The 288358-nt window shown below is 36.6% G+C and overlaps 1 protein-coding gene across 1 annotated transcript; it reads right to left on the bottom strand.

Moving 5' to 3' along the window:
* Window positions 1-107022: 107022 nt before the first annotated feature.
* AGMO (alkylglycerol monooxygenase) lies at window positions 107023-266944 on the bottom strand. Its single transcript, XM_036328985.1, has 13 exons — window positions 266659-266944; window positions 264989-265119; window positions 254822-254973; window positions 164536-164639; window positions 147098-147193; window positions 130097-130163; window positions 127859-127924; window positions 127689-127768; window positions 124279-124413; window positions 122368-122484; window positions 115979-116061; window positions 108923-109028; window positions 107023-107145 (listed from the first exon to the last, which is right to left on the bottom strand). The coding sequence occupies exons 1-13, from the start codon at window positions 266782-266784 to the stop codon at window positions 107023-107025; spliced, it is 1386 nt and encodes a 461-aa protein (XP_036184878.1). The 5' UTR covers window positions 266785-266944.
* Between the last annotated feature and the right edge of the window lie 21414 nt (window positions 266945-288358).

The following is a 288358-nucleotide window of genomic DNA, read 5'->3' as shown; positions in this document are numbered from 1 at the left end:
GTTAATTGCTTATTTAACACAACCATAACACTAACAATTTTGATGGAAATACATTAAACATACAGAAGCTTTTATGAAATTATTTGGAGAAAAAAAAAGCAATTTGTTCTTAAATATACTTTTAAACATAATATACTGTGTGTGTTTTTTGAGATGACCATTATCTGTTGTACAGATAAGAGCTTAATCAGAGATCAAACTTGAATTGTTAGAAAATATCTCTATTTCCTATTAATACAAGAGAACAAATGAACACAAACAGAATTAGAGTAGAAATTGAACTAAAATGTACTGAAGGTTCTTTTGAAATGAAAACATTAGGAAGATATTAGGTAATGATAGATTCTGCCCCCGCCCCCCAGAACTTTCTAAGAATACAATTTGACAAATGCCAACTCAAAAGAAATAGAGAATTATTCTTCCAATTATCCTGTATATGATTAAAATACTGACATGCACATGCAGAAAAACAAACAGCAGGGTTAAAAGAAAGAACTTAGAGACACTGCACCTTTAACTGGGAAGTTTTGTGTCTCTCTGTTTATTTCTATACCCTATTCAAGACCAGATACAATTACAGCTGTTTTATATGTGGTCTTATAAATATTTATTACTATTTAGACTTTAAATGAAACATTATTACTTTATATTAGTTCTAAAAATATATATATTAAAGTTTTTCATTAAGGAAAAACAACATAAAAAGAAAGTTTATGTGAATTCTTATGTGATAACAATGCCTTATTGGAAAAGAATATATACTTTCCTTAATCACTAAATATTTTCAAATATGAATTTTTAAACAAGATAATATACTAAACATACCACAGTCATATTATTTTTTAAAGAAAATAAACACAAATTAAAATTAGAACAAAGTTGTAAAGTAATTTGGCTGAACTCTGAAACCGGAAAACTCAGATATTCACTATTTTACTACTACTAGAGGCAAAAGACCTTTATAATTTTAGTGACAAAAATATAGTAAGTTGCTCTGGCTGGTTTGGCTCAGCAGATAGAGTGTTGACCTGCGGACCAAAGGGTCCCGGGTTCGATTCCGGTCAAGGGCACATGTCCAGGGATGCGGGCTTGGTCCCCAGTGGGGGGCGTGCAGGAGGCAGCCAATCAATGAATCTCTCTCATCATTGATGTTTCTCTCTCCCTCTCCCTCTCCCTTCCTCTCTGAAATCAATAAAAATATATTAAAAAATATATAGTAAGTTAATTTAAACTCATAAAAAACCCCAGAAACTTTGCTGCAACCACTATTTCAGTTTCTCAGAAATGAATACATCTTATTATGTACAATTCTAAAATTCTAAGCTGCTCAAGAAGGTGTGTATCCTTTTCAATAATACTCCTATAGAATATCCTATTGTTTGTCCATACCACATTTGCATAATCACAATAACATTTGAAAAGAAGAAATATTATTAGTAAGAACATTTGTAATCACTTAGATGTCTCCAAAATCTACCTACAATTCAGCAAAGACTGTTGGCATGAATTAGCTACTGTGCATGCAAACACATCTGGTGGAAATTGTATAAACCATAATTAGCATTGAGTGAAAATAGATGCTACATTTCTCAAAAACATCTGTGGATTTTTCATCTTTAAATTCAAATTGATGAATAAAGTTTCTTTATAGATATACAACATTACAATGATAAATCTTACATTTATATAAATTTCCTGGGAAATTTCTAAATATTCTTAGCACATTTTTTCTATATCCAGGCTTCCTTCTTCTTATTTTTTCCAGATTATTATTACTATTACTTAGAGGCCCGGTGCACAAATTCATGCATGGGTGGGGTCTCTCGGCCTGGCTGGTGATCAGGGCTGGCCACCGAGGGTGGGGGAGAGGCTGCAGGAGGTTCAGATGGGGGCGATTGGGGCTGGCTAGCTGGGAGGAGGGGCCGTGGAGGTTGGCTGGCCAGCTGGGGGAAGGGGCTGTGGGAGCACACTGACCACCAGGGGGGAGCTCTTGCATTGATCATCTGTCCCCTGGTGGTCAGTGAATGTCATAGCAACTGGTCGACTGGTAGTTCTGGTCATTCAGTCATAATGGTCACGTAGGCATACACACACACACACACACACACACACACACACACACACACACACACCACACACACTAGAGGCCCAGTGCATGATGCACTGGAGGGGGGATCCCCTCAGCATGGCCTGCCCCCTCACAGTCTGGGAGTTCTCAGGGGCAGGAGGCGACCCAGCAATCAAGGGAAGGCGATGCCATCACACCTCTGCTGCTGCCACTGACAGCAGTGTAAGCCTCAGCTGGCCCTGGTTACCTGAGCCTTGGACGGCCCTGGGTGGCTGGGCAGCCACCATCCGAGGCTTGCCTGTGCCTTGGGCCAGCTCTGGGCGGCTGGGAGGCCAAGGGGACTGGGGGACTCCAGAAGTAGGCGCACTGGCGGGGCTGAGGGGACTGGGCGTCACCATCTTGTGGCTGTGGGCACCATCATCTTTGAGGGCGTGGCAGTCAATTAGCATATTCCCTCCTTATAGGCTGTGGGCACTGCCATCTTTGCAACAACATGAGGGTCAATTAGCATATTCCCTCTTTATTAGGATAGATTATTTTAGTTTGCAGTTTGTTATAAAGACAAGTGCAAAGAATGCCCAACTTACCACAACTAACAGAAAAATTAGAGACAATTAAAGTTCATAAGACATGGTATATATCCATGGGATGATTAAAATACATGCCTTTTCAAAACTAAAGCCTAACTTTATATTTTTCTAATCATTCAAATTCTTAATGCTATAGGAGACTAAGAACTTTTAGAACTTTTTTCTTGAACTACAGGGGAGAAAACAATATGGAGATATGGAGAGAAGGTTGCAATAAGGTCAAATTAATAAAGGACCAAATATCACTTGTTCAGAATGAATGTTATGGTGACTGTTGACCATACTGTTGGGAAAAATTTTAAGAAAGGTGTACTTCATGGAAAAAAAATCTTTTTATACTCATACTCTTCCTCTTGTACTCACCATACACCCTCAAAGTCTTTCCTTTTTATAGATGTCAGAAGGAAAAAGAAATCAGGAATATTAAATTTTTTAAGGAAAGTCTATTTTAGTTTTTATAAAGCTGGGAATAAAACAGAGGAAAAAACAATAAGAAGGCACTCAATGAACATTACCTACCTTGACTCTGCTGAGACTTTTGTGTGTACTAAAATCAGTGATGCTCTAACCACTGAAAATAACCTGACCCCTTGTCTTAAAAACTATGACTGCATTTTTTTTGAAGTACAGGAGAGTTTAGTAAATTTTTAAATCCATTAATTAATTTTTTAACTTTCGTATTTCTGCAAATAAGTTCTATCACTAGAAATATTTCATTTAATTTACCTCTGTATGCCTAGCTTTACCACAAATTTGTTTCCCTCATATTTAGCATGTTTTGAAACTAAAAATTTCTTTTTTTCTTTTTTCAGTCCCCTGGCCTCCCCTATCCCCCAATGTCTTATGTCCACTGGTTATGCTTATATGCATGCATACAAGTCCTTTAGTTGATCTCTTACCCCCCTACCTCCTGCCCCCCCAACCCTCCCCGGCCTTCCTGCTGCAGTTTGACAATCTGTTTGAGGCAGCTCTGCCTCTGTATCTATTATTGTTCAAAAGTTTATAATGGTCTCTATTATCCATGAATGAGTGAGATCATGTGGTATTTTTCCTTCATTGACTGGCTTATTTCACTTAGCATAATGCTCCCCAGTTCCATCCATGACATTGCAAATGGTAAGAGTTCCTTCCTTTTTAGAGCAGCATAGTATTCCATCGTGTAGATGTACCACAGTTTTCTAATCCATTCATCTACTGATGGGCACTTAGGCTGTTTCCAGATCTTAGCTATGGTGAATTGTGCTGCTATGAACATATGAAACTAAAAATTTTTTAATAAATATTGTTAGATTAATTATGGCTCTGAAGTGTCCTAACAGAACTCTTTGTAATGGTGAAAGACATGATATTTAACCCAAAATGAAAATACTACGCTATTCTAAACCCCTTTTATATTTGATTATTAAAATTTGAAGTATTTACATTATAAAATAAGAGCTTTGTTTCAACAAGAATTATCAAGAAAACCATTCAGTCCTGCTCTACCAAAATGCCATCAGAAGAGCATTGTGATTTTCTCTGTATCCTAGGTAGTAAGAGCAGGCTTCTGGCATCTCTCTCACAAAATAATCAAGATCCTAGGTCATTTCACATGGAATATAATTTTTAACACTTGATATACAAAAATGTATATATGGAAGAGCATGTTTATAAATAGAGAATATCATTCAATACTGCTAATCCCGGTCTTTTAGTGTGTTGTTAAAAAATTATTTTTACTTGCCTACTATTTAGGAAACAAAACAAGTCTCTTAAAAAATGGGTTCATTTTTCGGGGGAAAAATGCCATGTTTACAGAAATAACAGTGATGTCTGGTTTTAAAAACAGGACAGTATATCTTGGAAACATATGTTTTGAACAGATTCTTCTGTATTGTTTTTGCTTGTGTCAAAGAGATCATTATAGCCCCAGTAAGTACCTCCAAGAGTAGGCTAAATAGAAGGCCAACAGCCAACGTATGGCTTGCAGCTTGAGGGATTTCTTTCAATGTTCTGCCAGATATGGGAACAACCAAAAGGTTTCTCACGTAAGTCCTAAGTCATAAACTGCATCCTACCAGGCCAGCCATGCCAGAACTAGACCCAAGGGTATTCAGAGACCTGGCTGGTGGGAAAACAATGACTGCTTCCCAAGGAAGCCACAGCTGCTTTCCTGAGAGACACCCCAGATGCCTGAATCTCCCTTTACTTTCCATTTCCGACTACCTGTTCTGGCAACAGTTCCAACAAAGGGGGAGAAAGGCAGCAGAACCCAGCTGTTTTCAATAAACCTTGGCAATGTAGGTACTGATTACATGAACACTGCAAACATTCAAGGAGCATATTTTCTAGCTTTTCAGCCATAAGAAAGGTGTGAGCCTGTACCAACACCCTTTATCTCCTCCCCTCCAAATAATGACAACGGTGACGACCATGACGATGCGGAAGATAATGACAATAACAACAATAATGGCTTTAATATAAATATAAAGATTAGTAAAGGAAACATGATATAATGTATTGCTAGGAAAGAGCTCAAATTATGCAAAGAGAATTGGAAAGATATGAAACTTCCACATTTCAGGAACAAGAATATATATTTTTTCCTCTATGGAAGGAGATAAAAATGTACACTTAACTTACTTGATGTTTTATTTTTCCCACAACCAGGCAAAAACAAAAACAAAAACAAAAAAAAAAAAAACAAAAAAAACAATCAGATTTTGCATTATCCATCTGCATTAAAGTAAATTTTCCTTTTCATTCACATATATTTGAAAATACTATTTTAAACTTAATATAGGTCAATTTAATCCAAAAAAGTATTTTGATGACATATTACATAAGGTTCTCTGTTTATATTAATATCAGATCCAGAAAAATAGAAAAGATGTTACATTCTAATTAAGATTAATTTTCCCTGTTTAAAATCTATCTATCTATATCTATATCTCCACATTTTGGATCTGACATTTGAAAACTGGAAGATTTAAATAACTCACTTATACTCAGATGTCACAAATGCAGGTTTAGTATGTTCAAATGTTTCCTATATTTGATATATCAGATCAAGTATCTATACAAACATCCTAATAACTGAATTGGAGCTCCAGTAAGGTATGTTTCTAGGTGTATGTTTAATTTCCTGTAGAGCAAAGTGAGTTTTTATTATTATGAACAGAATTGCCTTTAATTCTTTACCTTAAGATTCTCATTAATTTTTACCTCAATGGTTCACAAGAAGGATCTTTGGCTTTGTCAATTTTCTTCAATATATCTGTTGTTTTTGCCATAATTTTCCTTTCTCTATGACAATGGTATATATTGTTTTCTATGGGATTTAAATTGAACTCTTTCAAAGAACAAATGATACTGAATAAAAGCAGTGGAGGGAATATTTTTTCAAGTTGTTCTAGAAAAATAACTTTGGTAAAGTGATCAACTAAGTCAAACACAAAGCTACTGACGGGAAATCTGAATATCACTGGTAAATTAGTCAACAGACTGAGAATGATAAACCACATATACATTGCAGTTAATTTGGGAAATAAAACTAGAACCAGAAGAACTTTGGGGAAGAAATAAGGTTCGGTTATCCCAACTCAAGTCATTGGTTTGCCTCAGGAGGTTACATGGAATTTCAGTTTCTGCCTCTTTAAAGTGGGAATAAAAGCTTCCCTATTTTTTCACAAGATTGTGGTAAATATGTACTCAGTCATGGTAAGTATGTACTCAGTTATTGAAATTGTAAAGTATTATAAAAATATAAGACATACTATTAAGTTTGCTATTTTTCTTGCTAACGGAATTCAATAACTAAAAAGTGAAAACAAAGAGAGGCAGATAAGGATTCATGAATTCTAAGCAGAATTTGGAACTTGAGAGATCTTAGCAATGACAGGTCTTTCTTACTGATAGACATGTTAAAAGGATTCTTTTAAGGCTGTGGATATGTAATTATCACTGGGGATATATACTATCCAAAGTAGGGTAAGATTTTAGTAGGTAAGTACAATTATAGATACATTTCCATTTTTTAACTCATCCTATAAAAATATGGGGTTCAATTTCTTGATGAGCTTTTATAATGCTAGCATATTTTTGGTGTTCTACAATGTTTTTAATTATTTATGACACAAAGATATGGAATACATATCATTTCTCTCCCTCCCCTATTACCAAACTACTGTTTTGATATCTCCCGCTACATTAAATTTTCTATTCATAGCTAAAATTACTTTAAAAATAATTACTTTTACACAGTTGTTATTATAAGGGGATCCTGAGCAATATAATTGATATTATCTTCCTCAAAAATTTTATAATAAATAAAGAGATAAGCATAATATGCTAATGATATGCTAAGGCCACTCAACTGCTTGCTATCATGTACACTGAACACCAGGGGGCAGACATTCAACTGGTCGACCAGCCACTATGATGTGCACTGACCACCAGGTGGCAGATGCTCCGACTAGTACAATGATGGCGAACCTATGACACGAGTGCAGAGGTGACACGTGAACTCATTTTTTTGGTTGATTTTTCTGTTAAATGGCATTTAAATATATAAAATAAATATCAAAAATATAAATCTTTGTTTTACTATGGTTGCAAATATCAAAAAATTTCTATATGTGACACGGCGCCAGAGTTAAGTTAGGGTTTTTCAAAATGCTGACATGCCGAGCTCAAAAGGTTCACCATCACTGGACTAGTAGGTTAGCTTGCTGCTGTGGTCTTGCCAATTGGGACTGAGCGGGACTGAGCAAGACAGGCCTGACATGCCCTGGAGCCCTCCCACAGTCCCTCTCCGGCTGGCCAACCTCCCGCATTCCTCCCAGGCCCCAATTGTGCATCAGTGGGGTCCCTTAGCCTGACTTGCACCCTCTTGCAAGCCGGGACCCCTCAGGGGATTCTGGAGAGCCAGTTTCAGCCTGATCCCGCAGGCCAGGCCAAGGGACCCTACTTGTGCACGAATTCATGTACCAGGCCTCTAGTTCATAATAATATTGAATGTAAACTGTAATTGAAAAATTAAAAAAGAAAAAAAGAAAAATGCCAGCAAGGAATTATTAATCTATACCTTTGTTTTATTATAAACAACATCCTGACCATCAAAACTCTTGAAAAACAAAAAATTTTAGTATAGACCCAATGTAGGAAAATCTAGTATGTAAAGTCACAACTGACAAAATAACACACCTTAAAAACCTTGCATATTATTCTAAGCATTCATTATTTATTCAGTGCTAGGTGTAGAGTCCATAAGAAAAAAACAGCTTGGCACCTACTTCAAAGATGAGTGTATGTACAAAAATATTACATTGAATCAGTCCTTATTATGTTGCATTTATTATACAGATATTTATCACACTCTTGTTTTATGTCAGGCATCTCACTGCTGACAAGTCACTAGTGGGCAATATAGTCCTTATATTCACAGAACTTAGATCTACACAGTTTTCATGAACATCTGCAAAAAGCTGGTATTTTTGTATAATTTTACTTCTAAATCTTCACTTAGAAATATCTTCACAATATTATGGTTAAGTAGAAAAAATTGTTTTATTAAAATGAGGTTAATCACAGAATTATGTTAAACTTTCCACTGACTTAGCTACCTTGTAGGATTCATAGATGACTAGGTGAGAATCATCTTCCTTCAGCAGGCAGAGTGTTTCCTAAAGCATCCATAACTCAGTGTTTTGAGTTGTAATATTTTAATATGAAGGAAGTGAGCTGGAATCACAGTTCCATCTTGAGCAAGTGATTTAATGTTACCATGTCTAGTTTCTTCATCTGAAAAACACGCATCTTACAAGATTATTGGAATAATTATCAGAAATCATGTACATAAGTATTTATTTCATTGCTTCATATACAAAAGCACTCAACAAGTGTCAGTAGTTTTCGTTTCTGCTGTTGGGTAATTATTGTCACTATTTCTACTAGTGAGTTTCTACGGCAGTGTTTTTCAAACTTTGTTTTGAAAATATATCATAGCAGTTCTTCCCCCATCCCATTATATTTAACTTCAATTTTTTCAATTATTTGTAAAGACATATATAAAATGTATTTCTTTTAAAAGAAAGATAGGACAAAACAACTATAGATAGAAATGATAATATTCACTTCTTTCAGGATGCCAAAGCTTGTGCCCTGGAAGAAACACCGGCTGAGAGCCTGAAACCTGGGATCGCACCCTTTCTGTCACAAAATGGCTGAGCATTTTACTTTCTCAGGACGTCAGTTTCTTCCAATGACAGAGTAGAAACAGAAAAGCAATAATTTGTTTTCAGTTCTATTATCTAAAAAATAATAAATCGGTCAAGACAGTATTATAATGGTGGAGAGCTCCCAGGATTGCTTGCAGTAACAATTAAATTTATAAGGAAAAGAACACATTAGAAATCCTTCTTTATCTTGCCCTGATTACTAGTACAATAAGGTAATTGAAAGAACAACAAAAAAAAAATGACAGGGAAAAACCTTTTAAAAAATCATCCTCCAGAGAATAGTGTGGTAGAGGCCTGGGGGTGGGGGTGTACAGAGGGGAGTAAAAGGCGGGAAAGTATTATTTATAATACTGTCAGCAAGAAAAACATACATGGTATTAAAAATATCATCCTCCACACATGTCGAGTACGTGCAGAGACTAGCAAAGAATGGAAGAGAGGGATTCCTAATCACCCCTTTCTAGATATCAAGATCCTTAATCTCCTTGGACATAATCTGACCTCCTGGCAATCTTCGGTCTGAAATTTAAAAAGTTAAGACAAGTCAATGGTTAGAGCACCTGCCCTCGCACCAAAGGGTCCAAGGTTTGATTCCAGTCAAGGTCAAGTACCTGGGGTACAAGTTCCATCCCTGGTTCATGTCTCCCTCCCTCTCTCGCTCCCTCCCCTTCTTCCCTCCTTCCCTCACCTTAACTCCATTAATTTTTTAAAAAATAATAAAAGGAAAAAATATTCTTAGGTGAGGATTATATTTAAAAAAGTTAAGACACGCTAGGTTCATCTTTTAAACAAATCAGTGAGCGGGCACCACCAAAAAAGGTACAGCAGTGATTCTTACAAAGCTTTGCAGAGCCATATGTTGAAATATAAACAAGTAATGGACAGTTTTGACGGTTACTGGTAAATAATGATGAGTTTTTAGGACAACAGAAATTTCAGAGGGAAAACATTTTGCCTGCTTGTGTTTATACTTAAGTAAATACAAGTTTACCTCAATAAAACTGGGGGTGGGGGGATAAATATAATTTCACATTAATAGACTGTCTAAGCTGAGTTATAAAATGAAACCTTCAAAATTATTTCTATCTAGTCCATAATTCATTGGGGGAGGAGGATTATTATGTGGATCCTTTAAAATAATTTTTATATTGTAAAAATATTGGGGGAAACTTGTAATCAATATACAATATGAAATAAGGGAAATTATACTTTAGTACAGTATGATTTTTCAGAAAGTGTCCTTGTAGCTGAAAATGTGTTTATAATTATGTCAAAAGGTATATTTTATGGATTCCAGGGAAATGTGTTAATAATTCTCATAAGTAAGTAAGGGCAAGTGGAAACTCTTTGGTTAGCTTCTGAAGTTAGCACATACGACAAAAGTTGTCCAGAATTAAATTGCCCTAGAAAAATCTCTTAAATAACCCCTGTAGTATATTACACATGGTTTTGTGTATACAAATCCTTTATGGTAATTCTTTCACACATTCAAGTTTGAGAACTATTGTGCTGCTAGACTGAAGAAAGTAACCAAAGGAAAGTCTCTAGGTAGACAGCTGGGTGTCTGGCAATGAAACGCTATACTGCTTTTAGGTTAAGAAGTAAAATTTAGAAAAAGTAAAGAAAAGAAAAGGATGATGAGCTCTAAATTGTTTCTGTTTATCCAGGGTTTACTGTTTATACATTTTAAATTGAGCCTTTATTTTTCTAATGCTGACTTTTCAAATCTTTTCATCTCATGGTACACATAAACTAATTACTAAAATTCTGCAACACAGCTATATATATATATAGCCGATCTAACAAAAACATAAACTAGGTATTTCATTCACACCATATGGCTATTGTCCTGTCGGCTGTTGTCATTCTTTTTTTTTTAATTTGACAACCTAAGGAAAAAGAAGTCAGTGCCCCTGACTAAATAGTCAGGTATTGCATGTATTAAAAATTCTTACAGCACACCAGTTGAAAATGGCTCTCAGATACATGGTAAGTGAATGCGTTTGCTTTTGTGAGGGTCATACAAGGTAGTGGAATGCACTATGGAGCTAGCGGTAAGTCCCAGAATCTGAGAGTAGCTTAAAGGCACATATAATGTCACTTCACTTTATCTTAATATGCTAGGGAATATTTAGTTTGTCTTCTCTGACATAAACATTTTGTTTTAAAGTGATGTTTTAACTGCCCTCAGCTTTTTGTGTCCCTTGCTATTTCTAACTGCATCTTTGACAGCAATGATCCTCTCTAAGACATACCCAGGCAGCAGTTTTAAGTCAAACGCTCAAATGAACAAATCCAATATAAATTCAGTTACAAAAAAATGTGATGTATCAAAATTTCCTGTTATAAGTAAACTAGTTTTAGATTTAGATTTGCATACTATCTTATTTTTTTACCTAGTATGCCCCCAATGAATATCGAATAAATTGTATTATAATCAACTGAAATTTTCTATGCTCTTCTCAGAGAAAGCACACAGATTCAGAAATGTTATTTTCCTTTCGTTTTTTTTTTTTTTTTTTTTTTTTTTTTTAAATTTGCTGTGGGATAGTGAGTTACAAGCTCCCATAAGACCTGAAGACTTAGTACAACTTGGATTGTGGACTGGATTTCTCCCACATGGGTTTGGTGGCCGGGTCACTCAGAATGGTATTAGAACATTTAATTTTCAAAACACACACACACTGCAACAGATGTGTTTTATAGGGACTTCAAAATGAAATTCAGAAGTAAGAGGTCTGGGTAATGTTCTGGTACAATATGGTTAGAGATCACCACATAAAACTAATTCCTGCTGATAATCATAACTTGTCTCTGTGAAAACTGGTTTATAATATTTGTGTATAGCACTATGGAGAATATCAAAGTTACCAAGATTTGAAACAGTGCAGCAGGAGCTCCAGAGCATTATGTAAATTAACCCTACAACATGGAACACATTAACTTGAGGGTTTCAGGAATTTGGAACTCCGAATGCCTAGGATGTGGGTTTAATTGAAATGGAGTATTATGACAATCAGTTTTTCTCTAGAGACAGAAATTTTTAAGGTGCATGCAAATATATAATTGAGCACTGACATATTACAGCATAGCGATGCATTTTAAACAACCCATATCTGCTTCACAATACTTATTTCATTGAAATACTGCTGGATATTTAAAGATTCCTCCTTTAGAGTCTAGCCATCTGAATAAATGAACAGTACACTGAGGTGAGCCAGTCAACTCTCAGATGGGGCCAGGACTCAAAGGCTCACACATACACAAAGCACTTCTTCTGGAAAAAATGTTTCTGGGTTTTCAACATAAATCAGGGTCAACACATAATACAATCACACTCTAGCACATCGAAAGCTGGAAAACAGTCTACTAGGCCGGTGATGCTTCCAGTAAACCTTCGGGCCAAACAGCAATCAGAGAATTCATGGCTTTGTGATCAAACCCCATCTCTGTTCAAGTCCATGAAGGGGTTGCCTGCCCTTTGGAGAAATTTAAATGGGAGTTAGAGAACTACACTTTCTCCATAGCTATGATTTTATAGGATTTCTTTTTCTTTTCTTTTTCTTCCTTTTCAACTGTAGCCACAAATGGATAAACTTGTGAGTAATACTAAATTTCAGGAGCCTTGAATTTCACACCATAACAATTAACTTCTACTTTTTATGATAAAAGGATAAGCCAAATATTTTGAGTGAAATTCTATATGGAATCCTTATAAATAGTTGTGGTAATAAAATTAAATAATAAAATTTTTAATGGTAACAAAGATTGTTACAATATAAAAAATCCTGTTAGTTCAAATTATATATTGGATTCATAATATGCCAAATAAAGTTGAGTATATTATTGCTTAGGTTTTTTGTGTGTGTAAAATATCTATAATAATAAAAGTGTAATATGCTAATTAGACCAGACAGCCGAACGACCTTCTGGACGTCATTCTGGATATCCTTCTGGACAAAGCCATGGCAGCGGGGGTCTAGGCAGAGGTGGTTAGGGGTGATCAAGCAGGCAGGCGAGCATTTAGGGGCTATCAAACAGGCAGGCAAGTGGTTAGGGGCGATTAGGCAGGCAGGGAGAGAGTGAGTAGGTATGATGAGGCAGACTGGTTGGAGGCAGTCAGGCAGGCAGGCAAGCAGTTAGGAGCCAGTGGTCCTGGATTGCAAGAGGGATGTCCCCCGAGGGGTCCTGGATTGCAAGAGAGTATAGGCAGGGCGGAGGGACCCCTCCCCCATGCACAAATTTTGTGTACCAGGCCTCTAGTCAAATTTAAAAGAATTAATTATTGCACAGCAGAGTTAGAAGTTCCAGGATCAACAGATTAATACATAATGTTGACCAGGCATTATATTCCTAGATATGTGTTAGAACAAAATGATAAAGAAATAACATAAAATTAAAAATAAAATTATTTATATATACATATATATATATATATATATATATATATATACACACACACATATATACACACACACACAAACATACACGTGTGTGTGTGTGTGTGTGTGTATCATGCATTGTAAACGAGGCTGGGCTTTCTGTAGAGTTGTAGAGTGACAGATTATTGGAATTCTGGGTAAATGCATCCTTTGTAAACATAAAATATCTTACCTCAAAAGAAAGAAAGACACTAGATGCTGGGAGGAAAAAAGCAGGAGAGGGCTGAAAACAGCCAGAGCTAGCATTTAAATGCTCCATTTGAGCCATGAGAGCCACACAATGTGGCCATGAATCTATGAAGTTGTAGCTGGAAATGCTAATACTTTAAATGGTGTCCCATCCATAAGAAGGTGCAAGAAAAGCAAATGCTGGCCATCAAAAGTGGCAAGGAAGCTATTAATTCACCCTATGCTATAGATGGGGAAAAATGAAAGTGTTGTGCGAAAAAATGAAAAGATAAATTTGTTCCATAAGGGAATGTGGTTGAGATAGCCAAAGATGAGAAGTCATATAAAACTGAGTCTGTAACATAAAATTGCTGGGGCCCCCCCAAAAAAGAAATGTTGAATACCACAGAGATGTTTTCATATACAAACACATGAGAATCACAGGGATACACATATTCCAAGTGAGAAATAGCTCATAGTAAGAATTGAAGTGTGTGCGCACACATACACTAAAAAAAAAAAAAGAAGAAGAACAAAAACACCCTGTTGAAGATTTTTACATAATCAATAAATGGAGAATTTACACCACAAATATAAGAAGTAATGAAGGAGCTAGAAAGATAGTTTAAAGTAAGATTCTAATATATAAATAAATAAAAATAGTAGCAAAGCAACAATGAGAAACAAATGAGGGACTAAGAAAAATAGGTAAATTTAAACATAAACTAAATAAAAACATCTCAAAACAAAAATTTATTTACACAGAGAAAAATAAAATTAGAAAACTGAAAGATAAAAATACCACAGAGCGATATATAGAAACAAATATATGAAAGAGTTTGAGACAGAAGTTAAAATGAGAAATCTAACTGAAGTTCAAGAAAGAGGAAATGAAAAGAATGGTGGAGAGGTGACATTAGAAGTGGCTGATTTCAGAAGTGAAGAAAAAAGACAAGTATTTTTCAACTGAAAAACCAAAATGAAGCCAAATTTAAAAGGAAAGAAACTTAATGTACATATCTTAGTGAAATTACCAAAGACTAAGGACAAGGTGATAAATCTTAATGGAAACCAAAACAAAAGACATTTGAAATAAAAAAATATAAATAAAGTATACAAGACTTTTGGCGAAACAGTAATAAGATATCTTTAAATATCAATGGATCTCTTTAAATCTCAAGTGTCAATGATGAGAGAGAATCATTGATCAGTTGCTTCCTGCATGCCCCCTACTGGGGATTGAGCCCACAACCCAGGCATAAGGAATCAAACCATGACCTCCTGGTTCATAGGTCTATACTTAATCACTGATCCATGCTGGCCCGCATGTTGTACATTTTAAATATCTTATCAAAAGTTAAATATCTTACAATTTTGTCAGTTATACTTCGATAAATCTGAAAAAATAAATTTAAAAACATTGTCTGAATAAATCTGGATTGTGTTAAATCATGGGTATTTTTAATTAATTTGTTTTATTGTATTTTTTGAAAAGATTTATAGTATAAAATATATTTTTAATTTAAAAAAAGGAGAGACTCAACAAGACTGTGAAAATTCAGAACAGCTGCTGGGTAGAAGTGGTACTCCTGCTGGCCTAAGCACCAGATTGGACCTGAGGTGGAGAGAAAGAGAATGTACTCAATTGAAGTGTGGAGTCCACAGTCAACCCTGTTGTAGAAGGGTTTGGCCTTACTCTCTTTGACCATATTTGACAATAAAAGGGAAATTGAAAAAGTAGTCTTCCTAGGGGGACATTCAAAACCACACTGAAGAACAGAGATCTCATCTGGTAATTTTGTAGGAGACTACTATTACAAAAGGTTAAAATATGTGAGGTAAATTAAGCAGTAGATCATTTACATCAGGAAAATGTGGAAGAATCATGTTTGGTAAGATAAAGAAATATAAATTTATCAATTTATTGATCAAATTTTTACTAACGGCCTCCATTTGTGGGTTATCTATATATATTCATCAACATAAAGGTAATAACTAAAACATGTATTCAGAAAATAATGATTTATTATGTTTCAATGATCAACTCTACTTTTGGCCCACCTCTACTCTTATGGGATTTGAATTAGAATAGATAAAGCAGACAATTACAATACAGGGAGCTGTGTGTAGCAGGATACACAATATAATCTAGGAAGTCACTGTAAGTGTCAGGGAAGAATAAAGTGCTTGGAACATAGTACTCCCTCAATTAAGTACTTATGAATAAAGTAGGGGTCCGGTGCATGACATTCATGCACTGGGCAGGGATCCCTCAGCCCGGCCTGTGCCCTCCCTCCCCTAAGTGGGCCTAAGCTGGCAGTCGGACATCCCTGAAGGGTCCTTAATGCTGTTGCAGAGGCAGGAGAGGCTCCCGCCACTGCCACTGCGCTCACCAGCCGTGAGCCCGGCATCTGGCTGATCAGTGCTCTCCATGTGGGAGAGCACTGACCATCAGGGGGCAGCTCCTGCATTGAACATCTGCCCCCTGGTGGTCAGTGCACACCATAGTGACTGGTTGTTCTACTGTTAGGTAGATTTGCATATTAGAGTTTTATTATATAGGACTAGAGGCCCGGTGCACAAAAATTTGTGCACTCGGGGGGGGGGGGAGGGTCCCTCAGCCTGGCCTGTGCCCTCTCGCAGTCTGGGACCCCTTGGGAGATAACGACCTGCTGGCTTAGGCCTGCTCCCTGGTGGCAGAGGGCAGGCCCAATCCCTAGGTGCAGCCCCTGGTCGGGCTCAGAGCAGGGCCGATTGGGGAGTTGGGGCGCTGCCCCCTGTCATGCACAGAGCAGGGCGGATTGGGAGGTTGCGATGCCACCCTCAGTCACGCTCAGGGTAGGGCCGATTGGGGGGTTGGGGCACCGCCCCCTGTCACACTCAAGGCAGGGTCGATGGGGAGGTTGTGGCGCCACCCCGTCACACACAGAGCAGGGCCAATCAGGGGGTTGGAGAGCTCCCCCCCCATCATGCACAGAGCAGGGCCCATCAGGGGGTTGGGGTGCCTTCACCTGTCACGAACAGAGCAAGGCCGATAGGGAGGTTGTGGCCCTGCCCCCTGTCACACACAGAGCTGCAGGGCAATCAGGGGGTTTGGGCGCTGCCCCCTGTCACACTGATCCCGGTGCTGGGAGGCCTCTCAGCTCCGCTGATCCCAGTGCTGGGAGGCGTATTACCCTTACCCTTTTACTATATAGAATAGAGGCCTGGTGCACGGGTGGGGGCCGGCTGGTTTGCCCTGAAGGGTGTCCTGGATCAGGGTGGGGGTCCCCACTGGGGTGCCTGGCCAGCCTGGATGAGGGGATGATGGCTGTTTGCAGCTGGTCACACACCCTTCAGGGTGGGGGTCCCCACTGGGGTGCCTGGCCAGTCTGGGTGAGGGGCTGAGGGCTGTTTTCAGGCTGGGACTGAAGCTCCCAACTGCTCCTTTTTTTCTTTTTTTCTTTTTTATTCTGGGCCAGCTTTAGCTCTAAGGCTCCAGCTCTTAGGCCTCCACTCCTGAAAGCAGGTATCTGGTTTGTTTCGGTTCTCGAAACTCTGTATCAACTCCAGCTCTGAGATCCCAGCCGGCTGAAAGCTGGTTTCTGGGGTTTTGTTTAGTATCTATATTTGTTACAATGTTTGAAACTGCAGGCTCAGAGGCCTGCAGTGGCCTGCGGGGAATGTTGGAGTCCTCCGTCACTGAAGCAAGCAAGCCTCATGTTAGTTTCAAGCTTCCTGGCTGCCGGCTGCCATCTTGGCTGACAGTTAATTTGCATATTGCCCTGATTAGCCAATGGGAAGGGTAGTGGTCATACACCAATTACCATGTTTCTCTTTTATTAGTGTAGATGATTGCATGATTGAATAAACTGTTTAAACTGAGTTATTAGGAATAAAGAAGAGTTTGTTAGTTCAGAATTAGAGACAAAATATTTTGGGGACAGACACAACAATCCAAAGAGAAAAAAAAGACTACTCTCTGGAAGAACTAAAGGACATTCAGGGAAGCCTAATGCCAAAGCACTAGAAAAGAGTAGAGAGAGATAAGGCTTGCATAAGACAGGGCAGGCAACTAAAGGATTTTCATCATGGAGTGATATGATTAGGTTTGTCCTTTTTAAAAAAATTATTGATTGATTTGAGAGAGAGAAAAAGATTGATTTGTTGTTCCATTCATTTATGCACTCATTGGTTAATTCTTGTATGTGCCCTGACCAGGGATCAAAGGGACAACCTTGACATATCAGGACAACACTCTAACCAGCTGAGCTACCCGGGTGTTCTTAAGCACCTGGCTATGGTGTGGAGAATAGAAATTGGCAAATTGGATGAGAGACCTGATAGGACCCTGCCTCAGTAAACTGATGATGACAATGGCCAGAACTAGAGTAGCAATAATCATAGGGATAAAGAGAAAAAGAAGGATTTAAAGGATTTAACGAGATTAAACCATGAGAGTGAATGAATTCTCCAAGGAATTTATACATAAGAAAATATTTTATGCTCTCCTGATAATCCCCTAACATAGTTCCAGACAAACCAGATGGCTTATTACATTTTCCCTAAATACATTCCAGATATTTTCTGTTGTATAGATCTCTCCATGCTCACGTTCTCCAGTTCTCTTCTCCAATCCCATTTCTTTAAATCCCATCCATCACTCAAGGTGGGCCTCAATGTTGCCTTCTTCATGGAACCTTCCATGATCTCAGTTCTACTCCACAATACAAAATCTCTACCTCCTCAAAAACTCCTTATTACTTTTATTTCATTTACTACATATTATCTGCTATGATGGCTATTGTGTATTTTATGTATCTACCCAACTATGCTTTAAGGTCAGGAGAAATACCAACTTCACCTTGTTTCTTTCTAAAGTACTTGACATGCTGTCTGTCTTGTGCATATCAAAGTTAGGCTTTACATGTATTATGCTACAGAGTATGTAATAATAATATACTGTATTAATCCAGAAATACTTCATTAACTATGTGTTTACAACTTATTTTCAGTAGAAAGTTAACCTCAGTATAAAACTTTTAATTTTAGAACTGATTGTAAAGCCAATATATCAATCATTGATGTCAATATATAAGAATTTATTCTTGTCATATATGGTTTTTAATACCATATAATAAATAAAATAAAAATAAATAATCAAATTGTAATTAATAAAATTGATCAAAATTTAAAGTAGGTATCCAAAGTGATATGTAGGTTTATAATGATCCTGTTTTCTGTGATAATATTCATAAATCTTACAAAACAATGAAAACCAGAAAAGCATTCAATAGAGTTGATCTAATTGGAAAAGGAACAAATTTTTAGATATTAGAATTTTTAATAGCTTGGTTTCATTTTACATTCCCCCAAGATTAGAAGGAAAGAGAGGCAAATTGGATAAACTTTTTTGGGGAAATTTTTCTGAATCGACGTGCCTCCTTGGTACTGGGCCAATAAAAAATGTAGAAGGATCATTTGGCCCTTATTTGGCTTCTGGATATTGAGGACATGTGTGCCGGATCAGAGTTACTGCGTGATTTCCATGAATCTATTCCAACCTTTTTGGAAGTAAAATCCATCTGTCAGTTCCTTGAGCCAGAGCTCTGCTCTCATAAGTCATCTATCAAAACTTTGGAATTTGGCTGATAATGCTGACTGCTGCAGAGGTGCCTTTCATGAAAGAACAACTTTACCTACATCATAATCACAGGGAGGGAAAAAATGACACGAGGAAAAAAATTCTTCTTTGTTTTTCTCTTTAAATTCTTTATTTCCCTTGCTGAGACAAAGGGCAATAGTGGCAACCATACACATAATTCTCCCTCCCCTCCGCCCTCGTCCAAATCAAATACAGGATCCTGATTTCATAGCAGTCAACTCTGATATTTTTTCTCCTTGCTGATGAGTTGGATATGCTACCTTGTCTTTTTGCAGGCATACTACAAGTAAGTTGTGGAATCCCTTTTAAAGAGAGAATGAACATATGGGAGCTCTTTTATTTCTAAAATGATTGTGCAACTGAATGTTAAACATGCCATCCATAAAATTAAATTTAAGCATCTGCTTCCTTCAAGGACTAGCCATTTGCCCTCCCTCTGGAGAGAAGCGCAACACAAGGAACACAGTTTTGCTTCTTTTGTAGTATGTATGAATTAGCATGTGATTACTAGGTACATGTTAAGCAGTTTCACCAATTTCTTAACAATTTCTGTCCATGTAAAAACCAAAGATTCTTACTCTTTATATAGCATTACTCTCTTTACTTTCAAATTATTTCAAACTTTACACAAAAGAAGTATATAGACAAGTCAAATAGTTATCAAAAATTAGTTATTCAATTTGGAGAATAAAACCTCAAATCTTTCCCACAGATTTCTTTGGAGATATTTTGGTCTAAAACACTTTTACTGGAGAAGAAGGCACGATGTAAACTTCCAATTGGTCCCTTCCACTAGTTTTTATTCACTTTATTAAAACATTTTTTTTAAAAAGAGCGTTAATACTATGAACTCAATATATTTTGGAAGGTATCTAACAACATTTTTGGTCTCAATGAAAACTTTGTGACCAGCTCAATTAGTTTAGAGATATCTGAAATGCAGCCTCGACTTTTGGTACTGGAAACCAGAATAATCTAACATTTAGATTGATTAAAAGCAAACTTAGACAAAAGGTCCAAAATATTTTCAAAATAAAACAGGCCAAAGGAAAGAAAATGAGAGAGAAAGGAAGGGTTGGAATTTGGTGATCTTTAATATTCACCCCACTGTTTCTCAAAGCAAACACTTTTTTCTGTATTAGCCCTCTTTTGGAACTTGCTATTTCTGGGGAAGCATGGGATGTAGTTGGGATGTCTGTAAGGAGGATTCTCCGAAAGGTCAGGGGCCTCTGAGGGGACCTTGCGGAAGACGGCGGCCCACACACCTTGGCTTTCCAAACAAGTTCAACCCCCCGGGTGTTTTGCTAGAATCTCTATGTTTGGTCTTTAGACATGGCCTTATAGAAGCATGTGCTTTCTCAAGGATACTTATGCTGCTGATTGTATCTAATAGTTAATTTATCTAATAGTTCAAACTGTTGTATCTAATAGTTAATTTATCTAATAGTTCAAGCGGGTGTTCCAATAAAAGCCTAAGGAGGCAGGCAAATGGAGCTACTTGATGGTGTTAGCCAAGTAGTCCCTTATGCTCTCTTTCATAGAAACATGTGTCGGAGTAATCATTCGTCCATCGTTCAGGGTCTGCCGGTCAGCCCTGGCAGCTATCTGGCTGATGATTAGAAATGGTCAGTAGTTACTAGCAACCCTACTTGGATACTCCATGTAGAGGAAATTGTTGCACCTACTAACTTCTTCTATTAATCTGTTAAATACATTGTATGCTTTCCCTATTATTTTACTATGAAAATTTTCAAACCTACACAAAATGTAAAGAATAGTAGTACAAATCCTCGACATCTTTCACACATATTATGCCACATGTGCTTTCCCCTGTCTATCCTTCTCTCTAAATATTCTGAACATTTGAAATTGAAAACAGCAAGAAATTTGTCCCTACCTACTTTGGTATTCATTTCTTAATAACAAGGATTTTCTCCTGCATAACTATAAAAATATCATCACATGCAAAAGATGTATATAATGATAAAATAATTATATAATATACAGTCCATATTCCTATTTTCCCCCAAACCTCAAGACTAGTGTGTGCATATATATAATATGGATATACTCAAGAATCAAGCATTACATTTTGTGAAATTTTATATTTAACTCAAACTTCACTTCAAGATCTTATGGGCTTAAAGCATAATAGGTAGACTCCAATAACTTTTCAAATTTGAAATAAATGTTCAAAAGGCAATTTAAAGAATATATTGAAATCCAATTTCTGCCCCAAAATGTGTAAAACAACTCAAAATGTCACAATAGCCCTAAGTGGTTGAGCATCTACCCAGGAACCAAGAGTTCACCCATTTCATTCCCAATTAGGGCACATGCCCTGGTTGCAGGCTCAATCTCTAGCAGGGGTCGGGCAGGAGACAGCCAATTGATATACTGTATGTCAGTGATGTTTCTATCTCTCTATTCCTTTCCCTTACGCTCTCTAAAATCAATAAAAACATATTTTTAAAAGTCACATTGATTGGTATATCCAATTTGATCAACAGTCTCATTAAACTTAGAATTAATTCTGAGGGGTATTAGTAATGCTTGTACCTGATATCTAATATCCAATTAACATAAAACTTTTGATATAACATAGTTTCAGTGATGTCATCATTTTCTATCCACCATATATATTTTCAAGTAGAAAAGAACTGCTTTTTTTATCCTTGCAAAAATATATATATTTTAAGTGAATCTCATAAAGGTTAAGAATGAACATTTGTTGAAGACTATAGCCAGTGAGGAAACCAGGAAGATGATATAACTGGTTCCAAAGAGAACGTGAAGAACAGGCACATTTGCAAAATATTAAAATAAATGTACACTAGGAGGCGAAATTGATTTTTGTCATGTGGGGAAGGGAGGCTAGACAGGACTGAATTTACATGTCTGCAGATAACAATTATTTTACATTACTATCAGTTATCTATAATTTATAGAGTTGTAAAATAGCTTCCCCAGAATAAGAATCTGAAATCTGAAAGAGTCTTTGCTAAGAGTCTAGACAATGTGGCGTTTTTCACTGAAGCACACTTCCTCCCCGCCATCCCCCAATAATATCCCTGATTCATACCTGCCCCCAACCACTCAATTCATTATACAGGTATCTCCTGCTTTCCAGAAGTTTGGGTATATGCCGCTTCACATTAGCATGGCGATGGATTTTTCACAAAAGCAAAGATCGTCTTTAGATTCCATTTGGTTAGAGAGAACAGGTGCTTAGTGCAGGTCTTTCTGTGAAAGCGAATGGCCCGATGCCAACTTGCAGAACACAAAAGGGGGACACTTTTCCCTTTATGCCATTTTGGCTTACAAAAGATTTCGCAGGAACCCTCTAACGTCAGATAGGAGGAAAAGCTGTAATGATGACTATGTTTAACATCACATCAACAGCAGTTTTATGGCACTGGAATTACTGAGACCTACACCATTAAAAGATTCCTGCTAAAGGGTAAAATAAATTATGAATATGCAAATATGCAAACTGTTTCATCAGCAGCTTTATTGGCAAATGTGCCAATATATGCTCTAAACAAACACCTTCAGGCTGTCAAACTGAAACTATTACTTGAAGCATTATATTGATGATCTTTTGATATGTAACACTTATTCATGTTTCTGTGTGCCAGGATTCTTATGTATAGATAATAAGAATGAACAGAGATTTGATTAAATGGAGAAGCCAGATACCTGCTTTTTCTAAGGAGGTATGCGCTCCTCCCCACTGACCGGCATCCAAAGATTTCAAGAATAAGAGCAAAATTTTAAAAAATGATTTCACAGAGTCTCACTGTTCTTTGGAACTAAAATAGTTCGCCATTATTCATGGGGGATATATTCCAAACCCCCAGTGGATGCCTAAAATCACAGATAGCTCTGAATCATATATACAGGGTGGGGCAAACGTAGGCTTACAGTTGTGACTGTGAAACACAGAGTTTACTCTTGCATTATTTATTAATTATTGTATTATTTTTCCAAATGAATGACTGTAAATCTACTTTTGCCCCACCTTGTATATTCTCTTCATATGTTCCACCCACCAATTTGATGCCTTTTCCATCTTAGCTAAGCACATTTCACACACACTGTGGCCATAACCTTTGCAATTTGAGTTGTGACAGCAAAACTAACATGAATTTCTTGTTGCTTCTTCACAATTTCATGAATAGAAGATTCTCATTCTTACTGTGGATCGTAGCAAGCTCAGCATAAAATTATTTTCTTTCCTTATTAACTTGAGAACTTACACCATTTCAATTAAAGGAAGCACTTTATGGCTTCTCTTTGGCCTTTCCAAATTGCCAGCATCACTACTCTTGCACTTTGGAGCATTATTAAGTAAAATAAGGATTACCTGAACACAAGCACTCTAACACCACGACAGTTGATCTGATAATGAAGGCAGCTACTAATGATTAATGGGCAGGCAGCATATTCAGGGTGGATACTGCATACAAAGACATGACTTATGTCTTGGATGGGATGGAGTGGCATGGCAAAGGATTTCATCATACTACTCAGAGAGGGGCACAATTCAAAACTCATAACTTGTTTATTTTGGGGAATTTTCCATTTATTATTTTTGGACCATGGTTGACTGTGGGTAATTGAAACCTTTTAAAACAAAACTGTAGATAAGGGGGGGCTGCTGTCCATAATAGGGCCAAATCTTTAACCTCTATTTTATATCCCTCGCTCATCAACCTCTTTCCATGGAACTCTGTGTGCTTGGAAATTCTCTATCTTATGTCCTTTCCTAACTCTAAGTTATTAGAGATGACTGTCCATAGGGAATATGAAGTAATGTTTTGGGCCTTGTATAGAATCAAGGCAACAAGTAAATTGGTCAGTAGTAGTAACAGGGTCCAGTTACAGCTACAAAAAATAAAAATAAAAATGCGTCATATTATACATCTAGAAATATTGAGAGGCTTTTAAGCTTTTAATTTTTTTGGTACTAAAATATACAAATTGGTTGTGGAAATATTAGAAAGTAGATATATTTTTAAAAAGAAAGATTCTAATTCAGGATTAGGAGGCAATATTTGGGGAGACTCTATTAGGATTTCATATAATTCCTTCAATTTTTTCATGTTTTTCTTTATTAAAATCATATTAAGTAGCTTGCTTATATATATTTTTATTTAACACAATGTGACCATTTTTCTATGCAATTATATTACTTAAAAATATTATTCAGGATTATATAGTATTATGTTGCATGGATGCTTAATTTTTTTTCCATTCTCCTAAAACTGAGCAACCCATATGCTCCTAATAATTTACCTTCACAAAGAATAAGATGATGGTAATCTCCGTACAATAATCCTTCAGTTAAACTCTCAATATGTGTTGCCAACACCCCTTGTAAAATTGTGTGAATATTTATAATTCTACCATTAATATAAAAGTACATGCATCTCATTACACTCATACTGGTCTTGGTATTATTTGATTTTAAAAAATATGTTAATCTGAGAGATGAAAAAGGCACCCTAATGGTTTTTACTGAGATTTTTTAAAAAAATAATTGTTTAGGTTATTCAGCTTCTATTAGAACTGTTAGTCAGAATAAATACAGAGTTATGCTTAAGGTAATTTCTTTCTCATATGAGTAAATAAATGTCTTGGTTTATAAAATATTCAGGAGAGACAAGCAAGGGCAGTAAATATTTTAATGTAACTTGTTAATTATTTGAGTACTGGTTAAACACATCGATCAAAATTCTTATATTTATTCTGTGAACGTGGGCTTTTCCTTGACAGTTCTTTTTTCAATAGCTCTCCTCTTACCTGGACATCTAGGCACCAAGCCCACTGTTTCACTCATAATACATTCTCAATAAATATTTATTGAATGAATGAAAGCGACAAGTCAGCCTCTACTGTGATATGCGGTTTCTCATTGAATATTTCACATGTGTAAACGTGGCCAAAATGTGTCCTGGTTTTATTTGCCCCAGTCCTGTTCATCCTTCGCCCTAATAAAAACCAGCCTTTCACACATCAGATTTTATTGGCTAAAATCTTATCAAACCTGGGTCTGGAAGATATCCAAAAAAGCAGAACTTTGAGTTCTATGTTATTTCTACATAACATCTGATAATGCCTACTTTACTTTAAATATCACTGGGCCAAGTCCATATTTAAACTCAGAGTGACACACCGAGGAGATGAGGTGCACTGAAAAAACAAACAAACTGTTTGCTCTCGGATTACAGGGACATGGTATTGTTTGGCCATGTCGGACATGACCTTTAAAAAGTCCATTAAACTGTGAGATGTCAATTATTTTCTGACAATAGTTCTGAGAAGGTATTCTGAGTTGATTAGTAATAAGCAATAGCAGGTATAACGTTAATCATAGGATAATTTTCTACTGGTCCTAATTTAACAAATAATAATTGACGTTCCAGTCCATTACTTAGCTTACTGAGCCATGCTACATTTTTAGAGTGGAAATATGGGATCGGAATTTCTGTTTAGAGTTGGCTTTGGGGGGAAAAATTCTCTGCATAGGACTTTTAATTTATTATTAGCACTGAAGAAAATAGCCCTGGAGAATGTCAGCTTGCTCACTGACCCACAGCAAATCATTTTGTCACCTAACAGCACACTAAATTACTCTAAAAACCTTAATTTTCACCTATTTTTGGGGGGGAGAACATTGGATCTTGATTGTATCAGGTATAACTCATTATTAGAGTTTTTTGAAGAGTTTCCTATCCATGAAAAATAACCCAACAGAAAACATCATTATAAAATTAATAAAAAAGAAAAACTAAGAAACACATCCCCACACGGAATATCTCCAACAAGATATCAGCTACCAGAAGAAAGGCAAAGACCCTTCCTTACAGTTAGGGAAGAATGTTGAATTATTACCTGAGAAATTAACTGGAAAATCCAGACAAATGCAAAAATCCTGCCTTCACTTCATCTTTTTTTCTCCCTAGAACCAGCTTACCCCTACTTTATCAGTCTCTCCTACTGTTTCAGATAGAACTTGCGTTTCTTCTATAGTGTTTCTTTCCACAGGAAATGAAAGTCTATACTTTTCCAACAGGCAATAGTACAAGCTTCCACTTTGGTGGGCAAGTGATAAAATATATCACATATTAACAGGTAGCTTGAGGCACATGTGGCCAAAACCTGAACTGAAGGCTCTCCAGATGATGACAAAACATGTTTCATGGAGAACATGGAACATCCCCAAAGATCCATAGTGCTCAAGGAAAATTAATTAAAACCAACTCTGCAAGCTATAAAGATGAAAAAGGGTTTAAAGGGAGTCTGAGAAAAGAGAGACACATAGGAGAGAGAAACAGAGACTGGAGAAAAAGGGCTGGCAGAGAATTGTGTAAGGGTCAACTAAAACAGCCAAGAGGCACAACTAGAAAACAAAATATTAAGAGTTAGGCAGAATCACATATTGAAAATGCATGTAGAACAAAGAAGTGAGAGAGCAAGTCACCAAGAGAAAAAAGAAAGGAAAAAATAACAATGAGAATAAGTAAAAGATACCAAGAGATAAAAAGTCATTAAAAAAACACCACCCCATTTGGCATTTATTCATGTTTGGCCATACCAATTACCTGCCAAAACTGAAATTACAGTATTCCTCTGCGATTCGCCTTATTAGACTCAGCCAGGTGCATTATCTGTAGGCATTCTCATTCAAGAGAAAAATTAGCCAATCATGGATCTGGATGTTAATTTAAGGGACAAGAATAAGTGAAAGCTCTCCAAATGATATTTATGCAGTGGTCCAATCAAAATTGCATAAATTACTGAATTCAATTGCCAGGAAAAGGGGTTAAATTTAATACAGCTAGACAGCTGAGCAGCTGCTTTCATGATTTAAATAAAAACAAGCTGAAACCCTTGCTGTCAGCTCAGTGATATATGACTTGTAATGGGATGTTTCCAACCTTCACTCCCATATGGCCGCCTACACTTTAGGTAATGCTCCTTGCCTCCAATGTAACTCACTTTTCAGAAAACATCTGGGTCCCATTCCTGCTCTATTAGCCACAACGTTGCCTCCTACAAACGCAAATGATTCATTGGACAACATCCCTTCGCTTCAGGATCAAATTAGAGTGTTTCATTGATAATTTTATCATGTTTACAACTAGAGATACTATATGCAAACATGGCACATATTCAAGCCACAAAATTCCTTCACACCATGTTCATACTAGTATAGATAATATAGAGAAAATTAAAGGTGAATTTAGTGGCTGGAATTAGAACAACAAATGAAAGGCTATCCAACAGGGTGGAGTTTTTATCTTGCTACTGCCTTACTCCTTTATACTAGCAACTTCTCTTTGTCTGCACAGTCCCTCTATCCTTCCAAAAATTAAAGGTCAAGGAAGCATAAAAGACAAGCAGTCCTCTGCAAGTACTTCAGTGCAGGGGCGGGGGTGGGGGTGGGGGGGTCGGGGGGGGTGGGGAAGAGGAGAATGAGAATTTTGCCAGTTTCACAAAACTTTCATTCACTGCAAGGTCAAATAAAAACGAATTCATTCAACTGCAGAATTAAAATGTCAGAAATGATAATGCTATGGAAAAATGAAAAATTTAATGTAGAAAAATAATCATAATTTGAACCAGGTCATTTTGTGTCTTGCAAACCAAATAGATGCTTCTGTCTTCTAATGAGATATTCACAACTCTTGTAGAATCCAAAATATCCTAGAAGCTATCCTGAGAAAGGAATTGGAAATATTCTCTTGATACTTGATACTTTAAGACTCTGCCTCCAGTGATCAATTTTCAACTGCTAACAATAGTTAAATGCAAACCATATTTTACATTTTGAATTCATGAACCCCAAATTCATGTTAAAATTTATACAGTTTACATTAATTTTTCATTTTGAAACAGTGTCTACACATAAACACACACAATTTTAAGCCCTGTTTTCTAAAATGATTACTTTCTCTCCATTAAAAGTTGACAGAAAAAGGTAAAAGGAGAAGGAGGAGGAGAGAATGAAAAAGAGGAGGAGGAGAAGGAAGCGGGAGATGAAGCAGCAGCAGCAAGAACCGAAGCAGCTTACTGATGGCTGACTGCAACAGCTTTGAGACCTCTGTGTCAGGAAGGAGATAAACATTAACAGCCAAAGCAGTTTTGTTGTGTTTTTCTTGCAAAGAAATACAAAGATTCTTTCATTTTGCTCCTTACGTTATAAGTGTATTGGTATTCTGAAAACTTGGAAGTCAAAAAGTTCATAATAAAGATAATTTGGGAGTCCAGCTCCTGCTTAAAAACTGATGCGTTTTTCCAGGCCTGACCATCAGCCATTACAAAGGCTCTCCCTGGCCCCCATCAGGGTGGAAAGCTGCCTTCCCCACACCAGTCTTGGTGCACAGCCCATACATTGCTCATGCCTTGAGTCTCTGGAGGGAGTTGCAGTCGGGGTCTCTGCATTCACTCCCATCCTACCCTGCCTGGGATCTGCTCTCTCACATGTTGACATCTTTAGCCCAGGGAACTTTATTTCTCAGTCTCCTTATCGGGGGCCTTGCGGGGTGAGGCAGGGGAACCTTGAAGACTCCCCTCTGACTCAGTACGCAATACTTTTCCACTCCTGGCCCTTCCCCCTTGCTGTCTCCCCCGCCCAGGCTTTATAAACCTGCCGGAGCATTTTATTTGGCAAAGGAAAGCAACTCCCACATCTGTGCTGTTTCACCTGACCCTCCACCTGTGTGGGAAAAATGGAACAGGGGAGTTGGTGCTTTCTCTGGTTTTAGACTCCTGCCTTATTCGACCATCATGTTAAAGGCTGGACTCCTTCATTTGGGGCTCGTTGCTTTAATCAGCTACTCTGACACCGCATAGCTCAGCCCTCTCCCTCCCAGCTCAGCTAATCCCCAATCAGTAATAATGAGTAAAATCCACTCATTTAAAATTTAAAGCACCATCAGAAGAGGCTTTAAGAGCATGAGAAAATATAAAGTGCTTCCCTCTTAATTTCTCATTAATTCCTGAATATATTAGTTTGATGTTTGCAGTTGGGCAAACAGAGGTTCCCATAGGGCAAAAATATGGTCCCTGGGAAGCTTGTTCAACTTCTAATAGCTTTTTATCCTGTTTGTTTTACAATCAAACCTATAAACAGGACAGTCTGGTGAATGCTGCCTCTACATTTCTTGTAGAGCTTGTACCCTCTTGGTCTTCCACATTCCCCAGCTTATCTGAAGGCATAGATCAAATTGTTATCTCCTACATCATGAACTTTCTTTGAAGGCCCATATGAAGTCAGTTTAATGTGTTAAATGTGATGACATTTAAGAAAGTATGTATTCCTGTTTATCCAATAGCTCTGCATATGGCATGGCTCTAATGAATTGACACGCATATTTCATTTTGCAAAGCAAAAATCTAGTGGAGCCAGTCAGACCTGGGTTAGAATTCTAGATCTTCTAGGCATGACTGGATTATCTGTGGGGATAATATTAATAGTCTTCTGTGATCGTAAAGAAAAATAATGTGATCTTCAACAACTATTTTTTCTCTTTCTTCTATACCTCTTTTCATATGCAGCTGTTTACAGGTATAGCATGGCCAGGTATAGCATGATATCATGGCTGAAGTAACACCAATCTAACAATCAAAAATAACAGAGAGGTAATTTATATATTTATTGCAGGCTCCTAGAAAAATGCTCAAGATGTGCATGCACAGAGAAGAAAAAGCTCGTAGTATTCTTTTCACTATCTTTCCCCCCAAAAGTCATATTTGTCACAGAAGTGTACTGTGGGGAAGCACGGGATGTGGTTGGAATGTCTATAAGGAGGATTCTCCATAAGATCAGGGGCCTCTGGGGGGACCTTGCGAAGGTGGCAGCCCCTACCTTGACTTTTCCAAACAAGTCCAATCCCCCTGGTGTTTTGTTAGAATCTCTATGTTTAGTCTTTAAAGAGCCGACCTTGTAGAAGCATATACTTTTTCAAGGATGCTTACCCTGCTGATCATATCTAGAGGTTAATTTTAGTTCAAGCTGTTGTGATAATAAAAACCAAAGGAGGCAGATGAACAGGGCTACTTGGCGGTGATAGCGAAGTGCCTTCGCCCTACCTTTCACAGAAACATGTGTCAGAGTAATCTGTTCATCTGTCGCTCAGGGTCTGCTAGTCAGCCCCAGCAGTGTGCCTGCTCTCAATCTCTCTCACAAAGTCTCCAAATTGAAAATCATCTGCTCTCTCCATTACTCATTTGCTCACTCTGTACAATGTTCCAAGAATCCAGCTGGTCATACCAATCTTCTTACCAGGCATGGGAGATGAAGATGATGAGTGTTTCTAAGTGCACATAGGGGTTGTGCAGCTAAGTGACTTGCACAAGGTCACAGATTTCATACGTGAAAGAGTTCACATTCACTTAAAAAAATATAGAACACACACACATACTAGAGGGGTCCAGTGCACAAAATTCGTGCATGAGGGGGTGGCCCTCAGCCCAGCCTGTGTCCTCAGGCAATCCAGGACCCCTCGGGGGATGTTGGGCCTAAACCAGCAGTTGGACATCCCTCTGGCAATCCAGGACACTGCATGCACCAGTAACCATACTTTTCATACAGGTGAAAGGCATCTTGCTGTTGTATGGGCAGCTACATTTTTTTTGCCCTGATTATAAAAAGTAGTACATAACATGATCCTTCTGAAGCAGTAGTACCATTTTCCCCAACTTATGAGTGGAAAAACTAAAGCAGAGAGAAGTTAAGTAATTGGCTTTGTCACACAGTTATAAGTGTCAGAATCAGGGCGGACCACAAAATGTGCAAGCCAGAGTCTATGCATGTCATCCCTGCATCATCCTGTTTTCTCAGTGTTAGAGTAGCCTTGCCAGGTTTTAATTTTTAAATCTAAGAGACTGTTCCCAATATTTAGGGTAGGGTGCCTAAGCCTGGCTGGCAATCAGGCCATCTGTGGGGCAACCAGTGGGCGGGGCAATCGGGGGGCCACTGCTGGTACCTGCCTTGGCTGGTGGACTGGCGCCGCCTGCTGGCCAGCCACCCCCCACCACCTGTCGCCTCCCTCTTGGGGGGCAGATGCACAATGTGTTGAGTGTCTGCCCCCTGATGGTCTGTGCACATCATAGCGACCAGTCATTCTAATGGTCATTCTGGCATTCAGTCAATTTGCATATTAGGGTTTTATTATATAGGATATAAATAATCTTTATTGATTTCAGAGAGAAAGAGGGAGGGAGAGAGACATAGAAACATCAGGATGAGAAAGAATCATTTATCAGCTGCTTCCTGCATGCTCCACATGGGAAATTGAGTCCACAACCTGAGCATATGCCCTGACCTGGAATTGAACCATGAGGCCTCCTGGTTCATAGGTCAATGCTCAACCACTGGACACTCCAGCTGGTCTCACAGTCACTTTTCTCTCCTCTTTCGTTTCATCCATCTCCCCACTGTCCCTGACCCAGTGCTCTCTTTTCATAAACCAAACTGCCTCAATCATGCATCAACATGACAGACTACATGAGGCATAAAAATGTGAGTTTTCACCACAGGTAACTGGATGGACAAGAGGACTGATTGCAGAAGAGCTGGACATGATCAGTTAATGAATGTCAAAGGAATTTATGGAGAAGTAAGTTTCACCTCTAGAACTTGGAATGTCTATGCTACGATTTGAAGAATGTGTACACACAGCAGTAAAGAAAACATTTTCCAATGAGTAGAACCTTGGCCTGAGGCTTTTCATATACTTCAGATTTTCATACGACTTCTCAGTCTATCACCAAAATTCTCTTAAAAATTTTCCAAACACTATGATTATGATAAAACTAAACTGAAGGGCGAGGCAAGTGCAACCTCTAACCTAAACAACTAAGAAACAGCCATCCTAGAAATTAAAAAAAAATATTTAAACTCCAGCATAAAAAGAAATCTATATAATTAAGAAAAAGAAAGAGCCTTTGAATGCTTTTCTTTTATGTCCATTGGTAATCAACCTCAAATTTGCCTTGTAAGTCTTGGAACTTCCTGAAAGATTATTTTGCTATGAAGCTTTGTGTCTGCATATATTCAGACCAGACAATGGAGAGAGAACAAGGGAAAGTAGCTTCCAGAAGCAGCAGCTGAGATCCAGAACATGCGGGTGGAGAAACTGTGTCTACCAATGTTGTCTGTTCTTTCTCCTGTGGATAGTCAGGCTTATGTCAGAGTTTTCAGGCAACATTAACAATAGACCCATACAGACTTCCCTTTCCTTTTATTACCCCTGTGTTCTCTTCATTTGTGTAAGAATTAGGTCTTCTTGAGATTTAAGATATTGTCTATAGTTCTGTGGCAATATCTGTTTGGCACATCTGGGAAAGATCTACAGAAAGATTTTTTTCCTTGAGTATAAAATAATTTACAGTTGAAAACTGTCTACATACAACTACAAAATTTAAATTCTGTTTCAGGAAGTGAGATATAAGAAGGCAGGGAAAATAAAAGTTACACTTCCTTAAGAATAATGTAAAGGTAAAAGTTAAGGTGAATATTTTTCTTGCAGGTGTAAAAGGTCCACAGCTTTCCTCTAAACAATAAATTTATATATATATATAATTTTGTTATAAACAGTCTAGCATTATTGGAAACACAAGCTGAAGATATTTGAGGCAAAAGATTTTCAGAATTTAGAGCACGAACTGTCTGTTTATGCTTTCTGTTAAAGATGAATCAGTCTGGACCTGAATAAATTAACAATCAGTTTATATGGGCTAACATCAAGGAAGACAATGGAATAGGTAAGCCATGTGACTCTACCTAGTAAGCTGTATGGCAGCCATTTGGTCCTTGGGCATTTGGTCCTTACTTTCCAAAATGGGTGTAATACTTTGGGTTCTCCACATCTTCTAAAAGAACACTACAGCAATTTGTGTTTCCGTTGCCTGCTGAATAAATTTACTTTCTTAAGTTTAATATTTTAGTATGATTTTAAAAACACCGTTTATGTTAATCCACCAATCAGTAATATTTGTAAATCAATCAAGGTGTTTTACAAATAATTTAACTTGCTATCATTTAACTCTAGACATTTCTAAAAATTAACATATTTCAATACCTTGTTGAATTGAATAAAAGTGTTTAATAAACCTCACGGATTTTTAACCTTAAAAGCAAACCTTATAGTTTTGTCTAGGACATGTAAGAACAGACTATTTTTCATAGGTGTACATCCTCATCCATGCATTTTGAAACTAACATTTTGCCTTTCAAGTATTTTTTTTCTTTTTTTAACCCATTGTGAAGCCATAGCTGCTGTTGCCAAGAGAAACTTTTAAAAGAGAAGAACATGTTTTCTCCTAAAAGATGAGCAAATTAAATGAAAGAAATAATATGAGAAGATAAACATCTGTTTATTAAATACATGCTAATGTCAGTTATGCCAGGCCTCTTCATATTAGGGTTTCCATATTTGCAAATGAAAACACAGAACAGGCAGTAACATTTGAATTTTAAATAAATCTCAGGTAATTAGTCCCCTGAACAGCTTAGAAACAATATCATATAAGAGAAATAGAGTATCTATGACTAATCAATAAAACTGAGACTATAAGAGAAGAAACTAAATATGTATAATATAAAATAAATAGGCGAAATAATAAGCAGAAACTGTATCACATGACAATTATATTACCTTATCCATGGTCGGCAAACTGCGGCTCGCGAGCCACATGCGGCTTTTTGGCCCCTTGAGTGTGGCTCTTCCTAAGCCTTAGGAGTACCCTAATTAAGTTAATAACAATGTACCTACCTATATAGTTTAAGTTTAAAAAATTTGGCTCTCAAAAGAAATTTCAATCGTTGTACTGTTGATAATTGGCTCTGTTGACTAATGAGTTTGCTGACCACTGCCTTAGGTATATTTTTAAAATAAAATGATTTGATTTCTTGAATTATAGAAATAAAGCAAATGACATTAAGTGTAGACAATGATAGATACCACTAAAACATTTCACCAAATTTACTAATCTGAGCTGGAAGACACATTTTAAGTAAAAACACAAGCACTGTTCTATGGAAGAATAGGAATTTGGGAGAGTGTGAGAACAGCTGAAAAAAAAATTTTATATTGCTTTTAAAACCCACTCTATTTTATGGTATTTATAAATTTATATGCTCTAAAAATAGAGATTTAGATGTAAAAAATTATTTAGTCTTAATAGGTAGAGAATGCTCAGATCTCAGGAGGTTGCTTTTAGCAGCCTACTCACTAGATCCAAATCATCAGGAAAGTAATCTCCAAATTAAATCTAAGCAACACATCTTTTTAGAGTTGGGTGATAAACACTTACCAAGGTGTCTTTGTTCTAAGCAGCTACAGCATTATTTTTCTCTAGACTACCCTATTATTGTGATATCATCTAGAGACCCAGAGTGCATCTGGTTAAAATTGATGGACTCTGGTTATACAGAAATCCTCTGAGTTAGACTTCCCCCAGAAGATAGAGCAGAGAGTTCCAGAGATCTGGAATCAATCCAGATCCATCTATTGTATTCTCTGTTTGGGACTTGGCAGAATCTCTGTTTTTCTAGCGTTGGCCCATGACCTATTGCTATGGATAGTATCAACGTCATTTGACACTAAGTTGAGAAGAACTTGCAGTGATTATGGCTGGGTAGTTTCAAAGAGTGAAGCTATACTGTGATCAAGACATAGACCACTTAAGCTTTAAACTAAATTTCAAATATTTTAAGCAGTAATATAAAAACCATTGACTTAAATAAAATGAGATTTTAGCAGTCATCAAAACCCAGAAATACCATCACCTCCAGGAAGGCACAATATGAATATTTTTCCAAAGCAGGAAAAGTTTCAAGATTACAATGGTAAAAATACCCACAATTCCCCGACACCACTCATCTAGCTTTGTCTCCCCCTACTCTGTCCACTTATAGTCCAATCAACTGCTTGATATTTTCTAATCATTCATTCCATAAACTTCCATGCTCCTGCCCCTTGGCTTTTGATATTCTTTCTGTATAAAATGTTCTTTCCCTGACTCGCTATATTTTAGGTCATAAATCAAACAAATAAAATCATCCTTGAAACATAACTTAACTCTTGTTAGCTAAAAGTAATTTTCTTCTTTTGTCTTTTCTTAAAGGTTTTACTCACAACTCATAGCTGTTCTTATATAAGCAGCAAAATGGCATATACATAATAAGTTATATGTATAAAAAAGGAGGAACAAATAATACACATATTTATGTTTGAAAAAGAAATAGTGCCAAGGATATATATAAAAAGCAGAACAAGGGGGAATGAACTATCTTAATATTTGCCTTTTCTAATTTTTGGAATGAGGTGATGACTGGTTTAAAGATGGACTTAAATATAAAAAGAATATCTTTAATCAGGGTTGTATGTTAATGAATATTCTCTTCCTTATTTTTTGGTAATTTTTACTAGAACAGGGACTATGCATTGTTTTTATCTTTTAAAAATCTCTTACCTGATCTTGTATAATGAATGTATTAAGAATACTGTATAAACCCCTGCCCTCAATTCACCCAATTTACTAGTAGGTATATTCTGAAAGAAAAGCTGATAAAAAACAAAAACAAAAAAACAAACTAACAAACAAAAAACAGAAAGAAAGCAAATCTTTCTATCATGTAGAAGTAATAGTTTACACCATTAATGTTTTGATGGAAAGACCAGAGCTGCTTTCCTATCTTAATCAAAAACAAAATATTCATCAACTCTTAAAGAGATTAAAATATAATTTTAATTAATTTTCTATCTTGAAAATAACAGAAATATATACCACTGTTAGACTATTTAAAAGGTATCTTAGAGTCTATAAAATTAAAAAGTTAGTCTGTGGATTCAAAGGGCAACAATGTCAACAGCAGATGATCTGCACATTCTGGATCACTTGGAAGTTCCAGCTCTCTAGTAGATCAGGTTATTGTACATTATATGACACTTTCCAGTGCAAATCCTTCATTTCCTTTTACCTGACTATAATAAAAGATGTCCTTCCTCCAAACTAATCTCCCACTCCACCAGAATCCCAATGTCAGCTCTCTCTCTCTCTCTCTCTCTCTCTCTCTCTCTCTCTCTCTCTCTCTCTCTTTCTCTCTCTCTCTCTCTTTCCTTGAGGAGACACTACTGTAGTGTAAATTAGAGCCTGGCTAGACTAATTGACTGCGAGGGAGGCTGAGATTTGCAGCCTTCTAAATAAACCCTAGATTCCTAATTAGCTCAACAGGGAACAAAATAGCACTCAGCCTTCCTTTCCTCTTCTGATTCTCCCCTGAATTTGGCAAGACAATTTGCAACCCGTGAGACTCAGTAAAAATAAATCACCATCACAGAGGTACAGTGCACCATAAATATTAAAAACCTAGAATCACAAACCTACAAATTGGAAGGGTTTCATATATATGTCCTGAGTGCCCAGAGTTATGGACTCTTTTCTCTACTGAAAAGGAGAAAAATGCCACAGTGATTACTCATGGCAATTTAACCAACTCTATTTTTAGTTAATTAAGAATATTATTTAACTGTTAAGTACAAGTCTAATTTTCCAATCCAGAAATAACATAAATGCTTGTGTTTTCTCCCTATGATTAGTACAGAAACCAGAGCTCAAAAGAATGATGGAGGAAGAGAAGGGAATCCCCAAAGCATTAAATAATAGGTCTGCATCTCACAGATCATCATCCCCAGACAATCAGACACTACATAAATGTTTCCATTGTTCATTTCCTTTATTGCACATACAATGAAACTGTCCAGTATGATTAAGAGATGTCTTACCTTAGAAAATAGAGGCATTTTCCTAGAACACATCATTGCAAGCATTTTTTAAAGCTGATTAAATGGCTCATCTGTTTCATCACAAACCCTCACTTACCAAAGATAAAGAAATCATGCCATAAATCAAACTGCATTTTTAGGGATTAAGTCTTATGCCAAAATGATTACATATTCCAGCAATAGCTCTCTAAGGATGCTGGTTTTACAAAATAGCTTCCAGTGGTTAAAAGAGATAAACATTTCCAAACTGAATACGCTGCATTTGGTACTCAGTAGAAATTTGTTTCACTAATGAACACATTTGCTGCTGTGGTGGTAAACGCCACTGATGCTAATTAAAACAACCCCTCCCCCAAACTTGTTTTCTACATGTATTAACCTTGTTCCTTATATTCCTTGGTAGAATTTTAAAATTGTCAGTTAACAGATGACCACTTTATGACCACTCCACAAATTAAGTTGCATTATTTTCAAGCAGAAACTATGAAGTAGAGCTTTCTCAATTCTTATAGCCTCCCCCCTTCAGCAGTAACAGACATGCTACATATATGATATATATGTTTTTATATGTTATATATTTTATATTTTTACTCTCTTGCCTCTACTTTTCATGGTAAGGGGATCTCTGGTGGATGGGCTCTTCCCTGTGCTCTGAACCCAGAGTCCATATACTTCATCACATACCGATCCTATCTGTCTTTCACATGCCTCATTTTTCTCTTTAAACTTCTAAGAGCTCATCACTTTTTAGTCCAATATATATATATATTGAGATATGTATATATCTCAATCAATAATTAGAAAGAATCATTGAATCGAACCGGCTGCCCTCTGCACACCCCACACTGGGGATCTAGCCTGCAATCCAGGCATGTGCCCTGACAGGGAACTGAACCGCAACCTCCTGGTTCATAGGTCAATGCTCAACCACTGAGACACTCAGGCTGGGCTCCATTCCATCTTTAAACAGGCTTAAGACTCTCTAAATTCCCTTTTGTCCTCTTTGCCCTTTTGTCCTCCTTCTAGTTAGCATTCTTTTTTTTTTTTTTTTTTTTTTTTTTTTTTTTAAATATATTTTATTGATTTTTCACAGAGAGGAAGGGAGAGAGATAGAGAGAGTTAGAAACATCGATGAGAGAGAAACATCGATCAGCTGCCTCTTGCACATCCCCCACCGGGGACGTGCCCGCAACCCAGGTACATGCCCTTGACCAGAATCGAACCCGGGACCTCTCAGTCCGCAGGCTGACGCTCTATCCACTGAGCCAAACCGGTTTCGGCTAGTTAGCATTCTTTTCTCCCCTTGAAAGCTAAGCTTCTAAAAAGCGTATCTATATATTAACATGAAAATATAAACCCATAAAACCTGAAAGATTATGAATCTGTACTAACTGCTATTTCATCTGGTTGGTGGGATAACAGCAAAATAAGCGAAGGTTGTTTCACACTGTTCTCTTATTCTTACTTTGCACACTGAATAGAATTGAACTAGGATTTGGCATGAAGGCCTGGAAATTTTTACATTGTAAAACAGTAGTCTTTAAGAGATGGAGGAGAAAGAAAGCAATTCGACATGGTTATCAGAGCTTTCAGAGATGGTCTAAAGCAGGGGTGGGCAAACTTTTTGACTCGAGGGCCACAATGGGTTCTTAAACTGGACCAGAGGGCCGGAACAAAAGCATGGATGGAGTGTTTGTGTGAACTAATATAAATTCAAAGTAAACATCATTACATAAAAGGGTACGGTCTTTTTTTCAATAGTTTTATTCATTTCAAACAGGCCGGATCCGGCCCGCGGGCCGTAGTTTGCCCATGGCTGGTCTAAAGTCTCAAATAGTCTGAATTACATTTTTATTCTACCAACACCAGTCGCTAATATTTATTGAACAATATGTGCAAGTACTGTGTTAAAGCCTTAACATGAGCCTTCTGTTTGTTCCTTACAACAAAGTTAAAATGTAGGTGCCATTATTATCCTTACTTTCAAAAGGATGAAAGGGAGCCAAAGAGAGATCAGTGAACTTATTCAAGGTCCTGCATATAAATGAGTAGTTTTGGAACCTAATCTGCCTCTAGATTCTCTACATATAAATACTGTTGTGTTCTGTCCTCATAGCTATCATATGTAGAGAGAAATTACCATTACCAAAAATTCTCATATACCTCCTAGTTTTAGAAAGCAGAAAAGTATAAATGGCATTTATAGTGTCTAGATAGAATATCATTCTCTCACATATCCTACTATTGAAATGGAAAATATTTTTCTTTAAAAGTCATTAACATTTCAAATGTTGAAGTGATAAAATATGATGAAACAATGATAGCCCCAAAATTATAATTATAGGTGCATTTTGTTGATATATATATATATATATATATATATATATATATATATATATATATCTTGTAGCTTTCTCTTTAATACACATATACATTACTTGTATATAGGTAGATATATAGATAGGTATACACATACACTTCTATCTCCTTTCACACATATGAATAGCAACAGTCACATATTCTAAATACCCCCAACATACACAGACACACACACAGTTCTATTGCAATATGAATATAATGTGTACCTAGATAAAGGAAAGGAGTGTACAGTCATATACCACTTAATACGTTATGAGTAATGTGTCGCTAGGTGATTTCGTATTCGTGTGAACAGTCACAGGACTGGCTGCACAGTAGGGATGTTTACACCAGCACTGCCACCAACAGGTGAGGAATGGTAGTGTACGCCCTGACCCCTGGCTTTTCTTTTTGTAACACAAGTGTTTGACTTAAGCTCTCATTGCCAAGGCATCCATTTCAGAGGCAGCAGATTCAAGGAAGACTATCTCCAATAAACATGTTGCCAACCACAGGACTACCACAGGACTAGCTGAAGCTCCTTTGTTTCAGAGGTCCTGTTTGAGTTGGACAACTGACCACTGGGTACTTGTTTTTTTTTTAATTCCTACACTTTAAATTCTCATGCTTATATTTTAAATTCACCTATAAAGAATGAACCTGTAAATCCCTAGGCCCCCACACTGGACCCCAATAACAGCAGAACCCCAGGCCTGCACACCCTCCTCCTGTACTCTCCCTACCCACAATCTTACTGGGTGCTCCCTGGTGTGCCTTATAGTAAGTTCCAGGGCCTATAAGTAATAAAGTCTACTTTTCTTCAGTTTCCTAATGGTTATTGCTAAAGGGTGTCTTGCAATTATAGTAAGAACCACAGGATTGGTCCAGTTGTAAAGCTGGCTTAGAAAGGGGAGATGTCTGTGGGAAGCTCACTAGGACCCAGGTGAGTGCCCACAGGCATTTCTAGCCAATATCATTACAATCCATAGACTGAGACCAGCACAAAAGAGTAATGCATTGCACTACAACCTTATAAGGATTACCTCTCACTAGGTGGTGGGAATTTTTTAGCTCCATTATAATTTCATGGGACTACTGTCATCTGTGCAGCCTGTTGTTATGTGGCACATGACTATATTCTAAAATGTACTAACAAAATATTTCTTCAAACAAGATCAAATGTTTTTACTTCATTACTTTATATACTCAAAGATGTAATTATTTTCTATTTAATTCAATAAAAATTTCCATATATGCCAAAACATGCTAGAAACTGGCTATAAGAAATGAAATTTTGAGTTTAGTGGCAGAGTCAGAGGTATCAATGACAACTCAAAAGATGTTTTGACAGAAGAGTACCTAAAATGGGCCAAGGATGAATGCCTATCTTAGCAGAGAAGGGGCTGAGGAGGGAGATCCAAGAAAGCTTGGTAGAGAAACTGGAGGGCTGCGCTCTTAAAAAGAAGGAAGGAATTAGCCTTGTAGAGGAGTAAAAGAATGTTACAAACAGAAGAAGTCATAGGCATGAATGTGGACCACACAAGAGTAGACAGGAAAATCAGTAGCTGCTGTGGGCCGAAGAAGAGCTTAATCACGTCATAAGATGTGTCACAAAGTCCATGATCTCGCACAATTTTATTTCCCCTCTCAGCTCAGTTCCCAGTCAGTAATTCTTTTCTCTCTGAGGATTATACTGATAAAATTCCCCTTGCCATCAAAATTTGGGATAAAATGAGCACCACACAGAGCACAAAGCAGGCTGTTAGGGAAGGATCATAAAGAGTCCCGTAGAGAGGCGGAAAGCTACAGCATGTAAGTCTTTTAGAATGGGCTAGCTAGAATAGGGAGCACAAGGAGTTTCAACTGGAATGTCAGCTTCTATTAATTGGAAATAGCTGTGCTGAGAAAAATTTCCATTTCCATCTGGTAGGGCCAATGGGTGGCCTGTAAGACTTTAGTGCCACCCAATAATTGCAGAAATTTTATAGCTGCTACTGATACAGATTCAGTAGGAATGAGTGCTGCAAGCAATTAATGACACTCATCATGGACACTGAATTTGAGAATGGGGACACACAAGACACATATTATCTTGTGGCTATTTCTGGGCCACACACAAGGTGCATTTTGGGGGAGTGGCAAGAAATAATACTGAATGGGGAGGTTATCTTCAGGAGTTATCCTCAGGAGTCTTGACCCTAGTATATTGCAGTCCCATCGAAGAACTTTAACTAAGAGGAGCTTGATAATCCCATTCTATAATGACACTCACCATACTGTTGTTCTACTGATTTCCTCAATAGGGTCTCAGTTCTTTGATATAGCAAGGAAATACATCTTTCTGTATCCTCAATGAAAAGCTCAATTTAGTGAATGAGTATTGATAAGTTTCCATGGTAGCATTTAAGAAAAAGAAAAAAGCAGCAACATTTAAGGACACCAGAAAACCTATAAGACTCTCAAAACTACAAGACTTTGAAGGATTATCCAGAGAAATAGGATGAGCTCTAGGACTCACAGAAACCAAGAGAAAAGAAGAGTTCATAATTTATCTGTGTGAAAAACTTCAGAACAGTCATGCACAGAACTGAATAATGGCCACAGAATTCAGCAATGGGACCTCAATGACAGAATATCAACAAGGATGTATGAATGGAATTTAAACTGAGCTGAGTTTAGGAGTGAAGAAGTAGGTGATAGTTTAGACTATTCTTAGGGGAAGGTATTGCACAAAGAATAACTGTAACTAAGGGAACACATAAATTTGAAGGTAAGATTATTTGAATTAATAAGAATCTCCTTAAGATTAAAATATTATGAAAAGATGCAAAAATATTTAGGTGTTTTTGTTTTGTTCGTTTTTTTTGCAATGTACAATAGTCTAATTTGTCATTGTTTATCTGCCAGCCTATATACATTATGTAAAAAAAAAAAAGGTAGTTGTTTTTTTAAAATATATTTTTATTGATTTTAATGAGGAAGTGAGAGGGAAAGATAAGAATCACTGATCAGCTGCCTTCTGCATGCCCCTTACTGAGGATTGAGCCCGCAAGGTGGGCATATGCCCTGACTGGAAATTGAACAGTGACCTCCTAGTTCATAGTTCGATGCTCAACCATTGAACCATACTGGCTGGGCAAGAAGTGGTAGTTTTAATCAGCATAAAAGTAGATTAAAAAAAGTAATTTTGAAGCATGACACACTTTTCCATGGAAAGCCATCCTCAGTTGAAGACAGATCTGAGTAGAATGTGCTAGAACAGCAATTTTCAACCAGTGTGTCCCAAGAATTTTTAAAACATACAATACCCTGATCTCTTTTCCCTTAAATTGTGAAATAAAAAAAAAATGACAACAGTCAAACACAACAGTAGCCATCCAGTGTAAAGGAAAAAAAAATTATACCTATTTTTGTCAGAAAGGCAAAAAATATAATTTTTGGAGTGCTGAAGTATTTTATTAATTAGTTTACATGTACAATGAGATGTTTTTAAAAGGTTAAAAATCACTGTGCTAGAGCTAGGGTAGTATGAAGGCGATGGGTATTTAGAAGAGAGTTATGAAAAGAGGGGGTAAGATGCAAGAGATAAGCTACATCCACTTTACAAGATTTCCTAGAGTCACATTCCTGGCTGAGAAAGGGGTGGGGAACTCTCTCAAAACTTTTTCTCCACATGTTAAATTAGGAAAGAATTATGACCTAGTGTCATAAGATTATTGGTTTCTAGAATTTCGATTGAGAACTTTAGACTTACATCACATTTTCTCTTAGGAAAATGTCCGAAGAAAGGTTTTAAATTCTGACTTAGAATATATCTTTTCATATACAGCCTTTTCACAAGCTTGCATCTGTCAGTATTTATTCCAGGCTAGGAGACAAGTGATTGCATTCCACTCATGGGTTTGTTCTCAATCTTTTAGTAATTGTACTTGAAGCCTTCACAATGTATTATAATTGTGGTGAGTTACCACATTTTGTGAAATGATTATTAAGGGAAGTTCAATATTTATATTATTTGGCTGACCTAAGCTCATTTAGATGATCTCTGGGGAATGATGTCTGTGAAGTTCTGTTTTAAACTATCACAATGTATTAATTTTTTTCAATGATCCAGCTGGTTGTCAAAAAATATTTATTGGACTATTCCTAGTATAATACAAAGTATCCTAAGACACTTAAGGAGTGGCTAGACTTTCCTGTTAAGGAATCATACTCACACACTTGAAAAATTAAGGCACACAATATTAACAAAAAGTTATTCTGCATGTACAAAGCATGCACTAGATATGAAAAAATGATCTTTTTATTCTATAATAGGTAGGACCACTGTCTGGTAGCATTCAAGCATTATTCAGACTGTCTGATGCCCTAACAATATATTTCAGTAAGAGGAAGGCTCAGACGAAAATGAGCCTAAAAGGAAATTGAATTATAAACACACAGATTTATATCACTGAATTGATTTGCAGATACAAATCCGAGGTTAAGGAAACTTCTGAGATGACCACTTGAAACCATTTCAAAAGTTTCACTTCTGAATTTTATTGGAGGGTCAAACAGACCAAGCATAATGAAATGAGGAAATGAAGAATTTATGTGTGAATGTCTTCGCAAAAATATTGTTTCTGAACCCAAAAGCACATATATTTGTGTGCTTTTGATCCAGGCATGTTTTGTTTGAATATGTTAATAAAATACTTGATAGCTCTATTAGAATATTAAATACAGAAGCCCAGCTCACAATACTTATCCTTTTTTTTTTTTTGAAATAGCCTTCACTGTTCCCATCAGCCATTCCTATATTACATAGCCCTGTTTCTTTGTTCATAGCAGACAAATTCAGGGGTGGACACGACCCAAATGTGATACAATTGGATTCTCTCTCAAAACAAGTTAGAATTTTGAACTTAGTCACAGAATGTGGGGGGCGGGGGGAGTTGCACCAATCAAGGGCTAACCAGAAGAAGTGAGACTATGCTGGGAATGAAAACAAAGGGAATTCCGTGTAGGGTATGTTACATTTGTGATGAAAGAGCTGTGAAGCCAAATGGGGGAAAGTGAGTCAATGCAAAAAAGGAGCCACTACATCCCTAGGTTGGGGGAATAAAGGGAGGGGGTGGTCTTTCCAGAGCAGGCCAACGCTCCACCACTGAGCCAAACCAGCCAGAAGCATGGAGGAATTTTATAAGCTATAGTAAGGACTGGTATTTTGAGTGAAATGGAGACATTAATTAAGGCATTTGAACAAAGTAACATGCTATACATTAACATTAGCTTCCTACTGACTGGTGGGTTGAGAGTAAGCTGTAGGAAATCAAAATAGTGGGGTAGTGGGGGGAAGAGAGAGAGAGAGAGAGAGAGAGAGAGAGAGAGAGAGAGAGAGAGAGAGAGACCGATTAAGAGGCTATCAAAATAATCTATGCGAGAGATGATGGTGACTTGGATCAGAATGAATGACATTGTAAGTAGTGAGAAGTGGTTAGTTTCTGGTTGTTTCGAAGCTATAAGCCAACAGGAATCCCAGATGAATTAGATATGGTGTGTAAGAAAAGAAGGTTCAAGGGTTTGAATAAGAATAATCAAAAAAAAAATAAAAAACAATTGAGGGTAAGCAGGTATTTTGTTTTCCTTAGTTTTTCTGCAAAAATGTAGTAAATATCAGCAGCTCAGTTAAAAACAATGTGACACTTGACATGTCTATTGGGCATACAGCTGGAAGTGTGGTATCAGTATTGCTATATCACCATTAGTTCATAGGAATTGTACAATCTAGAGTATACTTTGTATATTTAAAACTAGAAGGCTGGATAAGCTTACCAAGGGGGTAAACAAATATATAGAGAGAGGAGAGAGTCATAAGGCTGAGCACGCCAAGGTTAAGTGGTTTCAACAAAAGAAGAAATCAGCAACAGAGACTGAGAAAAAGAGATGGATGGAGTAGGAAGCAAACCAAGAGATTGTGGCATAGAGAGACCCAAGTGGAGACAATCCACTATGTGAAATGCTGCTGAGAGATAAATAAATTGAGAACAATTGGCTCAGTAGAAGTCATTGATAAACTTTATAAGAACAGATTCGGAAGTGCAGTGAGGTTACATTTGATAAATGTGCAGTAGGCTCATGGAAGGAAGAACAAATATCAGTTTATTATCAAAATTGTTTTGAGATAAAAGAAATAAGCTTTGTAAAACTGACCATGTGGAATAGAAATAGAAGAATCACTGGAGTGTTATTTTTGTGTAGATGAGAATTAGTTCTTGTCAAAAGCAAAGGCCTGGGTAGGAACAAGGAAAGTACATTTCTCAGAATAGGAGATGTCACAGAGGATGGAGATAGTAATGCTGATAGAAGTTTACCAATATTGTTTCCTTATTGCTATCAGCTAGGAATGAGAATGAGGAGTAGCTATTGACAATTCTAGTAGAAAGTACTGTACAATAATCATCTGGGAGAATGAGACAGAGAATGCATGGAAAAGGGAAAATTATTACTGGGTATGGTGAAGAACCAACTTGCATTTCCTGATCATAAATTTGAAGTGAAATGACTCAGCATCATATTACGCTTTTCTTTTTTTTTCTATCCACACTCAGATGGTCAGGTACATGAATGGAATAAGTGAGGATTTGGCATTAATCAGGGTTGGGGTTTTGCAAAGCTCCATGACAGGATAAAGCAGGCAAGAAGGTTGAGAATACCTGTATAAAGAGGTTATTATAATGATTGACTGTGGGTTTCAAGCTGCAGAAAGAGAGAAGAGGGGACATCAGGTAATGAACAGATAAAACATTCTATCAATTCAATGCCAAGATGTAGTGGAAATATTGTTACAGTTGAGATACTGGAGGTGGTAGTAAACCTATAAAGTAGGTGGTGGTCAGTGAGTGGGATGAATGAAATTGAGAACTGGAGGTGCCAGCACTTATTTGTAATGACAAAGATCATTGATGTATCCATAGGGGTAAGTGTCGAGATAGTATGTAGGGCTGGATCTTTGGGGGAGAGTAGTCCAGAGATTTGAAAAAAACATATATAAGAAAGTTTCCCATGGGGAGAAATTAACTGGGGAATATATATGCATATGTGCATAGCCCATGGACACAGACAATAGTGTGGCAAAGGCCTAGGAGGGGTGGGTGCTGGGTGGAGGGTGTCAATGGGAAAAAAAGGGGACATCTGTAATACTTCCAACAATAAAAATACATTAAAAAAAGAAAGTTGCCCAAATGTAGTTGGGTAGAATGAACATAACTAAAAACATTTTTTTTTTTTTTAAGAAATGAGGGGGCATATCCTAGTAGCCTATAGAAAGGCAACTGTGAGGCATGTGTTTGATATAGACTTATAGCATGAGATACAAATCTGAGTGCTTTTTACAAAAGAGAGAGATAATGGACGCAAGGCATCAGCAAAGAGCAAAATAGCCACTTACTTCACTCTTAGACTCACTGATTCAATTGGGGTGGAAGAAAAATTACACCACATGACAGGACTCTGGGTGAAGCAGTGTCCCCACGGCAGACCTGGTTTTAGTTAGGACAAGACCATGCTGAGCGAAATAAGTCAGACAGAAAGTCAAGAGCCATATGATTTCACTCATATGTGGGCCATGAAACTGAAAGCAACAAATGAACAAACAAGGAAAACAAACAAAAACTCACAGACACAGACAATGGTGGTTACCAGAGGGAAGCGGGGTGGAAGGTAGTAAAGGGTAAAGGGGGTTAAACATATGATGATGGAAGATGATTTGACTTCGGGTGGTAGGCACACAACACAATATACAGATGATGCATCGTAGAATATCACACTTGAAACCTACATAATTTTATTAAACAATGTCACCTCAATAAATTTAATGAAAAAAGAAATTGAAAGGTGTTTTTAGATTAGCTTGTTTAGATGATACACTTCACAATGTCCCTTAAACCTACCAATTCATTCTCTGTAGCATAATAGAACAATATTTTTATAAATCAACTATGACTGTCGGAATCCTTCCTTTAAATTATTTTAATGGCTTTTAATTCCTCTCAGGATAAAGTCCCAAACCCTACAGTTTAAACAATCTAGCAAAGTCTGGCACTTTCTTACATCTCCAACCTCAACTCCTATCACATTGCCACTTCCACACTGAGCACACTGAGCACACTGAAGTTCTTTAAGTTATCTGTGACTCTAGCCATGATCTTTTGCCTTCTAGTCTTCAAAAATACACAGTTTCTTTTTCCCCCTAAAACACTTGTTGAACCTTCCTGCTTCCATAATCTCTATCATCCATTTCATTAGCTAAAACCCCTAGAGTTCTTAGCTTTGAAAATAATTTTGTCTAGTAAGTTTTCCCATGACCCTACCTGTTCAGGCTAGTGTCCCTCTACTTCCTTCCAGAACAACATGTACTTTTAAAAATATATAGTTTTATTGATTTCCGAGAGGAAGGGGAAGGAAGAGAGAGATATAGGAACATCAATGATGAGAGAAAATCATTGATCACTGCCTCCTGCAAACCCCACACTGGGGATCGAGCCTGCAACCTGGGTATGTACCCTGACTGGGAATCGAACCATGATCTCCTGGTTCATAGGTTGATGCTCAACCACTGAGGTACTCTGGCCATCCAAGAATAACAAGTAATTCTTCATCCGATTACTTTTAGTAGAAAATAAATTTCATGAGCAGATACCTTGTCTTTCAGGTTTACTCTTATAAATACAATATTGATCACTGTGCCTAATAAACAGTAGACACTAAATAAGCAATGGTTGAATATACGAATGGTGATCAAGTACATATCAGTATATTAATTAAAAAAGAAATATCAAAAAAAGAAAAGTAATACACAATGCTCCCAACTTATTTACATACAAATAAGTGCCAATTAGAAATATAGAGGATTAAAGGTCTTAATATGTTACTAAAGTATCATTGTACTCACAGCAAAGATCAGATGGTACTGGAAAAGTGAAGACTGTTTAACTACCCTCCAAATTACCATGAAGACACCAGAGAAAATAAGTAAATAAATAAATACGCCATAACATTCTTCCTCCTAGAAAGTTTTTAAATAAAAAGGGACATTTATTCTAGGAGAATCTTATATTTGTATTTCCAAGGCTCCACACTTTTAAAAGGTAAGAATGATAAAAACAACTACCCTAACTTTTTAACATAGTTTTTTTGTTTGTTTGTTTGGTTTGGTTTGGTTTTAGTATTAAATTTTTTTTGAAAGAATTCTTCAAATCATAAGATGAATGAAATCCATGAACTCAAAAGAAGTGAAAAATGTTCCAAATACGATAGTTATATAAACCACATGGACTAAAACAGAATGAGTGGCTAAGAGGATCACAATATACAACACAGGACTTCTATCTCATGCAGATTTTTATATAATTCAAGTATTAAGGTGTAACTGAAATGGATATATTATAATTATTCAATGTTATTATTGTGAAATAAAATTTGGGGTGCATTTATTGAAATACTAATTTCTCTATGCTCTTTATAAAAATGCAAGATATATTACTGATATTATGCTGATATATGGGTCATACAAAAATCAATTTAACTGAATATCAATATTTCCTGATTGTAAAATACAAGGAACATCATTTTCCACTTAAGTCACATTCCTTTTTAAAAAATCCTCCCAATAATTATAAATACAATTTCTTTATGGCACAGATTTTCTCAAGAGAATCCAATATAAAGTAATAAATGAGCCAAAGGATGTTACATTTTATTTATTAAACACAATTTACCCGAAACACTATCTGCTCAGGAAATTGTAGTAATAGGAAAGGCAATTAAAAGACTGAAGAGTGGTGGGAGGAGGTGGAGAGGTCAGGAAAGAAAGGCTTCAGTCACTGCTCCATCAAAAGTGAAATTATAAGCTTTCATCCCACTTCTTACAACTTCTGTGTACAACGGGTGTGGGCAGTGGAGATTACTACCCATTTAACAATTTATGCTAAAACATAAAGCTGCTGTTTAGCACCACACCCAATCACATATTGTAAACAGATTTATTTTATGGAGTTTTTCTTTGTAGTTAACCAAAACTGTATTTTAAATGCTCTGTTTAGCATAATATGAAAACTCAGAATAATAAACTAAAAGCACATGATTCTCCAATCTTCCTTAAAATTACAACATTCCTAACCACATTGACATATTATACCAATGTGATTTACACTATCCCCATAAATTTCTGGTATCAAGGTGCTGTTTTAGGTTATAATTTAACAAAAGTTAAGGTATCACCTTTAGTTATAAATCAATATGTTTTTTCCTTTTAAGGGCTTCTAATTTTGAAGCACATATTTGAACTGAATTTTTGAAGGGGTTATACATTATGTGTGACCAAAGATAAGTTTTTCAATTAGAGACTTGGAATATTATTATATTTTACTATTTTATTTTCTCCTTTTTTTAAAAAAAATTAGATGAACTACATTATCTATGTAAAACTGTCTGCATTTAAAAATATTGATTACACCACTGTTTTATTTTTTAGTAGGTCACAAAATTATTATGTCCAATTGGGACACCTGCAATATTTATTTACTTGTTATTAATTTTAAATAAAGAGATCAGAGAAAATTCATCATAAGTTCTTTTTGGAGATTTCTGTAGTTTTCAATGATAAGTATAACATCCAGAAATCACAGAAACTGTTTGTGAATGAAATAATGAAATGCTACATTGCCCTACAGGCAATTTCTATGCAGAAAAGAATGGGATATGAAAGAGAACATTAAAGGTTAAAAAAAAACAACAAATTAAGATGAAGGTTTGACATATCAGAAAAGAGAAGAAAGCAAACAATATTTGAGGGTTATATTAATTTATTACGTGTCTGAATTCACAATAATAACTAAAAACAGCCTTTAAAAAGATTGATAATTATCCACTTTCAAATGGTAATTTTAAGAAAGTTCAAAAGATATATTTTAACTCCTTTAATCACATTATAACTTAGTAAAAAAAAATGGCATAAAAATTGTTTCTTCAGAGTGAAATAATTGGCATACATTCTATCTTGAATTGTCTGCAATAAAACCAAAAAAATGGATAGACCCAGCCAAAAAAATACTTTAAATTTCTTTTGGGAAAAAAAAAATGTACCTTGGCTTAATTCATCATCAAGCCTTTTCTGTGGTACTCATTAGTATTGAATTTAGTAAGGCAGGTAGTTCAACAATGCTTACTAGTTGGACTCCCATTTTCAAGTTTCTTCAAAGGGGCAATTATTATGGAAGATCTGTTCCTTGTGATTCTCTCACATGAAATTTTTGCTAAATAAAGGCTTTTTCCTCTGGACAGTGATTTATTTCTTTACTCAGATGATTTATTGCTACTTTTATTTCTATTTGTCCTCTGTTCAGTGTTTGTCATTTCAGATTCTTTCCTAGGTACGCACAACTTCATAAAAATATTCTAGATAAGTCTAAGAGAGAGATACAAACTTTTCTAATATAGGGAGCTTTCCTTTGTTAGTATTTATGAAATTATTCTCCTCACTAACATAATTACACATAAATGTTTTATATGTTCTTTTATATACATTTGTATAACCTATGATTAACAGTCTTAAGAAATATTAGAACATTCCATGCATCTGACAAGTGTAACAAAACATATACAGACAGCATCACAATATCTAGACAAACAGAACAAAGAGTCCATCACAATCAATCTCAAACTAGACTAGCTGATTTTTGGAATTCTAAGGAAGAAGCAATCTGCTGTCTGAAACATTGACACAAATTGACAGTCATCTTCTTTACTTGTGCTGAAACTATCACTTAATGGAAGAAAGAACTCAGAGAAAACGGAAAAGGTTCTTTCTTTGACCTCTTGGATAAAACCATCCCATTAGAGGTGCTTACTTTGTTTCAGAGAATTTTAGTAGGTGGAAGATTGTTTCTCATTAAGAGGAAATCACTTGAGATTTATTTAAAAACATATGCAGAAAATTGGCAAATAATTAATGTATAGTTAATCCTCATTATTCTTTACTTGAAAAAAATCATTTCCAAACTTATTTCTCTTACATTTCTTGGGAAAATATACTATAGATAATTATACTGAGATACACTGACTATACCAAAGTGTGTTCTATAATTAATTTAAAGATAGCTGGATTCACTGAGTGAGAAAAAGGTTACAAAAGGTTACAACTACAGTGTGTAGTTGTAAAAAAGTTGGAAAATAAATTCAAAGTATTTTCAAACATATCATTAAAAAAGTGAATTTCTTCTTGTCATAATAATCTTTAGAGGTAAAAAGAGATCAAGATTATGACACTGGGAGGTCCCAACTATTTCATCTAAACCAACCCACATCTACTTACATTCAATAATTTACTAAGGGATTTATTCCAGGGATGCAAGGCTGGTATAATACCTGCAAATCAATAAATGTGATACATCACATAAACAAACTGAGAGACAAAAATCACATAATCATATCAATTGATGCAGAAAAGGCATTTGAAAAAGGCCAACACCCTTTCCTCATAAAAACTCTCAGCAAAGTGGGAATAGAGGGATCATACCTTAACATAATAAAAGCACTATATGACAAACCTACAGCCAACATCATACTCAATGGACAAAAACTAAAACCATTTCCCCTAAGAATAAGAAGAAGACAGGGATGCCCGCTTTCACCACTCCTGTTCAACGTAGTACTGGAAGTGCTAGCCATAGCAATTAGACAAGAAGAAGAAATAAAAGACATCCAAATTTGAAAAGAAGTAAAATTGTCATTATTCGCAGATGACATGGTATTATATATAAAGAACCCTAAAGACTCCATCAAAAAACTACTAGAACTAATAAATGAATTCAGCAATGTAGCAGGATACAAAATCAACCCAGAAATCTATGGCTTTTTTTATATACTAACTAGGGGCCCAGTGCACACATTTGTGCACCTTGAAAGGAACTGTGGGCTGCGAGGCTGCTGTGAGCACAGGGGTGGGTTTCGGCCCAGCCTCTGTGCCCCCATCCGGCCCCTCCCGCCTCGGCCCCCAGTCCCTTGTCTGCCAGCAGCCCTGCTCCCACCACTGCTGCTCCCACAAGCTGAAGGCGCTGGCCCACTCACACCTGCTGATGGTGCAGAAGATTGGAGCTGGCATCACCAGCAGGTGCGAGTGGCAGCTGCTGTCCTGATTGCCCCTCAGGAGCCGGGGAGGTGGAGAAGCCCTCAGGGGTGATTGGGGCCAGCAGCTGCAGCTCGCACCAGCTGAGGTGCCAAGCGATCAGGGTGCGAGAGGTGGCTCAGGCACCAGGTATGGGTACGAGTGGGGCTGGCGCTTGCAGCAGGTGTGAGTGCTGGGAGGGACCGTGGCACAAGGGAGCAAAGAATTTTTAGTAACCACCAGGAATATTTATTTCTGGTTTTCTGATTAGCAACAGAAGTCCCATTAGGATTTTTAAAAAATCTGCACCTAAGGATATGTTTTTCATTGATTCTAGAGAAAGAGGAGTGGGAGGGGGAGAGAGAAACATCCATAGGTTGCCTCAGTTATGCCCCCAACAGGGGATCAAACCCACAACCTGGGTATGTATTATGACAACCTGGGTATGTGCCCTAACCAGGAATCAAACTCATGACCCCTTGGTGCATGGGACAACACTCCAACCAACTGAGTCACACTGGCCAGGGTAGGATTTTTTAAATTATATATGATTATACAATTATCTAGTATCTTCTTTGATTTTTAATTTGTTTGGTTTTGGAAGGCTCTATAATTATAATAACTCAGTGTGTAGTTGTCAAATAATAAAAAAGTAAATTAATTACTTAATAAATACTGTGGGGTTTTTAAAATAATCTTTTTTACAACATAGGTGAAAATTAACAAGTATTAAAACATTGGGAACAAGGTAACTCAACCAACTATATTACTACTATAAATAATAGGAGTATAATAACAGTAATCCCAGACCTGATATTTCTGTTCCTATTTTCTTTGCCACTAAAATTTTCTCATCAGACAGAGCAATTATTTTCATAAAATCACTTTCTCTGTTCAAGAATATAAAACATTAACTCTGAAATTCTCTTCTTGGCTTCAAGATAATTCATAATTTGGTCCTTTACATGACACAAGATGGATTATTTTCCCTATCTGTGTCATGAGAGATTTTAGAAAATTTTTTAAAACATGTTCTCAAGATTTTATTGTCATATAATAAAACAGAGTATGAAGCTTAGAACTGGATCCCTGGACTCTTTCTCTTCTTATCTCCCCCCAGATCAAAATGCTTGCATCTCTTCATAGCCAGCATTCTCTTAGATCTGCAGTTGGGCTCGATGCCTGCAAGCCTCAGCACAACCTTCTGTGTAGTTTTAGCCTTTTGGCGGAAAATCGGCTTAGTCTGCCCACCATAGCCACTCTGCTTCCTGTCATAAGGATGCTTTCCCTGTGCAGAGAAATCTTGCCCTCCTTGTACTGTGTCACTTTGTGGGCTTGATGCCAGCCACACTTCTTACAGAAAGTCCAGTGGGTTTTAGGAATGTTCATCATTTGCCAGAGTGCGATCGGCAGGGAAAGCTTTAGTCGATTTTTATTTATTTTTATTATCTTTTTAAAAATATAATTTTGTTTATTTCAGAGAGGAAGGGAGAGAGAGATAGAAACATGATAAGAGAGAATCATTGATTGACTGCCTCCTGCACATCCCCTACTGGAGTTGGAGCCCCCAGCCCCTGGAGCATGTATCCTTGACTAAATCAAACCTGGGACTCTTCAGTTCTCAGGCCGATGCTCTATCCACTGAGCCAAACTGGCTAGGGCTTTAGTCAATTTTTATTTTATTAAATTTAATGTTATTGTTAAAAAAATAAAAATAAAATAAAATTTAGTCAATTTTTAAATAGGTGAGAACATTCATAAATACAATGTTGAGATAAAACTAATTTTAAGTTCTTGTTTTAAGATATAGAAAAAATATCTTTAAACAGAGTCTTTAAACATAGTATCAGTCTCTAAACAATAGTGCTTGCTAAACTTTGAATTATGTTTCCCTGATTTTAAAACAATCTTGAAATATTCAAATATAAGGTCAAGTTTATATGATGAGCCAAAATTGTGTTAGTGGGGTCATTTCTTATCATGATGCTTTTTCCCCCAATAGTAGCCTGCGATATAATAACACTGTGTGAAAACTATCTTTTTGTTTGTTTCTCTTAAGTAGGAATGGGTGAATGAACAATTCTGTGAATAAAGGCAGAGTTCTTTGTCCCTAAATCTCTATGCATACTTACTTACTAAAGAATTTAGACATGAAAAGGGAATAGCAATCCTATTTTCATCCTTTTATATCTGAAATTTTCTTGTTTTCATAAAGATTCCGATGCACAATTTTTCAAAATTTAATTTTATCATTTTTGCATGCCTTCAGAATAAGTTGTTAAATGTGATATGGTAATAGATTTTGGGAATTAAATCATTCTGGAAATAAAAGAAACACTATTAATGGAGAAGAAAGAATATTTCCATCTTTATAAACAGAAGGCTTTTTTTTTTTTTTTTTTTTTTTTTTTACATTTTTAAAGTCTCCATCAGTTTTGGCAAACACCACAGCAGTTTCATCCAACTTCTAAAGCTGGGACTTGATCCAAAATTCTGGTAGTCAGAGATCTGCTTAGTGTGTTGTTGCTCTATTACCTGACACTTTTGGCTCAATTTGAAACATTTTTTATTCACTCTTTATATTTTCTTTTCCTATTGTTGTATCTTGAGAATAATGAAAGAACTGCTTTTTTTCTTCCTATTTACAAAAAACATTTAAATTTTTAATACTGTATCTCCATATAGAAAGTAATTTACTTAAATTAATAATTCAAATAATTAAAACTTTATGTTTCTTTGTTTTGCATTATATTAAAAAAATTACAGTTTCTTTTTCATTTTTCAACCATTTGCATAAAGTAGATTTTTAAGAATGTTAGTTACATTTCCTTATAGAACTAAGTGATGAAATAGGATTTATCAAATTTTAAAATGTATAATTGTTTTTATGGTTGAGTTCCTGAGTTTTCTTTAAAAATAATAGACATTTTAAAATTATTTAATCAGATATATTTATAGACAAAAATCCAAAATATTACTAGTAAGTATACAGTTTTACTCCAAAAACTTTGGTTTAGTCATTACTTTGGTAATATATGCTTTGTGACTCACCAAGAGTACATAATCTCTGAAAAAGAAATTTACAAAAGCATTTGATATATAGACGTCATTGAATCTATTATATTTCCTCAAAAATATATATTGTTCCATGAGTGTACCTATAAAAACTTGTTACCAGCATCTAAGAACCTTTTTGAGAAATAAAATGTGCCTAAGAAATAATACAAAGAAAGAAAGAACTAGATTTTGATATTTTAAACTAAAATTTTTGGTGTCTCAATGTATTGATATGCCAAAACAGAAAACAATACTCAATGCTAAAATGTACTGCAATAAAAGGTGGATAAATGGGTGTCACTTTATTAGAAATATACACAGCTACTTTTTAGTCTGAATTTTTCATTTTTAAGTGACAGCTATGTTTTCTTTTATTTTTCAATTACAGTTAAAATTCAATATATTAGTTTCAGGTATACAGATAGTGGTTAGACACTTATATAACTTACATTAAGTGGCTATTATGATGTCATAAACAGGAGTTTTATTTATTTCAGCATTTTCATAAATTTGGTTCTTAAAGCGTTGGTTTTATAGAATATTAATAGTTGTTGAGGATGAGGTGGCACAGAAAAAAGTTTGTGAAATGTGTTAATTTAGGAAAGTGTTGGGTAAAATAAAATCCATGAAATGTTCTTTTGTAGGGATGCTTAAAGCCTAAGAGGAGATCATCAAATGCACTTATTATCTTCTGACAAGACACAGTTCAATGCCTCTTCTGTGCTTTCCATTACTCTGAGTGATGTATATCCTGATTATAAGAAGACAACACTGGCTTGCATGTGTGATTATATGGAAGAATGAAGCCTTCAGGAAGTTGGTTCAAATTATGAGTTTTCATGGTGAATTCCTTATTTTTTTAAAATATATATTTTATTGGTTTTTTTACAGAGAGGAAGGGAGAGGGATAGAGAGTTAGAAGCATCGATGAGAGAGAAACATCAATCAGCTGCCTCCTGCACACCCCCTCCTGGGGATGTGCCCGAAATCAAGGTACATGCCCTTGACTGGAATTGAACCTGGGACCCTTCAGTCCACAGGCCGATGCTCTATCCACTGAGCCAAACCAGTCAGGGCTTGAATTCCTTATGATAAGGTATGTTAGATATACTCATATTTCATTTTACAAGGTCATATAAAGAAAACAAAAAATTAAAATTTTACTTATGTCAATATTTCCCCATTTTCCATGATAGAAAAAAATAATTTGTAATGATTTAATTTAATTTACATAGCCAAAACTAATAAATTAACAAAAATTAGAATTTGTAGAAGTGTTTAATAAATTGCCAGTAGCAATTTTCAACATATTAATGATATCAAATTATAAAATATAACAAAATCTTATTTTCAATAACAAAAATATAAACAATGTGGGGTAACCCTAACGAAAAATGTGTATATTATACATAAAGATAATCTTAAAGCAATACTAAAAATATTTTCTTTAAAATGTGAATAACTTAAGACAAATTTATGTTTTGTAAGTGGAAAGGCTGAATATTTTAAAGTTGTTGAGTATTTTATTATTTATTAGGGGTTGGAAACTATTCCATCAAAACATCATTGGGAGTTGTTTGAGCCTTAACATGTTATTCTAAAATGTACCTAAAGATTCATTCAGACCAGTAACACAACCTGGCAAATAGAAATGAAGACATAGACTGTATATGATAATTCAATACATGATAAAGAACATATATAAATAAAGACATAAAATTTATCCAAAAACTAGTACAATAATGAATGTGAAAACAGAATTTTAACCTCCACATCATAAAACTAATAACTTCAGAAAATAATAAAACAATAAATAATGGAAGAAACCACCTAAACTAAAATCAAATAGAACTGAATATTTGTTTTAAAAAAACCTCAAAAATTAAAAGAGAAATTGCTGATCTTGCAAGCTGTAGACATAATAATAATTGCAAGAGAAAGATGAACAGATGTTTAAACTTTTAAACATCTACTTTTTCCAGATTTATTGAGATACTAGAGGCCCAATGCACAAAGATTCATGCAAGAATGGGTCTTCTTTCCCCTGGCTGCTGGCACTGCCTTCGCTCTGGCTAGAGCCACCTTTCTGGCTTTGTTTTGGCCTGGAGCCGCCTTTCTACCTTCCCAAGCTGCCCAGAGTCCTGGCGCGGCTGGGGCAGTGCTGAAAGCCTGCATTGTTGCCATGGTGACAACGCAAGCGTCCCACCCCGCCCCCTGGCTGCTCGGTGCCTGTGTATGCAAATTAACCCACCATCTTTGTTGGTAGCATATTTATCAGAATTCTTAAGAATCCTTGCCAGACCGGTTTGGCTCAGTGGATAGAGCGTCAGCCTGCAGACTCAAGGGTCCCAGGTTCGATTCTGGTCAAGGGCATGTACCTTGGTTGTGGGCACATCCCCAGTTGGGGGCGTGCAGGAGGCAGCTGATCGATCTCTCTCATCGATGTTTCTAACTCTCTATCCCTCTCCCTACTTCTCTGTGAAAAATCAATAAAATATAAAAACAAAAGAATCCTATATAATAAAAGGGTAATATGCAAATTGACCCTAACAGCAGAACGACTGGGAATGACTGGTCACTATGACACACACTGACCACCAGGGGGCAGACGCTCAATGCAGGAACTGCCCCCTGGTGGTCAGTGCGCTCCCACAGGGGGAGCTCTGCTAAGCCACAAGCCAGGCTGATGGCTGCCAGCACAGCGGTGGTGGTGGGAGCCTCTCCCGCCTCCGCAGCAGTGCTAAGGATGTCCGACTGCAGCTTAGGCCTGCTCCCCGCTGGCAAGTGGACATCCCCCGAGGGCTCCCGGGCTGCCCATGTTTGACTGCCAGCTTAAGCCCGATCCCCCAGGGAGCGAGCCTAAGCCAGCAGGTGGATATCCCCTGATGGGTCCCAGACTGCGAGAGGGCACAGGCCAGGCTGAGGGACCCCCCTGAGTGCACAAATTTTTGTGCACTGGGCCTATAGTATTTAATAACATTTCACTCAGGAATTTCAATTTTGGAAAGTTATTTGTAGGAAAACTAAAAAAATATTGAAATAGCTTTTAGGAATTGCAATCCTCAACCACAGTTTAATTTATAAGAGTCAAAATTTACAAGTGAGTTTAGAAATCTGACTGTCCATAAATAGGGGATATACATATCATTATACACATATTTTACGTAATCTTTAAAAATTCCAGTGTCAAGTTCTACAAATAATATGAAAAATATAAACAATACAATATTAATTGAAAAAGATCAGAGTATCACCTTGTATATAATTGTTTTCAATTATTTTGACATTGACAAACATTGTTGGACAAAACAATAAGGTTCCATGAGATTAAATATATAAAATTAATCTGATTTAAGATGACAGTGTTTTTATCCAGAAATCCAAAATTTCATTTTGAATGTGATTGCACAATTACTAACTTTAACCTCTCAACCAATAGAGAAACCACTCTACATTCCTAGATGATTGAGCTAATGTCAGAGGGCTGCTCCCAAAGATACACTTTTATATAGCTTTGCCCTCTAAAAGGCTCAGAGCTGATCAAGCTGAATTAAATAATGTGACTTACTTTATCTTGTCTAACAAAACAGAAGTTCTCCAACTACAAGTTTTTTGATACCTAACAACTCTTTCCAGGAAATAGTAAAATAAAGAATAGTAATACTAAGCATAGTAACAACAGCAGTAAAACACATCATAAAAGGAACATAATTGGGAGATTACTAGTGCAGATATTTTTACAAATATTAATTCTGTAATAGTTCCTTTCACTCCAAACCACAGTGTGGGTATTTTTATTTCTCTTTTACAAATTAGGAAACTGGAATCCAGGAAGACCAAATAACTTCCCACAGCAACACACAAAATTAGCTGAGAAAGAATTTGACCTTGGGTCTGAGGGGAGTCCAAACTAGTTTTTATGGTTTTTTTTTTTCTCCATCTTTCCATATTAGCCTAGTCTCCCTAAGATCCATCAAATGGAATAAACCTCTCCCTTCCCTGTTTCTCAATTGTGCTTTGAACTTGGGTAAGCACTGACTTTACAGACTACCTTCTATCACAGGCATATATGCCTCTCTTCCTCATATTTCCCAACTCTCTCTCTCTCTCTCTCTCTCTCTCTCTCTCTCTCTCTCTCTCTCTCACACACACACACACACACACACACACACACACACACACACACTCCATCCACAGAGGAAAGTACTAGGCTCAATAAATGCTAGTGAGTACTGAACTGATATAAAGAGAATTGCAGCCTTAGTCAGTTTGGCTCAGTGGACAGAGAGTCAGCCTGCAGACTGAAGGGTCCTGGGTTTGATTCCAGTCAAGGGCCCATGCTCGGGTTGTGGGCTTGATCCTCAGTAGAGGGCATGCAGGAGGCAGCCAATTAATGATTCTCTCTCATCAGTGATGTTTCTATCTCTCTCTCCATCTCCCTTCCTCTCTGAAATCAATACATATTTTTTTAAAAAAAATTTTTAAAAGAGAGCCTCAGTTTAACCAGTAAGCCTTTATTAACATTTCTAATTCCAGTGCTAAAGATAACATGGGCAAGAAATGCCTGTAATATACCATCAGAGACCAACCACATTGACACAGACCTATAAAGAATGTAGAGCAGTGAAAACGGAAAATACTTTTAATACTTCTAAAGGATGAGAGTATATAAATTCTAGGTGGCGTTACATTTTACTATTGTAGTTATTGGCATTACGGAATACAGTTTTAAATGGACTTTTTTCAAGTCAAATATCTTAATAGAAATGGAGCTATAATTATACAGCATGGTAAATTTTCAGCATCTAATGACTCACGAAAGCTTGCCAAAACATGCAGATTTTAAAGGAAAAGGTTCACCTTTTCTTGATTTACTACAGAGTAAATTACAGACAAGTTAGTGTTGCATTTGGCTCAGGGGTTGAGAATAAGACATACAAATGTGCAAAAGAAAAATATCTAAATAGTATATTCCCCTCCCTGGGCAACATTGATCGCTAATGTATGAGAATGTAAAAGATTTTTAAATGATTATAAAAGAATTACTTCATGAATATTTTCATGAAATCATTGTCATGTATGAGTAGAGAATGACTAGTATATGCATTTACAGAATTGACGGGAAAATAGGCAAACATAAGTGAATGAGCTTTGAATAAAAAATAAATGATAGTTTGAATTAACATGAAATTCAAATAGTCAGCAAGGCTCTCCTAACTGTTTATATATTTCTCCTTTGGGAGGATGCTGAATTTAATGTTGAAAGGAAAGAGTTCATTTATTGACATGATGCCCTTCTAAAGGCAATACTTTAATTCAAGATAAGTCAATAAATATCCAAGCACATTTGATATGCAGTATTTTAGTAAATCCACAAAGGGAACCACAAAGGTTCATATCCTCTGTGGTTTTGAAGAATATCTGTTTAAAGCTAAGACACACATAGACACTAATCCATTTTCTTTGTAATTGTATTAATGTGATATAAAATGTATAACATCTATTTCATTAGTTACCACATACATTTTTATTTTACTACTAGAGGCCCAGTGCATGAAATTTGTGCACCGGGGAGGGGGGGCACAAGGGCAGAGAGTCCCTCAGGCCGGCCTGCACCCTCTCCAATCTGGGATCCCTTGGGGATGTCCAACTGCCGCAGACGGACATCCCTCTCGCAATCTGGAACTGCTGGCTCCTAACCACTCGCCTGCCTGCCTGCCTGATCACCCCTAACCCCTCTGCCTGCCTGCCTGCCTGATTGCCCCTAACCACTCTGCCTGCCTGCCTGACTGATCGCTCCTAATGCCTCTGCCTGCCTGCTGGCCTGATTGCCCTTACCTTGCCCCCCTGCCAGCCTGATCGCCCCTTCTTTGTCCCCCTGTTGTACTGATCGTCCCTACCTTTCCCCCCTGCCAGCCTGATCACCCCTAACCGCCTCTGCCTCAGCCCCGAGCCTAAGCCACAGTCTGGCCTCCCTCGGCCGGAGGCTACCTGGCCTATCAGGGGAAGGTGCTGCCCCATCACCCCATTGCTGCTGCCACTGGCAGCCATCATGGCTGCCGGAGCCTCGGGCCTTGCAGCCAGGTGTGGCTGCCTGAGCCTCGGGCTGGCCCTTGCAGTGGTAGCTGCCATCCGCAGCTTACCTGAGCCTTGTGCTGGCCCTACTTGCCTGAGCCTTGGGCCAGCCCTCCCAGCGGCAGCCACCATCTGTGGCTTGCCTGAGCCTCAGGCAGCCGCTGCAGCTTTGTCTGGTAGGACGTCCAGATGGTTGTCCAGAAGACATCTGCCCTAATTAGCATATTACCCTTTTATTAGTATAGATCTAGCCAACTAAATCTGATTCTTCCTCCTCTTAATGATTTGCCTTCACACTACTCCAATCCTTAAATATGTCTGGTCACTTCTATCTCCTAATTATCCATATATCTTCCATGTTTTTGGTCGCCATTTCCACTCATTCATTTAAAGCTATGGCCTCTTAATTGTAATACTTGCCTTCAATCTCTAGAGCAACGCTAACAACTTTATTCTTCTACTTAAAACTCTTCATCATTATTGGGTTGAAATTCAACTATCCTTTTAAATATATCTATATTGATTTCCGAGAGGAATGGAGAAGGAGACAGAGATAGAAACATCAATGATGAGACAGAATAGAATCATTGATCAGCTGTCTCCTGCGTGCCCCACATGGGGATCAAGCCTACAACACGGGCATGTGCCCTGACCAGGAATTGAAATGTGACCTCCTGGTTCATAGGTCGATACTCAACCATTCAGCTAAGCCTGCCGGATGAAATTCAACTGTCTTAACACTTAATAGTGCTATACAATTGTATTCCTGTCCATTTGTTACTTCATCACTCTTTGTCTCACTCACACTGAACTGTTTTCATCTTCCCTAACTCCACATGATCTTTCACACCTCACATCTGCTCTTGTCATTGTCCTCCAGGCCTTCACACTTTGCTGTTTCTACTCATCTTTCAAGGCTCAAGTGTAACCTCCTCTTGGAATTGATCTGTAGCCATTTTCTAATCATCACTTCAAGCTGTTCTTCTCCTCTCATTTCTTTTAATTTATGGTTAGCTAGATTTGAAATTCAAAGCCTGTCCTTGTTATTAATGAGTTATTTACTAGTATGTTGAGCAAGTTAACCTCACTGAGTTTCAGTTATCATATACAGTATACATAATAAATACATATAACAAAATATTAGTATATAAATATACAGTATTGTTCTTATAAAAGTAAAGTACATTGTTCAGAGTACATTACTTCATTTTTTCTCTCTCTGTTCTGTGCTCCCTGTTCTATGAAAATAATGATAAGAGTTGCTTTGCCACTTTTATTTTTTGCTTGATGTCTTCAAATAGACTGTGAGCTTCTTGAAAGAAGAAACAGTGTATATTACTCAGCTCTGTATTTCAACACATAATCTAGGACTAGTAAGGGCTAATATCTATTTCTAATGTAAGTATTCACGAAGGGCTAGTGATGTGCTCAGAGTTTTATAAATTAGAAGTATAGATTTAACATATCCTTTGCCATTACTTAGCAGATAAGACATGCAAAGAAGATACAGGCACACCTAAGGAAGGAAGCTGTAAATACCATTAAATTAAACAACAAAGGCATGGGATTTCAGAAGACAAAAAATACTTCCATTTTAAGATTGAAATGGGGGAAAAAGAGGTGAAGGTAAAAGAGTAGGAATGAGGAATATTTTAAGGAATTGATACCACTTGAGTTGACATTTGGAAAGGTCATTATAACTTGAACAGAGAGAGATCCAAGAGGTATAGGTAGAAATCTCAGAGGTGTGTGTATGTAGTGTGGGGGAGGGGTTGGCGGGGGGGGTTGGGGGAGAGAAAAGCACGCTGAGAGATTGCTGGGCATGTTTTGTTGCTAGTCAACAGGTCCACTAGATTGGAGTTCATGATAGCAAGAGTAGTGAGTGTCTTCTACCAAGAAATAGGAGGCCTAGGTCAATGTTTCCATAGCTACTCAGATTCATATATGTTGAACATATCCAAGCATATTCTCAGGCTATAGCAGCTACATGATGGGGTGAATTAATTACATATAGTGGTATTGGTATTTGTAACTAATTGAAACAGTAGCTGATACAGCCATTTCTCATTAATGAATTAAGATGAACAATTAAATAAAAAATAATTTGGTATAGCCATCCTAAAATCTTTAAAGAGTGAAAGCACAGAGGTAATCATCAAAAGAAAGAAACTATCTTCTTTCTTGCTGATATCACTTAAACAAAACTCATAGTACATTCAAATGTGAATAGTAACAGAGCATTACCTCATCTGATGAATGGAAGAAGCTATTTTTCTACCACTAACTGGCATGAGAAAGAGCAAAACTCCTGGAGGAAATTAGCAAATCTTAAAGGTGTGGATGACATTCTGTAGTATTGCTTGTCCAAAAAAAATGACACAAATTATGGCACTGAACTCTAAAGCCAAGCAGCAGCAGACATTTTCTCCATGGCAAAATGCACATTTTTCCAGGGACTAGTCTTTAAACATGCCAACATTTCAGTGTAAGTTTGCAGTATATTACAAGTTACACTAAGGAGTCCATTGAATCTAGCTCTCTTCCTCCTTTGTTTTAAACATGCACACACAGAAACAAATTTTCCACTGCAAAGCATAGGAAAACAACTTTTATGTTCCAAGAAACAACTGTATGTTTAAGAAGTGTGTCCCACATTTTTATTGTTTCTATGATTGTACGTATTCATGAGTGAAATTAAGTGTCATTTATAGAAATTTTAATGCCGATAGTGAATGGATGCACAAATTAAGGCAAATACTGTGTGTTTTTAATGCCAGAGCATGACAATCAAAACTATGCAACCAATTCTCTAAGATAACATAAAAGCAATTCAACAAGTAGAAATGTAGTGTTCTTTATAGATGAATTCTTTATAGATGAATATATAAGCAAAAGTATAGGAATGATTAAAAATTGAATTAAGAACTGACTTCTCTACCTTCTATAATAGCCACAGTGCCAAGGGGCCACAGTAATTTGCGGACTGCATGAACATGTTTTAATTCTAATTTATTCTAAAACCTGAAGAAATAAATGAATAATATTTAATATATAACACTGAATCCATTCTGAATTATATATGTATTTGTACCAACACAATTGTAAATCTAATTTTTTAAAGATTTTCTTTATTGTCAAGAAAGAGGGGTAAGAGGCAAAAGTGTGCAGGAGACATGAAAGTCAGAATTTATACTAGAAGTTATTACTGGAGCTGAAAGGGAAAAAAATGGTGTTAGAGAAGAGTATGGAGAAAGAACATTTCAAGGCTTTTTATAATATTTTGTTTACTTAAAAATATTAAGTGGCTGTGGTAAAAAAGCCTTTTGGGTACATATGTTTGCTATCATTTTCTTTGTTTATAATAATTCACAACGAAAAGATGAATAACTGAGCCCTTTGATTGAATAAATTGCCTCTTAACATTAGAATTTTTTTAAGAGTAAAATTTTAGAATTAAGATAGCTGTTAGTTTAGTCTTTATAATAATTTTTCAACTCTGAAATGAGCAAACTTTCCTTAGGAAAAATGTTTCATCTCAAGAGAAATATGATTTTAATTTACAGAATTGTTCTTCTAACCAAAATATTAGACAGTGGACTTTCTTTAAAACTCATATTGGTTATGAATTTTTATAAGATATTAATGTTTTGTAATAAAAGTTGTATGGTGACAAAAGGTATGGAATATTTTTGCCAAACTTTTTTATTTTAAAGTGTATTATTTTGTTCCAACTCCTGAATTTAATAAAACAAATTTAGGGGTGTAAAAATGATAGAAAATTTTTAAGTTATTTAAAAATTAAAATCACTGGAAATGAGAGTAAAAATAAATACATAAATCAAGCTGCCTGGTATAGGAATCTCAGTTTGGTAGGGGTAAAAGAGCAGACATTTATTTCCCAATATATTGGCTGTTTTCAATTAGAAAGTCTATCCTCACTAGACTGTAAGCTGCATGAAGAGAAGCCTTTTTGTTCGTTTTGTTCATTGCTGTATAAGATCTGTGTAATACCTGCCATGCAGCATGTTTTCAATTAATATGGGCCAAATTAACCAATCAACTAGGGCTGCGCTTCATAAAGAAGGCAGAATGCAAGCCATGAAACTATTATTGATAGTAACAATTATTTCTGTAGACATCACTGTTATTAGGAAGATAAAAATAGACGTATTGTGTATATACTTCCAATCAGTACAAAACCCTCGCAAACTTGGATGTATTAGATGAGAAAATATAAAGGCCCTGAAAATAAACCAATTATCTGCAATAATCAATGAAGAAACAGTAAGAACAATCACACAGGAAGAACAGAAGAAATAGTATTCTCAGAGCTACTCCCCAAAAGACAGCTCAACGTGCAGGTGGTATGAGAAGAGTGCCTGGGTGACATTAAAGTGGCAACACAGACACAGAGAGATGCATCTTCACAATGACTTTATAATATACTGAAATTAACCAAGGAGTTTCCAGAATTTTATACTCAAATTTAAAAAATGAATATCTGTGATCTAAAGTTTATTCTAAACCACAGTTGGTGTTTTTGTTTATTTTTACTCTAAAACAAATTAGATAGAAATAAAGATAAAACTTTTGTCAACCTAGTGAAAGATAAGCAAGATGAATGATGTTTAAGTATGTGTTTTTGGCAGAAAATGAGGAAGAGCATGGGAAAAAAAGGAGAAGGAGTGGTGAACATCTGGGGTGGTTTCTTTTCTATGAAAAGGAAAAAGGTCATATCCCACCCAGTGAGAAGAGGTGACCCCCTAAAAAATGTAAGTGATCTTGCTTGACCTGTGACGCGAGCATGGGGATAACCTCGTCTGTTTAAATGCAATGTGTGTTTCTTGTTAGGAAAAGTGAGAGAGTTGTGCTCTGCCATAAAAGAATGTGAGGGATATGAAAGTGCTGAAAAGCAAAAGAAAGAAGTGGGGTATGTGGAACTTGATGCAGGCTAAGGAAAAAATAGAATCTCATGTTGTTGACCTTGCTTTTTACAAATGGTAGGTAGAAAAGAAAGATAAATGTAAGTTTATGTGTATGTATGCTCCTATATACACTAATAGATCCACAGGTACGTACACACACACACACACACACACACACACACACACACGCCTTTTTAATTATTTGTTTAATTGTGGGGATCAATTATTTTTTCTGACACTCTCTTCCATTTAACATTAAAATAATGGTATTTACCTGGAAGAAGAGAATAGGCCCATAGGCATGTCTCTAACAGCTCAAAACATCGAACATTATTTTCTATGAACTCCTAGAGTCCCAAGTCTAAAATGTCAATTTATGTGAGTCCTACTTACAGTCCTTTTACAGTAAATAATACCAAGTCAACACTCTTATATAATGCTTGACAGTATTCTCAGAATATTTTTATTCTATTAAATAAGTGGGCTCTCTGATAAAAGCAGCTGAAAAATCCTCACATTACAATATTAATAGGAGAAAACTTAAATGTCTTGACCTACATAAACTCCTAATTTGTTTCATCTTTCAAAGATTCTTTCATCCCTTTCTTTTTACCAGTGCTCTCTATTCCCTCAATCCCCTTGAGGTCTCCTCCACAGAGCCCCATTATTTAAGTAAGAATGCACCCAGAGAACAGCTGTGGAAGGAAGGAGTTGAACTGAGGCATGAGGCCAAATAAGGACAGGCATTTTGGGTACAATCTCAAACCTATTGGTAGGAAAACTGAACAATTTTGAGTTCTCAATTATGTTGTTAAATAGTGATGACTTAGTGTTTGCCACATCAGTTTTATTATAGAAAGATAGGGGACAGTTTACAATTGAAGAATTTAATTTTTTCCTGGCCATTTTATAACAAAAATCTTATTTATTCAGTCATGGGAAATAAAAGTCATAAGATCAAATTTGGGGGAGTTTCTATATTAAAAGCCATATGTGTTTATGTTTAAATATTCAATAATAAAATAATGATGAAGTTACTCCAAATGAAAAATGTAATAATTTCCAATTTATAATTACAGATACTGTTTATCTTTTTCAACAGTCCCTGTCTGAATTTTTACTGGGCTGTGATTTTTTTACTAGTCCAGTGGACCCAAAGAAACAGAAACTTTGATTTTTTTAGATGCTGCCTGCATGAACTAAAATGAAACAATTAATCAAGTAATTTATTCAGACCTGGGTAGTGATCTATCTTCTTCCATCCCCACAAAAAATATTCTCATGAAAATATGAGGCATTGCCACTCTGTCACAAAGAGCACCAACATTTAATAAGAAAGTCAACTCTGGCCAATGATTTAGTTAAACCCTGGAAAGCCCATTGGATAACAATTTCCTGTTTCTTATCCTTTCCTCTGGGATTCCCTCCTGCAAGCTTCAAGCAGAGTGAGCCAGCTGACATTCAGTAGTTACAAATAAATTTAATATTAAAAATAGGACATTATTTTGAAATATATGAATTCTTACTAGGCATTCTTATCTAGTGACATGTGGTTATACCTATCCTAAGAATGTATTCATCATCTCACCATGGATGTTCTGCCATGTGTCTTTCCCCCCTTTTCTTTAATCCTCCTGTTGCTCCCCACAAGAGGGCAGGCAGGGGCAAGGAGAAGGCAATTTTGTTTAAAAATCTGGTAAAACAAAGTTGATAGGACAGGAAGTAAAAAATAATGTCTAAAATGAGATTTGAAAATTATCTGCAGATTTTAAATATCTTTCCAAATCCCCATCTCTCCTTGATATGAAAAAATGAGGACTGGCACTTATTGTAAGCAAGTTGAGTCAAGTATTTCTTGTGTGTTTGGGTTCATTGGTGAAACATGAATGATCAAAGTTTCAACACTTGGCATCTTTTTTTCCCCACCTGGTAATATGGGTGGTTGTACCACTTTTAAAACCTTATGATTCTATATTTATTTCCTTTTGACTCAGATGGTTATAGCAAACAATTCTTAATAATAATTGCCAATTATTCTATGAGGAAAATTATATTCCTGTACATATATCCTGGATACACATGTGATCTAGAATTTGGAATTGTGATTTCGAGTTTATTTTGGATATGCTACTAATTTACTAGGGTGCCACAGTTATATAAAACAACTCAGTTTTTCTACTGTCTTATTGTAAATGGAGACTGGAGTGTAGAAAAGTTATATAGAAGATTCTATAAATTAAACTTGGTTTCCTCTACAAAAGGTACTAAGAATGTACAATGCATCATAGGTAAAATAGCATTATGGATTCATGAATGGGCTAGAAGGACACATCACTTTTTAAAGCAATAAACAATCAACTACATTATTTTTCTTAAAATTCATAAATTAAATAATGGAATACAAATAAAAATGTATTTGTGATAAGAAAAAGGAGAAAAGTGTAACTTCTGCTTAAAGAACACTGTAAAAAATAATTTGAAGGCTACCTGAATGAATTCTCTAATATTCTGTGTTAATTAACCCACTTCCATTACTCACCCTACATTTCCTTTCACCTCATACTGTATTTACTTTAAATGGAATAAAAACTTTTGCTATGCATTGACATTAACTTCATTAAAATGCAAAGTTTTTTGACATTTTTAAAAGAATTTTTTTATTCTACACTAATAAATGGAAGGGTTTTGAATTTCAATGGCTAAAAGGAAGTCAGATTTTAGTTATATGAATCCAGGGTAACTTCATTCATGGATCAAAAAAGACCTCTTGAGGCTTACAAAATCTTTATTATTTTCAAGCTACAAGAAATAGTTTGGTAGAGAGCTGGATAATGAAAAACATATTCTTCTGTGATCAATCCACATCGGGGTGCTTTCCAGCTGTGAGACAGTCTCTCAAACATAAAAGTTCTCCAAGGTTCTCCTTGGCCTGGAGCCCAAATTTATTTATAACAGAATATGACTGCAAAAATAGCATTACAAAATATAGCAATTTTTGTCACTTTTCTAAGAAGTTCATATGATTTATGACACTGTTAAGTATTGCTAATCCTTCAAATGGTTAGATTTTAATGTTTAGAATGAGTACAATTTAAATATTCACCTATTATTTTAGATTGTATTAATTCTTGTAGGCTGAACAGTATGTCCCAAAACTAAGATTTCTACTTAATTATGCTGCATTTGTCACACTGGAAAGGGCTAGTGGAAAAACATAATTTAAATATCTGATATATAAATTTTTAAAATAAGTTATAATCATTATAACAAAAGCAATGAAGTCTTTTTATAAAATAGTTCACCATTTCTAAATGCATAAGTTAAAATCATGAGAAATAAAAGTCATAACATCAAATTTTGGGGAGTTTCTATATTAAAAGCCATATGTGTTTATGTTTAAAGTTATTCAATAATGAAATAATGATGAAGTTACTCCAAAGGAAAAATGTAATAATTTCCAATTTATAATTATACACTTCTCCCATCACTAATAAGACACATCTACTGGTAGTAGTGAGAAGTAATGCGATTCAGACACTACAACTGCTGTCTAGCCTAGTCACCTAATTCTAATAGTCTTGTGAGAGAGAAAGACATAATTTATATTTCATCATGACAGATTGCTCTGGGACCTTACCATGTGGGAATTCTTGTTTGACATGTCTTCCAACCAAATCCATTTATATGAATCAATAATATATATCACATGGTAAAAGTTAAAACAGGCATACTATTGTTTATAATTCAGAATATTTAATCTACAGGTGATAGTGACAGTGGCTGATATAGCACTTGTTTTCTTAGATGGACAAATCAATTTAAAATCTAACTATATAAGTGTTAATTTACTTATTTTAAAACTAATGTGGATGTTTCAAAATAAATCACCAACTTATATTAGACTTTTTGTCTTATAAAACTAATGGGAAGGAGACATTATAAATTACCTAATTGGATAATTGCATCAAAATGAAGAACAATAAAAAAATCCCCAAGTTGATTGCTTTTATGCAGATGGTTGCAATTACCCCTTCAAATTGATACCCAAAATCTACAACTCCAGGCCTGACCTATTATCCTGAATTTCAGACTGAGATTCAGGTATTTCATAGGTACCTCAGTATAAATGTATCAACAAATAAACTCAATATCTCTTCTTTCAAATCTTTACCTTTAAGGTCCCAATCTCAATGAAAGTGTGAGCTCACAAATCCAGAAATTTAGAAGATTATGGCAAATTCTTCCCTCAGTCATCCCCAACCTCTGATCAGTCAGTAAACAAGTCTGATAGTTTATTTCTTAAATCTCTCATTAGTCCCAACTTAAATTTGTCCCTAAATACCTAGAATTTCTCCAGAAGATCTAATGCCTCCAGTCTTGCTTGTCTTTTTATCTCACTGCCAGAAACATTGTCCAAAAGACTGAATCTATCCATGTCACTTCTCTTTTCAAAGAATTTTAGTACTCTTAACTACAAAGTGGGGTAATTCTGCTTGACCTGCATGTATGTCCCTTACTAATCATATCCCCTTCACTTCTTCCACATACATATGCCATTCCAAGCCATTTGTTGCTCCCTAAATATAGAAAACTTGCCATAAATTGGCACGTGCTTTTCTTTCTACTCCCCCTCTTCTACTTAATTTTTTTAAAATACATTTTGATTGACCTTGGATAGCAAGGGAGAGGGAGAAAGAGAATCACTGATCAGTTGCTCCTGCCTACACCCAGACCTGAACTCTGATAAGGGGTGGAACCCACAACCTAGGTATGTGCCCCAACTGGGAATTGAACCAGCAACCTTTCAGTGCACGGAGGACACTTAACCAACTGAGCCACACAAGCTGGGGCTGCTTTATTTACTCTCATTCTTCTTCCTTAAGCCTCTGATCAAGCGTACCTCATTTGAGAAGCCCTTTCTAAATTACCAAGCAAGACTGGATATTTCTTCTTCTACACTCTTGCAGCATCTACTTTATATCTACTCATAGAGTTGTTCACTACACACAGTAACGTTTTCCATTTGCACATATCAATTTACTATAAGCTTCTTAAGGGCAAATTTTTGTCTTTAAATTCATTTTCATCAGAGCTTTCCAAATTATAGGTTGACATGTTCAATAAATAAAATCCCATCAATACTTCTCTGTAAAGGAAAACTCTTTGACTCTCTTGCATCTGTTGATAACCATACTATATCACTTTTCATGAGAATACAGCAACTATTATGATATGCCTTATAGCTACAAAAGATTTCACATCATTGTTGGAAGTAGCCAATGTTTGTATGTTTTTTAACATTTTGTGGATAAAATAAAGTTTCACAACATTTAAGTAATTTATCCAAAATCTTTCAGTCAGTATGTGGTAAACTGATATTTAATCCAAGTAATTTTGATTTCAATATCATTAACTTGTGGTTGGTCAAATGATTTAGCTTAAATTCACAATTTAAAAGCTTAATATTTCTTTTTCATTAAAATACTAGAGGCCCAGTGCACAAAAATTTGTGCACTCGGGGGGGGGGGGGTCCCCCTCAGCCCGGCGTGTGCCCTCTCGCATTCTGGGACCCCTCAGGGGATGACCAACTGCTGGCTTAGGACTACTCCCGGGGGATTGGGTCTAAGCTGGCAATCAGACATCCCTCTGGCAGCCCGGCAGCCCTCGAGGGATGTCCACTTGCCAGCGGGGAGCAGACCTAAGCTGCAGTCAGACATCCTTAGCACTACTGAGGAGGCAGGAGAGGCTCCCACCACCACTGCTGTACTGGCAGCCATCAGCCTGGCTTGTGGCTGAGCAGAGATCCCCCTGTGGGAGCACACTGACCGCCAGGGGGCAGCTCCTGCATTGAGCGTCTGCCCCCTGGTGGTCAGTGTGTGTCATAGTGACCAGTCATTCCCAGTCTTTATGCTGTTAGGGTCAGTTTGCATATTACCCTTTTACTATATAGGATAGAGGCCTGGTGCACGGGTGGGGGCTGGCTGGTTTGCCCTGAAGGGTGTCCTGGATCAGGGTGAGGGTACCGCTTGGGTGCCTGGCCAGCCTGGGTGAGGGGCTGATGGCTGTTTGCAGCTGGTCATACCCCCTTCAGGGTGGGGGTCCCCACTGGGATGCCTGGTCAGCCTGGATGAGGGGCTGATGGCTGTTTTCAGGCTAGCCTTTAGGGTGGGGGTCCCCACTGGGGTGCCTGGCCAGTCTGGGTGAGGGGCTGAGGGGCATTTTTGGCTGGCCAGCAACTGAAGCTCCCAGCCTCTCCTTTTGTTCTTTTTCTTTTTTTAATTCTGGGATTTATTTACCTTCTATAATTGAAACTTTATTGCTGTCACTGGAGCTGAGAGCTGGGCTCCTGCTCGCTCCAGCTCTGAGGCCATGGCCTACTGAAAGCAGGTATCTGGGGTTTGTTTAGCTTCTATAATTGAAACGTTGTTGCTTTCAGAGCTCAGAGCCGGGCCGCGGCAGGTGGGGAACCTTGGCTTCCTCCATCACTGGAGCAAGCAAGCCTCCTGCTCGCTTCAGCTGCGTGGCTGCCGACTGCCATGTTTGTTGTTGGTTAATTTGCATATCTTCCTGATTAGCCAATGGGAAGCATAGCAAAGGTACGGTCAATTACCCTTTTGTCTTTTATTAGATAGGATATTTATTTTACAATGTTATATCAATTTCTGATGTACAACATAGTTACTTAACATTTGCCTACCTAACAACATGACCATCCTAGTAAGTCTAGTAGCCATCTGACACCATATAAAGTCATTATATTATTGGATATATTCCCAATGCTGTACATTATATCCCCATGACTAATTCATTTTATAACTGGAAATTTATACCTCTTATTCCCCTGCACCAAGATTACTATGTCTTAATTTTAAGCAGCTTTAGCACACATTCCATTATCCCAGGTATTGGGCTGAAATCACTAGTTGAAATAGTCACCATCAAGCAATAGTCCAAAAGCAATAGTTTCTTCAAGCAGTGACTTACCATAAGCTCAGTAAAAAAGAGACATGGTCTATTATTGAAAGACAAGCATTGCTAAAACTCCTTTGGGGAACACGTTAATTGCAACTTCAGGCACACCTTATGAAGAATCATCATTATCCTCACTTGAGCTCTTTTACAGACAGGCAAGATGAGCAGAGCCAACAGTTTTTCCATAGGAGAACATCTCCAAAATTTTGAGTAGGTACTGGTAAAAGATGATCAGCAGAGGGGAAATGCTTCATACTTTCTAAACATTGTTCTGTAATAGTGGTGAGCTGCAATTCTACCAAAATAATTATAAAATAAACTTTTATGGGTGAGAGGAAACTAAGGCAACTTTGAAGTTCATTGTCCTAGCCACAATGAGATGTACCTTTTTCATTTCTTTCCTCCAACATAACTCTCCGAGCCATTGTAACTCAGGTGTTGTTTTCATTGAATTTTATCATAAAAAAATATTCAGAATGTTGCAGGAGAGTCCTTATTTATTGCTATATTTTATATAAAGTACAGTGGGGCCTTGACTTACGAGTGTCCCGGTTAACAAGTTTTTTGAGATACCAGCTGTCTCTCAGCCAATTTTTTGCATTCAGTTGACAGAGTAATTTGAGTTAACGAGCTCCTTAAGGAGCTCCTTAACGAGCTCAGTCTCGTAACGAATTTAACTCGTAAGTCAAGGCCCCACTGTAATATTATGCATGCATGTATATATGTGCATAGGTGTTCTTGTGTGTGTGAACCCTCTCTAAAATAGAATGTTAGAAAGAGACTATTAGTTATTATATTTATTCCTTATCATTTTAGAGATAATACAAATAAAACAAAAGGACTAATTGACTTGAATAAGTTCCTTCAATCAGTGATCATCATTTTATTTAATAAACATTGTTCCATATTTTTAAAAATCAACACTACCCATTGGAAAGTATATTGGCTTCAGGATCAGCCAAAGTGAGGTCTAATTCTCCAAATTTCATCTCTGCAGGTTTCCAAATCAATGCTATATACATCTAAATTCCTTCAGTTCCATGTAAATTTTATAATGAAAAATATATATCATATGCTCTCTGGAAGGAAATCTTTGCCCATCATGGTTTGTCATAGGATCCCATCCCCAAGCTCCTCACATGATCCTTGCCAGTCCTTTTAGGATTAGCAGCTGCTATGAGCAAACACATAGCAGTAAGACTGAGTAACTTGGCACACTTTAAATAGATCAAGTTTGGTTTTAATTTAAAGAATAATTTGATTCAGTAATGTTATTTAAACAAACGTAAAGTCTCTCACAAAAACTCACATGTAGTAAATGATCAAAGCTGTGCTTATTTAGGATTCTATTTGCTAAAAATGTCAAGATAATATTTTTAGCAAAAATTTCCATTCCATTCTTAGCTATAACAACTTTGGAGGAAGGGAGCTCAGTTAAAATTTCAGTTTCTATCACTTTGCCAGAAATAAGCATATTTAGTAACCATTTAGAACATTTTTGTCTTTTAGTTTCAAACTAATTAAGATTTAAGGTAGGAGGCATCAATTACTAATATCAAAACAAATTGGATCAGACAAAAAGGCCCTTACTCTCTTTACTATCATGCTAATTATTTCACTATTAAAATCTTGTAAATAATACTGAATGTGTAAAGTAACCAGAAATATGGTGATAGCACTATTGTTATTTTCATATTTTTAATTTTAAACACACTTTATAAAATGATGGGGAGCTTCTATTTTTCATAAGACAGAGCATACTATTTTTTATTTTTTCCTATTGCTGCTGTTCTAAATCACCACAAATCTAGTAGCTTAATATTAGCATAAATTAATTATTTTACTGTTCTGGAGGTCAGAAGTCTGAAATGGGTCTTACTGTTCTGAAATCAAGTATGTTGGCAGAGCTGCCTTCCTCTCTGGAGGCTCTGAGGGAGAATCTGTTTCCTTGCTTTTTCCAGCTTCTAGAGACTGCCCACATTCTTTGGCCCAAGGCACTCTTCCATCTTCAAAGCCAGTAATAACCAGTTGAGTGCTTCTCACATCACCTCACTCTGACTCTCCTGTTTCCTTCTTTCACTTATTAAAACTCTTGTGATTATACTGGGGCCCACCCAGAAAATTCAGGACAATGTCCCCATCAGATGATTAGCAATGTTAATTCCAAAAGCAACACTAATTTCACCTTGCCATTAGCATAACATAGACACAGGTTCTGGGAATTAGAATATAGACATATTAAAGAGGTCATAATTCTGCCTACCACAAAGGGTTAAACAATCTTGCTACAAAAAATGAAAACCGAAAATGCTAGAATTAAATATAAATATATATAAACATATATAAACTGTGTTTAAAAGCACTGAGGAGCTAACAAGAGAATTACAGATCCAACTGTCTGAGGGAAAATGGGAATTCAGAGAGTGTAAGAACAGGTTTGGGGCCGAGGATATCTGTGCTCTATCAAATGTGACTTAATTGTTGACATCTTCACTTTAGGTGAAGTCGGCAATAAATGAAAACTTAGGAACCACGCAAGGTGGGGACTCCAGCAGAAAACCCTCCCTGTATTAATCTGGAACCCCAAATGATTCTATCTACCTTTTTAACACCAGGTTACTAGAGAGGAAGTTGCTTTGGCCATGGGCTGAGGTGGGGGAAAAATGTCCCCAAAAAGTTGTAATCTCAAGTCAACCATTGCTCAGATGTGCAGCCAAGATTATGTCAGTTAGGAGGATCAATAACTGGTCAGGTAGAACCTCCAACTGCCAGGCCAAAGCAAATATACATTCTCACTGGAGGAAGTCACCTTCAGTTTAGCCCTTAATGAATCACTAAATATAATTTTTTAAAGGCAGTGACCAACATATAATAAAAGTAACAAGTTCACAAGAAAATAAAGCATCCTAAGAAAAAAACACAATCAGTAGAAAGTTGAAATAGACATGCTGAAATTATTAGATATATATTGTAAAATAACTTTTTTCATATTTAAGAAAAGATACAATTGAAAATATTTGTAGAAAATAAGAAGTAATATATACCCTGCAGATATAATTATAGTTATGAACCTTAATATACAAAGATCATCCTGAATTACTCAGGTAGACACAATCTAATCACCTCAGCCTTTAAGAGCAGTGAAATTTCTCTGACTAGAGGCAGAAGAAGAAGAAAGATGGGGCAGAACTGGGAAGTCACAGAGAGATTTCAAGTGTGAGAAGGATTTGAAATGCCATTGCTTGCTTTGACATGCAGGGGTCTCAAGGCAGGGATTGAAAGGAGGCCTCTTGGCAATAACAGCAGCCCTGCCTTGACAGCCAGCAAGGAAATAGGAACATCAGTCCTACAACAACAATGTTCTGGATTTCCTCAACAACGTGAAAGAGCTATGAGTAAATTTTTCCTAGAGTCTCCTGCAAAGAACCCAGCAGACTGCCTTGATTTTGCCCTTACAAGACTTGGAGCAGAAAAACTAGCTGAGCCAAACCAGACTGTTGACATACAGAGCTGTAAAATAATAAATCTGTATTGTTTTAAGCCACCAAATTTGAAGCATTTGTTATGGCAATAATAGAAAACTAATACATGTAGCAAATCTAAAATATAATTGTAAAAATGAAGAGAAAAGCAAAATATAGATAGTTGCGGTATATTTGACTGAGCTATTTAGCAATCAACACAAATAGAAAAATAAGATCTAGTTACATTAACAGGCATCAACATACTTAAGAGAAATATAAATGAGTAACAACTATAGCTGTTACTAAGAACAGATAAAGTCTCCTTCATAAAGAGTACCATAATGAACAATGTCCTCAACTACATCCATAGAGTATATAGAATAAAAAATATCATCACATAATTTTTCATAAATTTATTAATTGTAAGTCAATTACACAATACCTAAGCATTTAGTGAATGTCAAAAACACAAGACCTCTCTAATATCTGAAACTTCAATTATCTAGAAAACTAATTTCTAAATGATGTTCCAGAAGCATTAATTTTAAGAGAACTATTAGGAGTAATATTGTCTAGTAGCATGCTAGTGCCAAGGGGAGGACTCCAAATCCATGGAGAAAAACAAAGATCACCACAAAGCCACCCACTGAAAACCGAGGTCCAAACACTTCTGGCTACTGCATCTTGGTATAGGAGTCTCCATTCAAGCCTTGAATGGAACAATGCTTTCACTCAGAGAAGAGACAGAACAAAACAATCTCCAATAGTGTACAACAGTTCTCCCACGGCTAGTGGATCCTCTTGATCTCAGTAACAGGGCAAATGACTTAGCACACCCTTCTGATGTTACAGTAGAAGGGCACCCCCTCCCTCCTTCCCTGAAGTCTAAAATATTGAAAGCTGAGGGTGTTCCTGAAGGACATTAACAAACAGGCTTAAGCAGAACAAAGGAGTCTTCATTGAGTCTAAAACAGACTCAAGTTGATAAGTCCGCATAAGTTGTTTGGGCTCTTTACCTCTTAATAAATTAGTGTTATAGACTCGAGATCCATTGTTATGTGGCCAAACCTGGAAATCTAAAGTTTGGGGATAAGACTGCAGGCTTTCCCAACAAACATGATTTTTAAAGTTTCATTAATGAGATAAGTAGGCAAAGGGGATCTCAACAGAGTAGACATTTTTGTTGCTGTAAGACATGGTGAAGTCTTTAATAGGCTAATGTGCATAGTTAATCTTCAACTTTGTTAGCAATATAATTTTTAGCTAAAAAATCCAAGATAAAACAATTTCAAAGTAGATTTCTGGGTGTAACTGAATAAATCATCCCAATTTACAGATTTATTGACTGCATATATGGTACTTAAATTATTTTAGATAGTATGTAGATAGCATAATTTACTGTATTACCATGACACTCCAATTTCCTCGTGGTAAAACCAGACTGTCTTCATATAAAGAGAATTTTTAGCATTTCACTCTCTATAACTGGCAGGATGGACATCGGAAAAATGAAATGCTAAGCATATCTACATGTGACATTGTTATTAAACTGTAAGTATTTCAAAAAAGACTTCCAGTTTACAACTCTGTTTTTCCCAAGGAAGTGAATCTTTCTTGTAACCTGGACTCTCAATTCGGTGTCATTGTTTAACACAAATCAGGGAAATAGTCCAATATATTGGGGATCAATATTAACTTGAATCTTTGTCTTTTATGTTAAGATTATTTTTACCAGAACTGTAGATATGCACTATATCTAACATGTAAAAGGTATGAATTTATGAACCTGAAAAGTAGTCCATTCCATAATCCCAAAACACTGTAAAAACTTATTTCACCAACCATAAACCTGACAGCTGACAGATGTCTAGATGAAACCAGATGCTTGTATTTAGTGTTGAGACATAAAAATAAACACAGACTAGAATAAATCATAATAGAGTAATCCAGTTTTCTACATTATAGAAAGGAGTGGGGATAGGTAAAGAGGTTCAAATTCTACTCAAATTATTGGGTACCATATCATCTTGTAATAACAGAACTTTCCTAAATCACTGGTTGGTCTAAACTTTCTGACCACTTTAAACACCTCTTATAAACTTGATTGGCGTGAACATGAACACATTATTATTAAAGCTGCTAACAGTAAAATATAGTATCCCAGAAGACGTTCATTCATTCATTAACTTCCAAACAAAAACTCAGAAGTGAATTGATACAAGTATCTGCCATAGCAAGCAGTAGAAGAGAATCTGCCACCCAGGAAGGCAATGGTAAGTGTTGGCCTGGTCCTGCTCTAACGTGCTCTGACTTGTTTCTCCTTTCCACAACATTGTTTGTTGACGGGATTGCCTCTCTGAGGAATGGCAGTCTTGGTAACCAATCCCCTCACCCACTACTGAAGCTACTAAAAAAGTGAGATAAAATAATTCAGAAATATTTGTTAGGGAAATCCTTGAATGTTAGTGTGGAATTACTAGAGCCAAAAAAAAAAAAAAAAAAAAAAAGGGAGAAAATAGAAATCCAGACAAGTGAATCCATCATTCAGGACTCTGTAGTTCTTACAGAATTTACCATGTAAAAGAGGCTATGGGAACAAAATCAAAGTCTTGGGTCTTCTAAAAGAGTGACCCTGGGAAATCAACATTGAATTTGGACGGGGACCCCAATGCAATGGATAATAGAACTGAGCGTGAAAACCAAGTTTCCCATGATTTGTATGACCTGAAGCTTGGTTTTGAGTCATCTATATAGAAAAATCTCATGCCTCAAGGTTGAATTAAAGTTAACTGGATTGTTAGGGCCTGTGGCAATGGTAATTAACAATACCCTTTGGTGTAAAGTAACATTTTCCTGGGACTCAAGCTGATTTCTAGAAATTAAACTTTAAACTTAATATCCATCACACAAAGATCACCAGAAACATAATGACAGAAGTCTCCATGAGTGAGAAGCAAGAGAAATGATAGACTGATGGGCACTCAAAGATACTGAAATTATTGCATAGTTATAGATCTATACCTTTAGTATTTTTAAAGAGATATCGTTTGAATTACATCTCTATCACTAAGCTTTAGTTTGGGGCACGAAAATGGTAAAGTTGCATAAAAGATTTGCTGAAGAACTATCTAGATACCATAGAACTGAAAAATACTAGTACATGAACTAAAATAAAATATTTAGAGGTTTTCTTTGGAATAAATTAGATATACATGAAGCAAAATTAAGTGAAGGAGAATGCAGACCTAAGAAACCAAAACGAAACAATCCAGAATGAAACCCAGAAAGTGGAGGGCAGAAGTGGCGGTGGGAGGTGGAAACAGAAGGGAGTTAAAATGATACAGCAATAAAGTGTTTAAATGTGTTATTTAGAGTTTCAGAATGAGAAGATGCAGAAGCAGTATTTGAAGAGATGAAAGATAATAATATCTCAAAGTGATGAAATATACCAAATTATAATTTCAAGAAACCCAATGATCCTAAACAAGGTAAATAAAAAGAAATATAAAACAAGATATATCCTAATGAAACTGCAGAAAACCAAATATAACATTTTCAAAGTAGCCAGAGAGAAGTCAAAACATAGTCCTCTACATGAAAATTCTAATATCTTGTTGTTTTTTTCCTATTGCTTTTCATACTAGTTTCACAATGGGTTAGAGATTTTCCTTCTAAATATTATAAATGAGTTTTGGTTAAGTTTATGAAAAGAAATAAAGGACTTTAAATCTCTCAACTGACCATTTTGCATTAAGTTCACATTATATTTTCATCATGGGAAAATAATAAAAATGAGCATTAATATAAACAGAGAGAAAATTTATTTTCTAAACGGATAGATTTTCAAAGTAGCTCAACACTCGTGTTTTCCCTGTCTTTACTGGGGAATGAAATGACAACCATTATTAAATGAGATGATAGATGTCACAGAGTGCTATGTCCTATTAAATGCATGGACACAAATGAGCTTGAAAAAACAATCTCCACATTAGAAAAACAAACAAAAAACCTTTCCCTTTCTGATTAAGAAAATCAAGTTAAGGAAACTACTGTGCTTAACACATTTGTCAGATATATATTACATTTTGGTTCTAGAGCTACGTTTTCTAGTCTTTAAAAACAATTAAAACTTAAATGTTGTATGACTTGTATTTTTAAATGTGAAGTTAAATGTTATGGCAAATTGTCTGAAATACTGCTGCTTAGGAAACTCTCACTCCAAATCTACTCACCCATTTAATTCAAGCCCTTATCCCCCTTATCCTGGCAAGAGAGAGAGAAGTTGAAGACAATTCTGATAGAATTCTTTGGTACAATTTTATAATATTTTTCTGCAATTCTGAAATTTAAAAGCCCTAAAATCCAACTTTTTTTACTTCTTTCGTTTGGCCATAGAACCTAACTGAAATAATCAGAAGGCCATTGCTATTCTTCATTTAGACAATTTAGGGTAAATTTGCTACTTTTTTTCTTTTTGCTAGCAAATTTCCTACAAAAATATTTATTGTTGGAATAAGGTTGCTGCCACAGACACCCTAGGGGTGTTTCATAATACATGGTACATGCATCTTTTTAAAACTCTAAAATATGCTTAATTCTAAACACATCTGGCACAAAAGCTTTCCGAGTGGGATATATGCTTCTACTAAGCAAAAGTGAAGATCTGTTGGGGGCAAATGTTTATAAATATATCATCACCTCCAAACAAGGACAGATCATAATTAACAAATTATAAGATTGCAACTCTTGAGGGTTTCCTTTGGGGTAGGGTGCAGAAGGCCACAGGGAAATATAAAGAAAATATTCTCATCTCTACAGTTTACATTTGTGGAAAAGGCAATTTGCTTAAAGTTTTGCATTTAACAGTGCAAGATCTACACCTTTCAAAAAGACATATATTACTGCTCCATTTAGAAGACAGTATCTACCAATAAAAATCAACTTTAAATTTTAATAGGAAAAAGAAACACAACAGTGTCCTGATATTCAGTTTCAATAGTTCTTGTTTTTCTGTAACTTGAATTCAAGGAGATTTCAAAAATATGGGTAGATGGGTTATTACTCTCTATAGGCTACTATACTGGCTGTTAATCTCTACTTTAACCTCTATACCAGACCCACTTTTCAGAGCCCCAAATCTTGGGCTATGACAGTGGAAAATTAGGGGTTTATTTAATATTTATTTTCCTGCTGGATTTTCTAGAATTAAAAAGTCATTAAAAATGAGAATACACTAAGCAAAATAGGTTAACAAAGGTTCAAATTGCTACAGGAAAATTTACTATACACACACACACACACACACACACACACACAGGCCCGGTACACGAGACTCGTGCACCGGGGGGGGGGGGGGGGGGGGTCCTTCAGCCCGGCCTGCACCCTCCCACAGTCTGGGAGCCCCTGGGCCTCAGCTGTCAGTTGGGCATCCTTAGCACTCCTACAAAAGTGGGAGAGGCTCCCGCCACTGCTGCTGCGCTCACCAGCCTGTGAACCCGGCTTCTGGCTGAGTGGCACTCCCCCGTGGGAGTGCACTGATCACCAGGGGGCAGCTCCTGCATTGAGCGTCTGCCCCCTGGTGGTCAGTGTGTGTCATAGTGACCAGTCGTTCTGCTGTTCGGTCAATTTGCATATTAGCCTTTTATTATATAGGATAAATGAGATACCAAATTATACATCACTAGCAGACATCACTTGAAAAATCAAATTTACTTTATGTATCTTGGTGGAAAATTGACCGATTTATACGGTACCAATTGGGAAGAAAATAGACCAATAAAGGGTAACGAGAATAAAAGTACAGGTTACTAAGACTGATAAATTCTGATTTAAATATGTATTAACTTTTTATATAGAAAGGTGACAATAGGTCATATATACACAACTGTGAAGATCATCCATCTTGTGTGAATAAAGATCAGAGGAGAGAGATTAGGCATACCTGATGTTTAAATAAATGCACTTAAACTATAGTGCAGTTTTTGAAGTAAGAATAATTCTTTTCAATTTCCATTATAAAAGGACAATAAGCAAATGCATAAGCATAGAATGATTGTGTTATTCATAAAAGCAAGATAAATGTATTTATTGAATAATCTCTAAAACCAGATACAGGCAATTTATCCTAAAATGTTTCAATAGTCAGAGACAATGAAAGAATTGGAGGAAGGCAGAGGGAAAAACTAACCAGCATGGGAGTAATCCCATTATCTTCTTTCCAAGGGGAACACACTTTTGATTTGCCCCATTATTGGTGAATTTAACTTGATTACGGTGGTGTCTATCCTTTCTCCCCTGTAAAATTATTCTTTTTCTCTTTGCAACTGGTAAATACTACTTTGAAACTGTCAATAAACCATTCCTCATTGGGAAAAAAAAAGCCAGTCGTTAATTAAAAAGAAATTCACTCCCCAAGAAATATATACTGGATAAATACAGTTGGTCTTAAGCAATGATGTTGAAATTTTATATCCAAACTAAAATGCATTTTAACTTTGCAGTGCTATTTTTATTGGGAAGGTATTAGAAATGAGTAAATTATATCCATTATCTCTAATATATATTTTCACATATACATACATAATTACATATAAAAGTTATTTTTTCAGTAATTTTATATGTAATTTAATAAATGATTGTACCTATAATATTTTAATAAATGAGACTCTAAAAGCATCTCAGCTTAAAATTTACTGTGTAAACCTTATGTTTTTTAAACTAACTTACATCACAAAATTCACAAACAGATTTAATGAAGATTAAAACATTCTTCTTATACACATATGCACATACATAGTCAAATGACTATAATACATCAGGTCTTTCAAACATATATTAAATAATAACTATTGAAGTAGAAAAAAATAACAACGCAAAATATGTAAAAAGTAAAATTCTTTAATTAAAAAATATATTTAATTTATCACCTCACATCTTACTTTTAGCTAGTCATCTTAGTTTTTAAAATCCAATTTCAACTTTCTTTTATCCCATATTTGTTTTAGTAATTTATTATAATTTATGTTTATGTTTATTATTGTATTATTCATCATTTAAATTATAAGACAATTTATGTCATCTTAGCTTTGTTGTTCTACAATTTGTATCTGTCCTGTAGAGTGACAAAAAAAAACCACACACACACATAAAACATCCAAAAGAATAAAAACATATAAATTCACTGCAATAACAGTATAAGTCAAATTTTATAAAGTAGAAAAAATAAAATATTCTCATTAGGAATAGGGAAAACTAAAATAGTGGATACAAGTTTTAAACATTAGATATTACTGTTTCTTAGGAGCCTAATTCATGTTGTTCTCAATATCTAAACCCAATCAAATGCATTTGGAAAAAAAAAAAGTGTTTGGGGAAATGGTAAAAAAAAACCTGCAGTTACCTTCTGCCACTAGATGGAGCCCAGGCATCTATATGGCAAAATCCTCACTGAGTTTACAATTGGCTATACCTATTTGATTACTCAGAAACTGACAAATGAGCCCCTCGATCTGAAGGGGTGGGGGAAAACAGGTGTTATTTTAGACTGTAGTATTAGGCAGATGTTACTTAATTAAAAGTACACATTACTTCTTTTCTTTAGGGTCCTCCTTCCTGAATACAGATTCTCCAAAACACAAAAAACACAGACCTCTTTAATTTGTGCCTGCCTCTCAACATTCTATCCTGTAAAGGCTTATCAGAAATGACCAATAACTCTCTTAAGATCATTCTAGCTTTATTTTAATTTTTTCTGAACCTACTTATCATATGAAACATTCATTCTTGTTCTTGATCATATATGTCTCTTATGGGTGGTCACAATGATTTCATTTAACGAAACTGTCTTCTCTATCATGAGAAATGACAAAACTCTATGATCACCCCCATGGATATCAACTTCAAAAATACAAATGGCCTACTTGAGACAAACAAATACCATCAATTTGTTGTGGGTTGCACCTTTAGGCCGCTGGGAAGTAGGGCAATCATAGAGGAAATATTTCTATGTGCAAAAGGCCTGGTGAGGAAAAATAAATCAGACATTTGGTGCATCCTACCTTCAATAATTAAACTGGTCAGATTGCCAAGTATTATCTTGGACAATATTAAAAAAAAAAAAACTATAGTCCCGGGACCAAGATGGGAAAGATTTTGTGAATGGCAGCAAAATTTACAACTTTCCAGATAATAGAATTTTGGTATTATCATCTTAATTGCCGGGAGCCGGTCCATGCTTGCTGTTTCAAGGGACCTGTCATATATGGCATACTGTTCTTAATATGTTTGCTCACCTTCTTGGCACTATGTGTTTTAACCAAGGTCTCCTCTCTGAGAAAGGTTGTTTCCCCAGGTAGGGATTTTCCCCTGAAGTTAGGGAGGGAATAAAACCTCTTAACTAAGTGCCAGGCGGGTAATTAATCACTTTAACTACAAACAATCATGCTTAAGCTACATAATCTTTACTCCCTGGAATGGAGATAAGAAACGCCCTAACCTTTGGAATAGAGATTGATAGGATTGGAATCAACTGGTATAAATACAGATGTAACAAGACAGAACTTAGAAAGACAGAACCTACACAGAACCTAGAGACAAAAGAACTTCGCTGGAGAGAACATGGCAAAAGATCCTGGACAGAAACTGGCAACAGAACCTAGAGATAGAACCTAGCGAGAGAACATGGCAAAAGATCCTGGACTGAACCTGACTACAGAAATTGGCAAGAGAACCTGACTAGAACCTGGTGACTGAACCTGGCTGGAGAACCTGGACAGAACCTGGCTGGAGAACCTGGCTGGAGAACCTGGAGAACCTAGCAAGAGAACATGGACACAGAACCTGGCTGGAGATCCTAACCAGAACCTCTCTGGAGATCCAGACCAGAACTTGGCTGGAGATCCTGGCTGGAGATCCTGGCTAGGCTGCTGATCAACTGAACACTGTCTCCGTGTCCTTCCTTCTTCGCCGACTCCGTCTACACCTTTGGGGACCCCTGGACCCGCTGGGGTTGGACCCCAGCACTTAATGTAAACAATTGTTGTTGTTTTTATATCTTCACCCAAGGATATGCTTATTGTTTTAAGAGAGAGGGGGAGGGGAGAGAGAGTGAGGGGCAAGAGAGAGGGAGGGAGAGAAAGAGAGAGCAAGAGAGAGAGAGAGAGAGAGAGACATCAATGTGAGAAAGAACCTTGACTGGTTGCCTCCCACAAGAACCCTGACCGGGGATTGAATCTGCAAATTTTCAGTATATGGGGTGATGTTGCAACCAACTGAGCCACACTGTCCAGGACCATTGTTTTTGGTAAATCCTGAAAGTTCACAATTTACAGGAAGATTGTGACTAAAGAGCAAGAGAAACAGTCAGAACTGCCCAGTTAATCCTTTCTTGAATTTTGGATTGTTATTGCTTAAGCCACTAATATTCCGGATAATTTGTTATGCAGACATCATAACTACAACAGGAGTAACATATCTGATAAAAATGTTGTGGGGACAATTTGAGGAAATGTATCTGAAGAGGTTAATACAGTGACTAGTGCACAGTATATGCTTAAAATACAGAAGTAGGTGCTACTAAAATTGTGTTTGTGAATGTGAATGTGAGTGTGAGTGTGTGAGTGTGTGTGTGTGTGTGTGTGTCCAGGTGCTTAAGCCCAGGGAAAGGGATAGAAAACCCTAATTCAGGAGAGGGTGTGCTTTTGCAACTTATAGGCTAGACTGTTTACTAAAACATATTTTCTCTTCTGCTGGGCTAGATTTTATTTCCCAGCCTCATTTTAATTAAGAATGGCCATGTGACTAACCCTGCCAAGGCAATGAGAGCAGAGATTATATGTGCTGCTTCCACCAGGGCCTGAAAACTTTTCTTTCTTTTTTTTTTTTTTTTTTTGTAAGACTTTTTAAAAATTGATGTTTAGAGGTAGAGGAAGGGAGAAAGAGAGTTTAGAGAAACATCAATGTGAGAGCAAAACAACAATCAACTGCTTCCTGCATGCCCCTTATGGAGGACCGAGCACACTACCTGGGCAGGTGCCCTGACCAGGAATTGAACTGGCAACCTTTTGGTGCATAGGATGACGCCCAACCAACTGAGCTACACTGGTCAGGGCCCAAAAACTTTTCAATGGATAATCTACTCTCCTTCTACTTTTTTTTCAGAATGCAGGGGAGGGTAAAAACATAAAATATAAGGAGCCTGGGTTCCTAAAGGACCACGTAAGAGCTACACACCAAACAAGAACACTAACATTGGTTTTTTGTGAGCAGAAAAATAAACTTCTATATTTGTAAGGCACTGGTACTTTAGAGTTTATCCATTGCAGTAGGTAGTATGATACTAATTGATGTACACCTTTATTGGACCCTCATATCTTCCTATCAGGATACCCTCTCTTACTGGCATGCTACTCCATGTCTGATTCTGGCTTGAATTGTAGGAATTTAGCAATATATAAGGAATTGAATTGATCTCAACTGTTAAAAGTACCACTGAGAATAAGATCTGTTTCATCAGGAACTTTCACTAAATCAAAATAAAAAAGATCACATTTTCAATGTACTTCACATACAATTTCCTCTATCCTAATATATTTCCTCATTATATCCTCTTTCCGATATTTGACCACATTTTGTCTTTTCACTTAATGAGCTCAGCTACAGCTTCTGGTCCAACCTAACCTTGTGTTCTGATTTTCTCATTTATTAGCTGTATGACCTTGGACAAGTCAAAATTTAAAAGAAGACCTTTCTTGTATAATTTCAATATTTAATCTGAAATGAGATAAACTAAACAAATCCAGGATCCCATGAAAGTACCTAGTACTACTAGCAGCTTAATAAATAACTATTATTCAAAATAAAAATTATTTACCAAAATGACTTACATTTATTACCAAAGTAAAATTACATTTCACTTTTTTTGAATACATAATGATATTTAAAAGTCTATATTTTTATATCCCAATTCTCTGGCAGATAGTACAGAGGAAAACATCTCAAATTATGGTATAAATTGCATAATGCATTCTGGGCATGTGAAAGTTAAATGGATCAGTAACCCCCACCCCCTTTTTTTTAACCTTGAAATATCTCTGCTGTAGAAAACCTTCATGAACATTATAAGGGAAAGCTTATAGCCCAAACATACAACCTGCAAATTAAATTCAACTCTATCTTACCATAATATTTTCTACTAATGTGATGATACATCTGACAACATTTAACAAGCTTACTGATATTTATTTCAGAGCACCACTTTGTAGCCTGAAATGGATACTCATCCCAGCAGGTGTCAAGACTCAACAACAATTCACTTTCAAAGTTAAATGAAAATTGCACACTGAAATTCTATAAAGAAAAAACTCTACTCATCAACCCCCTCCCCCCCTACCACCACTGCCAAAGACTTCTTGCACAATATTCTCTAAATGAAATTGCACTTAACTGATACAGTAAATGAATCTGGGGAAAAAAATCCCTGTGGCTTAAAGAAACATCAAAGTCAATTTCATAAATGAGAAATAAAATGTGATTTCCTTTCAACAAAACAAACACCTTGATGCTGATTCTTTACCACATTAACAAGCAATTTAAAGTCCATATATTTCCTTTGAACTTGGTAGTAAGTTTCAGTGTGCCTAGTATGTTGATGTTAAATATGGACCTGACAACTGCTAATGTATATACCCTTTGGGTTACTTGATACTCTCTATAGAGACACACTACTGAATTAAAAAAAAAAAAAAAAAAAAAAAAAGGAAGAAAAAAAAGAGTTACTTCCATGAGTTCAAACATTCACTTGTAGAGAAAATGACTACAGAAAACCATCACTATTTAAAGTGCTTAGAAAATACTGATTATGCAAATGATTTTATACTAATCTAGACATAACCATTTATAGCTAAAAAGACAATTGTAATAAATATCTGTGAAAAGTGGTTAAAATAATTGTAGTTTGGTATTTGATAGTCATTTTTATTTGCACAATTTCCAAATTTCAATAGCATTTATTCCTAGAATATCTTTTCTCCAGTGCTGTCAATATATCAACATTTCCTATAAACTCAAGTTGTTAAATGCCCAATAAAAGTTACTATAGAATACAAGTAAGCTCAGAGAAGTGTGAAGGAAGCCATCAGTGGGAGGAATTTATCTCCCACAGCACAAAGAGGATTCCCAACAACAGTAACGCTCCAGATGAAATAAAAGAAAGTTTCACAAGCACCTTTATTTTTTCCTTTGCATATAAAAAGAACTATTATTAAATGACTTAAAAAGTGTCCAAGGAAAAGAGGCAACCAGGAAAGAGGGACTCACAAAGCAGATTTGAAACTCCATAGATCATCCTGAAAAGATATGCAGTAATGTGCAATTTCAAATTCTTCTCAAGCTTCTGACAATAAAACACTTTTCAAAAAGTGTTATTTATGTCCTTGTGATTAATGTAAGAAATATGTATGTGCTAGCTTGGGTATTTACAATTACAATTATTTGCTTTCCAATAGTAATGTCTTTGAGGAAAAAACTATCACCTCATTCCATTCTCCTTTTGTGATATCAGAGTGACTGAAAAGTAGGTGATTAGAAAATAACAATCTGTTGTAACTTCAACCTCGCTCTCCCCTGGGGCAGTGGATTATTCCTACATCATAATATCTGTTAGTTAATACCCAAGGCTTCACCCAACTTCAAAGCAGAGATATTAAAGGCTCACTTTCCACTACAAGCAGGTGTATTTTTATTAGCATTCTCTTTCAAAATTGCTATGACTTCACTTGCGGATATCCCGCCAACAGCCATTATTGAAAGCCTGACTGTAATTGCTAGGTTACATGCAACGTCTGAAGCACAAAACCAATGTCACTTACAGCCCTCCAACAATTGACTGAGACCAAGTGTTACATCATTAAAGCTGAATTACAACACACCCATGGCGTGTTTTCCATGTGTGCTATTTTAAACAATAGTAGAGCAAAACCTGGCTATAAATTCACAGATCCCCAATTTGTTCGAACTCATGAACAATAAGAGCTGTCCGAGAGTCTTTTCTGGCTCCATTTGAGTCAGAAATGTCATGCACCAAAATTAAATGTCTGTTTGGATTTTACTGGAGATGGAAAGGCTAGCTTTATGTTGTAAATTTAAACAACCTGCCACAAAGGGAGACTCGCATTTGTATCGCTTGGGAAGGCATATTCATCTCTAATTGCTTAGAGTAACACAAATAAACGAAGGTAAAGTGTTCAGTTTCTTAACTGGTTTTGTGTAGAATAAATCAGATGAAGTGATGATGGCCTGGGTTTTCTGTGGGTCCAGATTGGATTTCTTTTCTTTGATAGAGCTGGATGTAGAATACATACATTCAGTTATTGTTAATGATCAGGAAGCTTTCTGGGAATTCATGAAAATTCGGTAAGATATTCATTAGTGCTGATAAAAGAATATTAGCAGGATACTCCTGTTATTTTTTTTTCTAATTAGGTTCTACCCATTCCATCATTTGGTGATCTAAGTGGAAATAATTTTTCTGTCATAGTGGTACGCAAAGCTATCATAATTACGTTTTTAGGAAGGTGGACAAGTTTTTATTCAGCTTCAGTAATTTTTATGGTGCCTAGATTCCACCGGAAAATATTTAGTCACTCGCTTACTTGGATAGAAATCCATCCCCTGGAATAGAAATCATGGTCAACATGCCAGCATCTTTGTGCAGACAGGCCCTGAAAATACATACTAGGCAAGGCCATTGCCAAATGACTTGTGTCTGGCCAGAACTACCTTTCAAATGTTCTCTGCATACCAGTAACTGTTAAGATTTATTGCATCATGTGTAAATATATTTAAGCTTTAATATCAATAATTAGATAATATAGTAGCAGTCTACATTCTATATATTACCTGTCTTCAGTTATGGTTTCAGTAGCCACAATTAATATTAAGATTTCTCACCAAAACCTAACAGTAGTCTTCATGGTACTTTAAATATTCATATTAAACCCATTCATATTAAAAATTCTATACACACACACACACACACACACAAAACTAATTCATAGAGAAATTAGTTTAGCTTCTTAATACATCCCTATTATGAGAAAATACATCATAATAAACAGAAAATTTACTCCAAAATACAGAAGGAAACTGGGGCCCTGTAAAAATATACATTCATCCTAAAGCTAAGTGCTAAGCCAGGCTAAATCAACTACTCCTGTACTCTCTATTATTTAAATCCTTGCATTCATGTAAAAAGTAACCTCTATGCACACAAACACACATACATACACATCAAAAAATTCTTCGGCTCATCACTTCTACCACATTTAATTCACAAATTATTAAAGCAAAAGGAATCCATCGCATCCACTAAGGCAGGAAAAAAACAAACCTATGCTCTCACCACAAATATATGTCCACCCAGTTCTTTCCTTTATTTAGGAAATCTCAGTGCCAACTGAATCAAAGCAACCATACTATTTTAAGGTTTATTTGTTTTCTTTAAATTTGGCGGGCACTGTTCTTTCCTATAAAATTGGTTGACTCAATATGGAAAAAAATATACACCATTGACTTTCAGCATACCCACTTGTTATTCTTCATCTTGAATCCCAAAATTAATCTTACTGATTCATGTTTAAGGATTGGTGTTGAATAAAAAATATTTTGTGAAGTTATGTGTTCTGAGTTCATGAATTTGGGGAAATTTAATTTAAATAAGTGCCATTGAATATATTAGCCACATTCTTTAGATTCTAGGATCTGGGCTGTTATACTCATTCAAGAATTTGTCATCAGAATACTTGGTGTGTTTTGACACACACTGAGAAAGCAAAAGAGAATCTAAACTTCATGTGATTTCCAATTTAGACCTATCTGGTAAGACTTACTTTGTGTAGCCTTTACATGATTAAAAATACATTTATTAAGTAATTTCTTATCAGGCCCTACACATATTTCAGCAAATTATGATGACCCGGATATTATTTACATTTGGATTGTAATTTTCCCAAACCATACAAACAAAACCATTTTGACACCTGGTCCTTTAAAGTTCATGAACTTCAGCATCTAAAAACATGTGCAAGATTGTCAAACATTCCAGTGCCCTCCCTGGGGCACCCAAACATATGTAACCGTGTATATCACAATGCTTCATGCCATCAAGTTTCCTTGGAAGAAATAACTGGGTCCTTTAATCAAGGCAGCAAGATGTCACATCTCTGAATCTGTGAGATAAGGAGCAAGGGCTTTGACGGAGACACTTAATGGCAACCACAGCTTTCTAAAGTTTGAGTCAAGCATACTTGCTCTTCTGAAACTTTCTTTCATTCAAAGCCCATAAATAGTACCAAATAAAAATGCTAGAAGTACACAAGAGGAAAGCCCTTAGGCCAAAAATCACATTTCAATTACAAAGCACATTTTATAATTATATAATTTATATTATCAATCAATGCAGGAGGAAAAAAAGTCTAAGAAGGGGAAAGAGGAAATGAGAGGAGGGATTACCCATAAAATAAGGGTGTGCCCTATAGTTTAGCACAGCCGACAGGGACATTTGATGACCTCCACCCCAGATGCTCATCTCTGTCTTGTCAGAGATCTTGCAGGTTGAACAAAGGATTTTTGGAGAACGGGGCATGTGGGAAGGTGGATAAATCCACCCTTACCTGAAAGATACGCAGCAACTCCCCAGAGAAGAGCTCTTTATAATTCTGCCAGAGGAAATGGGAGGGCCAACTGCAACCCACCTGCTCACCCTACACAATCTTACAGCCTGCTAGCAAAACATACCCAAAATGCCGCCACAGCAGCAGCCGTGGTACTCAGGAACAAAATGTCTTTAGCAGTCTTTGTCCACCTGTCTCTGAGAGCGGCGACTGGCTGAGTCCTGCCAGCTGTTTCTTACATTTACCAGATTGCTGGCCCTTTTGCCCATGGACAGATAAATTAAGGCACCTGGGCTCCACCTTCCCCGTTTTGAACAGCAAGAGGAAGCTCCTCTCCCATGGATTCTCAGCTCCAGCAATTAACTGAAGAAAGCATGAAGGGCGGCAAAACAGACACAATGGAGGATCTGGGGTTGTAATTAGGCAGTGACCTGGGCTGGCTGGAGGGAATACGTCATAAAAACTTTACCTCAGGTGGAGAGGACTGTTTTCTAAGTACTTTATAAATACTTTCATGTATGTGAATGAATCAAGTTTTATTTTTTAGCCGTCTATAGACATTTCAATATGTTGATTTAGTATTTTCTCTGTGTAAAACTCTATTTTACATTTTTTGAGGTAAAATTCACATAACCTAACATTATTTTAAAGTGTACAATTTAGAAGCATTCAGTCCAATGTTGTGCAAGCAACACCTCTATCAAGTTCCAAAACATTTTTATTACTCCAAAAGAAAAAGGTATATTTTCACACATTCGTATGATACACATTTAAAAGTTATGCAAATTTAACTGCAGATAAGAATATAGTTGCATTTGAATCATTTCAATTACTGTTACACAAAATGTTTTGCCACTATGTCTCTGTTTTCAGATTTGGTAGCTGTAAAGCTCTGACCTTCTTAGATTATTTAATTTGAAGGTCAACATTTGATGGAGATGTACTTTCAAAACTCTTCCACATGCACAAAGCTCCATAGGTCTCCTCTTCCTTCACTGCGGTCCCACTCAGGAACCAGAAAACCTAGCACTATAACCATCCTAACAATTAAATCAACTTTAAAATAAATGTATTGTTGAGTGTGTAAGTGAATGAACAAATAAGAGGATGAATGGAAGTCTTATTTCAAAAGTGAGTAGATTTCATGAGCACCTATATTGAACCTTTCATTAAAAATGTAGTGCACAGAATGAATCACCTTTACCTAATCACACTGCCCTTAAGCATTTATATGTTACTGAGGCCCAGTGCACAAAATTCGTGCACAGGTAGGGTCCCTAGTGGTTGCCGGCTGGGGGGGGCCTCCCTTCCCCCAGCCACCTGCTGCCAGCCCCACCCCCCTGCCCCCCGGTCAAACTCCTGGTCAAACTCCCAGTTGAGGGTACAATTTGCCTATTAGGCTTTTATTATATACAGACTTTAATAAGGACCAATGTTTGATAGTAGGAGGTTGAATCCCAGCTACTTGGTAAAGAATCAAGAATTGGTAATGATACCAAGTGATCTGGCTCATGTATAAATTGGTAAGAGTACAGTTTTGAAAAGTAAATGCTACCTGGTGTTTCTCAAACAGAAACTGTTTCAATTAGAAATAATCATTATATTATTAATCAAATAATCATTTGATTTACATAACCATTATGTAAATCATTAGATTTACATAACCTCAAATAAAGTACTATGAGCTAGTGCTGAAGTTGTTTTATGTTTCCATTTTTAAATATACATTTTTATTGATTTCAGAGAGAAAGGGGGGGGGGATATAATCATTGATTGGCTGCCTCCTGTATGGCTCAACCTGGGGACTGAGACTGAAAGCCAGGCACTTGCCCTGCCTGGGAATCCAACAGTGACCTCCTGGTTCATAAGTGGATGCTCAACCACTGAGCCACACCAGCAGGCATTTGTTTGCATTTTTGTAGTTTGAATAATGAAAGAAACCTATCCTATCTCTCTAAACTCATCAATTCCCATGGATATTTAACAGATGTCTCCCAAATTTAGATCTTTAGCTTCGACAACTCCTGTTCTTTCCAAAGTTACATTTCCACATATAGATACAGAGTAGGCAATTAGATATACAAGTCTGAAATTCAGTGGATAAGCCAGGAAGGGGGACATACAATTTTATGTCAATAGAATACAGAAAGCATTTAAACCCATAAAACTGGGTAAATTGCCCCAGGTTGAGGAGAGATGACAGAGTGAAAGTAAGAAGAAGGAACCCACCAGGCACTATAAGACCTGAGGTTCAGGAGAAGAGTTGGTTTCAGTGGATGAAAAGAAGTGACTAGTAAGGCAAGAATAAAACTTGCAAGAGTGTGCTGGGGTGGAAACCAGAAGGAACAGTGAAAGAGGAAAGGTCAAGGTTGTTGCTCCCAAATTAAATTAAAGTGAATTCATAAATGTCTTCCAGATCCATTTTTACTGAAGAAAGCTCAGTCACCTTTAAAATCCAGTGTTAATGACTTCACTGGTAAACTTTCCCACCCCCCATCCTCCCCTGCCTCTGCCATTAGACCAGGCCTTATGTCTTAGGCAGTTTAATCAATAAATAGCTCAGAATGGGTATATTTTGAGGAAATCAAGAAGATTAGGCATGCTGTCCTGATCAGACTTCTAAAAAATCACTGATTTTATTCAGGTATGCATTTAGAAAGGAATTGTCACATGTGTTAATATTCTGATCAACATTCATTGTTTTTATTCTTTTTGCGGGAGTAGAGTACAGTAGAAAAAGTACAGACAGACATCAAAATTGTAACCCACAATCAAATGATCTTGGAAAAGTTAATTACCTCTCTGCGCCTCAATTTCCTTACCTGCAATGTGGGGATAATAACATGCAATAACAAGTGCTGTGCAGAGTAAATGAAATGGGTAAGTTCTAAGGATACCCCTTGAAATTATATATTAGTGGGATAGTGTATCTTCCAACTCTCCACTGTAAAATGATCAATTCTATTTATTAATAACTATGTACCTTTTATGATAGAATATATCAGTCTCTTTCTCTTAATACATCCAATAGAAAAGTGCCTTTTTGTCAATGAGAGCTTGAAGACTCTACTTGTTCATTCACCTGTATTTCAACTTAATTTAAGGATTAAATATCAAATTATAGTAACTATATACTGTATCAAATATTTAACTTATTTACTATTCTAAATCCAGCTTACTTTTAAGTTTTATAAAATGGAAACCAGATAGACCCAAATCTTTGCTTTAGAATTTTTGAATGAAAGGGGTCAGCAAAAGAGATTAAAGAATCTTTAGTAGGTCCAGGTTTATTTTTTGGTATTTATGATATCTTAGTCATTCAGGACATATTACCATCCAGGGAGAAATTTTATTCAAAGGACAAATTACAAAAGTGACGAAGTTCTGAGTCATATGTACAATTCCTTACCCTCCTTGCTTTACCTCACTGCCGTTTTATTTTTATGTACATATGGTTGAAAATGGCATGAGCTTCATAGTTTCCACTTTCCTTTGGCTATGATAGGAACCACAAAATCCTTGCAAAACTTGTATTTGATGTTAGTTCTTGCCTTTCAAAAATAATTATGAATCATGAAAAAGGGGAGGAGAGAGAAGCATTTATTACTTTGCACTAGAATAGTGAACAAAAAGTGTCCTTCTGGTAACCTGTCCTAAACACATTTTAAAAGTTATGGGTTCAATCCCTGGTCAGGGCACATACAAGAATCAACCAATGAATGCATGAATAAGTGGATCAAGAAATCTGAGTCTCTCTCTCTCTCTCTCTCTCTCTCTCTCTCAAAAATCAATCAATAAAATATGAATAAAATAGATCCTTATCGTGTTTGTCTCAGATCAGTTCCCCACCAACTTCTGCCTTACAAAACCACTTCAGTGATTACACTAAATTGAGAATCTAATAAAATGGCTCCTATGCTTAAAAACACTCCAGTGGCATCAGCGGTAATGTCCTGAGAACAAAGTCCAAACTTCTGACATGTACTCTATACACAACTTTTTCTGCTCTTGCTGATATTCATTTTTCTAATATTATCCCTGATGTTCTTCCACTCTTAATAACACTCCAGCCATGAAGAACTATTGTCAATTTTCCAACATGGCAGGCATTTTCTTACCTACTGGCCTTGCCCCGAACTATTTGGTTTGCTTGAAATGCACTTTCTCACAATCCTTCAGTTGGTAAATGCCCATTCATGCTTAAGACACAGATAGTCACTTCGGGTAATCTTATCACACATTGCTGCATTATTTATGTTTTTCTTCTATGTTTTCTCAATGTGCTTAACTTTAATGTAGCATTTCTCAAACTCCATTGGAATTACTAGCTGATTTTCTCATCTCCTCCCAGTTCTTAAAGACTGGGATAATATTTCATTGCCATTCTCCCCCAGTATCTGTCTCAGTACTTAGTACTGGTAATTTTGTTGTTATTTTCATCATCCAAAAACAGCTAGCAATTGTTAAACATTTATGATATAGCAGAAAGTATCCTTAGCACTTTATATACAATATTTCATTTAATTCTTGTAACAACTATATTATTATCCTCAGAAAGCTTACAAACTTACCAATATTCACACAGCTGGTAAGTATCAAAGTTAGAACCCAACCCAAGATTTGTGAGTCCAGAGTCCCTGTTCCTAACCACTATTAACATCTCCATCACAAAGTTGGTAATTTCAAATATTTGTTGAGTATATGAATGATTGATTGGCCTATTAAATCCAAGAAAGGTGAATGAAACATCAATGTTTTATAATAAAATTATTACTCAATATAGTTGAACATTTTCTTATAAACCAAAGAGAGGGTCCTTTAAATAGATTTTGTTTTTAATAGAAAAGAAAATACTGTTTCTTAGAAGATGTAGTAAAAAAAAAAAATAGGTGTGTTAAATTCAGGTGAAGTTCAAAACCCACTGATAGAATTCTTTTCTATATAAAAACCATATTTTTCAAACTAGAAACAGGCATCTCAAACTGCATATACTACATATTAGCTTTCAATCAGCAATGTAAACAATGTAATATAAGCATTACATGGACTCTACATTAAGATAAACCAAACCACTTTTGCCATGACAGATGTAATCACTCAAATTCCATTGGGAAAGAGGTAAGGCATTATTTGGTCTAGATCTCAGTACTTTAGTTAGTAAATAACTCGGGCTTTGTATATTCATTTCCTCATAACACCTATTTCCAACATTTAAACATAACAAAGTGTTTCAAGTGTTCTGGGCTTAGGACTCAATGGTAAAACATGACATTTGTTAATCTTCCTTCATCAGGCAGTTTTTATTTGACAGTTATGGGAATAATTTACTTTAAGTACTCTTTCCTACAAAACTCCTAAATAATAAGAGGAATATTTCATTGTAACCCTTCCTTATACTTAAGCCTCAGGATTTTTTTTTAAAAAAATCACAGATCTAAATGTAAAACAGAAGCTACTTAAAAAGTTATACTTGGAAAGATTCAAAAATTAGACTTTATCCAAGTTGCTAATTTAAAAAGAAAAAATTATGTAAGGGTTAAAATCTGAAAAATGAGTTGAGCATATGCAACATATGGCTTTGGAAAAATAGTTATTTTAATGTTGATTATAAGCAAAAAAACAAAGTTGTCTGAATTGAACTGCACCTTAGTATTTTTTAAAAATTAGATTCAATTGTTTAAATTAAAAGTGCATTTTCAAGTAACTATTTTCTATATTTAAATTGACATGCTTTTATGTATTATATTTATTTCTTATGCATTCATGGGAAAATTACTCTTTGAAGTGTCAGTGTAGGTTATTTGAAAAACATAGGTAGTGCATTCATATGAATCAACTTGAAAAGATTCTGTGAAAAGTTCTCTGCCACATTTGTCCTCCTGCCATGCAATTCTTCTCCCCAGAGGACTCCAGTGTTACCATGTATGTATGTTTGTATGTCTACTTCCTGACAAATTTTATGCACACATAACCACATATAAATACAAATACTAAAAGATCACGATCCATGCCCTGGCTCCTCATTAACCACGTAACTCTGGACAAGACACTTAACCTTTTAGATGTAGGGCACATCTATAAGGTGGAAAAGGATATATAGGGTTTTCCCCATTCTAAAATAGCTCAAATGATGAAAGCTGAGAACAACAGTTATTTTCATCTCAAAGTTTAAGCATCTTCCTTTAACCTGTAATAGGGAATAGAGTTTTTATTCCATGGCACAAAGTTACAGGGACTCACATGCTATCTTATTTGCTTGCCTCTTCTGCTTGATGCCTATTACCTGAAAAAGTAAAAACCCTGCTGAGATGACCATTCATGGACTCAAAACTGTTTGTTGCCTCCCTCATTGATGTCTTGAGGGACTGCAGGCTCAGGGTGGCCAGATTGTTTAATAATTCAAGAAAAAACATTAATCCAGGTTCTTAAAGTCTCCTGATTTAAACATGTTGGTAACTATCAAATTTTAAATGAAAAACAAATAGCTCTGTGCAGGTCAAGCAAAGTACAACTAAGGGTTGAATTTAGCTTACAAACCCTGAGTTTTCAGTATAGACCAGCCGTGGGCAAACTACGGCCCACAGGCCGGATCCGGCCCGTTTGAAATGAATAAAACTAAAAAAAAAAAAAGACCATACCCTTTTATGTAATGATGTTTACTTTGAATTTATATTAGTTCACACAAACACTCCATCCATGCTTTTGTTCCAGTCCTCCGGTCCAGTTTAAGAACCCACTGTGGCCCTTGAGTCAAAAAGTTTGCCCACCCCTGGTATAGACCCTGCTCACTGGCAGGCACTGAAGTAAAACAAAGTCTGTTATCCTCCCGTCTTGATACAAAAGGGAGACTGTTACTGGTATATTAGATCTATCCTTATGTCAAAAGTAACACCTAATAACTTCTTTTGCCTGTATTCGTACAAAATAAATTTCATTCATAGTTCTTACTCTCAAAGATATTTTCCTGTGGTTAACTCCTAGTCTTTGTCACATTTGCTATTCCAGAATATCTTTGACATTCATAATGTTCCTATAATGTTTTATAACATAACTAGAGGCCCGGTGCACAAAAATTTGTGCACTCGAGGGGGTCCCTCAGCCCGGCATATGCCTTCTTGTAGTCTGGGACCCCTTGGAGGATGTCCACCTGCTGGCTTAGGCCCACTCCCTGGGGGATCAGGCCCAAGCTGGCAGCCAGACATCCCTCTGGCAGCCCGGGAGCCCTTGAGGGATGTCCACTTACCAGCAGGGAGCAGACCTAAGCTGCATTCAGACATCCTTAGTGCTGCTGAGGAGGCAGGAGAGGCTCCCACCACCACCGCTGTGCTGGCAGCCATCAGCCTGGCTTGTGGCTGAGCAGAGCTCCCCCTGTGGGAGCACACGGACCACCAGGGGACAGCTCCTGCATTGAGCATCTGCCCCCTGGTGACCAGTGTGTGTCATAGTGACCAGTCATTCCCAGTCGTTCTGCTGTTAGGGTCAATTTCCATATTACCCTTTTATCATATGGGATAGAGGCCTGGTGCACGGGTGGGGGCCAGCTGGTTTGCCCTGAAGGGTGTCCCGGATCAGGGTGGGGATCCCACTGGGGTGCCTGGCCAGCCTAGGTGAGGGGCTAATGGCTGTTTGCAGCTGGTCACACCCCTTTCAGTGTGAGGGTCCCCACTGGGGTGCCTGGCCAGCCTGGGTGAGGGGCTGAGGGCTGTTTTCAGGCTGGCAAGCTCCTCCAGTGACAGAAGCTCCCAGCCTCTCCTTTTTTTCTTTATTCTGGGATTTATTTACCTTCTATAATTGAAACTTTGTTGCTTTGAGTAGAGTTCAGAGCTGGCCAGGGTGGGCGGGAGGGAAGCCTCCTGCTCGCTCCAGTTCCGTGGCCACAGTCGGCTGAAAGCAGGTATAGAAGGTATAATTACCTTCTATAATTGAAACTGTGTTGCTTTGAGTGGAGCTCAGAGTCGACGCGGCAGCTTGGCTTCCTCCATCATTGGGGAAATCAAGCCTCCTGCTTGCTCCAGCTCCGTGGCTGCCAGCCGCCATCTTGGTTGGGTTAATTTGCATATAGCCGCTCTGATTGGATGATGGGAGGGGCTTAAGGCATAGCGAAGGTATGGTCAATTTGCATGTTTGTCTGTTATTAGTGTAGACTAGAGGTCTGATGCACAAAGGTTTGTGCAAGAATAGGCCTTCCTTCCCCTGGCTGCCAGCACCACCTTTGCTCCAGCTCGGAGCCGCTTTCCGCCTTAGCGTGCTGCCCAGAGACCTGGAGCGGCTGGAGCAGGGCAGAACACCTGTGTCATCGCCATGATGATGACACAAGCATCCCGGCCCAGCCGTGATCTTTGTTGCATCAATTTGTGAGGCGAACGTGATAACCACTACACTACGGAAACCGCTTGTTGCATCAATTTGAATATTCCCTCCTTATTGGCTGTGGGCGCCACCATCTTTGTCATGAAGTGATGGTCAATTTGCATATTCCATCTTTATTAAATAGGATAATTAGTATCCTATCTAATAAAAGAGAAACATGCAAATTGACCATACCCCCGAACGCTTCCCATTGGCTAATCAGCAGGATATGCAAATTAACTGCCAACCAAGATGGCGGCCGGCAGCCAGGCAGCTGAAGCGAACAGGAGGCTTCCTTGCTCCAGTGGCGGAGGAAGCCAAGGTTCCCGGCCTGTGGCAGCCCAGCTCTGAGCTCCAGATGCAACAATGTTGCAATTATAGAAGCTAAACAAGCTCTACATAGCTGCTTTCAGCTGGCAACGGGCTCAGAGCTTAGAGCAGCAGTGATGGCAAAAGAGTTTCAATTATAGAAGCTAAACAAAGCCCAGATATCTGCTTTCAGCAGCCGAGGCCTCAAGCTGGAGCTGGCTTCAGAACTAAAGCTGGCTCTCAGCTCCAGTGACAGCCATAGAAAGTAAATTAATCCCAGAAAGAAAAAAAAAAAAGAAAAAACGGAGAGGCTGGGAGCTTCTGTCACCCGCCAGCCTGAAAACAGCCCTCAGCCCCTCATCCAGACTGGCCAGGCACCCCAGTGGGGACCCCCACCCTAAAGGGTGTGCGGGCAGCCTAAAAACAGCCATCAGCCCGTCATCCAGGCTGGCCAGGCACCCAAGCGGGACCCCCACCCTGATCCGGGACACCCTTCAGGGAAAACCAGCTGGCCCCCACCCATGCACCAGGCCTCTATCCTATACTACAGGCAGGGTGGGACAGCGCGAGCTGCCACCCGGGCCCCATGTGCAGCCCTGGGCAGTGGGGCATAAGCCCGAGCCCCAGCCGAAACCCCCATGCTGCCTAAGCCCCACACTGTTAAGCCCCGCCCCCTATGACTATTGGAGAGCAGGAAAGTTACACTGGGCCCTGGGTCGCTGTGGTGATCCGGCCATCAGTAAGTAGAAAAGTGCGGCCTGTAGGCAGCCCCCAGCTGCCCCTGATCAGGGAGCAGGAAAGCCCGGCCTGTAGGCAAACCCAAGCTGGGCCTGATCCAGGAGCAGGAAAGCCCAGCCTGTAGGCAGCCCCCAGCTGGGCCTGATCGAGAAGCAGGAAAGCCCAGCCTGCGGGCAGCCCCAAGCTGGGCCTGCTCCCCGGTTGCCATGGAGACCTGGAAGCAGGAAAGCCCGGCCTGTGGTCAGCCGCCAGCTGGGCCTGCTGCCCCGTCGCCATGGCGATCCTGGAGCAGGAAAGCCTGGCTTGCAAGCAGCACTCCCATCCTGGCCATAGCTCAAGGGAGAATACAACATGCAGTGGAGGCCAGGAGCCTGAGAGATCAACACAGAGGGGCTCCTGCTCCAAGCCTCCATGGTGTGGCTGGGGGCAGGCCCCCAGCAGACACACACACACACACACACACACACACACACATACATACACGGGATGCCTGCTCCAAGCCTCTGCTGCCAGACTGTGGCCATCAATAGGACATCCACTGAGGGCTCCCAGACTGTGAGAGGGGCAGGCTGGGCTGAGGGAACCCCACCCCCAGTGCACAAATTTCGTGCACCGGGCCTCTAGTGATTCATAATCTGTATTCTATTATATAATATATAACAATGTTTTACATATATATTTTATCAGAAGTGGGAGTAAACAAAGGGTGGGTCAAACTAGGTTTACAGTTGTTCGTATGGAAAACAATACAATAATTAATAAATAACAGAAGAATTAAATTCTGTGTTTCATGTACTCAGAACTGTAAATCTACTTCTGCCTCACCCTTTAAAATCCCTTGTGACTTGTATGAAAACCAAAGAGAACAGTTGAGCATTTCAAAGTCTAAGTTTTCTCCAAAGGCCCACATTCCAATGACCCAACTCCATCCAAAGGATACCTGAATTCACTCACCTGAACCCTCTCTCATGAGAAAATCTCACCAACACATATTTATATTATTACTCCTAAGGTCAAATACGTGCTTAAAATGATGCTGGCCAGAACTAAGTACAAGTATACTAAATAATGGATGAAATTGCCCAGAAGGCTGCATGAAGAGAGCAAAAATAATCTCAAACTCCTAAGTAAAACTAAGTCTATCATACAGTTTTTTTGAAAACAGGTATTTTCCAAGATATGCTATTTTGCTATAGCTTTACCTAGATTGCTTTCTATTTGCTCCCTTATAATACTAGTATAGAAACTACATTTCTAGGGGCATTATTACTGGAGTTAATATGAATAAAGTATCTCTCCTTTTCACCTGAATATTTTCCTCTGAAATAATGAAATAAGCCTGAATGACTACTACCACTGCAGGTTGAAATAAGCCCACCATTTTAGCTGTCATAGGGCTGAATTTAAAATAAGTGGAAATCTCATACAAAACTATTCATAGCCTTCCACAATCCCTAAGAGTATTTAGCACACTGAGAAAAATAATTTTTTTGCATTGTGATTTGTACACAGCATCAATAACAAAAACAGAAGAGCAACCTTTAAAGTTTCTCTAAATTATCTGCCTAATGCATTTTGATTAAACACGTCCACATGTTTACTGTAAGCCACTAAATATGTCTTACACTGAGATTTCTTTGTGTGAGTGACACTTCAGTGATTTATAATGAACACTTAGTGAGAGTAAAGGGAAAGAATTCTATCTCTGGTTACTTTTACGCTAGGCCCACTGACAATAATTTAATCTTGCTGAGTATTGATAACATTCTCTGTGCAGAGCTATCACTGCCTTTGGCACAGGGACGCTCAGGGAGCCTTCATAAAGGCTTGCTGTCATTTACTTCAAAGAGATTGGCTTCAGGATCCAATGCCCAGTGCTCCTGATCACAGGTTTGTTCCCGGCTCCACTCCAATGCCCTGACTCCGTTTCCACTGGCCGGGAATCCCTCTGAGCTCCATCCTTACCAGTAAGAAACCTTGTCTGGAAGATGGATTTATAGCAAGCAATTTTTTAAAAAAAATCTACTTTGATAATTCATTTGTTTGGAGTGACATTGTAGGTTGGAAAGAGCATGGTGGTGATTATACGAAGGTGTAGTCAAATTCTCACAGGCCACCGTGAGGATCATAATTGTATTAGTCCTGTCTTTTATGACCTCATGTGTCTAGTACTAAAACATCTCATAGGTTCAACTCTTCATTTCTTAAAGATTTCTTAGAATCTCATTCTCATTAGTGAATTAATTATATGAATATAAATCAATAGCAATTATTTAATCTGTGTGGTATTGTTTTATTTTTAAATCACATAATCAGTATGAAATCTTAAACACTGAAGTAACTTTAGAAATCTACTTCATTCCCTTGACCTTACAGATGGTGAAACTGAGAACTAAGTGACTTTCCTCACATTGTTAATTCATAACAGCATATGTCTGGAATCTGAATCCAATTTTTTCTCCATCTCGTCACAAGTAATTTAAATACTTGTATAAAGCTAGGCCAAGCCAGTGTCAGACATTGTCATAAATAAACAAAATTTAAGAGAGGTATTATCTTCTTGTGCTGTAAATGAGATTGAAACCCTTGGTAGAAATAGTATAAATGACAACATAAGCTGTGTGGAAAATTTTCTATTAGCTTTTAATCTGTAGCAGCCAATTCCCCTGGACCTACTATATAGGCATGCAGAGAGGATGACACCCATTAAACAGCAAACTTAGGAGTGGCAAGTGAGTGTGTCAGGCAGCAACTTTCCAGCAGGTGCATGCTTTTCTCTGAGATTACATGTCCAAATGGTGATTAGTGAGCTGACAGTCTCCCTTCAGACCTAACAGGACGCCTAATACTTGAGAGTCAGAGAGTAGATCTCCACTTCCTCCCTGGAGAGAAGGTTTCAACTGTCAATGGGTTCAATACCAAACAGCCGATTTTGTTCTTCCATCTGAACATTTGCCTGGGAAAAGCTGGCACCTGCCATGTTTCACCTCAGAGAAAAGGAATGAACAAATTAGCTAGCTTTTCCTTTCTGTAACAATTTGATCACAGCAAAGTAACTTCCAGAATGTTGTTCAAGGTTACACATAGCTTTTGTTTGTTTGATTTACTCTAAAGGAAGCTTGGTTCACCAGTGACATCAGAGCTTATGAAGGATAAATGCATGATTTTTGAAAGATGGTTATTAAAAGTTGTTAAGTCTTGTTATTTTTTGTTAATAGTATGAAATCATTAGATAAAATATGACTTTTTAACCTTTTTCACATTATGGCATGCCTGGGAACATTAGGTATTCTAAGTAATCGAACTTTTCAGCCTACTTAAAGTTATTCCATGAATATAATAAAATTGTACTATATTTTATGTACACTTACTAATGGTTATTTACTCGTGCAGTTCACTAATTAATAGACCTCAATCTAGAAACCAGAGTGATTAATGGGCAAATGTCTACACATGTACAAAGAATGCACATAAAAATGCAAATTTAAACTTACCTCTGTCACCTTTAAATACAGAGATACTTCCAAACACAAAATACCTCTCCACTATTACAAAAGTAAAAGCTGTAATACTTTGGGGGGCAGGGGGGAGGAGCAGGTGCTTAAAAGTTCATCTATAATAATAAAAGGGTAATATGCTAGTTAGACCAGATGTCCTTCTGGGCGTCATTCCGGATGTTCTTCCAGATGAAGTGGGGGCTGGAGGTAAGAGCCCAGGTTCCGGGTGCCTGCTGGTGGCCAGAGGGAAGTAGCCCGGGTCCTAGTTGCTGGAGGGAAGCCAGTGCCAGCAGCCAGGGGGAGGAAGGCCTACTCTTGCACAAATTTTTGTGCATTGGGCCTCTAGTTTAATTATAAAAGAAGAGGTAGCTCTAAAACTAAAATTCTGTTAATTGTGATTCTCTGGGGTGGGGGGTTTGATAGCATTTCTTGAAGTTATGAATGAAAGTTTTAGTGATAAAAATGTATGCTTGAAATTGTCTCTATTTTTTAACCAGCAGTAGAAACAAAAGCAGACTTCTAAGAAGCATATCATATATTCGAGGAAAGGAAAGGCCATGTGGTTGAAAGTGCCAAGTGATAATTTGGATACCTGGGTTTTTACTATAATTTTCAATTTGGCTTTAGGAAAATTATGTCATTTTCATGCTACAATTGCTAATGATGTTAATTGGACACATAAACATAAAAAAAAAGGTTTATAGCATCATATTAAATAAGCATTAATAAAAGTTACCAAATACCTAGATTTAAAAAGAAAAACTATTGTAAATTTTTATTTAATATCTTAAACATACACATAGATAGAGAGAAAGTAGGCCAGTGTATTACACAGTATGCACATTATTTTTCAGAAGACAGGTTCCATTAACCTGGACTATCTTTACTTGTCAAGCAGTTAATATGACAGAAGAAATAACAGATTCTCTTTTACCATTAACCTTCGGAAAGGAGACCCCTATTTCCAGTATTTATAACCATTTGACACAATCTATTAAAGCAACGAAAAGACTCCCCCAAACAGAGATCTCCAATTTGCTTGCTGTGAATAAAACAAATACATAATCCAAATTTGACCTCACTTTCAAAGGCATATAAAGACAGTTTCCCTAGTTGTCTTGCCTATTTTTAAATTTTTTATGGTGGTAAATAAACCTTGGAAAATTCCTTGGTAGATTTTACCACCTGAAACTGCAGCTGTTGGCTGCCACTATCAAAGCCTCACAACTCCAAACTCACGTGCAAACCTCATCAAGGGCAGACATTTCTAATTGATTCCAGAAGTATTTCTTTTGCTGAGATCAGGGGGCAAAGGAAGAATAATGAGCAGCTTTTTAGAGGGAATTGGGGGTTAGGGTGTTGAGGAAAGGGGGAGGGGAGCTTTTAAAATCTCAAGGCTTGGCCAGAAATGCATAGCAATTTTACGGTCAATTGGCGAGAGCATCTGGAACCAGGCATCCTGGCCTCGTAGTTGATGGTAGTGAAACCAGCTTACAGGCAACAGCAAGCCCATAATGAGTCCCTGTCATGTACTAGTGGAAACCACGTTGACGTTCTGCCAAATATCCCTGCACCTTTTCCTCGGGGTCAGGATTCCCCTTAGAGTACTCCTCAAATATATGAAACACTGTCCCCTGGATCGTAACCCATTTGAGCTATTCGTAAAGGCAACTCAAAAAAGGAAAAACTAAAAACTTAGATCTTGTATGTGTTTAATTCCTCGAGTGCTGACAAGGCTTTATATCACAAAGCCATGTTTGCTTTCATTCGGGGGATATATTTCAAACGCAGCAGGCCATCTTGTTAGTGCACGGAGAGTGTCGGATGCTCAGGCCATAAATCATAGCACAGCGCGTGGCACACGGGCTGGAGGAGGCTCTTTGTTATTTCAAACGCAGGACAGGTGATTAGAAAAAGGGGCAGGGCCTCTCTTTTTTGAATGCCAAGCAGAAAAACTAGGTGATGTGGAAATAATTTCTTAGGAGTAAATGATGTTTACCTTAAGCCCCTGCTCGTAATTCACCAGGCTGCCACTGGTCGATTACACCCACAACTAAGGCAGGGGAAAGGACAGCCATGAGAAATGGAGGGGATGTGAGTCAACAGGATGGAAGCTGGTTCAGTGGACAGAAATGGGCCATGCAGAAAACTAGACTGCTAACATTCCTGACTTTCTATTTTTACCCAAACAATATAATTAATAGAGATTGGATCCATTTTCCAACTCACTCAAAATTCAAAGTTTGCAATGGTGAACTAAATTCAACATGTTTGCTCTTCTGGTTAATCTACTCTTGGCAAGGAATCACTTCCTGCTTTCAAACAAGAAAAGTAAAGCAAGCAAAAAAAGACAAGACAAAGTAAACTAAACTAAAAAGTGCATTTAAAATGCTTCTTTAAAAACTCAATTTTAATGTAAAATTCTGCTAAAACCGCCTGTTTTGATAATGTTAGTATAAATTAATCAGAAATATATAGAATGTGTGTTCCTCATAATACACGTAATATTAAAATGGGGGAAAAAGTGCTTGATGGTGGAAATCTTTTTGAACCTAAAGTATTTAGTAAAGCACTTGGTGGATGTCCACATGAGGACTTTTAAAAAAGGGCCTAAGGGATAAGGGATGGATGGGCAAGAATAAAAATGTATTTATGTCTCTTAATTTTTAACCATCTTAATAAAAAACATGATATAGAAAACTATCATGGATTAATATTTTCTAGGGTGCACATTCATAGTAGAAAAATCCCACAGGGCCATTAAATTATAGGAAATTTAATGCGATAATTTATAATGAGGAGACTATAAAACTAGTCTCCTCATTTTATAAAACAAAAAAAAGCAGCAATATATTCTAATATTGCTTTAATTTGTTTACCAAGTATTTTGTTGCTCATAGAAGGTATTTACTTTTAGAAGAATCACAGGAAATGGACAGTAATTTTTTAAAGAGGGGCCTCAAATAAATAACCCCAAATAGCTTATTTTCACCTTCTACTTAGCCTGTATTATGTAATCATAATTCTGTAGAATTATAGGTAATTGACAAAATATGCAACAATTTTCATTTTCGCCCTAAAAAGAAAAATCTCAAGTGGCAAAGTCTTTGCCAAGAACTTTTAGTAATTAACTTCTACTATTTGTTGAGAACCAAGTATGTGGCCCAATTTATTTATAAACATCATGCAATGTAACTTGTCCAACAATTGTGTGAGATTAGCCATGTCAATCCCAAATTAGAGACCAGAAAACGGAGGCTTAACACTATTAACTAGCTCAAAGTGACACAATAAGTTTTGGTAAGTAGATGAACAGGTAAAAATTTCCCACAAGTACTAGTCACAAAATAGACAAAAATATTGTTGAATAAATGAATGAAATAAGCAGTAGATGTATAATCCTGCTATAGGCACGGAAAGCAAATGTCTTACCTCAAAAGCAAATGACAAAAAAGGGATGAGAGGCTTCAGATGACCAAATCGACACAGCATTAGAAACACCAAGCAACGGGCAGCTTCCACAACATCTGCCTTAGGTCTGAAATAGTGTCATTAACAGGCATTAGCTTTAAGTATGCTCCTCACATGTTTACATGCTATAATTAATACAGTGATATACATTTCTTTTAAATTTAAAGAATTGTGCTGCACTTTCATATATTTGGGGAGCATGTGCCTCTGAAGCTGTTTGCAAAAAAGGAATTAAAGGAAGAAATAAAATGCATCTTTTAAAAAAACTGTTTATCGATTTGAGAGAGAGGAAGGGAGAGGGAGATAGAAACATTAATGAAGAGAGAGAATTCATGGATCGACTGCCTCCTTAATGCCTCCTGCTGGGGATGAAGGCCACAACCCTGGACATGTGCCCTGACCCCAGAATCAAACCAGCAGTGTCTTGGTGCATGGGACAATGCTCAACCAACTCAGCCACATTGGCTGGGCAATAAAATGCATCTTTTAAAGAAAATCTGTTCTTTACCAATGTATTACTTAGTTTGAGCATTGATGAATCAGGGTGAAGCATACTCTAAACTACTGAGTAAAATAGTAAACTAAATTTCTAAGGTTTAAAGTAAATGACACTTCCCTCGCTCAATGCTTTTACCTGTACACTTCATTCATTAAAAAGTGACTTGGGTCTAAACTGGTTTGTCTCAGTGGATAGAACGTAGGCCTGCGGACTGAAAGGTCCCGGGTTCGATTCCGGTCAAGGGCATGTACCTGGGTTGCGGGCACATCCCCAGTAGGAGATGTGTAGGAGGCAGCTGATCGATGTTTCTCTCTCATTGATGTTTCTAACTCTCTATCTCTCTCCCTTCCTCTCTGTAAAAAATCAATAAAATATATTTTTAAAAAAAGTGACTTGGTAGGAGGACTGATATAGTTAAGTACTCTAAAATAAATAAAAGTTGAGTTCTGAAATATTGGAAATGTGAAATTTGTGTAATTATACCTAATTTAATAGGTAACATTATAGATCTTTGGTAATTATTATGATGAATATTTCTGTATATATGATATCTAAAATATATGAAATACATGTATTTATGTATTTGGAACAGTGTTGAATGTCACATGCAGATAAATGTTTATTCACTGCCTCATAATGATGTTAATAAACAGATACTTTATCCGCTTAAAATAGTTTGATATGACATTTATCTAACACTTGTTGAAAATTTTAGTATTTTTGTAAAAGACAAATAGTATTGTTATGAAGGTGAATTTTCTAACTAAAATATTAGAGAATCAATGTCATTAAAATGCAACTATATTTATTTTAGAATATAGAGGTATATAAAAAAAGGAAACCTAAAGTATATTTTTTAACTTAAGACTTTCTTCTATTGTCTATTATTTATGACCCATTGTTTCTGTAAAATTGAATATAATAACAACATTTTAGTACAAAAAAAGAGAACACATTTTTAAACTCTATAGAAACAGGATAATAGTTTATAATCTGTTTGCATTCAAGTAATGTGATTAAGTTTTTTGTGAAAAAATATTAAGAAAGCTTTTTCCTTGTAATGTTGTAACTCATTATGATAATTTTTAATGACATATGGGTAATTTTAAATTTAAAAAAACAAGACTCCTATTTTAAAACACATAGTTTTTGTTGTTTTTAATATATCTTACCTTTTAAACTTTTATATTGTGAAATGAAACATACATATAGAGAAGTATAAAAAACAGAAATATGCAGCTGGGTGATTTTCAACAAATAAGCAACCATGTAACCACCACCCATTATCAGCACCCCAATAATACCTCTTACCTCCTCAATATTTTCTCCCTCCCTCTCTCTCAGCAAGAATCAATCCCCTGACTTTTATAGTAATCATAGCCTTTCTTGCTCTTTTTTAAAAAAATGTTTTATCACTTTAGCATAAGTTTCTAAAAACTAGCCTATAATTTTATATCTTTCCTACATTTCATAAATGGGATTATACTGTATGCACCTTTTTGTATCTGTCATCTTTCACTCAGGATTGTGTGTGAGACAGACCTATGATGCTGCAAATAGCAGGGGTTCACTCTTTCACGCCTGCATAGTATTCCTTTGTGTGGGTATACAACATGCATGTAACCATTCACCTTGTGAAGAACATTTAGTGTTGACAATATATGTTTATTGTAAACAATGCTGTCTGCACATTCCCTTCCATGTGTTTAGGTGTATTTTTTAATACATAACTAGGATTGAATTACTGGATTACAAGATATATATATGTATATCACACATACATGCCAGATATGTTAAAATTATGTTAGAAAAATTCTCAGTTTTTCAAATTAAATATCACAAAATAAACCCCTCTCTTCAGTGTGTGAGCATTTTAACAGTTGGTATTATTAATTCTTTTAATTTTAGTCATTTGGGATGTAAAATCTTTGCTACTTACAAAATTTGCCAATAGCATCTCCTACTTGGTTTTATTTTTTACTGTCTTAATGATAATTAACTTTTGAAAAACTGACTTTCTTAATAGTATTATAATCTAGTTAATCAATTCTATCTAATGCATCATAATTAGGTCTTTTTGTGTACCATTTACTATTTTTACATACTCCAAAGTTATAGACGTACATTACTATGCTACCTGCTGGAATCTGTATTGGCTTTCCTCTCACTTTTCAACCCATAATCTCCTGACCCCAGAAGTAATTTTTATGGTGTGAAATATTTGTCAAGTTTATTTTTCTTATTCCTATGTGGAAATCCAATTTTTCCAAGACCATTTACTGAAAAACCAGCCTTTTCCCACAGCTCTGCAGGGACACCTTTATCACAAATCAAGTCTATATATAAGCATAGATCTCTTCCTAGGTTTTCTGTTCTAATCTTTGTGCTAATAAAACATGTCTAATTACTGTGGCTTTATAATAAATCTTGATAGGGAGTTATGCAACTCCTGTTTTTTTTTTAACCTCAACACTGTGTTGGCTATTATTGAACTATCTACATATATTTTAGAAAGACCTTGTCAAATTCTAGGAAGAAACCTTTCACAATTTTAATTCAGATTGTATTGAAATGTAATATATGGCCTAATATAAGGTGACAGAAGGTGGTTTTACTTTGGTTGGTTGACACATGGAGTAATATACAGATCTTGTATTATAGAGATGTACGCTTGAAACCTATATGAATCTATTAACCAATGTCACCCCAATAAATTAAATTAAAAATAAAAGGATGGAAAAAAGTAAATCAATTTGGTATTGTAATCTTTACAATATTGAGCATTCCAATCTATGAATATAGTTATTTCTCCATTTATTTAGCTCTTTATTTATTTTTCATAATATTTCAAAGTTTAACCATGTTTATAAAGAGATTTCATACTCATTATTTTTAGGCTTGTATTTACTTGGTATTTGATATACTTGATGCTATTGCTTATACAGTCATGTGTACAGTAATGACATTTCAGTCATCATGTAGGATGGTGGCCCTATAAAGCCGGGGACACTTAAGGGTAAATGGTTTGCACTTCTCATCCCCAACCAGAGGGTAAATAGCTGAAATCACCCTACTCAGGGAGACAGATAGCAGAAATCCTCTTAATGCAGGGGTTCTCAACCTGTGGGTCACGACCCCTTTGGGGATTGAATGACCCTTTCACAGGGGTCGCCTAAATACATCCTGCATATCAGATATTTACATTATGATTCATAACAGTAGCAAAATTACAGTTATGAAGTAGCAATGAAAATAATTTTATGGTTGGGGGTCACCACAACATGAGGAACTGTATTAAAGGGTCGCGGCATTAGGAAGGTTGTGAACCACACTGTCTTAGTGCCAATTGCCAACCACACCCAAGGACAGAAGTTAAGAGGATAAATCTCATTTTGATAAATCAGCATAAAGCTGATGAATATTTTATTGAGATCCTCCTCTAACAACTCTAATTGCCCAGCCTTAAAAAACCCTAAACCTGCCCTTAAGATCCCCTTTTCTCTGACTTCTTATTGAGCCAAAGCAGATCAGCCTAGGCTCATTTCCCCAACCCTTTATTGTTTCATTGTCCCCAGTCTTAATAAACATCCTCTAAAATTAAAAAATATATATATATAAAGGAGACGAAAAATTCTTATTGCCTAGTGAGTCTTAGCCCTTATAAGGTTGTAGTGCATTGCATTACTGTTTTGTGCTGGTCTTACTTTATCAAAAGTAAAGCTATAGGCTAGAAATGCCTGGAGGCACTCACCTGTCCCTGGTGAGCTTCCGAGGGACATCTCCCCTTTCTAAACCAGTGTTGCAACAGAATGGACCCTAGTGATTATTACTATATCGCAAAACACCCTTCAGCAATAATCATTGGAAACCTTTGACTTACATGCAGGTCCTGGAGTGTATAAGGCACACAAGGAGGTTTGGGACAGAGAGAAAGAGATAGACACAGAGAAAGGGAGGGGAGGAGGAAAGGAGGGAGAAAAAGGAAGAGGGAGAGGGAGAAGGGGAGGAGAAGGGGGAGGGGGAGGGAGAAGGGGAGAGGTAGAGGGAGAGGGAGAGAGAGAGAGGGACCTGGGGTTCTTCAACTTTTATAGGGGTTCAAGGTGGGGCCTAGGGTTTCATGGGCTCACTCTTTTTAGGTGAATTTAAAGTGTGGGAAGAGAAAAAATAAGTAGTCCAATGGTCAGTTTTTCAAATCAACCAGGATCTCCGCAATAAAGGAGCCTCAGTAGGGAGAGGTCACATGGCTCTTTATCTGGTAGGATGTGGCTGACCGTGATTATTCCAGAGAGCCTGCCTTGAAGTGGATGTCTCTTTAAAGTGGATGCTTCAGCAATCAAAGCTTATGTCAAGCACTTTTGATACAAAAAGGAAAGCCAACTGTCTTTTTGGTAGGCTTACACTACCATTAATTACTCACATGTTTGATATGATGCTGGTGTAAACAAACCTACTATGCTGCCAGTCCTATAAAAGTATAGCACATCTAGTTACAGCAATAGACTAAACCATTCAGGTTTGCATAAGTACATTCTACGATGTTGGCACAAACACAAAATTGCATAATGACAAATTTCTCAGAATGTATCTTAGTATGAGCTCCTGAATAAAGCCTGAGGCAGTTTAGATTTTTAAGTGATTATATACAAGAAGAATAATTGGATATTATTATAGACAGCTTTCTTATTTTGTCTAGTATCCAGAGAGACAAAACCAATCTTCATAAAAAAAAATGAAGCTATACAATTGCTATTGGCTGATTGTCAATTCTATTAAGTGCATTCAAATGATAGAATGGTGATGTTTAGTATGTGATTCAGATTTTTTGGATCTGAGTAAGTATTTCAGGTAGACTTGAGACACATTTTTCCATTTTCCTGTTTTATGGCTCAGTATGTACTTGACTTCTAGTGTAGAAAACTAGGATAGAGAGCCAAACAAAATGAATGGTAAAATAAACACCATTTTTAAAGTATTGAAGGAAAAAGGTTTCGAATTCTACACATTGTTTACATATGGCTATGTGAAATGTGCCAGCTGCATCGTTCTCTACCAAATGTTTCTATGGAATGCATATTATAAACAGTTTCATTAACCGGAAGTTCATTTGGAATTGGATCTTGATGAAACTCCAGAGTCTTGTGCTATTCCAGAACCTGAAATCAATGATTATTGATTATCTATTTGGAAAACAATAATACCACAACAAAGACAAGATTTCAAGAATGACAGACCTTTTTTTGCAATTTTTCACCAAGTAAATTCTATAATTTCTGAATTCTGGACCATATGGCTTGGCTTTGTGTTCTGTTCGATATTTTACTGTCTGTTTGACTTTCTTAATTTATAAAATGTGCTTTATATAAATATTATCTGAGTATTGTTATAAGTATTAATAACCACCATATATGTTAATTACCTAAATGTTGGTATTAGTATTAATATTAATGATTGATAAATACCAAGCAATAACAAAAAAGTATTTTTTTATATACCTCATGCCAAAAAAGCAATTTAAAATTGTTCAAGTGAATGTATTTTATGGCCTGGGTAGTATTTAAAACAGGATTCCTTAAATAAAATATCCTGTGTGAGGGTAAAGAATATAAACTTTAAATATATACACATTCAGACATATATTAAGAACTATTCAAATGGCAAAGGAAAAATACTCAAATGTGTTCTATATTTTATTAAGTATTCAGAATTATAGTCTATGTTTTGCCAAATTAATCATTATATTTATAGATTTTCTTTAATAAACTTGAAAATCCCAATTTTCATTTAAAAGGCTTAGATTTAAAATGCACCCTTGACATAAAATCAGATAAACTGCTACTCTGCTTCATTGAAAATACAAGGGTGAAACTGTAGCTTTGAAACAGAATTTTAGGACTGGAACCCGGATTCTTTGTTTGCTGGAATCGAAGAATGAATCCATGGACAGAAAATGGCATAGCAAAGGTAGAAATTTATTGAAGAACAAGTACAGACTCCCATGTGTGGAGAGGGAAAGAGTCCCACAGAATGGACTCCCACATGGGGAGTGAGAAAGGGTCCCACTGAGTTCCTTTTCCCTATGGCTTATAAAGGCTACAGATCCTGGTGCCTTGATATCCCCTCTGATTGGTCACTAGTCCCTTTGACTGGTTACTATAGTAACTCCTGAGGCCCTTCTCCTTCATTGTTCTCCTATTCCTTCTGGGCTTTCTTCCTCCTTCTTTATTTTGTAAATATAGACCTTTCTTAGCAACTTCCAGCTCCCTTGTCTTATGGAAATGTAGCTGCATCTGGCTTCCTTGTGTTATGGAAATGTGCCTTCTCCCAGTCTGTAGCCCTGTGTTTTTCCATGGACCCCAATTCTAAAAATTCCCTAAGCCTGCCTATATTCCCCTAAAGTTCCTGTTTCAGTTTCAACTTTATTTCTTCAATAACAAATGTTTGGTGAATAACAAAGTTTCACATGTATTTTTAAAACTACATTATAAAATTATATAAAAAGAAAGAATTTCACATCTTGCCTTTGATCCAGAAGAAATCCGATGGAGGTCAAGGTCAGGATAAAGAAGCAGACCCTCAGAAGGAGAGTGAGCTGAGTCAGTGCCTGTCATACAAACGCACAGACCAACAGGTTTTTTAGGAGAGTTACCAAAAGGTGCATGAGAATTGAAAGCTGACATGAAAAACAGCCCCAAATACACCATTTGTCACTGACATTTTTCAAAGAGGTTGACATTTTCAAGAAGAAGACGTTTGGTTTCCCTAATGTCATTTATCTCCTTGGATGCTTGAAGAATGAATTAGACAATTTCATAATGATACTTAACTTAGTGTTTTTTTTTTCTAAAAATTCTCCTTTAAAGTTTGACTTTTATAATTCTTTGAAGTGCCCTCATGTATAGAGAAGCCATTTAGATTTTTGTGAATAAATAAATGCCACATTCCAATAACTATTTTTAATAAGGCCAATTCTTTGAGGTTTTAAACATAAAGCTGTCTTGAATACAAAAATATGTAAAGGAGAATGTCTTTATGAGTGCAAACACATACATGAAGACGATTTCACACACACAAATCTATACATTTGAAATCTATATGTTTATATAATTTCAAATGTATTATATTTGGAATTATAGTAATAACAATTATGCCATAATTATAAATAAGTTATGCATTCTTTAACATTTTTACTTTCTTATTTATTCTTAATTTTTATTTATTGATGTTAGAGAGGAAGGGGAGAAAGAGACAGAGAGAGAGAGAGAGAGAGAAAGAGAGAGAGAGAGAGAGAGAGAGAGAGAGAGAGAGAGAGAAAGAGACATAGATTTGTTGTTCCACTTACTTATGCATTCTTGTATGTGCCTTGACTGGGGATCAAACCCACAACCTGGTTTGATTTATTGGGATGATACTCTAACCCACTGAGCTGATCTATCCAGACAGGGCTATGAATTTTGTTTACATGTCAAAAATAATAACAGTGTTTATGGAAGACCTACCATTTTAGAGCTTCTATGCCAGGGGTGGGCAACCCCTGGTACGCGTGCCAAACATGGCACTCCAGTAACTTTTGCTGGCACACGAAACCCTCTCTTATAATCTTCCATTTACAATTTTTTTCTTAATATCGACTTTTTTATTTTTCAGTTAAATTCAGTGTAGGTGCATCTTAGATAAATAAATAATTTTACATAACAAGTTATCTTAAAGACCATAGACATGGATTGACAAGAGAGAGGAAGAGCAATTTTTATCCTCTGCCTTAACTCTCCCTGCCTTCCTAGATCCAACCAGTGTTTTGGTTTCATCCACATACACTTGTGAATCTTTGTTCTCAGTGATGAATTTTGTTAAGTCTCGTATTAGGAGTAGCCTGATGGATAAAAGTAGTAGCTCATGCATATCTCTGAAGGTCATGAAATATAAACCTGATGTAAAATCTCTGTCATCAGTGATGCAGCAGCAAAAGTCCCACTGATAATATCAAACGGAGTCATAAAGTTTTCTGTCGGACTATCAGTGTACATGTATACATTAAAAAATAATTGTATTTTCATCATCATATACTGTGATTTTGTCATTCAAATGAATTTTATTATTTCTTCAAGATTCTTCACATATGTACACCTTAAGAGATATCAAGTAGGCATAACATGTTCTCAAAAAATTAGGGTTGGCATGCAAAAGAATTTTGAGTCAGAGATTTTGCTGGTTTGGGCACGTACTCACAAAAACGGTTGCCCACCCCTGTTCTATGCTATGTGTTTTATATACTGTAATTCTTTTTATAGTTTCAACAACCTTTTTCAGTATATCTGCTTCATATCTGAAAAAAAAAATAACAAACTGGGACACAAAAATTTAGTAACTTTTCCTTAATTACCCAGAAATAAATGCTGCCATAAAATTAAACTAGCCCCTTCTGACACCTCCTGGATCAAAGTGTGACAGTGGTAGAATACATATGAGCAAGAAACTTAAAGGGAGCAGAGGCAGAGATCTAGATTGCAGTTATGTAGCTAATGCTTATGGTCAGATAAAGATGGCTCTAGATTGAAAGCGGATCAGTAAAAGCAAGGAGTTGGATACACAGCCCCTAGATAATTTCCTATTGACTGATGGTGTTTACATTTCACCAGAATGAGAACACCAGAATGTAATATAACAGGTTGGCTAAAATAGTGATCAACCATTACACAAACACTTTCTCTTTTTACTGAAACAACTACAGGTAATTTCAACTCATTACTACCTAATATACATACCTATAACCTCTGTTCAAATTCGTAAACAATAAGCAAATGCCACCAGTTGTAATTACTGTTCACATCCAACATCCCAGTTCCACACCATGGTATAAATCAGCTCTATTCCCTTATGGCCAAAGTTTGCTTTTGTTTGTTTTTTTAATATGTTTATTTTTTAATTGATTTTAGAGAGAGAGGAAAGGGGAGGGAGAGAGAGAAACATTTACTGGATGCTGGAATCGAACCAGCAACCTCTAGGTGCATGGGACAACACCCAACCAAGTGAGCCACACCACCCGGGGCTATTGTATCATAACTTTTAAAGTTGCTACCTGATACTGACCATATTTGGGGACAGTACTAATTGGATAAAGATATATTTAATTTCATAATTGATATAATATTTGATGTACGTGACATTTTAATGTGCACATTCCTACTTTATTATATTTCAATATAGTAGAAAAATTACAGTTTTCATTGGAACTCACACTGATCACTTTTCTAAGTTCCTGGAGTATATGAGTATATGCTTATTAATAAGGTAACTTTTGCTAATATTCTTTCTTTACTACACATTTATTACATTCATTTTGTGGCTTTAAGTTATAATTGATGCTCATTTTGGCTTACATTTCATTTTTTTTACATTATTTCAGTTACCACCTAAAAACTTTAGGAAATTAAACTAAATCCCAATGGCCTGCACTGGAAGAAAACGATATACAGAGGATATTGACTTGAGTGGTTTCACACAGAACCTTAGCTTAATTGAATTTGTACAAATGATACTCTCTGTTATAAGAGTACAACTAAACACATTAATTACTTTTTCAAAGGGTCTTGTTAAAACAAGTCAACATGAAAACATTAGTTGCAAAATATCAGTGCCCATAATGTTTTATAGAAACAAGAGAATTTAGAACTATAATAATCTGTTCCCAAATTTACACAGGATATTCTCAGATGCCTCATTAACTTGAAATATATCATCAAATAATCTGTATAAAAACATATCTGCATCCTTGCTCATGTGTCTCAGTTGGTTGGGAGCCATCCCATTCACCAAAAGGTTGCCAGTTTGATTCCCTGTCGGGGCACATGCCCAGGTTGTGGGCTCAAGCCTTAGTAGGGGTGTGTAGGAGGCAGTGATCAATGTTTTGCTCTCATATCGATGTTTCTCTCCTTCCCCTCTAAAAATCAATAAATAATCTTAAAAAAACATATCTGTAATGACAGCTACACATTCTAAGACTCTGTTAAATATTCAAACAGTTTTGAGTGTGTCTGTTATTTAAAGGATAGCATTGCCTTTATAATTTTACTTTGGAAATATATTTTGATTTCAAATGCGTATTCATGATATCACCCCATGAAGTGGACCCTGGCAGCTAAGGAATTGATTTTGCAAGCATTACCATACCAAAATCAACATAAAAGTCTGTGGGTCATATCACTAAACCAAACATTATATATTTAAATGTATGCATTGCATGTTTCAGAAAGAAAGGACTGAGCCTTCTACACCCTTGTGGTGGCCATCAAATTGCTTCTTTGACTCCCAAAGTTATTTATACAAAACTCGCACACATAAGACAAGCGAGTATTTATCTACTCTGGTATATGCATAAACAGAAAAGGCTATGGGACCGCAGCAGGATCCCCAACTACAAGTCAGCCACAACTTTTCTCTGTGATTATTGGCTACAGCGAATCTGGAAAAAAATATTGCTGTTGGATTTTAACATCTTTGTATGCTTTTAAACATCCCTGAGACTAGAAAGGCACTATAGAATTTTGCAAATAAGCAATCTTTTTTCCTAGTTGCACAGCATGTTTTTAGCAAAGAAAAACACGTGTGGGAAACAAGAAAATGCACCTTTCAAAAGTTATTTGTGTCAGGAATGAAGCTGTCTCCAACTCTAATTTCTGTTTGAAAAGGATTTCGACACTTGATATTTCTCTTTGTCAATATATTGACATGAGTTTCTTATAGAGTTTTTACTGCAGTTGAAAAATCCTGTGAAAACCAGGCTATAAGTTACATATTTTAATATAAATAGTGTCTGGCCACATTTTTATGCAGGAAGCACTCACACTTGCTTAGACATTCAAATCTCTTGGTTAACTTAAGATTAAGGGTCTCTATTTCAAAATCTAAATGGTTAAGTTCCCATTTTTCTTTCTATAAATTACTACAATTTATTCAGTGATTTTATTTAGTACTACTAAAATAATTCAGTAATGCAAACTGCACTCAACACTGGTCAGGATACCAAGTGTTAGATACAGGGGTGGGCAAAGTAAGTTAATAATAATAACAAATAATACCATAACTAAAATAATAAATAATAATACAAGAACAAACTATGGGTCATGTACTCACAATTATAGACCTACTTTTCCCTATCCTGTATTTAGATACAATGATTTTGCTTTTATTCTGGTTTCATTCAACTACCTAAACTCTACATTGCATATATATTTTAGTCATAAATTAGATGAACAAATTAAGATAACAAAGTAATCAGTGATGGGTTAATTACATAATACTTGAAGAGATGATTGTGAGGCCTTAGGTTAAGCCATCAATAATTCTCAACATTAGGGTAGTTCGATATCTACAGGTGCATTGCTGAGAGTGATATAGTTCACGTTACTTCTAAGAAAGCTTTGTTCCTGAAATACATTCTTGGGTTCAAATTTTGTCTCTTGTGAAGCTAAAGGCAAACGAATGTGCTACAATGTGGAATTGGTTTCATTAGTTGTAGCGCATATGTGTATGAGGGTGCCAGCAGTAAGCCAGTATATTTCCCACCATGATAGTCTCATGACATTTCTGGTATCCTGCAGGGAAGGTGTATATATATACATGCATTTTTATAAGTGTTTAAAGAATATTTTTTGAAAACAAGTTCAAATCACATATTTTTGTGTGAGAATGATTTATGGAGATCTAATATTTATTTTTGCCAACTCCAATCTATTTCCCTTTTTCTATTTATTATCATCTCAATTTTTCTTCCAAACCATCCCATCCCTCCTCTCAGTCAATGAGGATCCTATGGAGCTTACCCTGTCTTCCCATTCATAGACTGAATGGCCAATGACCCACACTTGACCTCATTGCTTGGTTCAATGATACCCAGGTGAACCAAGCCTTCACATCAGACTGCACTGTAAAACTTTCACTTCTGGCATTTTTTGTGAGGCAGTGCTGAAAGCTAGAGCGACCTGACACCCTCCTTGCTACCATGAAGGCTGAAAACCTGGAGGAGAATGTGCATTTTGAGAAAAGCAGAGCTGTAAGAAAGAATGAGAAAGTTCCTGATGGCATTATTTGACTCATGTGAGCTGTCAAAATTCCCGACTTAGTGAGGTTATTTCATGAGGTATACGTTTTCCTGGTAACAAAGTCAAAGACACTGATTTTTTACTCTTCTGTGATTCTATGTTCAAGTTCACCTACTTCCAAATTAGATACCTTACTATAATTTATGTACCTCTTTGAACTAATGTAAATCCTTTCAGGAAGAAACTAATATAAATATTTCTAGAAAACAATACACATTTAAAAATACCTCTGTATTTATCTTTTTATATTTTTACAATGTACTGTGTATTTAGCTATTTTTGTTTTCTAAAAACTGTAGGCAGTAAGAGTATTTTTATGTGGCAAACACACACACATACATACGCAAACAAATAAAAAACCTCCCCAGGTGGTAATGCCTGATTTAGAATCCAGATTCTAAACTCTGGTCCTGTGCTCTGCTTAACCTGAATAGTCTGAATATTTAGAAAGAAGAAGACAAATGAAGTCAACCCACATTGAAAATTTTCTAATGTCAAAGTGTCCGGATATGCTCTCATTGAAGGTAAGTAGGTTAACATTAATATAAAGTATTTTCCCAAACATTTCATTCTAACTTCCAAAATACTTTTTTTTTGGTAAATGCTGAGGAATTTATTTGTGGCAAATTACTTACTCTTTATCATTTAGATCAATAGTATACCATTTGATGGAAATTCTATACTGAAGCACTTTGGATATAATTTATATTCAATAGTCTAGAAGAATTAATTTACCTATTTTAATGTGAGATATTTTATCAAGAAAAATGACATAATTTATCATACTATTTAAAATGGACAAAACTTACAGCTTTATTTGCAAAGGTCTCTTCATAAAAGACTAGCATCACAGCAAACTGTACAACTGCATAGATCTTCAATAGGTAAGGCGCTGACGATGAGTAGGGAACTTCTTCCCCGGTAACCTAGGAAGACAAGGAAGAAGCCTTTCATTGATATCGCTCCCTGGCTTATTCCTCTCATTGAAATTCAGACTATGAAGAGAAGATATGCAAAAAGAAATCAAAGGTTTTGCTATCCCCTCCAACCCCCCCACCCCCCGCCAACACACACACACACACACACACACACAAAAAAAATGACTCTAACATTCATTTTATGAGATAGAAAAAGTATAAAAGTTAGAACACTTGTTTTTTTTTCAGTATTCTGATTCTGATTTAGTCTGCCTTATGTAGAACAAAGTAAGAATTGATTTGGCAATATGTACGGGTGATAAACATAACCAAAATGAACGTGAAAATATGAAAATATAAATAGAAAAATATGTCCATGATTATATGTACATGAAAGTATAGCAAAAGTGAAAATGGAAGGTGACTTTGGGTAGTGGAAATAATTATGCCTCAAAGGGAAATGTTGCTCTATTAGAAACAACTTTCTCAAGCTACAGAGTTTCCAAGAAACACTATGATTCTATTTTTTAATTTATATTTAAGCAACAATATGACTTAAAAAAATATTAACTTTAGGTTATCTATTTAAAAAACAACAACAAATAAACCATAGTTAACTAGACTTTTTGGAGCTGAAGTAAGCAAAATATTTTCACTTATATCAAGTTAGCTCTTATTATATAATTGACTGAACATAACCAAAAGGATCTGAGAAATTTCAACCTAGAATCTTTTATAACTAGATGAGAAAACAACCTTACTTATATCAGGATATTTTTGAAAATAAGAATAACACCCATATGAAATATATTATTTTATTTCCTTGAAATACTAGCTAAATTTTACACTCATAGTTATCTTTGAAATCAACAGTTTTCTATTTCTTTTGTTTCTATATTACCATTAATGGCAGTTATTTTCATAAGGAACAACAATATAAATCCTGAATAACTGGAAAGACATTCCTTTTCCGTGTCTATAAGAGGAATTCCAGAATAAAACTGAATATTTCATTTGGTTTCCAGTGTTTTAAATCTCTAGACCTTGCTTATTTTTTGTTTTAAAATGGGATTTCTGTATTTAATGTTTCTATTCTACTACAGAATGAATAATGGTGTGGTCCAATCCAATAACTACATCTTGGTGTGACTTTAGACCTTCCATTCTGGAGACCTCAGGTTTTCATGAACAAAATAAAGGCTAGACTAACTCATCTTTAAGGATCCCTCCATCTCCAGTGGTATAGGATTCTGTGACTGAGCTGCATGGGTTTCTGAACTACACAATGTCTCCTGGCCATGGATTTGGGTGGGTCTCAAAATCGCCTCTGCTGCTCCATCCCCTACCAGTGATGGTGAACCTATGACACGTGTGTCAGAGGTGACACACGAACTCATTTTTTTTGGTTGATTTTTCTTTGTTAAATGGCATTTAAATATATAAAATAAATATCAAAAATATAAGTCTTTGTTTTACTATGGTTGCAAATATCAAAAAATTTCTATATGTGACACAGCACCAGAGTTAAGTTAGGGTTTTTCAAAATGCTGACACGCCGAGCTCAAAAGGTTCGCCATCACTGCCCTAAATAATGCTCCCTGGGAAGAGAGCAGTGTCTGCCTGGGCGAAGTTACCCCTCTTATTGGCCCCTAGGTGGTGTCCACTCATTAAGTTATACACCACCAGGCTGCATCTGTTTAAGAGAACATCTTTTACATGAAGTCAGCATATACACAGGCTGGCTGTAGACCTCATTATAAGAGACTAATCATCACCATCATCAAACCCAGGAACTCTACTTACCTCGGGGATTTCTTCACTCAGTCCAAGTCTTGGTTTACCTGGTCCCCATCCTGGTCCTTTAAATATGACAGAGAACTTATTGAAGACTCCCGGTGTGGCCCAGAATGTAGTCCACATGTAAACTAAATGGTGGAACTAGAAGAATAAAAAGTAGCTTATTTAAAATAAAAAATCTCTTAAAAAGATTAAATATAATAAATCATGTATTTAATTTAATGTACTTTACATATTTAAATGCTACAATAATTTGATTAATGTTAGTTAATATGCAACTGCATTAAAAATTATAATTTATTTATGTATTCTGCATACCTTTAAATTTAAATGTGTCCTTGTCAATATTCAGAATTATAACTTGGAAATTAAAAAATAGGTCAATTATTTAGATACTCAGCAAAGTAGAAAAAGTCGGTTAAGAGGCTTTGCTTCCAGTGGAATTAACTAGAATCCTGAGTACTCAATATCCATGTCAAATGACATCTTTTCTAACATCTTGCTAAATGGATATTACCTTGAACATGGAAAGATATAAATATTGCATATATGTCACTTATTTAAAAATAATTATTTACTCTATTGAGTTATAGACAAACGTCATATGAAGGAAAAATGTTGAAAGCTATTTCTGATAGCAGACCTCTGAGTACTAAATAGGTTATATTCTGTAATAAGAAAAGAAAAACTTTGATGACTGAGTCAAAAGTTTGCCTTGAGGGTTTTAACAGGAATCCCCACTCTTCAAATAGCATATATTTGACATGCAGAGAAGTTAAAAGTAAGTCCATACATGATAAGTACCCAATAAATATTAACTATTAGGATAATTAGCTATAAATGCCACACTTGTCATAATCCATCATAGGATTAAAAATAATCCAGAGGTTGAATATCAACTATAGACCCTAGAGATGAGTTGTATTATAATTGTAGTAATAAATTCACGTATAAAAAAGCTTTGGCTCCATACAAATTTGTGATCTTGCTTATATTTTCACTGTGTCTCAAAGAATTCAAACTTCTAGGGTTAAAAATGGTTTTAAAAATTGCTTAAAATATTAAATAAGGAATCTTAATTAAGGAACCATTCAGGATTTAGTGAAGCAAATTTTGAGGAAAAAGAAAATGTTAGATGGAAACTTATCCTGGAGCTTTGCAATAATAATAGTCATAATGTAGAAAGTTAATGTATTTAGAAATTATACATTAATATATACCTGTTGTGTTGTTTTGAAACCTGACTGCAATTTTATTGCTAGCATACTAGACACAAACCATGAGAAGTGTATGGTAATGTTTTAAAATCAGGAGTACCTTCTCACTTATTTGCTACCCAATGCTCTGAAACTCTTGGACCCCAAAGAAGAGCAGAGTGAATTGTTTATGCCAAATAATAAAGAAAAAAATCCCAAGTTTTTTTTCTATGCTTCTGAGGACAAGGTGAGAGACTGAGCTGGATATAAGGGAATATAAATGAAAGTAGATATATGTTTTTATAGGTTCTGGAACTCCTAATTATCACATCTTGCTGATTTGACATTTCTGACCATGTGAGTGAGCATGTAGGAGACTAAACCATGGACACTGATGTGACACTACAGTAAAGAAAATGTTTATGTGAGGGTTAGATGCCTAGAAATCTGACACTGACACAAATTCAGCAGCAGCTCATAAATACTTATTATGATTATCTGAATAGTGTCTCTCTCCAAATCCTAAGCATCCAACTTTTCGTGTAGTTCATGTTGTACAGTTTCCAATCTCTTTATTCAGCTTCCACATGAGCTGCTCTTCCCAGCAAGTGTGCACATTTCCAAAGCCTTTCTATTGAAATGCTCAGCCATGAACCAGCAGCACACACACAGCCTGGGAGCTTGTCAGAAAGTGTCTTGGACAGACCCAGCCCTGCTGAGCAGAATCTGCACTTTCATCAGGTGCTCCCACGATTCACACGCCCTTTAAGTTTGAAAGGCGCTGTCATACATGACAGAAACCAAGTTGTCCAATTCCTTGTTAATCTCCTCACAACAGAGACAAGACTACACAACTGAAGAAGCGGCTCTCAATGTATTTTTTCCAAATTGGTTTTGATTCTGTAAAGCTTATTATTAAGAAAGTACACTAAAATGCTTCTTTAGTATTCTCCTGAGACATATGTTCATAATAATGCCAGAGAGAGAGAGAGAGAGAGAGAGAGAGAGAGAGAGAGAGAGAGAGAGAGACAGACAGACAGACTCACTCCAACAAACCAAGAGACACCAAGAAAGAAATGCTCTGGAGAAAAAGTAGCCAATTTTTTCTTTTGAAGTATGAGATAACAATGTCTTTCACTTGAAATAGGAAGGTAATTCGCAATGGCCTTTTCTGTAAAGAGGCAGGAGCCTGTAAAATTTAAATTGAGTGAAGCAAGTTTTGGGCTTGGCTGGGAACCCACCTTGGCTAAGTTCACCCTTTACAAAGTGTGTGTAGTTGGGTGAATCATTTAAATCCTGAGAACCTCAGTTTCATCCACCAACAATTGGAGCTGGAAAGAACCACTACCTCAACATGTTTTAGTAATGCTTACATCAAATATTTATGCGGAGCTGCTAGCAATGCCCTGCACATAATAACAGCTCAGTAAATATCAATTTATTTTTATTTTCACTTTCTTAAAAATGTGAAAAAGTAGGTTTGAAAAGAAGACCCAACATGAACCTGTAATTTTCTTCTTTCCTGGATGCCATACACCTAGTCCCTGGGACGGCGCTGTCACTGACTGACCTCTTTAGGGTTTCAAGTGTTCTTATCTTTTTTAATTTTCTAGTTCCTAACCCCAGGAGTGTCTGAAGTGGTCTGCGGCTGATATATCAGAGCTTCACAGACATTCCTAATTTCTCTAGTGCCAACCATTGAGACCAGTGAACAATCAATACTACATGTAGGACAGAAAACAAGTCTTCGCAGGTGAGGGAACATGCAGACCTAACCAACCCATAATAGTTCCTGGCACACAGATCCAGGAAGAGTGGGCAAAGCCTCACACTGAATTTCTAACCAGAGTCATGCAGACTTGAAGCAAATATTTTTCTTACTGTGGGATCAGCCTTAATTATACATGTTACTACCATCCGTTCTGAATACATGAATATATTTCAGGTCTATTCTAAGAAAGCATATGTTTGCTAAAGAGCCATGTTTAAATTCTAGGTAGTAGACATGTTTAAAAATTGAATTAATTGCTTTCTAATGTATTTTGCCCAATTTGATTTAAGTCTTTGTTTAAATGCCAGGGTTATTGTCAAATTCTTTCACAACTAAAAATTTTTTTCAGGATAGCGTAATCCACTACTACCTTTTAAAAGTGTATTGATTATCATCCTCTTAATGATAGAATATGATCAATTCAGAAAGAATAAAACTGAGTACATTACCTGCACCTTGAGTGGATCAAATGTATTAATGGGATGTGTCAAACCATATACAACTTTTTTATCCTCTGGCTCAAATGTCCCTGGAAGACAAGCATTAAGGGTATAATCTTTGACTTTCTGAGAGTTAAGGAGCTAATTAAAATTTGAAAATTCTGGTACTTTTTACTTACCAAAAATTCTATCCCATATAATAAGTGTGCCGGCATAATTTTTGTCTATGCAATAACGGTTTCTGCCTATGAGAAAAAATATAAAAAAATATTTTTTAAAGAATAAAGTTATGATTCTTGAAATATCTCATCATAGCTGGGCATAATTTATTTAATAATAATAAAATAAATTATTAATAAATAATAAATAATTATTATTTAATAATAATAAAAGACACAATCCAATCGTTGTCAATAGGATAAAGAATATTAACCCACCAAACCACTACTCCAACAAACCCACTGTCTTCTGGTGTTCTCATTTCTTTACACACCTTCCCCATATGCAAATACACATTTTTTCCCTTTATTGAATAAGATATTACAAATGTGTCCTTATCCCCCCAATGTCCCCTCATCCCCCCAATCCTGCCCTCACCCTCACCCCCTGTTGTCCACATCCATCACTTATGCTTATATGCATGCATACAAGTCCTTTGGTTGATCTTTCCCCCTCACCCCCACCCTCCCCTGTTTTCCCTCCGAGTTTTGAGCATCTGATCGATGCTTCTCTGTCTCTACATCTGTTTTTGTTCATCGGTTTACATTGTTCATTATAATCCACAAATGAGTGAGAGCATGTGGTATTTATCTTTCTCTGACTGACTTATTTCCTTTAGCATAATGCTCTCCAGCTCCATCCATGCTGTTGCAAATGGTAGGAGTTCCTTCCTTTTTACAGCAGCAGAGTATTCCATTGTGTAGATGTGCCAACATTTTTTAATCCATTCATCTGCTGATGGGCATTTAGGCTGATTCCAAATCTTAGCTATCAAATACACATTTGAAAGTGAAAATATCAGGAAAAATCTCCCGCCAGTACAAAAGTAGTGGGGCTGGTACACAGATACACAACCTGTGGCCATACGCGGTGTAAACAGTGGCTCTCAGTTGGATGGGGAGCACTTTGCCCTTTAGGGGACATGTGGCTATGTTTGAAGACGTTGGTAGTCACCACTGCGAGGGGATATTACTGGCATCTCGTATGTAGAGACCAACATGCTGTAATACACAGGACAGCCCCCTTGGCCCAAAGAACTAGCTGATCTTTTTAAAATTAATATTAAAATGTTAATAGTGCTGAAGTTGATATAAAGCAACGTGTGTGGGAAGGCACTCTGAAATCCAACAGGGGTAACTCTAAACTATTTCTTTTTCAAAGTGGCTTTGCTCTTCTCCACTCCTTATGGTTCTTTTTATATGGAGGAATCCCAAGAGTATAACACTCTTGGCCTCTCCACCCCTCACTAATGATGCCCTTGTGGCAGGGGAATGGCTGTTGACTTTACAGGAGGCAACTGAACATGTGTAGCATGACCTTGTCCTCTCCTACGTCTGGGGGAGCTTGGGCACCCAATTTGCCCCCTGCCATGGGAAAAGGGACCTGCCGTGCCCCTGTGCTGATTGCTGGAAACTTATAAAACAGAACAATAGTATTTCTTCTTTTATTACCGGCTTCTTTATCTCAACATCATGTGTGTAAGATTCATTCATGCCATTGTGTGTCATAATAGTGCTGTCAAGGGGACATAGTTTCCCATCACATGAACTGTCTGCAGTTTGTCTGGTTCTACTGCTGATAAACATGGGAATTGGGTCTCTTTTGCTCCTGTTACATGTATTGCTGATATGCACATTCTTGTCCAGGTCCTTGGGTGCACAATGCAAACATTTCTAATATTTCTTAAGCTGGCATCTTTAAACTTTAGGCACTAGCCATATGGGTCTTTCTCTTTGTCAAGCAAATGCAGTGCAGGCAAGGTTTGTTCACAGAATTGAAGCAGAAAAGTAAAGTGTTTCTTATTATGCTTTTCTCAAATCCCAACAGTTTTCAAAACCAGGCACTCTCTGGCTCTAGATAGGAATGACTCTCAGCATCAGGTAAAGGAGTGGCCTTCAAGATATAAAGTGTACATCCATCCACTCAGCTGTTTAGCTCAATTTTTGTTTGTTTGTCCTCCCACTACACCTGAGGAGATTCAGGCAAAAAGCAAAATCCAAAAGCCAGATAAGAAGTTGATGTTGGGGGGTGTTTTTGTTTGTTTGTTTCTGGTTCTAGCTTTGGAGATTCAAAGGAAGAAGAGATGCCTACTTACACAGTGTGTGCTGACTATGTTGGGTAATTACAATGAAATGATGAAAACTAATATCATTTTAAATAAATGAAAAAGGACAAAGAGAAGAGATCAATTTCCTTACCATGATGTACCCTGTGATGGCTAGGCGTGTTAAGGATCAGTTCCAAAGGACCAAGGTTATCAATGACCTGTTTAAAGCAAAAGGAATCTTTATTTATACATGCAGTTATTATTAAATGCACATGTAACATATAAGTGCTCACATTAAAAACCCTCATGGGTTAACATATATTAAAAGTTTCAGGGTTGGCATCAGAATTGGAAGTTTTTCTATCACTTGGTGCTCACATAAAGACAGAAATAAGCTCATACATCTATTCTGAGAGGCTACTATTAGGTTAAGAGCTAGAATGCCTCAGTTTGGTTCCTGGATTCTCCATTTATCACTCTGTTCTTGGGAAAATAACAAGCTTTTTATAACTTCATTTTGTCACCTTTAAAATGGAAGTAATAACAGTATCTACATAATAATGTTCGGAGAATTTTAAATGGTACTGTAAAATGGTTCTATTGCCAATGCATAATTCTCCTTTTATTTTTTACCTTTCAACAATGTCTTTGATTATTTATTTATTTTTAATATTTTTATTGATTTTTCAGAGAGGAAGGGAGAGAGAGAGAGAGATAGAAACATCAAAGATGAGAGAGAATCATTAGTCGGCTGCCTCCTGAAAGCCCCCCTCTGGGGATTGAGTCTGCAACCCCAGCATGTGCCCTTGACCTGAATCAAACCCAGGACCCTTCAGTCCACAGGCCAATACTCTATCCACTGATCCAAACTAGCTAAGGTTGTCTTTGATGATTTACGTTAGCAGAACATGAATAGGGGAGAGAAAATACAGTATTACATTTATTTTGGGGGTTGGTTTCACCCATTAATCAGCCATGTAGCAACAATCTACTATTGTAGCTGTTTATCTATTAGGGTGATCCTGCTCATTCAAATAGAATCCTGACTTGTCTCTTACCTGTAGATATACCATCTACCAGTGTATCCTAGAGGCACAAATTAACGTCAAATATATAAATGGGTCTTCTTTTATAATTCAAAAGCCCCTTCAAAATTTGGTATTCTCTTGCAACATTTATCAATAAGAATCCACTGTTCCAGAGTCTGTAAATTGTAAGGCGTATAGGAACCAGGTAGGTGTAATAAACAAGAATAGCAGGCCATGTATAAAAAAGACAGTAGTTATGTTATATAATTGATATTGGGCATGTTGGAATCTTTTAAATCTCAATTACACTATTCTTTCTTCCATGGGCTACAGCAGATAACAGAATATTTTACTTTCCTTAATCACTATTTAAATGAGTTTATTAGAGCCTACCAATGACAAAAAATAATACACTGTTATGATATTTTACAAAATTACTCACCCCTAGTGTTAAGTTCCATTTAGAGTATATATAAGTTCTAAAAAAAATTTAAATAATCCTTAAGGGAATGTGATATTGATGCGCCACATAAATTTGGTAACATTGACATAAATTCATGACATTGACATGAATTTGGTAACAAGTCAGTGATACGGGGGGAAAAAGTCAGAGAGGGCTACTTAAGATAAAAAGGCATTTCAAATAGATAACAACCAATGTTGTGAGGAATCCTGTTTGAATACTGATTTGAACACAGTAAACATAAGAGACATTTTATAGGCAATGTGAGAAATTGATTATAAACAGTATCATATGATAAAAGTACTGTTTGGGAGTTATAATGCATCATCATTATGTAGGATATTTAAATTTTATAGTTGTGTAACTGAAGTATATGTGACGTGAGATCTAGGTTTTGCTACAAAATATTTTGCAATAAAAATAAAATTAAAAAAAAGATAGCTCATGCAAATTATTCAAAACCATAATGATTTTTTAATGGAAGGGATGGAGATACATAAATTCATTCTATTATTAATTCTACTTTTCTGAATAGTTGAAGATTTTAAGATAAAATTTTAAGTGAAAGATGCCCTAACTGGTTTGGCTCAGTGGATAGAGCGTCGGCCTGCGGACTTAAGGGTCCCAGGTTTGATTCCGGTCAAGGGCATATACTGTGGTTGCGGGCACATCCCAGTAGGGAATGTGCAGGAGGCAGCTGAATTGATGTTTCTCTCTCATCAATGTTTATAACTCTCTATACCTCTCCTTTCCTCTCTGTAAAAAATCAATAAAAATATATTTAAAAAAAAATTTAAGTGAAAGAAACTGCTACTCTAATAATATATAATAATACACAATTCAAATAGATCCCTAAAATCCCAAACACACTTCTAGAATACAACTCTATATAGCAGGGCTTAATCATTGTTTGACAATCTCTGACATTAAAACACCCAATTTACAAGTGTTCTGCCAATGTGCAGAGGCACAGCAGCCACTCCATCCTTAGCTTGTGGGGCCTGTACCCTCTTGAAGTAGAAATGATGGTAGTGTGGCCACATAACAATGCTGCATGCGTCTGTGGGGCAGGTGCCACCATCTCCTTATTAGACCCACCATTAACCCAACTGAGGGTTACAGAAACATTGGCATGCAAAGGATATGTAATATTACTTGTTGTATGATAATTTAGGCCTCTTTCCCTCTCTTCTAATGGAGTTCTATCGCCATTTTTAAAGTTATTTCCATGAGAAATGTATTATGAGATGCAAACAACAGATTTTTTGATTAATTCACAGAATTCATAGACAAAGAACTATCTGTATTTTCTTTATTTCAAGACTTTAAAATACTGTGAATAGGTATCATTTATATCAAATGGCATTTCTATGAAGTATTATGTCACTAACACATTATTAGTGACCAAGAATTGGAAATGGAGTAGGGAGAAAGAACCCTGTACTTTATTAGCCTACATTGCTTTGTACTTGGTGGAAAAATATTTGCTGAGAAGAATGGTGATGGACAGAGAACAAGAAAGTGGGGTTTCTCAGTAGTCAGAACATTGAAATCGGATGCTTTGGTTGGGATTTGTCTCTCTGGCATAGAATCATATGGGAAAGGAGAATACCATTTTATCCTTGTTTGTCTCCTTGGTGCCTAACATATGTTACAAAAACAGCCAACAAAAGGGGGTGGAGGAGACTACAGGGCCGGCTTCTGCGACCCAGATGCATTTCTGATCATTGGCCCTGGCATGTGTGTGCAGCCAGATTTAAAGCCACACAAATGTTGAGTGCATTCAGATGATTGGAGCCTTGGCGGAGTGCATTGTTTTTTAATGTCAAGCTCTTTTTTCCTCAAAGAAAATCTTTTGCTCATGCAGGCTACAGCATGGTGATATCAATATTGAAAGTTCCTTTTTTTTCTTTTTTTAAAGTTAAAAGCCAAGTACAACACAGGCAACCACAGTTAAATTTCCTGGTAGTGCCTATGAGTACCTTGGAGCTGGGAAAGACCACCTCCGTGTGGGAGATGATTCATCATTCAGACAAGCCCAGTCAGAACCTCTCTGGTGGAAAAGCCTTCTGATTCAAAGTCAAAGAGAAGTCATTAATAATTAATAAGGGTTGAGCATAACGACTCAATTATCGCCCACTTTTGCAAATTCAGTCATTTAGCAATTCCACCAAAGCTCGCTTTGAATCACTTCAGAAAAATACTGTGGAGATACTTGCAGCTATTTTCATTTTTAGAAGTTAGTTATTTGTCTTGTCTTTTTTTTAAATTTAAATGTATTAATTTAAATTATGAAATTTTAGAATGTACAGAGGGCTTAAAAATAATATAGTCCAATATTCTATTATTTTAAAAAGCATAAAAATGAAGCTCACAGAAATTAAATTTCTAATGCAAGTTTAAAGGGCTTGGGAGGAAGCCCTAGAGTTGTTTCTGTTTTAGTTCAGAAATTGTTCCAGTTTTCTATCATTTTGCTTTTAAGAGGTTTAGCAATTTTTCTATCAAATAAAAGTAATTTACTCTTTTAGAACTTAAATGGAAAATAATAAATAAATACTTTTTGACTACATTTCCATTAAAAATGAATCCTGGAATTTATAAAAACTACAGGGATTTCAGCTTCTATACTGCCTCTCATGGATTTTAGGCACTGTTGGTGCTTCTTAGGTCTTTGACGCAATGCATCTGTAGTTTTCTCTTAGGGTTTTATAACCTGAGGGCCAGAATGATTTATTATAAAAGTATTTCATTTTACACATTTCTTAATGTTTCTTATTCTTCTTATTGGGAAGCATTGACTGGTTAGATTTCTGTAGGTCAGTTAAGAATACAGAAACAATTAACCAATGGTCAAGTTGAAGAACAAGCCATTTTTAACAAAAATATTCAGTTAATTCAAAACAAAAAGTATTTTCTTTGTCTGGATTGCTTGGAAAATTGCCTCTTTTCACTTCAGTATGGCTACTGAAGTTGGAGAAAAGCAATTCTAAATACAATTTAAAAAAACCCTCTTAATTCTATTGTTTTGTTTAATTTTAGACTAATAGTGGTAATGTTGCCTTATCTGCAAATTGGCACTAAAAATACTGGAACATATTATTGAAAGGCCAAAGGAATATTTACAAGTACTTACTTTTCAGAAAGAAGGCAGATGCCTACACTTAATTACAATGTTCTTTCCAAATAAGAGATGCTTACACATATTCATGCTTCCTGTCTGAGAGGGGAAAATCATAATAGGGAAAATATGTCCGCAGAAGCGTGTGCTTTACAGAATCCACATTATAAAGACGAATGTGCTAACAATATGATAAATGCTGAGGAGTGACTGGGTTGGGGGTGAAGTGAAATAAAATCTCCATAGTAGGAAAATGCCTGCATTCAGATGAGCATAGGTTAGAGTGATGACATTGACTCTAACTAGTCAAGACTTTTCTTCACAGCATCATGCATGATTGATGTTCCAGAGGGACCCATACCATTGTGGGCCTCCATGTTTCACTGCAGTAAGTATTTAAGGGAAATACTAAACCAGCTCCTAATACATTTATCATCTTATATAAAAATCATGGTTATGTTTTATTGAACTAAGATTTACTTGAAGCGCAGTGTGAAAATGAGAAAAGTTTTCAGGTAAATTAGTGGCAATGTTCAATACAAACCTAAACTAAAATTAAATAGACTAATAGTTATACCATGATTACTGGTTTTTCCTGGTCAAATTTTCTTCTTTTCTTTTTTTCTTTCCTTCTTCCCTCTGTCCCTTTTTTCCTTCTCCCCTTTCCTCTCCTCCCTTCCTCTCCCCTCCTCTCCTTCTCCTCGCCTCCCTTTCCTTTCCCCCCCATTCTTTCCTTTTTTTTCCATCTCTTTATCTAAGCATGTGTGCATGTGCATCTGTGTGCAAAATATTAGAGAATATTTTCTTTGGAAAGATCTTTATAATCAAATATAGGCTCATGCATATCTTTTTGTTGGTTATTTAAGTTGGTTATAAATATTTCTATGACCTTTCAATTATATATTCCACTTGTTAATCCCATTTACAGATAGAAAACCTGTATATTAATGTGTTATTAATATACATTAAAACATTATGTTAATATACATTATTAATATATATAAATAAAACATGTTAATACATATTAAGATATTGATACATATTAACATATTTATCATATTTTGAATATCTACTCATGTGCCAATCAACAATTATTTTAAGTACCAAACTACCAATAAAGGTTTTCTCTTAGCATTAAAACCTGTATTTACACATTCTTATCAAAGTCTCTTATTAAAAGCTACTTCCATAATAAGCAGAGCAAGAAATCTCTTGTCCGCCAATTCATTCATTCAGCAAATATTACTGAATTTCTATGGAACTTACTAGGTTTTAGAAATAAAAATAAATATAGCAATAAATATTTAAAAGTAATAAATAATCAGGAAGATTATTTACAGTCCACTGGACTCTTCTGTGGAAAGGTAAAACTATTTCAGAAAAAAAGTTTTTACAAAAAAAGTTATTTTTCTCAATTATTTTGTTTTTTTAGTGGAAGGATGAGAAAATCATTCAGTTTTGTTTTCTTTTTCAATTACCGTATTGCACAGTGCAGATATTTGAATTTCTAATCAATTTGAATTTATAATTGGCACCAGAATTATCTAACAAGAAGCAGAGGTTCTAATATATAGTGATGGAAGGAGATTTGACTTTGGGTGGTAAACATACAATGCAATATACTGAAGATGTATTATAGAATTGTACACTTGAAATCTAAATAATTTTATTAACCAATGCCACCCCAACAAATTTAATTTAAATAAAAATGCAAAAAAATTTAGTTTGTTTTCTAGGTCAAAAGCTGAAAATTATCTTTGGAAAAAATATATGTTTTGTATAGCTCCCAATAGTGCAGCTTTGCAAAGAGTCTCATTGATTGTTTCTGGGGAATGCACAAAAATTCTACCTTGTTGATAAACTTATTCAATTGACTATCTGGAAATCAAAATAACCTATGTGGGTTCAATTTATTCAACAGATATTTATTGAGTGCCCATGTTAAGATTTTTTTTAAAAGATTTTATTTACTTTTTTCTTTTTTATTGTTATTGGTTTGTGAGCGCAAGGAAGAGGGAGAGAGAGATAGAAACATCAATGAATAGAGATAGAATCATTGACTGGCTGCCTCCTGCATGCCCCTTACTCGGAATTAAGCCTGCAACCCGGGAATATATACTGACTGGGAATCGAACTGTAGCCTCCTGATTCATAGGTGGAAGCTCAACCAATTAGCCACATGGGCTGGGCCTATGTTAAGATCTCTTGAAAGATCACAGTGTGGAACAATGGAAATTACCACTTAATAGCTGATAACTTAATTATTTATTAACTTAAGGGAGAAAGAGTGACAATATCAGCTTTTATTATTTGAATATATATAGCAGCGGTTCTTAACCTGTGGGTCACCACCCTTTTTAGGGTCGAACAACCCTTTCACAGGGGTCGCCTAAGACCATCAGAAAACACATATATAATTACATATTATTTTGTGATTAATCACTATGCTTTAATTATGTTCAATTTATAACAATGAAATTGGGGGTCACCACAACATGAGGAACTGTATTAAAGTGTGGCAGCATTAGGAAGGTTGAGGACCACTGATATACAGGAAAATGTTTTTCACTTTCAAGAAAATCTATAGCAATTCATGTAAAGTTTTAGAAAATTGATAAAACCCATGAACATTATAACTTAACATATTAAAATAATTGTACCTCTTGTTCTGAATTAGTGGATCTCTAAACATTCATTGTTTTCCTTGTTAAAATCTTAATCAATCTGAACATTTATGGATAATTTATATTGCAGAGCATCTGGTGATAAAGTGTAAAAATAAAATATTAATTACATCCCCCACTAGTTCTGCTGTGTTAATTCAAGACAACAACTCAAGTATTTAGACAGATGGCAGGGGCAGCCATATTAGCCTATGATTTCTCTACAGGGAAGCAAGAGAAAGCAAAGCTCATAGGCTATGTGCTTGCCTGCCTATTTTCACACTTTGAAATCCTCAGCAAATGCTGATTTATTCACAGCCAAATGTTTTCCTATCTGATTAGGCAGTTTTCTACTTCAGTAAGCATGTAATATGGAGGTAGCTAAATTTCCACACTAAAGAGTGAAAAAACAATATTTTTAGTTTGGAAATAAAACAATCTGGAAGAATCAGAGCTGCTGGGATCATAAAGAGCTTCATAGGGAGTAAATGTCTGATGTATCTATACCACAGGGTTAACAAGTTAAAGGCTTGGTTTTAGGAAGAATGAGACCAGGCTATGTTTATATAATAAACAATAGTTTTAAATGACTGTATTTATAATAAATGATCTTGAAGGCTGATTCTTGTCACTTAAGATTGACTTATTCCTCCAATAAGAGGACAAGAGCTGGACAAGTTAGCATTTAAAAAATTGTCTCAGTTTACATCTTGGATAACACTTTTGACTTTTCCTGGAAAAATGAATGCAAGTAACTGCTGAATGTGTTCATTCAAAGGGAGGTTGATTCCAAGTGACTGTTTTTTAAAAACACCTATGAAATTGACAGACGGAAAATGGGGAACATTCATAAGCATAATCATGTAAAACTTCATTCCTGTGACACCATTTTATATTTACCAGTTTGGACGCTCAGTGAGAAAATGAACCACATTAGTAGTAATAGTAGTAGTAGTAACAGCATTCTGATAAAAGAAAGTAACTGGTAAATTGCGAGGTTAAGTAGTTTTTGTTCAATCCCATCCAGGTAGTTATATAATGCATTCTTCAAACATTCAACTCATTCTAAAACTCAGTACATTGTGGCTGCCATTCTGAACAAATTTCCAATTTCAGGTGTTGCTTCTAGATTCATTAATCAACAAACGTTAATGGATTACCAGCCATGTACCTGGCACTGTCTAAGCCTTATGAATTAATCATAATTTTATGATTAAACACATAAATCTGCATTTCAAATCTTACAATCTCATAGGTCAGATCTCCTGATTGTCACCTATTATAAAGTTTGATCTGTTAAAAACATTTGTATACTAATTTTTTAAAGTCAAATATAATAGAGTAAATTCTCAATCAGTAGGTTAGAAGTTACAAATATTTGTTTTTCTTAAATTCAGTTACCCTATGTCCATTTGCATATTTTTCTTCTAAAGACTAGCTAAGGTGTATCATCTGTCCCTTGTCCCCTCAGGATTTTTCTTTAATCAACACATCCTGTCTTAGTCAGTTTGGGATGTGATAACTAAATATAACAGGCTAGGAGGCTTAAACAACAATCATTTCTTTCTCACAGTGATGGAGGCTTGGAAGTTCAAGATCAAGGTGCCAGCAGATTCAGTGTTTGGTGAGAATGGCCTTCCTGCTATATCTCTCTCTTTTAATGTTTCTTTTTTAAAAGGGTACTAATCCCATCATGAGGGCTCCACTCTCATAACCCAATTACCTCCCATCTCCAAATATCATCAATTTTGGAGGACACATAATTTAGTCCTCTCTGATCCAAGACTTTGCTATGAGTATTTTCTTCATGTTCTCCAATAAATGTATATATTATAAAGAATCTAGTTAACATGATCAAATCATTCATTAGTTAAGAATGTATTTGCTGATGGTCATTCAAGTTCAAGAAAGTGGGAGAGCAAAAATGAATAAAATATAGTATTCGTCTTCAGTAAGTTTACTGTCACCTCCTGTATTCAAACTTCAACACGTCAATGTTAAGTCTAATCCCTTAGGGGTGTTTGTTCAAATGGAGATTCTTACCCTCATCAGAAATTCAGATTCTGTTAGAAGGGGGCCATCATTCTTTATCTTGAGTAAGCACCCAGATAATTTTGATCCATGTGGTGATCACAAGAGTTATACTTGCTTTTATGCTAGCTCAGACTTTACGTACTAATTCTAATTTGTAGTATTTTGGCTTTTCTATAATGACTACCATTTATTGAAAGCATATTATTTCCAAGACTATACACTTAATACAAACAGTCTTCAGGTTACGTGGTTACGTCGCCATCTCCCACTTATTTATAAAAAAATAAAAGTTCCGTCATTTTGACGTATGTATATATGTGCTTTATGTTTTTTATCACTTATTTACCACAAGTAAAGGTCTGGAACTGTTATCTTTCTTTTAAATGTTTTTTACTGTTTCACTTCATTACTGCTGTGTATGTGCTCCATGTGAGTGATGTAGGTGCTTATGTAGGTGGGTTCTGACTTAGGGCGAAAATCGTGTTATGTCGCCGTAGGAACGGATCTCCCATGTAACAACCCGAGGACCTACTGTATATACATAATTTCATCAATCCTCATAACACTCCTATGGGGTAGGCATGATTACTTCCGCTTAACAGACTAGGAAGCAAGGTTAAAGAGTTCAATTTAATCTACTAAATATTCATACCTATTCATAAAACAAATATTTCTTAATTTTCCATTTGGAGGTACCCTTTACTTTTGATTACAAAACATGTACTTTAACCATTATGTCTCCCTTGTTCCAAAGAAGTCCTCCTCTCCAATTCTGACAAGCAGATCCCCATAATATACCTTGTCTCTGAAAGCCTCACATTACAGCTCTTTCACAGGAGACAATTTTTTAAAATTATCTCTGAATTTTTAAACAATATATGGATGAGCTTCAGGAAGATTAATAACATATCTTTTGAAGTTTTTTCTTCCCCTTTGGGAAAGTCACTAGAATCCAACAGATTCTTGAAGAAGACTGTAATCCTCAAAATGCTACTAACAAGGGGTGCTGATTCAGGTCAGAGGGCTGATAGCCTCTTTGGCACAGAGTAGGTGCTTATGAAATATTTTTGGAATGTGTGTATTTCAAAGACATTTATGTATCTAATACATTTGAAAACACTAAAATTTTATACATGAACAATCACAGTGGGTAAATTATTTTAAAATCAAGTGTATAATAGAACAAAAGATCATTTATAGAGAGAATATGTATAGGATTTGGATTAAAGACAGTCCACAAAAGAGATAAAACCAACAAAGTGACAATAAGGTTTTATCTTGATGTTGACTTTAAGGAACAATGGAAGTAAAGAAGAGCAGCTGATTTGAGTCATAATGAAGTACATTTTAGACATGTTGACTCAGGGTGGTGCCAAATATTCCTGTGAATGTGTTCAGTGAGACAGTGGAAACACTGATTGCAAATCCTTATGAGCATTTACATTACAGCTATAGAATAAATATGAAATCACACAGAGACAGTATAGAAATGAAGTCAATTAAATTTTAAAGAAGGAAGAATATTGAGAGAAGAGAGGATTGGAACAAGAAATTTAGGGAGGAATAAAGGAAGTAAGGAAATAAGGAGAACAAAAGTAACTAGAAATATCCCAACTTATTTTAAGGAAAAAACAAGGGTGGTGGGAATAGGAGTAGGTACTTTTTGAATAAGAACTTGATAGAGAAAAAGCATAAAATTTGATTTTGTTAAAATAAATATTTTCAAAAGCATATATTTTGAAATAAAACTTCTTCCCCCAAATTCCTTATCAATCCAATAGATGTTGGACACTGGCAACAGGGGGATGAGAGCATGAGTGTGGGGGGGAGGTTGGGGGTTAATAGGGGGATGAGGACACATTTGTAATACCTTAACCAATAAAGAAATTAAAGACAAAAGATGTGTAAACATAACTGTTCGAAATGTACACTCTATAAGGAGATAGGGCATAAGTATATTCCATATATAAATACAAATATATACATACATAATATATTAATATCTAACACTAATTTTTAGCTATCAAGGAACTCAGAGAATAATGGGAGAGACAGAGTTAAGCAACAAATACAATATAGAATTAAACGTCATCACCATTAGTTGGCTTCTCCCCATATGCAGGAACTAATGTGTTATTACATTTATGTCCCCCCACAAACTCATGTTCTTAATCTGTAACTGCCAATTTGGATATAGAAATAAACACAGGAATAGTTTAAAGAAAAGTACACTTAACTCTAGGAGGTGAAAAGACATTCCAGAAGAAGTAGTAATTGAATTGTATTATGAAGAATGTTTGGGAAAGGAGCTTCCCAGAGAAAGCATGTGCAAATACTCAGAATGAACAAGTATTTGCTGTACTTCGGAAGTAAAAAATGGTGTAGTTTAACTGGACCAGCTAATGGGATGAGAATGGAGGAGTAAACAGAGCTTATATCCTAAGGGCCCTGAAACCTATTGGTGAATTTTGGGTGTTTGATTGTAGGCAACAGAACCATTTGAAATCTCATGTTGTTGATGTTTGTTCACACCTTAAGAGTGTTTTAATCATCGTCTTCTAAATGGATCATCCCAGTCATGTATTGAAATATAAGGGAGAGAAAAGAGTTCGTAGGAATAGAAAATAAATAGAATTCTATTGTAGCCATCTATGTAATTAATGATAGAACCATAAATTAAGGTGAGGCAATGAAAATGGAAAGAGAAAGAGAGATTAAAGAGCATTTTAAGAGGAAAACTCAAGTGTATAATGAATAATTTAAGAGAGTATACAGCTGAGCTAGTAACAATCATGCCAGAAAGATAGGCATAAATTGGGGCAGTTCTGGGCAAACTAGGAATTCTCTAAGAAATGTAAAACCAATGATACTATATTTGAGATGAGGAAAGGAGAGAGAATTATTTACCAGGTTTTGAATCATGGATCTATTACCATTTAGCTGCAACAACAATAGATAATCTCCTTAATCTCTACATAGTTTCAATTTCCTCATTTTGAATGGAGACCATAGGGTTGTATGCGCATCAATTAAGTAGATCTTGTGAAATAGTAGTGTAGTAACTGACACACAATCTAAGCTATATAGGTACTTGCTCTTAAAAGAGAAAACACTTTATGAAGAATTTGAGTTGGGCCTTGAAAAACATAGAATAGCAACGTGTAGAAAATATGAAAATGAGAGAAACTATGATTATACATCAGATATATGTGGGAAATGGAAAATGGTCTAGCTTTACTGAATTGCATGGAATGGAAAGTAATGGCATGTGCATCAAGAGAAGGCAGTGCATGAGAAACAGTAAATGCAAAAATAATTTAGACTTTTACTCAGCAAGCAATGGAACATCACCAAACGCTTTATGTGGGACTAACCTCAGAGAATAGATTACATTTGAAGAAGAACATGTAGATGTGTATAGAGGTCACATGATAATTTGGAACAGGCAAGATTACACCTCATTTCTGTGTTAACTAACCTACAGCCTTGATCTTTTCACTATGCCATATAGGATCTTTATGAACCCTGTTGCCATCTATGGAGATATATTTAATAAACACATTGTTTGAAGAGGAAGTGCAATTGGTGAGTAATGGCCAAAATGCAAGCACTGAAACCAACCATGTTACCTTATGTAAACTCAATATTCTTAGTTTTAAAAGGGACAGTGTTTGTCACAGAGTTGGTGAATATAAAAATTCCAGTTTTCTAAAATTGTCTATTAAATTTCTGGAATGGTTTCCTGCTGCATGTACTTCTACATGTACCCTTAAAATAAAACCCCATTAACTGAAGTTACTTGAATTTATATTCATTCTTTACAACCTATAAAAGTTTAATTGGTCTTTAGTGATTCAAATTACTTTATGGGAATTAAATACAACATTTTTTGCTTGGAACATACTGGATGCTTAACACGTAGTGGCTATTTTATTATAGCATTAAGATCAGAAATGACCCATCTACAGGGAAGCTTTATAGTATAGTGGGTAAGAGCAAGGAATATGGATCCTGACTACCCGTTACAAAACCCAGCTTTGACATTTACTTATCATGAGATCCAGGGTAAGTTACTTGTATATTTAATTTTTAATCCTCACCTGAAGATATTTTTCCATTGATTTTTAGAGAAAGTGGAAGACAGGGGGAAATATTGATGTGAGAGAAACGCATTGATTTGTTGTCTCCTACATGTGCCCCAACCAGTGCCTGGGTTGGGGAGGAGCCTGCAACCAAGGTACATGCCCTTGACCAGAATCAAACCCCAGATCCTTCAGTCCACAGGCCAATGGCTCCATCCACTGAGCAAAACCGGCTAGGGCTAAATTTCCTAAATCTTTGCTCATGCTGCTACTAGTCTATTGTTTTGTTGCCAAAGAGCTACATTTTCCTCTTCCTCTCTATATGTCCTAGCTCAGCAGTTCTCAACCTATGGGTTGCGACCCCTTTGGGGGTCGAACGACCCTTTCACAGGGGTCGCCTAAGACCATCAGAAAACACATATATAATTACATATTGTTTTTGTGATTAATCGCTATGCTTTAATTATGTTCAATTTGTAACAATGAAATTGGGGGTCACCACAACATGAGAAACTGTATTAAAGGTATCGGCATTAGGAAGGTTGAGAACCACTGTCCTAGCTTTTGCAAATTTCTGGCTTCTCTTGTCACTTCAGTTATTTTGCTTTATTGTTCTACTGCATATTCCATTTGCTTTCTAATTCTGCACACTGCATTTCTGCAATTCTCCTATACTCTAATTTCTATTGTCCCTACATATAGGTCTAACATAAATACATCCTCAGTGAAAGATATGATTGGGACGGTTGGTGGAGTATAAAGGTTGCTAAAGAGAAGAATTTGTTTTCTTCAGAGCTTGACCATTTTCAATGATGTTTGTGTTTGGTGGATATAGTTGGCAAAGTAGTATTCTAATAGAATGGCTGTCCTAAAGAATGTGATATAAGGAAAGGGGGGTAGAGTTCAAAAAGAAAATTCTAGTCTCATTAGTATAGGGGTCAGAGATGGAATTTTGATCTAAGGACTGGAAATTTAAAGTGGGACCCCTTCATGGAACCACAGAAGGAGGAACCACACTATCTGCACATAAATATCTCTCAGTTTAGCATTATACAGATCATTTAATTATACGGTGTAAATATTCAATACCAAATAATTATTTCTGTTACATTTCTCTGCCCAAGCATCATCTTATATGTACATGAACACATGATGGTAAATTTAAGATAACTGAAAGGTTATAGATAATGATACTATTACTTCTGTATTGTAGAAATCAGCTAACACCCAAATATAATCTAACATCTCTAAAATAGTTATAACATTCCACACTTATTACATTTAAAACATGTAATAATATTTTCTGATTGCCTTTAGTATACTCACAAGGAAAGAGTACAACTATATGCTGCAGACATTTCAAATGAATGAATAAACGAAAATGTAGTCATAAAAATTAAGCAAGTGTATAGTTCCAAGCAGAATTTTTATAACTTTCAAAAGAGAGGAAGGGAAGAGATACTGTTGTTTCTTCATTAAAGTAACTCAAAAGTAAACAAAAATTTGATTATAAACTCTTGTTTGTTTTATGACCTATTTTTTTTTTCATATAGAATCTTTCAAAGGCATTATTTATTTATTTTTGTGCATCTTAGCCTAATTGATTGAAGGGAATGAACTTTTCTTCACTTTTATAAAATCAGTACCTCCTTCAGACCAGATTTCCTTCTGAGTGAGAACTGATTTTATGGAGGTCAGCAGAAGTGAAACAACTGTACAAGTCAAATTTCCATTCAGGAATGTGCAGACTTTGGCCAACACTGTCATGTCTATGGCTCACATATTGTTTCTGTGAATTAACCATCAAGTAAGATGCCTGAAATGAAGCAGTGCTCAAGTGGCCTAAAGAGGCATAAAGTGGGTATTTTTTTTAGACTGAGGTAATTGTTTTCAGTTTTTATTTTTAAATCTAATGAGTATTAACCTTTAATTAAAAAGTAGAGAAAACACATGATAAGAATAATTTTTTTAAGGCTGTCTTTTTCCCCACTCTATTTTACTTGCCCCTTTCTCTAAAAGCAGCCACTGATATAAATCTCTTGGTTTTATTGTCTACATTATTTTATTATTTGTAAACAAGTGGTAATATGCTGTCTATAGCAATAAATGTAATTAAATACACAGTTGCAAAAAAACCCTTATAAATATATCCACAGCTAGTAATATAATTTAAAATTCCAATATCCAAACCTTAATTTCAGAAAGTGTGCTCTTGCTTCCTGTGCAACTCAACTGTAGTAACTACACATTGTAAAGTACGTTCAAAAGCGTGATGTACAATACAAGTGAGAGTTCTGATGCATTGCTTTTGAGTTAGAAGTGAAGCCACCTGGAAGTTCTGAGCTTGAAAGAAATGCCTCATCAATGGCTTTCCTCCACTCTCCCTTTCTTCCTGAGATGGTACTCAAGCCCTGGCTCGTGATCCTTAGAGGGACACAGAAAAGGCAGACTTTACTTAGGCACCATTGTTCTGTATCCAAACTAATTCGTGAACCCAACACATGGCATGACCTGGAGCAGAGCTGTTATAAAAATGTAATTCTCCTTTAACCCCTCCATGTAAATCATCAGAAAGCTTCCCTCAATGATTTAAACAAATTTGGTCTTTGACCTCTAGAGTCAGAATTGACCTCAACAACTCTTTCAGATGGTTGTAATATTGACTGTTTGATGTATGTCAACTACCATAAAATCCAATGCTATTTCATAACAGATCTTCTAATAATGCCACATATGCCCAAAGTCATGGTAACAGTCTCTTTATTCCAAGCAAGTCAGTAGCATGAAATACTGCAGATTAATGAAATAATGCTCTTTGTTGCATCAAGCTTTGGCATCTAATGCAACTGTGATTTGCGGTATTGTTCAACCAGTTGCAACACCTGTCAATGTGCTTCCTATAGAACTTCAAAAGACCTCTAATAAATACCAAATGCTTGAAAGGGTTCTCATGTGTATATGTAAGAATTTTTCTGGGTCTGTGATTTTTGTGGTACTTAACAACCAGTTCAGTACAATAGTTCATAAACCAATCAGTTCCATAATGATCTTTCTGCAAACATTCAAGTCTGACAATTTGAGATATCACAGAAGACTCAAAAATTATATTTATTCATTTTTCTGGTGGGAAAAAACCTACCCTAACAATATATTTAACACCTTTTAAATAAAATTCAAACTCTAAAATTAAAGCAAGATTTCCAAACAAAAATATTTTTATAATTTTTTAGGCATTAAAATTTTGTCAAGGAATTTTAAAGAACTTCCCACTTACATAATATGTAAATATTATACATTTATATATGTAATTAAATACTTACTAATATATAATACTAAATTATATTATAGAATAACTTATAAATAATATTTATATGTAGATATCACATATATTTAGAAACATACATAAATTTTATATATAAATTTATATCTTTATATTAAAATAAATTTCAACATCTTTTGGCAAATAATGTTTAATAAACTGCAATACAGGAAGATATTGTATTGAATAAAGTATTAAAATGTTTTGGTACTTAATAGTTCAAAAATGGTTTTATTTAATTGAGACCAACTGGCCTCATTGCTTCTTATAAACTTTGCAATATATATTCAGTAAAAAGGAATAAAAATGAACAGATGTTTCTCCTTAAAGAATGCAGACAAAGATTTTCTTACACAATAAATCAGCTGCTAGTGGATTTCCAGGACATTGCTGCAGGCTAGTTAGATATAAAACTTAAAAATATATATAAAATAAAAGGATTTACCTCTGTGTGGATCCAAAACTGGTAGAGGAGATTGAACTGAAGATGAACAGCATATACCGAAGGTGGTACAAAGAGGGCCAGGGGAGAGTAGAATATCTGAAAGATTAAGAATTTTTAAATTTGCACATATGATTTCTCAGCATACTGTTACTAATGGTTCAACATCGGAATACACACTTCAGCAAATATATCTTATTCTTTCACAAATTTACCTTATTTCTTATGTTTTATTGTCATGTTTGACTTTGCAACATTAGTTTGCAACATTAATTTTCCAGATGGTGATAAAGTTGGAGACATATTAGAGCTATTTTGCACTTCATGTTGTCTAGTTAAAATACCATACGTGGTGTGTTATATCCTTAATCCTTAAAAGACTGGATGTGCTTCCTGGACTTAAAGAGATTTTCTATACAGACACAAACACTTTAAGTAAAAGAAATGCAGGATCATGTGTCTTCATACCTCGACAGCTCCCAAAGTCTGTATGTATTATACCCTGGCATTTTTAGTAGTAACATGAACTTATAATAAAATAGTGATTTTTTTTTATCAAGAGAGGGTAAAATAAATTTTCCCTTTTAAATTTGTTTTTATGTGGTTGATTGAGGGTACAATACATCCTAATTTTTCCAAAGTTAGCAAGTCAGGGGCTATGATATAGTGCCATAGTGCAAACAAATTTTAAAGTTGAATATTTCCTAACGGATGGAAATGTCTCTGCCTTAAAAAAACCAAATTATGCTTAAACCGCAGAGCTGGTTAGAATCAACTAATAAGCACAATCTGCTATATTCTCCTAATGACTTTGATCTCCAAGAGTGGTTTCATGTTTTAGGAAAACATCTTAGTAAATAAAAACACTAAATAACCAAATAGGAATAAAAAGAAGCTGACTTCCTCTTTATGGTTTGTATTTTGTAGAGTTAATATTTCCAACATTCTAGATATTTTAAAATATTTCTTCTGAATGTTAAATTTTTATTTCTAAATTATTTTAAAGGTTTTGTTCTCAATTAGGCCAAATATATTTCAACAATGTTTAGTAATGAGTATGCTGTAGAAATTGGTCATTTACATAAACTCTTCTGGCTTCTGTTTCTAAACTTAAGCCATGAAAAATCTCAACTGTCATTTCTCTGATCAAACAAGATCAGTTTTGTCATTTATAAATGCATCAATAGGCAATGAATTAGATTAGTGAGCAACAAAAAAGTATTGGGCTCTTCAAGATGTGCACTTTTAAGCTTTGGTTCTACTACAGAATCTCTCTATGACATTCGCAAAGTTCTTAAACTTTCAAGGCTTCCGTTCCCTCAGATGTATTGTGAAGAGGAAAACCATTTGAAATCTAGCCATCGTTTTGGTTCCAAAAGATCTGTGATACTGTAATATGAATTTTTTGTAATATATAAAAATAGTTCTCTTACAATCGGTTCAAAAAACTAAACACATATATGACATATGATATAAGTACTCTGAGTTAAGGAGTATTTTGCAGTCTTTAAGATGTGAGTAAAAATGTAAGACAACTTGGATGCTTAATAAATAGTCTATTTGGAAAGAGAGTGCATACCAGATGAATATTCATGGTTCATTATAATACGCCAAAGTATGGAGAAATAATCCTTTAGGATAGTAACAGCCATTATGGAAAAGAGGGTTCTATGCTCAAATAAATTGTGAAGTGGTGAGTTAAACAAGTGGAGTTCAGCGCAGAACTTCTCAGAGCCTTTACCACTCTGTCGTCAACCACAAGCCTGTTACCCTATAGGATACTTTCTTAAGTTTTCCGTAGGATTGGATTTCCTAAAAATACACTTGAGGAAACAATGTCTCAGTTCTTACAAATCATTAAATATATGAACTGACAATTAGAAAAATGAACTCAGCATGAATGTCAGAAAATCACCTTTCTAATAAGAAATAAAGAAAGGAAGTAAGGTCAGGGAGTGACATGAATCACATGAAATTTAAATTCTTGTGATTAACGTACTGTACAAAGAATCTAATGATATAATCAAAATTCTAATTTCTATAGCTTAGTAAATGCTATCAAGATCTGAGGATTATCACTCATCTTCTCTACCTCCAATCTTTGCATTCCCAAATTATAGTTTTTAAAACCAATTTAAATGCCCCTTCCATCAGAAAGCCTCAAATGGTACTAATTTGACAGAATAAATTTCTCCTTCTTCAAACTTAAACTCTCAGAACCTGCCAGGAGACATTATACTATTTAACAAATATATCAATTTCTGACATGCATCCAAACTCATGTCATTCTCACTCCAAGGTTCTTAAGGTTACACTGGTCTACCATAGGTTAATTTATTATCTTTTGATAAAAGTCATATCTAATAAGTTCTTTTTTATAATTGAATTTTATTTTTATTAATTTTTATTGTTGAAAATATTATATATGTTCCTTATTTTCCTCACTGACCCCCTAGATCCCCCCACAACCAGCCTCAGCCCTTCATCACCCTATCATCTATGTCCCTGGGTTATGCAAATATGCATACAAGTTCTTTGGTTGATCTCACCCACACCACTTTCCCTCTAAGATTCAAAAGTCTGTGCCAAGCCTCTATGTCTCTGGATCTATTTTGTTCATCAGTTTATTTTGTTCATTAGATTCCACATATGAGTGAGATCATGTGATACTTATCTTTCTCTGACTGCCTTATTTTGCTTAAAGGAAAGGAATAACCCAGACCTGTGTGTGTGAGGAGGAATGATAATAAACCTCAGGGTGACCTCAGGCTAAAGGAGAGAGAAGATGAGTGTTTTAGTCTATTATTCAATTGAAGGAGGCAGGTGGGGTTTTGTGAGGGGTACTCTGAGCAAGGAACAATATGGCATTTAGGGGGAAACGTAAGTATTTTGGCATTGCTGAAGGTATTGGAGAATGTGGCAAGAGACTGGTTGGGACCATGGCACTCATATATATATATATAGATCTCAAGGAGTCCGTGACCATCCTTGCTATCACCGAAAGAAAGTGTAAGCTTGTGTTAATGAGGGAATGTGCAATTTTCTGAAGAAACATTCCACATCTTTCATCAGGGAGTCTGTGATAAAGATAATTTAGACATCAGTCAAACCAAAGGAAAAGCCCTTTAATGCCATTCTAAGGATACTGATTTTATCCGAGGCCAGGAAGGTGCAGTTAATGGTGTTTTTTAAAGCTTGTCAGAGATATAAAAACGGGTTTGAAATCTATTTTAATAGCCCCGAGAAAGATCATGCACTGGGGAGGGAGAGGCAGAATACTAAAGGAGATCTAACTATTTAAACATGGAAGATTAGAGGGACAGAAGAATATCAGAAGGCACCCAGATTTCTGGCTTATTTTTTGCACAACGTTCACCAAAACACTGAACAGGAGGAAAAAAGGTTATAAAGTTCAACTTAGGAAATGTTTTGTTGGAGTCCTTGTAGTACTAGTATATCCCACGGAAGCTGCTGAGTAAGCAAATATGTTGTGCAAATATCAATTGAACTAAAAATGACACTGGATTTGCAGATGTGGATCAGTGGAGCAGTAGGTCTAGAATCCAGATCTAAGTAAGTTTAAAAATCACTCAGAGAAACTGATGGAATAGAGGTAGATATTACTTATTTCTTTCTTGAACAAGGAAGGAGTGAGCTGGAGGTATTCCCTGGAAAGAACATGTGGATGAGCAAGGAGATTTAATTTTTAAATGTGGAAGATGTTAATATATTTATGGTGTATTCAGAAGGAACCAGCTGGGAAGAAGAGGGACAAATGCCAAAAGTAGCTGGTCAGACAAAGTCCAAGAAAAGAACTAAGATAGAAGCAATGTCACAATCTAAGAACTAGACCGGCGGAAGAGAGGTGAACATTTTCTATAAAAGTAGATAAAAATCACATGATCTCACTCATATGTGAAATATAATGAACAATATAAACTGACGAACAAAAATAGATCCAGAGACAAGGTAACACTGAACAGACCATCCAACCTCAGAGAGAAGGCAGGGGAGAGGGGGTTAGAGATCAACCAAAGGACTTGTCAGCATGCATATTAGCATAACCAACAGACACAGACACTGGGGCGGTGGGGGCTTGTCCTGCGGGGTGGGAGTGGCTGGGGGGGGGTCAATTGGGGGAAATGGAGATATGTAATACTTTAAACAATAAAAAAAGAATGAGGTACATATGTATGTACTTACATGAGAAAAGCTCCAATAGAAATATAATGTGAGCCACATATGCAATTTTTTAAATTTATAGTGGCCATGTAAAAATCCAGTAAAATGAAACCAGTGAAATTAAAAAAAAAAAAAAAAAAGTGGAGGTAAGAAACCACATGTACTTGTAAATTCACAAATCTTAATGAAGATATCTGAACAGTAATTAGAGAGTAGGAAAACCTCACATTTCTCTGTGAAGTTTAAGATACATCCATTGGCTGACAGAAAGGGACAGCAGTGGAGAAGAGACAGCAGTTCTGGCAAGGCTTCTCCCAGGCAGGCAGACGGCTCCTGTGTACAGTTTGGTGAGCAGCACTGAAGCTCAGCTGTATCTGGAAGCCGTATACTGAGGAGCACTGCACTGCCCAGCTGGTGCTAGAGGACACCATGGCGCTCAACCGTCAGAGTGTGGGAGTGAAGTAGGTGGGTGACCGGATTCAAGCACAGCTTGGGGAGTTCAATGCAGATGTAACCAAAGGCAGGGACTGCTGTCCAAAATCATGGAAATTAGGTTGAGAGAAGTAGGAAATAAAGCCACGAAGCATGACAACTGAGAGAAAAAGCAGAGACTGAGAGAGGAAAGCTGCCCATGAATAAGCTGCTAAGCATAAAGGTTGAAGTTCAGTGAATAATTAATTTTTAAAAAATGAAAAAAGTATCTCTAAGCTCCAGGACTAATGTCTATGTTATTTTAATAAAGTAGTTTAACATTACTAATATCTGCACGTCTATGATTCTCATTTTCAAATAATACTACTGTAGAAACAACAATTTTTCTTCATAACTGAGAAACAAAAGATTGAATCATCAAGCAACTATTCCACATTTCTTATGTCTATGTTTAATAGTGACACAGAACCCAATTCTCTGGTTGTACATAGAAAGTAGTGATCTCTATCATTAAAACACATCTTAAATTGTACTTTTGGAATAAGTGCTTTAGGTCCATCGTTCTGTCCCCATGTCTATGGGTGTTTCCATTTCCTCTTTTGCTCATTCCACCTTCTTATACATCCTGTATTCTAGCCATACTCATACTGTTACGTGTTGAATTGTGACCCCCAAGAAGACATAGGACCCCCACTCCCTACGAATGTGACTTATTTGAAAATAGGATCTTTATGGAGGTCAATAGTGTGGTGAAGGCCTGGGGGGGAGGGGGCAGGGTGGAGGAGGTCAATGGGGAGGGAATGAAAGGGGATATCTGTAATACATTCAATAATAAAGATACATTGTTTTAAAATGAGGTAATTAGGGTGGTACTAATGCAACGATGGGTTTCTTTATAAAAAGGGGGCTATTTAGACACAGAGACATACATGCACATAAGAAGAAAGCCATGTGAAGATGAAGGCAGAGATCAGGGTGATGAATCTATAAGCCAAGGAACACCTAAAATTGCCAGCAACCCCCCCAAAAGCTAGGAGAGAGGAATGAAACTAATTTTTCCTCACAGCCCCCAGAAGGAACCAACCCTGTTGACACCTTAATCTCAGATTTTCAGTCTCCAGAACTGTGAGACAATAAATTTCTCTGTCACCCAGTTTTTGGAACTTTGTATGGCAGCCCCAGAAAATGAATGCCCCAGAAATCTAATATATCTACCCTACATCTTATTTGTATTCCCTAAATTTATCATATTTTTTCAATATTTTGTGTTTTCACAGATACTCTCTTTCTACAGTATTGTTTCATTTACAACACCATCCGAGGCAAAATACTACACTTCTTACAGATTGGAGTCAAGCATCCTTTCTTTTGTGATGCTTCCCTGGGTAATCAAGCATACACTTCTCTCTGGAACCTTAATAAACCATAATACAAGGCTGTTGACCTGCGTGAATCCCTCCAAGGACAGCAATCACCTTAAGAACAGAAGCTCATGTCTTCTCATTATATCCCCTACCTCTGCCACCATGACTGGCTCCACCAGTCAAGACTGTATGTGGGGGAAAAAGTGAATGGATGCACTTCTCAAAATAAGAAGAACATGTAAAAGGAGTTAAATATTTCAGCCAGTTATACATTGTTTAAAAGTGATAATAGGCCCTAGCTGGTCTGGCTCAGTGGATAGTGTCAGTTCACTGATTGAAGGGTCCTGGGTTCCATTCTAGTTAGGGGTGGGTACAGGCTCAATGGCCAGCCCTGGTCCGGAAACATGCAGTAGGCAACCAATTGATGTGAGACACATCAATGATTCTCTCTGCCTTTCTCCCTCCCTCCCTTCCACTTTCTCTAAAAAAAAAAAAAAAAAAAAAAAAAAAAATCAATGGAAAAATATCCTCAAGTGAGGAATAACAAAAAACAAGTGACAATAGGATAATTCTGTTTTATGTAAAGTTCTTCACTATTATTCCCCTTATTTAGCCTTCTTTATAAGGACTAAATAACTAGCAGATTTCCATAAAGAAAAACACTGAAACTCAGAATAATTTAATTTTTATCAAATTTCAAATTTTCCTGGTAAACTACAGAGTAATTTTCCTGATTCATGACAGAATAAGGTCTTTGAAAATGGTCAAGACACAAAACGGCAGAGGGCTTCACTTATTTTACTATGTGGACATGAACTTTCTTATTAGCTGGCTGTGAATGGTTGAGTCTCGGAGAAGAAGGCATGCCTTGGAGTTCTGAGACACGGTACAAGGTCTGAGAGACGTTTTGTTTCTTTACTTCATGGGGGGTGGGGGGAGTCAATGCTTTCCTCCTGTGACATAAGAGTTATTAGATTTTATCCCAAGTGCATTTGACTGTATTATGTCAAAGTTGTTAGCTTCTTGCATCTTTTATTTGTTCACATTTGTCAATATATAACTCTAACTTCCGCATATTGAAAAAGTCTTTGTTTATGTAGTTTGGCAGGAAGTATGATGTAATAAAGAGATCTTAGATTTCACTAAAGGTTCCTCTATAGCAGTGGTTCTCAACCTTCTGGCCCTTTAAATACAGTTCCTCATGTTGTGACCCAACCATAAAATTATTTTCATTGCTACTTCATAACTGTAATGTTGCTACTGTTATGAATCATAAGGTAAATATCTGATATGCAGGATGGTCTTAGGCGACCCCCGTGAAAGGGTCGTTCGACTGCCAAAGGGGTCGCGACCACAAGTTAAGAACCGCTGCTCTATAGTCTTATATGTAATAAAAAACAATATTATACATGTGAATCATACTTGATATAGTTCAAAGAATTTCCACATTCTTTATTGAAGGTGATCTTCAAAATAACAGTATGACAAGGCAGAGCAAATATTAACTGTCCCATTACATGTACAAAATCACTATGATTGAAACACTGATTGATTGATTCAGAGTGGCAAAGCTAGTTCATAACTAGGCTACAGATGTGATCCAGATTTATTTATTCTTAGTAAATTGCTATCTACTATTTCTAAACTAGAGGCCCGTTGCATGAAGAGATTCATGCAATAGGCCTTCCCTTCCCCTGGCTGCTGGCACCGGTTTTCCTCCGGCACCCGGGACGCAGGCCTTCGCTCTGGCTGGAGCCTTCAGTTGTTGCTCTGCCGTTTTGGCCTACATATGCAAGTTAACTGCCATCTTTGTTGGGTTAATTTGCATACTCTCCTGATTGGCTGGTGAGCATAGCAGAGGGACAGTCAATTTATGTGTTTGTCCATTATTAGGTAAGATGTAATTAATATATTTTTTAAATTATGCTCAAAAATAGTATTATATATTTATATATTCTCTAATTTATAGTAATAAAGGTTTTAATAAAGGTTTACACTAATTGATATTAAAACTATATTTCTTTCCTCTGATGGCGATTAAAATTTACTTCTTGTTACATTGTTAATATAATATAAACATATTTTATAATTCCAACCTAGGAAAAAAACTACTTTAATGATTGAGAGATATTACAGAGCTAAAAAATTACATTTAAAATTTACTTACTTAAAAGTTATTTAAACTAATGCATTTATCATTAAATTCCTATGCTTTTAAGAGAATACTCAGCTCATTAATGTAGTTTACTATTTCCTATTCAATAGCTTCATGTATCACAAGTATGTTAAAATATACTAACTTTAATGTAAGTATCTTACCTATGCTCTAAATTTCTATTAAATGAAAAATATTTAAATGAATGACAGCTTTGAATTATTTTATACATTGTGCCATTATCAGTTTCACATTGGTCTTACTTAGCTTAGCAAAATATTTCCTTTGACAAATTGCTTTTGACAACTATACACCTTTTATTTCATGTATTCATGCTATGTACAGTAATTGGTACTATAATTGAGATATGTAAGCGTCTTATGGAATAAACAAACAAAAAGCAACCTGGGCAAAGTTAGAAAGGCATCTGTAAAAGACGAATGGATTGAATATTGAAGGATATAACAGAAATAAAGGGAAAATAATTCTCCATGCAATAATAACAGCAAGTACAATGAAGTATCAAGGTATTGCGATGTACAGACTAAGAGACCAACATTGGTACATTACTCTTAACTAAATGCCACTAAACTCCACATCTTATTTAGATTTCATTAGTTGTTGATTTGTTTGTTTTTCTAATGTTCTTCTGTTTTAGGATTTCTTCCAGGGTGCAATATACATTAAATCTTTATATCTTACTAGAGGCCACGTACATGAAAATTCATGCACTGGAGGGGGGTCCCTCAGCCTGGCCTGCCCCCTCTCACAGTCCAGGAGCCCTCAGGGACGAAGGTGACCCATTGATCAGGGGAAGGTGATGCCCCAATCACACCTCTGCTGCTGCCACTGCTGGCAGCGCAAGCCTCGGCTGGTCCTGGTTATCTAAGCCTTGGGCGGTCATCGGCGGCTGGGCAGCTGCCATCCGAGGCTTGCCTGCACCTCAGGCTGACCCTGGGCGGCTGGGCAGCTGACATCCGAGGCTTGCCTGCACCTCAGGCTGACCCTGGGTGGCTGGGCAGCCGACATCCGAGGCTTGCCTGCACCTCAGGCTGACCCTGGGCGGCTGGGCAGCTGACATCCGAGGCTTGCCTGTGCCTCAGGCCAGCCCTGGGCAGCTGGTGGGCTGAGGGGACTGGGGGAGAGCCTGGCCTTGCCACACGCCTGCCTCCCTGGTGGGGCTGAGGGGACTGGGCGCCACCATCTTGTGGCTGTGGGTGCCGCCATCTTTGAGGGCGGGGCAGTCAATTAGCATATTCCCTCCTTATTGGCTGTTGGCACCACCATCTTTGAGGGCAGGGAAGTCAATTAGCATATTCCCTCCTTATTGGCTGTGGGCGCTGCCATCTTTGTGATGATGTGATGGTCAATTAGCATATTCCCTCTTTATTACATAGGATAGCCTCTTCTGATCTGTGACAGTTTCTCAGATAATCCTTGATTTTCTGACCTTTATACTTTTGAGGAGTACTGGTTAGGTATTTTTTAGAATGTCCCTCAATTGGGTTTGACACTTTTCTTTGGTTTGATTGGGGTTAGAGGGTTAGGGTTTTGATGATGAAAACCACAGAGGTAAAAGGCCATTCTCATAGTATGTCAAATGGTATATGCTATCAAGACAAGCTTTTTATTACATTTTATCAAAGGGTAAATGCTACCAACAAGAATTTCCCAGGATGTTACTTTGATCTGAGATTGTGTTTGCCAAGTTTCTCCACCCGACCCTCTGTCCCCTTTTCCATACTCCTTCTTACTAAAAGACTTACTAAACACAGGCCACACTCAAAAGTCAGGGCTAGGGAGGCATTAAGCTTCACTTCCTAGACTGGGACCAATCTACATATCTAATCTAATAAAAGAGAAACATGGCGTACAACCACTACCCTTCCCATTGGCTAATCAGGGAGATATGCAAATTAACTGTCAGCCAAGATGGCGGCCGGCAGCCAGGCAGCTTGAAACTAACATGAGGCTTGCTTGCTTCAGTGACGGAGGACTCCAACATTCCCCGCCTGCCTTGCAGGCCTCTGAGCCTGCAGTTTGAAACATTTTAACAAATATAGAAGCTAAAAAAAAAACACCCAGAAACCAGCTTTCAGCGAGCTGGGATCTCAGAGCTGGAGTCAGAGCTGGAGTTATACATTGTTTCGATTACCTACTTTCAGCAGCGGAGGCCTAAGAGCTGAAGCCTCAGAGCTAAAGCTGGCCCAGAATTAAAAAAGAAAAAAGATAAAAAGGAGCGGTTGGGAGCTTCTGTCACCCGCCAGCCTGAAAACAGCCATCACCCCCTCACCCAGGCTGGCCAGGCACCCCAGTGGGGACCCCCACCCTGATCCAGGACACCCTTCAGGGCAAACCAGCCAGCCCCACCCATGCACCAGGCCTCTATCCTACATAGTAAAAGGGTAATATGCCTTCCAGCACCGGGATCAGCGGAGCTGAGAGGCCTCCCGGCACCGGGATCAGGGTGACCGGGGGCAGCGCCCAAACCCCCTGACCGCCCTGCGGCTCTGTGTGTGACAGGGGGTGGGGCCACAACCACCCTATCCACCCTGCTCTGTTCGGGACAGGGGAAGGCGCCCCAACCTCCTGATCAGCCCTGCTCTGTGCCTGATACGGGGGAGCTCCCCAACCTCTGATCGCCCTGCAGCTCTGTGTGTGACAGGGTGCGGCGCCCCGCCCCCCCCACCCCCCACGGGCCCTGCTCTGTGTGTGACAGAGTAGAGCCATAACTGCCGGGAGCCGGTCTATGTTTGCTGTTTCAAGGGACCTGGCATATATGGCATACTGTTCTTAATATGTTTGCTCACCTTCTTGGCACTATGTGTTTTAACCAAAGTCTCTGAGAAAGGTTGTTTCCCCAGGTAGGGATTTTCCCCTGAAGTTAGGGAGGGAATAAAACCTCTTAACTAAGTGCCAGGCGGGTAATTAATCACTTTAACTATGAACAATCTTGCTTAAGCTACATAATCTTTACTCCCTGGAATGGAGATAAGAAACGCCCTAACCTTTGTAATAGAGATTGATAGGATTGGAATCAACTGGTATAAATACAGATGTAATAAGACAGCAAGACACAGAACTTAGAAGACAGAACCAGGAGAAGACAGAACCTACACACAGAACTTAGAAGACAGAACCTACACAGAACCTAGAGACAGAAGAACTTCGCTGGAGAGAACATGGCAAAAGATCCTGGACAGAAACTGACCACAGAACATAGAGACAGAACCTAGCAAGAGAACATGGCTACAGAACCTGGCTGGAGAACCTGGAGAACCTAGCAAGAGAACATGGACACAGAACATGGCTGGAGATCCGAAGCAGAACCTCTCTGGAGATCCAGACCAGAACTTGGCTGGAGATCCTGGCTAGGCTGCTGATCAACTGAACACTGTCTCCGTGTCCTTCCTTCTTCGCCGACTCCGTCCATACCTTTGGGAACCCCTGGAACAGGATTCCCCCAGGTAAGCCCCCCCCATTGAGAACCCCCACATTCGGGACGGATAGGACTCCACCAGGGTGCTACAGACCCCCCTATAGAGGATAAGTAGGGTAAGAAGGTGGATAGTACAGAACTTAGATTGAGAAGATGTGCCATACTGAGTCCAAAGAAAAAAGACTCTGTATTGATTCTTAGATTGAGAAGATGTGCCATACTGAGTCCAAAGAAAGAAGACTTTGTATTGATCTTTAGATTAAGAAGATGTGCCATACTGAGTCTAAAGAAAAAAGACTCCATATTGATCTTTTAACACATATGCTTGCTAGCAGAGGAGTTAAGATTACTCCCAGTCAGACAGAACGTTTTATACAAGAAGTATGTCCATGCTTTTCTGAGGAAGGAAAGGTAAATGTAAAGGCATGGGAGGAGGTAGGCCCAAGGAGCCTTATCCTTAACCCCACTGCAGCCTTTCCACCCCGGGAAAGTGCAGGATTGGCAAGCTCTCCCTGGGGTGATAGATCAGGACTCAGGTAATAGCGGAAAGCGCCTATCCTACTCTTAAAATGGATACAAGAGAGCATTTGGGGTTTTTCTTTTTAATGCCTGCTTTTAAAAAATAAAAAAGGGGGAATTTGCCGGGAGCCGGTCCATGCTTGCTGTTTCAAGGGACCTGGCATATATGGCATACTGTTCTTAATATGTTTGCTCACCTTCTTGGCACTATGTGTTTTAACCAAAGTCTCTGAGAAAGGTTGTTTCCCCAGGTAGGGATTTTCCCCTGAAGTTAGGGAGGGAATAAAACCTCTTAACTAAGTGCCAGGCGGGTAATTAATCACTTTAACTATGAACAATCTTGCTTAAGCTACATAATCTTTACTCCCTGGAATGGAGATAAGAAACGCCCTAACCTTTGTAATAGAGATTGATAGGATTGGAATCAACTGGTATAAATACAGATGTAACAACACAGAACTTAGAAGACAGAACTTAGAAGACAGAACTTAGAAGACAGAACCTACACAGAACCTAGAGACAGAAGAACTTCGCTGGAGAGAACATGGCAAAAGATCCTGGACTGAACCTGACTACAGAAATTGGCAAGAGAACCTGACTAGAACCTGATGACTGAACCTGGCTGGAGAACCTGGACAGAACCTGGCTGGAGAACCTAGCGAGGGAACATGGCTACAGAACCTGGCTAGAGAACCTAGCGAGGGAACATGGCTACAGAACCTGGCTGGAGAACTTGGAGAACCTAGCAAGAGAACATGGACACAGAACCTGGCTGGAGATCCTAAGCAGAACCTCTCTGGAGATCCAGACCAGAACTTGGCTGGAGATCCTGGCTGGAGATCCTGGCTAGGCTGCTGATCAACTGAATGCTGTCTCCATGTCATTCCTTCTTCGCCGACTCCATCCACGCCTTTGGGGACCCCTGGACCTGCTGGGGTTGGACCCCGGCACATAACCTCCCCATCGGCCCTTCCCTGAGTGTGAGAGTGGTGGCATCCCAACCCCCTGATCGGCCCTGCTCTGTGGGTGATAGAGGGCGGTGCCCCAAATCCCTGATCCGCCCTGCTCTCTGTGTGACAGGGGGCGGTGCCCCAACTCCCCTATTGGCCCTACTCTATGAGTGACAGCGGGGAGCTCCTCAACCCCCTGATGGGCCCTGCTCTGTGCATGACAGGGGGCAGCGCCCCAACCCCCGGATTGGCCCTGCTCTGTGCGTGACAGGGGGTGGCGCCACAACCTCCCCATCGACCCTGCCTTGAGTGTGACAGGGGGCGGTGCTCCAACCCCCCAATCGGCCCTACCCTGAGCGTGACTGAGGGTGGCACTGCAACCTCCTGATCCACCCTGCTCTGTGCATGACAAGAGTTGGCACCCCAACTCCCCAATCGGCCCTGCTCTGAGCCCGACCAGGGGCTGCACCTAGGGATTGGGCCTGCCCTCTGCCATCCGGGAGCAGGCCTAAGCCAGCAGGTCGTTATTTCCCGAGGGGTCCTAGACTGTGAGAGGGCACAGGCCAGGTTGCGGGACCCCCCTTTCCCCCGAGTGCACAAATTTTTGTGCACTGGGCCTCTAGTATTATTTATAATTCTTTAAGGGAATTTGTCTCCTATTTATTTGTTCCCATTTATTTATTTAGTCAATCATCCTATATAATAAAAGCCTAATATGCAAATTGATCAAAGAGCAGAACCACCGGTCACTATGACATGCACTGACCACCAGGGGGCAGACGCTCAATGCAGGAGCTGCCCCCTGGTGGTCAGTGCACTCTGGAGTGCCGCTCAGCCAGAAGCCCTCATCCCCTGAGGGCTCACAGACTGTGAGAGGGTGCAGGCCAGTCTAAGGGACCACCCCCTACCCTACCCCCTGAGTGCGCAAATTTCGTGCACTGGGCCTCTAGTTTATCTATATCATTATGGACCAAATTTCACAGACATTTATACTTTGGTTTGTAACTCCACAGTACATTATATATTTTGTTGTTCAAACTGTTCCAGATTGGGACCAGGGGAGCTCTTTCAAGTTGGCGCCTGTATTCCTTTGACATTCCCCATTCTTTTATTTTTCCAGCACTTCTGTAGCTATGTTTTCAATATACAATTGCACCATTCAGGTATTTTATTATAAAGTTGGCAGAAAACAAAATGTTAATCCCTACACTGTTATATAGTACACAATATCCAAAGGTCTAGACGTATTTTATTATTTGCAAAGTGGAGAGACTATCATGTTTACGGCATTATATTAATTAAGATGTGTAATGAAAGATTGAAGTAGCATGCAAAACCAATAAATAAACCTCACTTAAAATGATACTCACTTAAAGGTGCAGCTCTTTTTGGATGAGTAATATTAAATCTAAGATTAAAACTGGCTAAAAATGCAAAAAATATGGTCAGAAATTTTTAAAAATTGAATTTGTATCTTTCATTACTTTAAATGACAGATCTGCCACCCTAATTTTCATAGTACTGTCAAAGAAAAGCCCTCTGAAGCTTAATTTTGCTTTTCATTTCATAAATCAATTTTATCTTCAATGACATGACCCATTTATTTGTTCTAAAATACGCTGTTACCTTAGTAACTACCAAATTACATGCCTTATGTAGCAGTATTGGATGAAAGAATCTTATAAAAAAGTCAAAGAAAATAGATACCTGATTACTGCTCTTTGACTTTAATGTCCAGAAACGCTTTTCACAGACTATTAATTTTCACAGACCCTTAAACCATCTACGTTATCTTCAAACGGACCTACAAATACTAGAAAAGAATCCATGCTGATTTACAATACAGACCTTCATTTCCTGAACTACAAGTCCTCAGAATCCACCCCCACCCTCACCCCCCCAAAATTAGCAGCCTGTAATGCATTCCCAATGTTCATTTTCTTAACCAGCATGGAATTTTTCTGTGTCCTTGATCACGTGATATGAGCTTGCAAAGGAAATTTATTCCTGCAATAAATAGGTGTGAACCTGCATTTCACTTAGATTTTCTCCAATCTGTAACTTTGGATGCATTAACTTAATGGGGCAGAAGATACAGTGAAACCAGGATAAAGATGACCATATACTGGACTGAAATGTCTGAACTCAAGTTCCAACCAGCAATGTTCAACACTGCATGATGTAGCGAGCTCCTGAGATTCTTTGGTAGCTTTCAAAATGGATGATTTAAAAATAGTTTTTCCAAGATTTCTCTCGGTTCTAAAATAAATCTATTATGCTCTGATAAAAATTTTCCTCTGATGATTCCTCAAATGATTAATTCACCAAGAAGCAACATGAAATACAGTTGCATCCTCTCATGGAGGCATTCTTCCCCCAAATGCAGGTATCAGAGTTCTGATTATTATCCTTATGCAAAGAGAAATACATAAATTAGGAGAGAATAAAGTTTTTTGAGATTATTATTTTAATCAGTCTGCTATTCAGCCTATTTTGTACAGGATAATAAAACTTTGTATTAATGCCACTATTTCTTAAGAAGGAGGGGTGGGCAGTATCCCTTCTTTCCATCAGGGGCCTGTTCTTTGCACCCCTCATTGGAACCCTAGACCAGTTCTGAGCTATGCAGCAATGAAATAGGTAGAATTTTCTTCCACTTTCAATCATCCAGAGTTTTCAGCACAAGCTATAGGATATGGTAAAAATACTAGTATGTATACTAGTGTGTATCTATAATAATAAAAGCATAATAGGCTAATTAGACCAGACATCCTTCCAAACGTCCTTCCGGATGAAGCTGCAGTGGTGGGGGCCGAGGCAGCCACAGCAATGGCAGGGGCTGTGCCCCTTGCACGAATTTTGTGCATCAGGCCTCTAGTCTATATAATCCTTCTTTTACCCACCTGCTTAGAGTTGTGTTATGGATTACATTATGTGCCCCCAAAATTCATGTGTTGAAATCCATATCCCTTAATATCTCAAAATCATATTCCATAATACCTCAGAATGGGACCTTATTTGGAAATAGTCATTGTGGATGTAATTAGTTATGAGGTATTAATGGAGTAGGGTGGGCTCCTTATAAAATCAATAGAAATATGGACACAGGCACAAGGAGATGGCCATACGAAGACTGGGGTTATGCTCCCCAAGGCCAAGGAACTCTCAGAACCTAGGAAAGGGGACTAGACCAGCAACTTCCTTAGAGAGTTCAGAGGGACCATAGCCATGCCCATACTTTGATTTCAGACTTCTGGCCTTCAGAACTGTGAGACAATACATTTCTGTTGTAAGCAGCCCAGTGAGTGGTACTTTGTTATGGCAGCCCTAGGAAATTAATACAAGCTATAACGCAAGTATGTGGAATTGGGAGCGGCGGTGAGGATTACTTTTAATATCCATTTCAGCAAACCTATTAGTACCATCCTGCCTTACAGATTTGTTTTGCCTATTCTGATGTTTGAGTAAGAACACATGCCAATAAAGTATATTTTTCTATCTGTTTGGGCATCTGGTTTAGCACATGGGACTCTAACACTTACTAGCTCTGGAATTAACCTCACTGACATTTGATTCCCTGACATAAGTAACATTTGATCTAGCATGGCATGGGCCTATTTGTGAGGATCCAGTGAGATAACATAAATGAAAGACAATACAGAGGCATGTGGAAGAGGATGTAGTGTACAGGTTAAGATCTGGGATCCTGAAGCCAGGTAAATGAGTTCAAATTCTACTCTTCCTTTTATTAGTTTTGTGACTAAACTATGGATTCGGTTCCATCATTTAAAAATGAGAGTTGTAGTGATATTCATATCTTAAAGTTGTCATGAATTTAAATAAGTTAATGCATCAAGAGGTCAGCAAGTGGATGAGTTCTGCCCAGTGAATCAGAAGAACCTTCAAAGAAGGGGGCTATTCGTGGTATTCATTAGTGTTATTATTTTGTTGTGTGAAAATATTGTAGAGCCAAACTTTTTGTTGAACATGATACTAACTGCTCTAATAAGTAGATAAAAAGCAAAGGGTTTAAGTAGATTTCCCTGGGACATTCAGAAATGGGAACTCATTTTTAAAAAAACACTTTCAAAAGTTTGTAATAAAATTTTTGTATATATTTGAATTGAGATACATTGTTGATCCAGCACTTCCCTTATTTAATAGTAAATAAAAAATAGACAGCCACTTTCTCACCTTGCTCCCAGGGTGAGTTTTATCAGTTAAATAAAAGACTGTCATTGGAAAGCACCACTTGCTTCATTTTAGTGTCTGTACTTAGAGGGGAGAAAGAAGGATTTTAGCAAAAACACCTTATTAGTTTACTCAGAGGAAATAGAAACAGCTGAGATGTTTTAAAAATGAATTATATTATCACATTTATTCAATTTCATACAACTTACCCAGGAAGTATATATTTGGAAGGAAGACTGTCTCAGAGCTGTGGATAAGTTATAGTCTTCAGAACTGTGGTGTGTTTGGTGTGCAGCCCACATAATATTAACCTCTGCAAAACACATAATTTGAAACGAGCCATGAGAATAAGAACAAAGCAACTTCCATTTTCAGTTATGTATGCTGTTCTGTTGAGTGAGGAAGAAAATCTGGAACATCTCTGAAAAAGCTAGCCAATATAATTATAATTAAAATAAGCTGCCTCAAATCACTTTTGGAAGCAGGGAGGGTATAAATTACAAATAAGTAAAAAATTGAAACATAGCCAATAAACATGTATAGTGTATATGATATAATTAAATGCCTCTAGCAAACTGAAATGACTTCCAAAATTTACACTTTGCTAACATATTACAATATGACAGATCATAAAAACTAACTGGTAATGTTATAATAATATAGTCAGTGAATAGTGATGATTTTTCAGTATGTGATAACATATTCCTAATTAAAGAAGAATACTCTGATGGGAGAAACTGCTGCATATATTTTGGAATAAAATATTACATAATATTATTTCCTGATGGCATTTTAAGAAATTTCAAAGTCTGTCTATTGAAATAAGAGGAAAAGCAAAATAATATTTGTTCCTCGGATTTAAGGTTTCATTTTTATTTAAAGAAATACTGTATATTAGCTAATAGTTACATGGTTTTTTTCATGCTTTACCAAAACTCTATGCCATTTCTAAAATTGTCCCTCATAATTGCTTTATGCTCATAATAAAAAAGGAAACATAAGTTGTAATTTTCATCAAGTATTATACTAATTATCTCAGTTGCTCATATTTTAAATTATGTTCTTAGCTAAACTAACTTAATTTAGTCCTTTGCTACAAATACAGGAGGTAGAATTAACCATGTGATGTGATCATTGTATATCTGTCAGTATTGATTAGAAATTAAATCTTTGGGATCCTGAAGCCAGGTAAATGAGTTCAAATTCTACTCCTCCTTTTATTAGTTTTGTAACTAAACTATGGATTCAGTTCCATCATTTAAAAATTAGCGTTGTAGTGATATTCGTATCTTAAAGTTGTCATGAATTTAAATAAGTTAATACATTAAGAGGTCACCAAGTGGATGAGTTTTGCCCACTGAATCAGAAGAACCTGAACAGTGAACGTGAGTGAAAATTTGGGGTTAATTTTCTTTGCAATTGCCATATACTAATAGTTGTAATTCATGGCATATGACAGAATAATTTGTTACAGGTTTTTATAAAAAGTTTATCTATATCATATATACCTATATTATATATGTATATGTTACATATATGCTATATTACATATAGTACTAGTATATATGTGATATATATATATACTATATCACATATAGTATATACTGCATGTGTTGTATATTAATATCATATATATTTGTATATATTACACATATGTTATACATTATATATTAATTACATATTATATGTTAAACATATATTATATAAACATATATTATATATACATACATACACTGTGTTCCAAGAAATATATAACAGATGGCAGCTCAATTTTGAAAATGAAATGTATTTTAATAAACACTGCCTTTATAATTTTTCAAAGTGTGTGTATAGATTTTCTGGGGGGCACCCTATATATTTAATCTGGGTGGACTTCTTAGCCATTTGTCTAGAAAATGAAACCTCTCTGGAGAACCTGAAAATGAGTTACCTAACAAAATTTGCAAAAGAGTTTTGGTAAACAAATGATAGCTCAGAGATATAAGAACTTATTTCTGTGAGAATGAGAACATTGTGAACAGAATTATGAATCAATATCCCTATCAAAAGTCATTTCTATTAAAGTCATGTATTTGCAAGTATATTTATAAACCATCTATCTACTAGTATATGTAACTTAGATCCTGATTGGTTGACTTTTTTTATCACATATGATCCTGTATTTTTACCAAAGCAATTAAGAAAATTCTTCTTATACAAATAATAACTATTTCACCATAATGACCTTTAACTTCCCAGGCATAATTCTTGAAATAACCTAGAACCTAAATCTCTGGTTTATTAACTAGGCTATCTAGCAACAGATAAGAGATACACAAAGAAACCTGTGGCACTTGATAACTTTAGATGTTATGTGGAAATTTATTAAGAGGTAATATATTTGATGAATGTCCTAAATCTTTTAATACTTCTTAGAGATTGAGCCCCTGAAGCAATCTAAACAGTATTTTCTTTTTAGAACACACCCATTATTTCAGAACCCATGACTTACAAGCTTCATCACAAATAAAATCACTGTCCATTTTTTTTGGAACTTTCAGGATTTGTTTTAAAAAAGTCATCATTATGCATCCAGGGTATGAGTTCACAAGGGGACAAACTAACCAACTGAGGTTAAATTAGAGGGTGATAAGACATATTGAAACTACTTCCTTATAACCTCCACAGAAGCTAAATGGCTGAACAAAGAATCCACAAAGGTGGAGGTCAAAGACCTGTCTCTTTAGTTGTTTTAAAAGCATTTACTTCCTATCACAAACTGTGTGTAACACAAGCCTTCATTCAATGAAGTACAGCTGTATAAACAGGGTACAGTAACTGGATCTTATTGCCTTACCTCTGCACTTTGCAGAATTGGGGGAAAACAAAAATATGGGATTTTTTTTCACAGACTATATTCTGCTTTCTTGAAGTAAATAAAAATTTTTATGAAATGTAACTTATTGTAAGTTATTATAATAGTTCTTTTATAAATAATATCGAAAAAGTTTATAGTGCATTTGTAAATATGTTCATCTTTCCTAATTCTTGATTTGATGAAGTAACTGTCTGTTCTAATGAAAAAAAAAAAACAACAACACACAAATAGTAAACTGAAACATATTATTGCAATAAACTTTCTATAAAAGAATATAAGTTGTAGTTAATAACAATTTTCTTTTCCTACAAGCTAATTACTATTATACAAACATGGCATATTATTATGGCTTTTCAATAATATAATTAGAAATAATTTTACTGCTTTCCATTGCCAAAATGTAGATTTATAAAAATATATTTTATTAATACATTGGCCAATCATTCAATTTGTTTGGCCAAAATTTAATGTATTATGTGTTTTCATGTGTGTTATATTCTTGACTTATTCTAGTTTTTAAAAATTAAGCTTTAACTTACATACAATGAAATCCTTCCCTTGTGGTATTTAGTTCTATGCATTTTTACCAAGCAAGTACAGCTGTATAATTACTGTCAGAATCAAGATACAAAACAGATCAAGATAAGATTCTGGACTTTGAATTGACAATTGTAATGGGATAAAAGTCTGGGGACCTAGGAAGAGGTGAATATGTTTTGAATATGGAGAAATATGAATCACTGAGGTCCAGAGGGCTGCCTATGGGTGGCAGCCTCTAAGATTGTCCCCAATAATTCCTGTCTACTGGTATTTATCCTCTTGTTTAATCCCTCCTCTTGAGTGTGAGCTGGATTTAATGATTCACAGTCTAGTGAATATGATTTTGGCAAAGCCAATGGGATGACACTCTTGGTATCCTATCTAAAAAAAGAGAAACATGGTAATTAGCGTACGACCGCTACCCTTCCCATTGGCTAATCAGGGCAATATGCAAATTAACTGCGAGCCAGGATGGCGGCCAGCAGCCAGGCAGCTTAAAGAGAACATGAGGCTTGCTTGCTTCAGTGACGGAGGACTCCAATGTTCCCTGCCTGCCGCTGCTGGCCTCTGAGCTGCAACTCTAAGCAACTACGTTACAAATATAGAAGCTAAACAAAACCCTAGAAACCTGCTTTAGTCCGCCAGGCTTCAGCCAGCAGGATCGTAACATTGTTTCAAATACAGAAGGTAAAAAAAGGCCAGAAACCTGCTTTCAGCAGCTGAGGCCTAAGAGCTGGAGCCAAGCCGCAAAGCTAAAGCTGGCCCAGAATGAAAAAAAAAAAGAAAAAGAAAAAAAGGAGCGGTTGGGAGCTTCAGTCACCCGCCAACCTGAAAACAGCCCTCAGCCCCTCACCCAGACTGGCCAGGCACCCCAGTGGGGACCCCCACCCTGAAGGGTGTGTGACCAGCTACAAACAGCCATCATCCCCTCACCCAGACTGGCCAGGCACCCCAGTGGGGACCCCCACCCTGATCCAGGACACCATTCAGGGCAAACCAGCTGGTCCCACCCGTGCACCAGGCCTCTATCCTATATAGTAAAAGGGTAATATGCCTTCCAGCACCAGGATCAGCTGAGTCGAGAGGCCTCCCGGCACCGGGATCAGTGTGACAGGGGGCAGCGCCCAAACCCTGATCGCCCTGCGGCTCTGTGTGTGACAGGGTGCGGGGCCACAACCTCCTTATCCGCCCTGCTCTGTGCCTGATAGGGGGAGCTCCCCAACCCCCTGATCGCCCTGCGGCTCTGTGCGTGACAGGGTGCAACGCCCCAACCCCCTGATCGGCCCTGCTCTGTGTGTGACGGGGTAGAGCCATAACCTCCCCATCGGCCTGCCCTGAGTGTTACAGTGGTGATGCCCCAACCCCCAGATTGGCCCTGCTCTGTGGGTGATAGAGGGCGGCGCCCCAACCCCCTGATCCGCCCTGCTCTGTGTGTGACAGGTGGCGGTGCCCCAACTCCCCTATCTGCCCTACTCTGTGAGTGACAGGGGGGAGCTCCTCAACCCCCTGATCGGCCCTGCTCTGTGCGTGACAGGGGGTGGCGCCGCAACCTCCCCATTGACCCTGCCTTGAGTGGGATAGGGAGCGGTGCCCCAACCCCCCAATCGGCCCTACCCTGAGCGTGACTGAGGGTGGCATCGCAACCTCCCAATCCGCCCTGCTCTGTGCATGACAGGGGGCGGCGCCCCAACTCCCCAATCGGCCCTGCTCTGAGCCCGACCATGGGCTGCACCTAGGGATTGGGCCTGCCCTCTGCCACCCAGGAGCAGGCCTAAGCCAGCAGGTCGTTATCTCCCGAGGGGTTCCCAGACTGTGAGAGGGCACAGGCCGGGGTGAGGGACGTCCCCTTCCCCCCTGAGTGCACAAATTTTTGTGCACCGGGCCTCTAGTTAAGTTATAAAAAGACAGTGTCTAGATGTCTTAGGTGCTTCCTCTTACATGCTCACAAACTCTGAGGAAAGTCAGCTGTCATCTGTGCTGCCTTTTGGAGAAGCACATAGGACAGGGAACTAGGAGTGCCCCAAACTAACCAGTTAGCAAGAAACTAAACTCCTTAGTCCAAATTCCACAAGGAACTGAATGCTGCCAACAACTATGTAAGTGAATTTGGACATAGATCCTCCCCAGGTGAGCCTTCAGATAACACTGCAGTCAGCAGACAGCTTAGCTGCTTACCGATAACCTCATAAAGACCTAGAACCAGAAGCACTCAGCACTCACGTAAACTGTATCCAGATTTCTGACCCATAGAAACGCTGAGAGAAGCCACTAGTATGTTACCATGCCGTTGGTAACTAATACAGTGGTCAATTCCCCTCAACCTTATTCTCAGTACTAATGTCACTGATTTAGTTTCATTCCAGCCATTATAGCAATGCAAATTAAAGGCTATAAGTCTTTTTTGAACTGCCTATTGAAAATCTGTACCCACACTTTAATTGGGTTATTTACTATTGAGTTTTGAGAAGTCTTTATATATTCTGCATACAACTCCTTTACTAGGTGTGTGATTTGCAAGCATTTTCTCCTAGTTTTGCAGTTTGACTTTTCATATTTTAACACTATCTTATGAAAAACAAAAGTTTTAATTTTGATGTAAATCTAGCTTATATACTTGAGAGTTTTGTGAAAAAATATTTTTAGTCTATATAACAAAGAACAGGGACAATTTTATAGAAATTTTTCAGAACGAGAAATTTGAAAGGGTCTAGAAACAAAGAGAGTCTATAGATATTATACATCTAAAGTATGTCTACATAAGTCAGTCCTCTCATGTCTTGTCAGCTATAGAATGAAGAGAAATAACTTTTAAATTAATCTGAGACATAAACACAGGTCTACAAGGAACTTTTAAAGCTATAAGATAGCTATTTAATTTTCAATAGTGGGTAGGCCAGGAGGTTTTGAGGCATTTGGAATTTGGAAATTCCTCAAGTTACAAAGGAAAAAATGTTACAGGCATATTTGCAAAATGTTAGTGATGCTTGGCACCAAGATAGGCATGTTAGCAACACTCTATGCAACATTTAGCAAATTGTGTGTTGACTGTGGAACATGAGAACTGCAGAATCTTTTAGTTCAAAATTTTAATTTTAGAAATAATAAAAATGAAATTAAAAGGGGAAAGGAAAAAGTCTCATTAAAGGAGAGAAAGATTTTTATTCTCTCTCTCTCAGCAGTGATTTTTGATGCATTTACTACCCCGTTGCATATTTTTTATTAATTTGTAATTTACATACAATATCCTATAATTTTAGGTATACACAGTAACTATATATATATATATATATATATATATATATATATATGAAAATGTTCCCCACAATAAGTCTAGTTACCATCTGTCACCACGCAAAGTTATTACAATATTATTGACTATATCCCCTGTGCTTCACATTACATCTCCATGACTAATTTATTTCATAACTGAACATTTTCTCCTTTAGAAATAGAGGTGACTGGGTCCAAGTATTCTCAGATGGCACATATTTGGTAATTTCCAATAAGTAAAAGACATTAAGGAGCTCAACACACCCTATTAAATGATGGTGCTAAACCTCTTGAATTGGAACAACTGCCTTATTGCCTTTTACAAGAAATCCAACACTGTAAAAACACTGGACTGGACTGTTCAACTTTTGATTGAAAACAATTGTCACTTTGAATTAAAAGATACCATATATGTAAATCCTTTAAAAGTTTGTTCCTTCTTTTTCTAACAGATGAGTATGATCGATAAATGATGTCAATAAGTTGAGTTAAGCAAACAAAGAATAAGTAACATACTCAAATTATCGAACTTTATAATCTCTAACTGGAGAATGTGAATAACATTGAATATAGTCTCAATTATTTTCCTACTCTCTACTCTTAGAATAAATTAGCAATGTCATCAATTTTTTCATCACAATTTTATTCACTTCCTATAGAAGCATATAGAAGTGTGATGATAAATTGATATGCTAATTTATGCAATGAGTAGAGACTGATATTGTTATATTTTTCTAATCTGTTCTTTGTCCACTTAATACCAAAACACAAATTACTAAATATATCTAAAAATGTTGATTCAGTGAGAATAAAATCGATAAGTTGGCTGGATGTTCATATTTTTGTTCAACACACTAAATATCCAGATGTTCAGCATCATGGAAACCAGCCGTCTGAAGGATTAACCAAAATGTTCACTAAACTTTTTTAAAATCAATTTTTTAAAATTATGGTTTACATTCAATATTATTTCGTATTAGTTTCAGGTATACAGCATAGTGGTTAGACAATTGTTCCCCAATATTCCCAGTACCCACCTGGCACAATACACAGTTACTACAATATCATTGAGTATATTTCCTTTGCTGCTCTTTACATCCCCAGGACTATTTTGTAACTACAAAAATTGTACTTCTCAATCCCCTCACCTTTTTCACCCTGTTCCCCAACCATCCTCCCCCCTCCCCAAATTTCCACTTTTTAACTGTATGTTTGGCAACATACAGATATTAAATCATCTCTCTAGGGGAGGTAAGAAACGGTGGCTCTAAAATTGTCACAAATACTAAACTGTCACTCTACTCTTTCCAGTAATCACAACTTTAATACAGTTTTTATTTACATTTTAAAAAGCTTTTAAATTCTGGTCTGCAGATTTTTAAAATGAGTACTCTCCATTTACATATTTATATTCTTTCAAAATTTAAACCAATAAATAAAAGAAGGTACATCTTTTCAGTATGATACAAAAAAATCTATAAAAATTTATAATCTTTTCAATCAAAACCTGTTTCTATACAATGCAAAAACAAGAACTAATATAATGCTTATTATTGAGTTAATTGGACAAATACTAAAATTAAAACTATATAAGAATGTTATTACTACCTACCACATTTGCATGCAAAAATTAAAAATATGATTTTAAAATTTCAGAATTTTGATATATCCATATTTATGTCAGTTTTATTCTATTTTAAATCCCGTTTAAGTCTAGGAATTAAAATTATATTTAACAGAATTTCACTGTAATAAAGATTTACAGGGGTGGGCAGGAGGCAGCTGATCAATGTTTCTCTCTCATCGATGTTTCTAACTCTCTATCCCTTTCCCTTCCTCTCTGTAAAAAAAAAAAATCAATAAAATATTTTAAAAAAAGATGAGGTAAAGAATTGGTGTGCCTCTTCCGAACTCTCTCTTTTCCCCTCTAATTGAAAGCAACATGCAGAATATTTAGTGGAGGACGCTGAAGCCCTGAAGTATACAAAGGCAGAAGGAAAGATAGAAGAATCATGGATACATGAAGAGACTGGTGAGTGCCAGAAAGAAAGGGGGTTGGGGTTGACAGGATAAAGACTGGAAGGAATTAGCTAAGGAACACGTATGCATGCCCCATGGACACGAACAATACTGTGGTGAAGGCCAAGGGAGGCAGATGTGGAGGTGGGTGGAGATGGGTAAAGAGAGGAATTGAGGACATTTGTAATAGTGTCACATTAAAATTTGTAATAAATAAAACTTTTATAAAAAGTTAAAAAAATACTTAGGTTTTGGTGCAGTTAGTGATTTGATCTTATACTATATTTAGATTCTAAGGAGTCTATATAGATTAAAAGCAAGAAATCTTCCAGAGTATTTAATGACACATATTTGGCATTCATAGTGATCTTACTAGCACAATCATGGGGCAGAAATCTTGGGAGAATAACTGTCTTTATGTCAATACAGGCAGCTAGGATTGGCAAGCACTCTTACGACACTCCTGTGTGGCATACTCGCCTGCAGGGAAACACAATGAACTTCTGCTATATTATGTCTAGAACAATGATTTTTATAATTTGTCTCCACAAGTCACAGAATCCAAGAACAAATAACCTCCAAAGTTTGAAAAGAGAGCTACATAAGGAAGTGAACAGGGAAACAAAACCACCAGGGATTGTCCCGAAAAAGAGAAAAGGACAAAATTGCACTAAAACCATTAGTTAGAAAGCGGCTGCAATCTGTTTTCATTCTCTCACTAATTAACCTCATGGATGTAGATTACCCTTGTCAACAACCATAAACACCTACCAGGATCTCTTTGCCAATAATAAGGACTTTCTTTTGCTCTTACCATTTGCCCTTGTGTTTTGAAACTAAATGTTACTGCGTCATAACAAATGAGTCTGGCTTTCATGTTAGCAACATTCAATATTACTGAATTCACTATTACTAAATGTCTCCATTGGAGTAAGTCAGTCTATCCTTTGTGAATGGTGTCATTTTGACATAGGTTAGCACTGTCACTGGTCTTTGAGGAAGCAATCTGCACCTGATAGATTTCCTTTTGTACACTGGGGAACTGTTGTTCCACATTCTGTTATTACTTGTTGAGACATCTTAGAACTGAATGTTACTTTGATGAGTTACTTTGCCATTTCCTCTTTCCCTCCCAGGTAACCTTAAATCTGAATGTATGAAAGAAGAGGTACCAATGCCTATGAAGTCTTAGTAACACTGGAGAAAACATTCTCATGTAATATTCTTTGACCTTTAGGCATTGAGAGATGGGAGTGGTTATGCAGGAACATATCCCCCGTTATTCTCATAGGGGTCAGCTCATATTCTGCTTCATAGGTCCCCCGACTATGACCCCCTTGCTATATGACCTTTAAATCCAAATGCTATTTATGAACTGAATTCATTATCTTTTGACTATGTTTCATGTCTCCCCGCCCCCCCGCCATCTTGTAATATGACTATTGTATCTTCGATCACTCTTTTTCCTCCTTTTAACCTCCATCAAGATGCTACTATGGGCTTCCATCAATCACTTCTATGTATCCTTCCTTTCCTATCCAATAACCACTTCCCTAGATTGAGGCCTACCTGCTTCAGCATAAACAGAAAATATTCACTGCTTGATGTCTGTGTATCAGATGTGCTGCCCTGTATGGCTCACAAGCTAGTTCATGGATCAGCAAATGCCTGTCAGGGGCCAAATCCAGCCCACCCCATGCTTTATACAGCCAGCAAGCTAAGCACGGTTTTTACATATTTAAATGATTAAAGTAAAATCAGAAGAGTAACAGTTTATAATACATGAATGTTACACAAAGAAAATACGTATCTGCCTCTTTCTCTTTCTCATGCAGCTTGTACTCCCTGTGCTTTGTGAACACCCTCAACACTTCCTTGGTCCCTGTCTTTGTACAACCTGTCAAAATGTTATTCGCTTTTCAAGGACCACTGCATATTTCATTTTCTTCAGGAAATCACATTTGGTCCTCCCCAGCCACAGTTATGCAATGCTTATTACTGTGAGCAGAGAACATCACAATTTCCCTGCTACTTTGCATCCTGCTTATTTTATTAGCTTCTTAATGAAAGATTAATTTGTCCATCTTTGTATTTCCACAGCACCTACCATTGTGTTTTTGCATAATAGACACTCATATATTTTTGCTTTATTTAACCAATGATTATCAAATAAAACTGGTTCATTTGAATAGTTAATAAACAAGTGACACTATTTAATTTGCTAAATACATGTATTTTAATTAGTAAAATCAATGCTTTTTAAATTTTTCTTTACATGGGCTAACTTCTCTCTATTTCAGTCATATCCAAACATTCCACTTTGCAAAACATGATCCTTTGACCTTCACTTTCCTTAATTTGTTTTTATCTCAAATATCTTAAAAGAGCAGATTATTTACTTCCTTACCTCCCATTCATTCTTAAACCCATTGTTAAAATCACTTAATTCTTTCCAAAATCATTATTGGCCTCTTTTTGGCCCAAACTAAAGACCTCTTTTTAGATATCATCCTAGTTGAACTTCCTGAAACACTTAACCACTGTTTCTGTCTGGAAAGGCTTTGCTCTGGGCTTTACTAACACCCTTGCTCCCAGTTCTGCTTCTTCATTCAGGCCAAGTGCACTTCCCTGACTTTCCCTTATTCTCACCCACCTGAAAGAAACCAACTTTTGTTTTTCTTTGTTCCTCATTCTCATTGTTTTTATTTTATGTCATCAACTGAAGTGACTTTGACAACCAATTATCCAAAGGTTGATGACTTCCAAATACTTCCCATCTACAGGTCTCCGTTGACTTCTGGCTCTGAATACCTTGTGAGGATTCTATATATGTTGTGCCCTGAAACAATCTCATTGTCTTGCTTTCTGTACCCTTGGTGTTCTTTCTTACTGGCATCACCATCATCTTGGCCACCCAGGCAAGGGAGGTAACAGGGAAGACCTGAGTGGAACTAAATCTTAAACTTTTTGTATCCTTTGACTCTCTTTAGATAATTATGATGTGCTTAGCACATAATCAGGACAAACCCATTATTTCCCAATGAATGAATTGCTAAAAATGACTTCACACTAGTTTGTGATAATGTTTTCTATTATACTAGCAAATAGGCCTAAAAGTTGGTTTTGTAACTAAAGGAACAATTAGATATGAAAAAATCTGAAGAAAAATATGAAATGGCAAAGGTAACAGAAAAATATTATTATTATTATTATTATTAATGAAGGTCAATAATAAAATATGATATTCTTTTTTAAAAGATTTGGTATTTTAGAGAAATTCGTAAGGAACAGTACATGAAAAAACTGAAAAACTGTATTTGACAAGTCAAATTCTAAAATAATGGGGTAGTTTTCATATTAATGGACATTTTTCTAAAATTTTAAATACCGCTGTTCCTCTGGTCTTGAAATTAGCATATCAAACTTGGAGTCCATTCACCTGGATGCTGTTTTTAGATTTATTCACGATTTTCAGGATGTCATGACTAGAGTTATCTCAGTTGCTCATAATTTAGCTCATCCCATTATAAAATTAATCTTTACATGGAAATATATATATATATTCTGATACTTTTTTGAGGTCAGGAAAATATAAATGTGATACATCATTTTCTTTTCTTTATAGAAGCTTCAACATTACAAAAAAACAAGTATATGGATATACAAAACTCCCTAAGCATTTTAAAATTTCAAAGTGAAAAACAAAGACATGATCAAAATACATAGGGCTACCCATGCAGTTCTGTTGCAGTTTAACCCTATTTGCTTGTAAAATCCAAAGGAAGTGAATCAAGTCTTCAACACTACCCCTCTCTCCCTCTTTTTTGCCTTTCCAAATATGAGTGGTTGTACTCTGAACTGGACTCAATCTGCCAAATATAAAGAACCATCAATCTTATTGGGGAAAAAATTCTCTATCAGAGTAACTTTGTATTTAACTATATTTCCTAAAATAAGTTGTTGCAAATAATTTATAATATCATTAGTATCAGGAATTATTATTTTTAAAGTTATTGTGCATGCAATGGAGATCAATTAACTTGGTTTCAGGTAAAGATCACAAAGAAAAATATGATCAAAATATAAGGCTCACATTGAACATTTCTCCACAAATCTAACAGCCATGAGTCCACAATAACTTGTCTTATCTCTGAGCTTTGCAGTACAATGTGAATTTGAGTACCCACAAATCTACTGGTAGATGACACAACAAATTAGTATAGGTCAAAAGAATGATTTTAACACATTTATCCTAGTAATTCGGTTGTTTCTTGAGATCAACCTATGTGAAACCTTGTCAAATGACAAAAAAAAAACAAACAACAAAACAAAAAACAGGAAAAAAAATCAACAATTCTCCTGGTGTTCAAAGTTGCATAACATGTTTTCCTATAATGATGTCACGTTTGATGCTGAAGACCATGTGAAGAAGATTAACTGTGACCAAATTAGCATTCTTTTAAAGGCCAGCTGATATGCACATGCAAAACATGAAACACACGTTCTTTGAGCTGCAACTAAATGATTCTCAAGCATTATGCTATAAATAATGTCAGCCTCATAAATACATACCTTATAAATTATAAATTGCTTTTTATTTGTTTCTTTAAACAACCAACGTGACAACCTCGGTAAATTTCATCTTTGAGAAACTTGCAAGGAAAATGCTTTGATTGCACTTTTTTTGGTTGGATAATGCCTCGTTTGTTCTTGTGTTCTGGGCTGTCTTGATGAAAGATTGATGTCTAGTGTCACTGTTAGGAAGTGCAAACTGTTCAGCCTCACTGCAATCTATGTCCTCACCCTCTTGCTCCACAGGAGACCACATACTTGGGCAGCCAGCATTCAGATGGGAAGTGTTTTAATGGCAAAAAGGGATGCCAATGAGACCTTTCCCCAATGCTCAAAACTTAGTGGTTGGAGGCTGAGGCACCGAATGGCACTACTGAAAGAAATAAATGAATATGTTAGCTGAAAGGCAGCAGTGCTAAAAGAGATTCAAAATTTCCTCTACCATTAAACTTTTCACCAAAATATCATCCTTATGATAGCTTGGGAGAATCTGGGTCTGTTTAACCTTGACCCATTTTTTTTTCCAGACATGAGAGTTTAGTGATCAATTGTGTTAATAATAGCAATTGTCAGTGTGCTGTTTTATAAGTACTTTCCACAGTCTAACATGATCCAGCTCTACCTCCACCCCTACAGTGACTAGAGCAACAGGAGGGAACCCTTTTCAATGTAAATAAAATGAAAGGAATGTATATAAGATGACACAAAACAGGTGTTTAAGAAGCATTGCAAAATGTCAGACATATGTCATAGCAATATCTTTACCGATACAGCTCCTAGGACAATGAAAATTAAGGAGAAAATAAACAAATGGTACTACATCAAAATAAAAAGCTTCTACACAGCAAAACAACAAGAGAGCCCACTGCATGGGAGAACATATTTGCCAATGTTATATCCAATAAGGGTTTCATCTCCAAAATTTATAGGAAACTCATACAACTTAACAAAAGGAAGATAAACAATCCAATAAAAAAATGGACAGGAGAACCAAGATGGCGGCATAGGTTAACGCTGGAGTTTGCTGCCTTGAACAACTACTTCAAAAGTGAAACTAAAAGACGGAAGGGACATCACCCAGAACCACAGGAACGTTGGCTGAGTGGAAGTCCTACAACTAGGAGGAAAGAGAAACGCATACGGACACTCAGAGGAGGCGCAGTGCTGAAGTCAAATTCTGAGGTGCGGAGTGCGTGGAGCGGGCTGGCGGCGGAGGGCGTGGAGCGGGCTGGCGGCGGAGGGCGTGGTTGGCGTTTTCAATCTGGAGGGAGTCGCAGACTCTGAGCTCCAGATCCGGGCGAGTCTTTAGCGACCCAGACTCAAACGGGAGAAGCGGGACTGTCTGGCTTTGGTCAGAGCAAGTGCAGCTTTCTCTCCGAGCTTTGCAGCGGGTGCTGGGACTCAGAGAGGCAGAGCCCCTGGGGACAGGACTGAGAGTCGCCATAACTGCTCTCTCCGGCCCACCCTGTTGATCCTGTGCGACCCGCCCTGCCCAAGCCCTGCACAAAGGCATTTGCCGGATAGCCTCAGGCAAAGGCTAGATTAGCACCTCCCTAGAGGACAGAAGTTCTCTCACTGCTGACACAGCTGATTCTCATAGCCACCTGGCCTGGAGGTCAAACCCTCCCTGGTATTAGCTACAACAATCAAGGTTTAATTATAAGACTGCGAACAAAGACCACTAGGGGGTGCACCAAGGAAGCATAACAAAATGCGGAGACAAAGAAACAGGACAAAATTGTCAATGGAAGATATAGAGTTCAGAACCACACTTTTAAGGTCTCTCAAGAACTGTTTAGAAGCCGCCGATAAACTTAATGAGATCTACAAGAAAACTAATGAGACCCTCGATGTTATATTGGGGAACCAACCAGAAATTAAGCATACACGGACTGAAATAACGAATATTATACAGACTCCCGACAGCAGACCAGAGGAGCGCAAGAATCAAGTCAATGATTTGAAATGCGAGGAAGCAAAAAACACCCAACTGGAAAAGCAAAATGAAAAAAGAATCCAAAAATGCGAGGATAGTGTAAGGAGCCTCTGGGACAGCTTCAAGAGTACCAACATCAGAATTATAGGGGTGCCAGAAGATGAGAGAGAGCAAGATATTGAAAACCTATTTGAAGAAATAATGACAGAAAACTTCCCCCACCTGGTGAAAGAAATGGACTTACAGGTCCAAGAAGCGCGGAGAACCCCAAACAAAAGGAATCCAAAGAGGACCACACCAAGACACATCATAATTAAAATGCCAAGAGCAAAAGATAAAGAGAGAATCTTAAAAACAGCAAGAGAAAGAAACTCAGTTACCTACAAGGGAATACCCATACGACTGTCAGCTGATTTCTCAACAGAAACTTTGCAGGCCAGAAGGGAGTGGCAAGAAATATTCAAAGTGATGAATACCAAGAACCTACAACCAAGATTACTTTATCCAGCAAAGCTATCATTCAGAATTGAAGGTCAGATAAAGAGCTTCACAGATAAGGAAAAGCTAAAGGAGTTCATCACCACCAAACCAGGATTATATGAAATGCTGAAAGGTATCCTTTAAGAAGAGGAAGAGGAAGAAAAAGGTAAAGATACAAATTATGAACAACAAACATGCATCTATCAACAAGTGAATCTAAGAATCAAGTGAATAAATAATCTGATGAACAGAAAAAAAAAAAAATGGACAAAGGACCTAAATAGACCACTTTTGAAAACATGCTCAAAGTCACTAATCATCCAAGAAATGCAAATCTAAAGGACAATGCAGTACCATCTCACTCTTGTCAGAATGGCTATCATCAACAAATCAACAAACAACACGTGCTGAAGAGGATGCAGATAAAAAGGAACCCTCATGCACTGCTGGTGGGAATGCAGACTGGTGCAGCCACTATGGAGAACAGTATGGAGTTTTCTCAAAAAACTAAAAATGGAACTGCCATTTGATTCCCAGTAATTCCACTTCTAGGAACATATCCCAAGAAACCAGAAACAACAATCAGAAAGGATATATGCACCCCTATGTTCATAGAAGCACTATTTACAATAGCTAAGATTTGGAAACAGCTTAAGTGTCCATCAGCAGATGAGTGGATTAGAAGACTGTGGTACATCTACACAATGGAATACTACGCTGCTGTAAAAAAGAAGGAACTCCTCCCATTTTCAACAGCATGGATGTACCTGGAGAGCATTATGTTAAGTGAAATAAGCCAGTCAGAGAAGGATAATTATCACATGATCTCTCTCACTTGTGGAATATAATGTACAACATAAACTGATGAGCAAAAATAGATGCAGAGATACAGAAGCATCAAACAGACCATCCAACCTCAGAGGGAAGGTGGGAGGGGGCGGTAAATGGGGGTGAGAGATCAACCAAAGGACTTGTATGCATGCTTATAAGCATAACCCATGGACACAGACAGTAGGGGGGTTAGGGCATGTGCTGGGGGGGGGGGGCAACCAGGGAGAGGTCAACAGGGGAAAAGGGAAGCATATGTAATACTTTAAACAATAAAGAATTTTAAAAAAAAGAATAAGCATTGCAGTCCTTAGTGGGGGGGACAGGGGGAAGGTACTATTGTGGAAGTAAGATGTTCAGAAACTGTGTGATTGGAGCAAAGTCACCTTAAAGTCCACAATATTCTCATCTCTGAGTTAAGGTATTGCTTTTCATGAAGAGAACAATTTGGCTACACCATGATATCAAGTAGGAATAGAATGTGGCCTTTACTTTCTTAGAGATGAGTTGGATTCTGATTGCCATAAAGAAATGAATCATTTGATTGCCTCGGGTTACAAATGCAGTAAAGTCACCAAATCCAGTGAAAACAACTAACCACATGGTGGTTTGACGGTCTTATTATCTCCATGTTTTAAGCAAATGACTTACTTCTTTGAACCAGCCAGTGAAATAGACATCCAATAGTTTGCAAGTAAAATCATTAAGCAGAGCCTGGTTGCTGTTTTTCAGTGGTTGAGCATGGCCCATGAACCAAGAGGTTACTTGTTTGATTCCCTGTCAAGACATATGCCCAGGTTTCTGGCTTGATCCCCAGTATGAGGTAGGCAATTAATGTTTCTATCTCTTTGTCCCTCTCCCTTCCTCTCTCTCTAAAATCAATAAAAACATAGTTAAAAAGATTTAAGTAGAAAATTTCATATTGATCTAATAGCCATGAGTGATTTTTCTAGTAAGCTTTTTAGTTATTGTTTATATTTTAGTTTTAAGCTTTTGCCTAGCTTACTACCAAGACTTTATCAAATACTAGAGGCCCAGTGCATGAAATTTGCGCACGGGTAGGGTTCCTAGGCCTGGCCGGTGATCAGGGCCAATCGAGGCCATCCTTTCCCTGTCTGCTGTCTGCCAACGGGCCTTTCCTTTGTTCAATCCTATCCCCTGGTGGTCAGCGCATGTCATACTGAGTGGTTGAACTCCTGAGGGAACAATTTGCATATTAGCCTTTTATTATATAGGATAAGTAAAATTTACCAGATGATTTCTGTTGTCTTCCTATTGCCCAACAATCTCCAGTCCCCCTGTAACATTGAATCACATCCCTCAGGTTCTGGCTCACTCTTAGCCCTTGCTCTCCCTGCTCCCCAATTTACATTCCCCTACTCTGTTTGATGACTGATCTTCAGGAGCCAAATGGTTGGTTCTTTGTTTAAATAAATCAATCAAATAATCAGAGTAAGACTGTTAATCCACATGAGATGAATTCAATTCATGTATATATTTTACCTTTACAAAGTACTACTTGATTTAAAAATGGTAAAGTATTTTTTTTTGTTTAAAGTAGCACTTGATTTAGAGATAAATACTACTTGACTACTTGATTTAGAAAATCATTTATGTGAATTTTCAGGTTTTATTACTAATGTTCAAAGTGAAGTCTAAAACAATTTAAACAATTTAATAATATTTAAATCCTGGAAAGGTAAAATAAAATATTAATATCACCTATTTTAAATGAAGAAAACCACTTAGAAATTCATAATATCTTAAAAGTCCCTTTTCTAAAATGTTACAACAAATAGTTCTAAGACAGAGACACATAAATTTCTGCCCAACTCTTTCTTTAATTTACATAATCATGAAACTTTATTTTTCTTAAAAGCCTCAGTAAAGTTTAGAGAAATACCATAAATGCTTTCTAGTGTAACAACTGAATATTTTTTATTTCTATTTCAGTTAATTGAACTTACTGAAAAGGGTAATTTTTTCTCAAAAATTTTGTTCTACTGTCTTGAAATTGTCACCAAAAATATTTTTTGAATGTAAGAAAAAAAGAAAGAAAGAAAGAGAGAGAGAAAGAAAGGAAGAAAGGAAGGAAGGAAGAAAGAAAGAAAGAAAGGGAAGAGAAGAAGGAAGAAAGAAAGAAAGGAGCAAGTCACTCTATGGACTTCACAGTGAATATTTACATAAATGAGACTATTAATATGTTAGTCTATTCACAGCCACACACACAGTGTCTGGTATTACCATCAATGCATAAAGTTATGATCTTCTGTACCTTTTTAGCAATAAAATGTGCTCCTACCAATACAATGCACGTGAATAGTATGCTACTTCCTTTGGTTTTACTGAAAGGCCTGCTGCCGGCTTATTCACTCTCCTTAAATAGAACCAATGGATTTGGCAAATTTCTTACTTCTGTTTGAAAAATTTATTTAGGAATCGAAATGTGAAATGCTGACAAAAATTAAGTCAATACTTTGATGCAATAATCTGGAGGGGGTAAATATTAGAGCCAAAATAAAAATAAAAAGTTCAATAGATACTGTAAACAGTTTTGTTGTTTAATTACAATGTTTTATTTCAGTGAGAAATGATGCTCAATATGTTAGAAAAATTGTATAGCATCACATTTTACTATAAGAAAATAAAATATTCAGCAGAATCTTAGCTGGGCTTTTGTAGCTCTTCATTAGGGAAAGCAAGAGATTCTGTAGAGGATTTTACATATTTTTAATGGAAAAGAAACCTAATATGATATAAAATTATAGTCACTGTAATGAAAACTATAAGCCTCAAAGAGGACAATATTTATAATTTGTTGTCTCTATTTTTAAAAAGACAAGAATGATTTAAGTAATCTTTCTAAAATGGATAAGGAAGTCTGGATAAATATATATTCTGATTAATAGAGAAATACAACTTACATGAATTAACAATTTTCCAAAGAATTAGACTAACATAAAACAGGCTACAAGAATCTACACTGAGATAATTAAACCTTCTCTGTTGCTTCAAAACTATGTAATATTGAGTTACCTCAGGACCATTTCATACCCAAGGTATGTTGGCCTGCACATGTGCAGACAATGGTTAGTGAAAAGCCCTGGGTTGCAGAGAGCCTAAGACATGGCCTTTAACTTAATGACATTTATTTGTTATTATAATGTGTGGCATGGCTTTGGGATTATTGTGCACCACTGAATGAAACAGAGCATTGACCTTACACTATTGATTCAGAGCTGCTTCAAACCAAAATATTGTTCAATACTTTGACATAGTTTAAAGGCATTAGTATTTCCTTCCTTCCTTCCTTCCTTCCTTCCTTCCTTCCTTCCTTCCTTCCTTCCTTCCTTCCTTCCTCCCCTTGTTTCTCCAAGAGCCTCCTTGGGACTCTTCTCCTGTATAATAACCTCTGACCTATTGGTGTTATGCTCTTAGAGATGATTATAAAGGACTATTTTCACTTTTAAAAAGAATATATGTATACCGTAACACTCTAATCTAGAATGAGGATTTTTCTAGTAATGTCAAAGGAACAAAGTTTCAAATGCTTCAAATTCTAGTATAAACTAATCCCAGTCATTGTATTAGGAATATATATATATATATATATATATATATATATATATATATAATCAGTTTCAGTTTCTTCATTAGAAGGACAATGAAATTTTGACAGATATTTGTTGCAGAACATTGTATCAATAAAACATCACATGCATTTGCACAAACCCTCTCAATGAGCTGGTTCTTATTTGGTATAGTATGAAGAGTCAAAAAGTGGCTAGCTATTGTGGGAAGCCGATATAGGATTAAGCCTCGGACTGACCTGTTGGCAAAGCCACAAACAAGTCCCAGCTTAGAGGGCACAGTCCTCTTAAGCATAATTAGGCTTGACCTTATAATGCTCCCTAGATCTTATCTGGGAAGCTAATGGGCTGAGGGAAGTGCAGCAAGAACAAGAACAAAAACAAGTGAAACTCACAAAAACAGTGTAAACAAGTGAAACTCACAAGAACAGTGTAACTTTGGTAACCACTACCTTGTTTACCTCCGACTATAAAATAAAGGCTCAGTTTGCTTCAGGATCTTTCTCTGTGGCCTCAGCCAGGCACAGGAAGATCCACAGAGACTAAAGAGAGCTAGAGAGTTCTGAGAGCTAGAGAGTTCTGAAGGCTGTCTCTGTGTAAAACATTCTTCGTCGACTCCGTCCACACCTTTGGGAACCCCTGGACCCCCGGGGCTGGAGCTCGGCAGCAATAGCATTAGCCAGTAAAACAGATTTCTTTTTAAAAAATTACAAATCTGAAGAAAAAAGGAAATGAATAGGAAGGACAGAAGAGAAGGGAGGGAGGGAGGGAGGGTAAAGAAAAAAGAAGGGAGGAAAGAAGGGGAGAAGAAGAAAAAGAAAAATTGAAACCAGATAGTAAACAAGTATTACCTGTCATAGAGTTATTACATTGTATCATCTATAGTATCCTGACTCCTAATTTTCACTATCAGTTAAAGATTAATAGCCTGCTTAATTTTGTACATGGATCTCATAGCTACTTTTGCTATATCAAACACAAAAATTGAATTATGTCCCTTTGTATTTGATGTGTATAATGCAAATTGCATAAAACTTGTTTTTAATATAATTTTCTTTTCTTCCCCAGTTATTAAATATTCTGGCCCTACAGTATCTTATCTCATCTGACTGATAGTTCTAGGATACTCTTATTTCTTGCTGTAACTTCTTATTTGCTGTCCTTAGAATATCAATATGACATATGTCCTTGTTTCATAGGCTCTGTACTTATTTCTTTTTTAAAAGATTTTAAATCAATTTTGAGGGAGAGAGAGAGGGAGAGGGAGAGAGGGAGAGAGAAACACTGATTGGTTGCCTTCTATACCACCCTGACAGGGGATGGAACCAGCAATTTAGGCATGTGCCCTGACTGGGAATTGAATCGGCAATCTTTCTGTTCACAGGACAATTGAGCTACACCAGCCAAAGCTGCATTTATTTCTTTATTCTTTTCACTACAGTATATGCAATCCCTGGACATTAACAAGTTTTCACATAGAAGAAAAATGAGATGCAGAGAGAGTGTGACACTTGCCCAAGGGCAACAAAGTAATTTGGTGACAAAATTTGACTAATACTACTAATAATCACCTCTTACATATGTGTAACAATTTACAGTAAGCCGCATGCTTTACTGTAGTTTATGTATTAAAACTACACTCTCAACAAATTAACAAAATAATATAGTATATGGGAAAAAAAGAAATGAAATTCTGGAGGCTGAGATTATAGTTTGAAGACATTTGGGTGATTTTGGACAAAACTAAACATAAGCATACCATATGAAACAGCAATTGTGCTCTTTGAGTATTTAACCAAAGAAGTTGAAAATATAGGGTGTCCCCAAAATATATACATATTCTTTGAATAATTATAGAGGCAGTGCTTATTAACTATGTATTTCATTTTCAAAATTGAGCTATCAGCTGTTAAAAGTGTGTATACATTTTGGGGGGACATTCTGTATATTCAAACGAAACCCTGCACATAGCTATTCATATTGGCTTTATTAATAATTGCAAAAATATGGAAGCGAACAAAAGGTTCTTCAGAGACATTTTGCGATATAATAGATAATGGTGAATAGATAAACTGTGGTATATCCAGACAATGGAATATTATTCAGCACTAAGAAGAAATGAGCTATTGACTTGTGAAAAGAAGTGGAGGAACCTTAAATGCATATTAATAGGTGAAGGATACCAATCTAGAAAGGCTACATAATGTATGATTCCAACTATATGACTTTTCAGAAAAGGTAAAACTATGGAGGGAGTAAAGAGATCAATGGTTGCCAGGGTTTGGAGCAAGGGGAGGGATGCACAGGTAGAGCACAGAAGATTTTTAGGAAAATGAAAATACTTTGCATGATACCATAACATGGATGCATGTTATACCTGTGTACAAACCCATTCAATATACAATACCAAGAGTGAACCACAATGTAAACAATGGACTTTGAGCAATTATGATGCATCAATGTAGGTTCATCATTTGTAGCTAATGTACCATTCTGGTGGAGGATGTTGATAATGGGGAAGGCCATGCATGTGTGGTAGCAAAGGATGCATGGGAAATCTCTATATATACCTTCCCCTTAATTATTTATGTGAACCTACGAATGCTCTATAAAAATGAAGTTTTAAGTTTAACAATTTTTTAACTTATTTCCAGGTTTTTTTTTCTTTTGTTCTTGTATTCTGTTCTCTAGAAGATTTTCTCGACTTTATCTTCCAACCTTTGTTTGGGGTATTTTATTTGTTCTCATATATTTAATTTGTAAGATACCATTTTTGTTCCTGCACATTTCTTTTATATAGCATTCTATTCTTGATCCCTAAATACAGTACCTACTCTTCCTAAAAACTATTTTCTTGTGCTCTTTCGATTGTCTCTGTTTCCTCCAAGTCTCTTTTGTTGCTATTGTCTTATTTTTTAATTTCTTGAAATTTTTGCCTCTATCTTTCTCAGACATTTTGAATATTTATAGGTCAGTAAGAAATCTGCCTATTTCCCTGGGTTCCTCAGTGTTCCTGGGTTTTCCTCAGTTCAATCATCTTGCCCTCAGCTCTACTTTCTATCCGTAAGTTCAAGACCTTCTAGTCCACTGTGATCAGAAAGTAAGCTTTTCCGTATTCTCTTTAGTAAATTAAGTTTGTCTAGCTGATGTGGGGTTATGGGGATCACTAATGCTTATACAGAATTTTAATTGATCCTTCAGCTTTCAATTCCAACCACGCATACTACTGTCTTCAATTCTTGAGATTTTTATGGATTCTCTGGTGTAGATTATCATTGTTCTTGGCACAAAACTTTGTAAGCTTAGGTTTCAATCTTTTTGATTCACCTATTTAATGTAAGTCTTATACATCAACTTTCATCTTTCAAATTTTGTTGCAGTACCCCCCATTTATTGCTCAATATTCTGGAGGTTTATGGCTTTCTTTTTCCTCTTGTTACTGTAACTGTCATGAGGTTAATCTCATTACTATAACTGTCCTGAAGCTTCGCAAAGAAGCAGAGATGAATACAAATGATCATCAGCCATGTTTAAGTGGAAGCTAATGACCATGTTTTTGTATAGTAAACTGATGTAATAATCTATGGAGTTATCTTTTAATAATATTAATAACGTAACGAATATTCAGTCATTTGAAAAAACTTATTTTTCAGTGAAGTTTTGACAGTTTAATATCAAGACTCAACTTTTTAAACAAAGAATTGGAAATGCAGGTTGGTACAAAAGTAGGTTTATATGTGCTCTTATGGAAAATAATATAATTAATAAATCCTATATAATAAAACCCTAATATGCAAATCTACCTAACGGCTGAATTACCGGTTGCTATGGCACGCACTGATCACCAGGGGGCAGATGCTTAATGCAGGAGGTGCCCCCTGGTGGTCAGTGTGTTCCCACAGGGGGAGCGCTGCTCAGCCAGAAGCCGGGCTCACAGCTAGCGAGTGCAGCGGAGGTGGTAGGAGCCTCTCCCCCCCTCCATGGCTGCGCTAAGGACCCCTTGGGGTCCCGGACTGTGAGAGGGCGCAGGCTGGGCTGAGGAACACTCCCCCCGCACCCCTCAGTGCATGAATGTCATGCACTGGGCCTCTAGTAATAATATAAGAATAAACTGGTTTTTGTGTACTCACACCTGTAAACCTACTTGTGCCATACCTTGTAATGATTCATACTGCATATTATGTTTCAAATCAGTGTTTTCTAAAATATAATAGTTATTCATCGGTTAAATAATTTTAATAAATGTAGGTCCTCTTCTTAAAGATACATGGTACTTATTAAGATAAAAGTTCAAATCTTTGCTATGGTAAATTTTAAACTTTTATCTTAGTAAGTACCATGTATCTCTAAGAGGAGGACCTATGAATAACTATTATATTTTAGAAAACACTGATTTTGGAACATAATATGCAGCAGATTAGTGGATTAAAAAACTGTGGTATATCTACACAATGGAATACTATGCTGTGGTAAAAAAGAAGGAATTCTTACCATTTGCAACAGCTTTAATGGAACTGGAGAGCATTATGCTAAGCAAAATAAGCCAGTCAGAGAAAGATAAATATCACATGACCTCACTCATTTGTGGAATATAATAAACAACATAAACTGCTGAACAAAAACAGATCCAGAGACAGAGAAGCATCAATCAGACTGTCAAACCTCAGAGGGAAGTAAGGGGAGTGTAGAGGTAAGGGGGAGAGATCAACCAAAGGACTTTATGTATGCATATAAGCCTAACCAATGGACACAGACACCAGCGGGGTGAGGGCATGAGAAGGGGGTTGGGGGAGGGGGCAATGGGGAGATAAGAACACATATGTAATACCTTAATTAATCAAGTAAAAAAATATCAAAAAAAAGAATTGAAAAAAAAGATAAAAGGTCAGAGTAAAGAAAATTTAACTTTGTTTAAATTTGGGTTTTCTAAACACTTAAAAATGTGACAATTTCCCTATAAAATTTCTATCAATATCCAGTAGAATATTTTTTCTGTGCAATACATTCTTTGAAACTCTGCTGTGGGTTTAATATTAACCCTGATACAGTTTGTAGACTATATGTAATATGTAATTAATTTTTATTGCAATTATCATCAACTCTTTTAAATGTTTTAGAAAAGAGCTACAGGGGGTTAGCTTGCCATGATAACGATATTACTTGACTCAGATTTGGTTGATATGTTTGCAAGGATAAGACTATGCAATTAGTTCTTTAAAATGCAATGTTGCCCTGCCTTGGGTGGCTCAGTTTGTCGCAGGTCTGTATACTGGAAAGGTTGCTGGTTCTCTCTCTCTCTCTCTCTCTCTCCTTTCCCCTCTCTCAAAAATCATTAAGCATATACTCAGGTGAGGATTAAAAAATAAAAATGTCATTTTTTGTTGTTGTTGTTGTTAATCCCTTGACCAGGAATGGAACCTGTGACACTTCAGTGTGCAAGCTGTGCTCTAACCTCTGAGCAACACAGGCTAGGGCAAAAAATGTAAATGCATTTTATAGGATATATTAATATAGTAGTATCATTAATATTTGGACTCTATCAGGTGTAATAGTTATATTTTATGCAGAAAATACTAATATAAAGAAGACATTACTCCTGCTATCTGTGCACTTTATCTGGTCCCATAGTTAATGAGAAGTCCCAGCCTTGCCATGTTTTATTCTTTGGTACAGACACACATAAGTTGAAAAAAACAACCCACCTGAGATGCTTAAATTGTTATTTCAGTGATATACTATATAATGAGGTAAACTGGGGTAAATTTACATAAAAATGATTCAGAACTAGGAAGCAAAAAAAAAGATTGTTTAGCTCATAGGACTGTTTATTCTTTCACTTGCCTACAAGAAAATGTCACTTGAATGACCAAAATAGCTATTTTTCTGCTGTTAGCTCTTAACCAAATATTGGCACCTAAGAGCAGTGTCTCTCCTTCAGCAAATCAAGCCAAATACAACTCCAGCCCTAAAAAGACATCCTGTCCCTCCTTCCACAGCCAGCAGTCTCCTTCCACACTTCCAAAGGAAAACAAGAACAAATATTTGCAGATTTTTGTCTTGTACCAAAAATGAGCATTAATAAAAGCATGCTTAGAGGAAAGCACTGAGAGAGTATATAAAAACAATATTGTAATGTCAAAGTGGGAAGCATTAATTCAAATATGCAGGAGTATTTTTAGACAGTCCTGACAGTTTGCACGAAGCTTAGGAGTGGTGTGACTTGCCTTCATAGGAAAGGAATGGCCTAGCATGGGAATTTTATTGGCAGATATCATAGCTTAAAAATGCACATGGGATGTCTGTCTTATAAAGCAACAAGTATAATATTTTACATTTTTTTCATTTTATGATAGGAACCAGTTATTATACAAGAGAAAAGTTTTCTTGCTTTTCTCATTACTCATCTTACTTTTGCTAGACAGTATTAAACAGAAGTCTGCATATTATCTTGGATTTTATGGCTCTCTATGGTTTGCAAACTACTTTCACATACGTTGCTTCTTTTAATCCTTGCAACAACTACCAAGAGTGTTATTCATATTTCTGCTTTATCTAAGAGAAAACTGATGATCAAAAGGGATTAGTGAATTGCCTAAGACTTACAAAAACCACTAAATGATAAAACTGCGTGTGGTACCCTAAACTTCTGCTTCCAAATCCAAAGAGGACACTCCGCCTCCCACCCTTGTGACGTGTTCTTCCTCCTTTTAATTAATTTAGCGTAGCTCCAACTTTACAAAATGTCAGCCTATATTAGGGAGTTATGTTCCATCCTGTGTCAGAATGAAGCACACAAAATTATTTTTCAGGACAGAAGCATGCAAATATCAGCAATACCAAATAGTTCAATTTAATATTTACAGAACCCCTGTGAAGATATTTGATAATTTGCAGCACTACTCATTTGCAGCACTACTCATATCGAAATGTCCTGTTTTAAAACAATATCATAAAATATTTAGTGTTTCTTCTTGTTTTAAAACATCAGTTCTAGCACTTGAAGCTGTGTCTGTGTACACACACTGGTTTCACCAATTTGATTGAGTCAGTTAAGCCTATGCAACTAAAACCCTCCAGTGAGTTAGTTTGACAAAACTATGTGTTTGTTTTTGTTTTATTGTATACCAATAAAGATGGCTCAAAAGGGTTCGTTTGCGTAGAAGCAGTGTAAGTGATGCAGTGAGAAAAGGTGCTTGTGGGCAGGGGTTCAAGGGGGTTCTCAGATGACAGAAGCCCTCTGCGAGGCCTCAGGATGCTGAGAGGGGGGAGGGTGGTCATGTTCAGAATGCTCTCATTTCCTGCCCTCTCCCCAGGGAGGCATAGATATCATAAAAGGTCCTGAAATGAACTTTTCTGGATCTTAAAATAATTCCTTTTTAACTTTTAAGGATGGGCAAAATTTAGGTTTGGTCTTTCCATTTAAAAAAAAAAAAAAGATTGGCAGTCATTTAAAAAAGAACAATCACACTGTCCAAACCATGAATTTAATAACTTGTGTTCACAGATTTTACAATGTTTTTAAGCAAAGTACAGTATGGTCCTTTTTTAAAAAAATCATAGACTTTACTCGGTTTTAACTGAGGGAGAAAAATAAGAGGAAGAAGAGAGAGAGATACCCATATGTCAAGCTATTTGACAAGGCATACTGTCACAATTATTGTTTAAGACATAGGCAGATTCCTCAATCATACGAGTTTCTATCAGATGGATAGCAAGTTTTATAGTGCAGAGTCAAAATGTAATTGTAAGCTATACTATGATATGATTAATAACTAAGAATTTTCATTATTTCAGGCATTCACTAATTATATTTGTATATGTTCATAAATAAATAGCTACTGAGTGCAAATTGTAGGTATAGCAAGCTTACTCAGGTACTTTACAGCCCTGTGAATATAATGCTGAACAGAAGGGGTACATGAGGTTCCAAAGTGGCTATTTATATATATTTTTTAAATTAAACTTGCTTGTCCAACCTTGATCCCCACACTTTCTATTTTCAAAAAAATAAACACATTTAATAAATAAAAGTTTTAGAGAAATAGCTTCATTTGTATTACTTCTCAATGTTACAACTTCATCTTTACTACCTCTAGATAATAATAACCATAATAGATTATACTTAAGGTCAAGCATAAGGAGCTTCAGTAAAAACTATATGCCATGGTGATCTATTTAGATATTAGCATAACCACAACGGACCTACTTTACCAGAGCACTAACTTGTCTATATCTGAGCCTTAGGGGTTTTCATTAACATTTATCAAATCCTCCTGCAGAGAGACCTGGGCTGCTGGTCTCTCTGGAATGAGCACGTCTTTTGGCACTTTGTTGATCAGACCACTGGGAGATCAGGGAAAAAGCATGCTCAGTAAGTGATTCAGGGTTTTAGAATTCATGTCCCTTGCCAAGAAAGGAAAAGCAGAGTCTTTGGGGGACTGAGAAGCTCACATATTTACACATGTATTTACTTGAAGAAGTGTGGTGCAAATTCCCAGGACTCCTAGGAAAATAAGAATGCTGTTTTGTGGTTATATTTGGCAGAAGGACTAGAGATTCAATGTTATGACAGACAAATATTACAGACACTGAAATAAATGAAATAAGACATTTATCTTATTTATGCACCACAAATGTTTCAAATAATTCATAATAGTTTTGCAAATGAATACAGGTCCACAAACTTAAGGTTGAATGATATTAAGTTGGACTCAGAAGAATCCTAGAGAAAAGTAAAAAAATGTTGTAAAATAAAAACAAGACACAAGATATGTATGATATTGAAGGTCCATTTTATCACCTACATCAATGTACAATTTCTAAGTAACTTAAGTCCTGTGGTCTATTTTATGACCTACATCAACAGAATTCTAAGTAAAATAGGTTTTAGAGAATATCAGAAAACAAATTTCATTGTATTTATTCCCCAGTACCCTAAATTATGCCTAATATACCAAGCAAGCTCAATAAATACCAGTTGATATGGATATATTGCAAAATTTTGGTAAAGTGAAATTATTCTATTCTAATTTATTTCATATTCTGAAAATAATGAAAGATTTCAAGCCTACAGAAATCAAACAAGTGTTTTTATATAATTGTTCCATCAAATATAAGTCATTGAGATAATTTATGTCAGCCTGAATATCAATTCTACTCATGTCATAGACATTTTATTTCTATAGTATAAAACATTGAGAAAGTTCTATAAATTAAAATATCAAATTAAGTGCTAAAATATAGAAAAGAAATAACTTTAAAAAACATATTTCCTGTAGCAAAATGATATAAGCCTTGACTACCGAACACTAACAAATAAAAGTTAATAGGCATGGCTAAATCACAGTCATTCGAATTGCAAGCCGTGTAGGAACTCTAGATCTATGTTACCTCTATCTAAATCTGTCTACAGTTCTGGTTCACTAACTGTAGAAGTTATAAATTTCTGTTATGGAACTTGCTATCACAGGAATAGGGATAAATTAAGCCCTATTGTGTGATTAGCCAAAATGTCCTAACAAACATTTCATATATCCAATCAATTTAATAGTATAATAATATTTTATAAATGAATCCATGTAAAATAGGGAGAAAAAGAGTAAAAATAAATTTCTACAAAGTGCAGTCAACCCTGTCTCTAAAGGCATATTCTAAGGGTCATTGACCAATGTTATTAGCAGATAGGAGCAGTCAATAGGCATAAGCTGTGGGATGACAGGCTGACTAATTCCCTGAAAAGGTCCCTTTCACTGAGTTTTACGATAGGATGTGAATGAAATTAACTGAATGGGATCACCTGGGGTATCAGATTACTATGGATTAGATCATTGGACTAAGTTATGAAATGAAAGTACATTCCACTTTCCTTTACTACTGAATCATGGGATAAAATGTTGGTGTGCCCACTAGGGATGTAAGGATTTATCAGTACGCAGTACTTAAAGCACACAAAAAAGGTATAAAAGACTTTATTTTAAGCAGGGCTAATCTTTTTGTAAGTAGAGGCAATGGGTGGCTCTCAGTAAGAAAGCATACTAGACACAGTGAGAACATACTAGAATTTTTTTTACATTACTTTTCTTACACAATAATACTTGATACATACTCCTCTTCTCTTCCTACTGTAGTCCCATAAGCTGAACCATAGTCACTTCACAATAGCTGCTTGAAGGGAAAGACCAGAGCTTCCTTCTACCCTTACTCCTACTGGCATATCTCTCTCTCTCTCTCTCTCTCTCTCTCTCTCTCTCTCTCTCTCTCTCTCTCTCTCTCTCTCTCTCTCTCTCTCTCACACACACACACACACACACACACACACTAATAATGATAAATTGGGTGCTCCTTAAGATTCTATAATTTTACTTTCATCTATTTACTTTCAAAAGAAGAATTAACAAGCATCTCTTGAACACATAACAGGTTCAACGCTGGGGAGCCAAGGAAAAAATATAGATAGGGTCCCTTTTCTTCCTCAACAAGTTCATCTGGGGATGTTTTCAATGAACTGTTTGAGTCAGTACCTCTATCTAGTGTGAAACTGGACAATGCAATACCTTTCTGAAAAGGACTAGATCAGTGATAAAATCTGAGTTGAGCCCTAGTTGGTTGGCTCAGTGACTAGAGCATTGGCTTGAAGGCTGAAGGGCCCTGGGTTCAACTCTGGTCAAGAGCACATGCCTGGGTTGCGGTCTCAATCCCCAGTGTGGGGTGTGCAGGAGGCAGCCAATCAATGGTTCTCTCTCATCACTGATGTTTCTCTCTCTTCTTCTACCTTCCTCTCTGAAATCAATAAAAATATATTTTAAAAAATTTGAGTTGAGCCTTTTTATCAGGTTGAAAGGGAAGGTGAGTGTATCAGATGGGGAGAAAAATGGTCAATTAAAAAGCAAAGAAAATATTCAGAAAAATTAAAATAATTATGTGTCTCTGAAGTCTACAGAAAGGTAATGAAAAAAACTGTCATTTCAACATTCAGGTATAGGACTCTTTACAAATTCTTCAAACAAAACTAATGCACACCCATTAGAGTTCCTGTTTGTGTACTGTTCTGGCAGAATTGGAACAGAACCAGGTAGGAGTTTAGTTCTCCCTCCATGAAAGCATGAAATCTTAGCCTGAGTTACTTGGTCACTTGACATAGTAAACTAGATACTTGGCTGTTGATGGTCTTTTAAAAATTAAAATAATTCTATTGCTTAAAAATCTAGACTTTAGCTAATTCTTTTAGGCAAAATAAATCTCTAGTGTGCTGAATGTGATATGGTACATTTGAAAATAAAAATTCCTCATAAAATTTTTTTAAACAAATAAATCAGACCAATCAATGTTCATGAAATACTTAATTCCTCTGGTAGTTTCCCCACTAGTAAAGTTCCTACACAAGCCCTGAAAGATACTGGCCAATACATTCTCAAAAAGAGTCAGTTGATTAGTTTAAGAGGAATATCTTCTAATATAAAAACATTCAGTGGCCCAGCCCGTGTGGCTCAGTGGTTGAGCGAGCATCGACCTATGAACCAGGAGGTCATGGTTTGATTCCAGGTCAGGGCACATGCCCATGTTGCAGGCTAGATCCCCAGGAGGGTGCATACAGGAGGCAGCCGATCAATGATTTTCATCATTGATGTTTCAATCTCTCTCCCTCTCTTTCTCTGAAATCAATAAAAATATGTATATATAAAAAAAAGCATTCAGTGAAATGAACCTAGAAAAAGGGTAGGCTGAAGTTTGTGGTTGTTTCAGGGTATTAGATGATAGTATTGCTGGTAGACAAGTAGTTACAAGTATTGCGCATTGTGTTGTAATAATAAGCAGTCTTTTTCTTAAAAGCAGTCACCAAGTATGATTACAAAAGAATAAATGCTAAGAACAAGGACAACAAAAGCAGTTATGAAACTAACTGATCTCTAGGACAGTAACTCTTGAATAGAAAATAATAACCCAATATTTATAATTAATAACCTAAAATAAGGCAAGTTTGGAAGTGGTGCCCTATGTTTGTTGCAATTTGCAAACAAACAGACTGGAAGTCAATGACTGCTTGACACATCCTTGAGTGCACATTGTTATCTTTTTTTTCTATTAAATAAAGTAGCTCAAGAAACATTACCTTTCATAGGAAAAATTTATTTTATTAGTAATATAACCCCAGAAGAGCTTAAAGACTTTACTGTGATTTTTTTTCTTGAATATATTTGACATGTAATTATTGTGCAAATTTAAGGTGTACAGTATGTTACTTTGATATATTTACTATATGATTATGACATATTATAATATGATTGCCAATGTAGAGATAAATAATAAAAAGGAAAAGAGGCCTGGATTTATAGTAAATGTGTACAACAGGAGAGACACACTGGCTGGAATTTCCCACCACCCCCACTCAACCTGTGCACTAGACTTTTTTTATACCCTGAGATATTCTATCTCTCCTCTTCCTGAAATTGTGAGACCAAATTGCTACCATTGCAACCACCAACTGCATTACACACCCAGGAGCCTGCAGGGAGGGTTTTCTCAGTCCTCATGTGACTCCAAGTCACACATGGACCATGTCCTACCTCTGGGCTTTGCAAAATACCTCTAACCTTTTACCTTGTGAATCTGATGTTGTTTTTTAAAGCAAATACTATGGTGGACCTGTGAGGCCCCCAGGGATGTACACAAAAGTGTGGAAGAGTTAGAGGCTCATGGAGCACCTTTGACTAATGGGAACCAGAACCGGCGGAAGAATTTTGTATCCCTTTCTAACCCTGATGATAACCCTTGGAGAGTTTATCAAGACTCTTGGAAAAGGACCAATCAGCTGGTCAAGAAGCTGGAGCCAGCTGAGTACTATACTCTATTTGCATTTCTATCTCTCTTCTTAAATGCCTGGCTTTCATTTGCCTCATTCCCTATTCCCTGGGGTTATACTAGTACTTCCGGAGAAAATGCACAGCCAAATAGAAAAGGCATATACTTCGCCTCAGGCTTTATTTCCTGGGGAACCAAGGCTAAGGGTCGGGCTGTACTCATCTACTGTGAGGGTCAGGATAGACTTCCCTGAGAAAGCTACAAGGGTACTGACATTCTCAGGGCCACGGATAAACTGGAGATTGCAGTAAGGAGGGCTGGAGTTGGGAAGGAGATAATTCCAACTTGCATGTGCAAAGTTCTGGTTAGGGCAGGGGTATAGTGCTTTGAAAGAAATAAAAGTAGGTCAGTAGGGAAAATTATATGAAAAAACTAACAGCTAATACTACATGCCAAGTACTGCTCTAAGCATTTTACAGCTATTATCACATCTAATTGTCACAAGTCTCTGAACTAGGTCCCATTAGTGGTCCCATTTTATAGATGAAGAAAGGCAGAGAAAGGTTACTGGAATTGCCCAAAGTTGTGTAAATGGAGTGGTGGCATAGAATTTGAGAACACAGACTTGAATACTATACTGCCTGGGTTTGGATTCCTGCTCTGCTACTTACCAGTTATGTGACTGAACTCTCTGGGATGCAATTCCTTCATCAGTTAAATGGACTAATAATCATATCTCCCTCATAGTATTGGTATAGAATTAGGTAAGTGTTTGCAAAGACTTTCAAGCAGTTTTAAGTGCTCACATATTAATTATTGTGTAGCTGTTTAAGAAAGAATAAAGTCAGCCAGGCTGGTATGGCTCATTGGTTGAGCATCGACCCATGCACCAAGAGGTCGCCAGTTTGATGCCCTGGTTGTGGGCTCTATTCCCAGTATGGGAGTTGCAGGAGGCAGCCAATCAATGTTTCTCTCCCATGGATGTTTCTATCTCTCCCTCTACCTTTCTCTCTCTGTAAAAATCAATAAAATATATTTAAAATTAGAAAAGGGTAAAGTCAGTTTCAAGCAAAATTCTGGGTCCAGATCCCATGCTTCATACGCATTATTCTGACTTTTCTTAAAATATGTTTTTAATGAGTTTTAGAGAGAGGAAGGGAGGGAGGGAGGGAGAGAGAGAAAGAGGGAGGGGAAGGGAGAGAGAGAGAGAGAAAGAGAAAGAGAGAGAGAGAGAGAGAGAGAGAGAGAGAGAGAGAGAGAGAGAGAGAGAAACATGGGTGTGAGAGACAAACATTGATAGGCTGCCTCCAGCATGCCCCCACTGAGGATTGAACCTGAAATCTGGGCATGTGCCCTGACCAGGAAAGGAATCTGAGACCCTTTGGTGCATGGGAGGATGACCAACTAACTGAGCCACACCGGTCAGGGCTATTCTGTCTTTAATAATGTAAACAACAACGATTAGTAATAACTTAGCAAGGTAAGTACAATTTAAAGGTATAAAACAGTATTTGTGGCATGGACTTGTTGATTCTTAAATACCACTTCTATAATATTCTCAAATGTGGATAATATAGTTTTACTGTTCTACTAAACTTAATAATATATAACAAAGGGTGGAAGAATGTAAATCCTATTTAATATAATATTCTCTCCGGGGATTTTACACAAAAAGCGCCATCCAGACAACAACGAAAGGTTGTATCTTACTTGCCCTAATAGGAGTGTTGAGTTTACTATGGCTCCCCCATTTCCTGTGGACATGTGGAACATATTGAGCAAGCAAAATGGTACGTTTAAAAAACATAAAAGGCCTAAGAGCAAGGGGATTCTGTTGTTGGAAGAAAACTTGGCCGGTCTTATAAGGCTTACTAGTAATTCATGGGAAAGGAAGGCAGGCAGGCAGCTACAATATCTGTCCTGACAATATAAATGGACACAGTATTATAACTTGTTTGGACATAGGTGTTTCTTAATTATCCTTGTTTTAATTGAAGGCATTGTAGTGCTCTTCCTTTTCAAACAAACAAACAAGCAAAAGAAACAGAATCAAAAGCATTTCAAATATATACAAAAGTAGTAAAACTTCACAATAGTGCATGGAAATTTAATAATAGCAGGATTTCTGCAAATATTTACGCCCCAACACTGTGTCTATAATGGCTCTTCCAGGCAAATATAAAATCCAGAATTTTACACAGGGTATTTGCACCATATTAAATAACAGGTATCTTTAGTTTTGGGATATTATTTTCTGATGCAGTATGAGATTTGTTAAATAAGTTTTATTCATAATTCTATAATTTTAAGAACACATAATTGAAGAAGAACATATTTAATCCTTTTTGAAGAATGCTTTTATATGTTCCTATTTTAGGAAAATGCCCATAATTCATTACAGTGTGATCCTACGATGCTGGGTGAAGGATATGTCCCACCACTCACCCCTGCAAAGCCCCCACCACGTCCCTCACAAATTTAACTTCTCCTTTGACCTCAGTAGACTTAATAGTCAGTTTCTTACTTTTACATCCTCCTTTGCCTCACTTAACAAGATGTTCTAGCAGATCTGCTCACAAAGATTTCACAGAGCCACACTGTCCTTTGGTATACAGTAGTCTGCCATCATCCCCGAGGGATAGGTTCCAATACTCGAGTAGTAACGAACCATTTGTGGGTAGAAGATATAAACAGAATATATATAACTTAACTGAGCACTTATCATGCACTGTGGCCATAACTTTTGCAGTGTGAGGTAGGACAGCAAAACTAGTGTGCATTTTTTTCTTCTTCACAAGTTCACAGATAGAAGATTCCTTCTTACCTTAGATCTGAGCAACTTTAGAGTATGACTTTTTTATTTTGTTAAGTCAAGAACTTAAGCTTTTTCACTTAAGAGAAGCACTTTTTGGTTTCCCATTGCCTATCCATTACTATTCTTGTGTTTGGGGGCATTAAGTAAAACTAGAGGCCCAGTGCACAAAAATTTGTGCACTTGCGGGGGTCCCTCAGCCCGGTCTGTGCCCTCTCACAGTCTGGGACCCCTCAGGGGATGTCCACCTGCTGGCGTACACCCGCTCACCAGGGGATTGGGCCTAAGCTGGCAGTCAGACATCCCTCTGGGAGCCCTCGGGGGTGTCCACTTGCCAGCGGGGAACAGGCCTAAGCTGCAGTTGGACATCCTTAGCGCTGCTGAGGAGGCGGGAGAGGCTCCCACCACCACCACTATACTGGCAACTGTCAGCCTGGCTTGTGGCTGAACAGAGCTCCCCCTGTGGGAGCACACTGACCATTAGGGGCAGCTCCTGCATTGAGCATCTGCCCCCTGGTGGTCAGTGTGTGTCATAGTGACCAGTCATTCCCAGTCATTCTGCTGTTAGGGTCAATTTGCCTATTACCCTTTTATTATATAGGATGGAGGCCTGGTGCATGGGTGGGGGCCGGCTGGTTTGCCCTGAAGGGTGTCCCGGATCAGGGTGGGGGTCCCACAGGGGTGCCTGGCCAGCCTGGGTGAGGGGCTGAGGGCAGTTTTCAGACTGGCCACACTCCCTTCAGGGTGGGGGTCCCCGCTGGAGTGCCTGGCCAGCCTGGGTGAGGGGCTGATGGCTGTTTGCAGGCTGGCCACAGCCCCTGCAGGGTAGGAGTCCCCGCTGGGGTGCCTGGCCAGCATGGGTGAGGGGCTGATGGTTGTTTGCAGGTTGGCCATAGCCCCTTCGGGGGGGGGGGTCCCCACTGGGGTGCCTGGCCAGCATGGGTGAGGGGCTGAGGGCTGTTTTCATACTGGCCACACCCCCTTCAGGGTGGGGATCCCCACTGAGGTGCCTGGCCAGCCTGGGTGAGGGCTGAGGGCTGTTTGCAGGTTGGCCACAGCCCCCAGCCACCCAAGCTCCCAGTGGAGGCTTGCTGGAAGCAGGTATCTGGGATTTATTTATCTTCTATAATTGAAACTTTGTTGCCTTTGTGGCAGAGGCCACAGCCAGCCAGGGCAGGCAGGAAGCTTGGCTTCCTCCATTGCTGGGGCAACCAAGCCTCCTGCTTGCTCCAGCTCTGTGGCTGCTGGCCGCCACCTTGGTTGGGTTAATTTGCATATAGTCACTCTGATTGGCTGGTGGGCATGGCTTGGGGAGTAGCGGAGGTGCAGTCAATTTGCATGTTTTTCTTTTATTAGATTAGATAAGGGTGACTTGAACACAGCTCTGATATACCATGCAGCCTATCTGATAACCAAGACGGCTATTAAGAGACTAAGGACAGGTAGTGTACATGGTATGGAGACACTGGACAAAGGGATAGCTCACATCCTAGGTGGGAAGGAGCAGGACTTGGAAGATTGCATCATGCTACTCAGAACGGCACAATATCTAAAACTTATGAATTGTTTATTTCTGGAATTTACCATTTAATATTGTTTGACCTATGGTAACTGAAACCTCAGAAAGTAAAACCACGAATAGGGGATAACTAATATATATTCAATATCTATTTTTATATCAATAAACTATGTCAATAATAACTCAGAAACAAAGATTCTCTGCATTACAGGCTGATTTCTGTTTTCCTTTTCTTCTTTATTTGTGTTAATGTAAACAAAACATACTTAAGGAGTGTACTTTTCAAGTATATTTATGAGTTGTTTTCTTTGAATGTTATAAAGAATATAGTTACTTGATTGGTTTGAGAATTCACCACAAAATAAAGCTCTGATGACCTAGACAAAGTCTCATGCATGTTCTAGAGCTGCTGTCTGCTTTTGGAAAGTACTTTTGGCAGTAATAAGACCACTGTTGTTATACAAAATAATATTTTCTTTCAACTTTCCTCTTCTTGACCTTATTTTTGAAATGAGAGCTTTAAATGTTCCCTTTCATTAGCTATTTTAATATCTTCTGACTTTTACTGTGTCTGTTAAAGACTGACTTGAAAATCTCATGTGTAAATGCATAGTTGTTCTTGTAAAAAGCTAGGGAGATAGACCATCTACTGAAATAATACATTGATACACATTATCTTCACAGATGATAACTGAAGAAAGTCAGTTAATATTTTATCCATAATGTCTAACACAGGTGTTAATAAGTAAAAGGATATGTAAAACCAAAGACAACCACACCGACAACTATGAAACCAATTTTAACAAAATAAACGAATGGATTATACTGTCTGGCTGAAGAAAAGCTGGAGTTAGGAGACTCACTGGTATTCCTTCCAGCCACCTGGCTGGCTATGTAACCTTGGTAGTTCAACTGAGCTCCTTAAGCCCAGTGACAAGAGAGAGTCTGAACAGGACAGTAGAGTTGAAAAGGGTAGGGGAGATACAATGTGGTCTTAATAGTAAATTGACAGGATTTTATGAATGCCTGAATATAAACGGGAATTAAAGCATTAGTGTTTTTTAGATGCATGAGATAGCTTTGAGATGGCAATATTGTTAGTGTAGAGCCAGGATAAGATAGGATTTAATCTTAACACAAGTTAAGGAAGAAATGTTTAGTAGATACAGTTGGAAATACAAGCCTCCATATCAGGAGAGAAGAGGCCAGGTGAGGATTTGGATGAAAGTCACATCTGTCATACTTGGAAAGGCAAGTATATTTCATTTGGGAATAGCTCATTTGGGAATAGCTGATTTAAAGGTAAAAGGACCTAATAATAAATATCTAATGGAAACAATTTTTAAGGTCTAAGCTGAAAAAGAAGAATGGATGAATGACTGAATGACTGAGAAAGGATGGTCAAAATGTAGGAGAGTAAGAATCCTATATAATAAAAGCCTAATATGCAAATTGTTTGACTGGAAGTTTTACCAGAAGTTTGACCACTCGCTATGACATGCGCTGAGCATCAGGGGGCGGCGTGGAATGGTGGGCGTCAGCAACACGACATTGGCAGCAGGCAGCAGTGGAGGTGCTGCTGGCTCTGATGGGACCTGACGAGAGTGGGACCTTGGTGGACTGGAGGAGCAGGTGAGCAGGCAGTGCCAGGCCAAGGCAGGTGTGAGCAGAGGCCTGATTGCCCCCCAGACGGCAACCAGCAGCTGTGGCGGGGAGGTGGGGCTGCTGCCTGGCTCCCAGGCACTGAGGGAGTCGGGTGGGGAGCCCTGCCCAACTGATCGCCCTGTAGACAGTGACCAGCAACCAGCAGCAAGGGGTGGGGGTCCTGGCCTCGACCAATTGCCCTGAAGACTGCGGTCAGCTGTGGTGGCAGGGAAAGGGGCCTCTGCCTGGCTCCCAGGAGCTGAGGGAGCTGGGCACACCCCCCCCCCACCCCCCCCCAGTTGATCACTCGGCAGGCCAGATGGTGGAGCAGGTGAGGGGGCGGCACCAGGGGGCTGCCAGTTTGGGGGCTTGAGCAGGGCCAATCCCTGCAGGCCTTCCCAAGGGACCCCACCCATGCGTGAATTTGTGCACCAGGCCTCTAGAAGGTTTAATAAAATAGAAGGCAGACATTAGGAGATTATATTTAACCTTCTTAGGAAGAGTTTTGGTCAAGTGTTGGAAGCAGAAACTAGATGAAACAGTTTTGAGGAATAAAGAACAAGAAATTTGAAAGTGCAGGCAACATAATATTAATAGTCAAAATAACCATATTGTATTACTGTGATTTCAATTTTTTTCAGCTTTTAATATATTTACCTGTTACATGGGCTTGTCAATTTTTTAACAGTAAGAAATAATAGATTCAACCTGTTTCCAAAATTTTGCAACTTTGCTATCCATGATTATTATCTTAATAGATTGAATTCCACAAATTAAATCTCAATTTGAGTCATATAAAAGATAAAAAAAGTCCAGAATATTCTCACTTGACCTAAATTCTTTTCTTGAACCTGTTTACTACCAAAATTCAACTTAGGTGTGATCTCTGGTCACTTAAAGACTTTGCTATTTCCTCAAATTATGTTTTTAAAATTCTTAAGGACAGCAAACTATAGAACATAAGCATTTAATTGTATGTACTTACAGAGCTTGAAAGACAAAAAGGTGAGATAAATGTTGTCATCCTTTTTTAGAATACCCATAAATACAAATATTTATTTAAATGTACACTTTTCTTTGTGGGGAGTACATGGGTAACACATTTCTCTTTCTCTGTTGTATGGCACGTATATGTTTTTATGAATAATTAAGTGTATTCATAACCTTATTCAATCTAAATTGCCGATTGTCCCAGAACAAGAAGCAGGTTCTTCTGGGACAATCGGCTACTTCTGAGTAAAAATTAATATATCATTTAGTCCACAGAGATACATTTGCTCTCTGGACTAAATGATATATAGCAACTCAAACACATTAAGATGAACACATCTCCCTATGTGGTTTATATATACCTTTAGAATAGTGTGCACATAAATCAGAATTGTACCCAATTGTCATCATTATCATTTCTCTATTTCCTCCATAATATTTGTATTGCTATTACACACTGGTATGATTTCACAATTTTGTAAGCTAGAGATGAAAAATTAAATACCTTGGCCATTAGTGAGCAGAGATAATACACTGAAGTATAGGATTTTAAATTTAACATTTTCTGACTTCATTGTATATCTAGTCATAAGCTATGCTACCAAACATTAAAAAAAAAAGAAAGGAAGGACAATAATTATGGGTCTACATGGAACCTCTTATGAGTATATTCCATCCTGGATAACTATAAGAATGAGGTCATTGCCCAGGGTCCTTCTTTCTGCTTTAATTATGAATGAATAATGTCATGATTGTCATGTCTCAGCTATACTTGGCAGGGCAGAGAGCAGAATCTGGACTCTTGCATATTGTTTAGTAGCTCTAGCTATAAATGAGGATTACCACACAATAAAACAGCATTGTTTCAGAGACAATGTTAACTTTGTGATTAATGAGGTGAGGGATGAGGAACATATGACTGTTTCCAGGTCCATTCCAGCATTTTCCTTAACTTCAACCTCAGCCAAAACTGTCAGCACTAATGACAAGATGACCAGATAATGTTTCACCTGTGAGTGGGGCTCTTGACTGCAATTTAAAATTTCCAAAACTTCCACAAAGCACAGCTCTTATGTAAAGCCAAGATTTTTTTTCTTTCAAAAAGCTTAAAAACAAATGGGACAGCAAATCTCTAAGGAGGAAGAGCAGCAGATCTATTTGCAGTTCGCGAAGCTGTGGAAGTATATAGACTGATTAGCAGGGTGACTTGGCCCAGAGGCCAGAGCACAAAAATAAATAATTTTGTATTAAGAAGACTCCTAACAATAAATGGGAGCTAATTCTGAATGATTTAGCCGTACAAAATACTGAAGGCTACACTTTTGATGAAAAGTTTTTGAAAGATATATTCAATTTTAGCAGCTCGTGGTAGACTTTCAGCTCGTGGTAGACATGAGGTTAAGGATCATGACTCCTCCTATATCTGAACTTCACAGAACCTAGTGTTCAGTGCTGTGGGCCACTCGCAGCCTTTTGGAGTGAAGTTCTAGCTCAGAGAAAAGACGTTTATGTCAATAATAATCATAGTGTCATAAAGTCTCCCACTATAATTGACTTTCTCATTAATTCATTATAGAGAATACTTGTAATCTATTCCCAAAACATTTTCAAAAAGCAGAATGGAAATATATTTCTTAAATGGAAGGATCTCCACTCAGATGTATGCAATTATCAAATTATTTTTACCCATTCCCTCCACTGTGAAATAAAAATATAGAACTAAATATGGGAGATCCTTTCTAACACACTGAAACCTCTACTATCATATTTTAGAATTGAAATAACCTTAGATGTCACCTAGTCTAAACCATACATTTTAAACATAAGTAAAATGTAGTGCTGACTTGAAAAAGGTCACACAGTTCTACTGTAAAATTGTTGAAAGGCCATGATGTCACAATTGATTTAAACATATATTTATTCTGAAAAATAGGGTTTGTTTGACATTCTAATAACATTAATATTATCATATTTCTTGACAATATTTAAAGGAAGTTTGTCAGGGCAATTAAAAAAAGTTTGTCGTGGCCTATTTTTAAAAAAGTGACTTGTACGTCTACTCATAATGACTTTTCAAATACTTAATTAACTTCTAAGAGAGTTCATTAACTAGAAAATTGGGATATTTTGGTTTGATCATATATATTTTAGAGAGAGAGGAAGGGGAGGGCTAGAGAAATAAAAACATTGATGAAGAGAAACATCATCATTGGCTGTCTGCTGCATGCTCCACACTGGGCATGAGCCCTGACCAGGAATGAGTCAATGACCTGTTGGTTCCTGGGTCAATGCTCAACCACTGACCCACACCAACTGGACTAAAAGTCACTTTTGACCATATATATGGAACACACAAAAACAGGAAATCTCACATTCTATTTTTACAGTTTCACACTAAATTCTTTACATATTTGTAATGTACATATTTAATTAATATGGCCAAACCTAATTTTCCTCAATGTAAAATATCAAGAATCTATAAATCTACAATTACCATATACTTACTAAGAAAGAATTTAGGTTTATTAAATGTAAATCTAAGCATGCCTTTCCACCTTATTTGAATTTTGAATGTAACTCACCTAGACATGAATAGAGGCCATAAAAGATGAAGTAAAATTATTTGAGAAGCATGATTTAAATAGGATTTAAATGAGTTTTAAGTATAAATGGTTGATTTCCCACATGAGATCTAAGCAAAAAGAAATGCAAAACTTTTGTGAGCCTTAATTTTCTCTGCAGTAAAAATGCTTCCAAACCATCAGCACTAGAAATGTATTTTAGTTTAATAACCAAGGTAAGTGAAATGCTGGGTCTGGTTCAAATTGGACTCAGGCAAAACTTTTGGGCGAGTAAGTTTTAGGGTGTCACTTTAAATGGGAGCTTATTGATATAAATATGTGCAAAGTAGGAATACATTTTGAAGTAGAATTCTAATTTCTCTTTTGTTTTGCCTTTATCCTTAAGGACTGAAAGATGACCTCAATTATCAAGAACATTGCTGTTTAAATAGGCAGCGACTATTAAGAAAGTATTGTGGAAACCAAGGTAACAGTTTTCCAAAACAGAATCTCAGATTTCAAAGATTTCTGTAAGGTTACATTAATCCACATATGGATTACATCATTCTTGACATTTCACTGAAAGTAGTAAGCTACAACTTTCATGAAAAATTCAGTCTCTGAAGATATTCTTTCTATGGAATGCTTCTTCATGCCCCAATGTGTGTTTAGTCGACAAGAAGTTTGAGGGTGGGCAAGACGTGGGTAAAGGAGATTGTTGCTGTTGTTTTGTCTTCATATTTCAGTGGCATAAAATAAGTTTTTATCTCTACAGCTTTCTACTTTAAATTAGACTCTTTTTAAAATTGAGGGAATTTAAAATACTAGGTGGTTTTATCTTTTTTTTTGTAAAGAGGGCTTTCTGTCTAGCTGTTGGTTTGTGGAGAGGAGAATGAAATACAAATTTATCAAGGAGCCCTTCTATCAAACTTTGAAAGTTGTTGATAAGATTATGTCTGCTGGACTTTAAAAGATTTGAAACACATCTCCAAATACTAGTATTGTGAAACATATGTAAAGCAAAACAGATGAAGGTTTACACAACAGCCTTGTCCAAGGTTAATTTTATTATCTTCCTCCCAATTTTATGGAATAAGGAAATGGAAACCCAGTTAAAGCAACTTGCCAGTTGAGCAAGGTTTGAACTCTAACATTCTGAGTCTAGAGACTACCTCTTAACCATCATGATCTACTTCTTACCTGAGTGTATACCTTCACAAAGCACCCGCCACCAATAATCTGAGAATGCTTATTAAAAATAGAATTACATCAAATTGTGGTAAACAAATTATGTATCTACAGCAAAATCATTAGGCTATCATTGAATATTGATTCTAGAAAATGCCTTTTTAAGAAAAGACAAATTCTCAAAACTGCTTTATGTGTTAAGTGAAGTTGACAGTCTCAAATTAAATGAATGAATGAAACTTTGAAGAACAAAAACCAAAACAAAACAAAACATAGAGCAATCTATAATAATAAAAGCGTAACATGCTAATTAGACCGATGTCTCTCCAGATGTCCTTCTGGACGACCTTCCGAATGAAGCTGGGGATGCGAGGGAAGCCCGGGTTGCGGGTGCCAGAGGGAAGCTGGTGCCAGCAGCCAGGGGAAGGAAGGCCTACTCTTTCATGTATTTCGTGCATCAGGCCTCTAGTATATAAATAAGAAAGCAGCCCTGCTGGTGTGGTTCAGTGGTTGAGCATTGATCTATGAACCAGGAGGTCACAGTTCAATTCCCAGTCCAGGTACATGCCTAGGTTGCAGGCTCAATCCAAGCCTCCTGTTTGCCTCAGCTGCCTGGCTGCCGGCCGCCATCTTGGTTGGTAGTTAATTTGCATATTGCCCTGATTAGCCAATGGGAAGCGTGTCAGAGGTATGGTTAATTACCATGTTTATCTATTATTAGATAGGATGATTAAGTCAATTTCTTTTAAGTCAAAAGTGTAACAGAATAAAAAGGCAGTGTTACCAAGAGGTTACTAATTTATAACAAACAATTTTAAGTTGTTTACTCAAATGTCAACATTTTCCCTCAGTCATCCCCATTTTAAAAATAATGAGCACATTGGTCTACTCAACTCTCTCACTCCCTCTTATTTGGAAACTAGAATTTTAGCCTGAATCCATGTTTGAAATTTGGGTGAAATGTAGGCATTATGAGTAATACATAAAGGCAATTTTTTGTAGATAATAACCTAGAGCTTTATTTCCCCAGAATTTCTTTGTGGTACATACTCGTTTGAAATTACCTCCTACATGCACTCTTAATATCCCTCCTTTTTTTCTTTACATGTACTTTTAAAATGTTAAATCAGTTCCAAATGATGTATCACTTAGTTTAGGGAGAGAAGGCGAGTAGAGAAAAAAGATATTCTAAATTTCCAAGGCATGATTTAATACCAAAATAGGCTTGTCCATTGCTGGTGGCTGTTTTGCTCCATATTATAGAGATAATAATACCTTATGAAAAGACCAGGAACACATTATTACCTAAATATATGGACTTGTCAATGTGAAGCAAGCTTTCCCAACTTTACTGAAAGGTGTTACATGACCTAAACATTTCCAGTTGGAGTGCACAGAGTTAGAGAGGCTTACGCTAGAGCAGAAAACCACAAACAGCTGAGACCTCCTTCCGCAAAGGCTGTAAGTCCAAAACCTGACTGCAAGTCAGAATCACCAGAACATTAAACCAACACAGACTCCTTGATCTCACCACAGAGTTTCTGCTTCTGTTGCTGTCATGATCCTGTGGAGTATCAGTGAAATGTAAACGAAACATTAGAGACGTTTTCTCATTTGTAGAGAATCACAAAATAGGTTGAACCCATGTACCTTTACCTAGTGCATATTAAAGAGATGCACCCCCTCCAAAGAAATGCTCCATATTTGATCAGCAACCATCCACTCTCAGGTAAGGAAAAAGAAAGCCTATTTGTGCTGATAGCTTAATCATACTTGTGAGGTAACAGAGTTCTAGTATTTATTGGAAAATGAGCATGGAAAAGTGGGAAAGCCCTGGACAAGGAGTTAGAAGTTGAATTCATGTCCCTATTGCATTCCCTAATTTGGTAAATGGCCTTGAGCATGTCGCTTAATTCCATCAGCCTTTAATTCCCTTTTCTATAACATGAGAAGGTAAGACTTGGTAATCTCCAAGGGTGCTTTTGTAAGAGGAAATATCTCTTCTTCTCAAGCATTTTTCTCAAATATTATTGAAAACACCCTGAAGTATGGGGGAAACATTTCACTGCGTTTTCCTTCCCCAGCTCACTGTGGATCAGACTGCAAAGTGATCACTGAAGCAAACCAGCCAATACACTTTACAAAAACCAGAAGAGTAAGCCCAGCACACGCATACAACCTGGCTGTGACTTTTCTGTCTGCTGACAGACATCAGATCTTGTCACTAGTACAGTCAATGGGGTGCAAAATCCTATGGAATTTGCTGAACTGAACAGGACACTACACATAACCATGGGAACCTCAGACACCAGCCATGTCATGTGTTGTCATCGCTGATCCTGTTCCTGTTCTCACTCCAGGGCCAGCCAGAGAGTCTGTTATTGATATTAAAGTAAATACTGTTCAGATCAGATCAGATCTTAAGCAATTATTTTGACTTAATCAAGACCTCTTTTATTTTCAAGTTAATGATTTGGTTTTTAAAAAATACACACCCCAGATCACCAGCTTTATCCTAAAATTTTTGCCCTAGAACCCTAATCTGTCATGCTGTTCATCATCTGGGTTAGGTACTGGGGATGTAATCTTGTACAGTAACTTTATATCCTGTTATGTCAGACAAATGAACTCATAAACATTGCGCCTGTGAGAGGTACAGCTCTGGGCCTGAAGAATTTAGACACACAATTGCTCATGCACAATTTTCATTAAAATAAACTAAAAATCTGTATAGACAAAGCAAAGATGCATTGTTTTATATCATCATTCTCTACACCGAAATGATAGATGTAAAAATACCACATTTAATTAGTCTGAAAAAGAGGGGTTATCACAAAATAAGAAGTGCTTTTAAATGTGTGTAAACAGAGATTAAAGTAACAAAAGTGAAATGAGGCCGGGCCAGAAAAGAGAAGTCAGTGAGAGTTCAGAAAAATAGAACTGATCTGATATAAAGGCAGATGATGTGAAAATCATTTAAGTCCACAGAATTCTAGAGTTGAAAAGACGGGAGAAATAAGTCCTAGAAGAAAATGAGTCACTAAGAGATTAGATGAACTGCCTAAATTTCCAGGACTAGAATTAGGGGCCCCAGACTCCTGAGACAATGTTCTTTCCAATATATCACATAGCTACGGTTTTAGATTATTTCAATATTTTTACTGAATATAGGTGGTTCAAATTTGAAGGAGATTATCATCTTTTTTCATGGACTATTATGAGATGAAAGTGAAGAAGCCACAGTGGTAGTTTGGATTAACACTTGCAAACATAATTTAGTAAGAGTTATTTAAATAAAAATTGGCATTTCTTCTCTTGCATTGCATCATGCATTCTTGCATTTCCATGTATACTGAGAGCCTACCATGTGCCAGGGTATTTTTTCTCTAATAAAGGAGACCTTCTATATAAATAGAAGGGTGCAAAAAAGGTATAGAACAGGGATGGTGATGAGAAGTTATTAATAGGACTGGGATTATAAGAAGGTGCCAGATTATGAAGAATGTGTCCTTGGTTAGGATTTGAAACTGTTTGGACAGCCAAGAGTCTGTAGATAACTTTACACAAAAAAAGCTACACGAAGAGGTGTATTTAAGGAAATTGCACTGGCTTGTTGAGATAAATGGACAGATGAGATAGCACAAAATTCAGTTTTCCACATTAGAGTATGGGGGTTTCAGTCATGTGGGAAAAAATATAACTATCTGAAGTTTAGAGAAATTCTCTTCAGGGCATCTTTAGCTTGAGGTCTATAAGAAAGCTCTTGCCCTGCCAGTGTGGCTCAGTGGTTGAACATTGACTTATGAACCAGGAGATCATGGTCCCAGTCTTGATCAGGGCACATGCTCAGGTTGCAGGCTCAATCCCCAGTAGGAGTGCAGGGGGCAGCTGGTTGATCAATAATTCTCTCTCATTACTGATGCTTCTCTCTCTCTCCCTCTCCCTTCTTTTCTCTGAAATCAATAAAAATCTAAGAGAAGGTCTTGAGTTACTGTAATTAACCTCCTAAAGTTTGGAGAGAGGGATGGAGTAGTAGAAATGTGGGACTGAATAGCCTTCAGAATATAGTTTATGGCATCAGGGTAAAGGAGAGCTCTAAAAAAATATGAGATGGGTAAGGACAGAATCACAAATGTCATAGAACAAGGAATTATTGCTTTTCCTACTACTTAGTAGCAACTCCATAACAGGATAATCTAATCAGCGTAAGATTAAATTGACTGTGTACAGTACCCCAATTTTGGTTGAAATTCTCCTTCTGCCTTCATATTCATTCAAACACCTCCTAAGATTAGCTGAAGACTTTAGTATCAAACTATAAATTACTTTGGATGGAATTTTCTGTATCTGTCTATTTTCATAGGTTTAATCTCACAGTTTATATTTTTCAAATTCTGTAGTATTATATAAAGAAAATTATTGGGAAAGTCACCAGTTAGTGACACAGGAAAGTGATGACTGTTGGTTGAAACCTTAGTCAAGCTCCAGTCAAGGTGAAAGTTAAGTGAGAACTAAGTATGTGTTGGCCATGATGATTGACTAATGAATAAGAAACCCTCACAGCTATAGGTTCATAGGTGTCAGAGAGAAATGGAAGCAGCTACAGCATTAATATATATATTGCCACATCATTACAGGACCATGGGGTTGAAGAAAAATTACTACTAGGCTCTCTCTTCCCTGCTTTAAGTAGAAATAGTGGCTTATAAAAGAAAAATAAAATAGGAGGAAAATCTAAGAGATGATGGTTCTTAATATAAGATATATTATTGCAGGGATTCCATCCACAGTTGCTAATGTTGGAAAGGACTGGAAAAGTGAAAAGGAATCTTTGTCAGCAGGGAAGGACTTCAAGAACACTTTGAGAGTGACATAAGTGTTGGGAATTACCACCCAGACCTTGAATCATTGCCAAAGATATCAAAGCTTAACATGAAGAAGAATTAGACATTTTCCTTGATTGAGAAAGGCACAGAATATCTCTATCAATAAAGAGAAATATTTCATAATGATAAGAACAATCCATGAGAAAACTCTGCATTAGTTGTATGTGCATAACAACATAGCTTCATAATTGTTATACAAAAAGAAAGGACAACTAGAGGATAAACAAATAAATTCCTATTGAAATGAGGAGGCTCCATGTATCTCTCAACAACTGATAAGACAAATAGCCCCCCCCCAAAAAAAAAAAAAACTTAGTAAGAGTAGAGAAATTATGTTAACTTTATTCATTGTATTTTTTTAAGATCCACTCATACAGAATTTTATTCTTTTCTAGTGATCTTATTGCTATTTTTGGACTAAGTACTAGACCATAATTCAGTTTAATGATTTTCAACACATTAAAAGAGTTCAGAGTATATTCTCTGAACACAATGGGATTAAGCTAGAAATTAATAATAAAAATCTAACTGGTAAACTTCCAACTGTTTGGAAATTAAGTAATACACTTATAAGTAACATGATGATCCAGAACAAGTCACAATGAACTAAATAATAATAAAAAGATAAATCACAATTGTGTGTTCATATAAAGCTGTGATTTTTGGGTAATTTGTAGTTTTAGCACACCTATTAACAAAGAAGAAGGTTAAAAATCAATAATACAAATATCCATATTAAGAAAGTTACCTATTACCTACATAGGGAATAAAAATAAGATATCACTATAAATCCTACAAACCTAAGAAAAACTTGATAGGATGACAATATGAAAATTTTCATGCAAATGTAAAAATTTAGATAAATTGAACAAGTATCAACAAACAAAATATAAGGAAAAAGGAAACAATCATTATAAAATCTGTAGAGTGGTATATTTCCAGCCTCAGATATTTTTGTGGATGAATTTTTCCAACCAAAAAGTCAGAACTAGTGCCAAATTTAAACAGTGCCATATACTAGAAAAAGCAGGGACACTTCTCACTTTTTTTTTGTACCAAATCCTGAAAATGAAATTATAAAAAATGAAAATGATAGCGTGGTATCTGTGAAAATAGATAAAAAAAACACTGAAGTAGAAGTTGTCTCATAGCTGGAGGAAAAAAAATACCACAAAATTAAAAATTTTATTGAAGACCAACCTGTTTAAAAGGTCTTATGATTTCTGTTCAGCTGGATTTATACATCAATGAAATATGTAGAGGGGTAAACAACAAGTTCTAAAGGGCTGAGAAGACCAAAGAAGTAAATGAAATAGGGATCTAAGATGAATTAATATGCATACAGAGAGACACAAGGAAGATGGTGATAAAAAACAATGTTTTCTTCTTAAGTACTGGAAGAAGAGAGAAGAGTAAAAACGAGATACAAGAGTGATTGTCAACAACGTAAGCTCAGAAGATAAAAACAAAACCAAGAAATTCAAATTACCTGGATTTGTGATCATGAGTTTTTAACAGGCTTCATCAATTTTCTCAAGTTCAGTTGTGTCTCTGGGGTAGTTTGTGTTTTGGTGGTCAGGGAACCCTGCTCAGTGTTAACAAATGCACATTGTAACTCACTTCTTAAAGCAAAACAGAGATATTTCTCCTACTTTAATGGGGGGCATGTGAAAAAGTTGGGAACTGATGGAGATTAATGGCACCCTTGGAAGAAAACGTAGATGACAAATTATAGGCTTCACACTCTTCACATGATCATTACCAGAATCATGTTACTCCTATGTTGTAATCAATGAGGAGTCATTTTTTTTTATTGACAAACAAAGCTACCTTCTCAATGAGAAATATTTTATTTTATTTTATCAACCTAGCATTCATAAATAGACATATTTGGGGTACGTGAGTCTAAAATATGCTAAAGCTATTGGTATAGTTACAGAGTCATTTATTGGTAGTCTTATTAAGTAAAGCTCAATTCTATTTTATAGCATTTTTACAATTTCTGTGGGGTTAAGAAATACTTGTCAGCAGCAGTTCTGAATTTTACATTCAGAATTGTATGACTGCAGTGCAAATGCTTTTTCCAATGTACCATGCATTGGATTCTTGCTAAATTATTTGGAGACAACACAAACCGTCCTCCATATGTGCAGATGTGTTGCTATTAAATATTTGCAAGCAGGCATGCTGTTAGTGTGCAGTTCAGTGTCTAGAGACTCTATCACCCAAGCTCAGCAGTCTTCAGGAGTATATCAACACAAAACCTCCAGAGGGTTGGGTAGAATTTGGATTTAGGAGGCAGAATATCATTTCTAGAAAGTGGTGTGGACTCTGTGTAGTTCAAACCTGTGACTCTGTGTTTATGAAAAAACACTTTCTCAGGAATTGAAATGAAATATTTGAGAAAATGACAATACCTAGTGAACATGAACAAATAGAGACTTTACTTGACAGAACAAGCATTCCAATGACTCCTGATTTTTTGTGAATGAGCCTAAATAAATGCCTAAGAAAAAAAAGTTTGTTTTGTAAAAAAGAAAAAAGCTAAATATAGAGAGACTGACAAAATGTGGTAGCTTAAAAAATAGTGCTGTAATTAATTTAAAGAAACTAGAGCTAAATTATAAGAACCCTATAATAATACATCCTGCAATGTAATAGCAATTTTATTGTCATGGCAAATAAAATTAGTAATGTTCACTTAGATTTCCAAAAATATCTCTTTATAGTATATCTCAAAGAAGAATTATTCTTTTCACTACAATATGCCCATTATATGAAAAACTTCTTACTCACTGGGAAAAAATGGGAATAATTATTTTGCTTTAAGTAACTGTTTTCTCCACCTCTGTTTATAAATATGCAAATAAGACAAAAACAAAGAACCATTGGCAATAGTGTCTTTCCTTGCTGCCCTGATTTCTTTACAACCACAATGCGCCTGCTTCAGCCTTTCCATTCTCTATGAAAAACCTGTCAAATCCCACTTAGCCTTGAGTACATGAAAAAAAGTTAAGTATAAAAGGATATAGAACTAGCTTTTCTAAAATTGCCTCTAATGCAGTGGTTCTCAACCTATGGGTCGAGACCCCTTTGGCAGTCAAACGACCCTTTCACAAGGGTCGCCTAAGACCATCCTTCATATCAGATATTTACATTACGATTCATAACAGTAGCAACATTACAGTTATGAAGTAGCAATGAAAATAATTTTATGGTTGGCTCACAACATGAGGAACTGTATTTAAAGGGCCAGAAGGGTAAGAACCACTGCTCTAATGTATCATCGATACTAATAAAAGGGTGATATGCTAATTAGACCAGGAGACCTTCCAGAAGACTTTCCAGACATCCTTCTGGACAAAGCCATGGTGGCAGGGCCAAGGCAGAGGTGGTTAGGAGCGATCAGGCCAGGAGGGGAGGACAGTTGGGGGTGATGAGGCTGGCAGGGGGGTAATTGAGGGTGAGCAGGCTGGCAGGGGGGGGCCAGTTGCAGCAGTGGGGGGCAGTTAAGGGCGAGTAGGCCGGCAGTGGGGGCAGTTAGGGGCAATCAGGCTGGCAGGGGGGTAATTGGGGGCGATCAGGCTGGCAGGGGGGCAGTTGGGGGTTATCAGACCAGCAAGGGGGAGCAGTTGGAGGCTAGAAGGCCAGTAGGCACAGTGGTTAGGGGCAATCAGGCAGGTAGGCAGGTGAACAGTTAGGAGCCAGCAGTCCCAGATTGTGAGAGGAATGTCCGACTGCTGGTTTAGGCCTGATCCCACAGTTGGACATCTAGGATCAGGCCTACACTGGCAGTCGGACATTCCCTGAGGGGTCCCAGATTGGAGAGGGTGCAGGCCGGACTGAAGGACACTCCCCTGTGCACGAATTTTGTGCACTAGGCCACTAGTATTTAAAATAATGATTGTTTAACAAAAATTTTAAGTAAAAAGTTCTATTTTATGCTCCAACTTGGTGAAAAAAAGGCTCAATATGAATTTGTAAAAAATAATTAAAATTAGAAAAATAAATGTGAAACCAAATAGAATAATTTAAAAGACAACCCAGTGAATGGGAGTACATATTCACCAATGATACATCTGATAAGGAGTTAACATGAAAAATTTATAAAGAACTTATACAATTCAACACCAAGAAAAAAAAAAACAGTCCAACTATAAAAATGGGCAATGGCTCTGCATAGACACTTCCCCAAAGAAAAAATGTTGGTGGCCAGTAGACATGTTGAAAAATGCTCAACGTCACTAATCATCAGAGAAATGCAAATTGAAACCACAATGAAATATCACCTTACATCTGTCAGGACGGCTATCATCAATAAATCAACAAACAACAAGTGTTGGCAAGGATGTGGTGAAAAGACAACCCTCATGCACTGTTGGTGGAAAAGCAGACTGGTGCAGCCACTATGGAAAAAACTGTATGGGGGTTCCTCAAAAAAATAAAAATGGAACTATATGATAATCCAGTGATTCCACTTCTGGGTGTATATCCAAAGAAATCCAAAACACCAATTCAAAAGAATATATGTACCCCTATGTCCATTGCAACATTATTTATAATAGCCCAGATATAGAAGCAACCTAATTGACTATACATAAATGAGTGGATAAAAACACAGTGGTACATATATACAGTGGAATATTACTGAGTCATAAAAAAATAAAATCTTACCATTTCTGACAGCGTGAACGGACCTAGAGTGTATTATGCTAAGTGAAATGTCAGTCAAGAAAAGACAAATATCATATGATTTTACTTATATGTGGGATCTAAAGAGCAATATAAATGAACAAACAAAATAGAAACAGACTCATAGATTCAGACAACAGACTGATGGATGTCAGATGGGCAGAGAGTTGGAGACTGGGTTAAAAAGGTGAAAGGATGGAGAATTAAAGATTGGTAGTTACAAAATAGTCATATGGATATAAAATACAGCATAGGAAATATAGTCAATAATATTTAAATAACTGTGTATGGTGCCAAGTGGGTACTGGAATTATCAGGGGGACCACTTTATAGAGTATGTGATTGTCTAACCACTACCTGAAACGAATACAAAGTAATATTCAATGTAAAATGTAATTTTTCAAAAATAAAACATTTTTTAAAAAGAAAAGGTAAATAATAATAAATGAGAATAGCCTACCCATGGAATAGAATACAGATAAGCAGGTCAAAAGCCATATATGCAGTCACATAAGCTTTTTGACTGGAACATCTTATGACTTCCTTGTGCTAGCAAATTCAATTTGGGGGATAAGTAAATATATTAGATAAAATTGAATACATACTTAAATTGGTAAAGATAAAGATGAAAATTTCACTTTCACAGCAATTTTGGTAGCTGAGCAACCGAGCAGCGATTCTGTTTATATAGCATGTTCTGTTTAGGCAATTTACTTAGATATATGATTTTTTTTAAAAGTACACTTAAAAATTACAAACTTCCTAATTATGCAAAAGTCCACTCTCTTCTTACATATTATAAAAGCCAATAAGGAAATTTACTCTTTTATTTAAACATTTTTCTTAATCACTTCTTATATTTTACATTCAAACAATTTTGCCAACTGTTGGACATTCTGAGAAAAGGAGTACATGTAATGGACATGACTTTTCAAAGTAGTGAAAACTATATTCAGGGCCCTTTCAACTATTTAAAATTTTTTTATAAATTCTTGTTTAAAATATAAATTCACAGTTAAAATATATCTTCACCTATAATGTGATTAGAACAGACACAAGGAATCAGCTTGGGAGAATGAATAATGACCTAACCAATTAAACATCTTTTTTAAAAAAATCAGCAAGGACTGAGACTTAAGACTTTAATGGTTTTTCACTTTAACAATGTGCATATAATTTTCCCCAAGATCTATTTAGAATGAAACTCTTTCTAAAAAGGGAAGGAAGCGGCACATTTTATTGCTGGCCCAAAAGCAGAGAGCAAGGCATAAAGCCACTAAGTTTATTGAAATGTGGAACACATTTCCCCCAATTATTCAAGAGCTATTTGACCAGAGCTTCAGCTTAACAGAAGGTAGAAGGTAGCTTTTAAAATAGTATACTCCTAGTGACTCTGTTTAGCTGTGGCATTAAAGATGCTCTTTGGAATTATGGTTTCCCAGGCAAATTATTTAAAAACACACACACAATTTTGACTCTTTGATTGTTAACAATGTGTACTTAGTTCACAAGGCCATTTACTTAGATATATGATTATTTAAAAAAAATAGACTTAAAAATCATACACTTGATTTGATTTACCTTAGTGCAAAAGAAGAGGAGTTTTGCTTTTAATGGAAAGATAGTAAAGGAAGTTCATCTCTGTTATACACTCTACCTTCATGATAACATTTGAAAAGGATTTTAAGCACTCAGACTCAACAAATTTTAAATAGTCTATTATTAAAATTACATGGGTCATGTAAAATTTTTATTATCTATTTGACAAAGCATGGGAAATTACTGGGCTTTGATATAACCTCACAAAATTATTAAAGATCGTATCATACATTTTATTTAAGCCAAAAGCACCTAATAGTGCTGAACAGTAGTAGGTACTTAACAAATATTTTAAGATTATTAAATTTGGGATTCTACAAACTATTTCCAGTACAGTTTAGACTGCTAGCAAGAAAGGTTATTTTTAACATGTTTAGCCCAACAATATGTATATCAAACACATTCTATTGTGATCCTCAAACTATAAGTAAACAATAGAAATAGAATTTGTGGTAAGTTCTTCTCCTTGTTATTTAAGAATATTAATAGAAAAATGACAATGTCCAAATGACCAATTATGTAATCAGTTGGTTTATTAAAGCTAAATATTTCTATTCAAATAGGTCAGTTTGGAAAATAAACATAATCAGTTTATCCCACTTTCATTTGGAATAAAAATGATAAAGACTCAAATAAGTTACACACTAATGTCCTCAAATTATGACCACTATCTTAAGTAGTGAAATATATGGTTTTTAATGATAGTTTTTTAATTTAGGGAAGGCTCTCAGACATGTTCAATATAAAATAACTGATAAATATTGAGCCATAAAATAACAGTAAAATAACAAATATTTATTATAAGACTGTGCAGATACATGGGAAAGCCTTCTTTGGGGGAAAAGAACCTAAATGATAATAACACTGGTGTAACTAAGAATCTTCTTTAATTCAGAAGAATAAGAAGACTCTAAAATTAAAACTGTTATTAGAAGCAGTGGAAAGCAGGCAGGAACTGAAGCTGAGCCTTGCAGTCTTGGCTATTGTTGTATTATTGCAGAGTCCCATAGGCAATCCTCACATGTACAGTACATCCTGGATCTTTTGATTCTTTTGTCTACCCTCCAACCTCCTCAGCCAGGAACCTTCAGCCAGGAAAGATTTATGGAGCTCCCACTAACAGGGTCAACCCTGTTTTATCACCAGAGGCCTTCTTCGTAAAAATAATAACATCCATCTCAGCTCCGTTGAGCCTATTCTCTTGGCACCAACATTTTGTGTTTATCTTAACAACCAGTGTACACTCAAAGCCCCCAGTTGCAATGAGTGCAGTCATCAATTCTACCGGGCACAGTAGCCCAGACTCCTGTGTTCTGTCAACCCTATGTCATCTAAGGTAATGAATAGGTCAGAGTGTCTGCACACTTCAAAAGGTTGATAGGATTTGCATTTTGAGATGAAAATAGTGAGCTTTGAGAAGAACAATTTGCAAAAGCAAATGTATCTCAGCATATGAAATGGGGAGATTATTAAATGACCCAAAACACAATGGAGATAAATGAAAATATTACAAATAACTAAATTAAAAAATTAAAACATACTTAAATGAATTTGTTTTTAGAACGTATGCTTCTCCATGTACATAGCATTTTGAATTGAAAGGTGTCTGATTTGAGGAGACTGATCAATAAGTTACTGCACTGTAATATTTGTTCTGCTTTTAGGGGACTTCACTAAGCTATTTTAAAATATTAGATTTATAAGAAAATGGACTCCAGAATGGTGGTAAACATTACATAGTTTTAGATGGAAAAAACTCGCTCATTTTTAGCAATTTAGTATTGAGGATAGCTTATGAATCAACTAAGGTATTGTTCCTGAAATGTTCATAATTTATTTAAATCATTAATTTTGTTCTCTGGTAATATAAATTTGTAAGATTTTATAAAATGTTTTGGGATTTCCTCTTGGAAAGGAATGTGCACAATATCCAAAGAAATGCTCAATATTTTACTGTAATTGCATAAAGTAGTTCTCTCAGAGAGATCATTCTTAACAACCTTAGTCCCCTGTGCTGTGATGAGAGAAGCTTTTCATGGGTATTTGGCCAGAGGATTTTTTGTAGAGTTAATACTCCCACTCTTCTTCCTTAAGTGTCTTGGGAGTTCTAACATCCGCAACACAGACAGGAACTTGGTTTTATGCCTCAAGAAAAGAATGGATCTTTTTTCATATAATAATCTGCAGTGCAATTACCAATGAAAAAGTAATATTGTGCACCATAAACTGAGCAATCTGCAAGGAACATTTTAGTAATAGACAATTCCAAATGCAGAAAGCATAAGGAATTTAAATCAAGTGAAGATGGAAATCGATACAAGAAAATAAAAAATAATCTCACCATTTCATAGACAAAATAAATGGGGGGAGGGTGGAACAGAATACCTGTTGTCTGCTGCAGACTTTGAGCTCATCAGAAACCCGTGTTTAAAAAAAAAGTTTCAGAATTTAAAAATCAAATTTTATAAGATGCTTGAAGGCAATAAGTAATTAGCTATATTGATGAGACTAGGTATCAGTACTGACTTAACACAGATCTATAATAAAGGATCTAGCTCACTAAGACATTGCATATTGGCAACCTCAACAGTGATGGCAGTATTAAAACATTATATTATGGAGAATTTCCTGTGTTCCACAGTGTATTCAAGCATAACATCTTATTTGATACTCATATTAGGATTATAAATAGAGCAAGATGTGTTTTTGCTTTGGGGAAACTGAATCTATATGAAGTGAAATGACTAGCTTAATTCACAGCTAGAAGTCTATTGTCAAAGATGTCAGTTCTTTTTTCACTCTATTCCATACCAGGGTTAGTACAGCTCCCCCCCTGGAGATAAGACAAAGTCCTTCTGCTGAGCCACTAGCAGGTCCTTTTGTGGTCCAATACAAATAGTAGTAGTAGAAATAACAACAAAAACAATAATATTGGATATGTCCTGATTTTCCACAGGGCTACACAAGTTCTGTGGAGGCCAGAAATTGAATCTTCTAGAATTGAGGTTTCCAGATTGTGTCCCTAGGTACCCCAGGGCCTCTGGGAATTATATTTGGCATCTGTCTGACACTACACAATTTACTAGCTCAAAGTGTTCACAGTTCCAACATCACATTGGACTACATTTCTTTTTAGGATACCGTGTCTTTCTGATGTGAGGTTTTCATAAAACGTAAGTACCATGCATAATCTAATGCAAGAAAGGAGATAAGAGCATGGGTGTACAATCTGATTCCCAGATATGCACACATATTCCAACAGACACACAGATCCCATTAGGAGGTCACTGTGGTTGTTTAAGAATAAAATAGACATTTTTCAATGTATATGCCTTATTTTTTCAAATTAAGTTGTTTCAGTCTAACTATCTAATAAAGAGAACTGTTAGTTTTTTCAGCCTGTGGATGCGATGAAAAAGTAATTGAGACACTATGAGCATCCTAAGCCAAGAAAGTTTGAAAACTTCCATTCCAGAAAAAAAATATCTAAATTTCTCAGTAAGTGGCTTCTTGGGGTTCCTTTATTAGAAAAAAGAAAATACCTTTGCAAATGGAGAACATAGGAAGTCTTAACTTTATTAAATTATTTTCTATTTCCCATAAAGTAGAAGATGTAATGAACTATTTGTTTTCCTTTTAACAAAAGCCTTTTCTTTAGTCCTACTTTGTTTTTTGCTTGTTTGTTTGGTTTTTGCCAGCTCCTTTGCCTTCTCCTACATCTTAAATGCAGTTTGCCACTTTTGACTTCACTTTTTTCCCTTACTATGGGCTATTTAGGATGTTTTATAAAGTGTTTGTTATTACAAACAATGATGTAATAAACAGTTTTCCAATTATTTCCCTAGGAGAGATCCCTAAGAGTGAAAATAAATTTTGCTTCAAATTTCAGGTAGAAACATCCGATCTAGATTGACATTAACAAATTTCTCTAATAAAGGTTTATATCAAAGCTTTAGTTTTATTTTTACTTAACTTCAAGCTTACTTAAGGGTTGCAGACAAAGTACAAGGAACTCCCATATAATCATTAACCAAATTCACCAAATTTTTTTGGCATTTAGTCCCATTTGTTTATTAATCTCTTCTTCTCTTTCTTCTACACATACACTCATACACACACATTATTGATTACTTTTTACAATTTCTTAGTAACTGGAGATCCTTTATCCCTAAATCTTTTCCTGTATATTTCCTAAGACCAGTAGTCACATAATTCCAGTACAATGATCAGGATTAGGATATGGTTTTACAGATATTTATCTGTAATGTATGTTTCTTATTTCCTCCACACTAAATTAAGGTTCTTAAGTTCCATGAGTGAGTCCCCCAGCACCATACACCTTCAGATATATTACACATAGTGAGGACCAAGTTTATAAAGTATCTCCTGATAACTTCCCCAAGACAAAGAGAAAGGGGCTTTCAGGAGGCACCCTCTACGAAGTTCTAATTTGAGAAGAGGCTTATCAAAATTAAAAAATAAGGGGTAAAGGATATTGGAGCTCAGCTATGTACAAGTTTTAGCATATGCTAAAACTGAATTGAGTACCAGATCGAGTGCATTATGGTTGATTATATTCATGCTACAATTAAAGTAATTACTTAATTTTAAAATTAATGCACTCTAAATATGTTTAATGACTGAAATTAAAATGTGCAATTACAGTATAAATACTTGAAATTATGTTGTGGTGGGTTTATACTAATTACCATGTGTCAGCTGAAACAGCTTTAGTGAACACTTTGCTAAGTGCCCAGTGAAGCTATTCACAGCCCATCTAGCAAAGGCTCTCCTGGACCAAGTGTCACGTGGGAGAAGCCTGCTCACTCCACTTGAGGGTTTGAGCAGAGAAGAAGTTGCCTTTTTTCCTCAATAGCCTTGAAAATTATTTAAGTGGAAAGCTTATACAAAACGCTCAATGCATGAATATTCCATGAACTATTGTGAAAAAGATCTTGAAAGCTCCATTTTAAAGGATCATTAAAATATAGCTACAACCTACCATCCTAAATACAGTGTTCTGAAGAAACTGTGACACTGCTGCAATCACTTTTGCGAGTCTACTGACCAAGATTTGTAAATTGCATGAATGGACAGCTGCAACTAATTATAAATAAACTCTAATTCATGTTGCCTTGGCATTAGAAATTTTACCACGCCAGTATAATTTGAAGTATGACTGTTTTGTTTTGTTATTTTAGTAAATAAAACTTTTGGTAAATACAACTCTCATAAGCAAAAATACAGTCCTCCACCATTGATACTTTTGTTAGTACACACTTGCCTTACAGCATTTGGCCCTGAGCTTCAGATTTTTAAGATTCCATCACATCGCCATAACCGGTTTGGCTCAGTGGATGGAGCGTAGGCCTGCGGACTGAAGGGTCCCGGGTTTGATTCCGGTCAAGGGCATGTACCTGGGTTGCGGCTCATCCCTAGTGGGGGGGGGGGGGTGCAGGAGGCAGCTGATCAATGTTTCTCTCTCATTGATGTTTCTAACTCTCTATCCCTCTCCCTTCCTCTCTGTAAAAAATCAATAAAATATATTTAAAAAAAAAAGATTCCATCACCTTAAATTCTAGGACTCAGAAGGCTTGGATTGCTTTCCTTTAGTTCTAAAGTCCCCCACCTCTTCTCAAACTAACTTGGGCTTGGCAGTGCCCAATTGGATTTGGCATCCTTCCAAACACTAGCCCTTCCCCTTCATGTTTATGCTCCAGTGTATTTCAGACATAATTCAGTCCATATGTTCATGATTCGTTTACCCTTATGTCATCAGAATATTGTTTGCTTAGAATTACTTGATGCTCAAGTAGTTTTACCAAACTAATTTATATACCATTTTTCTTTAAAATAGAAGAAGGGCTTTTGTAAGCTTTACACAGTAACTAAGGAGAAAAAGTGGTTTTAATTTTAAATTCCTACAGTTCATAGTTTCCTATTCCTCTATTTTTAAGCACATCTACCTACTGTCTTAAGACTGCTTGAGCTGCTATAACAAAATATGATAGACTGGGTGGCTCAAACAACAGACCTTTATCTCTTACAATCCTGGAGACTGGGAAGCCAAAGATCAGGGAGCTGGCTGATTAAGTTCTTGGTGAAAGCCCTCTTCCTGTCTTGTAGACAACTGCCTGTCCCTGTGCACTCACATGGCCTTTCCTAGGTGCATGCACATGGAGAGAGGGGAGTCTCTCTCTTTCTCTTCTTAAAGGCTCTAATCCCATGACCTAATGTAAACCTCCCAAAGGCTCCACCTTCAAATGCCATTGTATTAGGATTAGAGCATAAAAATACAAATTTTGGTAGAATACCAACATTCAATCCATGATATCTACAAAATACTAAAGACATTCTTATTGGATATTGTCAGAATGAGCAGTACTGCAAATATCATATCTATCCTGAAGATAAATGGAAAGACTTCAACTCTCAGGTGGCCATCCTACTGTATTGAGAGGACAATAACACAGGCAGTGAGAGAAGCATTTGACAAAGCAGAACTGGCATGTGCCTGATGAGCATCCAGCCAGTTTTGCCATTAAACAAATGACTGGCTTTGCACATCAGCCTTGTGGAGCATGTTAAGAGTCTATCAAAATTATATACAACAAAGTGGCAAATTACTACATTTCAGATAGAGGTTTTCTTTAGAGCAGAGGGTAGGGATGCCTAATAAAAGACTTTGGTTCTCTAAGATCAGTTTTTTCCTGCAATGTAACCCGCTGATGTCACTTGACTGTCTCTTGCTGTTGGCTTGTAGGAATCAAGGCTGGCGGTGGCCGTGAAAATGCGAATTCTCTGCCTACTGCAATTGCTGAGAGAAGGATGGACAGGCAGATATTGTGATAAAGCAAACATAACAAACAGTCCAGTGCAGGATTTAGGTGGTCAACGGTGATGAGAATGTCCACTGGTGGTTGTGTCAACTTTGCTAGTTGATTGAAAATATGCATAAAATACTGATTAAATATGCATTTTAAAAGTCTGACTTCAAAATTAGATCAGAACTTTCTAATGAAATTAGCAAAGACTTTGAGTTACCTCAGCCCTGTGTAATACTCATTCATTCATAGTATTTCACTCTCTTGATAATTATTGAGCATGTTCTCAGTTAACCCAAAACCTCAGTGGCTTGCTGTCCCTCACAATGCCCCTAGCCTTGAACCTACACTGCATTCTTGCCCAGCTCTCTGCTAGCTGTAACACCTGAAATGGATCAGATGAGAAGCATTTAAGGTGTGTCCGAGGGGAAAGAGTCACAAAGTCTAATTCAGAGAACGGGAACCCTCATCTTAGTTGTTCCACCTATTTGTTCATATAACCAGTTTCTTGAGCATTGATAATTTTAATGCATTTCACCTACATAACAATCCTATTGTTTCTATCTTACAGATGAGGCAAGGTGAGTCAGAGAAGTTAAATATCTTGCTCAGGGATACATGATGTAGTTGAGACTGGAGCCCTGCCTTAGGCTGCAACCACTCCTTTCCAAGTGTCTCCCGAGCCTTGTTGCTTCATTGAGTCCTTGTGTCTATAACAAGGCTATTTCACATGGATTTCTTTTCATCATCAAATAAAAAACATAGTCTAGAAGGTGTTTTAAATTGTAAAGGATTCCGTAAATGCAGATACAAATATTATCACGGAATAAAGAATCTTTGAGCTGGCTTTGACAAGTTAAATAAGGCATAGCATCTCATAATAGGAAAGCCTTAGATTTATCTATTTTTATTTAAGCCTTAGACATCTATTCTTTTGATAATTACCAATAGTGGTAGTGTGCATATACATTGAGTCACATTAATTTTAAAACTCAGCTGTGAACACAATTATTAGATTCTTTTTACCATGTTTTGATGATGGAGAGAAAGGACACATATAGAAATAAAGAGAAGCCAGAACTGCAATAAAAACATCTTTGCCACACGAATAACACAGCCTAAGACTCACCTGACTTGTGAATTTCAATAAATTGTTTCTACTCCTAAGACAACTGCAATATAATAGAGGAACATAGGGACTATAGTTCCCTAACTCAGTGGTTTCCCAAACTGAAAGCCTGTCAAAATGAATATTAAAAAAAAAAAAAAAAAACTAAAGAGGTTTTTAGGTTTGGGGTCTACCTCTAAGACACTATTAAAGAGTGGGTTGATAAGACTTGAGCAATCCAGTTTTTAGAAACTCGACTAAGAGATTTTGATAAACAGCATATTTAGAGACCAAGGCCTTAATCAAACAATATGCTGGTAATAAAACTTTTATTTTGGACACCACATAATATTTGATGGGAGAAATATTTGTGGTAAGAAGGCTTTTGAAATTATATTATGTAGCTATGTAAACTCCCTCTCCCCCTGCCCCCCTCACACACACACATACACAGTCTATGTGGAAACTAAGCTCGGTCCCTCTCAGTGAATTAAATCACAGTAATTAAAAATAATATGTCAAATGCTTATGAAACCATTAGTTCGGCTATCCAAAAGTTAATTGTATCTACTATTACAGAAAACAACATAAACTATAAGCTGTCCAAAATGACACTTTAGAAAAAGAAATAGTTAAGATGACTAAGAAAAAAGAAGTTGATATGACTCCTTGAAGTTTTTTTTCTGTGAAAAAATGTGATGGTGATAATTTACTTTGTATACTAACAAAAGAGGGTAGTTAACAGAACTATTTAATGGTTCCAAGTATAACTGTATAATTTTTGCATTAGAAAACCGATGAATGCTTTTTTGGGGGGAGACATTATTCTGCTTATTTATATTGTTTAAGTCACTTGTATACATAGAGAAAGCAAAGAATGACTTTTCCGTGCTTATGTTTCTGCAGTTTGTTATGGATGAAAAATAGTTTAATTTTGTGTGCTCAGAATAAAAGAGGTTAGAAGGTTACAAATCATGTTTGTATAAGGTATTACAGCATCTCTCTAGTGATGGAAAATTAAACTTACTGATGCATTGACCAAATCAAAACAATGTGCTTACTTTTCTCTCTAGAAAATCTGCAGCCCAAATAGCAATTTGGCTTCTTATTCCTTCACTTAAAAAATACATTTTGATTTACCACAAGTGTCTAATTTAATCAGAGGCACAAACATGTAAATGGTATCTGGTTCTTGTTTCACTGTGTTTTCCGAATTTAAATGAGAAACAGTGAGAAATGCACTTTCAAAAGACATATATTGTATATTTCCCCAAAAGTGTTTATAAATTTCAAACTCTTTTGCAGCAGTATCTAAAATATAAGAATATGTTTATATCAGAATATGAAAAAAATTATCTGACATATAAAAATCACATCATCCACAAAGGAGTTATAAAGTGCATGATTCGTGAGTGTTTAAAGTAGAAAATACGAAGGTGTGTTGAGTCACAAATATTCTCCTGTTCTTACGCTTAAAAATGAACAATGCGCCCTAACCGGTTTGGCTCAGTGGATAGAGCATCGGCCTGCAGACTGAAGGGTCCTAGGTTTGATACCAGTCAAGGGCATGTACCTTGGTTGCAGGCACATCCCCAGTAGAGGGTGTACAGGAGGCAGCTGATCAATGTTTCTCTCTCATCGATGTTTCTAACTCTCTATCCCTCTCCCTTCCTCTCTGTAAAAATCAATAAAATATATTTTAAAAATGAACAATGCTAAGAGTTCATGGCTTTTAGATCTTTTTGAAGAAGATCCTATTAAGTGACTATTTAAGGAGTGATAAAAACTTAAATGCAACACATTTGGATCCTTCTTTTCTGGTGGTAGGTTCAAGAACAATGTAGATGAGACTCTCATTCCACTGACCTATCTACCTATACGAGTCCAACCCAGGCTTTCCCTCATGTGTACCCTCTGCATTGCACAGAACCGTGCATTGCTTTGAAGCCAATGCCTACCTCAGAAAGGGTTTATTGGGAGGTACATGTGCATAAAAAATCATTAATATGGTGATCACTTATTCTGTGAACCAGAGATGCTCCAAATGGGTTACTATGCCATTGAAATTACTCTAAGATGCTATTTTCACCTCTCATTTTGGCCAGTATTTAGAAGTTTCACAATACACCGTTCTTGGAGAGGCTTTGAAAAAACCTGTGCTCTCATTAATGGCTGATGTGCATTCAAAATGGATCAACGCCACTGAAAGGGAATTTTGCAATAACTATAAAAAATATATATTCATTTTCCCATTGCAGTATCCTTTGAAAAACTCTTAGATATACACTGCCAAAAAATAATAAAGAATACATAGACAAGGCTATTTATTGCTGCCAAAGATTGAGATAATCCAAATGTCCAACAATAGTGAACTGTCTGAATAAACCATGATACATCCCAGAATGTACTGTTCAAATGTAATCAAACAAGGCAGATCTCTATAAGTTTCTTCAAAATTTCTCCAAGTTATATTACCAAGTAAAAAAAGTAATGTACAAATGTACAAGATTATTCTTATCATATGAAATTTTTGTGGAAAGGAATAAAAAATATAATTATATGTACACACACATACACGTATTTGCTTTTTTACTTCCCCCTTCAAAAATAAATAGTGTGGTGAAGGCCTGGGGTAGGGAGAGAACCAGGCTAGGGGAGGGGGGCTGAGAGGGGAAAATGGGGTGAATCTCTAACCTTTAAATAAATAAATAAATAAATACATAAATACATAAATACATACATAAATGAAAAAAGTTTAAAAAATTTTAAAGAAGCAATTGAATTTTGAAATAATAATTAGTAAAAAGTTTATGCAGATGGGGAAGGACAGATGTAGGTGTATAGACATGTGGGATATATGAAAGCAAATTCTCTCTGAATATACTTGGCCTTATAGTTTTGACTTTGGATGGAAATGTTTCATATAATTGAGAAACAAAGTTAAAATTGTGAAAATCAAAGCTTAGAAACTGAAAACAATTAACAAGTGTTTTCACTTAACTCAAAACTCTATTAATAAAAATAGCAAAGAAGTCTTATTTCTAGAGATTTTAAACAAAAACATTTGAGTGTTCATACCTAATGGAATATATACAAAGGACGAACTGGTTTCAAGGAGTTTTCCCTATTCTGGTGATTAGATTAATTCTATATTTAGTATTTCATTTTGCATTTAAAATAAATTTTATCAAAACTACTCAGTAAGAATAAAATGTAAAGAACACATGAGAGGCAGTACAGTGTTTGAAGTCTTATAGTTCACAAATCTAAGTTCAAGTCTCAGGTTTGGGATGACTGATTTAATCCACTTATCCTCTCTGGGCATGCATTTTCTCCTTGGCTAACTGAGGGTTTTAAATCAAATGATCTAAGTGTTCTAAATTCGCCATTCTGTAATTAGATGGCCCAAGTTTATTTTTTCTCACCTCTCCCAAATTCCCTGATCCTTTGCACCTTTTTCGACTAGAGATCAACTGCAGCCAGCCCTGCCCCTCCTCCTCCATTTCCAAACATTCTTTCACTAACCCTCCCCCATCACACACACATTCTGCCCACATGGGTGAGTGCCAGAGTCAGGACACTGGGAAGCAATTTATAATCATATATACTGCTGCTGTCACCTCGCAGAGAGAGACGATTTATAATAAACAATGGACCTCTTAAAATTATCAAAGCAGTGGTCCTCAGCTCCCAGGGTCAGTTCTCCAGAGAGTCACTGATGGTTTCAAGGGTCTGGCTAACATTTGCATCCTGTGCTGCCTCCTCATAAAGTTCCCTCTCATCTCTTTCCCTGGATTCTGTAAGGGCCACCCTAGGAAATGCCAGGGCAAATCATTCCAAGGAATAAATGATGTACTGCAGAAAGGAAGACTTCAGTTTGGCAACTAAGTTGCAAAACAATACTTTAGGTAAGGAGATGTTAGGTAGGCAGAAACAAAAATGAGGAAAGCAAATCAGGCAAATTTATTTAGAGAAACAGAATTCTTTTCTTTTGATATGTAGTCACAGTGACAAGTCAGAGCAAAAACAACACTAAGTTCAATGCATGGTCTGTGTTCACACTGAGTCTCATCATGAGTTATATTTCTGACTCTGTGCTAGTAATATAGATTTAAATTTAGGGACATAACATGATAACAATAGAAACTTTCTTGACAAACCTTCCTTTACCTGTCCATGCCATGCCTTAGGCCCACCATCATTGGTGTTCTTTTTGGAATCAAAGCGTTGCTTTAGAAAAACAGAACAAATTAGAGCTAAATTGGCACATTACTTTGTAGACACTCATTCATTCTCTCAACTTATTTACTGGTATTCATTCAGTTATCTGCGGCCAGTTGGAAGGTATACCTGTTAATCTGGGATCGAGACCATCATCAAACGAACTGCCAGTGCTAAACATCCACTGGGTCATTTACTCTCACAGCCATCTTGATGGGGAGGATTTAATATGATTTGACAGATGGAGAAAAATAGGATAAGAGAAGTTTAAAAATTATCCTTGAACATACAACTGTTAAATGACAGAACAGGGATTTGAAGCCAGATTTGATTATTCTGTCTAGTATTTATTATTGATTTCATAATTGAATTATTTTTCAGAATATCACTCAAATGTTGCATTTGAATATTATAGAAATAGACTTAACATAACAATAAAACATTTCTGGTTTATACAATGTGAAGCAGGGCATGCAACAAATATAAACACTGACTACTATTCTCTAACTGACAATATGACAAAATTTCTCTAAAATCATTAATACAAAGGGAAATACATTTCTTGCTTCCATTTAAAAATATCAATAAAAGTCACATTACAGCTTCTTGTGTAATAAATAAAATAAGCATGCTTTTATTTTTCATATTACATATGGAAACTGGTATAGTTTTAAAAATCACATTTTTTTCAAGTCCTTCCCAAAGCATCATAGAGGCAATTCCACTCAATTTATGGAAAAGTCCTCTAGTCCTTCTAGTAGAAACGTAGGTATCTTTCTGAGTACCAGCAGAGGGAGTGGGAATATAAGAAGAATATGTTTTGGGGATGAAATATAAGAAGACATTTTAAAAGGCAATAGTAAAAAAAAAAAAAAAAAAAAAAAAGTAGGCAAGGCAATAGTTAATTTTCTGACCCACCACACTAACTGCAAAAAATCATGCTTTAATGCATAAATTCTAGTGTAAACATCATATCTTCTCTATCCATCCCCAGTTGAATGCATCAACATTTATAACTAGAAAGTTTATAAGGACAAAGGTGAGGGGAGAAGAGTTAGCGTCACTACCTTCCAAAGAACGTTTGATATTTTCCAACCCTGGGTTTCTCTGATGGTTTCTACAGAGCCACGTGTTAATAAGGGAGGCTTTAATCTGTAAAGATGAATTTCAACCTCAAAACCCCCACTGGTTTTAATGGGAGTGACACAGATAACATGTCACAGCAGACTTTGGAAAGGTAACCCTGAGTGTCCAATTATTTTAAGTGCTTTTCCTATTCCCTGTCGCTCAACTGACCATAGTGGATTTATTTGGCAATAACATTCCTCTGACATGAACTTCCGGAGGAATTGCTCCATAATTCAACCCTAGTTAATGTTGCCTTAAAAATTAAGTGTTTCCGTAAGTTTTAAATAGATAACAGTACTTTCTAACAACTACATTCTTGAATACAAGTATATCACTTAGACAGAGTTAAAAAAAATTGGCAAGAAAGATTTTTCCTTTTCTAGTTAAAATGGAAAAAAAAAAGTATGAGAAAACATCCTGTCATAGGTCCCAGAAAAAAATCCCCAACCTGGAACTGGAGATGTAATCATTTTTTTAAAATATTGCCTCAACAAATGCAAAATACTCAGTTCAATATTTATCTTTTTAAAAAGATGATCAAATTTTTAGTACTATTTGTAATCACTTTTCATTCTACTCTGAAGTGTTTTTTTAGGAATATTATGTGTTCCAAGTCCTCAATTTTATAATGTCAGTTCTAATTTCATGATTATACATGGCATTAATCCAGTTCCCAAGTATGATCTCCAGTGGGCACAGACCTGCACCTCTGGGTTTATGCATGCTCCAAACCAAACCCCCTACTGCTCGACCGCTACATATTTTTATGTAATAATGAAGATACCAGTGAATGGAAACCTTTCATTATACTCAAAATAAGAGTGTCTATTTAAATAACAGGAAAGACTATTCACTTTTCTTTTTGTTCTTCTCGAGGTCACTGGGATTTATGAGCGGCAGAGATGATGGACCATACAATCAAGTGAGAGTGAGACACAGACCTGGTATTCATATAGGATAATATAAAGCTAACATGTGTCTGTCTGGTTGAAATGCAGTCAATAATTTAGGAGAATTTATAGATATCTGTGCTTACTCAAGACTACAACTAAAATTACTCTCTGCAACTTCAACCAAGCAGGAGGATGTTATTTCTATATCGTTCAATGAACACAAGGATTATGTCACTCTTCTTTACAATTATGTGTGTGCATTTGTATGTAACTAAAACAAATAAAAACAGACAGCAGGTGTCTGATTGTGCTATAGAGCATCAAGGCCTTGAATTTTTGTTCCTGGGGACAAAGAGGAGTTAATGCGAACATAATACCTATAACTACTTCTATAAAAATTAACTGATGTCAAATCCCTATGCAGTTGTAACTTTAAAATATTTGGGATAATTCCCGTCTCTTCATGATTTTCGGAAATATTTTTCTTGCTTAAATTATTAATAACAGAGACAGTCTAAGAATTCCAAATAGACTCTTTATATCTGTTTTCAAAGAAGAAAAGTAAAACAAAAATGACTATCAGATGAGCTTTCTGATGACTTTTTAAAGCTTAATAGCTTCAGCATGACACAAAATTCGGTATTTTAAAATGAAGTGTCCACCTACATACTTGGTAAGCTGCCAAAATCTAGACTGCCACAATGGCAAATTTTAAAAAGAACTGGAAAAACACAATTTTAGTCTTATGAAGATGATCAACATTACCTAGAAGGAATACTTGTTTTCATTTAAACTGTGATTTGTCTCACTTTTATTAAATTCAAAATTAAAGTTATATTAACTAAAGTTACTTAAAAAAGACACTTTGAGCTCAGTGACTTGAATTTACCTCAAAATTTCTAAGAATGAACTGAGTGAAGTTATAGTAGTTAAGCATTTCTCTGCCAGGAACTGAATCCTATATAATAAAGGCTAATATGCAAATTGACCTAATGGTGGAACAACTGGTCACTATGATGCGCGCTAACCACCAGAGGGCAGATGCTTAATGCAGGAGCTTCCCCCTGGTGGTCAGTGAGCACCCACAGGGGCTCCTGGCAGAGCAAGCCTAAGCTGTCAGTTGGACATCCCCCGAGGGCTCCTGGACTGCGAGAGGGCACAGGACAGGCGGAGGGACCCCCCAAGTGCATGAATATCGTGCACCGGGCCTCTAGTATAAATGATATAAAGGAAGGCAATCACTATGATTTTCACTTTATAAATGAGGAAACTGAGGCAAAAAGAGGTTAAGAAACTTGCCCATGTTGCACAAATTCTATGTGATAGAGATGGGATTCAAACTCCAGGAGCCGGATTCCAGTCTATGCTTGTAACCAGTACTATACTGGCTCTCTATGACAGTGTTTATGGCACTGCTGTCTCCAGTGTCCATATGTCTGTGTTCTAGTCATCTGCATTACTCCTAGAGCACTGATGGAAAACTATAGATAATGCTCTGTGGCATGTTTTAGTCTGTTATTGTTCTGAACCTTAGTTTGCTATTTACTTCCATGTCTTTGTGTAACAAAAACAAATGAAGGCAAGTTTCACAAACAATATTTGGCCATAATATTGACCTGAAATAATATCCTTTATCTGTATGTTAACTACAATATCACTAGTCACAGAAACTTCTAGAGAGCATAAAAAAATCAAAAAATCAGATAATATTGGGAGAAGAAAACGGAGCCAAATCTCAGAACCTATGAGTCTAGATATAGATAGAAATAAATTCTATATAATAAAAGGCTAATATGCAAATTGTCCCCTCGGGAGTTTGACCAGGACACCGGGAGTTCGATCGCTTGCTATGATGTGCACTGACCAGCAAGGGGTGGTACAGAACATGGCAGGTGACCAGCAGTGGTGGCGGGGCACTGATGGAGCAAGGGAAGGAGGAGGCTGGGTGGCGGGAGGTGGGGAACCGTGTGGTGATGACACATGGGCGGTGAGGGAAGGAGGAGGTGGGGACGCGGGGAACTTGATCACTGGCCAGGCCTAGGGAGCCTACTTGTGCATGAATTCCATGCACCGGTCCTCTAGTATTATAATGGATATGTAATATAGTAGACATATTACATTAATATTTCATTAAAAAACAAAAGAGTGAGAACTCTTATACTATGAAGTTAGGCAATATATCATAGCACACACTTCCTCCTAAAGTTAAGAAAAACTAACCTTCCATAAAATGAGTAAAAGGATGATGGTCTCATATAACAGAGATTTGACCGGATCACTTAAAAAGGAAATCAAATTTCTGCCAGATTTATTAAAACAATGCTTCTTAAAAAAGAAACAAAAAAAGAAAAAGAAAAAGATAACATTTCAGACACTCAAGGAAAGAAAATGTGAGCCAAGGATTTTATATGTAGCTAAACTGACTTCCAAGAATAAAAGCCAAGGACAAGCTGTTATCAGCATACAAAAAGTCAAGAAATATTGTTCCCAGAGGAATCTACTAAAGAACAAACTTCATAAAACCATAATTATTGGAGAGACATTGATTAAAGGACTGGCTGCATAAACAGCAGTGCTAACCTCACAAAAAATAGCAAATGTATAAAGGTATACCATTCCTGACAAAAAAATACAATACCACTTATAAAGTGATCTTGTCCCCCAAATCAAACTTGAATCTTATCTATACTCTAAAGCTTACCAATAATTAATAGAAAGTAGAGGATGGCAAAATACTAGTATGTTAAGCTATGCTACAGGGCTACAATCAGCAAAACCAAGATGGGGTGTGTGTGTGTGTGTGTGTGTGTGTGTGTGTGTGTGTGTGTGTGTGTTAAGGAAAGGCATGATTTCTTCAGCAAATTGCAAGGAAAACAAAAACAAGAAAGAAGTGACACTACTTATGGTAAAAGGAGATTTAACATTTTAATAAAGCAACCATTGCAATGTAAGGACTTATTGCACCTTATTAATAATCCAAGGTGCAAAAATGTTATGACATTTGTGAGACAATGAGAAATTTAATTATTAAATGGCTAGCCCATGATAATGAGCAATTCTTTTAACCATTTTTTATATATGACATTAGTCAGGTAAATATATAAAAGAAAGGGGAGCCTGGTTGACATAGCTCAGTGGTTGAACATTGACCTATGAACCCGGAGGTCACAGTTTGATTCCTGATCAGGGCATATGCCTGGGGTTTCGGGCACAATCCCCAGTATGGGGCATGCAGGAGGCAGCCAATCAATGATCCTCTCTCATCATCGATGTTTCTATCTCTCCCTCTTCCTCTCCTTTCCTCTCTGAAGTCCATAAAAATATATTTTAAAAAATAAAAGACAGGGGAAAGGCTTATTCTTAAGATATACGAAATTATTAACAGATCAAATGAATGCATTGACACAATGTGAGTCTTGCATCACACAGATTTTGTGGGTATGGATGTGGGTGTGAAACGGGTAGGATAAGTCATGGGGTGATGTGTTGGAGTAAATGACGGGCCATAGGTGCCTATTTTTGTCTTTGCTAAAAACTCACCATAATGGAAATTAAAATGAAATAAAGACATTTTCTAAGAAACAAAAGTTAGTAGAATTCATTACCTACAGATCTGTGTTAAAAGTAGCAGAAAAGTAAGTTTTCAAGAAGGAAAAATTATCCCAGATAAACACACAATAATGCAGGAAGGAAAGTCCCTAGAAAAGGTAAATTAGTGGATAAATCTAAATGAATACTATTTAAGATAATAATAATAATTGTCTTGTGGGTTGAATTACATATAGAACTAAAATACCTGACAAAACCTGAACAAATGTTTGGAAAAGAATTAATGGAAGTCGTCTGTGATCCTTGCATTGTCTGGGAAGTAGTAAAAGCACTAATTTATATTTAACTGTGATGAATCAAGGATGCAAGTTGCATCTGTAGAGTAACTTCTTATCTTTGGAAGATTAGAGACAATGGTGATTGATTTATTTGTTTGTATTTATAAACAGTCAAACTATTGAAATGCATTCCTTTGAGGCAGCTGCTCCTTGCAATAAACACCCTCTTTTGTCTTGCTGGTATGTCCATTTGGAATGAGTAATAAACAAACATAGGAAACTAAAACTGAAGAGATAAAGAATACGGTAACAAGGTTGAACTCAACCCCATCAACAAGGGAAGAGTTACAAATGCCAATGAAAGCCCTCCAAGAACACCAACACAAGACTGAAGGAAACCCATGCACACCCCAACCAAGAGCAGATTCTTTTCACTTTGACCCCTCACCCATACTAGGCTCAACTTAGTCTAGAAATGTTTGTTAAAAATTGACAATTTTTTGGCTTATTTCTAATTCTTTGTGTCATGTAAATAATAATGATCATTTAACATACAAATATAGCTCACTGCATTCCATTCAGGTAAATGAAATTAGATCTGGAAGAAAGTTTCTAGATAATTTAGTTTCTTTCATGAACATGGATGAATAACAAACAGACACTAATGCTAAAAACTGGCATAACAACTTAGCCTATGTGGAAACTTTAGAAGGCAAGCATGTAAGGATGGTTATAATTGCACTGCTTTTCATTGCATAGACTTTAACACAGAAATGACCTCATTTGAGCCTCATGACAATCTAAGGAGGTAAAAGGGGGATACTGTTATTATATCAAATTTAGAGGCTTTGACAGAATAAGTAACTTACTTAGGGCAAAGAGATACTACTGATTAAGAAAAGGAAGTGAACATACAAATAATTTAAATAAGCTAAATAGAACTTATTTTATTGCCATATGCATCCGTCATCCAAATGTCTCACACTCAGAATGACTCAGTACTTAATGCTTTTTGAATTTACCAATCTCTTGTGTTGTCTTTTAAAAGAAAATTAGCAAATGACTAATGTCTCTCATTACAAATCACTATGATGAACTTTGATATTTCTTTTTCAACTGAGAATTATATTAACTAGAGATCTGCCTACACACTGAGGTCAGTGTCCCCAGACAATATTTTCTAAGATTTTTTTCTATTTCAATAATTTTCATCTATTTAGAATTTTTTAGGAGTAATGTTAGGAGTATCTGCAAAGACTATGACATCTTAGAGAAATAATAATCTTCAACAAACTGGAGACTATTCTATTATCAGTTTATTTTATCCTTTCTTTTATAGTTTCCATCCTCCCTCGCTCCCCAGCACCCTCACACCCCCAGCCACATTGGCTATATTCTGTGTAGTTTCTCTTAATACACTATTGAAAAATTTTCTCTTCTGCTTTATACAATCTGCTATCAAGTCTAGGTACTGAATTTTAATTTTAATTTTTATACATTTTGAGAACTTCTATTTATTTTGTAAATCTTCAATGTCACTTAAAATTCTTTTCCTATTGTTTATTTGTAAGATTTTATGTCTTTAAATATATTAAGCATTGTTGTTAAAAATGTGTTAATATTATTGGTATCTCACAACTCTGCAGGTGAAATTAATTTGTCCATTTAAAAAAATTTTTTTGCTGGTTGTAAAATAAAACTGTTTGTTTCCTTATGTACCTTATTTTCTTTGATGTATTTTGGTCATTGCTGTTGAAAAAAGCAGTTGAGACATAAATAACCTCTTAATTTTTCCAGTAGTATTTAGTTTTACCATTTTAACCTACACCTTTCTAACCTACATTTATGGCTTGAAATGTCTTAGATAAACCTCTACATTTGGGCTATAATTATCTGTTTGGGCTGGAGTTTAACTTATAAACAATTAGGAACCAATTTTGTTTTTATCTCTTTTTATTTTTTTTTATTTATCCAGTATCAGACAATTTCCCCCACATTCTGGCAGGAGTGTTGGTGAAGAGATGAGTTGGTGAAGAGATGAAATCTACCTTACCTTTGGAGATTTCACCTAATTGATAGGGTCCCCATCTTTGGCAGACCCTGGGTTCTTACTTCTATCCCCTTGTTTCTGAAGGCAACCAAAAATACCACTCATTTTCACAGCAATTTCTACAGGACTGCCACATGCCCACACTTTGAAAGTGGATTAGAGTATTACTTTAATTTTTCATATCCTTACTGTCTTCAAGATTTAGCTTGGTGATTCCTCACAATTTTGGCAACTCTCTGAAGCTAGGAAGACAGTTTTTATATTTCATTCAGCAGTTTTAGTTTCCCTCAGAGAGGAAGTTAGTCCAGTAACCTGGCCTATTATTAATAAAGCAGGAATCTCAGCAGAACTGGAAATCATTGATCACGCCCTTCTTGAAACACTTTCTTCATTCTCCTTAGGGACCCTGCACCACACCCTCCTGTGAGTTTCCCAGTCTAATTTGCTGCTTCTTCCTGGTAAACCAAACACAAATAATAAAACAGCACAGGGCTCAGGTTTTACAGTGTCCTCACTCTGTAGACTTGTTCCTTTAAATCCCAATAACTTCCACAGCTTTAAATGCCATCAATATACTAAAGATGTACTCATTTGTGTCTCTAGCCTGGGCTTTTTCTCTGAAGTGCCTTTTACCCAACTTCCTCCTTGACATTTTCACTTGCTCCAATAAGTATCTCAACTTTGACATGTTGAAAATGGAATTCATGAACTCCACCTGGCTCCTTAAACCTACTGACCCTGCTTCTCTTGACGACATATTCAGAAGTAAAAATAACTGTGATTTCAACAGCACACCAGTTGAAATCACAGTCATAAAGAGAAGGAATATATGTTTCATTCCGGAAGTAGTTATCTAGAGCACTCTGTTAAGAAAGATGGTATGGTTTCAGTGAGACAAAGCCCCTGACAGTCTGCAATTCTGTGATTCCTGGAATATTATCACATCCTTGTTATATATATATGAACGAGAATAATTAAAACAACTATCAAACTATCATGGTTATGGGGTTTATTGTGTGCCATAAATTGAACACATAATTATTTCATTTAATCCCACAACACTTTGAAAAGTATATAATAATACCCACTTTACAGAAAAATAAATTGAGATTCAGGGAAACTAAGTGTTATTATAAGGTCACAGTAATTAATAGATGGCAGAATCAGAATTTGAAATCAGAAGTAACTGCTCTTAAAACTTCTCTTTTATCCTCTGTGTGAAACAGCCTTTATGAAAAGGAAGGGCATCTAAAAACTAGGAACAGGCCTGGCCAGTGTGCTCAGTGGTTGAGTGTCAATCTATGAACCAGAGGGTCACAGTTTGATTCCCAGTCAGGGCACATGCCCAGGTTGCTGGCTCAATCCCCAGTAGGGGATGTGCAGGAGGCAACGAATCAATGATTCTCTCTCATCAATGATGTTTCTATCTCTCCCTTCCTCTCTGAAATCAGTAAAAATATATTAAAAAGAAAATAAATAAAAACTAGTAAAGGGAATAAATGAGTGTCTTAAAATAGTATAGGAGTATGTAAAAATGCCTTTACATTTTGAAAAAACAACTGTCACATGCAGAGCTACTTAATGTCAGAGATAAGAAAGGAAACAGTGCTGATGGTATATTTTGCAAGAATAACTAAATAACCCTTCTACCCAACATCTCTCCCTAATGGCCTTTAGAGGCATTGGATGAAATATAGATACTTTTCCTGAGGTATGTTAAGTTTTGTCATCTTGCTCACTCTCCCTCCCACCCCACCCATCACCCTTCCGTTAAGAGGGGGAGGCTATTCTGGGAGATGAGGGAGGCATTGCTGCCCTCCATGATGCCTGAACACCTTATTCAGTGTTGGCCTCCTCTTTCTGCTGTTGCCTCACTCACAACTTTCTCCCACCACCTGTCTATAACAGGAGAAATGCAAACCCTTCAGAAGTAGTTCCTCCCTTGGGTGCATTTACAAAGGATAAAAAAAGGAAGTGCTGTGACTTTTTACATTTCTCTTCCAACACAAGGACTCACTTGCTGCCTGCTTATGCTCTGGAGACTATTACCAGGCTTCACCCTGGGGTCCAGCTCTCGTGCATTTCCACTGACAACTTTCTCTTTATTAAAGTTTGGCTACTGAGTTCATTTTGAATGTACTTATTATCTGAGCAAGTTCTCATAGTTTTATCTTTGGACATCATTTTTCTCTCCGGAACTACATGAGATTCAGAGAAACACAAAATCCAAATAGCTTCTTTCCTCTCCTTGGTTCAGTTGTATGTTGGAATTCAGCCAACGAAACGTCAACTTCAAATCCCAGAGCCCTTTAAAATTCCCAAATTAGGATGTGTTTTGTTGTCATTCCCATGGATGTATAATTTGGCTTCTAAGTAGCACACAAGGCATGGTAACCATGTAGAACATAAAAGAACATTTTGTTGTATATGAATGAATATTTGAATGAGGGCAATATCTATCCTAAACTGGAATATTCCAATATTGCACTACCATGGCTTTCTCATGTAGAAAAAACTCCACTCTTCTTGCTTTATATTTAAAGATATTATTAAGATTAGTTCATAGGAGAATTAAGAAATATACTGCTAAGCCCTAACCGGTTTGGCTCAGTGGATAGAGAGTCGGCCTGTGGACTCAACAAGGGTCCCAGGTTTGATTCCGGTCAAGGGCATGTACCTTGGTTGCGGGCACATACCCAGTAGGGAGTGTGCAGGAGGCAGCTGATCGATGTGTCTCTCTCATCAATGTTTCTAACTCTCTATCCCTCTCCCTTCTTTTCTGTAAAAAAATCAATAAAATATATTTTTTTTAAAAAGAAATATACTGCTAAAAGATGGCATTGTTCTGTAGGATTTAGAAGCAATTTTACAAGTAATTTTGCTATTTTTCTTCAATTGTATTTTTCGGCCTGCAGTAACTTCGAATATTCACAAGCTATTTATTAGTCCCAGCATAGATAAGTAAGATAAAAAGCAGTCTATTTCCATTTTATGGTAGAAATAAATTCATCAAAAACATTCAAACATTAACATTTTAAGGATGATAAAGAATTATCATATTGAGTAATAATTTGATTTAATTCAAATTATTATCTTTTATGAATTGGCTTTACACATATAAGGATTTTTAAAGCATTGCTGAATAGTTTAGAGAGATGGAAAAGTATTTCTTTGAAAATCTTTAAAAATCAGACTGCAGTTGATAGCGAAGTTATGTTTACTATTTACAACTTCCCCTAAAGATACAGGTATTGCATTCCATGTCTTTTAAAATGTAACCTTATACTTCTGTTGAGCACACATCTGGACTTTTAGCCCAACTCATCATTTCCTTCTGTATGTCCAAAACCTGTCAGTCATTTCAGACGAGATTCAGCCCTGGAGAGAACTGAAAAAGTTACATTCCTTTTTGGTCCTGGTTTTATAAACTCTTCTTTACCTTTTCCCCAGGATATCAGTAAGTATAAAAATAAGCAGTCTGAATTCCATCTGGCTCTGGAGAAAGGAGCCCAGGGTGACCAGGGCCATGTGCTTCATTAATATTTGCTTTTATAGAATGAAGAACAAAGCCTTCATATGGAAGAACAGACACTGACTGTCCACACAGTTATAAAACAAGCTTTTTTTTTTCTTTTTTTTTTTCAAAGTAAATACAATTTGAATATAGGAAGCAGGAAGCTTGAGCACCAATGAGGCATATATGTGCTTTCAAAACATAAGTCTCTGACACTCCATAACATTAAAATATTCAACTGCTCAACAAGAAAATATGATTAGCCTCACAATCATTAATTCAAATTTCACTGAATCACTAGAATTTAAAATGTTATAATTATACTTCAAGAGTTTAACACATCATCAAATGAATAAAATAAATACAATAAAATAGAAGATGCCTGACTGGTTTGGCTCAGTGGATAAAGCGTCAGCCTGCGGACTGAAGGGTCCCGGGTTCGATTCCAGTCAAGGCATGTACCTTGGTTGCGGGCACATCTCCAGGAGGGTGTGTGCAGGAGGCAGCTGATAGATGTTTCTCTCTCATTGATGTTTCTAACTCTCTATTCCTCTCCCTTCCTCTCTGTAAAAATCAATAAAATATATTTTTTACAAAATAGAAGAGAATTATTGTTGTTAATAAATTTAACCTAATGGTGTGTGTGCACTTTGTGTTATATTTAACTATACATGCATGTACTAGATTATTTCATATTTAAATGCATTTATAAATGTTTTATATATGTTGTTGTATGCCTATGTGCATGCGTGTGTGTGTGTATGTGTATGTGAATATATTTATGCTTTTATTAAAACACAGGAAAAATAAAGTGAAGCTACAAAAATGGTTAACTATACAGTGTGGTTGCAATAAAGTAGAAGAGGGATGGGAACACTGTCTCTCAGGATACAGTTTTATCCTTGAGCATTGTTTTATGTAGATAGTCAAGAAAATAAAACTAAAATGAACTACAATAAACAAATTAATTTAACTATATGTCAAATTGTTACCATAACCACACAAATAATTATTTCAAGTAACTTTTGAAACAGTCCTCTAATTAGATGCATAGTGGGAATGTGCTTTAAAGGGAAAAAAAAATGAAACTGAAAGAAAAATATGAACCTTCTATCAATCAGTAAATGTTTTGTTTGCTATTCTGACTCTAAAAATTTATTGTGTACTATATGACATAGCAAATAATTAAATACATGAATATTCTTACAAGTCAAGATTTTCAGTGGAAAAAAACAAATGCAGATATGGAAAGTTAAGAGCAAAACACTAAAATATTAAATTTGAATTTGAGATATCAATAGGAAATTATATATACATATGTTCTAGGACTGTCCACTATGAGACAGAAATGCCAGCTAATCCATAATATATATTTTTAAAATATCATCATTTTGTAACCCCCATAATAACTCACTTAGACAATATTCAAAAACAGAGGCTAAAATTATTATATGACTGGTTTGGTGGGAATGAGACATATCCATGTGTCACAGTATAGGTTAATTGCTAATTACTTACAAAAATTACCATTTTAGACAACTGAATTTTAGTGGTCTATAGGAAAATTTGTATTTTCCTTAAGTTATTGTGTCAGTTTGGATATGCAAACTTTTTTCTAGAAATGTATTATATTTATTTCACATACACAGATATACACATATACTATATATACAATTACATCCATATATTTATGTATTGATTTCTTATTAACTACAAAGGGGGAAATGTATTTTTATGGGTTTTGGCTAAAGGAATTCTAATCTTTATCTTTCTTAATGGTGTGGCAAATTGCTCTACAGGGCATCCTGATCAGAAGTACCTAACATAACTTACAAACTGTTATTGCCAAAAATATTTACTCTAAGTCTAATCAATCTAAAATCTAGATCTAACTTTCAATACAAGTCAATCAATGAAGAATCATGGTGCTTGAGAGGACTACGATATGAGAATAATATTGCATTGGGAAGGTGGGGGAGCCCCACTTTATCCTTATGTAGCTTAAGCATTACATTTAAAAAGCACCAGCTTTGCTCAGAGGTTGAGAATCGACTTATGAACCAGGAGGTCATGGTTCCATTCCGGATCCCTCATCGAGGCACATTGCCCGGGTTGTGGGTTCAATCCTCAGTGTGGGGTATGCAGGAGGCAGACAATCAATGATTCTCATCATTAATGCTTTTATCTCTTTCTCTCCCTGTCCCTTCCTCTCTGAAGTCAATAAAAATATATTTTAAAAAATTTGACACCTTAACAGTCAAATCACTAAATTTATTTTTTCTTACCAAAATATTTGAGGACTTGTACATGTTAATACAAGCTAAAATATGTATATTGGATATATGTATTAATATATGCTGTATTTAATGAAAAAATTAAATTTCATGAAGAGGCTAGAAATTGGCAAAGCCCATAGACTCTGAGATCAACAGCCTTGCATCAAACTATCCAGGCTCTGGCACAACAGTCTAAAAGTTGGACAAGTTACCTAAACTCTGTTTTAGTTTCTTCTTTTATAAAAAGGCTGTGACAGAAATCATCACCTGGTTGTTTTAATTAAATACGAAAATCTATGAGAAACACTTAGAAGCACTGAGAACGAACTCAGTAAATGTTAGTCTTTATTAATATTATTTCAAAAAGTGACAGGTTTTCTATGCCTAATAGGATAATAAGTTCTGGTATTTATTGAGCCTTAACAGATTCACAAATGTTTGGTTGTGTGTGTGTGTGTGTGTGTGTGTGTGTGTGTGTGTGTGTGTGTGTGTGTGTGTGTTTTGTTTGTTGGTTGGTTTGTTTATCTAGTTCAGATAGAGTAGATATAAAATCTGGAATCCTATAGAATTTAAAGATGGCAAGAAGACTTCTTATTACCTATAAACACCTCCTTAAATTTTATTGAATTCAGTGTTCATCTGTGACCCAGAAGCGTTAAGTAAAACCCCTGAGAGTGGTATCTTTTAGTTCTTCCTGCTGAAGGTTTTGATCGGTGTACACACTGAAGTATGCCTTTCAAGTCACTAAAAAGGTGGTGGGTACTTAAGATCCAGTAATATATATTGGCATTAAAAGGATTTACCCTTATGTTGTGGTTATATATATATTTTTACATTGAAATATTCCATTCGCATAATCAATTCCTTTCCTTGACAATAATAATTGCATCTATCCTTTTTCATATAATTGTATCTATCCTTTTTCATATTCCAGTTTTCGACTGATATGTAGTCAAAACAATTAAGCTATGATGGTAACTTAATGTGCTTATTTAACCATGTGGTTTTATTCTTAAATTATACGACTGCTTTCACTATTCCTTTGTAGTAAAATTTTAAAATTTGTTTTACAGGTCTTTGCTACACATGTGATTTATATATTACTGCCTCTGCTAAATATCCTCTCTCAGATTCATTTTCATTATTTTCTACTTCTTACTTGTTTGCATTTATGCTCTACCTGCAGTTCACTATGTCCTTTAACTTAAAGTCAATTTGTTTGTTTTTCCTAAGCAATTTTATCACCATGGTGGAACCCATCAAATTCTGCATATTGGCATATTTTCCCCACTATATTCCTAAATTACTATAGAAAAAGAGATCACTGCTCATGATATCTCATACTGATGCAAACAGATTTTCTATTGTTTTAACTACCACCAAGTACCACCTGCACATCTTACGAAGTTTTCTGGGGCTTGTCTGTACTGTTTCTGTAACGGATGGTCTGAGCACTTCACTCAGAGCACATATACCCTTCCTTCAAACAGCTCCAAGGCACAGAGTAGGCACTGAACATTTCTTTTAAAACTTGATGCAGAATAAGCTTTATATTGTGAAAATATATAGCAGTGTGTGTGTGTTTTTTTTTATTAAGATTTGTGAATTTTGAAAGGAAAAAGACATATACATACTCTAGAAATGCCTACCACACAAAATTACATGTTGGAAAGCATTCTATGAAGTACAAGGATTTATCTGTAAAAAAAAAGGCCAAAGTTAAATTATATATTAAAGAGAAGAAAAAAACTCTGTTTCAGTGATTTTTAAAAATTGTTTAAATATATTTTTTATTGATTTCAGAGAGGGAGAGGAAGAGAGAGAAACATCCTATATAATAAAAAGGCAATATGCAAATTGACTGTCATGCCCTCGCACAAGATGGCCACCCTCATGTAGTCACAAGATGGCTGGCAGGGGAGGGAAGTTGTGGGAGATCAGACCAGCAGGGGAGGGTGGTTAGGGGCTACCAGGCCAGCAGGGGAGGGCAGTTGGGGGCGACCAGGCCAGTAGGGGAGGCAGTTGAGAGGGACCAGGCCTGCAGGGGCATCAATCAGGCAGGTTAGAGGGTGATCAGGCTGGCAGGCAGAAGGAGTTAGGGGCAATCAGGCTGGCAGGCAGGCGAGTGGTTGGGAGCCCACAGTCCTGGATTGCGAGAGGGATGTCCGACTGTCACAGGGATCGGGCCTAACCCGATTGGGCCTAAACTGGCAGTTGGACATCCCCCAAGGGGGTAACAGATTGGAGAGGGTACAGGCTGGGCTGAGGGACACCCCTCCCCCCAGTGCATAAATTTCATGCACCGGGTCTCTGGTCAATGATGAGAGAGAATCATTGATTGGCTACCTCTTGCATGCTTTCTACTGGGGATGGAGCCTGCAATCTGGGCATGTGCCCTGACCAGGAATTGAACTATGACTGCCTGGTCCATAGGTAGATGCTCAACCACTGAGCCATGCCGGCTGGGCTGTTACAGTGATTTTTTTCAAGTAATTTTCTAAGTTCTGAAAAAGAGATTTCAACTTGTAAACTGAAAAACATTTAGAAAAATTACATTTAATTAAGATAAGAAGGCAACAAACTTTAAAATATACATAAAATGTAAAATTTCTAATAGATTTCCTTCTCAATAAAAATGTGAACTCCATCAGGGCAGCAACTTTTATTTGTTTACTGCCACATTCCCAGAAATTAGAATTCCTAGAATATAGTAGATACTCAATATCTGATAAAAACCAGAATGCCTATGTAATAGTGTTGTTCTGGGATTTAAATAATATAATGTGTTATATTATCACTTAGTGGAGTACCAAGCAATAAAAATAAGCATTAATTCAATAGTAGTAATACTTAAATAGTATTATCAATATACCAGTCATTTTCTTAAGTTTTGACTCATTTAAGTTTTAGTAAAAATCCTATGAGATGTGTAGTGTTATTAGTTCCCTCAACAATTAAGTAGAATAATAAGGCAAAAAATTAACCTGCCCCAAATCTCAGGTAATAAGTGGCAATATTAGGAGTTGAACTCAGTAACCTGGCTCCAGAATATATGCTTTTTTAATCACTATATTGTTGCTTCTCCAATGGCTCTCATTAATAGGTGATTTTTAATTAATAGTATTACTATTAATACTATTACTAGTATCATCATCTCAGATATAATGAATTTTAAACAGAACTCCATTTGGCTTTTATACACACTACTTTGAGAAAAGTTGATTAGCATATTAAAAGATTTGTAAATTTACAAATTAGTGACAATGAGGGGAGTTTCTATTGTCAGTTTTAGAATTCACTTTATAAACATCTTTGTATTTTCTCTGTCATTATTGTAACTAATTGATAATGTCTAATATCTATAGTAGAATGAACAATCAATGTCCTGATCTGTCATTAGCCAAGCTATTTCAGGTGCCCAGTAAAGGGCTGGTATAAGATAGGTGGTCATTAAATCTTTGCTGAAAAAAATAACTCATGAATGAGCTATGTATGAATGACAAGTTTATAACTGTGGAAATAAGTTTTTAAGTTAAGTGATGATTTCTCCAGGAATCTTCACTTAGTGTATTCTCTTAGTACTTCATAGAGAAGTCTTGCTCATTATGCTATTTTAATATGCTAACATTAAATTCAGCTATAATTATAATTATTTACTAAATGAAAAAGAATAGAATTCCACTTGGTTTGAATTTTTGAGGTGTAAAGTTATTATTCTTTAATGTTTTTCCCTCCCGTGCCCATCTTAACACCCCTAAATCTTCAAAGAAGCCTCCATCTAGCTTGCTTAGAGTTTATCTATTCATTCATTCATTCACTCATTCATTCATTCACTCATTCATTCAATTTTACTCAGTTCCTATACTCTAAAGGCTTTTTTTAATTTAGACTTCCTTACAAAAGTGGGAGGTAAATAAAATCAACAAAATCTTTCTGAGAGACATTAATCCCAAAGTTACATGTGTGCTAAATAGTTACACTTACACACACACACACACACACACACAGGTTACACACCTAGATCTCTTGAAACCAATTTCAATCTTCTCTCTGCTATATAGCCAGCAAGAGTACTAGGTCCTTGCCCTAAAAGAAAAACAGGCATGTTCTCTATCTCAGGGAGAGTCACAAGTCAGACAGGGCTCATAAGTTAATCTTTATCACTGCTTTCCAGTTTCATTTTAATTACTCATTTCCCAGCTTTTTTAATCTCTGGAAAATATTGCCATATCCATCTCAAATGCTCCCAAGGATTCCTGGAAATACTTCTACACATTAGTACCAATGTTAAAAAAGTAGGCTTATGGAGATTCCTAAGAATCTTATTCTTCATCATCAAGTGTGTAACTTCCCTGCTTGATATCTCAATGCATCTATACCTTTAACACCTAGATGATGTCCAGAACCTGTGTTTCAAATGCGTTTTCTATACATTACCTACATATAGAACCTAAGAACACCAAAGGAAATTTAGACTGTGGCTTTAAGGAGGACTGCAGCTGCCAGAGATACGAATAAATTATTTTTAGGAAGAAGACTCCCTCAAATGGGGATCTGTGAGGGAAAACAATGGTAACCTTTCAGTTCATACACATTTTAAGTGTTTTAATGGACAGATGTTTAACAGTAAACATAACATAGCCTCTGTCATTGAGATGAGTTAGACTTAGAGGAAAATGGTTAACTCAGGTGCCATGTTTTTTAATAGAAAGTGATGATGAGAAACTGGAGGTCATAAGCAAGTTAGTGGGAATTGCAACGCATCCCTCACATATATTCTAAATGATGACTTCTCCAAGGGCTGAGAGAAAGTGAGAAATCATGGGACTAAACAAGGGGAATGGCAGATATGAGTAGACTTCACATGAGTGGTCAAATAAGAATACAATCAACGCTATATTAGTATTTTTAAAATAAGGAGTGAGGCATAATATATGGCAAAGAGTTATAAAAATAGGTATATTCTGGTATATAAATGAGAAACACAAATGTAACTGAATGTTTAGTGATCTATTCTTCAATATAGAGCACAATCCTGGTATCATTACAAAATAAAATAACTTCAAATTAATGCATCTGCTTATGTTCTTTTTTAAAACAATAGAAATTATGATGATCTAAATTTAACTCCCTTAGAAGTCAGGGAAAATATAAAAATGAAGTTTAATAGTCATATACGAAGGCTCAATCACAATAAACTATGGGATAAGTGTTTATAACTAATTACATAAAATTATCATCCACCTTGCTTAAATACAGAAAAAGAGGAATAGAAAGTACACTAAACAGTTTACTTATTGACTAAAAGAATAGGAGTTTTGAGGGGATTTTATAGTTTGTTTATTATAACAGTTTTACAGATGAAAACTTTATTTCAGAACTACATTAAATTGTGTTGTAGCCTGAATGTATAATCAATGACTCAGAATAAAATAATAATAAAAGATAGTTAGGTGAATTCTAATTTACAACCCTTATAGAATGTGTGAGGATGCTGGCTATATCAGTCAGGGTCCAATTAGAAGACAGAAACCATGCCTGTAATTTGAATAAGGAAAAAGTGCTTGAGAGGCCGTGAATGTAAACTGGTAATAATGCAAACTGGTACAACCACTATGGTAAATAGTATGGAGATTCCTAAAAAAAATTAAGAATAGAGTTACCATATGACCCAGCACCCCTTCTTTTGGGTATCTACCTGAAATTTTTGAAAAGATTTATTCATAAAGATATATCTACCCCTATGTTCATTGCAGCATTAGTCATGGTGGACAAGACATGGAAACAACCAAAGTATCCTTTGATAGATGATTGGATAAAGAATATGTGGTATATACATACAATGGAATGCTACTAAGCCATAATGAAATATGATATACTGACATTTGCAACAGCATGGATGGATCTTGAGAATATCATGCTAAAGGAAATAAGTCAGAAAAAATAGGAATTATATGATTTCACTCATATATGGGATATAAAACTGAAAGCAACAAATTTTCAGGCAAGACGAACCAACAAACCAAAACTCATAGACACAGATGATAGTATGGTGGTTACTAGAGGGGATTAAATATATGGTAACAGAAGGATATCTGACTTTGGGTGGTAAACACACAAAGCAATGTACAGATAATGTATTATAGAATTGTACACTTGGAACCTACATAATTGTATTAGCTAATGCCACCCCAATAAATTTAATTAAAAGAATAATGATTAACTATTTTAAAAAGTGTTAATTACTAAAAGAAGTAAACAAGTAGTTAAGCGATACAGAGCAGCAACTGCAGAACACGCTACTGCCCATAGAGCTGAGGGGGAGGGAACAGGCAGAGCCTCCCACTCCAAGTCTAATAGTCAGATATCTTTGGAGAGACTGTGACTGCACAGGAACTCTGCTGGTGACCGAGGTACTTCGAGAATGCATAGGCCCCAGAGGGTGAGGGTTACAGGTAGTGCTCTGATCTTGTTCCCTGGAGGACACGGGATCTTATCAGAAGATTTAGGCTAGAGCTTAGCCATGAACCAAATGCTTACCAGGCCCTCCATATACTTATCTGTTGTTAAGACAGGGAAAACAGCACTCTGGAAAATGGAAGCTAAGTTTCTTCTGCTGTTCTGGCTTTTTAGCATCCTCACAGTCCCTTAAATTGGCCAAGTCTAACATCAACTCAACTGGCAAAGAAGAGTTAGGCCCAACTCTGGTAGCACAGAAATAGCAAAGAAGCATTTGGAGAAGAAAGGCAATAAAATTAACAACTTGTCTGCTGCTCCTTCCCCCATCCTTGCTGTGGAAACCAATAATGGTAAATGTGCAAGGTCACACAAGTATGCTTACAGTCATAAATAATTTCTTGGTTCTTTTTTCTAAATATGGTTCCCTATTATATTAGTCTCACTTCAAACTATTTACCAAGAAATCATGCAGGTGATATTACTTAACAACTTAATGTTTTACTGAGACATAAAGTACATAAACTTTAAGTGTACAACTTAATAAACTTTTACAAACATATACACTCATGTGATTACCAACTAAGACAAGTTAAAGTCTATTACCAGCACCTTGGAAGGCTCACTCTTGCTCTTGGAAAGCAGTAATCATTTATATTTTAAATGTTCCTTAAAAAATCTTTACTCGCTATTTTACATGTTTAGTATAATTAATAGAAAGTATAAAGAAAAATAATGCATCCTTTTATAAATGGAAACTATGCATGCAATGTTACTTTTCATTAAAAGTCTATCTAACTTTATCATTCTACATTTCTTTCTTAAGTTGTAAAAGTACTCTGTAGAAATTATTGTGCCCTGTAAAGCAATTTGCCACACCATTAAGTTAATAATAATTAGCAATTTTCTCATTATTTCAAAGAAAAATTAAATAAAATAACACATATAGCCTCCAATACCCCTCTCTCTTTTGCATAAAAATTAAGATGAAAATGAAGTTTTTGAGAATAAATTCTTTTTCACTAATACCAAACTGTCCCCTTAATTAAGGTGAGAAAAGTCTCCATGTATGCAAACAAATAACAACATAACAGATACCTAGAAATAATTTGGGTTATTAAAGAAATAATTTAAATACATGTCAAAACAGAAATTTAAGTCTATTTCTTCAAAACTCATAGCATTTAACATTAACAAATTTGGAATATAGATATATCATTTTATTGTAAATAGTGAGAGTAACACATTAAATAGAAGCAGTCGTTTCTCATATTTTAAAATATTTGGATTTTAGAACTGTTCAAACTTTTCAGTTGAATAAATTTAACCAATTAACCAGTATGAGCTTAGTAATCCAAGAGGCTCAAGAAATTTGATATTAGAAGTTTTTCTTATTCCTATGAATTACTGGGTTTCTAAAAAGCTATTTTAATATTTTTATCATATAGATTTTAAAAATTGACTGTCATTTTGAAGTTTGACACATTCAGCTCCATATTTTATTTTTTTCCTACTAGCTTTCCATCACAAGTCAAAAGTCTTTGAACTTATGATTAGGCTTCATAGCCTGAAGGTAGTGAGTATTTTTCCAGAAGGTTTTCAGATTTTTTTAAATGCCTCCCTCTACTGGACTCAGTTCAATTTTTTCTAATGGGAAGCTTACTTTAAACAGCCTTGATTTCATGTTTTTAATACATTATTTTACTTTATTGCTCTTCACTGAGAGCACTTACTATCAACTTATTATTTAGAAGTTTTATATTTGGTAATATTTTGTTGGTTCTTTGTTTCCTGTATAAAGGACTTTCAAAAATTAAGCAAATTTGCAGATTTCCCAACACATCCGGACACGACAGTGTGATATTAGGAGATTCCTGAAATTAACTAATAGAATGTAAATGCTTTGTACATTACCCATTTGCTGCATAGAAAATGAGGAAGATTGCCAATGGGTTAATTTTAGGGAGAAAAATGACTGTTTTGAAATAAAATACAAAGTTTACTACCCAGACTATATTTTATTCTTAATCACATTCAATTTGGGAGTATCCTCTTGCATTTAAATAAAAGGAAATGATGTCAGGAGCTGACCTATTATTTTCAAAGTCAAAAGTTATCACACACAAAATAAATTACTTTTTCTAGTTTACATGCTCAATTCAAATTATTTTAATGAATTAACACTTTTTATAGTTTCCTGAAATGTATATGTTTAAACTTTTTAGCAAAAGTAATTAATGCTCTATTTAGTTTAGCCGCCTTAAGCGGACGCCTGTGGATGCTGCTCCTATTTCCTTTATCCTCACTTAGGAAGGATATTTGGTCACACATACTCCTACACACACAGCTCAGTTATTCACTCTGATCTCGGGACTCTTCTTTCCATCTCCCATCTATTTTTTTATTATTATTATTCCAGGTCTCTTCCTCTTCCTTCCTTCCTTCCCACCCACTCAACTCAACCACCCACTGAAATCCTGAGTTCTGCCCTTAGGTAGTTTTTCAAAATTAGCCCTTCCCCCCATTTCCCTTCAGAAAGACTTCTGCATGCCTTATTCCTCCTTGGAGACCACTTGCTCATCTCAGCTCTGCAATCATTCTCCAACCTCTACTTACCCCTACAGAGGTTTAGACCGTTTCTTGCACTTCCATTTCCCTTTCCATAACAAAATATTTCTTTGGAGGGGCAGCAAATAATCCCAAAAAGTAAATTCTGAGAACCAGTGCAGCAACAGGGCTTTGAATTAGATGAGTAATTTTGCAAAGCTTTGGTAATACTAAAGTGCACTATGGTGAACGCCTAGCTGATTGTATTTTCATTTGTAATGAGGAAGTACTGCCAAGAGTTTCAATCAAGCTTACATATAACAGCACACATTACCTAGGATTCCATGCAATTACAGAGCTCTTCTGAATGACCCTGGATAATTGGGATGTGAAGTTTGAATCTGAGTGCAAGTGTCTGTAGACTCCAGCAAGCTCACCATAATAAGAACAATGTAAGGCAATATATAAGGTGTCCCAAAAATGTATGCATACATTTTGAATAATTATAAAGGTAGTGTTTATTAAAATGCACTTTAGTTTCAAATTGAGCTATCAGTTGTTAAAGTGTACATACATTTTTTGGGACACCTTGTATAAAAAGTAATGTTATAGCCATCAATTTTTTAAAAGTTTATTGTAATAAATTAAAAAAGTATGAAAAATGCACCTCTAATAATTTCACTTTTTAAAAAGTGACTTCAGATGGTTTCCATTTAATTTGAAAAAATTGAATTATCAATCTTTACATACTGCAAAATAAACAATGTTATTCATTTATTCATTAGTTCAACAAATACTTACTAAACACCAACCATGGGCCAAACACAGTTTAACATAAATTATCAATAGAAGCTTTGATGTGAAACTTACCGTGGGCCATGCGATGGAACCAATAGTAGCCAAGGTCAACTCCTAAGAAGGTTAAATACCAAGTCCATGGAGAATCCCAAGGCAAAATGATGAGCCTGTAGTTCTCCCAGATATAAATGTAACTGGTCAGTTCGATGCTCCTGAAAAACAACCTGGAAAAATAAGATTCACAAGCAATGATTATATTACCTTTTAGATGTGAAATTATGCTAAAACATTTTAGATAATATTAAAAAATTAATATAGTCACGTGTAAAAATATAATCCTTCCCCCTTCTTTGTTGTTTCTGACTACTCACTCCATCATGTCTTTTAAGAAGCTTAATTTTCCTGGTATCAAAATGATTCACATAATGTTTCCTTGTTTCATAGGTATGACTGATTACACTTATTTGCATTCCCAATTTCATGGAACTTGGGATGTCATTCACTTTTTATGTCTCTTAAAATGCTTTTCTTGGAACCCATAAACATGACAAAACTTTGACTTGCTTTCTGTCTTGTCATTTCTAAATCTTAATGAACACAATGAGGGTGCTTTTTAAAGGAAGTTACTGTAAAAGGTAGAAATTATAAATAGCATATTTTAAAAGGTGTCTGCAAATTACCTACTGCCTTAAAATATGTGACTCCCATAATATTTTCCTTTAATTAAAGTTACTGCTGGCTAACAATTCTCTCTTCCTCTCTACTATCTCCTTCCTCTCTCTCTCTCTCTCTCTCTCTCTCTCTCTCTCTCTCTCTCTCACACACACACACACACACACACACACACTTTTAATGGTTTTTATATGTTATTCTTAATATTACAAATTGGATAGTCATAGCATTTCAATATTTCTTGTAATATAAACTACAGCTCGTATGGTATAAGGCAGTGGTCGGCAAACTCATTAGTCAACAGAGACAAAAATCAACAGTACGATTGAAATTTCTTTTGAGGGCCAAATTTTTTAAACTTAAACTATATAGGTAGGTACATTGTTATTAACTTAATTACGGTATTCCTAAGGCTTAGGAAGAGCCACACTCAAGGGACCGAAGAGCTGCATGTGGCTCACAAACCGCAGTTTGCCAACCACGGGTATAAGGGAATAACCTTCTCTTAGAAATAAAGTACATATATGAACCTAGTTAAAATAAACAATTGTTTTTAAAACTCAGACAACAGGCCCTAACCAGTTTGGCTCAGTGGATAGAGCGTCACCTGCGGACTGAAGGGTCCCAGATTCGATTCTGGTCAAGGGCATGTACCTTGGTTGCGGGCACATCCCCAGTAGGGGGTATGCAGGAGGCAGCTGATCGATGTTTCTTTCTCATTGATGTTTCTAACTCTCTATCCCTCTCCCTTCCTCTCTGTAAAAAATCAATAAAATATATATTTTAAAATTAAAAAAAGACAACAGAATATATCTTGCCACCCACTGTACCAAGCTGTAAATTTTAAATTCTTATTTCAAGATCATTCAAAAAGTACACAAAATAAACTTCAATTTTATAAAGTGTGATAACTGTTTTCTTTAAATTACTGTGATCAAATTTAAGATCAGACTCAAGATAATTATTCCTGTATTCTTTTAAAATTTGAGAGAATTTACTTTTCTTTTATATTTGTTATTTATATGTAAAATGAATTGATAATTCTACCTAATAACATTTATTTATAAAACATGAACAAATGATGAAATTCTTAAATATTCTAATTTTAAATTAAAGTTGAAGAAGTAGCTTAAATTAGTATATTGTTAAAATTCACATTTTAATAGTATTTACCTTTATACAGTTACCTTCTTTGAGTTAGCATGTTACTGGCCCTTTTGGAGACCAGGTCTTTAATTTTAATGTACTTTTCATTTAATTATGATATGACTTTAATTATTAGCTAATGTCATTAAATTTCTCATTTTATATGCTTCTATCATTTAATCTGTAAAATAGGTTACTTTACAACAGCAGTGATATAAATAATAGAAATACCAAAATACCTACACTTTTTCCCTAAAACCCAATTTTCAATTAGAGATTATTTCTGGTTTGTAAAATAGCCCTTGTACCCAGAGGGTAAGAAGATGCCTAAGAAAGAGACAGAACACTTCAGGTTGGTAGATGGCAAATTTAATAAACATGAAAACTTACAACCAACTGCAAGACAAGTAAATCTCCGCACCAGCCCACCAGAATCTTTAAAAGGTTTGGTGCCAGATTACTGCAATTAAGCGAGTCATAACCTTTTTGCTGTTGGAGGGTCTTGCCTTCAATTTCTTTAAAAATATACGCAATACCTGTGAGGCACAATGAAGTGATTTCAGTAAAACTAGGTATGTCTGTGTAGAGCAGTGGTTCTCAACCTTCCTAATGCCACGACCCTTTAATACAGTTCCTCATGTTGTGGTGACCCCCAATTTCATTGTTACAAATTGAATATAATTAAAGCATAGTGATTAATCACACAAACAATATGTAATTATATATGTGTTTTCCGATGGTCTTAGGCGACCCCTGTGAAAGGGTCTTTCGACCCCCAAAGGGGTCGCGACCCACAGGTTGAGAACCGCTGGTGTAGAGGCTTTAACTAGGTTCAGTCACTTATTCAATCCAGATGGTCTCAACAACACCTTACTCTCTCAGGGCTACATCCTGAAACAGCTGCTGATATGGGACCAAGAGGCAGAACATATATTCCAAGGATAGGAGATGAGGTAAGAAGCTTTCAATTGTGCAGGTCCAGTTCATGGGCAAGCCAGCATTCCTTTTGATGACCTTCAGCAATTATATGGCTGGAAAGAGCATTCTGGTCCCTGAGTGTGGGTTTTGATCCAAAGGAACTACCTGCCCAGAATTCCTCTCATAACCCGGGCCACATTCTGGATATTTCACAATCCCCTGTCAAAGTGGTCCAAGCCTGCTTACAGGACCCACGTGGGCCTGGCTCCTGGTACAGTCCTTCAGGAGGCTGACCTGTGCAGGTGTGCAAACTCCTAGACATGAATAGACAGTCAAGAGTGTCTATTTTTGGTCATGTAGACAGAGTTGGGACAAGCAATCTGGGATGTCCACACTCATGTGTGTGAGGTCCCTTACAAGACAGGACAGGCCATGGGGCCAGGGGCCCCCACGTTCTTCTGGAAATCTAAGGAATCTAAATGGAAACCTTGTATTCCAATTTGTTATAGTTATTTGTCAAAGTAAGGAGGTGGGGAGTAGAACAAATTTTATTTTAAAACATGTTTTAGACAAGAGCGTCTCAGGTGTCATTACTGATATTTGGACAACATAATTCTTTTTGTAGGGGGTCTGTCCTATGAGAACTGTTACCTGAATTATGAAATCTTAAAATTATTTCCTGTTACCTATTAGTAAAAGGCTAACTATATGAATTTTAATTTGGGGGTAAAAATGGTAACTAACAACAATTTTATATGGTTCAGTCCAATAATTTCTCTAAAACAAGGATTCTAAACCTTGACACTATTGCCATTTAGGCCAGATAATTCTTTGTTGTGAAGGCCTGTCCTGTGAATTGTAGACTGTTTAGCAGCATGCCTGACCTCTGTTTACTAGATACCAGTAGCACAGCCCTCTCCCCAAGTTGTGACAACAAATGTCTCGGGGGTACAGATTTCCCCAGTTGATACCCTAAAAAAAGACTGATCCAGCCGAAACCGGTTTGGCTCAGTGGCTAGAGCGTCAGCCTGCGGACTGAAGGGTCCTGGGTTCGATTCCGGTCAAGGGCATATACCTGGGTTGCGGGCACATCCCCAGTGGGAGATGTGCAGGAGGCGGCTGATCGATGTTTCTCTCTCATCGATGTTTCTAACTCTCTATCTCTCTCCCTTCCTCTCTGTAAAAAATCAATAAAATATATATCTAAAAAAAAAGACTGATCCAGAAAGAAAAATTAAAAATGAGAAAATACAGCAGAAAATTGAAATAACCTACAACTTTTTACATAAGCTTTAGTACACGCTGTCAAAATTGATCCATTCATGGATTCATTCAATAAATTTATATTAAGAGCCTACTGGGTGCCAGGGACAGAACAAGACAGGGAGGACATAAAGGTGAACAGAACAAATATAATCACCAGCCTCATCAATGCCCCATCAGTTCAGAATCTTTGTGTGTGTGTTTTTAAGTTACTGTCTCTTTAGTCAGTTCCGGTCACAAGTGAAATAGATTTTAAGACACAGAGTCTTTATTTAACAAGAGACCCTGCCTGCACGTGAAATACTTTTTATTTCCTGTACAGGTGCCAGATCTTGAGCAGACACCCAATTTATTACTTTGTCAACTTACTTATTAGGGTTGACACAAATCGAGCTGAAATATACCTGGCATCCTACAGTAACGGCTTTATTTTTTTTTCACACTTTAGCACGAAGCCAAACTTTCTTCAAGGTGAAGGGAAAGAGGGGAGAAGCTGTGGGAGTTAAATTCCCTGCTTTCTATCAGCAAGATGAATATGATCTTCTTCCATCAGAAACGGGAAAAAACAGCCATGGACTGCCCACAACTACAAACAATCCAGCAAAGGGATACAGCTGGGAAAGGATTATGAAGCTGGAAAGCTCTTGGTTGCAGGAAATAGCACCTACATTTTCAAAAATGTTCCCACCAGACCTTGAATCATAAACCAAAGTGCCTTCCTCTTTCGTTTTCAAATTCCTTCCTCTTCTGCCAGCCCCAACCCCCAGCATATGACTCTGCACTCTGGAATTCAAACTTCAACTCTGTAAACCCCATCCTGTGGGAAGTGACATATGTAATATGTATGTAAATATGAGCTTACTATATCATGTGGAGATGGAATATTGGGAAGTTCAGGGGCTTTGAATAACTAAAGACTAGATCCCTTTTACTCACTAAATTTGAATGCAAGACCACAAAATGTTCTAAATGTAAGGAGACATTAGAATCCTCTAAGCAATCTATAGAGGTTTCCCTCTCATTGTCCTATTTTCTTCATAAATTCCCCCCAAAGAGCAATTTTCTCTTCTGCCTGAGGTTGGTCTTTTGGAAAATGAGAAGTAGCTAATTCTTTATGTGTTTATATAACATTGTCTCTCAACACTAGAAATGTGTCCTGTCAATATTTAGTTACTATAAAATCTGGTGAGGCACTAAATTGCTCTTCCAGTATGATCCTGGATTTTTTAAAAAGATAAAGGTAATTTTATAATGTTTAGAGTTTTAAATAATTAATTAGAATGAATATTATTTGGCGAAGAGATTACTAATTAAAGCTAATTAGTTATAACAGCCATCTCAGCTTGCATGTAAAATGGAAAGGTAATGTTGGACATGTCATTCCTTCTTTCATTAGGCTTCATAGACAATAAATTTATCTCAATCTCAAATACTTTCATGCTTTAATCATTAATCAAGTAAATTAAATTTGATGCTCTCATTGCAAACTGTTAAAATTTCAAAGCAACTTGCAGCATTATGAATATGTCCCCCATACTCACAGACATCTGACAATTTATACTATTTCACAACTGTCATTAGAGCTGTGTACACTCTCCGGTTTGGCCAGAATATGCAAAGTTGAAAAAAATAAATTTTTATTTCTAATAATATTGTCCCATAAATCAGAAAAAAAGTCAATATTTAAATGAGATTCTTAGGAGCTTCAGGGAATTATAAATAAATATATTTACATTATATAAATATTTGTTTTATGAGAAATTTCATTATTTATTAATTTCAAAATCTCTTAAACCTGGCCCAGGAGCTTGCACTGTTTATCTGTAAAGATGCTGCCACTTTTGCTCCATCTAGTGGAACATTAATACTTGCTCAGTGTTTACAAAATATATATAACCTCTACCTTCTGCAGACAGATAACATTTGTACTACTATAACTTACTATGCAATGGCATTACATTTATGAAACAATTATTTAATTTCATTTCATTTTACTACAACCACAAAATCATAGACTTTTATATACACAATGTGGTAGATTTTGAAGTAAATTTGCTGCACTTTTCATTTTGCAAGAAGTAAATTACTTCAAGTAATTCAATTACTCTATTGAATAAGCACACAAATCCAGGCTAATAAACACCAGGAATTTTACATTCATTAGGAACGATTATTCTAACAGCAATCTCTGAAAGTACACAAGTAACAACAAACTCTATTTATAAGGTTTCTAAGGTAAAAGTTTAGAGGAAATAAGCATTCTCCCTAGCAAATACAATGAACAAACCTGCAAGTTTTTAAATTTTATTTTCTCTACTAGGGGATGTTCTTTTAATAATTTTCTACATTAATAAATATATTACTATCAACATTAAATATTGTTGTTAGTATTACACAAATACATATCTATGATTATAGACAAAGAATAACTATTTATTAAAGTCATCATCCAAATGATAGTACTCATTTGTTAGAAGTCTGATGTTGCCAAAGGCAGTATTATCTCTGATCCTAAAGTCTAGTATAAAAACCCAGTATACAATTTTTCTTTATTCTCCAGTCCCACCCCAAGGAGTCAAAAGTATTTCAAAGAAGTTTAATTTCCTCCTCTTTAAATTTTTTTTTTGAAATTTTCTTGTCAGGAATGGAAAATTCCAGGGCAGTCATGGCAGTAAAACTGTGCATATGTACCGTTGAACATTACCCAGCTAACTCCATACTGAAATTTGGCAGTGACCCATACGTATTAAAAGTGGAGAGTCCCCAACTTACTTGAAAATTTACCTACTTAAATTATCCCTCCAACCTATTGCAATTTGATTTATAATCTGCTGTTTCAACAGAATAAATGAACCCATTAAAAACAAACATACTGTAGATATTTATATCGGGAATAAAATTTCTCTGGGGAGGATGCAATTTATGGAAGCAGAAACATTGGAAGGAAGTAACAAATTGAGGTCCTGGTTTTCTAATGAAGGATTGGAAATTGAGTTCTGCTTAAAGAAGCAGGAAAAAAAAAGGATGTGATTATTTTTCACTCGTTAGCATTTAAGTCAGTAGCAGGATTATTCACAAGTTTTGTATAGATTTAATAAAAATAGATTTTGTAAAAATGTTGCTAGTAAAATGTTAAGTTTAATTTTTTTAAAGCCACATATTCAAATGACTGACAGAAAGGCAGATTATCTGCATGTGATACACTGCGTTTAACTATAATAAGAAAAAATATTTGTCTATAACTTCAAGTCTAGATTCTGATTAGGAGGGTTGCCCATGGATTCCAGAAAAGGAAAACAGATGCAGGCCTGCCCAGAATCCGGTTCTTAGGACAGATGGACTTTTATTACACATGATGGTCTGTTCGAAAGGCTTGTAAATAAGATATAATCTTGTCTATGATTACTATTTTCCCTGATGTAAAGATTTGAAAGGTACAGCATGCCGTTTTCTCTATCAATATGGTATGTATGCTACTAATCTTCAAGATATTTCAAATTTTATGTAACAATAAAATGGAGATCCTCAAATAAACATTGTTTTTCCTCTAAGTCTGCATACAGCATTTCTATTACATGAATGGCAAAGTGGAAAAATATGTTCAGGGTTTCACTTTGATTCCCACAGCTTCTCTAGTCAGAGGCTACATGCCTATTTGGAATTATTATCCAAAGTGTAATTCCTCTCAAATGAATTAACAAATGGTATACTACCATTTTTCTTGCAATCATGTATTTAAAGGACACGGCAAGCCATCGTTGCTCCTGTGGAAAATGAAATTAGTTCCTCGGAGAGGATACAACCAGTGCCGTGTTAATCTAACCTTCAGCTGTTAATGATTTGTGCAAGGATTCCCCTTGATGCTGAGGCTTCAACTGAAATATTGTTTTAAGAGTTTCTGTTAAATCCTCCTCGTCTTTTGCCGAGGGATGGATCGGAGTGGGTCCTGAGGACCAGCCCTCCTCCCTGCTTACATCTGTGTGATTTTAAGAGCAACAAAATAAACAAAAATATCTTAAAATTTTATTTTCAGATCATTTGCTTTGCTGAGATCTTTTAGACAAAAGGCTATGTTAGATAAAAATCCACTGTAAAACTTATAAAACTGAACACATTTCATAATTTAGAACTGCTGTTCACACCTACCAGAACAAAAAAGAATCCATTTGCTGTCCTCATTCAAAATATAACTATAGAAAAATATGCTCCAGATTCAAGTTCACAACCTTTTACCTTTCTTTCAAAGGGCATCAGAGCTTGTGTTAGCTTAAGGAGTGTTATGAAGAGAGGAATGTGAAGGAAAAGAATTGCATATCTCTCTCTCTCTCTCTCTCTCTCTCTCTCTCTCTCTCTCTCTCTCTCTCTCTCTCTCATTCTCCTCATCTTCCTTATAGTTTGGGGATTTTTTTTAGCAAAAATATATTTCTGGTTCTTGCATATCCTGTTATAACTTTGTACTATCTTAAAGGCACACTGCTGAGCAGAATTATAGTACTGAGGATGCAATTCATATTTCCAGTAGTTGCAATGTTATGATAAGAGAAAAATCAAATTTCACTTTAACCAAAGTCAAACTTGAAAAAGTAAAAGAAATGTTGAAGAATACATTCAACTTGATGTCTCCCAGAGTGTTTAATAAATCCATTTCAACTCAACAGAATATGTGATCCATAATTGCACCTGCAAGGTATTTCTCAGTTACCAATTTATTTTCCGATTTCCACAAACTAAACACTTAACTTTCTCAGAATAAACTACAGTAACCAAATGGGTATTTTTTAATAACCAAATGTACATATCCTTAGAGTATGCTGGGTGATTTTCTTGTTCAATTCTATTCAAGGGAGCGATGAAATAGAGGATATTACTAATATGTATAATTGTAAATTCTTATTTAGGGTATTCTTAGAATTAACTGAAAATAACCTGAGATATAGCCTCAGTTTGTGAAACAATGTGCAACCATGAAAGAAATTTGACTTTCAGGTTTACTTCCTCTCTAGACAATATTATGCAATTGTATGAAATGATCTCACCTTTTCTCACATATCTTTAAGTTTTTGTTTTATTTTATTTTTTAAAAATCCACCTTGGTTTCCCACTGGGCGGTTCATGGAAACATTCCTAAGTAATGAACACTGGTCAGAAGTAAAGCTCTTAAAACAGTAAAAGCAGCAATGGGTGGGAAGTAGGAATGAGAACATTCATCAACAACACAAAGCTAATGCTTCTAAGGGAATCTTCCCTCATCCTCTGCCTCTTGAGTAATCCTCATGGGTTTCTCCTCTACACACACTATAATTTACTCTTTCTAAAAAGTAGTAGGTGTGGGGGTCCAGAATGAGTCACCCAAGTGTTCCCCTGTGGTATGTAGATTGTTTGGAGCTAAAGTCAGCTTTAGCTGCAAGCTCAAGAGAAAGTTCTCTCCCTCGCCCCTGGTATACCTAGAAGAATTGGAATTAGATGTCTTGCCCATAAGAAATTATCAGATAACTATTTTTGATCTACCTATAGAATAGGATAAACTGCTATTTGTTAAGGTTCTGCTCTTCTTTTTATCTCCCAGTGACCCTTTGAAGCCCCCAAGGCACCTCACCTTGCGGAAGAGTATGATCCTTCAAGAAAAGTCTATGCCTAGACTTCAGAAATGAATCAGAGTTCACCACTTTCTAAGCAGAGGGAAACATGTGTGACCTCTGGGCAATGGCAAGAAATAGAGTATGGAAGGAACAAACACTGCAAAAGGGCAGAAGGCATTAAGGGACCAGAAGCAAACATGGGTAGGCCCAGACCTCCACGGATCAGGGAAGGGATTCATACATTATCCTCAGGCAAAATGGAACCTGTAAAGAGTTTTCACCAGATTCATATTATGGAAATGTTTAGCTACAAATGGCCCATAGACAGGGTACCACATAGGAGACCACTGTAGTGATCCAGTTTTATGGGATTTTGACTAGGGAGTGTCTGCACATCAGATTTCTATAGTAAGTCAAATGAATCACATTCTTTGGACACAAAATTAAAGGGACACCAATTAGCTCAGTAATCAAAGTAAATAATATTTAGAGCTGTCTTTTGTAATGAATGAAAAGAAAAATCCATAATGAACAAAATATCAACATTTTATATAATGACAGCAACTGAATTCTTTGGAGACATATGTGTAAATAAATTCATTTTCCATCATATTTGAGAATTTCGGTTGATTCCTTCAGTGTTGCTAACCAACTAATTCACCTTGGAAGCTGAGACAGAACACCAGCTGATATCGATGTTAGTGCATCATCCAAACGACCTGGGGGCTTCCCTTTGCTGATCCAGCTGACAACTAGTTCAAGCAGCATCAAGGAAATGAAAAATGGAGTTGCCTGGAAAGAAAATTGTAGAAAAGAGATGCTATTGTGCTCAGTCTAATATTCTCTCACATTTCCTCATTAGTCATTCCAGAAGTGGCGATCCAGAGTGACATTTTATAGAAAGAGAAGGTACACACCTTCCCTAGAGGATCATTTTCTCCTAACAAATGAATTTGATTATTTCAGACGTATACTAAACAGGTGCTCCATTCTATCAACTACTTTGGAAATAAAATATAAACAGATGCAACCATGATAATTGCACCAAGAACATAAGAGTAAGAGGGACATGTTACAAATTAGATCTAAAAAACACATTTTAAAATAAGTGCAAAAATCACAAGTCTATTGTACATATAACTAAGCTAGACTCACTTTAAAAAGTAGTCCTTAAAAATGTACACACTTCTAGCTTTGCATATCAGTATTACAGAAATGACAAAGTTAAAACTGTAGGAACAAAGAATATTCTGAGTATTTCAAAGAATAAGGTCATTTTAAGTGTTTGAAATATCACTCAAGTTTTATTTGTTCAGCTTTATTTTTATTTTATATAATAGATATTTTTTAGGATCCACTACCAATGACCAAATATTGGACTAGGTTTGGTGTTACAATATAAAAAAATAATGATGTTTAATGCATAACCCATGACACAGACAGGTGGTGAAGGCTTGGGGCAGCAGCCGGGGCCAGGATAGAAGAGGTCAATGGGGGAAAAGGAGGACATATGTAATACCTTCAACAATAAAGGGTTTTTTTTTTAATATTGATTTTCAAAGACATAAGTATCACTTTTTTTTTCTTAAAAAAATCAGAAGGTAAGAGTAATATCAAATCTTGAAAAAAAGTTATGTGTTTCACTCATTTGGAAGCTGACCATGAATTTTACAATTTTCAAAAAATAAACTACCAAGAACATTTTCTCTGATGTCATTTTTTTCTCTTCTATTTCTGGTCTGAACTAGTAAGTGTTATAGGAACTTTGACAGGGTGGGGAACCTCAGTATTCAAGTTCTAATTCTGGATATTTCCATTGCCAATCATAGCCAGGAACCAAAAGTGAAAAGTGCCTCTAAACACTTCAGAGTTTCAAATAAAACTTGATTCAAGTTCATAGTTAGGAAGTCAGAGTTGGACTCAGTCAGCTGTGTATCCATTCTGCAGAACTACTCCACCAAATTAAAGAGGAAACAGTTTCTTGGGAGGTAGTAGACAAGTTTACCCTTGGAAAACAAAATTGTTACAAAGTTTACTGATATCAGCTTCAGTCAGCTAAATTTGTAATGTCACTGTGTCCAGGATAACTTTAAAAGCTTCTGTTGTATTCTGGAGTGACATATCAGGGAAAGGGAGTTTAATAGAAGATGGTGATGGATGTTATATGGAAATTCAGTTCAAACAGAAATTCTACTTTTGCTCCATGTCTTTATGAAATGGAATTCATTTTATTAGAATTTCATAATTTAAAGAGTGAAAGTAAACCAAACCTCAAGATGTGTTTGACTTCTTAAGAAAAAGCAAGAGCAGCCTCTTCCAAGAGAGTCTCACCTGTTTTACATAATCAGGCACCTCTTCCAGGGTTTGGAATGACGTTTCATTGGGCTTCATCACGTAAAACATCATGCGGATTCCCTGGGAAAGGGAAACATCCCCTTGGGCTTCTGGGTTCTTCATCTCTGCCCTGGTCTGCTTCCCAGCTGGAGAATATTTGTGATTCCGTGGTTTAAGCCAGTTGCTGGACAGAGAGGACAAGACGTGCTTCACAGAACAAGCCCTTTGTCAAAGCACGGCTGGAAACAAAACTCCGCAGAGACACGCACACAGCAGATCCTGTGCAGAGACAGGAAAATACTGGGATCAAGAACCAGTTCAAAGTTCAGTGGGCGCTGTCCCAGGAACCTGGCTTGTGGGGGAGGAAGAGGGTAAGCCTGCCCAAATCAAAGATAAACAGTGGAGTTTGGCTCTAGGTGAACTGATTAAAACAAGATAAGCAAAAGAAAAGCAGATACCTCCTTGGAAAGTGGAAATTCACTCTGAAAAAGTGGGCAGAAACTGAAGACTCAAATCCCATGAAGAAAATTCATTTTTTTCTCCCTTTTGAAATTCCCAGGGGGTTCAAGTTTGTTACCTCCCCTCAGAGTCATATTTTCTCAAAGGATAGAGTGCTCTAATCTTATTTAACAAGACTAAGCTTGAAAGTCAATAAGCACTGAATGTATCATACTGGTATCTTTCTGGAGCTGTATCATGTTAATTTTGAAGTGTTGCAAACTAATTTAGAGGTATTTGGCTCCTTACATTAATAGAATGTTGGCTTAGTCACATCTCTATGGTTCAATGAATGGGGCCTAGCTGATTGAAAAAGCTCCCAGGATGGGGCTATGATACCTCATCTGTGTTTTCCAAGAGGAGCTTCAATGATTAGTTTCTAACAGGGAGACTAGAGGACATTTATTGCATCACTAGTGAAGGAGGAGAGCTTCAACAGCCTCTGGCCTTCACCTAGAATGACTGTACTCATCCTTTGGCTACCACCTAATCTTTTATTTTAAACATGTTGATATAGATTTGATCAAACTATTAATACTAGATTTGATCAAACTATTGTTTTAGGGGGAAAAATAGAAACTATAGATAAGCAACAAATAAATTACTACTCAAAGACACAGTTTCGCTATCTCATTTTTAGACATGAGCAGAGCAAGGACGATGGGCCGGGTACAGAAACACCAGGGCGGAAAGCCCTGAATGCCTAGCAAGGGGCAAAAATGGGAAAACGAGAACCTCACCCCCAGGGTAGCTGTTCTTCCCCTCGCACAGTGGTCGGCAAACTGCGGCCCCTTGAGTGTGGCTCTTCCACAAAATACCACGTGCGGGCGCGCATGTACAGTGCGATTAAAACTTCGTGGCCACACTCAAGGGGACAAAGAGCTGCATGTGGCTCGCGAGCCGCAGTTTGCCAACCACTGACCTAGCATATGACTGGTCAGTTTGGACCCCTGATCTTTCAGATCACTGCTTAGGCATTTCAGACTCCCCCCGCCCCCCGCACCCCCCCCCCCACATTCTCCTCCCTAAAGATAACATCTAGGCCTCAGCTGTATTTCAGCCCCAGGCTCCAAAAAACAGCAAAACCTAACAAGTGATACCTTAGTTGCCTCAGGACCAACTACCTTGACTAATAACCCTCTGCTCTGGCACCGTCCAATCAGTGGAGACCAGGACCCTGAAAGAGAACACCTAGGAAGTCGATGAATATTCTATTAAGACCCTCCCCTGAGACCTTCCCTAAGATTTCTATCTGCAAGAGAGAGATCAATATCCTCAGGACAGAGAACCAGTGTGCGCTCTCCCTGCAAAGAGCACACCCATGCCATTCCCTTCCCTTCCCTTCCCCCATAGGTTTGTATCCCCTAACTCTATGGGATCCCACAAGACTTGCAACCAGGGGAGCAATGGGCAGTGGTAGCTCATCCTGTACTAACCCTCTGAATCTCTCTCTTCAAAGCCCCCTTTTCTCTTACTTCTCAGTAAACCAAAGAAGCCCAGTCTAGGTTTTCCTATTGCTGCTTCTATACCCTTCCTTATTTTACTGTCCTAAATACATTTTTGCTGCAATACCCTTTGGCTCAGTGCTGTGTAGCTCTTCCCTTTGGATATCCCCATCTTCCATCCCATTTTCCTTAAATAAATTCAATTTTTCTTTAATCACCACCTGAGATGACTACTATTTAGCCTACCTTCATACCACCTTTCACCTGTGACTTAGTGTTGCTAAAAATTGTGCAGCAAAAACCACTGGGCTTATAAAGAAAATGGGATTACGATGCAATACTAAAAAGCTTTGTAATGACTCATGAGGAGAAAAAAAAATCAGAACCTAATAAAAATGGTAGCACATTTTTACACATGCATTCTTACATGAAAAAATGCAAAAACACTGCAATAAATATGCTGCTTTGTCTTGAAAAGGACCTGAAGTGGACACTGGAAAAGAATTACAAATTGTGAGTTAATGTGGAGTATTGCAAGGAGGCTGACCTGAGGTCAGACAGGAAGTTGTAAAACTAGATATGGATACATACCATGGCTCATAACTCATAGCTGAACTGACACAGGTAGACATTTAAGGCATGTGCACATGGGTGTATTTTGTGTATTCCTAAACCTTTCAGCTCAGTTGGGTTCAACCTTTGATATTCACCTGGTGTCTCTCTGACAAAATCACACGTAAGTATAGATGGCAGGCTCAAATTATTCCCTAATATATTAATCTTGTTTGTAATAAACTTTCACTTTCAAAATGTTGCAGAATTAACTGTACTTTCAGATCATTCCCATGGCAAATGAATATATAGGAACATACATCCTATACAATAAAAGCCTAATATGCTAAGTCTAGTCATCTGGTTGTCCGTTCAACAATCAAAGTGCAATATGCTAATGATATGTTAAGGCTGCTCAACCATTCATTATGACGTGCACTGACCACCAGGGGGCAGTTGACCAGTCGCTATGATGTGCACTGACCACCAGGGGGCAGACACTCTGACCAGTAGGTTAGCTTGCTTCTGGGGTCCGGTCAACCAGGACTGAGCGAGACAGGCCGGAGATGCCCTGGAGCCCTCCTGTGGCCCCTCCCTGGCTGGCCAACCTCCTGCATCCCTCTCTGGCCCCAATCATGCATCGGTGGGATCCCTTGGCATGGCTTGCACCCTCTCACAATCCAGGGTGAGGAACCCCTCCCCCACTTGAGTGCACAAATTTCATGCATCAGGCCTCTAGTATTTAATAAAACTGATCAGAAACAGATTAGGCACAGTGTTTTATTACTTGCTTTTTAAAATGTTTGAAATTATAAATGTAATGCATTTCAGGAGAAAAACATCCAAACAAAGCAGCAAATAAAGTAAAACGTAGTTGTACCTCTTCCTCTCAACACACACATATTCCTCCCTTCAACTTCATAAGAACAACTTGTCCTAGTGGGTATTTTGCCAGAACCTGTTTTCCCTACAAAAGGTTTGACTATCATTATTATTACCATCATCATTTTAACATACACACATTGTTTACTTTTATTTCTAACAGGCTATATTAAAAATAAAATATAGCAACTTTCCTTCTTGGAGTCAACAACTTATCAGAAAGGTTCTTCCACTCAGTATATTGTTCTATAGCATGTTTTTTAAAACTGGCTGCTGAGGGGTGTGTGTGTGTGTGTGTGTGTGTGTGTGTGTATGTGTGTGTGTGTGTGTGTGTGTTATGTATTCCAAGCAGGAAAACAAAATCATTTTAAGTATTTAAAGTAGCAGAATTTGAATACAAAGAATTAATTACAGAGATGATGGAAAAGGTAAAAAGCCAAGTCTGAACAAAGGGACAATCCAGAGATTAATATCAATAGGAAGCCACTTGCATCCTTAAACCATAGGGACAAAAGGAGGAGGTTGTGTGAGTTGAGCTTAGGGAAAGTTAGAACCACAGTGAGCCTGTTTAGCAGGAGCAGAGAGGGAATGGAAAAAACTGCTGTGGCTTCTCCCTACCAACCAATCTCCCCGCAGTACTTACTGGCCTAAAAGAGTCAAAAGCCAGCTGAGAGAGGAGCATAGGAAAATAAGTCTGAGAGGCCCGTCCTTGGAGATACACAGTAAGAAAGGAGGAAGGAGAGAATGCATCTGAGAAAAAAGTCAACCGAAGACCCTCACACCATCATAACTCACTTAACTGCTTCTCCATTGTTGTGCAATCAAGTGTAGTCTTCCAGTTTTAGTTAATAAATATAATGTATCAGTGAACATCATAGTATAAATATCTTGTACATTTGTGCACATTTTCGCATTAAAGAGATTCCCAGCAGTGGAATTATGTGTTGAAGGGTATGTAAAGTCTATGCTTTGACAGTTGCTGCCAGATTCTCTTCCAAAATTGTCTTTCACTGTTGCTACCACTGGCTACTATCAATCTCTTAAAGTTTTAGCCAATTGATTGGTTCACAATGCCATCTTGTTTTAATTTGCATTTCCCTAGTGATTATGATAAACATTCCATTACATTTATTAGCAATTTGTTTTGCTTCATGCATGATTTATTTTAAAATATATCTTGCACATGATTTCATTTTATTGTCTTTCTGTATCTATCTATATATATATAAAATAGAGAAATATGCTAATTAACCTGGACACCATAATGGGTTGACTGGACAGGAGGCGGTTGCATGCCCAGCACTGGGGACAGGGCGAGAGGGGCCTCCGTGTGCCTGTGCTGGGGGAGGGCCTGATCAGCAGCGGCCATGGCTGCTTCAAGGGCCAGAGGGAGGCAGGGATGGACTGGCAGTGGCCGTGTCCACGGCTGCTGTGGGGCCCAGTGAGTGAGGCAGGGCCAGACTGGCGACTCAAGGGTGGGCAGTGCCGCGCGATTTCGAATCGCGCTGGGCTCCTACTATATATAAAAGCCTAAGAGATCATTATGACTGAATGACCCAACGGCCAGTCAACCGGTTGCTATGATGCACACTGACCACCAGGGGGCAGATGCTCAATGCAGGAGCTGCCCCCTGATGGTCAGTGTGCTCCCACAGCCAACCTCCCGTGGCTGGCCAACCTCCCGCAGTCCCTCCAGCCGGCCAGCCCCAGATCGGTCCCCACTGGGATTGGGCAAGACAGCCCCAATTGCCAGCCAGGATGAGGGACTCCACCAGTGCACAAATTTGTGCACCAAGCCTCTAGTTGATGTATAAGCTATTTGCATTCTATACTTATGTATTTCTTTCATGCACGTGACAAATGTTCTCTCAGTCTTTATTTTCTTGTAATTGTATTACATATATACTCTCATACAGCAAGTGTAACTTCATGGGTGCCATTATCTTTATTTTATTACTTCTGCTTTGCGGTCTTGCTTATGAATGTCTTCCTCACCACAATTCTATAAAAATAATCTATGTTTTCTTAAGAATGTTTGCAGGATTTTTGGGTTGTCCAAATTCCTTTGGTCACCTGGAGTTTAGTTATGTCTATGGTGTGAAGTCATTATTTCATGTTATACCTTCCCTATCCGCCCTGGATGGATCACAGTTCTTCCCATACAATGAGTTAAACTCAGTAATGTTCATACTATTCTCTGCATATCTAGACTGTTTCCAGGCTCTCCACTCTGTTATTCTCATATGTCATATTCTTGTGCTGTTTCCATGTTGTCTTAGTTATTGTACTATTATAAAAATGGTAACTTGTTGAACAATTTCTAATGAATGAATTTTATTTTTCAAAATTTTAAAACTATATTTTTCACATTTGTTCAAATGGATCTATTTAGAGTAAACTTGAAAGAATTCTATTAGTATTTTAATTGACGCTTCATTAAAATAAATTCGTTTGGAAGAACTAATATCGCAGGCACTCAATAAACTTGTCTGGAAAAAATAAACATAGATACTACATTTATTTATTTATTTATCTATTTATTTAAGTTCTTTATTGTTTACATTTATTTCTTTATTTAAGTTCTTTGTTGTTTAAAGTATTATATAAGTCTCCTTTCTCCCCCATTGACCATTCCCTGGCTGCCCCCCCACTCCCTCGCACATGCCCTCATCCCCCACCCCCTGTCTGTGTCATTGGTTATGCTCATATGCATGCATACAAGTTCTTTGGTTGATTTAAATTTAGTTCTGTGTTTAAATGACACCAATGCTCCTCCCAGTCCTTGTATTCCTTATTTTCTCCATTCTTTTTGTTGTTCTGGGGTAAATTCTTTTTCTTTTCTTTTCTTTTCTTTTCTTTTCTTTTCTTTTCTTTTCTTTTTTCTTTTCTTCTTCTCTTCTCCCTTCCTTTCCCCTCCCCCTCCCTTTTCCCCTCCCCCTCCTCCTCTCCCTCTCCCTTCCCTTCCCTTCCTCTTTCTTTTTCTTTCTTCTTTCTTTCTTTCTTTCTTCCCAGAAGGTTACATATATGTGTATATCTTACTATAATATTTTTAACTTTATATAACTTGGCTAAATATAAAGTCTTTTATTCTAAAATTTACACCTCCCCCCCCAAAAAAAAGAAAATCAACAGAGACAAAACAACACATTGATGGAAAATGTGTCAGGTGAAGCCATAGTTCATAGAATAGAGTGCTTTAAACCTATACCCAAACCAGAATGAGGAAGCCCAAGATAGTGTCAGGTGCCTTCTTATCCAATTATCTATGTCAGATCTCTGCCCGGAGCTTCCTAGTCAGTGGGGGCCTGCTTGTAGTTGTAGTTGTAGTCTTATTTACTTATTTATTTATAAAGCTAATTAAAGTGTAAATGCTTGGGAAGAGCCTGATGTGAGCGACAAGCGTCCCATGAAAATGCAAAACATGAAAACCTGCTACTCTTAGTGCTCTCAATTGTAAATAATCAGCACAAACAATTTCTGAAATTTTTTTGTATTGAAAAGACATAAAAACAAAAACAAGTGATCAGAAATCTCTAGGGACTTTGATAACTGTCCATTCAGGAAGAGAAATCACAGCAATCTGTACAGAGACAGTTTAATATAAAGAATTGTCAGCTACAACAGGGAAATGGAGCAATGAGGAACTAATAAAAATTAAGCAAACTCTCAAGAATAGAGAAAAAGCAGATATTAGGAGTAGCCACTACTTTCAGGGCTAGACTGAGGAATTTGCTAGAAATCATGTTGGAGGAAGTCATTGAGAGGATCAACCCTGAGCTAAACCCAGGTAAACGGGATCCTCACCCCCTCCCGTCTTTGGCATGTATATTCTGCCCACCATTCCAATAACTTAAGCTGTTTTCAAGGACACAGCCTTAAGCAAGCAATGTGTTGTTGACATGACTGAACCCAGTTAAGGCTTCTGTATAAATTTTTAATATTCTGGCTAGTGGGTGTGGAGATCTAATGTTACTTCCTGCTTATTTAGCCTGTCACCTGCCAATCTGGAATGCTACTCCTCTTTCGTTGGTCTTTCCTTACACTGGGCATATAGGGGACAGTTTCAAATTTCACCCAGGAAGCTCCTGCAAGTTCAAACCAACAAATCAGCTCTCTAAGATGACTGCGAAAGCTGTTCACCAAGAGTATCTCAAGGAGGTTCCCTATAAAACCATCCAGATCCCATTTGTTTTCCACATCCATATATTGTTTCTGACCATTTCCGTCTCTTGTTTTCTAATGCTTTCTAACTTATTTGCTCTAGCCTATACCTTGGGTATATTTTTCTTCAGTCTTCTCAACTCTAAATTAAATACTACAATGACATTATTTGTTTTTTTAAATTCTTCTCTTAACTCTCTTAGTTCCCCTATTATGTCTATCTCAGGGGTGGGCAACCTTTTTGTGAGTGCATGCCAAAATCAGCAAAATCTCTGACTCAAAATTCTTCTGCGTGCCAACCCTAATTTTTTGAGAACATGTTAAGCCTACTTGATATCTCTTAAGGTGTATGTATGTGAAGAACTTTGAAGAAATAATAAAATTCATTTGAGCGACAAAAACACAGTATATGATGATGAAAAATACGTTTATTTTTTAATGTATACATGTACACTGATAGTCCGACAGAAAACTTTATGACTCCGTTTGATATTATCAGTGGGACTTTTGCTGCTGCATCACTGATGACAGAGATTTTACATCAGGTTTATATCTCGTGACCTTCAGAGATATGCACGAGCTACTACTTTCATCCATCAGGCTACTCCTACTATGAGACTTAACAAAATTCATCACTGAGAACAAAGATTCACAAGCGTATGTGGATGAAACCAAAACACTGGTTGGATCTAGGAAGGCAGGGAGAGTTAAGGCAGAGGCATAGAAATTTCTCTTCCCCTCTCTCATCAATCCATGTCTATGGTCTTTAAGACAACTTGTGTAAAATTATTTATTTATCTAAGATGCACCTACACTGAATTTACCTGAAAAATAACAAAGTCGATATTGCTGAAACCGGTTTGGCTCAGTGGATAGAGCGTCGGCCTGCGGACTGAAGGGTCCCGGGTTCGATTCCGGTCAAGGGCATGTACTTGGGTTGCGGGCACATCCCCGGTGGGAGATGTGCAGGAGGCAGCTGATCGATGTTTCTCTCTCATCGATGTTTCTAACTCTCTATCTCTCTCCCTTCCTCTCTGTAAAAAATCAATAAAATATATTTAAAAAAAAAAGTCGATATTAAGAAAAAAATTGTAAATGGAAGATTATAAGAGAGAGTTTCGCGTGCCAGCAAAAGTTACTGGAGTGCCATGTTTGGCACGCGTGCCAGGGGTTGCCCACACCTGGTCTATCTCTTATCATGTAATCTTTTTTTTCTTAAAATTTATTTCTTTGTGTGCATAAAACCTAAAATTATTTTTAATTTCCTAGGAGGTAATACTCAAAGTATGTCCTTCATCTATGTTGGCAATTTCTTCCCCACCCTCATTCCCAAATAGCCCTTCAATGGTTACATATCTTCTAATGCTTCATTTTCCCTTTAAAAAGATGTGATAACTATTCCTTGATATTATACCTCCGGGTAAATGTGGCACTTTGGAGTTTAGATATATCTTAAGTTGAAGGAGTGGAGGAGAAGCTATAAACATGATCAATCTCCATCAGGCCCTGAATATTTACTTTTCTTTTTCCTGAATGCTTTTTCAGTGAGTTGGAACTGTGGTAATTATCTTAGTTGTCTTCTCCTTAACCTCCAGTCTTACAAAAAGACATGCCACGACCCTTTAATACAGTTCCTCATGTGGTGGTGACCCCCAACCATAAAATTATTTTCGTTGTTACTTCATAACTGTAATGTTGCTACTGTTATGAATCGTAATGTAAATATCTGATATGCTATATGTGTTTCCCGATGGTCGTGACCCACAGGTTGAGAACCGCTGACTTAAGGTATTCCTCCTGCGATTTTTACTTTTTCAGGCTGCAGAGTGCTCATGACCTATTGCAGAGGGGTTCCAGTCAGAAGACTTGTCTATTGGTTTTGGGCACTTGGGCAATTGGGGGAAATGAGAATTTGTTTACAGAAAAGCTTCTAAGTCCATGGGCTTTTTCTTTTGTGAGAAATTCTATTCTCTCCAACATGCAGGATAACCCATTCTCCTCTGCTGTCATTGGCCCTAACGGCCCAAATGCTTCCTAGTAGGGTGGGTCTATCTGAGCCCTAGTACTCACCACCAGGCCTGACCACACAGATTACAGGGCTCATCCACTGGAGCAGTGGCATAAATTGGGTTGAATAAGCAGCTCATGGTATAGACATGTTTCTATTAAGTGTTAAATAAAACCCATTAAAGTGAATGTCAAGGTGGAAGCTAGGAAGGAGACTCTCACCTTTGCCTTGGTGCTCACATATCTCCAGCCTTTACCTTTCTGAGTGAGAGGACATGTAGTTCTTATCCAAGAAGCTCTTATGACCTCTTTCAACATAAATTACCTCTATAAGGGCCCTACCTCCAAACAGAGTCATATTGGGCATCAGGGCTTCAACAGATAAAGTTGGGGGGCATATTCAGTCTGTAACACCTCACCATATATCCTTCTTTTTAATCAGCTGAGTCAACTTTGGGGAATGGGGCTTAAAACCTCTTGCATCACTAGGTTGAAAAGTTTATTTTTCTAAGATTACAAAAACAATCTATGTTCATTGCAGGAATATAGGAATATGCAGAACATGTTTAAGAAAAAAGGTCATCATAACCCTATCAGATTAGAGCTTCATTAATATTTTAATCTTACATTTAAGATTTTTTTACATAGATGAGTTCATACTCTATGTGTAATTTCTGGTTCATTTTTTTTTTTTTTAATTTGGAAGCCACATGATAAACGAAAAGCCTCAAAGTAGAAGATGTGTTGATCTCCAAATTATTACTTGAGGGGACCTACCCATCCACTGGGACATTAAATACAATTTAAACTTGTAATGTGTTATGTATTTCAGTTATTATTTGAGGATAATTTGCTATTTGAGGCGAAAGGTGCTCTAACTACTACGAACAAAAAAGCATTGGAGGGTTCTAAACAGAAGAGTCACATAATCTTACATAGTATTAAAACTATCAGTCTAGTTTCTGTATGAAGAACAGATTTTCGGGGAGTGGAACCAGGGCCTGTTCAGAAATGACTGATATGGTCCAGGCACCACACGCCTGTGACTTTCACAAGGGCAAAGATTCTAGATACATTAGGATGAATAGTTTAAAAGGTTGGTTTAAGCAGATGAAAGAATGGAGTTATTTAGCACCATGAACCAACTGGGGTATTTGGCTTTAAACATAAGGGGATGACTGCAGACCTCTAAGTGGAGATGGTTCCAGTAGTTGGATATATAAATCTGGAGTTCACAGCTGAAATAGGAGAATTAGCTATGAGTAGATAGAAAAGTACCGATTAGAATAGCTATAAGCTAAACATAAGGATGATTTCCATATACAGACTCTTCAACCATGTTCAGGAGCTTCATTTCTAATTTGAAAATCATATCTATTATATTTATTTTTCTTGTATGGCAATTGTAGTTGAAATATAGAACAAATATTACAATTTGAACATTACTATGAGTAATCTTATTATATAAGTAATGGAAGTTCGTGTCCTATTCCTATTTTAATATACAGCACAGTAAGCATATGTTTAATATCAAGAAACTGCCAAACTGTTCTCCAGTGTAGGTTCTCTTTAGTGTTCCCATCAGTATTAGAGTTCCAGTTGCTCTGCGTGTCTTCTAGCTCTTGGTATATCCAGGCTTGTTTTTGTTTTTCATTATATATTTTCAGACCTACGAGTACAGGACTGCATAATTTGGGTAGGATATTGTTGTCATAATACAAAGTTCACTATTTTCATTTCTATATATTTTGAGTCCATTTTTTAAAAGAATATAGCTACATTGCCAAAATTTTAATATTGTCTCCAAGAGTCTTTGAATCCTTTGTATTAATACTTTTCATTAGAAAATGGCACCATGTGAAACTTAAATCAATCTTTCTATTTTCTTAGATCAGATTTTATTACTCTTGGCCAAAGTCCTTTCCATGACTTAGAAGGCAAAGATCAGGTAGAACATGATCCTTAAAGAAATTTATGGCATATATTTGAGTTCAGAGAATAGAAAACAAATACGATTTCAGAAGTTATTTCTTTAAAATCCCATCAAGCCAGTACATCTCATTGTTATTTTAGCAGTAGTCTGTGCCAAGAGAGCAACCCAAGGTGCTGTACACATATCAGTGTCAGAATATATGTAACTTGCTTTTTATAGGATTGATTTTGAGTCAAAGTTGGAATTAATCCAAATGCACAGGGCAGAACAAAAGAATGTGGACGATCTCAAGAGTATTTTTTTGAAATAACTCATGAGATTCTCCACAAAGAGAAGAATTTATTTTGGAAAATATATTTGGAAAACACAAAATAACATATATATATATATATATATATATATATATATATATATATATATATATCTTAGAGAGAAATGTATATTTTAAAGATTCTGACAAGTCCAGCAGCAAGTAAATTTATTTTAATTTGCTCAACTTGCAATTTATCAATGATAATTTACTAAAGAATTACTGTTAATCTAATACTTGCGAACACCTGTGAGAAAATGTGTTACATGGGGATTTCTGTCTCACTTACGGTCTCTATAGGGCCATTTCTCTGTTTGGGAAAGAATGGACACCTACCTTTGGTAATGGGAATTAATGACCATGATCTGAGGGAAAAATCACCATAAAAGACTTGTATGTGCCATGTAGTACAGTGTTCTATACTACATGCAAAAGTGTGTTTTTAATAACACCAGCAGATCAGACAGAGTCCTTTCCCTAAATATCCATCACAGAACCTGCAGCCTGCTGTTGAAAAGACCTGTGAACCTTCTTTTATGAAACAGAGTTGAAGCAATTCATCGTAGACATAAATCCAGTTCTTATCATTCTCTAGGACATGTGGTTAGGAATTTCTCTCTCGTTTCAGTACCAAGAATAATATGTTTCTCCTGAACAGCATTTGTGCTATTTAATTTTATGGATGCTATGAATCACCTACCTAATCATGTTTCCCACTTCAGATGGTTTAATATGTAGCTTAGTGCTAAATTTAGGGCATAAATCTGGCAAGTGTATAAGATTCTAGTGGTGGCATACTAAACTCACCCCTGAATTCACAGTGATTCTTGCTGGTATTTTCCTTGCTTAATTTTATCACCTATTTCTCTCTGTTTTATGATAAAGCTTTATCGAGTGTATTGGTGTAAGATGCATACATTTCTTCTTGTCATGTGGCAAATAATTTTTTAAAGCTTCAGTCAAATTAGAGATAGCATCTAGGCCTCAGTTGTATTTTGGCTCCAGGCCCAGAAAAGGAACAGAACCAGATGAAGTGATGCCATGGCTGACATCAAGACCAGCTGCACTGATCAACTACCCCTCCCCCCACCTCAGCCCAGACCAATCAGGAGAGACTACAAACCTTATCAAGACCCCAACTCCCTTAGTCCCATGAGTAATGATTTCCCCCCTATATAACCCATTCCCTGGAAGCCATACTTGAGCCAGGTCTCTGAGTATTAGTTCACCTGTGTCTTAGCACAGGCCACTTCTTACAAATCAACCCCTACTTTCTTTGCTGCACGCTCCTGCTTGTCTCTTATTGGGCTTTGATGTGGACCCCTTTACTCTGGCGACACTAGATGGAATAGCCTACTACTACTCACCTAGGTTATGGGTACTGCCTATTGCTTCTAGGCTACAAATCTACACAGCATGTGACCGTAGGCAATTGTAACACGTTGGTAAGTATTTGTGTATATAAACCTAAAAATGGGTATGGTAAAAATACGGTCTAAAAGATTAAAAATGGTACAGCAGTATAGGGCACTTACCATGAATGAAGACTGCAAGATTGGAAAGTGCTCTGGGTGACTCAGTGAGTGAATGATAAGTGAATGTGAAGGCCTAGGACAGTGATGGCAAACCTTTTGAACTCAGTGTGTCAGCATTTTGAAAAAACCCTAACTTAACTCTGGTGCCGTGTCATATATAGAAGTTTTTTGATATTTGCAACCATAGTAAAACAAAGACCTATATTTTTGACATTTATTTTATATATTTAAATGCTATCTAACAAAGAAAAATCAACCAAAAAACTGAATTCGCGTGTCACCTCTGACATGCGTATCATAGGTTCGCCATCACTGTACACCAAGCACGTCAAACTCAAGGTCTGCGGGCTGCATAGGGGCCACAACAAATGTTTTTGCGGCCCAGCCAATATAACGATATGTAAGAAACGTTTTAATAAAAATTTCATAACTGAATTTTTACAATATCCTGTTTTATATAATCCTATCTAATAAAAGAGAAACATGGTAATTAGCCATACCTCCGCTACCCTTCCCATTGGCTAATCAGGGTGATATGCAAATGAACTGCCAGCCAAGATGGCGGCCGGCAGCCAGGCAGCTTGAAGCGAACACGAGGCTTGCTTGCTTCAGTGACGGAGGACTCCAATGTTCTCCACCTGCTGCTGCCGGCCTCTGAGCTTGTAGTTTGAAACATTGTTACAAATATAGAAGCTAAACAAAACCCCAGACACCTGCTTTCAGCCAGCCGGGATCTCAGAGCTGGAGTTGAAACAGTGTTTCGATTGTAGAACCCAAACAAACCAGATACCTGCTTTCAGCAGCTGAGGCCTAAGAGCTGGAGCCAAGCCTCAGAGCTAAAGCTGGCCCAGAATAAAAAAGAAAAAGAAAAAAAGGAGCGGTTGGGAGCTTCAGTCACCCGCCAGCCTGAAAACAGCCCTAAGCCCCTCACCCAGACTGGCCAGGCACCCCAGTGGGGACTCCCACCCTGATCCAGGACACACTTCAGGGCAAACCAGCCGGCCCCCACCCGTGCACCAGGCCTCTATCCTATATAATAAAAGGGTAATATGCCTCCCAGCACCGGGATCAGCGTGACAGGGGGCAGCGCCCAAACCCCCTGTGTGTGACAGGGGGCGGGGCCACAACCTTCCTATCTGCCCTGCTCTGTTCCTGACAGGGTGCGGCGCCCCAACCCCCTGATCAGCCCTGCTCTGTGCCTGATAGGGGGAGCTCCCCAACCCCCTGATCGCCCTGCGGCTCTGTGTGTGACAGGGTGCAGCGCCCCAACCCCTGATGGGCCCTGCTCAGTGTGTGGCAGGGTGTGGCGTCCCAACCCCCACCCCCAGGGGCCCTGCTCTGTGTGTGACGGGGTAGAGCCATAACCTCCCCATCGGCCCTGCCCTGAGTGTGACAGTGGCGGCGCCCCAACCCCCTGATCGGCCCTGCTCTGTGAGTGACAGAGGGGAGCTCCTCAACCCCCTGATCGGCCCTGCTCTGTGAGTGATGGGGGGAGCTCCCCAACCCCCTGATGGGCCCTGCTCTGTGCGTGACAGGGGGGAGCTCCCCAACCCCCTGATCGGCCCTGCTCTGTGCATGACAGGGTATGGAGCCCCAACACCCTGATTGGCCCTGCTCTGTGCGTGACAGTGGGTGGCGCCACAACCTCCCCATCAACCCTGCCTTGAGTGTGACAGGGTCGTTGCCCCAACCCCCCAATCGGCCCTACCCTGAGTGTGACTGAGGGTAGCATCGCAACCTCCTGATCCACCCTGCTCTGTGCATGACAGGGGGCGGCACCTCAACTCCCCAATTGGCCCTGCTCTGAGCCCGACCAGAAGCTGCACTAGGGATTGGGCCTGCCCTCTGCCACCCGGGAGCAGGCCTAAGCCAGCAGATCATTATCTCCCGAGGGGTCCCAGACTGCGAGAGGGCACAGGCCAGGCTGAGGGATCCCCCCCTGCCCCCTGAGTGCACTAATTTTTGTGCACCGGGCCTCTAGTTAATAATAATGAGCTACAATGTTCGCTAATGACTGATTACTATAATCGTGTTGCATTCATTTCCCTTACGCATCTTACAAATGGATGCACCATTTCTCTCCACTAATACTAGCAGCAAATATTTTAACAACCTATTGCCATGTCATTAGTCTTGGAAGACTTGTTTGGTGTGTGCAAGAGAAATATTTCGCTTTCGGAGAACAAGAAAATAGGTTTATTTGCATTACGCTTATTAACTTGTGCAGTTATTCAGTGTCTGGTAAGTAATGTTCAAGAAAAAAATATTTTTATTAAAATGTTCTATTATTTTATGTTAATGATTACTCATTTATTTCAGCCCTTTGTATTCAGAATGTCTCTATCGAAATAAACCTACATTTCTATTGAAATTGAAGATTTTGTGTGTTTTTTTGTGGCCCACATAGACTTAAATCTTGTTTATTTGGCCATGCTAGCCTTTGAGTTTGACATGATTGCTGTACACAATGAACTCTAGTATCACACAAACATGTGAGTAATGTGTTGCTCTTGTACTTTACCACAGCTATGATGTCACTAGGCAATAGGAAATGTTCAGCTCCATTATAATCTTTGGAATTAGCACTATGGACTGAACTGGCCTTAAGCAGCACATGACTGTAACAAATGTTTGTTTTTCTAAAATTTAGATACGTCCTGAATCCTCTTACTCTCACATCCATTTATCTTCAAGTCTTGTCTCTTGTACTCCTGATACTGGCCAGGAAGATGTCTGTTTCCAACCTGGGCCCTGCATATCAGAGCTATAGGGAGAGCAAGAGCAAGGAGCATGTTTGAAGCATCAAATCCCAAGGATTTTCCAACTTTACAGATCTTACCATACTATGACAAAATTTGTTTATCTAAGACTGTACAATGCCCTACTCTGAGCATTCATGACTTGAGTAGTGGATTAGGAACCTTGATCATGCCTGCATTAGGGCAGAGGCCTCTAAACCCAATCCCAATGGCAAAGAGAGCATAGCTGGTAGGTTCCAGTTCCATATGAGTTCCCTCCTGCAGCTCAGTCTCTACAACTATGCAGGGATGCCGGAAGTGTTCTTACTTAAAAATGCATCAATGCCAAAACCAGTTTGGCTCAGTGGATAGAGCGTCGGCCTGTGGACTGAAAGGTCCCAGGTTCGATTCCGGTCAAGGGCATGTACCTGGGTTGCGGGCATATCCCCAGTGGGAGATGTGCAGGAGGCAGCTGATCGATGTTTCTCTCTCATCGATGTTTCTAACTCTATCTCTCTCCCTTCCTCTCTGTAAAAAATCAATAAAATATATTTTAAAAAAATGCATCAAAATATGATCTGTACTAGCCTTTCCTGGTTTTCATCTTTACCATTTTCGATATTCTTTTAAGATAATAAAAATATATACAACGCCGCTGTAAAAAGAAAGGAACTCCTACCATTTGCAACAGCATGGATGGACCTGGAGAGCATTATGCTAAGCGAAATAAGTCAGTCAGAGAAAGATAAATATCACATGATCTCACTCATTTGTGGAATATAATGAACAACATAAACTGATGAACAAAAACAGACCCAGAGACAGAGAAGCATCAATCAGATCATCAAACCTCAGAGGGAAGGTAGGGGAGGGTGGGGGTAGGGGGAGAGATCAACCAAAGGACTTGTATGCATACAAGTATATAAGCATAACCAATGGACACAGACACCAGGAGGGTGAGGGCATGAGTGGGGGGGTTGGGAGGGGCAAGGGGGGGATAAGAACACATATATAATACCTTACTCAATAAAGAAAAAAAAATGTTTGGCAGTTTTGTATAAACTTTCCTCCAATTTAAATAAATTTCTCTTAAATGTATTTGTATTGTTCCTTGAAAACAATTATATATATTTCTTAGAATTTCTCTTTTTTCAGAAAGCATATCTGGCATTTCATGTACTTAATACTTTACCTCTGAAGCACTGAATATTTCTGAGTCTGCAAATACATAGATATGTAGTGTCTTTTTGATAAGTCAACATATCTTGAGGTAAATCAGTAAACAATGGCATTCCTCCTACAAGGACAGTATGGTTCCCTATCTCTATTAAATTTTTAAATACACATATCATTTGCTATTCCTAGGCCAGTGGTCAGCAAACTGCGGCTCGACAAACTGTGGCTCGCGAGCCACATGCGGCTCTTTGGCCCCTTGAGTGTGGCTCTTCCACAAAATACTGACTTCTGGGCATGGGCCACAAAGATTCTATCGCACTGTATGTGCGCGCCCGCACGTGGTATTTTGTGGAAGAGCCACACTCAAGGGGCCAAAGAGCCACATGTGGCTCGCGAGCCATGGTTTGCCGACCACGGTTAACTGATATCAAAAGAAAAACACAGATGTCTTACAGACAAAGAACCTCCTCTTCATCTTAAAGAAAGCAATACTGGTTCCAATGGTGAGTTCATGGCAAACTGATTTTTAATATTTTTTTATTCATTCAGGGACACTTTAAGTTATGCATTTTATAAATTAATTAGCCATTTGTTATTTGTATTTAAATTATTTCAGTATACATTAAACACTTATCCTTGTTGTGTTATTTTTAATTACCATCTGTATATAGACAGTAATACTGAGTATTCATTTTTTTTATATATATATTTTATTGATTTTTTACAGAGAGGAAGGGAGAGAGATAGAGAGTTAGAAACATCGATGAGAGAGAAACATCGATCAGCTGCCTCCTGCACATCTCCCACTGGGGATGTGCCCACAACCCAGGTACATGCCCTTGACCGGAATCGAACCTGGGACCTTTCAGTCCGCAGGTCGACGCTCTATCCACTGAGCCAAACCAGTTTCGGCCTGAGTATTCATTTATATTTATAATATAAAGTTTCTCCTTTAAACAATTTGATTAATTTTGAAATGAATTAAAGTCATTCAATAAACAGTTGTTCTGACAAAATGCTCAAAATTGAGAGTTGCTTAACTAAAGTTTGACTCATATTTTATTATCTCATTTAATCTTTATCTTATGAGGCATGCATTATTCTATTTTACAAACATGAGACCTTGGGGTCAAAAAGAGTAGCTAAACTATTCAAAGTCAATATATTTATAACTTTTAAAACTGTTTTTTCTATGTGAGAAATTTAATGAACTGAATGCTATTATTAACATAAAGGAAACCGTGTAATATATATGAAATAATCATTTTATGTCAGAAAAAATATCTCATGTTGGCAACAGGACAGGCCCTGAGGCTTCAAAGAGGCTGTCATATCCCATCCACCCCGGCGACAGGCCCACAGGCACTTTGGTGAACATGCTAATTTCTTAGTATAAAGTGCCATTTCCCTGAGTGACCAGATTCAAAGATTAATATGCTCAAGGCATATACAATATTTTTTACCATCACTGTACATGAAAGGTGACAAAGGTCAAAGCTAATATTGAGGCCCCTGCAGTTTTGTTAATGAAAATTATGTGAGCCCATCCTTGGAATTGAATGTGCTCAACTTCTTAGCAGAAATGACTTAAAAGGGACACCAAGCAGGATATAGAATGTAGTCATTCTGACCAGTCTGGGAGGTGAAAACTGAAATCATGACATCTGATTCAAACACTAGGAATATTAAAATATATATAATGTAAGTTAAATTTTTAAAAACTGGAATTTTCCCACCTACTAACTTCAGAATGTTTTTACATGATATACATTTTTTTGCATTCTGCTTAGTGGGAAGCAGTGAAGTATCTAAAAGGCAATGATATCCATCAAACTTGAGTGGGAGCAGACATTTATCGCACATTGGAAGGAAGCAGTAATCTCGGCTACTTCTCTCATCCATACTTCAAAACAGAGAACCCCCAGATGCTTCCTGTTTGAGGTTCTGAATGCTGGGCCTGAACTAAACGCAACTCATGACATGATGTGCAGTTGGAGAGAGGCAAGGCAGAGAGAGCAATGTGAAAGAAGCAGTCACTTATTGGATCTGAAATGCTATTTAGAACTGATCCAAAGCAATTTACTTCTATCATTTAATGTTATCTTAGAAAAGCAAAACAAGCTAACAAAAAAGAGAGCATCCTTCAAAAAGTAACTCTCATACTGTTTGTCCAACTACTTGCAGATTATATCAAAACTGGAAGTGATCTATTTTTAGGGATTTATATGACATTTATTATTAGTCTGGTTACCAGTGTAGCACAGAATCTTGGTACTGAGACTACAAAACCAAAAGCTGCACTTTGGCTAGCACCAATAGGTTAGATGTAGCGTTTCTCTTCCTACAGTGTGGCTGTGTGTGTGTGTGTGTGTGTGTGTGTGTGTGTGTGTGTGTGTGTGTGTGTTGTACTTCAAAAAACCACATGGCACTGATATATATAAGAGCAAATGGAATATGTTTAGATTAGGCCATCATGACTGAGACAAGTTGTTTGATAACTCTTCAAAATCAATGCTAAGTCAAGGCCTACTTTATTCTCAACATGCCACATGATAAAATTCAGGCAGTCAGATTCATGTAGGTTGTAAGAATGCTAAGCATAATAGCTACTATCACTTGTACCTCAATTTCCTACAAGTTTCTTTATGGGAAAATTGGGAACTCAGAATCAACAGCATGCCAGTCTCAGAACTGGAAGAAGACAGTATAGGAAAGAAGCTGCAAAGAATCGTAGCTGGTTAGGGAACCTGATTAACAGGCTGAACAAACACTGTCATCATTCTTCTGCCAGATCGCTCCAGGGTCAGACAGAAAGTGTTCTTCTTTAAATCAAATAAAACTGGACTAATTTAGAAAACAAAACGCCCAATATTGAACTAGCAGAGCTGACAAGCGGATCCCCAGTGCCACACTAGGATACAGTGTGAATCCCCAGGCTCTGGGCTTGGTCTGGTATACATTTCAAACCATTAACTGGCTCTACTAAACTCCAAAAAGGTCACATAATGCTTTGTTTCTTCTATTTCTTAACGAACAAATCATTTTTAAAATAATTTATAAAATAAATTTATCTTTCAATGATACTTATTTTTTTCAACGACTGTTTATTGAGATTCTTCCATTTGCCTGGCACCTCACAACAGGGGATACAAGGTGACTGTGAATTATATATAATGAATATAACATATATAATATGTAAAATAATACATGCTTTTTACTATGCTACATATTATTTATATAATTATATATTCAATGACTGCTTTCATTGGAAGAAATCACCACAGAAAACATAATATTATAAAGCATGATCCTTCCTCTTTACCTCAATCCTACTTTCTAGAAACAGAATTCTACTATTCACAGTAGAAGCTATTTCCGTGACTACTCTACTCTAATTTTGACTCATCAGTTACCACAGTTTTTACTGATCCCCTTGCCCTGGAAACTGAAGATTTAGCTCACTCATGCCATCACACTCTCCCACATCTCCTCCTTTAAATGTCCTTGTAACTTTGAATACATATATTTTAAAATCTGTGTTCCTTGTTCAATGATGTTTAATGGTATCCCTTGCCTCTTATTTTTTAGCAGCCTTGTTTTCTCTCCACCTTGTTCATGCCAGTTTCATGGCTAAGTCCCTTGGTGAACTTTGACAAAGTCCATGCTAATACATGAATCTTTTTGCAATGCCAACCAAGTCATACATGATTTTTCCACTCTAAAGGTTGTAAATAAATAAGCAAGATCTGAATTGCATGCCTATGTAAATAATGTTCACTCCTGTCCAAAAATTATACATTGATTATATTTCTTATAATCTTATAATTATATTTGAATGCTCAAATGTCAGGAAACCTGGACTATACAAGGAAAATGTTAAGACACTCACTGAACTGTTTAAAATCATCCCACATTTTAGTTTACTTCATATTTGGAATATAATTTACTTACTCAATTTATTTCCCAAGTTGTTTTTAATTTTTTTGGTACTATTTGCCTTTACAATACATCAATTTTTTTTCTACTTTCAATTGTATCATTTCCAATGATTCTCAAAGTGTAGTATGCAAGCAAAACTTTGTGGTTCTCCAAGACCCTTTGGGGGCTAAAAGGTCAAAACTATTTTTATAATGGCACTAAGACATCACTTGTGTCTTAGTGTAAAAGCACTGGTGGGTAAAACACTGACAATGAACAGGCAGTGCACAACACAAAGGAAGATAACAGTTGTATTTTAGAATGTCCTTGCTGAAACGTTAGAAATGTTAATTTTACGAACTCTCAAGCTTTGGTTGAACATTTCTGTAATGGTCTGTGACAAAATGGAAAGTGCCCCTGAAGCAGATTGCTGTTGCATATTGAAATATAATGGATGTCTCCAGAAAAGACACATTTATGACTGAGTTGTGAGCTTAGCCACTTTTTTTTTCATAGAAACCATTTTAACATCAAAGAACAAT

The sequence above is a fragment of the Myotis myotis genome, unplaced genomic scaffold (assembly GCF_014108235.1).
Source record: "Myotis myotis isolate mMyoMyo1 unplaced genomic scaffold, mMyoMyo1.p scaffold_m19_p_11, whole genome shotgun sequence".
NCBI lineage: Eukaryota > Metazoa > Chordata > Mammalia > Chiroptera > Vespertilionidae > Myotis > Myotis myotis.
This window is presented reverse-complemented; position numbering and strand designations above follow the sequence as displayed.

Bases quoted from the DNA above. Each gene is read 5' to 3' on its own strand.
- AGMO (XM_036328985.1), bottom strand. From the start codon at position 266,784: ATGAAGAACCCAGAAGCCCAAGGGGATGTTTCCCTTTCCCAGGGAATC. The intron at 164,640-254,821 runs GTAAGTTTCACA...TGTGTTTTGCAG, and splicing joins GTTCCATCGCATGGCCCACG to AGGTTAATATTATGTGGGCT. The intron at 127,925-130,096 runs GTAAGGAAATTG...TTTTTCTCATAG, and splicing joins CCATCACAGGGTACATCATG to GCAGAAACCGTTATTGCATA.